The sequence below is a fragment of the Barbatula barbatula genome (assembly GCF_947034865.1).
Source record: "Barbatula barbatula genome assembly, chromosome: 2".
NCBI classification, from domain to species: Eukaryota; Metazoa; Chordata; class Actinopteri; order Cypriniformes; family Nemacheilidae; genus Barbatula; species Barbatula barbatula.
In genome coordinates this window covers 16,728,242-16,941,724 of record NC_136767.1, presented here as the reverse complement: position 1 = coordinate 16,941,724, position 213,483 = coordinate 16,728,242, and the positions used below count along the sequence as shown (strand labels likewise).

The following is a 213,483-nucleotide window of genomic DNA, read 5'->3' as shown; positions in this document are numbered from 1 at the left end:
GCGGGAGTCACCTAGGAGGTGACCCTGGGCGTCATAAGGAAAAGCTATGCTCTCCAATTTCGGCACAGACCACCCCGCTATTATATCTCTAGAAGCCAATTCTACCAATATAGATATTATACCTCAGAGCGACTATGTCAGCGATCACCATCTTATAACCAGTGGTGGAATGAGTACTGCAAATTTGTACTTAAAAGTACTGTTATATTGCTGAAATTGAACTCAATTACAAGTAAAACTACTGGTATTAAAAAAGTAATTGAGTAAAAGTAAAAATTACTATTCTCAAAAACTACTCAGAGTAGGCTACTAGTTACTCATTACTTTTCAGGCGGTGTTATTTAATTAATTATTAATAATTTGGGGATTTATATAGAATATAGCTACTTTTAACCAAACACATCTTACTGAAAAAGCATATAACTGGATACAACTCAGACAAAAGCTCAGTTTTCCAGTAAAAACCATTAATGCAATACTAACACTGTTCAATAATGTGTACTAGGCCCCACAATGCAAAAATTAATAAATAAGAGCCCAAAATACTGCATGCAAAAAATGCTAAACATTTGTAACCTAAATTGGATAAGCATTAATAGTCATATCTGTAAAGGAGCTGGCTGATCATTTCCTCAACCTCAAGCCATCCAAGATGTATGAGACATTATTTCCTAGGTAGAACAATAAAGATTTTATTTTAAGGAAAATGCAAGTTGTTCTCTTAGATGCATAGTATTGGGGGGTTGGGAGGGAACTATCCTTTCACAAAGTTATACGTTTTGAAGTAAAGATGTGGTTTCTGAACATGTTTGATGGTTTAGCAATTTGGCAACATCTGAATTTATTTGCATGGTCATTTAAGGAGTCAGATCTGGCAAATTCTTTGCAAAACTATCTTCAGTGTAGGGCGCAGACTTTTAATAATAAATGATAAAACAAAAACCCACAAGGGTTAATAAATGTAAATGTAAAGACAAGACTAAGACAACACTTGAATTAAATACAAATAACTGGACTAGACTAAACTTACTAAGACAAACAATCACAATGTACTAGCACAAGACAGAAGACACAAGGACATTAAATAAGGGAGCAAATCAAGAGGGAAACAGGTGAAGGGCATGAATCAATAACGAGAGGGCGGGAACAGAGACGAGACCGGAAAGAGTCTATGGAAGGACATGAGGGCCATAAATGCCTCCCCACACAAAACATGAGACTCTGTCATGATCCTGCCACTAAACAAAGAGAAACATGACATGATGCGGCAGAATCATGACAACAATATGAAGGCTCGTCCGATATATGGAGAAATATTGAGTTCCTGTATCACTCTCTTCGCCAAGCATCATCCAAAGGGCTATATCATGAGGTAAAATCTCTCTCCAGATTCTCTACATCAAGTGCTCTGTCGATTTATTTTTGCAAATGCCCTTGCATTTATTTGCAAATCTATTTGTCTGCAGTTTTAAACTCACAAACCCTAAACAGGTTTGTGATTATTGTTTACAGGTGCAAATCTCAACATTCAACTTCTGATATATATTTTATGGGTTTTCACATTGGGGCTGCGAGTGTACATTTTAGCATACAAGTACAAATACTTAATTTACAAGTTTTTCAATTTAAAATGTACAAGCTCTCAAGTTTTGCTACTGATTTGCCTTCATATTAGACCACATCATAGCACTGAAACTGCGCTTGTTAAAATTACAAACTACCTGCTTAAAGCACCAGATAAAGGTAACATCTCACTTCTAGGGTGCTTCTCATTTCTTATTTGTGCGTCCTCGCTTCCTTTCCTCGCTTCCTTTCCACGTGTCTTAACTCCACCTCTTCAGGATGCGAGAGAAGGAAGCAAGGAAAAGACGCAAGGACGGAAGAATCGAAGCAAGTGAAATTATATATCCTCGCTCTTTAGCGTCACTTCAAAGCGTCGTCAACTAATGATGACTGTACACCGCTGGATTTAGCTTGCACATCATGATTCTTGAACATAAGATATAATTATTTATATTTTAACCGTTTCTACCTCCACAAAATACCACATTTGTTCTTATTTTTTTTACCAGTTATTATTAATGAATTATTGTTGTTGTGATTTCACATACATTGTGTCTTGTACATGTAAACAATAATGATAATGATTATAATAATAATAATTAATAAACAGTGGCAAGAACACACATTTACAATAACTTTATGCTCAATAGTCTCATTTATGTGTGTTTGTATGTTCTGCCATGGTTAGCACTTGGAGCAGATGTGAAGTGGGAGGAGAATTTATATGTGCATCACGTTTAGGCAATAAAAAAATATTCTATGTGTTGCTGACGCTGAAAAGCTTATTCATGCATTTGTGACATCAAGACTTGGCTGTAACTGTAATGCAATACTTAGTGGTTGTCCTGCATCATCAATAAACAAACTACACTTATTTCAGAATGCAGCTGCCAGAGTTCTAACCAGGTCCAGAAAATATGATCACTGATGCCCATCCCGAGGTAGGGAGAGATTAAGCCAGGCCCAGATGAACGTCATATGCCCATCCCAAACTAGAGCCTACATATCCTGCTATCCTCCTGCGAGAGCCTGTGGACTGACTGACCATTCCAGCTTCAGTTTCAGGCAATTCCATCACCAACCAAGAGCACAGTGACCATCTAACCATCCCAGCTCCAGCTCAGGCAATTCCATCCTCAACCTAGAGCAAAGACTGACTACTTGTCACATTAATGCTAAATTTACAACACTTCGTATTTAATGCTAAATTTACATCACATGACACCAGTTTGAAGTAATAGCTCACTCTCACCAACTTCTTGCGGCATTACCAGGCTGCGACAATGAAGAGACAGTAGTCAATTTCAGATTTTTTTACAAATAAACTGGCAAAATAAAATGAGCAAACTACTCCAGCTTACACTGTGGCCTCAACAACAGACCCGGAGCATCCATCTCCAACACGGACTCCGACAAGCCCTGGCTAGCTGCTCTCCTCCGGCCTCAAGCCAAGCTAGCGACAGCCACTGTACAAGTGAGTGCTGCGGGGGATCTCACAAAACCAAATCAACCTCACGACCCTGCTGTGCTTATGAAGACCAAAAAGGTACAGGGGACTGGGTCTTCACAACGACTGAGATCAGTTCAATATCAGTGGTTCAAAGATTTAAACTGGCTGACATTGTGTGAAACGAGCGGGAAACTTTACTTGTTTTGTTGTTGGGTGTGTGTGTGTGCGTGTGGCTCTGCACATCAATCTGATATGAGTGATGACTTGTGATGATAATGACTATGATGTTGATTTAGATTCAGGGCAGCAAGATGAGTTGTGGTTGTGGACTGGACTGGATGTACTTTATGTGTTTGCTATAGTTTCATCTGTGTGTTTATGTGTAAATAGGCTTGGCCTGTTGTGTGTGAATGTTAGATTGGGATCAGAGGGGTTAATCTGAGGAAGCATGTGTGCGTGTTCATCATGTGTGTACTGTAGATATGACTGTGTGGTGTCGGAATGCGTTTGCGGGCCATGGCCGGTGCCCATAATGCCCATTGGATAATCCAGCCCTGGTTGTCTGATATCGATCACAAAATAAGACAAAATTAGACCTAAACAGTTTCAACAAATGAAATTTTCCTAAGATAACCACCCTTCATTACCTGATGAGATGTCTCAAACCCACCTATTACTGCACCTTTGACCATGAATTCTGTCTCACATTTATGTAAATTTGGACTGCTAGATGGTGCACTTTCGAAACAACCAGAAAAGGTGAAGCTAAATTACGTTATGTAAGAGAGTGGAATTATGGGACATGTCACAATCCAGAGGCATATATCGGCCAGTATTTTCATCTCCCTCCACTAGCTACCGGTTGAAGCCCGTGTCAGATTCAAGTCACTGATGTTTGTCTACAGGACTATCACTGGAACTGCACCAGCATACTTTCACACCCTCCCACACTCCTACACCCCATCAACAACCGTGTGTTCAGCAAACGAGCGGTGTCTTGTAAATCGCTTTCCCGCTCATTCTCCTTCACAACTCCTTCCAGGTGGAACATTCTTCCTTACTCGGTCCGGTCAACCACATCTCTCACAATCTTCAAAAAACTATTTAAAACTCATCTCTTTTAAGATGAGCAATTCCACTATCACTCCCTCCGAATCAGCCAGGAACCTCTGAGTCATATTTGAGGAACAACTGTCCTTCAATAATAACATTTCAAGGACAACGCTGTAAAATGTAAATGTGCATGAGTCCATCCGCCCGAGGGGGAGGAGGAGGGTCGGAAGAGCCGGGAGGGTCCACTGCCTGCCAGAGTCTGGAGCCTGCATCCGTCTGCCCAAGGGGGACAACCAGGGGACTGGGGGCCCGCTACTGCCTCTTTACCGGAAGAGCCACCACCAGCCGCCAGGGGGTGCATGGTCTAGCGCCCAGGGCCACCGTAAGGCACTGCGAAGGAGAGTACCCCGCCTTCCGGAGCTCCCTCACGGTCGACTGCCGGCCATACAAACATAACAAAACACAACATAAACTCTAGGCCTGGTCCTCTCTCACTGACGGTTCGGTCGCTCGTCCTCTTATGCTCCCGATCTCCTCCATGATACGAGACCGTGTGATAACGAGCGTCAGCTGTACGCTCTTGTTGTGCCTACCTCACTACAGTATGTTTACCAGCCACTGCTTACACAGATCGGCTTTGCTGGATTAAAACCTCAAATTCGGTTGAGTTTGTAAACATCTGTTCACAGTAATCATCAGAATATCTCTTCTCCTGTCTCTGAAAACAATTGGATTTTGAAATCATTTGGGAGACAATCCCAATCCGTTAATTTATATAAAAATGTATCTAAATTTGTTTAAATTGTGATTTGTCCTTTATTTATCGAATAATTATCGAACAATTCTATAATGATATTATCACAGTATCTATTGAAAGGACTATGTAGTTTATCCTTTTATGATACAGTATGTGAAGAACTAACACAATATTGATAATTGTGGTTTTTAATACCACGGTTAATTGGAACACTGTTATATACACACTGTTATAGTTGACACAACTATATGGCATGTATATTTTTGCACACATTTCTATTCATTATTCATATAATAAGCATATTCAATAAGTTAGTTTTAAAAATGTATCCAGAAAGATACCCATACAGTTATTTCTATTTTCTAAAATAAAATGCAGTAAGGTCATTCAAAGGCACACATGTTCCAGCTGAAGTAACACACGCTTAATCACAAGTTGATATGTATGACAGCTTCTTTGTAAAGAACTGCTTTGACCAAGACCTTTTGCTTAAGTTGATAACCGTGTAAGGGATGGTTAGTGTCAATGCTAAGTCAATTTCAGCGTTGCATAGCCTTCATTTGACACTTGGTTAGTAAATTCTGTAAATGTGACATGCCTTCAAGTGATATCTGTATGGAGTAATATAACACTTTATTGCGTCTGATGATTCACACTCTTTCTCCCATTCTCTCAATTACTCCCTCTGATAATTTAAAGCAGACATGCATCACTAACATTGTGATGAAATGAAAAGGAGGGTGCCTTTGAAAAATTAGCAAAGATAGCTTATCAACAGCGCTTTTCACAACAGCGCATTGCAACCAGCCACCTCTAAAATATGGAATCCAGAAACATTTAAGAGAAAAGTCTCATTAATCATGATGATTTTTTTAAAGGATTTTCAGCCTGAGCTTTTCAGCATGTTTTCCAAGTTATCTGATCCCTGGGCAGAATGTCAGTGGTTGATAAATCTGCTTCCAAAGAACACCCAAAGTTCCCAGGTCACTTGTTTTCCTGCAAACATGGTAGGTCATCTAAAAATACTGCAATGAGGTAATGTAATAATATTAAAACTTAATAATGATGTTAATTGCTTGTTGTCTGTTCTTTGTCATTGTAAGTCCATCAGTGCCAGTTTTGTACTTGTCAATTATGTTTAAACCTCTCAAAAGGCCACAAAGCAGAGCTGTCTGGTTCGCAAATGGTCTTGAGTACTTTGCAACAAAAAGGGTAAGAACACAGCGAAAGGGTAGACAACATTTTCTGACAAATTGTATTTGCATGCAACTGATTAATATGCAAGAAGACTCATACTTCTTGACTGCATGTGGCTGATTGGTAAGATTATGGCATTGTGGCAAGCCTATTTTAGGTTGAAAGACCACACTAGCAGTTTTCTATAAGCTGTATGGAGTCTACAGCAGTCTTGAACAAACAACAATATCAGCAAAATCCAGCACTGTGCTATAAGTCACATACAAACAGTCTCCCCAAAACAAACAGGCACACACACACACACACACACACACACACCTACATACACACACATACACAGTTTGTTGTGGGGTGTTTGACATCTGAAGATTGTGTTTGTTTAGGTTTGTCTCCACTAATTTTGTTTTTTATTGTTTGTTGTATCATCCATGGACACATAATACGTTTTGTGTAGATGTCCAAGGGGTTATTTATCTAGCTATTTTATATGCCGTATATTTGTTATCACAATAAGCCTTTAACATATTTGATAGTAGTTTACAATTGATGACTCAACTAAGCCTCATTCTAAAATAGTATGCCATCCAGATATTACATCTCAGGCATTTTCAGTGTTTTATCAAGATTTGTGCAACAAATGTAATTTTGTCTTACACACTTTATCTTTTTCATTATTCTTCTACATAATTGTGTAAAGAAATCTGTGGGGATTTAATTTGAGTTTCATTCTATCACGAATGCAGGTGATAGAGAACTGTACCAGATATAAAATACAATGTCAGCACAACATTTTTCAAGCATTCTCTCTGAGGGACAGTTTAAACAGACACATTAAAGGTTTAATATGTAACTATCAAGGTGTTTCCTAAGTTTTTGGATTAAAAAATCCATTAGTTTTAACTCGATTGCTAACACACAATTCATGATTCACCTTTTCCTCACAATTATAAACACATTTTCTCAGAACAATACACCAACTTGTACAGACCCCACCCAAAAAAACATCCTCAAATTGCAAAGTTTTAACCATGTTCTCATTCAGAAAAAACAAACACATGATATAATGAAATGAAGTGTCAAGATGTTAACTCAACTTGCACATATTTACCCATCAGTACACATTCAGTAGCAAAACGGATGACACACCAATCAGAATATCAGGTTAATATAAATCGGAGCACAAGTGATTGTGCATCCTAGAATCATCTACAGGGTGTTATACTACTTCTGTATCCAGTAACCTGTAGCACGTGTGCACCCTCAATTTTGTGATTGTCAAGTTTATATGTAGCATTTTTTACATGTTCTGTATTTGTGAAGAACGTTCGGCGTCTTGTAATGCCTTCTCAGAAGAGCATTAAATCGCTTTCCCACTCATTCTCCTTCACAACTCTTTTCTGGTGGAACATTCTTCCTAACGTGGTCCGGTCAACCACATCTCTCACAACCTTCAAAAAACGACTTAAAACCATCTCTTCTGTGAATACTTGACAGACAAATAAAAAAACCTCTCTCTTCTCTCAACAGCGAGTGGTCTAGCTTTTCTTGAAACTAGTAACTGTGTGATAGCACCTATCGTACTATTGCTCTTTTATAACATATCGCTTATTGCTCCCTGAACTTGTAAGACGTTTTGGATTAAAGCGTCTGGTAAATGACTAAATGTAAATGTAAATGTTTCTGATCACAATGTCAACGATTGCAGTTTCTTCCACATCAGTGAGGATCTTACCTCTCCCACCATTGGGAGGTAACCGTTGGGTCCTACAGTAAGCAGAAATGCATAAACAATTACACACAAGTAGGTTTGGAAATGATGCTCTTGCAGACAAGTGATACTACAACTTACCGGTTGGTTTGCTGGAAATTGATGCCACTGTTGAGCTTGGAAAATTTGGCTTTTCTTCAAGAAAGACCGTGATTTACATGATCAATAATAGTTGCCCTGATCTCATCTGAAACTACTGCTCTTGATCTTCCTCTTATTCTTCTTCCACCACACATAACATACCACTAATGGCATCCTCTTTCTACCACTTCTCTATGTCTGGCTTGGTCCATGTTTATGTTACAATGCAAATTATTCCTAGTTTCTCCTCTTTTTTATAGATGGTAGTGAAATTACATAAAGAAGAAACAACGTGTGTTGATCTTTAGGTACAATGGTAATCATCTGTGGTTGGTCCAACTGTTTTGATAGCATTTTATTTTTAGAATCAAAATATATTTCAAATATTATTGTAGAGATACAGAAACTTCTTACTCTTTTTTAATTGTTAAACTTTAATTCAAAACAATAACATTATACAAAACTGAATATGTAGATGTGTGCCAATTAGTATGTATACAGAGTTTTGGCAATTGTTGTGTCTAAATAATAAAATAATTCATGAAATTTGAAAGGAGTGGTCAATGAATGCATTTTGTGCCAAAGCAATGATAAATGATCCACAGTATAGCTCACACATACTACTGTTGTGCTCACTGTGTGAAGAGTTCTGGAAAATTCACCAACGTATGGAGATATGTGTCCTAGCCATTGTAAAAACTGTAATACATATATTGAACCATCTGTTTATATTTCACTATTCAATTTTCATATATACACAGTTTTACTTATGGTTAAAGATTTGAATTGCTTACATTTTTATTTATAAACAATAGTAAAAAGTCACATTTACCTTAATCAATTCCAAAAGTTTTGAGAAAATTTGTTTTTATGATCTCATAACAGACATGAAGACAGAAATATCCAGTCATTCTGCTCCAAGTCAACATTGTTGTCATGACACCAAGAGCAACAGCGTAATGTAGCACACAATACACCAGCCTATGAGTAATTTGTAAAAAGTACATTTTGAGTATTTAGTATTTTACATGCGACAGAAAACAAATGATGTTCTGCTGGTCTCAGGAGAACCTCATATCTCAATAATTATTTATCTGTTTTCTCATTTCCTCATAACACTTACCAAGTGTCTCAGAACAATGTTAACAGCAGCTAAGAGTCTGTCAGAAAGGCAGTTGGCAGTATTTACAGGAACTACAGAAGGAAGCAATCAAATGTAGAGGATTTGCCTGGATTGTTGTCATATCGCGGTAGCAGGAAGCTTCACAGTATATACTCATAAATACAGTAAAGGCTAGAATACATTATTCCAGTGAGAGAATGCATACTCACACAAGTACACACACTCACACAAAACATAATCATGTAGTCATAACATAATGGGGAGGCTAAGGGTTAGGTCGCATAGAGCAGAGCAGAGTATTTGCACTATGTAATAAACACTTGTGCTAATATTTGATCATCTAAAGACTATGTGCTTTAAAAATGTGACTCCACCCTATAAAAAGTTAACTGCTCCATGTGAACTGCAGATGTTATGAAGAACTTTATCCATTCACAATGCATTCTTTTATAAGTTAAAAGTCATTTTAGTGTGTTTTAGTATGCTTTTTATATGTGCTTTAGCATTATTGGGTACATCTCACAGGTATCTGACACACACACACACACACACACACACGTTATGTAAGGAAGGAGTAATATGATCAGCAACCTGGAAGATATCAGTTTGACAGAATGGAAAAGTACTAGATGCAGCGGTAACAGAATGTAAGTCCTGCTGAACCGTCAGAGTTTATCAGCTTAAATAATGGAAATGTATTAATTCTCAATTGACGAAAATAACCCAATGGAAAAGTTGACACTCTTGATTCTTAAAACCGTGCAATAGAATCTCACAGGAATTCATGACAATTTTACGATTGGTCAAATTCATAATTCGGTTTGATTTCATGCCTGTGGCATTATAGGTTTAGGGGTGGGGTTGGGTTAGTATTCAGAATTTCTCTAATAATTGCATTTTGTTGTATGATTAATATTGTACGAATTAGCTTACAACTATCTTGTAAAATAGTGAGAGAAAACCTGAAAGTTTTTCAGGCAAATTGATTATCTTTATCATTTGCATTCTGTATTCAACATCCGTTTGGCTAAAAAAGCAAAGGTTGCCAACCCAGCTGAATTAACATATCACTTACCAGCTAATCTAAATCTTTTCAATTTCACTTCATTCTTTTTCTAGATCAGTACAGAACAGTGTTATTTGTGCTTTAATTGCATGCTTCAGTAATGTTGCTCTCTTTCTCTATATATTGTTTTTGGAGGGGGGGCATAGTTAAATAAGCAGAGAGCTGCCACAGGGTGAAGCGTTAACAAGTCCACACATGCAATGCCGTACCGCAAACACACAAAGAACAGCAATGCACAGCTACTTTCATAAGATCGTAATGCCTCATAAGACAAGGCAGTTATGCGGTCAGTCCAGATATTATACAGCATTGTACAGCTGTGAAAGAATTGTCTCCATGAATAAACTGAATACCCTGTCACTGCTCAAGTGATGTAATAATCTTGTGATTTCAACCACATACATTGATTTCAGAGCAACAGCAGCCAATGCAACTGCTTTTTACATTCCTGATACAGATAGGACTCTCATATGTCCCTGTGTCAGTGCTACTGTTTATATAGCATTGGCAATGGGAGAATGAATGACAAAGAGTTAACCAGAGAGCAGAATAATTTGCAAACAAATAAACAACAGTTACTGAAACTAAACTTTCACTTTTAGATGTTGGATCGTGCCAGGTTGAAAAAAATAGAGGCATGCTGCTTGTTCTGGCCCTTTTCCAAATCTCACTGCAACAAACAAGTCTGTATCTATAAAGAAATTCAAGACTCATTTGAAGTTTATAAATGCTGTTTCTAATCCTTAACCTTATTATTTATAGTACAATAAACTATTATGTAATGGAGAACTAAGAAACGCGTAACTATATGTAACTATTTGTGTCGTTTACGCAAACAAAGGGCAATAAATTTATGAACGTCAACAATAAAAGTCAGATTATAACGTGCACCATAGGTTTCTTAGAAGTGCAGCTTCATTGTGAGAACTTTTTGAACCGATGTTTAAAGTCCTCAGATGGCTTTTCCTCAATGAACCTCTGGCTCCCACTAGCTCTGGAAAACCTGCAGGCATCAACATGACAATTTGACAGGCTTTCTTTTAGTGAGTAACTGTGTGTCATTCATCACGCCTTTAACAGCTACATTTAGAGCAATTGAAGACAATTAACTACTAACTATATATATTGGTGTTCTTTAAGTCTGTCCTATAAATCTTTAACAGTTAAGATGGTCAAATGACCACACTTTGTATGTTACACACGCATTACAAAAATACAAACATACACACGTGCACACGCATGGATGCACACACAATCACCGGCGCAAAACACGTACAAACAAACATTTTCTCTTGGGGTTGAATTAGTTTAGCTGTGTTGTTTTTTGTTTGCCCGAGGGAAAATACTTGCAACTGTCAAGACATGTTCTGCAAAAGCTTGTGTTAAAAGCACACATGGAAGTCAGAGATGACAGGCAATTTAAGCCATAATTTATTTTATGACTGTTCTCCGCAAAGCTATGAAAGCCTGGGATCTCAACAAGCTCCAAAAATTAAGCACAATGTAACCGCCTTTTTATTTGGAGAGAGAGGAGAGCTCTGCCAGTCTCTTACTGGTACAAGTCACACGGTCAGGAGTCACTCCCCCAGCCAGGAGCCTACCCCACCTTTTTTGTCTTTATCACGCACACACACGCTGTTTTTAAACCTCAAATATATTTTACACAAGAACGCAAAGGCAGATGCAAAAACTAGCGTAGAGGTCTAGAACTTTCTCCGCCACATTTAAAAAACGGAACAATGCGAGAAATACAGGTTGCATAGCAAGATGTGTCTGCTTTCAAGTACTTGTGTCTGGTATATTTCAGCCTTAGGAGACAACTCATCACCTTGGAATTATAAGGTTCTATCTGTGGTCGTAGTTTTGAGATATTGAGCTTTAAAGTGTTTGCATTTCATATAGCAAAAATGATATTAGGAACAAATCTCTTTTATACATGAAAAAGACAGAGACTCTTAATGTATTCCAAATGTACAATATCAACATTTTCTGAAATTTGTAAAAAGAAATTGGAACAGGTCAAACGCAGATACAACCTTTCTGAAAAATCACTTTCACTTTAAGGTTCGATCTGCGAAACATTCATTGAAGTAATACATTTTCAAGCAACACAACCAATTTACTTACGGGATAACTTTTGTTAAAACATGAAATGAGTGTATAATAATGTGTAAAAAGGGTACATTTACATGGTTTTTATGACACTTTTCTTGTTCAATTTAAGCATAAAAGGCTTTGCCAATTGTTGTATCGATGTTTTATCCGCAGAAGGTGGGACAGACCAAATTACTATTTAGAGAGCTTAGCTTGCTAGTGTTGTATCTATACATATACAAATTAATCTCCTAAACAAAACCTAAAACAAAACAAAAAAAACTGTCGTTTGAGCTGCTCTCGTTGACAAGAGAATAAAGCCTCAAGGTTTCTTTTAAGAAGATATTCACTCGTCATTGTGCTTCTGTTCACATGAAAACGAAAGCTGATCCTGATTGGTCCACTTGTGTGCATTCAAAGTGCTGATTGGCTCTTACAGATAGGACCTAACAGCATCACATTATAATTCGAATTTGTAAATAGATCCTTTTGTTTTCTTAAAAAAGTCCCAAAATGTACACATTTAAAAAATAAACATGGCATAATGTAAATAAGAAAAACAGAATAAGAATATCTGAATAACTCAATTTTGAGTAAAATGTCAGATAGAACCTTATAATTCTAAGGCGACAAACTGTCATAGGGAAAACAAACTGTATAGCAAAAGGTAGTGAGCAACAGACTATTACAGAAGCATATGAGAAACTACTTCCGAGAAAACTTCAGTCTTATGACTGGTTTCAGTTCTATAAGAAGAGCACTCATTCATGAAACAGACTTTCATCAATGCATTACTCATATGCCAACAGTAGAGTAACAGAGAGAGTTCTGAGTGATGTCTGTTTTGTGTTAGCGCTTTTGCACACTGTTCCTTCTGCTTATTTATGTTTATACCACACCTTCCACTGAATTACGTAAATCTCACACTTCTCAATGTAAATGTCTGTATTTTAAATACAGTCTGTACTGAACCTTATTGTCATGGCTTAAAAAGTTACAGGATGTATTGCGGGTAATGGATTGGTAGGAAGTGGTTGCGGGGGTGTTTTGCTTGATGCATGATGTATTTTGCCTATGAAATGATTTTACCCATCTAAAATTTACCATAAATCCATTTCTCATTTGTAGTTTAAAAATCTTTGTGTGGTTTCAACGCCTAAACACCCAGAAGATTTTGATGGACCTTTAGTGAGAGTCTTTCACAGGAAATGCATTTAACCCAAAGAGAGCACTCAATATTTAGTCAGCCTTACGTCACACTATTTCTTAGAAACAATGAGTTATTTTGAAATGCCATATTGCAGGCAAACTCAAAAACTTTTGTTTATGCATCGTCTGAATAACAATGAGGTGTCCCTTACAAAAATATGTTTTTTCATGTAGGCTATTCGTACTTCTTTAAAAATAAGGAAAAGAAAGCATATATTTTAGTCTACTTTTTATGTTCACCTGCGTTGGGTTGCGCTGCGTTGGGTGTAGACACAGAGTATATCTAGTTAGGCGCTGTGTTTGGACAGTTCTGTAAAACTATATTCTTGTTCAAGTTTAACAGATGGTACCCCCCCAAAAAACTGCATAACGTGGCTCCGGGAAATGGAAAGCTTGCCCCAGGGGCCCGTTTCAATAAGCCGGTTCCACCAACACCAAGTTAAGTTGAGTTAGTTGAATAAACTGAGTAGGCTTACCTTGAGTTAAGCACGTGCACCATGACTATGAAAAGCCATGATCAACGGAGCTCCAATATTATGGCAACGGCACCTAAATGGCTACAGAAAGCGCTCGAGAGCTTGGCACCCTTTCCTTATCCCTCTGCATACAGTGACTTTAGTGATGTGCTGAAAATGACTTAAGTTTGAATTAATAAACAGATAAATGTACCAATAAATTAATTAATTAATCAGTAAATGAATGAATGCAAAAAGCAGAAATAACAAAATTATCTTATTTTCTCACTCCCCATCAATGCTCTAGTGATAAGAGTAATATGTCATGATGTATAGGACACTTGTTAGGGTGTTTTGGGTAATAGTGGCTGCACGTCTAAATTGTTTCTGTATTACTTTTATCATTTCATATCTTTTGTGTGAAAATGTAAGTAAAAGAATATGCTCTGATGTATTACACGGCCACGATGGCTGATGTTATTGATGTAAGGGCAAGATATAAAGTATTTTGATATATCTTATTCACTGTAAAGAAAAATAGTACAGTTTTAAGAAAAATTTTAGGGGAAATAACAAAATTCCACTTCGGGTCCTAAATTCCCTCCCAAAAATAAATGTATGTTCACAATATAAAAGCACATAAGATTTTGATGGTCTCTGTGTGATCAAAATGTGTGCCATGTATGACTGTGTTAACATCTTTCTATACCACCAAGGTGAGCAATGCACCTGACACTCTGCAACTTTTCAAGACTTTTAACTCTCTTCTTTGCCCCTCCTCCCCCACCCACTTCATCTTTGACTGCAGAGGAATTCACTGACTGAAAAAAACATCAGCCATCAGCAAACAATTCTTAGCACCTCCGACCTCTGTACACACTGCCCTCATTTCAAACATTGAACTATCGCCCCGCTGACTGACACTGAAGTCACCAGACTTCTCTCCAGCCATCCCATCACCTGTCCCATTAACCCAATCCCCTACCATCTCCTCCAAGCCATATCCGGCCCACTCACAACATCGACAACTGCCTTTGAAAAATACTTATAGTGTATATAGTTGCCTAAATATATCTAAACTATCATTATATTTAATAGCATTTATAGTTTTAGAAACGTATAAATTCAATTGCACAATATTCCTGTTTTTTTATTTTAAACAAAAATGCAGATTTAAATCTTTTGAGCAAAAACCCATCCCAGTTCCAGAACACATTGGAAGTTTTAATGCTGGCATACAAAGAGTACAAGCCGATTATAATGAAAAAAAGTATTACGAATGCATCTGCAAAGAAAAGTGAGTTAAGAATAACCGACAGAGTAAATGCGTAAGTTATGAATATGATACCCTCTACCCGTTTATTTGAATGTCAAGTTGAACATTTTTAATTTTGAGTATGTTGTATAACTAGTAAAGCATTTACTTTTACCGCCATCAGTTTGTTTAGATTACAATAATAATATATTCACTAGTATTAGCCTTTTGTTTTATTAGGTGTAATTCTTCTGGAGCCAGAAGAACTGGCTGATCTCTCTCTTTGTGAGTTATCCAGTATTCTCCCCGTATCCTGTTCTCTGTGGTTTCTCTTCCTGAGTGGGTCCTGCTCTCTTCTCTGTGAGGTGGTCATCACTTCTGCAGGTCGAGCCTCTCCCTGCCGGTCACTATGCTGCCGGTGGTGCCTAACACCTGGATAGTGTGGACTTTGTTAAATGAACTTCTGTACCCCTGCAGTTGAGTCTCTCCCCTTTCCCAGCCATTACAGTTTGTTGTGTCTCGGTGCACTTGGATATTTTTACAGTGTTCTGCATGCAGGCTCTCAATTGGATGTTTTTCACATTTAGTAAAACCTTGATTTGGATTTGTCATCGGATCTGGATCTTTTCTTAATGGCAGTAATTTTTGGTTCATTTGTGTAAATATTAAACACCGTTGGGCTAAAATTGCAACCCTGTCTCACTCCACGCTCCAGGGAAAGATATCTAGTACGTTTTGTGCTGACTTTTATGCCGCACTTCCTTTCAGTGTTGAAGTCTAAGAGTGTTTATTAAACTACACTATAACTTTCCCAGGATACAACTCACAAGGCACAAATGCACCTATTGTTGTTAGTCAAATTTTACTCCGTTTTTAAAGATTGGCACTATCATGCCTTGATTCCAGATGTCATGTTAAATAGTTTTAAAATGGCCATTTGGAATTTACTTTTTTATGTTTTTTCTTTTCATTTAAAATCCTAAAGGTCCGGATGCTTTTTTGCTTTAGGCACATCATAGGAAACAAATGTTATGGTACAGTTTACAAAATTTTTAAATGTTGTTTTTAAATATGTCCTTTAATTGGGATTTTAGCTGAAGAATTATCTGTATTTCCATTCACGTCTTGTTTGATTTACGTAATAACTGCCCAGAGGTGCGTTGCAAAGATGGCCGCCGAGTGGCATGACTTCCCTAAACGGTCTTTGCACAGAAGACACCACTTCAACATGCTTCCTTCCTCTTCAGCTGCCTTACATTACAAAGTTTATTTCTTGTCAAAATATCTCCACAAACCCCTCAAAACAGATCATATCTTTCATATCTTTCACCTTCCAACAAGTAAAATCATAGCAACTATTTATTAAGCATTTTGTTGGTAATTTTTTATTTACAATTGTATGTAATATAACGTATAGTGTACATTAGCTTTTTATTGCCATATATGAAATTGGACAAAATGGTTTACCACAACCAGTAACCTAGGTTTACAGATGGTATTTCCTCTTGCAAAGATCAAGTACATTTGGAGAACTGATAGATGATTTATCGTGTAATTTACCAAAGACAAAGTTAAAATATGTGGACTATCTATAAATATCAGAATGATACAAAAACACAATCTGTTGCTAAAAGGAAGAGATTTATAGTATCACTGTCAAAGGCCATTCCACATGTGACCACTTCTAAAAAGCAACATCTCAGACTACATTTGGATATCTTTGTATGTTCTTTTTCTGGGAGTAAATTAGTTATTTTAATGCTATTAAAAACTAATGACCTACTTTCTAAGCATCCTCACTCAAAAAAAGATTTTTAAAGGTTAATACATAACACATATCTATTGGTTTCTCGTTCAAGCACAATTTCAATATGAAATAGTGACATAAATAGGCAACTCTTTTGACATAACTAGGTCCATTTTTATGACATGAATAATTTTAATTGACTAACTGAAATTATACAACGGATTGAGTTCCCAGCATGCTTTGCTCTTAAACCTGGATTTAGATTTGAAATGGTTAAAGTGCTATTGTATTTAAGGTTTTGTGCAGATAAGGAGACTTGTTAGGGTTAACTGTTCTGTAATATTAAAATTCAGAAGATTTTCTGTTGTCTGTGATTTTTGGGGGTGTTACCTTAGTGGTGAAGACTAAAGGTTTTAATAGGAACTACCACGTTTATGCCATTTTTGCATTTATCCAGCTTTACTCAGTGAGTAAATGCTCTGCAAGTGCAGTAAGTATACCCTCTGGTGCTCTCTGCTAAACCCACATAGTACATGTGGTTAAAATAAATATGTTTATTTTAACAATAGTGTCACACTGAAGCGTTCACATTTAGTTGACTTAACACAAATTAATTACATTAATCTGAAATTAAGTTGATGTACTTAAGGTTTACTTGTCTGTACGATTCCCCAAATTTAAGCTCAAATAAACCAATTCAATTGTGTGGAAGTGGGTGTCATAATAAAATTCTGTTAAATCAAACAATACATTTTTTGGAGTGTCTGAAGTGGTGTTAATGTTTGACCACTGATCAATGAACTTTTAACCTAAAGGCCATATTATCTGTTGATGTTTATAACTGATGCAATGTTTCTCAATCTTAGCAGGAGGCTCTGACACTTCACATTTTAGATGTCTTACAAAACCGACAATTAAGATCATGAAGCACTTTAAGGGAAATAATAAAATGTGCAGTGCTGGGCCAGTAAGAGCAAGAAGTAGAAACACTTGAATAATGCTTAGAATGTCTTTCTTAATTAAAGAAATCTTGAATTACTGAGTTGCAAAATCCCTCATGGTTGTTAATGTGGCAAGATAATTAACTGATAAATGTTGATGACGTATGTAACGAGATTCAATAAGAGAAAGGAAGGAAAGAGACAAGAACCGGCAAACATTTAAACATCTTTAATTAATAAATGTAAACGTATATAGACAGCCGGCAACTCCCTCACGGGCGACTGCCCGGCAACACACACAAACCATAGCTACAAGCCAGGCCTGGTCCTCTCTCACTAACGGTCCGGTCGCTCGTCCTCTTATGCTTACGATCTCCTCCTCGAATTCCGGCTCTCGTCCCGCCCACCTCACTACAACGTACATGACGGGAAGACAAAAGTCAGAGAATGTAGGCAAAGTAGACCAGCTTTTGGGAGACGTGTTTTACACCCTTCTTACATTACCAAAGAAAAGCTTGGACAACATTTATTTTATTCTCAATTCTATGGTATTCTGTTAACAATACTTGACTTTTTTATTAAAGCTATACATCATTAAATGGCTGGGATGAAAAACAGACAATCCATCACCACAAAGTTGGCTTTCACAAATCTCTTTAATATATTTTTAAAGACACTGACTCATTCTTGCATACTCTTGGGAAATCCCTGAAAAACTTCCAGAGCCAAGTTTTTCCACATTCATGTAATTGCTTATTTTAGTTTAAATATATTTTGATAACTGCTTATTGACTTTGGTCACAGAAGCATTAAAAATCGTATATAACCAATTAGTCAGCGGAACTTGAAGCGGAGACAATCAACGAGAGTTGTAGCTGCAGACCGTTAGGTTTCACCAAGATTTGTTGTATCAGTGGACTGAATGGGAATTTACGCCAATTAAGTTATGTGTGATAGAGAGTCATTGAATGGCTTAAACAATAATTACATACAGCATCGATACCTCCTCCATCTTCTTGAGCTTGTGACTGAAACTTGAATCCAATATTTAGACAAAGATTCCTGTAAGAATTACCGCAGTCGAGCCTTTGACACCCCACCCTATTCCACAGATATTATGAGATATATGCAAGCTGCAGTTTATGGTGGCTGACACAGAGCTACAAAGTCGTCAGGTTTCCGCTTCATTGCTGAAGAAGCAGGTTGTCCGTTTAGGGCTACTGTAAAAACAACATGGCAAATTCCGTGTTAGGGGACCCACGGTGTATGAAGGTAGAAATAGCTCATTCTAAGGTAATAAAAACATAAGGCGTTATTATGTAAGGTCTTAATACACATATAGTTATGTATATTACATTTACATTTAGCAGACGCTTTTATCCAAAGCGACTTACAAAGAGTTCAGGGAGCAATAAGCGGTATGTCACACAGGAGCAATAATACAATTGATGCTAATACAAAGTTACAAGTTTCAACAAAAGCTAGACCACTAACTGTTGAGAGAAAGAGAGAGTTTTTTGAAGGTTGTGAGAGATGTGGTTGACCGGACCGCATTGGGAAGAATGTTCCACCAGGAAGGAGTTGTGAAGGAGAATGAGCGGGAAAGTAATTTGCTGCCCTTATGAGGAGGCAATACAAGACGCTGCTCGTTTGCTGAACGCAGGTTCTTGATGGGGTGTAAGAGTGTAAGTGGGTGTGAAAGTATGCCGGTGCAGATCCAGTTATAGTTTTGTAGGCAAACATCAGTGCTGCTGCTTTTTGAACCAGCTGAAGTGGTTTGATAGCCTTTGCAGGAAGACCAGCAAGGAGAGCATTGCAGTAGTCCAACCTTGAGATTACCAGGGCCTGGACAAGGAATTGTGCCGCATGCTCAGTGAGATGGACAGCTGTTCATCAAATATGACTCAGAGGTTCCGTGCTGTTTTGTAAGGAGTGATATGGCCAAGTTGGATGGTGAGATCATGTTGCACCCTGGGGTGTGCCAGAAACAGTAGTTTTGTCTTGACCGGTTTCAGGTGATGCCCTTTCATACAAGCTGAGATGTCTTCTAGGCAGGCTGTTAAAATAAAATATCAATGCAACTGAAAAAAATGTCTAACTCAAACTTAACACAAAATATTTTGATTATATCTATTTCTGTCATTAAATTCTACTGGGTTATACAATCTGAACATTGTAATAGAAACTTTGTATTAATGAAGTTTCTCTTGATTGCCTTCTTTAGATGAAACGCGTGTTGTATTCCGCAGCTGTAAGTCGCTCTCGATCAGTAACTTTGGCTGTGCTATGATCTTGTCACCCTTAAAAAATATTTGATTTTGCACATTTGCATTGTTGAGCAATAGCGGATGGCTTAATTTGTGTGTGATGTGTGCAATTATGCTTACGTAACTAAACTAAACAAACATATCAGGGGTATCTTCTCATCTCCTTTTACTGCTCTCCTCCAGAGTTTAAAATGAAGCATTAAAAATAGATGCTTGCAAAGTTAGTAGTTTAAAAGTAGTAGCTGGAATGTTAATTGTTTTTGGATGGAAAGAATGGTCTTTAAAACTGTTGTTGTAGTCACAACACTAACAGGCGAAGCTAATTTGAACATCAAACTGAAAACATAAGGTTGGTTTCACACTTACTTTGCATCATGATCCAGGCCTGCTGATTGAGTCAAGATATGTCTGGCTGTCTGGAGCACAGGAAGATTTCCCAGTGGGCCGCTGCTCAATGTGGGACAGTATTCTGACAATTTAACACTTGCTACTCTATCAAATGCAAAACAGGACTAACCCCTCCCCCAACCCATACACCTAAGTTACCCCTCCACCTCCCACTACCCAATCACAACACAACACAAAACACCGGCCCACTGTAAGGATATAAAGAAATAATTGAAATAATTTATCATATTTTCATTTGCTCACTTGTTAAAGTCGTGATTTCTGTGCCCCTAGCCACAGTGGTAACAGCGCTCTCCAATGTCAAAAGGTTGGCCAATCAAACAGGGTTTAGAGAATTCTAGCCAATGAAATGACAGAGGCCAGGCAGGACTTAAACAATCAAACTGAAGAAGACAGACGTTTCAGCCAATTAAATTGAAGACTGGAAGACAGAAGTTCGGTAGGCGTGCTCTAACAGAAACCAAGCGCGACTGTGAAGTAGAGAGATATGGGAAGTCAAACATAACAAAGCCAACTGTTTAACAATGAAAATTAAAAACAGTAAGCTTTTAGAGATGCAAACTACCTAACTTTTGTGAACTTATGCGGCTTGTCACATAACATAAGATGTTTAATGTGCATTTGACTTAACATGTCTAAAAACAATGGACAGCATACCGTTTATAGCAGCGGTTCTTAATCCTGGATCTCACGACCCCCCGCTCTGCATATTTTGTTATATTTCATATTTTAAATCATGCATGTTAAACAGAGACAGAGAGAGACGCAAAATATGCAGAGCCGGGGGTCACAATGACCAGGATTAAGAATTGCTGGTTGATACCAATTCAAGCCGTAAAAAAAGACTGTCTAAGTTATATGGTGGACTTAATTAACATGGAAGAATTCGAATAGATTGCAGAACTATTATCACAAGTAATGAATTGACTATTTTTGGTCAAATTTCCATTTAATGTACACTTCTATAATGCTTATTGAAGCTACTAAGATATCAAGCCCAAGGCATGAATGTTTCTCTCCTCTCTTGCCGGTTTATAATTCTAAATGCTCACTTTTCTTTAGCGTTGTATGTTGATATTGGACTTGATGAAGTAAAACAAGAGTTTTAGCAAAGTCTAGTCTCACCTTTATGGCAACACTTAAATAAATTATTTCGTCTTGGAAATTACTCATAAGTAGGAAGTCAAACAATTAAAACTTGAATCTTTGACTCATATGTGTTCCATGTCATGTTCATTAAAGTGTCATTTACAAACAGTTGAAATACTTTAACCTACATTACACTGACATGTTTAGGCAGGCTTTTATGTAATGCTGAGGTTTGGCCTTTTCTGTTTAACATTTGTTGTTTCATTGGCTTTGCAATGTGTCTTTAAAAGCTCCTTAGAAACATTTGCTTCTAAATTGTGGTGTTACAGAATGATTTATGCATCAAGAAGCTGGTGTATTATGCTGACAGCCTGGTGTTGTGTGCAAGGCCATTTTTTAATCTCAGTTTAAACTGTGAACCTTGTAACACCTTCAGGTCATACGCTTCCTTTTACGCATTTAACCATCACAGAAACTAGAAAAAGATATGTTCTCAGAAACGTTAACCACAAAAGAAACCACTCTCTCTGTCCTATAATGAGGGTTGATGTTTGGTGCATTTTGTGCACGTATGGTTTGACTAACATTGCATCTGCTGCAGCTTCAGACATCAGACGTCAGTAAGACAACACACGCCACAAGAACAAAACAAACAAATCCAAACCCAGAGCTGAATGACGTTTGAAAAGAAGCTGTGCAAAACTAAGTGAGTCATTGTGTTTGTCTTTATAAAACATAACAGAACTGCCCAGGTCATATGCCTTGAATTTGTAAACATGTTGGCAGTGCCTTAATAGAGACACACACACAGAGAAAGAGAGAGAGCTGATTTCATGTGGTATTAGTATTTTTGTGCAACATGTGCATACATCTCATCGGCAATGAAAAAAGAGGTTTCCATGACAGATAAAAGGGATAGCAGCTGTTTATTCAGCTCCGACAAATCCTAAACATGCACATTTAAATGTTATACATAAATAACATTACATTACTTAGATTTAGGGCCAGAACTCGGTGAAGCCAGCCTAGCCTTCATTTTTTTTAAGTAAACACGTTGACGTCCCTGAAAAGTGTCCCACTCCATCATATACAGAAATGTTATGTTTTTTAATTACATTTCTCTAAAAATCTGGCATTCACTTTATCACTGCCAAGTACATTTTGTAAGTAGTAAGTTTTATGTTTACTGGAGATTTTTACTTGATCCCTATCAAAAGAGGGCAACGAGTGAACAGTAGGCTACGTAGATAAAGATTTGCAGATATTCATGTTGAAGGATAAATATGTCACTGACAGCGGGGTGTCAAACTGCGTAGTACAGCTCGGGGCGGAGTTTACAGAAAGCTCTCAAGGATAAACTTGTGTGTCAGTTTAGTGAGACTGACGGCAACGGCGCAGCGCACATCTCACAGAAACAGAGGGCTGAACTGAACTTGTAGACTTGTGAAAGTCTCTGGCGAGTACAAATGTATCTTAAACGTTCTGGAGTATTTCGTGGACAGTATGATTTGTGGAATATTTGACATCGCAAAGTGAACGCGCGCATTTGGAGAAGTCATCATGCGCCTGAGGCGCGCGTAAAGATACCTTACTGATAGTTTTATCAGCCTGCATGTAGGTAAAAATTCAGCGAGGATGAACGGCACGAATATTACGAATCACGGCGGGGGAACTCGGGACCCTACCATTCCGATTATAATGTTTATTTTCGGAGTTGTAGGCAACGTGATAGCCATTGTTGTGCTTCAGAAGTCGCGGAAGGAGCAAAAGGAGACCACCTTTTACACCCTGGTGTGTGGACTTGCTGTAACTGACCTATTGGGCACGCTGCTGGCGAGCCCCGTAACCATTGCCACCTATGTGAAGGGTCAGTGGCCCGGTGGGGAAGCTCTGTGCCACTATTCCGGATTTATTTTACTCCTTTTCTCATTGGCAGGACTTAGTATTATTTGTGCCATGTCTATTGAGAGATACCTCGCCATCAACCACGCGTATTTCTACAGTCGTTACGTGGACCAGCGGGTGGCGGGCTTGACACTCATGGGGATCTATGTGTCCAATGCGCTTTTCTGCGCTCTTCCCAGTATGGGATTGGGAAAAGTGGTGAAGCAGGTTCCAGGAACGTGGTGTTTCATTGACTTGCGGAGCAATGCCAGCACGGATGCTACTTTCTCTTACATGTATGCTGGCTTTAGCTCGCTTCTAATTCTGGCCACCGTGATCTGTAACGTGCTGGTGTGCGCGGCTCTGATCTTGATGCACAAGCGCTTCGTGCGCAGGACCTCGCTCGGCACTGGCCAGGCGCGCATCGCGGAGATCAGGCGCAGGCGCAGTTTCACTCGTTTTGCGGGAGCAGAGATCCAGATGGTCATTGTTCTCATAGCCACCTCTATAGTCATACTCATTTGCTCCATTCCATTAGTGGTAAGTGTGTTTTGGTTGCTCTTTGTATATGTTTGGGAAGTGCAGCGTATTTCGTTTCAGAGAAGTTGCACAACGTGTTGTGGGGCGCAGGGTGTAGAGAAAGACCCTAATTTGTTTAAAAAATGACAATTAAACAAAAGTCATTAAAATTATATTTTTTTAGATTTTAAATTAAATTTATTACAAACTGTTCATCTGAGCAAGTAAAACAACACGATAGATATTATTGAAGCTTGTGTCATGGCATGTTTTTTCAACAATGTGGCTCTGATCCAAAACGTGTTGCTTCTGTTTGAGGTCAATTTGACCTTAACCGAAACAAAATGTGGAAATAATATAGTAACACAAACCAAAGTATACTGGCACAGTGCTTATGCTCACATTTACTACTGTAACTATTTTATACTAGAAAAATATAACTATAAAGAGCAGTGTTTTGTTCTAAATGTTTTTTCTTTAAATTCAACACAAATATATGTAAAGGAAATCTAAATTCTGACTTGTCAGCTCAAATAATTGCGGAGTAGCCTAATGTAGTTATTTATAAACACAAAATCAGATTTGTTTGTACTTGGTTACTTGATGTAGAACTTATGACTTTTTCTGTTTTGGCCTAAACATCTTGAAAGGGAATTTTTGGGTGGAGCATCCCTTTAAAAAAGTTAAAAACAGGCCGTATATATTGTAAATAACTACATTAATAATACATTTGTAATGTTTTGATGAGAGATTATTATTACTTTTACCTTCCTCTGTTGAAGTCCACTGTGTACGGTTGGGTTTTTGTGTGGCAGTTTGTAAACGTGTGTGAAATAAATGCATGATAAATAGATATACTGATGACATTGCATATCTTCTTTTCTATTTAGGTGCAAGTGTTTGTAAACCAGTTGTACCATGAACCAGTACAGAAAGCGGTAGAGAAAAACCTCAAGGCTATCAGAATAGCTTCTGTAAACCCCATTCTTGACCCCTGGATCTATATCCTCCTGAGGAAGACGGTCATGCTGAAGCTGCTGGAAAAGATCAAGTGCCTCTTCTGCCGTATCGGCGGGCGAAGTCATGGGCGGAGCCACGCAGACTTCCACTGTAGTAACGGAGGGCGCAACTCTTCGATGGCTTCTCGTGATTTTCCGTCGATGGTAATGCCAGAGCTGCCGGAGATGATCTGCACGTCACAGACGTTTCTGTATTGCATGGAGGAGGGGCAGGGGATGAGCTGCTGTGGTCATTCTGTGCAGATTGGGAGTTGTTCGACTCCCACTGAGCAGACGCTTCTGTGTAAATCTATGGCATCGGATCTCTGTAGTGGACACAGTTCGAGCCGGACAGATGGGAGGAAACAGAGCACAGACTCAAACTTACACACACATTCTAAGACAGATGAAGCCCAGAATTCCAAACACCAACCACTGCAGGTCACCTTTACAGACGAGAACCTGAATTTACAAGAAAGATGCATATGAAAGATTTGAGAATAAGCAAGCCAGGCATTTGAAGAGGGACGTAAACCGGACGAACTTTTATGATATTTATGAAGAGCAACTTACAAGTAATCGATTAAATTGAAAACTGGACATTGCAGAGAAATACACCAAAGCACTAAACTACAGACAAACCATGTAGTACTCTAAAACAAACGTCTACTAAATGCCAAAACAAAAGTGGGTCAAAAAGAAATGTTGGTAAGTTTTTAATGTTAAAGATTATGGAGTTGAGCAACAGGATATGCTGACTACACAGTCTAGGATGACAAATCTACAAGAAGTGTTTTTGTTATCATTGATAGTTTTTGTTAAAAAAATTATAAATTACTGTATGAATCTCTGCAGGAAAGACGATTTTAGCTTTTTAAAAATGAAGAGATGACCCAGCGAGGGGGTATTTTTCTGTTCACAAATTTCATACCACATGTGATTGTGATGGATAACCTTGTGGGTTGCTCTTGTGAGCAAATATGTCCAACGCTGCTTCAAGTTCCCTTTTGCAGACATTCTGGTGAGATCTTGATTGGGTCATAAGTAAAAAAACAATCCAGAGTGCTGTGTTAGCTTTTCTCATCCTTATATTAAGGTGGCAAGAATACACTTATGATTTCAATTGATGCATAAACAACTGTCCACTATTTGAAACGTGCACTTGCGTACTTAACTGTAGCTAGACGTTACTGAACATTCTTCCTATTTTCCATATTCGGTGAATAGCCAACCAATGTCCATGGGTATTGGCAATGCAACACATTTTATTGTAACCCAGAAACACAACATACGATTAAAGAGCACATAACAATACACATCTTATTTTCTACAGACATTTCCGTTTTGATTTATTTGTTGAATGTATACTGAGGAGGTAAAATGATAAAGCTTTTAGGACGTAGAACGTCTTTAATGAGGGCATACGTGTTGCACTTTTAAATCCTTGCAAACTGAGAAATCAATTTCTGTCAAAAATGCTTTTTGTGATGTTGGTCAGTTAGTGGTCAACAAGGTGCATTTGTGGAGTTAATCTGTACATATTTGTGATGTTAAAATGTGAACCTGTCTCATTGAAATGGCTTAATGTATTGCAGTATTTCTTGACAGTCTGTTAACCTCTTTCTTCTCTGTGAGAAGGTCAAACCTGACATAGTTTTATTCATGTCAAAGCTATTATATGGCAAGTATCTCTTTCGTTCGCATGTTGTAGATTTAAACTGTAATTATAAAGCACCACCCTCTGTTGCATGTATGTAAATTACCCAAAATATATGATTCCCTTTTTCTCCAGAAAGAGCAACACATAAATTTAAAATCTTGTGCTTTTCACCCTTGATGTGAATGAACCCTATGAAATGTGCAATGGTCAGTTATTCAATACTACAATAAAGTCTGTCACTGATTTGAAGTGTAACAGATAAATGAAAGCATCCGTTTTCTCATTCATAATTGAAGCTGGTTAAATAATTGAAATAATTAAAAGCACCATAAACATCTTAGTCCCATTGCCTTGCTCCTGTAGAGTAATGCAAAACATTTGGTCATGGTGAGGGTAGGACTGCTCCAGTTAGTAATTATTGACTTTTTAGGAAATCAGAAGGTAAGTGATTCATCTGTTGAGTCGAAAATACAGATGATCAGCAATAATACAGTGACTAGTACTGCTACTTCTACGGTTGGGAAAAATGTCAAATATATAGTCACATTTAGAGTTTCTATGCCATCAGTGCTCATGTTCAATATGTCAAAAGTTGCCAATTTCTATTTTATGCATTATGATTCACAAGCATGTGACATAAACAGGTCATGTGTTTGTGCATTAGCAGTCAGTTAGAACACATTGTTCACATAAAATGAAAAATTCTGCACTATGGGTTAATTTTAACCCAGTTTTGGATCGAAAAATGACAAACCATCCATTGGGTTGAATTAACCAAAATGGTTTAATTTGATCCAACAATGGGTTAAAACAACACAGCGGGTAAATTCATTACCCAACGGTTAGGTTTGTCCCTTTTTGACCCAGTTCCCATAAAACATTTTCCTGAATCTGCAGTGTAAGCAAAAGAGAAATTCAGATTCAACTCTCGACTCTCCAGTTTGTGTAGTAACAACTACTGCAAATATATATAGTGATTTACTAGGGAATCATTATGTGAGGCAAACCAGACCAGAGCATATGATCTTTACACAATGACCAATGTGCAGGGACAGATCCGGAGACATTCATAGACTGTAGACATCCCATAATCCCATTAGATTAAAGATGGAAAATCAGTTAAACTCTTCACTGCATTATTCTCAGCATGAATCATTTATTTGTACATTTGCTATGACGTACATTCTGACACCTGTCCTGTACTACAGATTTAAATAAATGTGATCTGGGAAATGTGAACCGATTTGCAGATTTATTTGTGATGCGTCACCGCCAGCCAGACGTTAGCATACACATTTATTTAAATAAAGAAACGATTAGCGAATGATTAGCGGAAGACAGAAGGATGCTGCAGCTTCCGTCAGGTCCCACAGGTGCCAAATAAAAACCATTATGTACATAAATTCCTTGGTTGGCAGCAAATGGACATAATTGGACAGCATAAACGCAAATATAAATGACAGTGGACGTTTGCATACATAGTTGCAAATGCAAATCATAAAAACACATTTTGGGCTTGTTACCATGTTAACTGAAATAAAGAAATTAAAGATCTTGTGATAGAACACAACACAAATATGGGAAAGCAGCTTATTTAAACAAAGATCTTAGTCAATAAATAAACTAAATAATCAATTACAGAAATTAATTTGAAGTGATTGGTCGGAATATGCCTTTGAGTCTCAACAAATATAACTGAATAGTGATTGAAACAAAAACAAAAATTATACATACAAATTATATGAATAAAACTATAATACCAAACCATTATGAATTATTATTTATTACACTCATTGAATTATCTCACCTTGCTACACATTGGTTTTAAATGACATGAGGGTGAATAAAGGATGAAACCATTTAACCAAAGTGTTTAACCCATGACACCAACAAAAACATTATAGCTTGGTAATTGCACTAACTAATCCACCTGTCAGCAGATAATGTTGTGTGTGTGTGTGTGTGTGTGTGCATTAAACATCAGAGTTTAACACTGCTTTAATGGTGCTCCTAGGTGGGGACTCTCATAAAATGGGACTAGAGTTAGAGTTAATGGCGAAAGAAACTGAAACGGTTTTGCTATTTTGGGAATCTAAACTGCACTTTAAAAACAAATGCATCAGTAAAATGAAGGAATTCATTCTCTGTTGTGAAAACGGTCCAGACAGGAAACATTTCAGCTGTTGAAAGAGCATCTGGTATGGTCTCTATTCACTATACAAACTCACTCACATTATACACATGAAATCCACTCAGAGTCAAAGCAACATCGTAAATATGTAGCACATTAAACCATATACATAGAGAAAATACCAAAAACAACCTCTATTCCTTCTTTAGAGAGCTCTTGCCTTGACTAAATCGTTCACTGAGGATGAAGCTGGTATGCTGTCATCCTCCACAGCCACCTCTTTCACCGCCCCATGTGTGTCCACAATAACTGCTGTTTTCTTTAAGTCCTCATATTTTTTCTGTTTCTCAGCCATGGCTGTGCAGGCGTCAATCACTTCATCGCTCTCAAAATCATAATCGCTCTTCAGTTCGGGTGCTTCCACAACAAGCCTTCGAGCTTCCTCTTGCTGATTTTCTCTTTCACTGAGAACTTTTTTTTGCTGCCGGAGCTTTAGGGCCCAGTCTAAGTCCTCCTCCCATAGGGGGCGCTCAAATGGATGCAGGTGCAATGCCACTTGGAAGGATCGTATTGCCTGGAACAGATGAAAGTAATAGGGAAAGTTCACCCAAAAAGGTACATTGTCTGATCATTTACTCTTAATAAGCCGTTATAAAGCTTTATAAAGTGGTTAAGGGCTCCAGACTGCGACGAGTCAGCGCATTTTCTACAAGTACTAGCGCATGTGCGACCTGCAAATTTGGAATTTCTTCTAGTTATTTAATGGGGAAAGACGAGTGGAAAGCGACCTCACCACCTGTGTGTTTGTCAACTGCGGCGCCAGTGCACAGGTCACTCACGTGTCACTGATATTTCCTGCAGATGCGCACAATCGTCATTGTGAAGTTTACACACACACGCAAAGCAATCGCTTTACGAATCGATGTTTGCTGTTGTGGATTTCTTAAGCTTTGATATACGAGACATTTAAAACTAAACTGCTCTTGTTCAGTTTTATTTGACATTATATCCAAAGCGACTTACAAAGAATTCAGGGAGCAATAAGCGATATGTCACAACTACAAGCGAATGCTCTTGTGAAGTTTTATTTGACGTTATATTTACTTGTGTTGTGAACATCTTTCATTTTGCTTTAATGTGTCACACTGTAAACAATTAAATATATACTTTGACAAGCACACTTGCAAAACTGTTGGTTCAAATGAATTCAGATCTCTCAATCTCTCTCTATTTGATTCTGATTGGTCAATAGCTTTGTTTTATTTACGGCATCACTGTGCAGTACCCTAAGCAACGATTAGAACTTCGTAACATTAGCATTCTGTTGCTGTTCACAGTCGGTCAGGGATTATATTTTGGAGCGGAATGAAGGCTTTTACTAAATGAAAGTTGTACTGATCATTTTTTTGGGCTTTAAAATTGATATTGTGTGAGATCTGTTTTATAAAAGCAATAAAGTACTCGAGGCTAATTCTGTATTGGGAATAAGTGATGGCTAACTTCTTTTCTCCTAACCCCATTCACTATCGTCATCTGCAACAAAAGATGCATGCAATGTAAATAAATGGTGATCGAGACTGCTGGTCTCTATTAATCTGAATTCTGTTCCACAAAAATATCAAGGGTTTGGAAAATAAATTGGGGGGTGAACCATATCTTTAACCATGCACATGCATAGGTAAGACTAGATGCATGTACAGTTTAACTCAGTGCATTTTTGAATACACGGTCACATAAATCGAAAAAGTAAAATATCCTTCATTTGATTTAAAAAGCCAGTCATGACATTCATCTTCTATTCTTCAGGAGAGCTTCTATTCTCCTGATTTCTGAATGCCACTCCCATTTAGCAAAATGTTCAGGCCTTTGAAGATACATCATAGCTAAGGCATATGAATGGCCCTTGTTACCATCAAAATGGGGTGTAATAGATCAGAGTCTGGACCATGATGTATATTACCAAGGTACTATCAGAAGATTACATGGTTTTCTATTCCACCATCAAATTTGACCGGATTTCCGGGAGACGTGCGTTCTTTAATGGTCTGCCTGGAAACAACATGAAGCCGTATGATCGATGATGTAAGCTTTCATGTTTACATCAGTTGCTATAAGAATTTATCACGATTGACTAAACACTTACTTCTTAAAAGTATGCGAAAATCACTGCATAAAATTATAATCGTTTTTGCTGTTAACTTTTGACACATTTGTGAATGTCTGTTACCACGGGGACATTTCCATGCCGCTAAACATAATGCGGACACAAAACGAAATGTGGTTGGTTTCTTTACCTGTCAGTCATAAGGCTTGTTGGGCGGGCCTTGGCCCAAAGTTCCCAGACCTTCAATATAAAGCTACGGGAGACTGTGTGGAAACGGACTTCAACTATCTAATACAGCACTGATCAGCAAACCATAGCATTAACAAGCGATATCCGTACATTACTGTAATACACACAGTATGCATTATTTTAGAAATGCATACAGATGCACTCCTCACATAACCTAGGATGCATGATGGTCAGATTTCTTTAATATTTTTAAAATAAAAATAAATATTTTATATTAAAGGGTTTGTGTGTGCAAGCAGCATTAGAGGTGGTTAACTGTCTCCGCCTTTCTGAAACACCTTGATTTGCTCATTAGCTCATCGTTGTGAAAAGCGCTGTGTGCTCTGATTAGTCATCTACCCAGTGTGTTGTGATTGGCCGAATACCTTAAACATGTGGCGGAAATGTAACACCCTTGCCATATTCGGAACATCTGCCTTCAAAGCATATTGACAGCTGACAATGTCACCGTTGCCGTGTGAGCTCAAGCCCGAATATGATCCAGAAAATGCATTTCCAAACGGATTAACAAACTTTGCCAGCAGAGCTGAAAGATCGGTGAGGTTTAACAATTAGCTAACTATTGCGAACTTCTTGAGCAGCCTTTGAAGCTGTCTCGACGCAACGCAACAATGTCAATTAAAACATATTATAAACGAGGCATATGTTGCATCCAGCAGGGACATAGTTACTGAATATAATGACTTATATAGACTTTTTTCATGTAGCATCACACTGCAGGGGAAAACAGCCAGAGGATACTAAGCTGAATCCAGCTCCTGATGGATTCAGCCTCGTAGGTATAAAACCATTTCTGCATTTGTGATGGTAGGACCGACAAAAAGCTTACTTATGAATAGTCAGTTGCAAATTCTTTAATAATGAAAACGTACTTACATGCTGTGAATGAGAAGCGGCAGACTGTCCTTAGAAAATTGGATTTGCCCCTACTTTTAGAACATTTACATTTATGCATTTGGCAGACGTTTTTATCCAAAGTGACTTGCATTGCATTATACTAGACACTTGTTTCTGAGTATGCGCAATCCCTGGAACTGATCCCATGACCTTGGCGTTGCCGACACTCCAACCACTGAGCTACAGGAAAGCTACTGAAACATCCTTTATTTAACATATCTTTTGCTTTAAGACATTAATGTTTGCAATTTTACGTGTCTAATTTATGCATGAACAGCTTGTAACACACCAAAGATATAGGAAAACACGAAATCCATTATATGACTTTAAGTTCCTGCTGTGAATCAGTCACCCAGGTCATGTTACCCAGGGGATGAGAGGAAAGAGTATGAGTGGGAGGGTGGGATGAGAAAATGAATGACATTTGTTATCTCTTCTTTCCCTGGACAGATAATGAGATAAGGGTTTAGTGATTAATTTTACTCTCATAATCACCCTATTGATTTTACAGGAATTGCTGACTCTTCACAAAAAGGCAAGATGAAATATCAGCCTAAGAGAGAACAAATATAAGACGGATCCAAAATTTTAGTTCTTGTCCAGAAGAAATCGTTTAATGAGAATTTAAAACCATCTAATGACTTTGGGAGAGCTTTTCTCCTCCAGACTCCTAATCAATTCGACAGACAGTAAATTATTTAAACAGTTGTCCTGAAGTCAAGGTACACATTTATTTAACTCCACTTCACCATATCAATGTGGTCTCAAGCATCTGGATTCGAGAATTCTCCATGATCCCGCAAAAACTAAATCCTTCTTAAAAATGAACAAACGTAAACATTAGCCCTAACATTTGACTCAAGTCCTCCTCCACCCTCAGGTTATTTTTCTATTTGCTGAAATGACTTGACATAACATGCTTAGCCCGAAATAGAACAGCATTCAATAAATCTTTAGCCAAGACCTCTGCTTGGTGTGTGCTTGTGCACACATACAAACACACTTACAAGTAGTTACTAGCCAGATGACTGCAGGATGTGCAAGTGTTTTTCATCAAGTCTCTGTCTAACGCACATATTCACACACAGGTCGGGGCAGGTAAGATGTGGCATTGTTCCTCTAAGTAATCTTCCATGCTTCTGGGTGTGGATGTCCTGAAGAACACATTTTGTTACGGTGCCAGTTAATCTGATTGAGGGATAACTGGCGAGAGCAGTCATGTAAACCTCGCACATACTGACAGGAACATAAGAGCCAATAGCGACGACTTTATTAAAACTAAACACGTTTTATGATGAACCGCTACATGGCAGATGAGAGTGAAGGAAAAATCTTAAAATAAATACATTTTTTATAAATAAACATTTGGGGAAAAGGAGAGATAGGGAGAGAAAGATTGGAAAATACAATAGGCGATAACGTCAGTTAAATGCAGATGACTCCTGACTTCAGTTGGCTTTTGGAGAGTCATTTATGCAGGATTCAGATACATTTTCCATCTTGAATTGTGAATTTGTATACAAGTACAATGAAGTCACGAAGACATGTTATTGTTTGTGTGCAATTTGTGCGACTGCATTTGTCTATTTTCATCATTTGGCTTACAGTGATGTACACTTATCACATATTTAAAGTATTTGTTATATTCAAAATCAGTTCATCTGGTCAACCAAAGATAAGTTATAAGATTTATAAACAATAAATGGGGAGCAATGTAATGGTCAATATGGCCGCTCTAACAAAGAAAGCCCCACTTTTCAGTATAAATATGATATCCAATCATTAAACGATTCTCTGGGATGGGGCATTTGTGAGGCGCTTGCCAGCCTTTGCGCATGCGCAGTATTAGCCAAAGCAACTTTGAAAATGCACAATTTAAGTTTAGCAATTAAGCAATTAAGCTTGGTACAGTCCACTTCAGGTTTAATTATTGATAGTAAAAATGCAATTTCATTGTCATTTTAGAAATATCTGATAAGGAGATGAACTTGCTATAACGTAAACAGCCGCCCAGAGGCATTGCAAACATGGCCGCCAAGTGGCACGATTTCCGTAAACAGACTTTGTCAAGTAATTTTTTCAGATGTAAAAAATGTTTAAACACTTACTAGTTCCACTTCGCCAAGACTTAACTGAGCCCGACCCAGAGTTTGCCACGCCTCCCACCAGAGGGGGTGGAGTTTAGTTGACATCTCTGCAGACTGCACAGCCAGGAACACCTCTTGAAGGATGATCAAAACCTAGGGGTTACACATTATAAGGATTACAGATTAAGACTAACATTTTGCAACATTTTATCTAGGGCAGGGGGATATTGCTTCAGTATTCTAATGAATTTTACCTGTCTACAATCGATTCGGAACCGCAAAAGCTTAAATTCAAAGTTTTATGCACAGCTCTTTGGGGAACTATGGCTCTTTGATCAATAGGAGGTACTGCTCAATCTAAAATCAATACGAGAGCCGTTTAAAATGTGCATTTAAAAAAGCAACACTCATCAAAAATGATCATTATGAATACACACACATATATATATATATATATATATATATATATATATATTCTCGTGAGATAAGGGTCTCGTTAAACCCCTACTGAAAAGGCTTGAAGAACAGCGATAAAATATGCCCTTTGGCATTTCCTGGAACTATAGCGGTGTCTGAATTCGTTCACTCATTTACTATATAGCGAATGCTAAATAGTCCACTATATGGGGAAGAATTTAATGAAAATGAATGAACGATTTCGGACACTGACGTAATATAACCTGCGTCTGACAGTACTGTCGCGGACATTCGTAATTACACTTAGATTACACCTTTGTGGCTTTATGGATTGTTTAACAAAATGGTAAAGATCATTTTTACCTTCACGTTTCGTTATTAGTATTTATTAGAGAACCCAATTGTTTGTTTATTTTATTACATTTTTTACGTTTAATAAAATGATTTACAATTTTGTCAATAAAAAGAACCACTGTCTATAACATTAATTGAATCAGTTTATTATCAAAAAGTAGAAAATAAGTATAAATGTAGTAAAAAATATAAACGTGCATTCGTGGCATTAATGGTAACTCTCCACCAGCTGATTCTAATCAAAAGGTTGATTCACGCTATATCATGGGAAATAGTCAACATCGGATGTTCACTCAAAACCAGAATGCATTGTTGGGAACACATGTAGGGAATGAGTTGTTTCCTAGGAAATCGGACAACACTACAAAATGGCGGACACCCGATATAGAGCACTTTATAGTAGAGAGGGACTGTGGCACTTCTTTGGAGTCTCTGCAGAGAGTGCCCTCTGGCTTCGGATGTGTCGGCATTTAACCGTAACTCATTGAGAAACTGAGCATAAGAATGGCACGATTTACACAGTAATCACACAGTGTTTCTTTGTCCGTTACCACTACAAAATGGAAAGTTTAAATACGTCTTTAATCATTCAGCCAGGGTTCCCCTGCTCTTTGACTAATGACTTTTCCATGACCTCTTCAGAGGTTTGTCATAGACTGCTGTGTGAATTTTCCATTTATACGTCAGTTACCAAGTTTAACCAAGTAAATATTAAATACTTATAACAGTGTACTCAATTATCAAGCAAATATGATTTAGTAATTGGTTCTAAACCTTAATACATTGTGATTAAGAAATTCTCACAAGACCCTCAATAAATACATGCACGACATACTGAACCTTTAAGCTACATGGCGACCTCATCATATGTGCTTTCATTATACTGTTACTCAAGCATAATGGCTTAGTGCCAGTCCAATAATAAAAGTAAATACTAGAGTGTCCAAAACAGGCTGTTGCCATGGTAACAATAACTGAGGGCCAAAATGTGTTGCAGCTGCTGGTCTAAACTTGCAGATCGGCAAAATATTTTGTTTCCACATGTTGAGCATCCTGGTCAAACAGGTTAAGTGTAATTGGCGAATGCAGGGAAAAGAGCAAGCTACTAAATCCCCAGTTGGCGGGAGGAGGAATAAGGGATGAGAAAACAATTAGGAGTAAACTGTAGCCTGCGTTTTCTACTTTGATGTCAAACGTTGCCTGTGGATTAATCAGGGGAAGAATGGAGGCAACCAGCATGTCCAACATATTACTTATGAGAGAAATTCCACATGGCCCCTCATTAGGCCCTTCACAAGCAATTTGATTGACAGGCAATCTGACCAATCATAACGCGGATATTATTAGGCCACGTGATTGAGCGCCATTTTTTCCGATAAACAAACCAGTCCCGACAAGCTGGGGTAGTAGAGCTTTGGTGATTAATATAAAAATAGCTTTTTAATGATTTATACCACGTTCACACTAGAACAACAAACAATAACTAAGTTATAACCTTTAAAAATCATTCTAAATGAAGGAGAATAGTAATAAACAAATAAACAAAAAATGGTGTTTTAAGGCTGACATATATTATTGATATATTACTTCATATATATTATTTAATGTATGAGCAAGCTAGCAAGATAGTATCTGTGTCCCTGTGATGTGATGAGCGCACCTTCAGCCTTCAGAGAGCAGCCTTTGCAGTCACATTTCAAAGGAAAGACGTTTTCAGCAATGAAGTCAAGAAACAACAGCTGTACTGTGTTTGTTGTATTTAACACAAATAAAGTTTAAGACACTGATGGACTGTTATTCTGTTCTTTTTTGGGGCGGGGTATTGCGAAAGTGACTCACCTGATATGATCATTTCCTTAGCCTAGTAAAGGTCACTTGTGATGATTTGGTTTACAAGAAGGATAAGGATATTGATATTGATATTGCAATCATCACACAGACGAAAGTGTGTCACTAATGGAAAACCCAGGCGGACACATTGTGTACAACCTATAGTAAACCTCCAAAGGGTCAGGCATGGCAAAGGGTTTACCCAACATCCTAGTTTGCACCCACGTACCAAACAGTCAAGCTGTGCCACACTGTTAGATGTCGGAATCAGAGCATCAGATGAAACTTGAAACTATTATTGTTTTGATTGGAAATAGAGGTGACCCTGAATAGTCAAAGTTTCGATGCTTCGATAGGGGGATCCATAAAAGGGAAGGAAGGAGGCGTGATCCGGCAAACATTCCACAAACTTTAATAAAAATAAACAAACAATAACACGGAAGTAAAAGACCGGCAGCCACCTCTTAGTAGACTTCCGGCCACAAGAACATAGATACCAACTTTTACACATGTCCGGACCGGTCCTCTCTCATCAACAGTCCTGCTGCTCGACCACTTAAGCTCCCGATCTCCTCCGTGAGATATGCAGGACCAGTGTGCTCACAGCTGATTCCAATTTTCAGTCACGCAACCGGCTCCGCCTCACGGCTCTCGCCCCACCTTCCTCACCACAAACACCCATCGCCCCTTACAGGCCGGGAGGCACGACCGAGACGTCGGAAGCGCATGGGGGTATGCAACGTCAAGACCATAGAACAAAGATGGGAGAACCAGGAGCGACAGGTACGAGAGAGGGGAAAGAGGCAAAGAAAAACAAATTGGTCCGGTTCCCCGACACTCTGTCCCTCGGTCCTCAGCCCATTTACATTTATTCATTTGGCAGACGCTTTTATCCAAAGCGACTTACAAGTAGTTTTATACAGTGGCACATTACTGCAGAGCAATCAGGGGTAAGGTGCCTTGCTCAAGGGCCCTTCAGTCATGACCTGCTGGCACTGAGATTAGAACCGGCAACCTTCTGATCACAAGCCCAACGCTCTAACCATTAAGCCACAGCTGACGTCGGGTGGTGCTAGACGTCGGGGGGGGGCCCGATCCTCCTCTGCCTCCTGGCGGTTGGCGATGGCTCTCGGCTTTAGGGTAGCCGGCAGTGAGTCCCCTGTTTTCTGGTCCTCACCCTCATGGTTATTGGACCCAGGATTCCAGCCCACGGCGACGATCCCCCGCTCTCTCCTTAACGGCCGCCATCCCACTTCGGCCCATGAACACGGCAGTGGGCTCTCCGTCCCAGCCGATTCATCTCGATCCAGCACCACCACCTCGGGTTCCGCACGGACCCGCAGATGATTTGCAAGTGAATGTGTACACCGTTTCCAAACATTTGGGCATTTAAATATTAAATTTGACACTTTAATTGCAAGTAGTTTGTTACTTAGACTGAAGTTTTGAAAAAAAATGTTTTAACCAAAATCACTACATATAGCAAGCACAGCGCAGACTTTTGGAACTTGTCATCAGAGCCGGACAGTAACGGAGTACATTTACTCGAGTACAGTACTTAAGTACAATTTTGAGGGATCTGTACTTTACTTGAGTATAATTTTTGGGGAGTACTCATGACTTTACTCAAGTACATTTGAGAGGCAAATATTGTACTCTTTACTCCGCTACATTTCTATCCATAACCGTAAGTACACGTTACTTCTAAAAAGGAAAAAGAAAAATCTCGGAAACCACCAATTTGTTTTTTCCCTCTCAAACGTGATTGGATTGTGCAGGCGCCACTTATTGGGCGAGCCTATCAGCAACAATCACCCAGACCTCAGAGCTCTATCATTTGCTGTACACAGCTGTCAATCATCTCACGTCTGCATGACACGTCCTGTGTACACTTCCTTATTCAGGACATCCGCGATGAAGCTAAAGTAACATTTCTTCACCAAAACAAGAAGCTAATAAATGCACGATTGAAGAATATGTGTTTTGTGTGTATTTTCATGCGATTTGGGGGTATTTTTATACGAATAAAGAATAAAGGTAAGGGAAGAGTAGCCAATAGCGTCATATAAAATGCTAAATATAACATGAAATGAACTTGAAAACATCGCGACCGGTCAGCTGATTTTCTTTAATCATTATTATTTTCTCTTCTTTGCTCTATGCTGCGTGTATAACAGGGTCAGGTTCAGAGGTGTGTCAGAACATTGCTATATCGCCTTCTTTGCTGTTTTAGGTTTATTGATTTCAGGGGCGGCGTTTGTGTATGGCCCTAGCGTTCAGAAAACATTGTTGAAACAAAGTACGTGTGCATAATGAGACTCATTATAGATAATTAAACTACTTTACACTGATCTGTACATGTAGCATAGGCGTCGGAAGCATGTGTATTTGAGAATGTATAAACACCGTTAATTCACATAGCGTCATTGACGTATAGTCGGTAAGACCGAAGATATGTAGTTTTGACGTGACATCATCGTAATGTTGGTTCGAAGCTCTTTTTGGCTAAACTCGTTTGTCTGCATTTTCCACATTTAAGATCATATACAGGCATTTATTTTCAATAAAACAAAGAAACTGTCTACAAAATGCCTAACAGTGGTTTTGGAATCAAGTGTGAGGTTATGGGTAGTGGGGATGGTCTTTATTTTCCCAATTAGTTGGCATCCATTTAATAATTTTAATAAATCGAATAATTTACACTATTGTTATTGTATTTCATTCATAATGTACAACGCTATCTGTGAAAAATTAAAAATATATATTGTACGGAAAGACTTTGTAGTGCAGTCGCAGTTTAGGCTATTATGTATTTTGCGATTTGCCACTAGCTATGCCAGGATTATCTTAAAAATGAAAAGAATCAAGGCTTAACAACCCTGCGACAAGGTAAGACATGTTTTATATTTAATCTTGTTTGCTGAATCTGATCAATGGTTGGTTTATATTTTAGTCTCATAGTCGATTAACGTAGTCGTTGGTGGTGGTTATGACAACATCTGGCTGGGTTATTTTTACTACTTTAAGTTTTGTGGTTACATATATGTGGTATCATTTGGTTTCATTGTGGTTCGTTTTTGTATGGTCTGAGGAAATTTCGCCATACCCTAGGTTTTGATGAAACGCCACCACTGATTGATGAAAAAACAGAGAAACTCACATGTACACACAATTGTTAGCTGAATTGTATTTTCTAATATTACTCATTAATGTAAGCCGAGTATTTGCTTTGATGTTCTTGAGTATGCGGTGTGTTGTTTAAAACTGTTCGGTTCAAATGTGGGTGCAAAAAATCCATTAAAACTCTAGCAGAGGTGAAAAGAATAAAGCATGGTAAAAAGATTAAAATTACTTTATTTTACTTTAAATTCCTTTAACATTCTCCAAGGTATTAACATTAACATTTTTCATAACTCCATGTAGGACGTTTCTGTACATAAGCACTGTGGCAGTAGTAATGCAATATTTAGAAAATGTACTCTTGTACTCTTGATACTCAAGTACTTTTAAAAACATGTACTTCAGTACTTTTACTTAAGTACACATCTGACTGTAGTACTTTTACTTGTACTTGAGTAAAATTTAGCAAGGGGTATCTGTACTTTTACTCAAGTAATGAACCTGTGTACTCTGTCCGCCTCTGCTTGTCATTCTCTGCACTGAAACCAAGAATGCGCGTCAGGAGGACAGAGAAAGAGTGCGCAGGAAAAAAAGGTGAAAGGGACTTTTTGACGGTTTAAATTATGCTTTATCCGTACATGCTTATCCCAAGTAACTTTATTGGTAGTTCATGGCTAATTGTCATTCATAAAAAATAATTGATTATTATAGATTTGTTTTTAAAATAGTTTTGATGCGAGATCTGGTCTAGTATTGTCTGGTGATGTTTAAGGGAAATGTGCATTCATTTTACTATTCGGTGCTTGTATGTTCTCCTGCATTTCAGACATTTTGCCTTAACATTGTGACTCGATTCTGGCTTATTTGTTTTGATATATTCTAAAGGTATATTCTGTTCTATACAAACTCTTAATTAATGTGTGATTGTTTGATTGTTTTTTGGTGCATCAATGTTGCGCTACACTTTGCACTGTACCCTTAACCCCTCATGTTGTCCCCACATGCACGCACACACACAGACGAATGTATTTTTCGACTATCAGTTGAGTATAGGCAAGACCTGACAATTCTGATTCGACTATGTAAATCCTTAGTCGGGGACACCCCTCGAAATTGTATTAAGAAATCCATCAAGTAAGGGGTGTAGAGAGTTCAACCTGATATTTTAAGCGCATCCATGTCATTGAAAACAAATCATCAACAGACAACATAAGAGAGACAACGAGGCCAAAACACTTTACTTGGCACAGAAAACTATAGAGTGATGCCAGGTGAAGACATCGAAACATGAGAGACAGAGAGAGATGGAAAAACAGTGAAAAACAGAGTTACAAAAGAACAGATCAGTTCAAGACACTGGATCTAATAACTACTGCTGAATGAAACCTGTATTAGCTAAATGAGTGAGCAAACAAGTGTGTGTGTAGATGATTCACTGAACAGATGAATCATTGAGTGTCTGTGTATGTACATCTACTGTATATGGGCAAAAATGGATGCATTATTATGCAAAAGCCTACAACGTCAAACTTTTATAAAATAAAAACTATATTTTTAGCAAAGAAATGACGAGTCTGAAAGATGAAAAACACCAAAAGGGACAGTTAAGTTTTAATTTTTGGAAAAGAAAGTGTTATGAGATTAAATCATTGATGTTATTAAAATAAAAATGTTAAGCAATTAAATTTGATGGAGCTCACCCTTTCGACACATAAATTATCAGGTAACGTTTATTCTGATACTATCTGTGAATAAAATGAGGTTGGCAGCAATGAAAACATACACTTATCTCAATCAGAAGGGTAAAAAGGCTTAAAATTAAATAAATACATAAAGTTGATTGCAAAAACTGACCTGACAAGTGGTAAAGCTTTTCTTGACAGAGCTAAAGTTGACATTAGACAATGTACAATCAAAAGGATATGAAATGAAAGATGAGAGAATATAATTTGAAATCATACATTTTGCTGACAGAAACCAATAGATGTTATTGGCTTGTCATAACCATCATTAGGCCACACTGCTATGATTTGTCATCATAATGATATGATATATTTTGTGATTATGACAACAACAGCTTAGGGCAGATGTTTTTCATACACATCAACACCCTCAACTGTTGGGCAGCCACTGCTCCGATACTGTGTGAGGTTTGATATCTTTTCTTTGATTAGAAACCAGATTAAACTCAGCACATGTTTACCCTGTTACAACTATGTGGTTTGTATAAATGTGGGTTTTTCTGTGGGTACACGGTCTCTGGATTGAGTCACTGCTTCAGCTTGCTTGCCTGCAGGGTTTTACAATGTTTTTACTTTACCCACAATCTTAACCTGCTCATTCTTTACTATTTTACTATATTTTAATGGTCACTGCTTTGATTTTTTAACATTGTTGGTCCCTACATTATAATAATTATGTTTTGTGTTAGTTTACAGTTTTGATTATATGATGCCAAAACATATAGACACTGACTTGTCCCACCACAATAAAAGTCCAATGACTAACTTCATATGTTCATACATACTGCAATTTTGTTTTAGCAATCAAACAACAATAGGTTAAATTCCAAGAAAACGTGACTCATGAATCGGTATGACTTAATTGTAATTTCTTTCGTAAAGCCACAGGAAAGCACCTGCTAAATGACATTATTTGATTTAAAAGCTCACGGTCACCTGACTAAGAATATTTTTCATGATCTTAAAAACCTTCTGATCTGAAAGCATATGTCTGAATGTTTGAACAGTAGTTCATGTTTTTCAATATCAATTACTTGGATAGCCTATAACATCCCAGGACAGATGGAAACTTCAATACGGTTTAAATAGCATTCAAGGGTAAGAAAAAGATATGATAAAGCATCAATATACATTTTTGGTAGATTCTAGGTATATTCTTTTTTTATTTCTAGATTTCACAACATCATTCCCACTGCACCATCTGCGTTATTTAAGTGTTTTGATGAGTTTGCTATTATTCTACAATGTGAAGAAATGTACAGTAAATAAAGAAGGAGTAAGTGACCCCAAACATCATCAGAGGGCAGACGGAATAGTAATTTCGTCCAAAGAGAAAGAGACTTACAGTAAGTCCATAATGTTCTCATTGTAAGATACACTGTGTTTGTACAGTACCAGTACACCAGCTTGAGAGCAAATTGAGGAGAGAATATCCAGGGAAAAAACCCTAGATGTCAAAATGTTCTGTTATAAAGACCACAGACAGGGAGTGTGTTTGGGGAGTGGATCTTCGGAAGGAGGAAATGAAAATAACGACTAGAAGAAAAAATATGAGAACTGAAAGCCACTGTCAGAGTAGAAGCTGTGTGTACGTATGTCTCTAAATGATGGTGTACGTGTGTTTATGTGTGTCTCTAAATTGTGGTACATTCCACTATTGCAAACTCAAGATTTAAATTTGTTACGATAAAAGGATAGTTCACCCAAAAAAGAAAGTTCTTTGATCATTTAACTCAGATTGTTCCAAACAGATGTAATCCCCCATTGATTCCCATAGTACGGTATTTATTTTCCCCTTCTATGGCAGTTATAGGGGGATGAGATCTGTTTGGTTACTGACATTCTTCCAAATATCTTCCTTTGTGTTGAGCAGAACAAAGAATTTATACAGGTTTGGAACAACCCGAGGGTGAGTAAATGAGGACAGAATTTTCATTTGTGGGTGAACTATCCCTTTAATGTAACAAATTTAAATCTTGAGTTTGCAATAGTGGAATATACCACTGTTTAGAGACACACGCGTTCACCATCATTTAGAGACATGCGTACACACAGTTGCTACTCCGATTCCTTTGAGATCAACACATTTTATAGTCCATGTGAACTGAACTTATTTTACCTGTGACTTCATCTCATACAGCACAGGGTCGTCTGGTGTGAGCTGAAGTGCCTCATCCCACCTCTTTAAAGCTTCCCAGTTCCTAACACACACACAAAGGGAGGGAGGGAGAGAGAGAAAGAGAACGATTCAGCTCTGGATTTTCAATTGAAAACTCATATAGACATAGCACACGCAGTCTGTTTGAACACACACATTGCAATTACTTCAAGTACACAAGATCTGCAAATACACGTATCTGACCCTTATTCCATAAATCTCACCTTTGCAAGTCACAAGCCACATAGGAAAACCCCAAACATTTGCTACCCAAAGTCTGTTTTCTTAATGGGCGAATGACAAATTATAAACATTTTATTATAATATTATATTATCATCTGATATTTAGAGCAAGTCATTCACTGCTTGGAAATACAAATATTAGTAAAAGATCAAGTTTAGTCAACTATTTAATCGTTATAAATAGACATTTAATGATATAGCGAAAATTAGGACAAGATCCAACACTTCAACCGATGACCAGACAAACCTGTTAAGCTTGCCTCTAACACTGAGCCAAACACACCTTCTTTTAAACAAGCATGAGCACTTTCTAGTTCAAAATGCCAAAAATGACTGGAAAAAAGGGAGACCTTTACTTGCACTAATGTACTTATGCACACACATGGTGAATCTCAACAAAACATTTATTAGTACTTCAGCATATGTCATAGAAAGCCCACTCTTGTTTTCCTGCCCTCCAGGAAAACTGCAGACTGACAAAAGAGCAAGAATATAAATGTTAATAGCTCCTCAAAAGCTCATTAAAACCTTGTTGTGACTACAACCATTACTCAAAAGAGAACAAAGTCTCGGGTCACAGCACTGTCTTCTGCGATTCGAATGAAAAATGATCCGGACTGATTTACAGATAACCTGACCCTTAGATACATATTATCGATGTTTACACGCACAAAAATGGACATTTGCTGGTAGGCAAAAGAAAGCTCTGGGAAAGAATGTCAGCCGAGCAGGTTTTCTGATAAGAAAAGTTACTTGATACTAAAACAACTAAGCTATGGTTTAGTTTTTTGCATCCTTTAAGTCTAATCCGGTGTTGACAGTTAATGATCAAAACAGGAACCATTTGGAAGGAAACGTCTATGTAGTGTTATCACGTTATTTCCCAAAATGTTTAATGTTTCTATCCAAAAACGTAAATCATTTACAGTGTATAAAAGGATTAAAGATCTTTCGCAAGTTAATTGGTAACTCAGAGTTCTGACTGTTTAATATTTAAGCATTCGAAAATGTTGTCGTCTATGGAAAGCTTTGTAACAAGACCAGTGTTTTGGTCAATCGTTAATATGTTTGGGATTGAGATTGAGCGTTTGACATTTCGGATGCAGTTTAGTAGATCAGGCAGTATCCACCTCTTCACTCCAAAATGTACACAATGGGAAGGTTTAATAATGTTAACATCAGCCGTGCAAATATAACACGCAGACATCCATAAATACGGCAAAGCATCCTTAGTCTTCCGACTCTGTTTATTGTGTAAATAAAAGAGTAATAAAACAAGGTTGTCCGCACACATCTATTCAAGTTATTGATGGAATTCATCAATTCACCCTCGGGGGAAATCAAAAGAACTTATCGAGAACAAGGTACGTGACTATGAAACACGTAACGATAAACGGATCAGAGGAAAGGTAAAAAGTACACTGTGTTACAGTACATGAAGATGTGGGAGTAGGTATGTAAAGGTGGGTGTCATTAAATCTCCCTGTCATCATCGAAATTCTTATTTAATCTCTGTGTAATCTTTATGTGGCATGTTAGCCTCTGGAGAGAGAGAGAGAGAGAGAGAGAGAGAGATGATAGAAGGTAACCCTTTTTCCTTATTGAAGAGAAAATGTGAAAGCCTTTCCAAGAACATCTCACCATTTTTCTTTTCTGAACCGCTGTGTGCAAAATACGACAAAAAAGTGCTGTGAAAGTGTAAAAAAGTGGTTGGGTGTGGTTTCGCAAAAAGTGTTTTGAATGACAGCAGACATGAAAGAAGAATTCACGCTCTAAACAACACGTCCACACAGCTTGTCTAAAAAAAGATACACAGTGTCCTTAACAGAACATGATGTACGTCCTCATTCCTGTACACTAAATGAAACCCTTAAATTAGGTTTCTCATTATATACAGGCTATAAATAACACTTTAAACAATCTTTGGCTGATGGGCTTGAGAACAAAGACTATATATGATATTTTTATCAAAATCTTGCATGCTTGGTGTGAAGTTTTACATTTGAATTAATATGCTTTAATTGCTTAAAATATTTATGGACATCACTTTTTAAATGCTGTGAAATGTGATTTGAGAAAATGACATTAAAAGTGAATGCGGTCATGATGTCTGGTTAACAACATTATTCAAAATATTTTATTAATTTATTGTATGGATACAAACAACCGCAACATTTCTCAAAATATCTTCTTTTGTGTTTTACGGAAGAAAGAGTCATATAGAGGTTTTGACATGAGGGTAAATACATTTTAAATTTTCATTTTTGGATGAACTCACCCATCCACACTTTTTCTTCAGATGTCCATGCTATTGATTTAGCAAAAAGTGCAAAGTAAGTACTGTAAAATGAATTGTTTAAGTTATTCTGGTGTTTTATAAGTAAAATAAATAATTTTACTAAACTTGAACCTTCATTCAGTGTGCAAATAAAATTGTTTGATGGTCTGTACCTGAAGTAACCCATGTTTGACTTGTGGAGTAGATGTAAAAAAACTCCCTGGCTAGTGAGAAATCTCATCAAATTTCATTATTATAGTGACAGGAGACATTCTGACTCAACACGAATGTTGTTGTTAATAGAACTGAATTAACATCAATGAGTCAAATATGATATATTATTAAAGAAAGACCCTAAATCCTAAACATACAGCTATTTGTTATCAGTGAGGATGACTGTACGCTTTAACCTATCTAATACGAATTTTCATAATAGAAAATACTGTAACCTCACCAAACTGTATAAAAACACCATTGAATGTCAGTGCTAGAGTAACCAATTGGTTTTAGGGTTAAAGTCAGCAAATCGCTGAGAAATGCAAGTTTTCAAATCTCCCATGCAGCTTAAATAAACTGTTTTATATTGGTTGCAGTCTATCAAGCATGGTCACTGATAAAAAAAGGTTTTAGGAATTAGAAAAATATGTTTCTAGATGTATTACATGTACATTATTGGCCCATCATATGCAGTACATATTATACATATTACATGGCATGCTATAAATAAATATGATAAATAAATACATTTATGCTTATTCAACCTTCTAGGAGCAAACTAAGTTTGAAATGCAGTCACACAGTGCTATGCACTATAGTGCTGACCTGAACCAACTCTCCTCCAGCTCCATGTAATTTTCTCATCACAATCCACTTATTCTCCCAAAAACTTGATTACAAGGGTCGCCAGGAGCAACACGCTTCTTCAATGGCTGCCGCGTTTTTCACTTATTGGTGTAAAGCATGAGCTAGGACCATTGGTAACGAGTTTTATTATTGACCACAGCTATAATAGCTATAATAGCTAAATTTGTATTGAGGGTGTGAAGGTTGAAAGTGATTTTGAGAAAGAAAACCATTCAGAGGGTTTTGTAACGGGAGAGACAATTGTCACCAGCAATGAGGTTGACACTGGGGTGACATATTTCATACATTACATTTCTACAATAAAAATGTACCTTAACCGATCTTTTGGGAACTAAATAAACCTCATATTCTCTAAGAATGATGATGTACTGTATGTCTGCACTGAGGTCTGGACTCTAAAGAGCCCCTGGGCTCCTGTTTTAGCCCTGGCTAGTAACAGAGTGCTACATTTGCGTTCATTTGTTAAATAGGCCACTGAAAAAGAATCCACAAACCACCTTGAATTTTTTTAAACTAGTTATTACTTATATTAAAATAAAAAAATATTACTTATTTATTTTATACTTTTTATGCACTGGGAAGAGGACATCTTAAGTGACTTTAGAATACAGAACATTACATGTGGTTCTCAAAATCTCATTGCACTGAACACTGAAGAGCTACAAATGACCACATTAACTGAAAATCATCAATAACAGGCAGTCCTGGCTTAATCCGCATCAAAAAAAGGGACAAAATGTAAGAGGGTGAGAACCACAGGAGTAAATACATAAACATTAAAGTCAGTGGGTCTGTCATTTACTTGGCTTAACCGGCACTAAATAAATTAAATGTGCTTCCAGTGACCACCTGCTTTCAAAGCCTCTGAGACTTCACATTATTAGCAAACATTATTGTCTGCATGGCCTCTTATTTCCCCTGAAAACAGGTGTAGTGAATATTAAATACAATGCTGGCCTGCCGCTCGCTGTTACACAGTTGGAGCCAAAGTGCTGCTTAATCACGCCAATAAAAAGCATTTCAGACTGGAGCTCTTACGGGAAGTGAAAGACATTGAGGAAAGCAAGAGAGAGAGAGAAAGCAGGGCAGAGTTATTTAGAAATTGTAAAAGTGAATGGTGACAAACATCCTTGTCCTGGACACACATCCTTGTCACGGACTTGTAAAGGCTTTACAGTCTCAGGGTATATTAACTGCGGCTTGTCTATAATCCCTGTCTCTGAAGCATCTTCCAGTAAATTGCTGCCATTCAATATATCGACTGAAAGCAAAGCTGCCTATGACGTAGTGTTTCTTTGAACACTGGGAAAAAACAAGCTGCCTAATTTTAGTTATTGTTCCCGTTAAGCAGAGTGTTTTTTGGTAAAATGATGAGAAAGTTGAGTCGACTTTGGGAAACAACAGAAATACTTTCTTCCTCCATCTGTCTCTTGCTTTTAGCAATTTTTAACACGCTCTCATTTCAAATGAGTCTTATATTTACACAGACACACCTGCTATGCTGGTTGATATACAGAAACCACAGCCAACCTCCAGGAACCGAAAATTCAAATTAAACAGTGACATAAATACGTACGGCCCAGATAATATAGTAATTAAAGCGTAAGCAGGAACGCATTACCTTTGTTTCAGCCTCGCTTCATGGCGGTCTGTTGAACTCTCACAGACCTGCTAAAACACATCTCACACTGAAAGTCCCATTTGAGTGCTAAAATGATCGGCTTCTCCGAACCAGACTGAACTTACATTTAGGCCTCTAGGTGCTGTGTAGAGCTTACGTAATGAAAGTCAAAGTCATTGTTAGGACAACATCAACTAAAGGGGTATATAAACATTTTATATTTACATACACAACCCTTTATTTTACATACATGCAAAAAAGGAGATAATGATATTCTTTCAAGCATTTAGCCTTTCTGGTCTGAATTCCGTTTACTGGTTGACCTTTTTTCTTTTACAGTATGTCCGCTTATATTAATTTTTTTACATAATTTTCTTTCTTCTGTAGAACACAAAAGATATTTTGAAGAATGTTGGTAACCACACAACATTGGCCTCTTTTGACTTTTATTGTATAGACACCACTGAGACATTTCTCAAAATATATTTTCCACTGATGAGTCATAGAGAGACTTTGAACAACATATATTTGTATAGACAAAAGTTTATTTTTTAAACCTTTAAAGTCTACTTTATGTGTACTTGCCCTGCAAGCAGGTGACTACCACAGGAGCAAAATATACATAAACACTCAAGTCAGTGGCTCTGTCATTTACTTGGCTTAACCAACACTAAATAAATTCAACATGCTACCAATGACCGGCTGCTATTCAAAACCTCTTCACATTATTAGCAAACATTGTCTTGCCTTTCACGTTGTCTATCCTTCCTTTAAAAGCGAAAAATAAACTTTTCCATTTCCCCTGCAAAACAGGTGCGGCAAATATTAAATACACTGCTGCGGTTATCTCCTTAAAAGTAGAAGTGACCTGTTGCTCGCCATCATAAAAATTTGATCTAAAGTGAAGCTTAATCATACTATTAAAAAGCCTTTCAGACCAGAGGTCTTCAGGGAATGAAAGAAAAAGATAGAAGACAGGAGAAAGGACAGGGAGTTGTTGAGAGTGCAAAAAGGAACTAACAGGTGGGAAAGTGAATAGTGACACTATCACACTTCCTTGACCTCTCATGGACTTGTTAAGGCTTTGTAGGTTAAGGAGAGTACTAGCTGCTGATTGGTCTCTGACGCATATTCCAGTAAACTGAGGCTAAGCTTAATGAAAGCACTGTGTGCACTTATAACACAACAAAATACTGATTCAGGGTCGGTAAAGAGAATATGAACAATGTAAAGAGGTGGTGTGGGGTTAACTACTCCAAACCTGTCCAAAATGCTAAATCTACACGGAGCATAAATACTGTATGGCCTATTAGTCTATAGCTAACCCACAGCCCCATCTGCTGGATGAAAATAATAATGTTATTATAGATGAACCTTCTATCATCTTGGCTGATTTCTCTCGAAAACTGTTTTTGTCATTAAAAACAGTTAACAGATGAATGACTGTAAGAGAATGGAAGTTTTTACTGGAATGACTCAATCTGGAATTTGAATCAAAATTTTACTGACAAATCTGAAAAACAGTGTCAGTTTTACTGTAAAAGTGGTAAGAATAGAGAAAGCCCTATATGTATGACATCTTATTATACAACTTGACATTTCAAAATAAGCATGTCTGAATAACCCAGCTGGCTTGAACTACAGTCTGCCAAAACCTGGATATCAATATCCCACTAGTGTGTGTGTGCATAATTACTGGTATTTTGGACCAGCACACAAAGCACTCTGTAAATATAGTAAATTATTTCACTTTAATTTTCTCAACAGATGTGAAAATAATCTGAAAGAACATGAACAATTCAAGCCTTTTTTGTGGCCAGACTATAGTCGCGGAAACCAAGTGACAACAGGCCTCTCTCTGAACTGCCAAACAATGTTTTTAGAAAATAATCTACAATTTATGATTCTCTCTCATCTTGTTTCTCGCAACACTAAAATTACCAATAAACAACCCAGATGTTTTCCTCTCTTTCACACTGTGTCACAAATGTTGGAATATATTTCACTTTAGCCAAAATATTCAATTCTATCATTATTTAGGTTGTTCCAAACCTTTATACATTTCTTTGTCCTGCTGAACACATAGGAAGATATCTGGAAGATTGTCAAATCTCTACCCCTATATAGGACTGCATGATTTTGACAAAAATAATAATCCAGATTTTTTTAACACGATTACTCACAAAGAAAATAAAAAATACTTTTAAACTCTGAATTTAACTGAAAAATATATGTAAAGAAATAGCACTGCTGAACCACTGTAAAGAAAAGGGTGCACTGTAGATTTATACTTACAAGAAAAGAGAGGATCCTTGCAAAAAGGAATACGGCACAAAAATCTATTACGATACATTTTCGATGAATTGCACAGCCCTACCCCCATAGTATTCATTTTCCCTACTTTGGCAGTAAATGGTGGGTGAGATCTGACATTATTCCAAATGTCTTCCTGTGTGTTCAGCAAAACAAAGAAAATGTATTCAGGTTTGGAACAATCTAAGGGTGAGTAAAAGGATGACAGAATTTTCATTTGATTTTTGGGTGGCGTATGCCTTTAAAGAATGAACAAGCACACAACCCTTTACCTTCCTTGCTCGGCTAGTAATGTGCCCTCATCTTTCAGTCTCTTGCTTTTAGCAGAGCAATCCTCCAGCAGCACCTCTCGCCGCCGCTTGATAACATGCAGCCAATCAACTCCCTCCTTCTCCACCTTATCATCATCATCATCAGCCTGCTCAAACTGCTGCACCTTCGCCTTGGAAACTCTCTCTCCCACCTTACGTTTCCAGCCGAATGTGGCCATCCTGACAAAACAAAAACACGGTCAGTCGTTTTTCCGGACAAACGTCTATATCCAACAACCACAAAACATAAACGAGAAATTGCACTGGTTAAAAAGGAAAATGTAAACTTTTGAACTGGGTTATTTTCTCAAATTCAGTTTACATTCTGTGTTGTGGACTACATGCTAACATCTGTTTATTAAATGGGTTATTTGGGACATTCTTAAAGTAAAAACGAAATTCCTAATTTTCCAAAACAATTTACATTTTCCAGATTCGTAAACCCATGACCACACATGTGAGTGTTCAGTTTAATGTCACAACATAAACATTCTCGGGGTTTTTTTTGGCATTTATTCTGGCTAACTGCAATATATTATTCAGTTGTGGTATTTGATTTGTCATCAGGTCTGAGCTGTTTTTGGTTCTTCGACTGATAGATTTACTAACGTACAGTCTAACGTTAAGTTACAAGGCTGTTTTGAAATCACATGGGTCCGTTTTGACAACCACTTGTTTACGGTTTTGTGCGAGACGGGAAACACACATTTTACATGTGATTCCGAAAAAGCCGCATCTGATTAAAAACGAAATATTTCCCCACAGCACACATGCAAAATGTTATGTTTATATCGTCACTGCTCGCTACTCACAATGTTTTGTCTCTTGAACAGGACGCCCTCTACCACTACTACTAGTAGTTCTTCTTCTTCTTGCGTTTTACTGGCTGTTGGCAAACCAGCTTATAGGTGCATTACCGCCACCTTCTGAACTGTAGCAAAGAGACACATGCCCTGCCTACCAATTCGACTACTTTTACTAGCCCTAATAGTGTGTACTGTTTTTGTGTCGGAATAGTAGGTACTTTCACACTGGGACATACTAACAGGAAGCGGAAGTGACCGTTGTGTTTTTTTTCATTGATGCTTGAACAATCATACAATGCAAAATACACAAAAACAAAGGACCAGAGGGAAATTGAGAGATTTACATAAGATTAAAAAAAGAAAAAAATCTGCAAACAGACAATGCTTTGACGCTTTTTGATTCTTTGACAATTTTATAGAAATGAGGTATTTTTCAAATTCTTTCATGAAAACTAAAAAGAGAGGTTTATCTTAAAATTTTGATTTAAGAATGTGGAACTTAGCAAGTTACAAAACCAAGTTAATAACATAAAATGCACCTTTCTTGGACTGATCATAGTCAATAAAACCTAGTACCACATCAGTTTCATTAGTGTCATCACAGAACGAGCACTTTTTTAAAGTGATTTGCAGGGTAACATTTATGAATTGTTTTAAAAGAGATTTCTTTCACTTTATTGTTTAAGAAAAAAGAATGTGGAAGCATCCACACTTTTTCCCTGCAGATGTTACCTCTTACATTATTCCAGTAAGAAAGTACAGGTGGTAAAGTAACAATATCCTGCTGGAATAGAGAACGGATTAACCTGTTATTCTTTTTATAAGAAGAAAAACACAATTTACCAACCAGGTAATGCTCTTTCATCCAAGCTGAGATGTCTTCAAGGCAGGCTGAAAATGACGAGCTGCTACAGTGGTATCATCTGGGTGAAATGAGATGTAAATCTGGTTGTCATAACAGTGATGGGAGAAGCCGTTTGCCTAAATGATGGCTTCCAAGTATGTTGTGTAGATGGAAAAAAGCAGCAGTCCAAGCACCGATCCCTGAGGGACCCCGGTGATCATGTGGTGATCAGTGGACAACGTGCCCCTCCATGACACCCTGAAGGATCTGCTGGAGAGATAGGATTTGAACCAGCAAAAAGCAGTTCCTGAGATTCCTAGAACATTATAGAGGTAATTGACCATTTAACTGCCATCATTTACTCAACCTCTTGTCATTTCAAACCTGTATGAATTTCTTTCTTCTGCAGAACAAAAAAGAAGATATTTGGAAAACATTTGATAACCGAACCGCAATGGCCAACAATGTTCAGAATTTTCGGAATGTTTCAGAATTTGTACTTTAATATATATTTAAAATATACAGTAGGCCTAGATATATTACATTCTCTCCATCAATCCTTTTTCTCTTAAGAATTGAATTTATTGCTCAGTTACTTCCTTCAACTCCCCACTAAAGAATATTTTTTAATGTAAATTGTAATACCAATTTTACAATTGCTTCTCTTAATTCCGTCCTTCCTTTTTCATATCCTTTACATTCTGTTATCACATGTTCTACAGATTCTTGTGGACTACACTTTTGACATAGTCCATTTGGGTGTTTATTTATTAAATAAAGTGTTTTACTGAGTCCTGTGTTTCCTATTTTCAGACGCGAGAGAAATACTCCTTCCCTTCGATTTTCCCCACGTCATTTTGAATTCCTATATCTCTTAATATTACATGAATTACTTTCTGCACTATTTGTATCCCAATATTTCTGACATATTTTTTAAGAATAGTCTTTTATAATTGTTTTTTTCTCACCTTCACTTAATAAATCTTTCATTATTTGCAACATGGGGCGGTTTCCCGGACAGGGATTAGTTTAAATCAGGACCTTAGTCAAATTAGGATATTTGAGTAATTTTTTAAAACATACTTTATAAAAAGACCTTACTTAAACAAAACTATCGCACTGATATATTTTAAGACATGTCAGTGTAGTTGTTGTCGATTAAGACATCTTTAACATTTAAGTCAGTCTGAGACTAGGTTTAACCACTGTCCGAGAAACCATACCTTAGTGGATTCTTTGGCTAATTTATCTACTACTTCACTATCCATCACCTCTACATGTGCAGGAACCCAAATGGAGGATACCTTCAATTCTAATCTCTTTATAATTTGAAATATTTTATTTAATACATCAAGCCTACATGATTTCCATGTTTTGATACTTGATAATGCTGACATACTATCTTTTGCAAATGAAACATTGTTTTCCATCTTTTCTTCTTTCCACTTTAAGCCATTATCATTATTGCAACCAGTTCCACTGTATATAAAGGTGATCTGTTGTCCTGTTTTTTCTCTTAATGTCATATTGAGAAATGTATTGTTATGTTGTACTATGTTCTCCTTTTTTTCTATGGTTTTATTACTTTTATATTATGTTTTGGTTTCCTTTCTTATTCCCAGCATTCCTCCCGCCTGGACACTGGTTTACCCAATTATCATTTTGTTCATTGCACACACCTGTTCCCCATTAGCGATCTCTATTTATACCACGGTGTTTCTCTCACTGATTGTGGCGTTGTTGTCTTTACTTACCAACCCTTGTGGGTTCCGGTCTGTGTCTTGGGTTCCGGTCTGTGTCTTGGGTTCCGGTCTGTGTCTTGGGTTCCGGTCTGTGTCTTGGGTTCCGGTCTGTGTCTTGGGTTCCGGTCTGTGTCTTGGGTTCCGGTCTGTGTCTTGGGTTCCGGTCTGTGTCTTGGGTTCCGGTCTGTGTCTTGGGTTCCGGTCTGTGTCTTGGGTTCCGGTCTGTGTCTTGGGTTCCGGTCTGTGTCTTGGGTTCCGGTCTGTGTCTTGGGTTCCGGTCTGTGTCTTGGGTTCCGGTCTGTGTCTTGGGTTCCGGTCTGTGTCTTGGGTTCCGGTCTGTGTCTTGGGTTCCGGTCTGTGTCTTGGGTTCCGGTCTGTGTCTTGGGTTCCGGTCTGTGTCTTGGGTTCCGGTCTGTGTCTTGGGTTCCGGTCTGTGTCTTGGGTTCCGGTCTGTGTCTTGGGTTCCGGTCTGTGTCTTGGGTTCCGGTCTGTGTCTTGGGTTCCGGTCTGTGTCTTGGGTTCCGGTCTGTGTCTTGGGTTCCGGTCTGTGTCTTGGGTTCCGGTCTGTGTCTTGGGTTCCGGTCTTCTTGAAATTGTGAGTCAATTGCATTATAAATAACCTGTGAGTTATGGACACCCTCTAAAAAGGTACAGGACCAATCAGGGTTGCCAACTCCGCAGGAATTGGGCTACTTTTACACTGATTCCACGGGATGTTTTTATTGTTGTTATATTGTATTATAATTATAACAAAAATATTCTAAACCATAATCACACACTACATGACAAAACACCCAAAAATGTTTTATAAAGACAGCACTCTTGCGTTATTTTATTTAAACTTGCGTAAGAACCTTTCTGATCCACTCAATAAACCTGATTAGAATTAGCCCTTTGATTCTCTTGAAGTAAACCGAACCTTGACCTTTGCATTGCACATTGATCACGGACAGACCGTGCCCAGAAAGAGTTTCTGCTGACTGTTGTGAACTGCCTTCAATCAATCATTAGTCAGTGTATGTATGTTGACCGTTTAATGACGAATGCATGTTGCAAATATTCTGTATATTTTTGCATGGCAAAAATTATGAGATCAAGATACACTGCTGCATATGCAGGAAAAAAAATTGTTCTGTTGTGTATGCATAATGCAGCTTATATAACAAAGATATCGTCATGTTATTAAATCACATTAAATCAGACTCCAACAAGTCTAACAGTCAATCACAAATAAAGTGATACAATCAGCACTACTTTTAAGACTGACTATATTCTTTCACTCTTAGTGTCAAATCTATGATAAACTCTACGGACTTTGGCCAGCCTCCATTCAGCAGATGTGCAAAAAACACTCCTCCCTTCAACCCCTACCTTGCAATTGGCCAAACTGATCTCACTCCCACTTTGAACTCAATCAAATATCTATACTACATTCTAACACATTGTCTCAGGCACAAAACTGCAGGAACTCAAGAGAAGGTTACAAGCTCCAACAGTCATCATGTCGGATAGAGGAGCATTTGACACCAATGTGGTGACCCTCACCAGGTTTGTTTTGGAAGAGGGCAGAAAAGCTAAAGGCACAGGGGAACTTACGACCCTCCTCAACTCCATGTGCACAGCGATCAAAGCCATTTCCTGTGCTGTCAGAAAAGCTGGTATTGCTAATCTGTAAGTATTTGGATACGTGTTTTTTTTAAAAATGTGACATCATACAAGGTTATGACGGATATGTCTTATTAGTATATATTTTAGATAATTGTTTTTGAAAATTGCCTACACTGTGTGCTATAATATATATATATTTTTAATCTAGAATTAATCTAATGTGCAGCCACCATAGTCACTTCACATGCTGTATCTTATAAGAAATAATAAATTGCCTTGAACTTTTGTTTGAGACAGTACTTATAGTAGTTGCTCATTGCAAATCCTATGCAAACAAGCTTTGCAGATTGATGCAACAAGACCCTTGTCTGTTGTTGAAATAGGGGGCAAAGTTTTCTCTACAACAGTGTACAATATCTTTGCTAGGCGCTTTCCTAAGAGGTCAGTCAGGTTATGAAAGGAATGGTTATGAAAGCATACTGGCGAGCACCTCAAGTTTAAATTGATTTAGCTCTTTAATTTCAGTCACGATCACATAAAAATTTCTCTTTCATTTCTTCAGATATGGAATTGCAGGAACCACAAATGTAACAGGTGACCAGGTGAAAAAATTGGACATCCTGTCCAATGACCTGGTTATAAACATGATCAAGTCCTCTTTTACATCCTGTGTTTTGGTGTCTGAGGAAGACGAAAAAGCCATCATTGTAGAACCAGATAAAAGGGTAAGCATGTATGTGCCTGTGTTTTTCCACTAGAAGGAACCTTTTGTAAAACAGTTTTTTTCTGGAAGTTAAAGCTTCTTAATGGATGCCTCTATGGCATTGTGAATCTGTTTTAAGAGTGTCTTTGACATCTGATTTTGTCTTGTCACATTTCATTTGTTCATTACATTATGTTCTGTGTAAACCAATACATAACAGTAAATTGTTTTCTCCCAGGGCAAATATGTGGTTTGCTTTGACCCTCTGGATGGTTCCTCAAACATTGACTGCTTAGCTTCAATTGGAACGATATTTGCAATCTACAGAAAGGTACAGTCTTTAGGATTCATTGCAGTACATGCAAATCTCATCTCTTTACATTCATCAAAAGACTAATGTCACGGTTTGTTTCTATGTAATTTCCAGGAAACTGATAATGAGCCGTCAGAGAAGGATGCTCTGCAGAGTGGCAGAAACATAGTGGCAGCAGGGTATGCTCTCTATGGCAGTGCCACCATGCTGGTTCTTTCCACTGGTCAAGGAGTCAACTGCTTTATGCTTGATCCTGTAAGTCATAATAGTCATACATAACCGATAATATTTTTAATATCTAAAAAAATGTAGATATTAAACTTCTCTTCCTCTCACTAGGCTATCGGTGAGTTTATACTTGTGGACAGAGATGTGAAGATTAAAAAGAAGGGAAAGATCTACAGTCTGAATGAAGGCTATGCACAGTATTTTTATCCTGATGTCACGGAATATCTCCAAAAGAAGAAATTTCCAGAGGTAAGAGACTCAGATAAACATATATCACTGAAGTACAGACTTAGGCTTCTACAGTATTGTGTGCTTGGGCCTATAGGATTAAACATGTTTGCTTTAATGCTTGCATGAATAAAATAACAGATATGAAAGTATAAAACCTCAACAATAAAACACTTGTAGTTATCTCTGCGATTTAGAAGGAAGTTGTTTGTCTGTGCTATGATGAAAATGAAACATTTCATAGTCTCTCTGATCATTTACATTCTCTCTCTGACCTGCAGGATGGCAGTTCCCCCTATGGAGGGCGCTATGTGGGCTCTATGGTTGCTGATGTGCACAGGACACTGGTCTATGGTGGGATTTTCCTGTACCCTGCTAATGTCAAGAGCCCTAAGGGCAAGGTGAGAAATGCATTATTATGAATATTTAGGCTAAACAAATTGTTATGAATAGTGTCAGATAAGAATAAATGCTGAATTAGGTAAAGTCATTAGTGGTTCATTGTACATACTGTGGCATTTACAGTTTATTTTTACGCTGCCATCTCACTGGTTTCCTCTTTTTTGTTGGCTGGGCTTTAGCTAAGGCTGTTGTATGAGTGCAACCCCATGGCCTTCATCACTGAGCAGGCTGGAGGTATGGCGACAACAGGAGCCATGAATGTTCTGGACATCAAACCTGACACAATTCACCAGAGGGTTCCTGTGGTCCTGGGCTCTCCGGATGATGTGCAGGAATATATCTCAATCTTCAAGAAACATTCCAAATAAGATGCAACCAGCAGGTTGACCATCTTTTGCCATCTACAACTGCCAGTATCACTGTGAAAACTTAAGTAAAACCCAAGGACATGAAGCTTTATTTGTCTATATATTGGGTACAAGTTTTAAGTTTGTTTTCTAGTTTTATTTTCATAAATGTTTGTGCTGCTTATTTTGTAAATTTCTGTTCCCAGTTTTGTGATGTTTAGATATATAAAATAGTACAAATATTTCAATGTTATAAATTTTTCGTGACAAATAAAAATAATAAACAACAAAATTACTTAATGATTCACATTGTTTTATTCACATTGTTACATATATTTTTCTGTGTATTGCATAACGATCAGAAATCACTGTGTTTAAAGACACAAGTGGGTGTTGTGCATTCAGTAATGCAAAGGTCACGAGTTTTATCCCCCAAGGAAAACAAACATACTATCAAAAAATAGATTGAAATGCACTATAAATCCTATTGTATAAAAGTGTCTGCTAATTGAGCATGTGTTACTAGTCTAAGAAAAATAACCATTTTGGTACAAAAGCGAAAACATTCCCCGGCCTAGATCTTTATTTGGTAGGAATACATTTGTTGCCATCTAGTGGTGCCAGGAGCCTGAATGAAGTTGGGTCAAACCCTTTAATGGAAAGACTCCACACTCGGCAGCCATATTTGCTATGCTTCCGGGCGGCAATTTCAGTGATATAAGACCAAGTGTTATCTACTTAAAGCGCGAAAGACCGTTTAAATATTTTAAAAGCTCTCGCTAATACCACAATGAAACACCATATACCCAACCACCAATTTAACCTTTCATCAACATCACCGTAATCGTAGTTCTTATTAAGATTAAATCCGGCTAAAACACTTTTCCAAGTTGCTCTAGCTACTGCGCATGTACAAAAGTTGCTCCGAAGACTTTTTCGCAATGAGCATTGCGCGTTCCTCTGTTCATATTAACGCAGTGAGCCGTCTTTGTTAACATCGACAGTCTTTGGTTGACCACCTCTGATGACGTCAGACGCAAAAAAGCGTCGCAGTGTTTTCCGTTTGGTTGCAGGTGTCTCCGGACATCAGGTTACGGCTTACTTAGGTAACATTAAGTTCACATTCGTTCACAAAGTGTTAGTTCTGGCGTGCAGTCTAGCGTTTAGAGATAATCTTATTCATTTCGTGTGTATGGATCATTTTAATAAGCATGCTAGTCATATTTTCCTTTGGTTAGATTCGCAGGTCGATTTGCACATGTATCAGAGAAGAACTGTAGTTGGTAACGTTAGTAAAAGTGTCCTGGTTCGGAATTATGACACTAAAATAGTTTAATGCTAAAATTGTAATATAACTCTGTATGACAAGCCGGGCATTCATAAATCAACTTTTGTTGTCCGAGATCAAAAATGTACTAAACAGTATTACAGTTTGATTCATAGTTCATGGTTGCCGAACCAACACGTGTTAACACGTGTTTTGCGCGATCTTATGCTGGTTAACTACATTTAAAGTCATGTTGTTTGCGGGCGTCATTGTGCATGTTTCGCCCAATCCTAACAGCAAAGTCACCCGTGCCGTCTCAAGTCTCGCGTAACATACTATATCCACCAGGATGACTTGTGTGCTGTGATATACATGTTAATGTATTTATTTTGTATTGTCTTTTGTAGGATGACTTTAGGAGCAGTTGCCTCTGTGATCTTCGCGCTAGGAGCAGCTGCTGTGTTTTCTTCTCTTCATAAGATTGAAGAGGGTCACGTGGGTGTTTACTACAGGTCAGTTTCTTAAGATTGCACTACAATCTGCTTCCAGAAGCAGGATCAAGCTGATGTTGCTTGGTGGCTCTCTCTCCTCTCAGGGGCGGAGCTCTGCTTACTGGCACCAGTGGTCCTGGGTTTCATCTGATGCTGCCTTTCATCACGTCATTCAAGTCTGTACAGGTGAGAGACTTACCGAGAGCATGTTTTAGTCTATCTAAATTCGTTTTGTGGCATTTTATAAATTTCACTCTCTTCCTGAAGACCACTCTGCAAACAGACGAAGTCAAGAATGTTCCCTGTGGCACAAGGTAAGGTGTATTGTTCATGCATGAGACTTCTGTCCCCATACCCTGATACTAACCACAGTCCAGAGTTATTAATTAAACAAATGCCATTTGTAAATTAACAAAGAATCATTACAGTTAAATGTATTGAATCCTGTGTTTATAGACAGCAAAATGTCATAACATATGTACTCTTCATTTGTGTTTTGTGTATTTTCATGCTCATGCATTTCTGAAAACATCTTTTTTTGGCTCGCAGTGGAGGTGTAATGATATACTTTGATCGCATTGAGGTGGTGAACTTCCTTGTTCCCTCTGCAGGTACTTTTTTTTGGTGTTATTAGCAAAATGCACATTAGAGAGTTATAAATAATACAGTCATTAGGGGGGACACTGGAACATTGTCCACAGAACCCTCCAAGGCCCTTTTTGGCAGGGCTTACATTTACATTTAGTCATTTAGCATACGCTTTTATCCAATGCTTATAGTGGCTCTGTGAATTTAAAGGACAGCACTGACTGTAAATGTGTTTTTTCATATCTCTCTTGTCATCATCTCTGCTGCAGTGTCTGACATCGTGAGAAATTTCACGGCTGACTACGACAAAGCCCTGATTTTCAACAAAGTTCACCATGAGCTGAATCAGTTCTGTAGTGTGCACTCACTTCAAGAGGTCTACATAGGTCTATTTGGTAAGAACTGCTTTGATGGAGGAATGCAGGAATAGTTTTTATGCTGGGTGATCGTATACATCTTGTTAAGTTTTTGCATTGAGACCTTTACTGAAACTCTTTGTTGACATTTGCTTTACATCCCAAAATGATTTTGAGAGTTTTGCTTTGCAGGACAATTCTAGCGTTATGGAGTGATTTTTACTCTGACAACCATCTGTTTATATCTTTCTAAACCCTTGTGGATAGTCTAGACATCAGAAAAATATCAGTCTATACACGTTTTCTAAAATATATATAAATATGCATACATTATAGATGTGCCAAGAAAGGATGTTTTTGATCCATACTTTGCGGGATTACTAAGAATTAAAATACACAAACAAGTAGCAATAATACCCAACAAATGGAAAAGAAATGTCTCTTCAGTCTTCATACAGCATAAAATATAAAGTTATCATATTTTAATTTTAATATGCCCATTTATTGGAAATATGGGCTGTTATGAACGTGACCGTTCTGAAAGTGGTAACTATGGGAAAAATCATGCATAAAGTGCTTAATAAACTTTGAGACATGAGATTGATATTTAAACCACCAAACTTTAACATTTGTATGTACATTTGTAACATCAGTATGGTGAAATCCTTTGGTAACAAGGGGAGCATTTGCTTGAAATTGTCTTCAAGTGGCTTTAAATGTCTATTGTAAAATAAAACACACAATTCTATTTTATACTAGTGGTGCTTTGGGTTTACGCACTTGACATTTGCTCCTCAGCTGCTTTTAATTTGTTGTTGCACATTTGTGATGAGAAAATGAGGTATAAACTAAAGTGTGTGTGTACAGATGTCACAGATTAACCAAATCACCTTAATCATTTTCTTCTAGATCAAATAGATGAGAATTTAAAGCTCACTCTGCAGGAAGATCTCACCAGCATGGCACCTGGACTCATTATTCAGGTGCTGTTTCTCCGGCATTTCAGTCTTTTTCCCACTTCCAATAAACAATTCTTGTAAATAACATTAACTCTTTTACTCACGAGGCAGGGGTAAGGTAAACAATTCAGTAGGAATAACAATAATGTTATGAAATGACTTAAGACTTATACAGAATTGCATATCTTGTTGGACCTTTGACCTTTTAGTATTTGCTTAGGGCTTCCCATGCTTTATTTAGCTTTGGCTCGGAAATATTTAGTTTCCTCTATCAAATCCCTTGGTGTAAGCCCAGAGTTTTAACAGAATGAGGCAAAGAACCCTAGCATGTTTTTATTAGAAAATGAACAATGGCGGTGTGTAATTTCTACATTTACTGTAAGTGTTTCTATGAATCATTACTGTTGCCCAAGTCGACATTGAGCTTAATACATCAATGAGATCACTCATTACCTGCGCACATCAAAGTTGTTGCGTAACAAGGTCTTGGTGGGAAAATTGCTCTGGCTTACATAACTTTAAACATCTTCTTTTTTTCTTTTTTTTCCCTGGTTTCTCATAAGCAGGCGGTCCGCGTTACCAAACCAAACATTCCAGAAAGCATTCGCAGGAACTATGAACTAATGTGAGTTTGCAAATGAGCTACGGGCCTGTAAATGATACGATTGAGTTTCAACACTGTCTAAACACTGCAGTTCGGTATTTTTTTCAGTGCTTCTCAACTGATTCATTAAAAGAGATCTTTTCTGTTTGTGTCTCAGGGAGAGCGAGAGGACGAAGTTACTCATTGCGGCTCAGACACAGAAGGTGGTAGAAAAGGAGGCGGAGACTGAGAGGAAAAAGGCTGTCATAGGTGAACAAGCATATTTTTAGTATTCAGGTCCATCACTTTAAGACTGCGGATTGGATTTTGATGAGGTCACTGCTCACATTAAAATGAATTGTTGGTGCTCTGTCCTTTTCTTACATGTGCAGAGGCAGAGAAGGTGGCTCAGGTGTCTGAAATAAAGTTTGGACAGAAAGTTATGGAGAAAGAAACTGAGAAAAAGATTTCAGAAATTGAAGGTGGGTTTTTAGGAGTTTGCATAGGACTGAAAGAAACCATAGCGCGGCGCGTGTTGATTTCCCCCATTCTGAATAAAAAAACGAGAAACATAAGGTAAAAGTTTCCCTTTGCCCCTTGGTAGTGGCATTAGATCGTTTTAGATGGGGACTTTGTGAGAAAATTAACAATGTCTCTTGGGCAAAACGATATTTTTGTGGGCGAAAGCGGTTAATGTTTTGAACATATTTTTGTCCCAATAGATCAAATTAGAGTATGTATATGTGAGAAGACTTCTCACAAAATGGCAACATGCAGCGCATTACACCAAGGACGAATTTCATTTCAGAACCTTTAGAGTACTGCAGAGATGACATATTTTTGTTGGCCAGCCCGGAAGTTAGTTTTGCACTGGTTCCCACGACCGAAAGCCTATGCAGTTTTCCCATAGACTTTACCCTGTGCTCTCTTATGTTTTAGTTTGTGCAATTTATGCGATTTACGGGATTTAGTGTTTTGTGCCTGCATTGAGTCTCGAAAAAAATCTTGAACACATCCTTCATGTTCCTAGCTCCTGGTTTCTGTTATTCTGTCTCACATTTGTTTTTGTCTTTCTAAATCTTAACCAAACATTTTGCTGCTTATTTGCTAGTAAGCGTCCCATTAAAAAAAACTATTCAATGGTCCAACTATAATCTCACAAGAATACCACTGGGATTGAATGTTTGGGATCATTCGCTCAAACCAGAAGGCTAATAACAGGATTTACGGGAAAACCTACGCAATCGTAGCCCAGTGTGAGCGCAGCCTGAGAGCAAGAAACGCCTTCAGTCTGACTGCGTAATAAAAACAAGGCGCAAAGCTGATTTTTGGACAAAAACTAGAAGTTGAACTATTGAGTCAGTAATAGTTTCACTCAAAGGAACATGTGTTCTCAATTACTTCAACATCTGCTGAATAAACATAGAAACTCTTATATAATAGGTTTTGATGTCATTATTTATTTTAACAAATTATACAGCATATATTGTGTGTTTAAAGTGTGTATTATTTGGTGTGAACAGGACAAAGCGCAGAATTTGTTAAATATAGTTATAGGACGACTACAAGGACAGTGCATAAATATACCGAATGAATGACCGAATGAATGATTGTTGCAACTTAAATTTTATTGGCCTGTGTAACAGAGTTCAATAAAGGAAGGAAGAAACCGGAAGCCGGCGAACGTAACATAAGATTTTAATTACATAAATAAACAATAAAAAAACTTAAAATGCCAGCATCTCCCTCACGGTCGACCGCTGGCCATACAAACACACTTAACCACAACATAAAGTCCAGGCCTGGTCCTCTCTCGTCCTAGTATACTCCTGTCACCCGTCCTTTTATGCTCCCGAAGCTCCTCCATGAGAGATACGAGACCGGTGCAACACCCAGCTCGTTTCCCTCGCGGCTCTCATCCCACCTTTCTCGTTACAGCCTGGTATACTGTATATTTAATTGTCTTGTACTTGGTTGTCTGCTGTTCTGGCAGTGATTTTGATTTTGGCTTGGTGGTTGCGCAAAATTGGAAATCTTGGCTTTGTTTTGAATGCTGGTTGTAAAAATTCAGACTTACCTTGGTGTTCTTTAAACAGGAATGTGGTTTTGATTTATGTACACAAGAGAAAATTAGGAGGAAACAATGTTGAATAAGATTATGGTTTGTCATTGTGGAAGTTTGGGTGAACTGTCTGGGTATGATGAGTGTGAAATAGGAGGGTTACAATGAAATTACAAATGCAATGACAATCGTTCATCACCCGCCATTGAACTAGAGTTTCTGGGAAAGCCCCACGAAGGAGAAATATTGAAATCCTGCTCTAAGTAAGAGCAATGTTGCTGTTTTTGTGGCATTCGTTTTACGCTCTCATTTGTCTCCTCCTCTCTATTTGTCTCCCTGACGTCACAGACAGCGCTTTCCTCGCCAGTCAGAAGGCAAAGGCAGACGCAGAGTTCTACACTGCACAGAGAACTGCTGAGGCGAATAAGGTAAAGCATCACAGAATTCCTTAAATTACACACATTTTTACTATATTTTTAACTCTTACTTTTATTCCTGTCTGTCTTGTCGCAGCTGAAGCTGACCCCTGAATATCTCCAGCTGATGAAATATGAGGCGATTGCATCTAACAGTAAGATTTACTTTGGAAGTGAGATCCCTAACATGTTTATGGAATCGGGACCAGGAAGCTCCTCCTCAGGTGCCGCCAAAGCCATAGATGCTCTGTCAGAGGGGATTCTGGACTTAGAATAAGATAACGTTGTAGCACAGAGAATAAACAAACTAGTAATAAAGAGCACAGAGTAATAGGCAGTTGGTATGCAGCATTGGTGCATCTGAACACTGTGAGCTCACTTCAGTAAAATTAACATGGCACTGCATCAGATGCTGAATAACAGGTGTTAAGTAGACCCTGGTATCTGTGCTTAACACATAGTAAGGGAGCATTTTGCAGTACTTCTGTACACAATGAAAGGAATTTTGTGGTTTAGTTAGGATTCAAGCTTAGAACCAAATGGATTATAAGTGTGATTTGTTTAGAGCAAAATATTTCATCATGTTTAAGGGACGTTCGCATTATGATAATAACAACAACTGTAACCTTAACTATATTGGTTACTATACCTGTGTCACAGTCACAAACACTACGGTATAAGCGATGAGAGGAGTCACTTTGAGAATAAATTTAGCATAGTTTACATTAGGATGAGCAAAACAACATCCAGGAAACCGATAACAGAGCCAGATGCCATTTGGCACAGTTTTATTGTTCATCAGTTGGGAAAATTGTTCTGAAGGCGATCCCATCTTCATCGTTATAGTTATGGTTTGGATGCTACTATTCTTTTACATTTATTAACTTCAACAATTTATCTTCAAAGTTATAGTTATTGTCAATCGTGTGAACATCCCTTAGTTATACAGTCAACATTTTGGAAACACTTTACTCAAAAAATGTAAGATGATAGTAAACTCATGAAGATTTTATGGAGTGGGACAGTTGTAACTTTGTTTCCGATTCAGAATGATGTTGGGACTACAAATGTTTAGCATCTTCACAGTTGCCACCCTTCGACTTGAATTTGCAGAATCGTTCTCTTTGCATTTTATCATTCAGCTTCTTGAGCTTTCAACCTGGGAAGCTTTGTAAAGAGTTTTGATTGAAGGAGTTCCTAATCTATTCAGTGCTCTTTTTTTTTGCCTTTTTTTCTTCATTTGGTTTACAAGTCATCCATTAAAATAATCTTAATACAATTTTTGTTTTCTAACGAAGAAATGTATATGTTGGCACGATTATATTTTTGTCTATACAATTAAATTTTGTCTTGAGATTATTATTATTATTTTTAAATCATTGGAAACATTTTAGTCGAGCGTTTCCAAACATTTGACTGCACTGTATATTACATTTTATAATAAATGGATTCATAGATGTGCTCGGGACATTTATTACGATTTTGGGGAGCTGTTTCAGATTTTGGGGAGCTGAACTTTCAAGCCTAGTGTCTTAAATGATCTTATACCTCAGGGACTTGCCTATGTTTAATGGGTCTAAATGTAATTTGGTCTGTAAAAGCTCTTTAATGCTAAACAACCTATAAGATAAGAATTATTGTTTCTGTCATCCGTGTTTTTTCCCCAATGTCAAAAATCTCAACATGTGATGTTTATACAATGACATTTAATATAGTAGTGTCACGTGAGAACAATGTAGCACGCTACAGCTTTTATTGCCTTTGGTACTGTGATCTCAGTTCTAATGTTCATCAATGATTTTTTGTGTCTGTCTTCTCACTGCTGTTGACCTTTAGAGTTCAGAATATCTGAGGGATGTTTCTCACTAGTGGAATCTTCATTCTCTTTGTTTTCTACATATCACTGCTGTCCTTTTGAAACCATGTATCTCTATATTTGTGATTTTTGTTGAATTTTGCCTTGAAGTATAATTATTAGTTACCCCTTTATGTTTGTAACTAGGTTTTGCAAATATGTATACTTAATCTATGATATGAAGTATTAAAAATAATTGTCTGCTTTGACAACACCGTGTTGAATCATTTAAAATAAGAAAAATTGTAAGGACAGCTACAAAATATTGGTTGTCTGCTTGAAATAGTGTTCTGTAATTAGGATTTTCTCTGAAGCTATTTTATTCAATATGAACAAAATTGTCATGGCCATTTGATTTTTCATTTATTGATTTTTTTTATGTTTTAAGTGAATGTATTTTTTCATTCTTATATTTTACCTCCCAATAACAGTCCTGGGCATTAAAAGCTTGTGGCAACATTTGTAGTAATGAATGGCAGTCTTTAGATTCTAGATCTTTCAAATCAGTCAGGTATGTACATGTCTACAGTCATAAAAGGTGACTTGAAAGCTGTAGAGCTGTAATGAAAAATCTTGTATAAATGTTAAAATGAACAGCAAACCTCATAAAATGACAGTTGCATTGTAACTGGTCTAGCATTTAGTCATGATTCTGTTTTTTGTGGGCATGTTTTGTGTAGACGGAGTCGTGTGGGATGCTTTGTTCATATAAACTGATTTGACACCCCAGATTGTGTATTACTTTGTTCGTTTGGAGCTCAGAGAATGACAACAGTTTCGTTTGTTTGCGTGTGTCCGCATAACTTGCAAAAATATTTATAATATAATATTAATAATAATAGAAAGTGTCTCAGGAACCAGAAGTGTACTGAATAAATATAGTACCCTAAAGACCAAAGTCATTGGTTATCCACTTGTGTCTTAGTTAAATGTACTGTCTGTTTTAAATGTAAAATACAAATTTTACCAATTGATACAAATATGTATTATTTGAAAGCTCAAGATTTAATATTTGAACAATGTTTTTTAAATGGCAAAATCAGTTTTGTAAGGCTACATCAAGACATGCACATTAATAATATTTCAAATGATCATTTTTATTATATTGTGTAAATATTTAAGCATCTCCAACTCTCTTGCTGAATGATTACATTTTTTCAAGTATTTAAGATTAAATCTAAGCATTAAGAACTGCATCTATTTGATGCCTAAAAGTGTGGTAATATAGGTATTTTTAACAAAGGGGGACATTTTTTTTAATAAAGGCAAAAAATGAACAGTCCAAGACTCCGTCAAAGTGTTCCTCCCGAATTTTCTGTGAACATTTATTGCATTCACTAGTGGTGATTTACTGGGCTGACACCATTTTTATGAAATCCTTACCCATCTGGTTAACATCTGGATCGACACCACAAGCGATTGTGAGTATAACGACACCAGCAGCTGCTTTGTTTCGTAGGGTACCTTTTGAAAACTTTGCTGTTTCTCCAGACACCCAGAGAGCAGACTTAGAACCACAACAACAACAGTAAATTAAAAGATTCCATGTGGTGCAATATAAACATGACTTTGTTAAACAAAAAGTAATATGATTATTAGATCAGATTTTGCATGTGGAAACTTTTTATTTTTAAAGGCATGAAATAATGCATGTTGAAAATGTTATTGTTTACTATATTATCTCATGCTAATGAACATAGAAAAGAGTGTAACTCTTTATCGCATTCTTATCCTCTTATTTGACTTAATGAGATATTAATTATGAACATTATTGTGGCCTGTTGTAAGATTGAAAATACTACTTATTGATTGTTCCACTATAAGACAGCACAAACAGTTTCTACAAAGCTGTTTAAGAAACAGCACCAGTGTAGTACACAGAAAATGAAAAATAATTAATATTTATAAAAAAATATGGAACACTAACCCTCTTCTCTCAACAGGTTATACCTATAATAGGTAGTCGTATTTAAGCGAACACCCTTGTTACTGAAATGACAACTTATTGACACCAGGCCCAGCGAACGCTATGACAGGTTGAACGCCGCCTCCACAGAAGAATATCAATGACTTCTTCTCTAGCCTCGACCACTGGTTCGCGAATGACAGTGCTGAAGTAACACATGTGACTAGGAACCAGATTGAGCGAGCAAGCAATAAACATTTTACATGTTAATTTGTATGCAAACAATGACTCTTTTACTATAACACAAAATTATATAAAATATCTATCTAATAAGTACACCAGACTGATGCATTTACCTTAAAGATGTGCATCATTTTTTAATGAGAAGATTCATATATCAATTAGATAGTGTTGTATATGTAAATGAATTGTGCGATGTTTGAATAAGAGAACCCTTCTCTATAATATTGCCTTAAATGTATATGTATTTGTACAAATAGGACATATTTCTGTGTCTTGTGCACACTGTGCTCCCTTAGAAAATGAGTGCATGACGCCCCTGTGCGTGGGCGTGGTTTTCCGGAACATTGCACAATAAAAGAAATAGGATCCAAACTTAACTCGAAAAAAACTTTCTGAAAGCAAGTTGGAGTGCCGGGTGAGTGTATCGAGCACAGAAATACTACGTCATACATCCCACTAGTTTTTTAACAAGTCGACCTTGTTAAACAGCCATCACGTGAGAAGAAGAATGCATGTTACCCTTTAAGATAAAGTATACCCTCAGTGGGTGATTGAAAAATGTGCCTGTGTCTGAAACAATGTTTATGTATTGATTTAAAAGAAGTACAAACGTCTTAACTCTTCGAACTATTCTCTTCCTTTTAAGTCTTCTCTAAGATTATTTATTTGATTGTACTCTATAACCTTTCTATATTATTAATTTGGTAATCTGACATGATATTCCCAACTTCACTTTGAAACGTGATGTAAATATTTGTAATGGAGCATATACTGTATGGTCAGTGATGGAATACAGTGCAGTATTTAATGTCCAATACTCACTTTGCAATACAGTTTACCACACGCAATTTTCTGTGGATGCCAATGATGAAAAGAGAGGTCCTCGCCAGCTGAACTCAACCCTTCCTCTCAGCAGAAGATCTTAGCTAAAGGATGATAAAGATGATAACGCAAAAATATATGCACGTTTGTGAGAATGGGGGCCTCTGCGTGTCTCATGACAGTAAAATCATTAGGGGCTTCTAGATTGTGTTTCCGAAAATAAAGTCATGGTGTACTTGTCCCTTACTGGTTTTATAGTAGTGTTCTGACAGGGGAAATAAACATACAGTACAATGCATAAACATGTACTGAAAAAATATGTTGTGGTATAGTTAATTTGATGCAAAATTTACAACAAGGTAGTTGAAAGTAGTGTGGACTTGGAACTGTTGAGTAAACACTTTTATTTTAGACTTAAGTGAGTAGGTATATAAAATGGTATATTTACTTACTCAAGCAGAAAAACATGTACAATGAATGTAGAATCGTATTCATCTTCAAGACGCATGCGCAACTTTTGTTTAGTTATGCTGGTTACAAATATGAGAACATAAACACCGAAACAGTGGATAAACGGCTTCAAATTCCTACGTTTATGCATTTTTTCTCCATGTTATTTTAGTGTTTTGTTTTAAGCATGCGCAAAGGCCCGATGTTTTCTGAGGGAGGAGCGCGCCATCCAGAGCAACTTCACAAAAGTAGCACATTTCTGTAACACAAAAGGTTCTCTGGAAAACTATTTTGAGAATTTGAAAAGAAAGAAATTGTTCTTCTGGGAACCCTTGAAATATTCTTTGGGGAACCAAAAATATATTTACAAGAAACAAGCACCTCTATTTTTAAAAGTGATGTGATTTTTGCATTAATGAATTTAGTCAGATGTAACATTGACGTTCTACATTCCCTGTTACTGGGATGTGGGAAAAATAAAATAAAAAATCTTTCAAAACTTTGAAATCCTTCGTTTTAAAATTAAACGAGAGTTTGAAATGAAAGATAAAAGATGGAAGAGACTGTACTCTTGTTCATCTTTCTGTCCCAAAGTTAAGGGAGGTATTGGGGAGGAGAGTAGCCTACAGGAGCGTTTGGTTACTAATCCATGACACAATTCCGTAGATAGTACAGCGGTGCGCTTTCCATCAAAAGAGAGGAGAGGAAAGTTCACACACTTCCCAACATCTGGAAAACATGCTGCATGTATACAGCATTGATGTTTTGTGTGAAACCATCGTAAATTCACAAGGATGATTATTCTCGTGTTTCTGATTTTCGGCAACGATGCCTTACTTCAGTGGATTTGGGACTTTGTGTATGACAAGCGTCACGTCCTCATGTCAGTCCACTGGAACGTGTGCGCGGCTTTCTTCGCTCATATCATCTTCTCTGCACCCTTCATGATCCTGGACCTCCTAAGCCCACACGTGCAATGGATTCAGAAGTACAAGATCAGCCTTCAAGTCGTTGCTCTCCATCAGTGGTTTCAATGTGCTGCGCGAATTTTATGGAAATACGCAGTTGGGGTTTTACCGCTGACTTATCTGTTTCTGTGTGTGCGAAATACCAATTTCCCAGAAAAGGCACCATCATTTTTCCTTGCCTTGAAAGAATGTGTTTTCTGCTTACTCGTGTTTGATACGTTATTCTTCGTGTTTCATTTCATCATTCACAAGTAAGTAAAACCTGTCAATGATGTTTTTGCTAAAAACGACCTGAACCCTATATTTTAAGACCACGTGTTCCACTCTTCTACATATTTTTTATATTATTAAACAAATCTGTAGTGTATATGGTCAACCCAGTCTCACGGCAGTTCGTGACACACAATTTGGAATATATTAATTCGTGTTCATGGACAGGAATATATGCCCATCTTTTCGTGTCAGCGAGCACGACTTTCTTTTCGTGCCACTCAGTACGACTTTCAATACACAGACTGCGTGTGTATTTACATTTATGCATTTATAACCTTATATCAAAAGATAGATAACTTACACCTTATTCACCCCAAACGCTAAAATCAAAGGCTAATTTAGCTAAAGGTTCTACGAGGTGGAAAAAAGGATAATTGGCTCCCCTAAGCCCGCCCCTAAACCTGTCACAAGGAAAACGTAAAAATTTAAGAAAAACATACAAATGAGATCATAAGAAATAGGAATACCTTGTAAAATAGGTTTGAATTCCCATCCGATTGCATTGATATATATTTATACGTATGAAAGATACCGCATATTAAAATACGTTACATTGAAAATCGTACTGTGTCACACGAAATAAGTTGTGCTGACACGAAAAATGGGGGAAATTCGTGTCAGAAAACACAAAAAATATATTACAGTTCTTGTCAAATACGACGCGTCGCCAACGCACCTAGAAAAATGTGTTTGCGCCTGTTGAGTGTCTTTATGCTGGGTTCACACCAAATGGACACAAAGGGGCTGTGACAGAACCACCGACAGAAACGCCGCTTTTTTTTAAAACGTCAGCAGCTGGCGTTCTTTTCCATAGGAAGCATTTTTTTAAGATAACATTTTATTTTTCCATTGGAAACATGTGCCATATGCCAGCTCAAATGCCTTGGATGACACAGGCCCTTATAGAAAAATTTAGAACATACAAGACATGCCAGTTTGCCCAATATTGTATAATATGTATCTTTTTTCCTTCAGAATTCCTTGGCTATACCACAGGGTCCATCGTATTCATCACCTCAGCAGGGACACATTTGCACTGGCAGCTCAAGACTCAAGTTTATCTGAACTGCTGTCTCTTCAATCCATTGCCTTTATTAGTACCATGCTGGTGGGCTGCCATCCTTTAAACGAAATCCTCTTCCATGTGTTTAACACTTGGATGGCTGTCCAGGACCACTGCGCATATGACTTTCCCTGGGCGCTGCATCGGCTGCTGCCATGCTTTGCTGGGGTGCCGCATCACTTGGCCCACCATCAGCAGTTTAAAGGCAACTTTGCCCCCTACTTTAGACACTGGGACTGCATCTTTGGGACTTCATTACAGATTCCAAGACATACATGAAGGAATTAAAGAATGAATAATGGGCCACTTGTTATGCTGATGGTCGATTTCATCTGAATTCTTTGTAAAGTATGAAGTGACATACAGTAAATTAGTTTAAGCATATGTTGTTATTAAGACCAGAAACACAATCTGAATGTATTTTTTGGCAGATACTCCCAGATAAAGAATAATATTGTTAAACTTCTATTAAAGATGGGGTAACACACAGAGTTTCTGCCAATCTCATATTAATCTTGAGTACCTATACATTATTGTATATGTATCTTCAAAGAGTCTTAAGTTTGATCACATGTATAAAAGGGAGATACAGCTGTACAATCATTTCCGGAAAAGGCTGCTAGAGGCGGGCATGGGGGACGAAACTACAGCACAAGCACGCAATACATCATCGCATTATCCCTTCGTGTTGTTTACATTATACACATCCACGACGGTTGCCAACAAAACACAGACAAATTACTTAGTTTGACCAACCGCGTGCAGTTCATGTCTTGCATCTTTTAGCACAGAGACATCTATCAGTTTCAAAAGATCTCCAAATCCAGCGTGATATCCACCGTTTATATAACATCCATCATTGACATGCCGTGAACAAACAAACGTATCTCAACTTCTCTCACTATCGCAAGAGTACGACCTGCAGCTGTAGGCCCACAGTGTAGCCAATCTTGATGGTAAACCGGTCTGTCTATCGCTCGCTCGCTCAACTGACTCATTAGTACAGTCTTCTACTTCATTTCTACTTTCCAATACTCCCCAAAAATGGTTTGTCTACTGTAGGCTAACTGAGTTACCAGTTACCCGTTTTACTGCACCTTTACATTGCTTCAGAAATTTCCCCCACTTTGAAAGTCACTTCGGATAAAATCATCTACTAAAGGACTGAATGTAAATGTAAATATGTAAAAACTATATGAAATTATCTGAACTTTACGCCTGAAGTAATGTTATACTTCACATGCTTGTTTTTGTCTTTTGCATCTTCATCTAAAAACGATTTACTGCTTTTCCATAAATAACACTGTCCTTAAAGTTATAAATGAAACGATTTTGGAAGCACTTTAAGCATACTTTATGTAGTTTTCCCATCACATGAATGTGTTTCTTACAGTCAGTGCATTAATACTCTGTCAAAGAAATGTCATATATTAGTGTCATATTCAAAGTTTGACAAATGCTTATAAAACAAATTGATGAGCGGATTAGTTTGACTTTCAGTTTCAGTTTGACTAACTGTCAAGTTAATGTTTTGCAGGCCATGATGAAAAAGTTGAAAAGAGCCATGAGTCATTCAGTATGTTCAGAAGTGATGTCAGCTAACAATCATGTACATTCAGTTTCAATGAGAAACTGTCAGTATCTTGCTACAGCTACTCTTTGAAGGCCACATCACATCTGTTTGCCTCTCTGGGTGCTCTGTGTTATTCTGCTCCACTGTGGCAAAAAGACGTCTCCATAATCTCATTTTCAAATTAACTGTACAGCCTTCATGGGAACATCTATAACCTTTTCATTTTCAGCATTGTTCCCCGCAGAGCACTTTGGTGAATCGTGAAAGATTTACTCATGCAGGCAGCTGTAACCTACTGGTACATTTACAAAGTTGTGATGGAAACAAGTCAACTGCATAGTCTGTCTCTGTCTTTTATATCTATTCCGTCTGAGAATTAGCAAAATTACTGGGGAATTTTATTTACTTGAGAACATGATCGAGGCTTCTTTAGTGGGTAATCATAATGAATAAATACCTGTTTATTATACAATCCTAACTGTATTTTTCTTTTAATGTAGTTTTAGTGTTGTATAAAATCAGCCCACAGCATACAGAAACTTCTAAAAAGAATGTAAGAATAAGGCATTGGAAGACCTGGGATTTAAAGACGTGTTTGTACATGAATATGTTTGTTGAATGGTAAAATGTGACCCTGGACCACAAAACCATAAAGCGATATTTCAGAGGCAAAATAAAGAAGTTTTACCCTAGACTGGTTCGGTCACAAATATGAAGGGACTGAACTAGAAAAGAAAGTTTGTGAATAAAGAACTAAAAACACATAGGATCTTTATTAGACACAAGACATCTAAATTCGCTCTCTTATTGTTGAGTATTTAAAGACTGTCTCTGTGACCACGCACAGTTAAACATTTCTCCATTCTAGTCTCTCTGTTGCACTCTATTGAAAAAGCATTTATTATATATAAAATTTCACTACTAATTTAAATCTCATTTAATCAATCTCTTCAATGCTACAAGTCTTGGGATCTTTGCAGTCTATAATTACAAAAGCATCTGTTACTTGCCTGCTCTTCCTGACCTACTTCTTGACTCTGCTCCTTGACTCATCTCAATTGACCCTTGACTCATCAAAAACAGGAGTCAAGTATTTATCCCACAAGGATTTTATATTAGAGGACCTTTTATAGAGCACTTAACACAAAGAAACTATTCATTTTTGCGATGGTATTAGTTAACATGAAAGGTGTGAAGTGAAAGTGACCTATTTGTCAGATATTGGTGACCCATAACCGAAATGTAACCTCTGTATTTAACCCGAGTAGTGAACACATGCACAGCAAGTCAAGGAGCTCTTTATTTTAAGTCCCACTGAGTTGGCAGGCTGTGTCTCCCTTGGAGTACTGACAGACAAATCCCTAAGAGAAAGGATCCTTTTTATGAAATTTTATTTTTCAGACAGCTCAGTCTAAATCACAAGCTGCAGAATTTTTATCTCCATTTTTGTTAGAATCAGTCATTCTTTTTAATGAAAAAATTAAACATCTCGTAAATGATACAACGATACAATTATTTAATATGCTTTAATGGCTTAAATAATCTTATTTCTGCACGTCTATATGTCACATTTACAATCGTTGCAAATGTAGACCTACACTGTTGTCACATATATGATCCCTGCCATCAGAGGTCGCCACGCACCAAACTGACTGTTTCATTCTGGACTCCATTTCCCAAGATCCCCTCTGAATACACCTTCACCCAATCGCTATAAGCCACACTTACTCAACTACACACTCCTTAGTATTTTCTGTTCCCCAGCATTACATAGGGGTTTCCTTGGTCTATGTATACCTGGGTTTTGACATGTACCTGGATCTTATTTTTTGAGTGTTTGTCTCATCCTTTTGCCTGTTTTATGGATTATGATATGCCTTTTAATAATGCTGCTTTTGGATCCAACACTGCCTTCTCAAACCCTGTTGTTACAACTGTGCTAGTTAAGTAAACATGTTTGGAAATGTATTTCTAAGGTGTTATTTGTAGGTAAAAAGCTTGTGAAGATGAACTTGATTATTTAAATTATATTAGTTTTGTCATTTAATATCCCTGTAATCATAAATTATATCAAACACTAAACTCAGCACAAAACAAAAATGAGTTTCTTTCCCCAAGCAGAAACTTACAACTTCAACTTTGCTTTATCCTGTACATTATATGTACATACTCCTAAAAAAGATCCTTCACAGTGCCATAAAATATTTTTTTTAGCTGAGTGGTAAAGCTTTGACTGTTTCACAAAAAGTTCTTTAGACAATAAAAAATAAATAAATGGTTATTTGGAAAGAAAAAACAGTTATTCTGAGTTATCGCTTTTAGAAACCTTTTGTAGCAAGAATACTTGAAAATATGCAATACTGATTTTCTTCAAATGAACTGTGCATTGTCACATTGTATTTGTCTGCAGTGCAGTATTCTGAACATTTCTGTGCATGTGTCATCCTTGCCTTGTTTGGGAAACCTGAACGTGAACCTGAAAAGAATAACTTGACTTCTAGTAGGGGAAAGTCAGGTACGATGAACCAGTTTTCACTCAAGGTGCTCGAAGTATTGAAGGACAGAGGAAAAACTAATAACTGAACCATCTGATGCTATACTGGACAAATGTAAAATAAACTGATGTTTCTCAAAAAATTTTAAAAGTCTCAGTTATTTTCAACCCAGTGTTGGGTCAGAAAGGGACAAACCCAATTGTAACAAACTTGGGTCAAATGCTAAGAGTTAAGATTGGAGTAGAAAGATTTCTGATCATTTGGAAGAATTTGCTGAAAAATGTGTACATGTCAAAATCTTTGACTTTTGATCTATAGATGTTGAGGTCTTGGCAAGCCAGAGACATTGTTAAAATGTTTTCTGAAGCTCTAGGACATACATGAAAAATTACCAGTGGTTCATTTCTCAGGAGAATATTCTCAGGAGGAGACAAGAAAAAAGTCTCCATTTGCTTTCCATTTAATCATGTTGCTGTCCAGGGGAAACAAACTAATCTCATTTGTGTTTTTTAATTTTATTTTTCTTTCCTATGGGCTGATATTATCCCCCATCACGGCTGAATGTTGTGTAATGAACTAGAGGGAACGATTTGCTTGTTACCAGTCCAGTTTCTCTTTAAAGTACTGTCAGCAACCAAGGGTTTCTACAAAACTGTCTGCAATTGAACCCGAAGCCCAGCTGGGGGCTCTGCACACTCTCTTTTGCATCCGCTGAGTATATTGATTCCTACAGGCCACCTGCACCCTCTCCTTCTGTTTTCAACCGCAACTATGGAAGTATTGAATATTCTGAGATTGCTTGTAGATATTCTCATTAAAATATTGCTGGCATAGACACATAACTTTCTATCAACTGCCATCTGATTAAAGTGACCATTGATCAAATGATGTCATCTTTTACTCGCCCTTTTGTTATTTCAAACCTTCATGACTTTCTTTCTATTGCAGAACACAAAAGAAGATATTTTGAAGAATTTTGGTAACGGAACAGCACTGGCCCCCATGCGCTTTTCTAGTATGGGCACAAAACTCAAAAGTGAATAGTGTCCAGTTAACAACATTCTTCAAGATATCTTGTTTTGTTTTCCGCAGAAGAAATAAAAAGGCTTGAAATGACAAGACAGTGAGTCATTTTTGCCAGAAATTTTTAGTGAACTGTCCCTTTAACATCACCGATTTATGTTTCTAAATGTGTACATGATGGGAGAAATCATTATAATGCTATATTATACGGTATATTATTTAGCCATCCTGGTTCCCTTATCTTGTAAAATATAAAGATGTGCAAATAAAGAAATCACATGACACATGGGTTGTGGATGTGAGGTCAAATACAGACAGTCCCTCAATAATCACAAATGAACAGTAGATGGCAATCACATCTTTTGCAAGAGTTACCCTTTTAGTAAATCCTCTCCATATAAAAGATCTGACATTTTATTTTAAGAAATCTGAAAAAATCATGTTATCCACTAAATGTAAATGCATTAGCTTATTTAATTAGCTACACGCCATTTTCCTGAATGTGTTGAAACTAAATGAACACAATAAAAATACAAATTAATGTTTCACTAACACAAACTTATTTATTTTAAATACCAGAATAGACAATTGCACCATTGCATTTCCTAAATCTAGAATACTGTTCAGGATTAACTCTCTTGAAAAAGAACAAACTATGCATTTATTTATACACTCGGATCAGTAAAAAAAGTTTTTATTAAAATACAAGAGTAGTATGTCACACTAAACACTGATGAAAAACGTTTACAGAAATAAAACTCTGATACACAATATATTACATTCAACACATTGTCTTAAACACAATGATAATCACTTAACAATTAACATAACAAAATAAAACAACAAAACAGACTTCTAGAAGAGGGTGGTGACACGCATTCAAAAAGGCAAAAAAAAGAACCTAGCACCCATTTACAGTACAAGACGTCCCAAATTAATGCTGTAATTTTAGACTTTTAAATTACTTTTACAAATGATAAAGCAACATTTATCTAAGATGCAAAAGAGAGGAACAATTGCTTTAAATGCCTTTTTGGATGCGGTCCATTCTGAAGAGGTCATTGCAATACTCTATTCCCAGCAATCCGAATGCCAACTCTGAATCTACTAGAAGAATAAGACTGACTGACTGCAGTGTTTTGAAATTCAATATAACATTAATAGAGGACAATGAGAAACGGGAGGAAATGTATTTCAATGATTTCCTTCGGCACAAAGAGATGTTAACATCTGAATGATTATTTGTTGCATTCTTTTATCTAATTTATATTAACAGTTTCAAGCTCAAAGCCATTGAAGTGAATAACGGGATTGTTTCACAGAATGACTTGTGGAAAGTGTCCTGCATGTGTCTTTTCTTAATAGTGTTTCTGGAAGGCCTTTAGAGCGAGCTGGTGTGAACTCTTACTGAAATAAACCAAACACCTACTAATGATGGTTGATGCCGTTGCCACTCTGAGGGCCCTGCATGTGTTCCAGTGACAGTTTCTCTGCAGATTACGTAATACAGTAACTGTTTCATTCTTTGTGCTGTCTGTGTTATCCCACCCGCATCTCTCCACAAAATCACTCCAGAGTCCAGACACATCTGCGTGTATTTACAGACACACCTGTTAGCTAAAAGTGTGCTGGCGTCAGCCCATGCGGTAACACTTGATGTCTTAACTCCTACTAGCATCTACAATACATCTCCAAGTCCTCAGGCCAATTACTGCTTCTTCAAAGATTTGTAATGTATGTCTTTAATGACAAGTTTGCACATGCTGTTATTTGACTGGTTGTTGTGAGATGAAATTATGTTTTGGAGAGTATTGAAAACAATGTCTTCTGCGCTACTTGTGTTAGTGGTTATGTACCTCGTATCATGAACTGGTGGCTTTGTACAGTATATCAATTGCGTAAATACTGTGAAACTTAAAGCATGTCAAAATACTGAATCTTGGAGACCTCAGAATAATATTTTGTGAATATAATACTTTAGAAAACGTGTAAATTATTTTAGCAATGTGACACTGGAGCTGTGCACCGTCCTATTGCCAAAATAATTTACACGTTTTGTGCCGTGGCACAATAATCTTAAAATAGACTGGAATATGTCATTGACATTTTGTGCATACTGTACACACTTGTCATAAAATGAACATAAGTGAAAGTATCCCAAGAGTTTCCCCGCAGCAATGACAGGAAGCTTACAACATATTAAACACATTACATTTCAATTTAGAACTAGTTCAAACACTTCTCCAACTTGATATTTGAAGATTTGCAGCTTAGGACAAAGAAATTAAAAAGAAGAAATTAACGTGGAATGTAAGGGCAGAATGAAGTCAAGCTTCAAAGCAAACCTCGATATTTAATGTTGTGACTTGACACATTTTATTGCTAGCTAATCCAGTCAACCACATCTAAAACATAAAGCCTTGAGGCAGCAGATGTGATGGCTACGGCTATTCTGTGCCAAACTTCCCATCCCCATCATCGTTTTCTGTAGACACCTGTCATTACATTCAAATTTATTCCATTTAATGTACAATAAATGAGTAGTTTATTTTTGTTTAGTTGATCTTTAGTATAGTAAAGAAATGTCAAGGCATAATAATGTGGCATAGACATCTGGGTTGGCTTTGACAGCACTACCCACCAGTCTTGGACAAGTCAAAGTAAACACTAAATCATGAACTGACTTGACACTGACAAGGGGTCACTGAGATACAAAAAGTAGAGTTAACCATAAATCCAGTGACGAGCAAAAACAAGTCTTTTGAGCCAATAGAAGCTTTTTAAGCATGTGGGAGGTAGTAAACATGATAAACCCACCAAACAATGCAAAATATGATCCATTGATGTGTAATGACATACGCTTTTTTGAACTTCAGGAAGATACAATCCATTTGTGGCCCTTTAACTGATATTTATCTCATATAATTTATATAAACATTAAAGACTTCCAATTAGAAATGAGACTTACATGAAGTTATTGAATTATCAATCAAATATGAATGAAATAAGAAACTTTCTATAGTGCCTTAAACGAGGCTGAACAAGAATAATTTCAGCTTGTCTACAGAAAATAAAAGGTTTGCCTTTTTCCGCATAGTTTCACACAGAAAGCCGTCTCAGACACATCACTGACAGCACCTACAAGAGTGCCAACACATACAGTCACAAAGGTTGTACATTTTTAAACTTACCAGATGAATTCCACATATTGTTGATAACAAGTTTGTAGTGATTATGTATGTTGCATCCGTCAGCGTCTCATTACCACAGTGTAACATAAGTCGTGACTTTCCGTTCTTTTAAAAATCTCCTTTTCCACGCTCCCTGCCTCTCTCCTGCTCCATGTCCCGGAGCATCAGCAAAGAGGGGATAGTGGAATCTGAGCCTGGACATAGAGGGCTATTTGTGGGTATGATGCCTGAGGGCCTGAATGCCCAGAACTCCGGGGTATTGGAGAGGAGTTGAAGGTCCAGTTCAGTGCACTCTACTGGAGCATGCAGCCCCCAGCCTGTCCGCTGTTCAGCAGCGCAGCAGGGCTCCGCTGTAGACTGTCCTACTACCAGGGTAAGAAGAACATTTTGGCTGGAGAGGGCAGAGTTTGAAGAAGAAAGATAATGTGATTCCGTCGCTTGTGAGATGATTCCTGCCACAAGTTCTGCGTTCTCCAAAGGCAGACAAGAATCTGAGGATGACACAAACTATTGTAATTGCATGGATGTGTGTTTAATATGACATAAATCAAATGATCCTTTATTTTAAAAGATAGACACAGTTTAGTAGACCACTCCAGATTTCCCTTAAATTAGCTTTTCTAAAGGTATTGCGGCCATTCCAGTCAGGTGTTTGTTGAATTCCAACAAAAAAAAAAAACTCAGGAATGACAGAAATCAGGTCAAATAATTTCAGTCAAAAATCTATTTATTAACTGATCCTAAACAGTAGTAGTATTGTTTAAAAGGGAATACAAATTTGTTTTCTTTAGGGTATTCAAGATCAGAAAATGTTTTTGTTATTTTTTTGTTGTTTGTAAATTTTCAGCGAAATATGAGAAAAACTAAACAATGTTTTTACTTAGAATCTGGGAGAATTCAAAATGAAACTTTTCATTTTACTTGAACACATAAATAGTAAATTCAGAAAAACTGTAAATAATGTTAGAATGGTCTCTTCATATTCTTTCTAAAATTCTATTATTATACTCGTTCTCAAGTTGTTCCAAACCTGTATCCATTTCATTGTTGTGGATAACACAAAAGAAGATATTTTTTAAATGTGGGAAAGAAACCTTCTGTGGTAGTAAATGGTGCCCCAGAACTGTTTGGTTGTAAACAGTATAATAGCAACAGCAAAATACATTTTTTAGTTCAGGAATACTAACACTGGTCAGCATTTACTGGACCCCTACAAGAGACACAATCTTGTTTGCGTTTGCTGAGAGGTTTAACTAAAATAGATGCTTGGATTTATTTTCTGAAAGTGATGTTTGGTTATGGGTGTTTAATGAGAGGTTGCAGACAAACGTTTGCACATCACATTGGCTGTAATCAAATTCACAGCCTGTCGTATACGCTCTCACCTGATCTGTTCACATCTGACTCCTTCATCACTGTGTGTACTGCAGTCATGGCAATGGAGACTGCTTCACTGTCATGTTGACGGGTACCAACTGGTGATATACAGCCTGTGAAGAGTTGACCGAAAGGTATACAATTATAAATAAGCTTTATATGTATTTGTGTATGTATTAAAGTGATTGTTCGCCCAGAAAAAAGGGGTTTTCCTCATTTATTCACCCTCATGTCATTTCAAAACTTTCTTTTCTGCAGAACACAAAAGAAGATATTTTGAAGAATGTTCTTAACTGGTGCCCATTACTTGCATTGGTTTTGTGTCCATAAAATAGAAGTGAATGTGTGCCGACGTTGTTCGGTTACCAACGTTCTACAAAATATCTACTTTTGTGTTCTGGGGAAAAAAGAAAGTCATGCAGGTTTGAAATGACAAGAGGGTCAATAAACAGAATTTTAATATTTGGGTGAACTATCACTTAAAGTCCTCAATTAACTCTATTCTTTTTACATATATTTAAGCATGCGTGTTCATACGTTTACATGTTTTCCTAAGTGAAGCACGGGTGTGGTACGTGACACACACAATGGCAAACATTAACGTTGTTAGGATTGCTGTTGTTGCACAAGAAGTCACTATGGAGGCAGCTTTTTGGACAGGAGCTTCCGAGGTCTGGACTTTTGCCACACCAACCACTTCCCCTCCTGAAAAACAGCAGAATCTATTAGAACCCACACATACCAGCAGAACCAACTTAAAGGAAGAAAACCTCCTATTATGTTCAAGTAGCTCACTTGATGGAGCACTGTGCTTGCTGTGCAGAGGTCACAGGTTCTATTTCCAGGGAACACACAAACTGATAAAACATATACAGTAGTGGCCAAAAGGGATGTCCTGGGGGGGATGTATTTGTACAATACTTGTTTTTAATGCTCCCTCAGGTTCGATTAAACCAAACATATGAGGTGTATGGTACAAAATACTTTTCAACTTTTAAGGCGTTTATTGGACAAAATTATTTGGCAAAAAAACTAACTACAGAGTATCAGGGAATGGAAGTTTTTAATGAAATATACAAAAAAGGCACAGAAAAACCAAAGGCTCGCTGGAAATAAAGCAAACACTGACTACAATTTTTACTGTTATTAATTTTGTTGATCCTCTTGCGCAGCAGTATTTTGTAGCCATTCTCCTGGGCTATATCTTTATAAACTTTGCACATGTGCTGTGAGTAATTTTTTGCCATGCCCCCTTTAATTCTTCTCAAAGCTGAGATTCAGTTTATTCCTCAAGTAAAACTATGCTAAATGAATACAAAGTTTTCAATACATCTTTATTAATGTATTTGAATAAAAAGCGATGACGTCGATTGACCGTCAAAGTTAGAAATCACTTAAAATCACTGTGAGTTGCTTAATGGGATAGTTCACATCAAAATTCTGTCATCATTTACTCACCCACAGGTTGTTCGAAACCTGTATAAATGTATTGGATCTGCTGAACGCATAAGGCTTTTGAAAGAGGGGGAGTGTCTAAGTAAGTTGCGTAGAAATGTAGTCCACCTTTAAGACACAATCAATCTGAATCCTACACACATCAACAACTGAGAAGCCCGAAATCATAACTCACTGATTCTTAAAAAACAACTGCAGCTGCCTTATTCTTTCCCCTTTCACTCTCCCTCTTTCTGAACGTATACCTCTTCCTGTTGCTGGCAGTGTGTCTGATCAGCAGAATGCTAAAAGACCTCTGTCAATGCATGACGGAGTGGGTTCAGTGAGGATCAGACCCTCGGTCCATGCTGAGAACTTTCCGAGGGCATTGACTGATCCAAGCTGGATAAGTATCTCCCTTCTTACCTCGCCGTAATCACATTGACAGAATAAAGAGAGGAGAGATAAAACACTGAGAGAAAAAAAGGAGTATTAATGCTGAAGCAGAGTTAAGAGCACAAGAGAGGTGACGAGAATGGGAGCGTGCGGGAGTGAAGAGAGTACAATCAGGGTTGAGAGGAGGAGAACACCAGGGAAAAACAAGAGAGAAGTTTGATGAAAACATATGGACCACGTGTGCGTGTTGAAGGCGAGAGCACGAAATCAAGAGGTCAATGCGTGTGTACGCCGTTCAAATCCCAAGTATTTGTTGTGATACTTACTGCTACATTGTACATTTCTGAAGGGGGCAGGGCCACACGGAAGGCATTCCAAATCTTCTAATCCGTCCAATCGCATTTTGCTGTAAAACCTTCAAACGACAACATAGGGAACACAGGATTTGATATGCCAAACACGAATTTATATGTGTATATATATATATCTAGGTGTGTGTATCAGGGAGGTGCACGCTATGTTTTGTGCGTGGGTTGGTTGCAATTAATGTGTGATGTAAGCTCTGCACAGCAGGTTCTTTTAAGGTTGTTTTGTTGCATCTGTGTGAATGAGTCTCACCCAGGTAGGCAGTTTCCACACACTGCATTGTCTGTATGTGTGCAGTGTTTTATTTGGTATCTGTTGAGCCGACGGCAATTCTGGCACAAGGCGCAGGGATGGGAACCCCAGTCCTCCTTGAACCAGCGAGCATCACATACACCGCACACTGTGGGCACACCTACACCGATACCGCAGTCCTAAAAGCCCACAAACACATAATCGGTAACATGATAAGTTAATCGGTTGGGTCAGACACCTTCTCAGCAAACAACTTTTCAAACCTGGTGTAGGTCATTTAAGGTCATGCACATGCCTCTGGTGGCAGAGATGTGATATGACAGCATGTTTACAAATCCCACTTATTGGGTCTTTCTTTTGTCAATCATGTTAGATTTTAGACACCCACAGGTGTCTGATGCGCACAAGTTAAACTTGATGCCATTTTTTTCAATGCATTCCACAAAGTGATTTTTTTAAGAATACTGTAAAAACTGCATTTACTGGGTGTTAACATCTGGCAACGTACATGACTTTGGTGCAATGAAACACTTTTAAATACACATAATGAAAGCAACGTCAATTTAAAGATTTTAAACGGACCTATTGGAAACCTTTTCATCTTTAATCTCAAAAAGAGGAAACAGAGGAAAACTGCTCATTTTCATTTTTATGAACCTTGTGTTGTGTTGGTAATGTAAATCAGTTCAAAATGTTTTACTCCAAACAATGCTGAACACTAAAGTCCCATGAGTTTTACACGCAAAATGTTTGATTATCTAAGCTTAGTTCTATAACTGGGGTTCTCAAACTTGGAGATTTTGCTAAATATAGATATTTTTCATAGATGTTATGCTATTAAATAGCAGAAAAATAAGACCACCAACCAAAATAATGAATGTTCCGGCGTTGTATAACTGAATTTGTTTTTAGGTGAATAAAAATGTTAAGTTTAAGTCTGTATTTGGGGGGCGGCAAAGTAATGCACTCTAAACAAAGGGGGCCGTACAATGCAAAAGTTTAAGAACAACTGTTTTATGAAAAGTGACCTGGAAACTTTACTTAGGAATGATTAAACATCATATCCATAATTGACAGCGGTTTGGAAATATTTAACAGTATCTAACAACCTGGCAGGTTTTGTCTATAGATTATCTACGAAAGATAAAAACAGTACACTATGTATATTACAGTGTAGCTGTTGCTTTCCTCACACAGACACCAAGCTTCACAATTAATTCACAATAATCATAAACCTCACCTCTTTCAGTTCTTGACCAGGTGGACACTGCAGGCACTTGTGGCACTGTCCGCTGTAATAGTACTCATCTGCTGAGCAATCCATTATCCATATCTGAAAAAAAGAAAGAAAGAAAAGATAATAGTCAATTTAAACCCAAAGCAAAATGTTACATTTGCAGAGTTTGATGAGAATATTTCAGAAATCAAGTATTTTATAATATTATCATGTTTTTATTGCGTTTCTTGTGTTAGTTGGCTTTATTTTTGTTGTTGTTATGGCTTAAATCAAAACAAACCAATTGCAGTTTTATTGATATGAATTGGACTGTAGCTACCATAAAAACATGTTCTCTCATTTTGGAACCGAACTCCTCGTTTAGACCAGATGTATTCATCTTTTGTATTAATTACACTTTTAAAGGCAAACCTACCTTTTAAATCTAATTGTTACATGTTGCTATTTAACAAGCGGATGCAAAAAATAACATGCTTGAATGACGGATGAATGTTTATGGTTTAAGATTTGGTTTCATGATTGATTCTCTATGTAATATTTCGAAGCATAACCGGTTGAAAATGACACGTTTGTCTGAAATGAATAACCGGTTTGTCGCTGCCTCTCAAACGCATTAATGACAAGGAAAGAAAAAAAGTCTTAACAGTTCTCTGTACGTTCGTTTCAATTATAAAGATAAACGTTCACTCCGATTCATTCTGAAACTTACAGAACACAGAGAAACAGATCAAACGGGCGAGCAGAAGAGGGAACGTTTCGGCGCATGGAGAACATTTAGGTTCAATCTGATACAAAAATATCCCCGTTAAACATTCTATTGGGAATAATCCAGGCGAGAAATATTCTCATCACATTGTGCGAAGTAGGACGCGTTGTTAAGATTCCACACCCGCGCACGTGGAACGTAATAGCCTCTTACATCATGAATCGTCTCTTATTTGTAAAGTCACGTATCAGGGACAGAAGCATCATCAACACTTACGTTACAACAGAGCCAGCTCTCAGCAATCAGTTCATTCCCTGTCCCATTAAAGTAAGCGTCTCCCGTGCCCTTGGGTAAATTCTGTCCTACTCAGCTTGTGGTTACATTTGTTAACGGTTCTCACGCCGGTGTGTTTGTCCGGTGTGGCGGGTGCAGTACGCTGAGGGACACGGACATGCCCTGACATGTTGCGCGCTGCTGTGATGAAGCTGACGTGATGTGTGACCTCTGGTGCCTGATTACAGGCAGACACGATTTTTGTGACGGATTGTTTCTTTGCACTTGAATCGAAATCATTTTTCTCAATTGTCACGCTACCAAGACGTAGATATCTGCTCTTGTTTTTAAATGATCTGTACTGGGGGCGACACAGTAAACAGAATTAGGTATTTTTAACCATTGTAACCACAGGTCTAAAGGATACCACACAAAAAAGCACATGATCTAATCATTTTCTCACCTTTAAGTTGTTACATGAATTGTATGAATTGCTTTGTTCTGATAAACAAAGGCATTCGAGAACAATAGCAACTGACATTTTTGTTTATTCAGGATTTAAAGAAATTCATGGCAGAATTTACATCTTTGGATGGAGTATCCATAATTGCATAACAGCTCCTTTCATTTTAGAAACCACATAATATTAATTTGCAGCTCTTCACATTATATTACATTGCACTTCATTATACATGAAATTAGACTGCATTGCATTATATTGTGAGGCCACATTACCTCAGGTTAAAAGCTGCAGTAACAGGCCTGTTCTGTAAAGGGCTGATAAAGTGGCACAGCAATGAATGTGTATTATACCTTATTTAACCTGATAAAGAAGCGGGACAAGGTATCATTTTTACTACAATCATCACATACAAATGCACAATTGGGAAATTGTTAAGCTGAAGTGAAATGTTTTTTGTAGATGTTTGTGTGTGTATGTGAATGACGAGAGGATAACAGTATTTCCTCAGAGCGATTTTCTAGGTGAATGTTCCATAGAGACTAACACAGTATATGTGTGTATCTGTGTGTAAGTGTGTGTGGGAGGGCGGGCATTGTAGCCTTGCATAGCAGTCATAGTGGTTTTGGCAAAGGAAGCAAAACAGATAGTGAAAGTGGGAGAGAGTGCATGACGGAGTAGTTTTATATTTTGATAGGGTTATTGTGTCTGAATTGGAAGAGGTCAGGAACGATGGTCTGCATCATATATCCTTTAACTGATCTTAAGCAACTCAAATTTCAGAATGACAAGATGTTATATTTATGGAACAGATTCAGCATTTAGAGTTTAGCCATAGTTGTAAAGAACAGAGCTGTTTATTGGCTGGGACAAGAATGAAACACTGTCCCGGGGCCTTTGTATTAGGGGGTGATGTTCTGAGGCCCATAAAGAACATCCGTTCTTTATGGGTCTCATTGGGCATGTTCCGGCCCTTCTGGATTATTAGTCCTCATGATGAGTATGGAGAATGGAGGATTAGAGTACGGGTTGGGTGATCATCTCATCCCAAAATTTTATCTTTGCCCCCTTTTCTTCCACTTCACACGCATTCTTATCAGAAGTGTAGATTTGCTCTGACCTCTAAAATTGTGCATGTGAGTTTGTTTTGACGTCTAACCTCATATTTAAGTCCAAGACAGATGTTATTCTATGAAGGTAGCCCAGACAGAGATGTCTCGATGACAAACTGCAGACCACAGCATAACAAAAAAGTAATGCAAAGCAAGCCGTTTGTAAAACTGCATGCCTAAATGAAGGCATGTGTGTCTGTCTGAATTTATGCATGTGCGTGCGTGTGAGTTGGTGGGAGTTACAAGTATGAAGGCCGCAGAGCTGGCCAGACTGAGGAAAAGTTCAGATAAGAAAACATCAACCACCTGGAGAGAGAGAGATACCTACACATCCTGTGGTAGTCTCAACGGTAACTAAATTCTTGTAATAACTCTGAATGCCATCTATTGGTAATGTCACAGGTGCATATTAGAGTACAAATGGTTTGAGTTTGGAAGGCAATTCATCACTGATGACAGTAGTTGATATGGCCACAGGGACATCTCTGTGCACCTGGTGTTGACAGAGGAAGACCTATGAAAAGTGGCACAAGAGCCCCTAAAAACATCAGCGTAAAGTAAAAAACTGGAGTCTGCCTCGAGGGTATTGCCCTACACCAGCACATAAATATAATGAGCAAAACCAATTCAAACAGAAGAGGACCTTAAAGAAAACACATTAAACAAGTTACTGTAGCTCAAATCGTAGAGACAGTGCTCAGGTCATGGATTTGAATGCATATACTGATAAATCTACTGCAAGTCACTTTGGATAAAAGTACCTGCCAATTGCACAAATACAATAAAATATCTTTCAAAATTCTGCCACAAAGTTACTTAAATGTGTAAAATTGTGTGGGGTGCTTAGGAGGTCACTTAGTTAAATGATAATCATTATTGAGACAAGTACTAAAAGACATTTTCAGTAAATGTTCAATGTGACACTGACTGGATATTGTACCTTCAGCCCAAAAATGTGGAAGGGTTTGACCACCACTAAGCTTCCTTAAAGTGATACTCCACCCTCGCCTGCAAATTGTTCCAAACCTGTATAAAGTTTGTTGTTATGCTGAATAGAGAGAAAGATATTTGGAATAATGTTTGTAACCAAACAGTTCTGGGGCACTATTGACTACCATGGTAGGGGGAAACTGCTATGGTAGTCAATGGTGACCCTAAACTGTTTGATAATCCTCATTCTTCAAAATATTTTCTTTTGTGTTCAACAGAACAAAGAAATTAAAACAGGTTTGGAAAACCTGAGGTTAAGTAAATGAGGACAGAATTTTGGTAAACAATCACATTAAGTGCTGCCTTCGGATTTAGCATCTCTAATTTGTTACATCATCACGCAAAATGTAGCAAGTTCATTGGTAGCAAGGAATTGTTTATGGAACTCATATGCTTAGTTGATGCAGGATACCCATCTTTCACAGCTGTATGTACGAGTGGAAGGTGATAGGAGTCTTGTGGGGCTCAGATTGGACAGCATAGCTGTAGGGTTTAAGGATTCGCTACTAAGTGCTAAGTGAAAGGTATGGGGAAATTATTGGTCCGGCTGGTGCTCTTGAATTTTAACTTTAAGGCGCTGCAGTGTACTGTGTTCTGCTGGTGCATCTTCTGAAGTGCTGATATAATCCCAAGAAGATGGCTGGCTGGCTTGCTTGACACTTCAAGTCGGCATTCTCTTACTTCATCTCCTTCAACGTGGCTGTAAGACCTGTCAGCTGTTGTATCTGATGATGCAACTCTGCATTTTCCTCTTTTAGTTTGTCAGATGTGCATTACCACTTGTCCATCAGGATCCACTTGCAGTGATCTCAGTTATGATTGACAGAAGAGGTGGGTGGGCATGGTAAAACCTGCAGTGCTCACGGAGTCACCTCTTTGCTGTTGACTGCATTCTGTGAGATCCCGGTCCCCAGAGGTTCTAGTCTGCTAAGTGAGCTGTGGATTATCTTGTGTCTGTGCCTGTACAACAGGGGATTCATTTTCTAGGTTAGACATGCTCTCTATAGCAATTCACTGATTCTGACCTGAACGAGTTGTGTTGGATGTTTACTTCACTGGTGGTTCATAGTTGCGGAATGGCTATAGTACAGTTTAGTCTCTTACACCTAGATTACGGTTTCACAAGTGTGTATTTATTGGACTGTGCATGACTGTGTGGTTTAAAATAAAAACAAATACAGAATAAAAAAAATATAGGAAAAATGTATAAACATTTTAGATTGCACAACACGTTATTTCACGCAATAGTTACTGACACAATTACAAATATTAAATCAAGATTAATCTAAATTTTAATTGAATTTTTTGTTTAATTTATGTTTTACTGTAAATAAATAAATCTAAATGGCATATTAACTCTTGGGTGGCGTTCATGTCTGTGTGTTTAGTTAAAAATGATGTGATCAATGTTTTTTCAGCTTCAGACATGTTTTGTTCACCAATCAAAATTTGTTTTACTATGATAGTACAGAACATGTAAATCACAAATATTAAGCATATGCTTTATATGTTGCTTGTTTTTGGGATAAAGTAAATGTATTTTTTTGTGATTTTAATTTTAGCGTTTTAATAAATTTGTATGCTTTTTTAATCAACTTACATTTTTAAATAAATTGTTATTGGCTGTAACAACAACAATAAACATCATACAAGGGACAAATGACATATAACATGACAAATAACCAACTATAACCCAGGTTAACTGTAACATATCCCTGTGTTACAGAATGATTTAGATAAATATATGTGAATATATTTTTTGGGAAAATAACATAAAGTGGGACACACACAGTAGGGGATAAGAATAATTTGAGAATAATTGTGGGTCATTAGTACACAATTTGAGCATTTTACAATTTACGGTAACATCCTGTAACATCTCATAAATGTCAAAAACACTTTTATGTTCAACAAAAGCGTGTCCACTATAAAACCTTGTATGCTGTCATATAAAAGCTTGAGCAGCCAAATAAACCCCAATATGGTCATATAAAACCTTACTGTCAACCTCAGAGTTCATATACTCGTGTTCCTTTCTCGGAAACAGGTCATGTTCACATTTGAACCTCAGATATGTTGGAGATTTGAGGGGGGGGTTGAAATAGAGAGCTTCTCTATGACCACTGCACATCCTCAGACTGACCCTGCTGAGTTGCTTTGGATGAAAACCATTAGTACTGTATATGAACCTCAAATCTTTTGAAATAACACATCATTGCATTGTTTTAGCTGTAGTATTTTAGTATTTTCATTTATTTTACTTAGTTTGGGGTCAATGAAATTTATTGTGGTTATTTATTGTTTAAGTTTGAAACTTAGTTATGTTGGAATCTTTTTTAAAGTATAATACATTTTTAAGTTTTAATTAAATTGTTTATTTGAACATTAATTTAAATTACTTTTTTTTGTGGTTTTTAATAACAACAATCAAGCAGATTTTATTTTATTTATTTATTTTTGACAAGTGATCATGCCAACTCTACTTTTGTTAGTTTCAAGAGGTGCAGCAGCGCGATCAAGCTATATTTTGAGAAGGTGAAGTATTATAATATTGTTAATATTTCACAGACTGAAATATTAACCCTTTATACATGAATTGCAGAGGAGTTTTCTTATTTGTTTTTATAGCTATTAGGAAACAGAAAACCAAATTTGAATATTTTTAGTGTCTAGTATGATTCACTATTCAATTCAACTCTATTTATATATAGCGCTTTTTACCATTTTCATTGTTACAAAGCACTGTACATGAAACATATTGACTATAAGCAAAACATTAAAATTATACAATTTAATAAAAAAAGTGAACAAACAGAATACAGACACGCACACAGGTTTATACGTACCCACATGCATAAAACACATTTCCACACGCACTGTCATGATTCTTCCGCATCATGTCATGTTTCTCTTGGTTTAGTGGCAGGATCATGACAGAGTCTCATGTCTTGTGTCGAGAAAGGCAGTTATGGCCCTTATGGCCTTCCATACACTCTCTCCGATCTCGTCTCTGTTCCCATCATTTCGTTTCCTCGTTATTTATTCATGCCCCACACCTGTTCCCCTCTTGATTTGGTCCCTTATTTAATGGCCTTGTGTCTTCTGTCTTGTGCTGGTTCATTGTGGTTGTGTGGTGATTCCATGTCTCGTGTCAGTATAGTTTAGTGTATTTGTAGTTATTTTTATGAGTTTATTTTAAGTCTTTGTATAGTGTAGTTAGTCCTGTCTTGTTATTTCCCTGTTTTGCTATGTTACCCCCTCGTGGGTTTAAATATGTTAACCCCTTATCCGCGGTCTGCACTTGGGTCCTCTGTCCGTGTCTCACCACCCGCGATCATGACACTCAAAGAGCACAATATACACTTTGATGCAGCAAGTACATCACTTGTTATGGGATGTGTTCCTGGTTCCGGTTGATCTAACTAATACAGCCTAAACCCTCAGAGGATTTGTATTATACGCTTTCCTGAAGCTCAGTGGTTAGAGCATGGCACTAGCAATGCCAAGGTTGTGGGTTCGATCCCAAGGGAATGCTCATACTTCGAAACAAATGTATTGTACAATGCAATGTAAGTCTACATTGGGTACTTTCACACACTCCTACACCCCATCAAGAACCCTGCGTTCAGCAAGTGAACGGCACCTTGTAATGCCTTCTCATAAGGGCAGTAAATCGCTTTCCCACTCATTCTCCGTCACAACTCCTTCCTGGTGGAACATTCTTCCTAACTTGGTCCGGTCAACCACATCTCTCACAACCTTCAAAAAACGACTTAAAACCATCTCTTCTGTGAATACTTAACAGGCAAATGTACACTAACCCCCTCTCTCTCAACAGGTAGTGGTTTAGCTTTTGTTGAAACTAGTAACTTTGTATTAGCACCTATCGTACTATTGCTCTTTTATGACATATCGCTTATTGCTCCCTGAACTCTTTGTAAGTCACTTTGGATAAAAGCGTCAGACAAATGCGTAAATGTAAATATATTATGGAAGTGTAGTGTTTGCAAGGTTGAAAAGATGCGTCTTCAATCTAGATTTGTAGAGTGTGTCTGCCTCCAGGACAGTACAAGGAAGACAAGGGAAAGATCACGGGGTACAATATGTAAGGTTTGGAGAATAACGAAGTCAGGAAATTCACAATAAAAAATGTTTTGCGTGTTTCATTTGTAAAATGCACAAAATCAATGTTAATCCTTTGAGACCATAATTCCCCATTATTCCCCAAATTGTACATATTGTTCCCCTTTACCTACATATATGTACTGTAGAGGTACATTATTGTTATAAGTAGTTACGCTGTAAATCCTGTTTAATTATACGATAAATTGCGGGCCGTAATCTAAAGCCTTACCGAGAAGTTCAACCATGTAGGGCTTTTTTTTAGGTAAGCATCAGTAAGATTTTAAAGGTAATGCGTTGCTCAAAAGGAAACCAGTGCAATGTTGAGAGAACATGACTAATATGCTCATACTTTTTAATTGGCTTTCAAATGACAGATTACTATAGAATAAAACGCCAAGATTCTTATCTCAAGGTTTTTATGGAACATCCATCAATAGTTCAACAGTATTCTTGGTTGTTACATATGCTGGTTCTCGGCCCAATAATCTCCTAGAGATAGCATGCATGGTTTGAAGAGCAGAGGCCCTAAAGCTGAGCCCTGTGGTACACCATGCTGGACTTGTGATTTGCGTGACACCGCATTGTTTATTGCTAAAAAATTTAAACGGTCAATGGTGTCGAATGCAGTCGAATGGTGCTGTTGTCAGTTGTGTCGAATGCAGCACTAAGGTCTAGCAGCACCAATAACAAGATACAGCCACGGTCAGATGCCAAAAGCAGATTTGTAACTCTAATCAAAGCAATCTCTATACTGCGATGTGCTCTAAATCTGGACTGGAATTCCTCATTGATGTCATTCCTTTGGAGGAAGGAACATAATTGAGTTGAAACTACTTTTTCAAGTACTTTAGAAATGAAAGGTAGATTCGATATTGGTCAGTAGTTAACAAGATCTTTAGGGCCGAGTTGGGTTTTTTAAGGGGATTATAACAGCCACCTTATATGCTTTAGGCACTTGTCCTAGTGTCAGAGATGAGTTCATTTTGCTAAGAAGAGGATCTATCATTTCTGGGAGACTCTCTTTAAGTAGATTTGTTGGTATAGGGTCTAGCATGCATGTTGTTGATTTAGATGATCTACATTTTTTTAGACAGTTAACTGTGATCTACGGTAGAAAATATTTGCATTCACGTCAAAGGCGATGTATTAGTTATTTGATCAGCTAGAGTAACCTCTGGGTGCATAGTTATAATTTTGTATCTAATATCATCAATTTTATTAGTGAAGTGCTGATATCCACTATGCTGATATCCAAAATCAGAAGTCGCTGACGATTTATTTTTGTTAATTTAGCCACTGTGTTAAATAAAAACCTAGTGTTGTGCTGGTTTTCTTCTATTGGTGAAGAAAAGTAGGCAGACCTAGACGTTTTTAGGGCTTTCCTTTATTTTCAAATAGTATCCTTCCATGCTGTAAGAAATACCTATATTTTGATTTTCTTTAAGCTGGACTCCATTTTTTGGGCTGCTTTCTTTAGAGCCTGTATACCACAGTGTTGGCCTGCTATCTTTAATCTTGTTTAATCGCAGAGAAGCAACTGTGTCTAGTGTTTCTGAAGAGGTGGAGTTGAGACAATTCAGGTAGATTATCGGGAAACAAATCTTTGATAGTTGAAGTATTTGTTCTATCATATTTGTAACAAGGAGTTTGATTGGCAGCCATAGGCAAGTAAAGCAAACACAATATTAGATAATGATCCGAGATGTCTTCACTTTACTAAAGAATCATAACGTCATCCACATTTACAGTATACCCTAAGACAGTATTAAATCTAAAGTATGATTACGAGGTGAGTTGGTCTTGACACATGTTGTCTAACGGCTATGGAGTTAAGAGTGTCTTTGAAAGCCATTCTTTAAACATCTGTATCTGTATCTGTAGGGCTGCTCGATTATTACAAAAATCATAATCACAATTATTTTGGCCAATATTGAGATCCCAATTATTTAACATGACTACTCATTAACCTTTAAAACAACATAGAAAATTTAAAAAACATGGCTTTTAAACTCTGAATTTAACTGAAAAATACATGTAAAGAAATAACAATGCTGAACCACTGAGAAAAGGGTACACTGTGGATTTATTGTCATGATCCTGCCTCTCCTTGTCTTGGTTTTCGAGTCTTGTGGCAGGATCATGTCAGTCCCATGTGTTTTGTGTGGAGAAGGAGCATTGTTTTGATTTTAAAAGCCATGCTCTCTCTCCGGTGTCACGTCCTTTGGTCCCGCCCCCTTGTTTCCCCGGTTAGCGGTCCATTAGTGTTAGTCTTGTCTCCAGCCCTGGTCCATCTTTCCCTTAGTGTTTCAGTCCCCTCACCTGCCTCGTGCAATCCTCCTATTAGCTTTCCCTTTGTGTTTCATCCATGTCACCTGCGGCCACTCTCCCTGTGTCATCAGTCCTTGTTAGTGTTTCCTTTTATCAAGCCCCAGTTTCCCTCTGTTCCCTTGTCGGTTCATTGTTTATATGTTCATGCCATAGTCCGTCCTGCATCGTTTGGATTACCAGTGTTCCTGTTTGGTTTTTGCTTTGGAATAAAGTCTTGTTGTTCGACACATGTCTGCATGCGCTTGGGTTCTGTCCACATTCATGCTAAATTGAATGTGGCATAATATTTGTTTACCTCGATTATTTTGTTTTTGTAATTGATGAAGGCCAAAATTAACGATTACGATTAATTTTCGATTAAACACACAGCCCTGCTGTATCGTTATCAACATGGATGTTAAAGTCACCAACGACAAGTACTCTGTCTGCGGCCAGTACTAGTTCTGATAAGAACTCACCAGATTCTCTAATTAAAGTCTGTCTGGTGCCCTGGAGGCCCATATCTAATAGCCAGAATAAACTTTTAAAATGTTTTATCCTTAGTATTAGGTGTTGTTACATGAAGTACCATGACTTCAAAAGAATTGTATTTAAAAGGAGACTTCTGGGAAATGCTAAAAGTGTTATTGTAAAGTGCAGAGACACCTCCCCCTATAATAATAATCTTAGGAGACAGACTCATTTAAAGTAATATAATAATCTGGTTTAAACCATGTTTCTGTCAAACAGAGCATGACTATTTTATTATCGGTTATCATATCATTGACAAAAAGTGCTTTATTAGAGAGATCTAATATTAAGAATGTTCATGTTTAATTGGTTTAACGTTTATTAAATTACTTTTGAGAGGTTTCTGCATTATTTAATGTTTGCTAGACAGACACATTCTCTATTTTTCAATGTTTTGGACATGGGATTAGCGTATTTTGTGTATTCTGCGACATGAGACAGCAAGCGGACAGTTGGTTATGCCATTCTATCTGCTCGCGACCTGGGCTCCAGTGAGTCAAGTTTTAGCATTAAGAAAATGTGCCATATTTTTAGACAGGAGGGCAGCCCCAGCCCACGAGGGATGGAGACCGGTCAGGTCAGGTCTGCACCAAAAGCTCTTCCAGTTGTTTATAAAAAGTATATTGTTCTACAGACACCACCTAGACAACCAGCCATTTAGTGATGATAATCTGCTATAAATGTCATCACCACGATAAGCAGGGTGGGGGCCAGAGAATATTACAGTGTCTGACATCGTGCGTGTGAACGCACACACCTCTTTAACATTATATTTTGTAATCTCTGATTGACTAGTGCAGGGGTTCTCAACTTTTGACTCCAATTAATGCCTTGTCATGATTCACATGGACAGAACCCAGATGCAGACAGCTCTTAACCAAAAAGTGTTTATTAAAACAACTTGAAAACTGAAAATCCCTTGAGGGGAACAAAACAGAACCAAAAACATAACAAGGTCAAATACAAAACTGGACTTTAACTAAATGAACTCACGGGACAGACAAGACATAGCAGTGTGATAATAACGGTGTGAGCAGGAGACATCAAACATAAGGGCATTAAATAGGGAAGCAACTAAGGAGAGGTAAAGAGGGAGAAAGGGCGTAAACTATTGACAGGAAAATGAATAAGGAAACAAGGGGGAGAGGCTAAGCCGAAAGAGAAGTGAGCACAGGTTATAAAGACACAAACAATGGCCATGTGTTTCCAACACAGACACAAGACATAGGACTGTCATGATCCCGTCAGCCAAGAACAACAGAAACAGCTACTAGGAGGACAGAATCATGACAGGCCCCCCACTGTATTCAACAATATTTAAAGCCCCCCACCCCTCGGTGCTCAGAAAGACTCATCCTGTAAAGTATTTCAGAGCTTGATATTAACTGAGTGTTTATTTAAAATACAAATTTATATCTTGTTTTCTTGTTGTTTTTAAATGAATTTTTAATGTTTTACTTTAAATTATTTTCCTAGTCATCCTGAGGCCCTCTTAGAAGTCAGCTGGGGCTCCCTTGTGGGTCCCCCTGTTGAGAACCACTGCACTAGTTTAAACTGTAGTGAATTCGGTGCAAAGATGCCATTAAAACCCATGAACACACCTGTATTAAAGGCTCCTGTTATGCGGAACCTTTATCTTGAAAACTAGACACGTTAGTGTTCCGGTAGAAAGCAGCATGGCTAGTTGAGCTGTCGCTGTCTGCCGTGCCTGTGTGATCTGTATAAGATGTCAGCTGAAAGGACGTTAATTCCTGTTTGTTTATGATGATTGGTGCAGATGTAACATCAAGATGTTAGTGACTGACTGCACTAAGCATTTGTGATTTCTTTTTGTGTTAATAGTGATCTAAAAAACTTGACATGTGCTGTATCATATGGACATGCCTAGAAATGTCCTTTAGTGATCATTTGTGATATTCAGATGATTAATATCAATTATTTTTTATTATTCTATATTAAAGCCACAACAGCATCTGTTCTGTTATTATTATGGATCACGATTACTCTTTGGCGAGTAAAGAAAATGTACTCGGTTACTTACGTAACCTCGGTTCCCTGAGATACGGTAACGAGTACTGCGTAGCAGGACGCTATGGGGGAAAACTCCTTTTTCTCAGATGACTGAAGCAATTCAATAGCGCAGTGAAAACTGCACGCTCATTGGTTGGAAAAAAGTAAAACTTTAAACCAATGGTAGCGGAGCTGCCGGACCAATGGCGATGGTACCCGCCAGAAAGGGCGGGGCTTACGGCTATATAAGCCGACGCATCGCCGTAGGGTCCTCAGGTTACTTCGACTGAAGCGACGATAATGCAGCTTGTAGCACGGCAAGGAACGCAGTACTCGTTCCCGTATCTAAGGGAACCAAGGTTATGTTAGTAACCGAGTACGTTCCCTATCGATACTTCACTTGTACCGCGTAGCAGGACGCTATGGGGAACCAGTATAATCACGCCGTGCTACAGATGGAACGAAAACACAGTTAGTCTCGGAGCCTTGGCTCGGAGACGGGGTAGAACAGGGAATCCCTGGGAAGGCGGAGAAGGTCAAGCTAGTAGGTGGCCTGTAGAAGACTGTAGAATCTTGTAAAAGTGGACGACAAAGACCAGCAGGCCTCCGCACAGATATCCTCTATAGAGACACCGCTAGACCAGGCCCAGGAAGAGGCAATGCCTCTAGTAGAATGGGCTCTAACTCTCGTGGGACATTGAAGGCCCAAGGAAGAGTACGCCAGCTATATAGCCTCGACTATCCATTTTGACAGTCTATGTTTCAAGACCGAAGACCCTCTTGTGCGGTCACCGAAGCACACAAAGAGCTGTTCCGACCGTCTGAATGGGGCGGAGCGCTCAATGTAGACTTTAAATGCTCTGACTGGGCAAAGCAGGTTAGGCTCTGGGTCCCGCTCGGAGGAGGGGAGAGCAGAAAGCGTGATAACCTGTGCTCTGAACGGAGTAGAGAGCACCTTAGGTAGATAGCCATGCCTTGGTTTGAGGACGACCTTGGCGTCGCTAGGCCCAAATTCAAGACAGGATGGGCTCGCAGAGAGAGCCTCTAGGTCGCCCACACGCTTCACCGATGCTAAAGCGAGAAGCAGAGCGGTCTTGAGCGTTAAGGAACGGAGGTCCACAGATAGCAGAGGCTCAAAGGGAGGGCTCTTTAGAGCCCTCAGGACCGTGGGCAGATCCCAAGAGGGAACTGTAAGAGGGCGAGGGGTGTAGCCGCCTGGAGCCCTTCAAGAAATGAACAATGAGGTCGTTTTTGCCCACTCCTTTTCCCTCGATGTGGGTATGTGAGGCTGAAATGGCTGCCACATAGATTTGAGCGTGGAATGGGCACGGCCGTTATCCAACAAAACTTGCAAGAATGATAGTATCAGCGATATGTCACAGGACACCGGGTCAGCGCCGCGTGGTGTACATCAGGAGGCGAAGACAGACCACTTGAGGGCATAGAGACGTCTAGTGGACGGGGCTCTAGCCTGGGATATGGTGTTCAGAATGCCCTCGGGGAGGTCCGTAGGCTCCCGTCGAGAGGCCAAAGGTGTAGAGCCCACAGCTCTGGCTGGGGGTGCCATATCGTGTTCCCTGCCTGAGAGAGGAGGTCCCGCCTCAGGGGAATGGGCAACGGGGCTGCTACTAGCAGCTGAGAGAGATCTGCGACCCAAGGCTGGTTCTTCCACAAAGGGGCTACCAATAGCACTCGGTGCGCTTGATCCCTGATCCTCCTGATCATCTGCTGTAAGAGAGCGATCGGGGGAAAAGCATAGAGGAGCCGGTTGGGCCAAGTGTGGGCCAAGGCGTCCCTGCCCTTCGAAAAGTACGTGGAACAGTGAGCGCAGATTGGATTGGGCCCATTCAAAGAGGCGTAATACCAGGGAAAACAGGCGTCTTGAGGAGAGGCCTCCCTGGGGATTTATGTAAGATACCACCGTCATGCTGTCTGATCGGACTAAGACGTGGCGATCCTTTAGCACCGGCAGGAAGTAGCGAAGAGCCAACCATACTGCCTGCATTTCCAGGTAGTTGATGTGGAGGCTTATTTCCTGGTTCGACCAGTGGCTGAAGGCAGGTTCGCTGTCGCACAGAGCCCCCCAACCCGTGTTGGAGGCATCTGTCATGACCACTTTCCGGCTGCACGTGGAGCCCAGGGGCATACCATGCACTAGCCAAAAGGGATCTTTCCACGAGGCTAGGGCGGTTACGCAGGCTTGGTTCACCAAAACACATAGACGTCCAAGACGCCAAGCATGTGGAGGAACTCTCGGCTTCAGCCAGTACTGGAGGGGGCGCATCCGGAGGATGCCCAGACTCAGCACCTGAGATGCAGAGGCCATAAGGCCCAGCATTTTCTGAAAAACCCTGAGGGGGCGTGAAAGCAAGTCGTCGAATAGCCAGAGCTCGTTCTGGCGATATTCTGGCAGTCATGCGATTTGAGTCGAAGACTGACCCCAGGAACGATATACGTTGGCTGGGGGACAGTGCACTCTTGGCAAGGTTGATCCTGAGGCCCAGGCTTTTCAAATGGCTGAGGAGGATGGATCTGTGGGACCGTAGCTCGTCCTCCGACTGGGCTATAACAAGCCAGTCGTCGAGGTAGTTCAGAATGCAGATTCCCTTCTGTCTGAGAGGGGAAAGAGCCCATCCATGCACTTTGTGAAAGTGCAGGGAGCTAGAGAGAGTCCGAATGGAAGGACCATTTAATAATATGCAACCCCCTCGTAGGCGAATCCCAAGAATCGTCTGTGACGGGGGGCTATCTGGATGTGGAAGTATGCGTCTTCCAGATCCAGAGATTGAAGAACCAGTCCTCTGAGCTTTTTTGCGAGAGGATCTGCTTCATCGTGATCATTCTGAAGCGCCGTTTCATAAGGGCGCGATTCAGATGTCTGAGATTGAGGATAGGGCGGAGGCCGCCGTCCTTCTTTGGTACGAGGAAGTATCGGCTGTAGAAGCCTGACTCGATTTGGTCTGGAGAAACCATTTCTATGGCTCCTTTGTCCAGTAAGTTCCTCAACTCTGTGCGCAGAACGTGTGAATTTGGGCTCTGTATTCGGGTGGGGACGACTCCGCGGAAGCGCGGGGGTCGACAAGCAAACTGGAGTGAATATCCTCGAGATATTATACCCAGAACCCAATCTGACACACCAGGGATGGCTCGCCAGGCCTTGGCCCGCGTGACAAGGGGTTGGGTGCAATGGGGAGATACGCCGCCTCTTGGGGGCTTGACACCCAAGGACAATGGAAGAGGAAGATTGCTCTTTTTTTGACAATGTTTGTGTTTTATTAAACATTTTGCGGTATGTTGTGTGGGCATTAGAACAGGCCCCGCACTTACAACCTTGCACATTATCAACACTTTGCCGGCACCCGGAACTGAACAGGGTGACTGGGCAGACATGAGAGCGGTCTTTGAAGGAGGGCCAGCCGGAGCGGGCCCTGTAGCCTTCCTCTTCCTTGCATCGGTCTCAGGAGGGAGCCTGAGGCGCAGGGTCCAGCGTGATCTTAGGCCGGGGACCCTGTCGTGGGGGATGCGGGTAGCGCCGTCCCGATCGGGAGTGTTGACGACCGTCAGCTCCGGGAGCCTTCTGAGCAGCAGGGGTTCTCACCGGCTGTTGCGTCGGAGCTGGCTTGGGGTGAGTCGCCACGGGTCTGGATCCGGGTCTTATCGGCAGAAAGTGCTTCATGGCCTGCGAAGACGTGAAGCGTTCCGCGAATCCCTCGACCGCCGGTCCGAAGAGGCCGGTAGTGGAAATTGGAGCATCCAGGAAGGGGACCTTGTCTGCCTCCTTGATCTCTGTGAGCGTCAGCCACAGATGAATCTCAAGCACTACCAGGCTGGCCATGGATCTTCCTATCGCCTGGGCCGTGGCCTTGGTGGCGCGTAGGGCAAGAGGCGGGGGGATCGAGTGGCGGAGTCACTTTCTGAAAAGAGAGACTCATACTCTCGCAGTGAGAGCATTCCGTCTCTTTGAGTGCGTCCTCAGCGTGGGAGAGACCAAAGCATGAGACGCACTCGTCGTGCCCGTCAGCGGCGTGCAGGAAGACCCCACACGAATGACAGGGACGACGCAGCATTTGAAACAACGCCGGGAGAAATTGCTCTTTTAGCGTCGCCGGATAGCAGCAGAGAAAAGACCGTAGCTGAGTAGCGAAACCGCTCGCTAGCGAAGCCGCCAACAGAATCCGCCGGAAGCGAAGCCACTGAACGAAGCCGCTGAAGCGAAGTCGCTGAGCAGGAGGTCAAATCCGCTGCAGGTGCTCTCTCGACGGCGAAGTCAGTCAGTCTCGGGAAGCGAAGAAGAGTCGTCGCTGAAGGAGAAGAGATCTGAGGACCCTACGGCGATGCGTCGGCTTATATAGCCGTAAGCCCCGCCCTTTCTGGCGGGTACCATCCCCATTGGTCCGGCAGCTCCGCTACCATTGGTTTAAAGTTTTACTTTTTTCCAACCAATGAGCGTGCAGTTTTCACTGCGCTATTGAATTGCTTCAGTCATCGGAGAAAAAGGAGTTTTCCCCATAGCGTCCTGCTACGCAGTACGAGTGAAGTATCGATAAGGAACCCCAAAAAGCGTAAACATAGTTGACTTTTTAAACAATGGCTTTTTTAAACATGTCAAACCGTGTAGCATTACGCTACAAAATCCATTGACAAAGTATCATTCGCGGGCTAACTTAGCATTACATTCCACGTTTCTTGCAAGCTAATTATTATGGTGACATAAAATAAAATTCATTCATTACCTCGTCCGCGAACAGGATAGGCAATCTCCATACGCCTCTGGATGGTGAAACGACGTGTCCCATAATTCCTCTCTCCTACATACCGTCATTTGGCTTCGCCTTTTTTGTGGTTTCGAAAGTGCACCATCTTGCGGTCCACATTTACATATTGTGGCTTTAAGATGCAGATTAGTGTTATGGATTTCTAACGACATCTAAATGATGCGATGTCGTGTTATTATAATACTGAGTCTGATTAACGTTTTGTTTGTGTAAATGCTGCGCTACTGCGCCATCCTTCATTCCATATATGGGCATAGCCTGTTATTAATGTCAAATGATTATGTACGTTTGTTTCATCCATCTACCTCTGACACATAGTATTAACTTATCACCTGTCTCCTCCTCATTTAGGCCAGAAGGCTTTACTCATCCATTACTGTATCAAAAGCTAACAGTCCAAAGTTTCTCCAACAATAGCCCAAAAATGGCTTTTAAACAATTCTCCACAGTAGTGACTTTTATGCGTGATAGGGTCAAAACTACCCCTATACTTAAAGCACCTGTGGGCCCCTTAGCATGCCCACTACATTTCACCCTATTAGTTATGGCGCTTCACCCACCGTTCTCATATATTTTTCTGTGGAAAACCATGTCTGTCAAAATATCCAAATCAGCCCATGTAATTAAATCTGAAAACAAGGCTCAGGCTGTAAAACATCACCTATCAATTGACTGGGCGACTGCCAGTGTTCTACATGTGCGCTTCTGTCCTTTAAATGGTCTTATGTAACCCAAACTGCAGTCTGACTGGATGTTTTATTAACTGAAAACTTTGACTTGTCAAAGCGAGGCACATGTGGTCAACACATCGTACATTTTATTAGGATGAGATCAATGGTAAGAAAAAAACAACGATGAAATGAAAGCTGTATTATAAAAGTTAACAAAGCTTGTGAAGTGAGTGTGGAATATCTGATGATTTTTTTTACTCAAAACGGTAAACTAAGTGAAGAAGTGCAAAAAGATGTTAACGCACACACAGATATGAAAAAAGTCTACACGTGCAGGTGTATTTGTGGCATGTGAGGAAATAGTTGACCTCTTACTAAGAGACTGCGTTGTGCTCAAACAAGCAACAACAAATGGCAAGAGATGAAAGTGTGGGCGGGGCTTGTAACTTGCATATAAACAGTCACTTACCTCACCAGCTCTGACAGCTCCCCCAAACACATGAATCAAAGCCAGAGACACTGTAGTGATCTTACTCCGGCACACTGGATAAATGTAAAGAATGCCTGCAGACTTGAAATGGAATGATGAGTGATATGTGATATGATCATGTCAAATTAAGACCTTACCTAAATAACGATATTATAATTGAAAGACGAGTACAAGGCCGTGGTTTTTCTAGGCCTTGTAAACACACACTAGCAGATCCCACACAGAGATGTGCATTATGAAACACCCATCCTCTTGGATAGTGAAGACCACATTGCACTGACAGATGTTATTTCTCGGTTGTTGGCATAGCGTTGACACCATGGAGGATGATCAACTTTATGCAGCTTGTTAAAGCTTAGGCTCCTTCTCCATTTGTTTCTCTGTCAGCTCCTACTCTCTCTCTTCTGTTTGGGGTAAAATTACAGGATTGGATTGGTATGTCTAAATGTTTCTATGGAGATGCTTGTAAATAAAAACTTAAAATAACAGGAAGAGAGAGAGGGGGTTAGAGAGACCCAAAGTTGATTGTGTATCATGCATCTTTCGTTTTTCACTCCATAAACTGTTAGAAGTCTTGTCATTTGGATGCACTTTTCCTATTTGTTGTCTCTTTTTCTCTGTCTCTCATTCACTCTCTGTTTCAAACAGATCTGTGAAGTTTTCTAAATGTGGCTAGGTATATGTAAGTTTGTGTATGATATCTGGATGTTTTCATTTGTGAGAGTAGTACAAACAGCTGCTCACAATCATCTCAAAGTTGTGCTTTTTCAACCACAAGCCATTAAATTGTCTTGGCAACCACGCCTTAATTTAACATTTTCATTTACATGGTGCCCATGTGTCCTATTAAATGCTCACATGCGGCATGAATTGTTTACTTCACCTCTTCGCCCTTATGCTGCTATAGGACGGCCATGAGAAAGATCAATCAGAAAGTCATAAAAACTTATTTAAACCATGAGCCAATTTCACCCAAACCCATGCTTTTAGAGCAGAAACTCGATTTGCAGACTGAAAATGTAGAATAGTTTGTAAAAGTCTTGGAAATGTGATTGATCACACAGACTTATGTATGCTAAGTGTTTCTATGTAGAGAAACGTATGCCCTTTTACTCGGGTGCATATGAGTGTCTGAGAGAGACTGACTGTCTCATTTATCAGAATATTTACAGGTTGCTCTGCTGGTCTCCAGGGATGACAACCTTAATCTGCTTTATATATAGATGCTTCAATGTACACGTTCGGTTACATGGTGTGACTCTTTACTGTTTGCAATGCAATTTGGAATGTAGCACACAGCACAACAAAAATAAAATGTTATCTTTCGGTAAAACATGTTATCGACTTTATATCAACACTGCATACACAGAAATATATTTTTTGCTGTAATGCATATTAAAAATGTTGTCAGTATAGCTCAAATAAAGTTTTATAATGATATTCCTAAATATTTCAGGACTCTTAAAATATCAACATTAAGCCTTAATATTGGTATAATCTATCACCTTCAAACCTGGTCACAGATCCAGGCTGTACATTTATTGTCCATTGCAATACAAACACATAGTGTCCTAATGTCAACTAATCATGTTAACTAACTTAAAGGGATAGTTAGTCAATAGTGGAAGTCAATAGTGGCCCAGAACTTTTTGGATGCAAAAGTCCTTCTAAATATCCCTTTTTGTGTTCAGCAGAACAACAAAATTTCGATCTTTTTGGTGGTAACTAGGTGGTTAGTAAGTGGTGACAGAATTTTCATTTTTAACAGAAGGAAAATGTAAGAAAAACAAGGGGTAAATAAGCTGTACTTTGTCATAGTGCTCTGAATATATGTGGAATTTGAGTTACTAAGCAACAGGTGCTACACACGCACGCATGCCCAGTCACACACATGCGCACTTTGAATGTGACAGAGTAAAGGAAAAGAGAGAAACAGGCAGAGTGAGTGAAGGATGTGGCAAAGGCTAGTTCATAATAATAAACAGAAATGAAATAATGAGATATGGAAAGCGAAACCAGTTCAGCCTTCCCTGGTAAACAACGTGACTGAGCGTTCTCTCATCGTCTCAACAATCTCTGGCCAAAACCAGACCAAACAGCCCTCTTAACTTCCATCCCTCACTCATGGCTCCTCCCACAAATGCTCACCAATTCATTCTGAATAAGCCACTCATTCTGAAAAACCTCAGACACTTTGAGACAGCATTCCTCGTCTAAATCAGACACTGTTCACGACAATTCAGCGCTGCCAATGTAATACCCTTTTCTTTTAATGCTCACATGGCACGATCGCTGGTTATATGAAGTGTTTCGTTTAAACTTTCTCTTGCAAAGTCATTTTTATTTGTGGTTTTACTTTTCTGACTTCGCCCAAGGCGTAGGAGGTTCTAATAGTTGTGCTACAGTGTTGCATACTGCAGCTTAAATTATAATATACTTTCATTAAAGTCACAGTGAACCAGAAGTTTCGATCATTTTTGCGTCTGTATTAAGACTCATTTCTGAGTGAAATGGAAATTCTAATGAGCTAAATAATGGGCTTGGGAATTTGATTGGTTGTATAAAAACAGCCGTTGCATTTTTAAATGGAGCTGGCAGCAGACTGTTTGTTCCCAGTTGCAATTGCTGCCGGATAGCTGCTAGCTAGTACTGTTTAGCAAACGTCAGTTGCAGAAGACACCACCCAACACCAGCATTGACGCAGGGACCGCCCCCGAAGGGACCTGTTCCATCTCATGCTCAGCAGACACCACATCTGAGGCCGCTGCAGCCTCTACTTCCTTCGCTTCCCCAGGAGCCTTAATCTTTACTCTGCACTACCGCAGTAGTGCCTGCTCAACTATAAGCCTCCTCTTCCTTCCTCGCCCAGGCGGGGCCAGCAACTCGACAACTCAAGCCAGGGTCTTTTGGGGATACGAGCACACACCGAGCACGGGGCCCTCTCCCCGTTCATGGGGCAGGAGCTCTGAGTCCAGGGAGAATCACCGAGCTCGGAGCCCTCGTCCCGGGACAGCATGCCAAATACACATACTGTCCGTCCCACCATATTATCTGCGAGGCGAGCTCGTGAAAGGGAAGGAGTTAACAGATGCTCCGCCCGAGCCGTCTAACATATGTCATTTAAGATGGATAGTCATTACAGGAAGGAAGTGAATTTTCAGATTTTAACTAGATATTATGAGGGCACACAAATTTAAAAAAGAGAGTGACCCACATTGCTAAACTATTTACAAGGAATCCTGCAATATTCCATGACGAAATAGGCATTGTAATTTTTTATTTCACTGGGACTTTAAGTACAGTAAAACACTTTTAAATGATATTGAGTTCAGTTTACACAGTCTAAAAACCCAACAGGAAGTAAATCATTCTAGATGTAACATATTTGTATTGCTTAAATCTTTTAGGTTGCAGTGTGATTTTTAAGGACATTTGTGAGAACCCAGCTAAAGTAATTTTTTTGTGATTTACTGTTTTCTACATAAAGTCATCATAATATTGTGTGACAATATAATCTTGATATTTGTAATACTGATTTACTGAGTAAGGCCATGTCAAATATTAAAATTAATGGTTGAAAGCAAACTTTAAGGCTTGTTATCTCATTAGATTTTGAGACTCGTTAGATTAGATTACTTTAACTTGGATTTGACAGACTGGGTCACATTTCATTACTTAATACTCGCACTATAAGCGGCCAGTAATAAAAGGGTATATTACAAAAATGTGTTTGAAATGTGTGCTTGGCACTGTAGATGTCATATTAGGTACTTAAGGTCAATAATATTAAATTAATTTTATTTGTATAGCATGTTTTTTACTGAGCAGTGAAAATAGATCACACTAAAATTATTGTATGGACACATATGTTATTCCAAAACTGTAGGACTTTTTTTCCTTTTCAGAATACAGAATAAGGTGTTTAAAAAATATTGACTTCCACTGTATGGACACAAAACCACTGAGACATTTCTCAAAATATCTTATTTCGTGTTCCACATGTCAATAATTTATGCACACTTAAGTCACTTGCACTATTGCTTAGTCTAAATTATTATCTGTTCATAGCCACCTGTAAATTAATGTTCATAGTATATAGCCATCTGTATATATTATTCATAGATCATACCTACTGTAAAGTATTTTCATAATATGCCCACTGTATAATATTTTCCTAATATTGTATTCTGTATTTATTCACTGTATATCCTGCACTTGCTAATTCCACTTCTTGTTAGACCTAAACTACATTTCATTACACTGTACTTATGTGTAATGACAATAAAGTTGAATCTAATCTAAAAAAACATGAGAAAGAATCGTAAGGTTTTTAATGACATTAATTTTTTATTTTTGTGTAAATTGTTGCTTTAATGTCCCATGAAGCAAGTCAAGGGCAACACGACAAGGAAAAACTCCACAAGATGTTTTGATGAACAGGGAGAAAAACCTTGAGAGGCTCCAGGCTCAGCGGGGCAGCCCATCCTCTGATACTAAAATAAATTTACAGATCGCAAATACTGTTCAGATAACATAATATGTTACTATTACGTTAGTAGTAAATGACAACAATGATGGCCTTTGAGTCATGCATCATAAATTATTGTCTAAATGTTTTCTGATCTTCTGTTGCTCATGGCAAAGTTAGAGCAGTGTGTGTGTGTGCTTGTAGAACTCCAGCAACAGTCCAAACAGAAATAGGATGATTCTGTGGCTTTATTTATGCAGTGTTTATTTTCAGCACATTCAGACTCTCTCATATACTTTAATTGTCCTGTCAGCATAATCCTCGAATTTTAAAATGTCCAACTCTCCATGCAAAGTAAAAAGGGGACTTTCCAATAAGGAATTATTTTAAACCCTGTATACATAAATGGCCTATATATTTTTCATTACATGCATTAAATCGGCCTCAGTATTTAAAGTTTTTTATTTTAAATCATTTTAAATTGTCAGTCAAATTAACAGACGACAACATTTATTTCTGCAAGGTTAAATATTGATTTCTTCAAAAATTCGCAAATATTTCATTTAGCTGTTTGTCTTATATAGTTAACAGTCACGATTTGGATTTATTAATGTTTAGTAGGTTAATAAATGACAGGTCAGAAGAACAGAGGCTCAGCCTGTGGACTTTCATACACCACGGACGCTCGTGGATTTGATCTTATATTCCATCCGTTTTAACTTTAATTTCTTGTAGAGTGAAAATATGAAATCGAGTCGTTTTCCTCTGATCCTATGCAGTGTAGTCTTATTTACCCGTATTGTTGGCCCCGTTCCTGAGGCTGTATTATTTAGTCCTGACAGTTAAAGCTCTCAAGGACTTTCCCGAGCGAACCCTCCGTAAAATTACTGCTTAGCCCAGCAAAACACCGTGACACAGCAAGCTCTTCGCGCATTACCTGCGACTGAACCCATGAGAGTACCTGACACGAGAGGAAAGGGCTGTTATTGTACTTAAAAAGGAAAGGTTGTTATGATGCGCACGGGGAACTGTAGCAACCGCCACCTCGGCTCGGACTGATCATTGGAAACAGACAGCGAAATATCTTATCGTGCATATTCTCAAGGGAGAAGGAAAACAACTCGAGCGGCTGAGAGAAATTCCCACCCCCGGTCGAGCTTACTTTCATTCGCTCTTTTATGGATATTGCGCGTACATGAATGACTTTAGCACGAGGTGGGAGTGAATAAAGCTTTTAAACAGACTGTCAGAATAGCAGTCTCTGAATAACAGACGCCCCGAAAAGCTCTTTTGCTGTGACAAAAACTTTTCTTTTGACGTCGCGTCTCTGTTTATTCCCACGCGGCGGCGATTGTATAGACATTTGATTATTTTTGCTTACACAGCCTTGCGCCGCGCAGCTCCTCGTATCAGTCCGACTGGAACTTTTAAACGGGAACACTTGCGAGCAGACAGAGAGGGTTTTGTCGATGAACTTGTTGCGGTGAGTCCTCTTTAAATCCTGACAGCCTGTTTGTACTGGAGTGTCTGGACTGTTTGTATTTAGATCATGGAGGTTACGCTCGGGTTAGGGGAGATTTGCGAGTCCCCGGACGCAGTTTTTCACGGACCTTTCCAAAGCGTTTTTCATAACGTTCGCGTCGTGCGAGCGAGCAACGGCGCAGTCGCGCAGAGTTTGGAAATGTCGAGCTCGAAGAAGTGCGGCTGCTTGCACGATACGATGCTGAGGGATATGCGTTTAAGCAAGCTGTCTCCCGGCCCGGGCTCATGCTGCCCCGAGAAAGAGTGCGAGAGTGCGACTTCTCTGACGGAGGCTGAGACGAGCCGTGTTCATTTTCTCAACAGGAGTTCAACAGGAAGCAAAAGCGACTCGTTTGTTTTATCTGGCGGCTCGGCACGTAAAGACGCCACCGAAAGCGGCGGCAGTGGCTCGGGTTCGCGTCGGGGCGCTGACACCGGACCGAAAAGCGGCGTCGCTGCTGAAGTTCGCGAGTTGGGCTCCAGCCGTGACGCAAGTGTGGCGAGCAGTCGCGCGTGCAGCACCAGCAGCACCATCTCTGAGACAGCGCGAGAGCTGTGCAAAGCCGTGTCCGTCTCTTTGGGCTTAGCCATGGACACCAGCGAACTGGGCGAGGTGGGACCGCACAACGCTCCGCTACCGCCCCTGACCACTGAAAGTAGTGGTGAGGAAATCTATTTGTACGGAATGCCTTTGCTAGACTGTTCAGTGAGCGAACGGGAGGCAGGAGTTAAAGGCAGAGGATACGCACTGGCGCCGGGACGAGACAGAGGTGCAGAGCTGAAGGGGAGCGATAAAGTGATCGGGATGTTCAAAAGTGGCCACCTGGAGCAGCTACCAGGTGAGGGGACGACCTTGCCGTGTAGAAACTCATCTCTTACGCACTTATCCGCGGACGTGCAGGAGGTACACGAGTTCGGCAGCCTGTCCGGGGACATTGCCAACTTGAGTTCAGAAGGTACATCGACGACGACAGGACCGGATATGGACGCATCTCGAGCGGCTTCGTGCCAGTTTGAACAACTGTTGCCCGCGAACATGTCCTATTTCATCCACCCGGAATCACTGCACACAGAACTCAATAACGGGCCAAGTCGGAGCTTTGCAAAGCCCCCGTCCATGTCCGCTGAGTTTGCGGGGCCCGCGGAGGACAGATACCCCGATTACGTGAATATGTACAACGTCAAAATAAAATCCGAGACGATGCCACGTGAACTGAACGAGACCTGGGCGTACCAGCATAGGTACGCCGAGGACGGCAACGGGCAATATGGGCCTCCCAAGCAGAGGGACCCATACGCTACTGGCCACGAAGCACCTTTTATCTGTAACCCCTACGAGTACGGGCGAAGCGGGGCTCTGGTTCCGCGGGAGCGACCTCCGCCCGAACAGTGGTACCCGGGCGGGATGCTGACCCGTCCCCCTTACACTAACGTGCCCTGCGTAAAAAACGAAATGGGCGAATGGCTGGATGTAACATCCTTCGCAGACGGCAGGTAAGAGAGGGTTACTGGATTTGCACACATTTTTTTCTTCACACAATTAGGTTTATAGCTATTTGTTTATTCCAGATTGGATGAAATTTAATTGGATTACTTTATGCTGGTCTCCCTTAAGCACGACACGCGCGCGCCTTTTTAACGCAACTGTACGGAGGAGACCGTGAAAGAGTTTGGCAATCAAGTAATTAAATCAAGATTTAAAAATGTTTTATAATGTTTTATAATAAATCATATCATATAGCAGGTTCATTTGATTTCATGAAACGATGCACATGGTGATCATGTGAAGTTGCATTATTCTTTTAAAAAATAAGATACGTGTGAGTTTGCTATATGTGAATCAAGTCATGCTGCCGAGCAAGTTTTACTGGCTAGGTATTACATTTGTTATTCCTCTAGGAAGCGTTAATTTGTTTGAAAGCTCCCGTCTTTATGTCTGCAGCCAAGTCAACTAGTACACAGAGACAGCTGTACACATTAACACACAGACTCAGTCTTAACACACAGACCAGTCCCCTCACCCAGAGGATTGCTGGGTTCCAGGGACACTGCCATCAAGGTTGTGTCCAAAAGCAAGAAACCCTGCCCAAATCCTCAAATTTCTTATCGTTGGGGTTGCCTGTGTTCGGTTAGCCTTTACGAGCCATTCACACTTATTCTCACACACTGTCCATGCAAAGAGCAAATTTTGATTCACGTGTACGGACATGCAGTTACGGCTGTAATACGGTGTATGTTTATCGGCTGCCAATTCTTAAACCGTTCTGCTCAAAGTTCATGTGGTTTTCTATGTATCTGTTTTGTACTTTGTCAACATTTTTAGTTTTTAAAAGCAGTCTATAAATAAACATGATACAACTTGTAGCTGACAGCGGGATGGCTATCTAAAAAATTAAGTCTGATTTATTGATAAAACAAGAGCCGCACCACCTGGGACAAAGCCGGACATGGATAGGAAAAATATCCTGCAGCAGAAGCTAAAAAGAAAAAGTTTTACCTCCAACTTAGATTACACGGCAAATGTGAGTCGGTTGCATGCCTGTGCACTTTGTGTAAAGAACTTTAGCGAGTGTTTCTTGCTTCAATAAGAGGCACAGTTAAGCGCCCATTTTGTCTAAGGCTGTTTTTAGTGTATGTGAGTGTGCTCTTTTCCTAAAAGGAATTTGAGACTAGTTGTGTGCTTAACCTTTGTATCTTTTGGGTTTGAGTTGGAAGCAAAACCACATGATCGTCACAAAAAACCCTGTTTTATAGACCTGATATCACACATAATAAATACTCTGAACATGAATAAATTGGACTGCGAATACTACAACAAAGTTTAAGAGGTGGACCGTTTGTGTTTGGAGAAAGAATCGTTCAAACATGTAGGTGATTTTAGTCTAGAATTGAACTGCTTTAAAAAGCAGACAGTTTGATGATAGGTCAGGGCAAAAATAGACAAACTCATTCTGGCTGGATGACTATTGATGACAGATAGCTGGAGAAGTGATACGAATTTGTATGTGTTTGTGTGTTTATGAGTGACAAAGAGAGTGCGAGAGAAAGAGAGGCGAGGGTAACGACAGAGTTTTTGTGTATGCGTGCTTGTTATGTAATAATCTGAAGTATACCTTGGTCAAATTCAGTTCTGGTCAGACTGCATTCCAAACTAGGCATAGGTTCTTTACAGAGTATTCTTGGTAGAACCATCACATTAGCAGTACCATCAGATTGGAACTCTGTGAACCCTCTTCGTCAAAATGTTCTTACGTTCAAGATAACTATTTTAATTGCTGTTACACCTCGTTTGAAAGTTTCTTTATTTGCTGAAATACAGTATGTATCAAATTCAGTAGAAGAGTTATTTTTACTATTTATACGGTACAATCCGTACATATAGTGAATGTGCAGTATGTTCTACATATGGCATGTTTGTTTTGACCAATGAAATACTATCAACAGCTGGTAAAATGATTTAGGCGAATACAACATTTCGATGTGGAGAATGTGCTTCAAGATGGTGGTACCAGCAACTCATTTGTCAGCAGTGATAAAGGGGGGACAGGGCCCTTTAAAATAAAATTTGATGGAAAAGAAACCAGTTAAGTTTTTTATAAAATTGCATATTTTATCCCATAAATATTTGACAAATTACAAAGTTATGAAAAGGTTAATCAGAAGCTGTTTATACAGGGCTAATCTAAACAGTGATAAAATATTCTGACGATGGGGTATTATTGCAGCATCTGAGTAGATATTTTTTAATTAATCCTTTTTCCTGAATACCATAAATAATAATCGTTGGGGGCATTTTTCACCTCTCAGGCCCTTGGAATTAAACAAGTTGTGATTTTATTTTGCGATGTATCTGTAAATGATCTATGCCATGAATCACTTGCTGGAAGTAGGTGTGTAGGGTCTAATATTGTTGGGACCCCCACGTTAAATTTCAGCTTCTTTGCTGAGTTACATAGTGAATGGTCAAAGTTTTGAAGTTGATGTATTTTATTGTGGAACAGAGCTGAATTATTGAATGCAACATTTGTCCATGTAACATATTACAGTTATTTTAACCTTTTCCAAAGTTCTGAAATCTCATTCACACTTGCAGATTTAAAATGTATGTGTCGTTTCATCATACCAGGTTTGATATTATTGACAAAAAAACATCATTTGCATTCTTAAAATATGTTTCCTGAACGCAGCCGATTTTTGGGTGAACTATACGCTTAGTAACCCATCATTTAAAAATAAAATAATCTGTTGATTTCTGCTTTAAACTATTGCCCAAGATTCATTAAATATATTATTTATTAACATATAATTATTATGAACTTATTTACTACTTCAATAAAAACTTAAAATTAGTTGTAAATCTTCTTTCTCAGTTCTGTCCTTCATACAAAGTGCAAATTGAAGACTATACAATTCAAAAATACTATAATTAATAAAATTAGGCTTAACATATAAAACCTTTTATACCGTAATAAAGCAAGGTAAGGGACTACTCTTTAGTTTTTTCTAATCCATTTATTACCAATCCCGGTTATAATTAACTGAGAAGTTACTTAGGGATTACATGAAAGATTTCAATCAGGTGGTTATTTCAAATCAAAATTTAATGTCCAACAGCAAATATTGCAACTGCAACATTTAATCACTTGCTGTGACAAGCTGTTTTGCAAAATGGAAATGCTTTTGATTTATACCATTTACAGAAATATTAAAATGTAAGTAATGTTCTGGTGAAAAACACCTCTCAACCTCACTGAACAGCACCGGCACTTTTCAAGATCCTGACACAGCAACATTCCCACATGAAACTAGACGCACAAGACCTTATTTCAAGTGTTTAATATAAAGTTGCTTTCATGCCAAGGTCGACTTGGGTGGACAGCTGTCGATTCCTTTAAATTGTATTGACTAGTTGTAGCAACTATTGTTTACGTTGTTGTTGATATTGTTATGATCCTTCAGTGTGTTATGCAGAGTAAGGTCCTACCCAACAGCCAAGAACATTGTAACATCTGGAGGATGACAGTTTCATCTTACTATTATGTGTAGCTAAGTACGACCTTGAATAATAATATCTTCTTCTCGTGTTTAATAATACACTGTATCATATTTCCTTCATAATACTTCACAGTAACTGAAAGAGCCAAGTTTCTGAGTACCGAATTGACGTTAATGTGTTAATGTCAGGCCATTATATAATGTGCTCACGGTCGTCGCGTCACAAATATGTCTGAATGAACGGTTTCCACAGCTTAGTTTCAGTAAATGCTTTCGTCGGACTGGGGAGGGAGCTCTAAAATAAATAAAACGTTGTATTTTACAAACACCCAAAAAAGTCTGTTTTTCTGTGATTCGACTCCTTTTAAAGTCAACATATAATCGAACGAATCCTATACTTTCTTAAAGTTCATGTTCCTTGGGTTTGTAATCTGTCATCAAACTGTTCTAAACCCTCCAATCACTGGCCAAATAAAGACAGATTTTCATACAAAACATGTAATAAAGACGATTTGTGAAGAATGTGAATAATTGATATAATTTGTTATAGGCTGTTTTAACAATGTGCGATTACAACTTCACACAAAAACAAATACGGTGGGGCTCAACATTTCAAGTAGAAAAATCTTGGGTTCACAAACTAATGCAAAACTTAGATTTAAAATTAATGTCTTTGATTGTGTACAATAAATTTGACATGATGTCAAATAAATCTATAATATTTGGGATGTCAGCATTAACTTTGTTAACATCTCTCTACAGAAGGTCAATTTGGGACATTCCGAAATCAAGCTGAGATTCAATTGTTGTTTATAAAAACATTAGTAATGAAAAATAGGTTTGAATGAGAAAGAAGTCATGGACTTTTGAGCACTCTATATTGAAAAAGGTGCCGAGGCAAAAGTTGTGAACATTCTACATTGTTAGTTAATGTTATTCGTTTGTTTTTTCCATCTAGGTCAATAATATCTGAATATCTTGGCATCAACCCCATTCTGTGGTTACTAATGGGGGAGATGATCCATATAGAATGCAGTAATCTGCTATGATCCTGGTGGATCAGGTATAAACCATGCATATAACTGTATCTATTACCCTTCTACTGTTTTGCATTGGGGTAATACTGATAATCAGGATAAGTGTCTTACATGCTACCGTATGATTGTACACAACCATTTGAATTGTTCACCATTTTTGACTCCACTACCCATATGATTGAGACCTTGGTTATCAGCTATTGAATGAGATTATTGTTTCAGTATCGCTTGTCTAATGAGGCTAAGATGTAAGCTCTGGAGGCAGCTGTGGTTACATGAAAAAATTCCCAAAAAGCTTCCAAGTATAGATCCAATTACACAGCAAAGCTTCTTTTGTTTTTCGAAAATAAATATTGTTTGCTTTATCCTTGTTTATAAACGGGGCGTATTTCACAAATTTTGGATTGAACATGTCTACAGTAAAGTACATAGTCATATTCATTCCAAAGATTGATATTTGAATATCTGCGGGTGTAAATTTGATGATTTCAGTTTGAAAATAAATCAGGCTCATACATTTTCTCACCCATGAGATTTGCAGTAAAAACAGGCTCAGATATATGACTGTCTAGAAAGTAAGACCAGTCATGCAGTTTTGGTAAATAAAGTGGTTCTTAGTGTGACTCACAAATAGTTTGTCTTTTTATACTGTAGTAGTTAGATCCCTAAATAGTTTCCTATTGAGAGTGGATGAACCTTGTTTAAATCTGTTGTAAAATGCCAACGAACGCACACTTGTGACCGCACAATATATCTTAACAGCAAGTCAACTGTTGACAGCAAACAAGAGCAGTTTGTTACGGCTCACAATGGGTGGTGTAGTTTATCTCCCATTCTCTCGTGCCAAATCCCCATTGGCTTCTCATTATCGTCATGGTTATACAGGAACAATGCCACTGTGAATTTGTCATCACTGGCTCGACCAGTGACAGGTGTTTCATGCACCTTTACAGAGCTCTAGTCTTATTGCATATTGTTATATTTTTATTTGGAACATTTTATGCAAAAGTCTTAAGACGTTTGAGAGGACTTACAAAAGAAGTGAGCTAGAGAGCTCCCAAACCTAAATTTCTACATTCAAATTTTTGTTTTTCAAAATGTAAATGATGTACCTTTTGGATGTGTTATGTTTTGTGTCCTCGGGTTTTATTCGGATTGGTTTAAATGGCTTTTTAAGGATTCAAATCAATTCAATCAGAACATCCAAATGTCACAGGTAGACAAACTCATAAACTGACATTTATAAGATGAAGTCTGATGTCTTCCATTAATGGTCATACAGGAGTACAAAATGATCAAATGTAACTCTGACAGGCTTTCACTCAGGGTTAATGTGCTTTTAAGAAACGTCTGCAAAAGCAGAGAGTATTTAGAAATGTTAACTTGTTTTAGTCTAAAGTGCAGTTTAGTGCTGACATATTTTTACTTGAATTTGGCTTTACAAAATAGGTACAGGTTAGTTTTCAAGGTAACATTGAAAGGCAAAAATAACTTTAGTATAATGATGTTACTTTTCTATAGTCAGTCTATGTACACAAAATACAATCTGTAAATTGTAAATAACATTTAACGGTAGTAACAGCATAGTACTGTATATTAATTTTTAGTAGAATCTTTAATGGACTTTGTGATATTTATTTTGAGCTTTTCAAAATAACGAATGATACGAATGTTTGGCTTTGTTAATGCATAAACAGATTGACACTCACACTAACAGCATTTAGTCTAGAAGCAGTATCACTTCACTCATATTCCTTGTACTGCTTATCTGAACTATATATAATGTAATGTGGTATGTGATGCTACCAGAGACAGGCGGCTATCAGAGGCTTTAAGTGTGATAAGACGTAATGCTGTGTGTGTGTGTGATTTTACACATAACTGCCTGAATGTTATTTTGATCTCATTGTTTTCCTGCTGTGTGTGTTGTGTGCTGTTCACCGTAAACAGACACTTGAGTATTGAGTTCTCCTAACAACTGTTTAAATAGGTGTACCCTGTAATACTATGTTGTTTTTCCAATATGAGTTTGATCATTTGCTTAAACAAGCTATAATTTACACATAGTTAATATGACATGTATTCTGCAGTCTTGCCATCATTTTATTTTCTTCACCTTGTCAAGTTAAGAACCAACAAACGCAAACAACAAAATAATCCTATAACAATAACTTCATAATTCAGTTATGCTGCCTTGCATGATGGGAGATCACAAACCGTAACAAATCAGCAACACTGCTTGAAACCTTTCAGACAATTCAACATTTAGAAGAAAATATTGATTATCTAACATTCAAAGTAATTTCATATCTGAACTTTTTACAGAGATTAATAAAGAGAGAGACAGGGAAAATGAGAGAGATTAAAGGGACAACAATTATGTCATCATTTACTCACCCACGATTTATTCCAAATCTGGATACATTTCTTTGTTCTGATAAAAGATATTTGGAAGAATGCTTGTAACCAAACAGTTCTTGGCCACCATTGACTAAAATAGGAGGGAAAATGACAATGTAGTCAAAAGTGTCTAGAACTGTTTCCGACATTCTTCCAAATATCTTATTTTGTGTTCATCAGAACAAAGAAATGTATACAAATTTGGAACAACTCGAGGGTGAATCATTTTCAGGTGAACTATTCATTTAAGGTTCTTTACATTTGAATCTATGATGTTAACTGTGTTGTTAGGATGTTTTCCTGTGAGACAGGTCAGGAGGTGAAGTGAACTTGCTCAGCAGTCTTTTTGCAGAGAGAAGCCTTACACACAGGAATGCACGCACATACCCAAAAGGGAAGGGCACATGCTCACTGCAGTACACTGGAGTTACGAGAATAATTTTAGGATCTAACCTTTCCGCTTTGCAAACCTGTCAACACAGGTGCTTATTTGCATATTTCAAGAACGGCTAAAAATGATTCACATTTCGGTGAATGTGAATCTTCATGGCGCTCGTACCTTGTGAGGAATCGGAGAAACCAGGTACCTCACCCATCTTTTATTTGAAGTGCAACTCAGCCACAGGCTGTTTGACTTGTGAGTGTCAGTAATCATACGACATGTCTTCAGTCACACCGGTTCCATTTGTGCTGTAAAAAATTTAATTGTTTCCTTGTTCAGAGTTTTACGATTTCATTTCCTAAGTGACACTGAAGAACAGCTGCACAGTTTCCCTTTGTTTCAAGTTCCCAAACTTTATACTGTTAAAATATTTTGTCAGGCAAGTTCAAGAATGAGCTTCACGTGCTTAATTAAATGGGTTTATTCAAGTCAAAAGTATTATTTAGATAACTGAATCAACCCGAATAAATTAGGTTACACTAACAGAAATTCATTTTATGGGTTAGAGCAGAAGCTCCCTAAAGGTACAGTTCAAACTAAATTGAAAATTCTGAGGCTGTTTAACATTTGTGTTCCATGAAAGACTTTTATTAAAGTTTATGTGGGCAGATGATTACATCATTTTCACTTTTGGGTGAACTTTAGCTTTAAGGTACCATCTACTCCACTATTTGCTAACATGTCTCTCCACCTGGCCAAAGTTGGTGTTTTCTCTCCGTTAGTCTGATGTAACTTAATTCTCTTTAGTGTAAATATCTCTTAGTAACATTACACAATTCTATTGATGTTTTGTCCGGTGCCCCCCGTCTGGAGTAGCACAGGCCTCCCAATGGTGTTTCATCAGAGGTCTTCGCTAGAAGGATTTAATCAGGGCCGCTCTGAGGGTGTCCTGTCTTTCAGTCCCCCCTCCCCGATGACCTATTTGTTTACCCATGAGTGCTTCCTCTTGGGTCATTATTGCTTTGTTTTTTAAGACACACATGATATGCAGCACACACTCACAAATACTGGATAGGTTTTGAAATAAGGCGCTCCTTTAATAAATTGGATCCGAGTGTGCATGTTTGTGTGGGTGTGCGTGTAAGCTCTTGAAGTTGTAAACTTGTTTTCCACAAAGTGTTGGGGAAGTAGGTGACGAACTTGAGTTGATAGCTTAACCTGAGACCCCTAAATCACCTGTACACTTAATCACCTCATGAAACATCTGACAACACGCACGAACACACTGTCACCTCACGTATAAACCTGTTACACCTCTCACATCACCGTCTCCTTTACACATGGACACAAAGTAGTCTAACGATGTCTGAACACCACTAAGTTTTATACAGAATAACTCGTTTTAAAAGGTAATGTGACATACTGTACATAACAATGTTTTTAAAACTTAATAAAAGTACAGAATAAAAGTAATTATACAGTATATATCTGTGTACTGTGCATATTCATTTTGTGTTCATATACACATACATGCATATATTTAAGAAAATGTATAGACTTAAAAATCATAAACACTTATATAAATGTAATTATTGGCATATGTAAATAAATGCATTTGTTTCATTTCCTTATTATTTATATGTTTTTTGCATGTGTTTATAAATCCAAAATTAATATGCACAGTACACAGACATACACAAACTTTCATTCTGGATGCGATAATAATCATGATTAACCGTTTGACAGCCTTAGTTATATTAAATGACTTAAAATTTAAACTACCAGTCAAAAGTTTGGGATCTCTTACTAAATATTTTTTCCACATTTAGGAATAATACCATAACACAATTGCAACTGTGGGAATTATGTTGTGACTTAAAGCATTCCATTTTTTTAGCATCTTCAAAGTAGTCACCCTTTGCAAAAATAATCAAAATCGTTTTCTTGCCAGTTTATCATTCAGCGTCATGTTTGCCATGTGATCCTAAACTTTCGACCGTCAGTTTACAGTCGTGGCCAAAAGTATTGGCAGTGACATAAACGTGTTTTGCAAAGTTTGCTGCTTCTGTATTTGTAGATTATTTTTCCATGTGTTTTTATGGTATACTGGTCAAAAATTATAAGCATATCTTAAGTTTTAAAGGTGTTTATTGGCAAAAACATAATACTCTATATGCAGAGTCACAATATTTACAGTTGAGTGTTGAGTTGAGTTCTTTTGCAATTATTTAAAATGCATCCGATTACTCCGTATAATAATCTATAAACAACGTGAATGAACACAACAACCGCTTAAGAAAAAACTTTGCAAAACACAACATTTACGTCACTGCCAATACTTTTGGCAATGAGTGTATGTATCTAAAATGGGTCAGTCCAGTGAAGTCATGTCTTTCTTTTTCAAGTTTCAAAAATTCTGTAAGAACTACCAAAATTCATTTAGCATTGAATGCAAAAGTTATCAAAAATCAGCTATAGTTTCTATACAATGAAAATCGATGGATTTAAAAATGAGTTCCAGTTTTATGTAGATCATTAAAAAAATATACAGGGAAAACCTCTCAAAATCCCCCTAAACAGTGAATTTAAATCAGTTTGATGTCAGAGCTTTCATTTAGCTATTCACCACAGTAATTCCTGTTTCCTTAAAGTTAATTCAGAATGTAAGGGTGTGTGATTTCACAATCCCATCTGTCAGTGCCATAATACATAAAACCATTCTGGCGATGAGTGACTGAGAGAGAGAGCAAGAGGGAGAGAGAGGGCATGCAAGTGGTCGAGTGTTTGTGTGTGTTTGGTTATAAGTGCTTGTCCTTGTGTGTACCCTTGACATGTCATGTCACTGAGTATAGTTATGTCTGTACGCTGTGTCCAATCAACTTCTTGGCTTTGGTGTCATCCTCTTCACACACACGCAAACTTCTAACCCCTTTAGCAAAACTTCATTTACTTTATCAGTAAGAATCCAACACACACAGAGGCAATAAACATGCAGGGCAAAGGTTACGATAAAAACAGGATCACTTTCTCATTTAGTGCTGGAAAAATGTCATTCAAGTGCTGTCAAACTATCAAGTTATGTCTAATAAACATTAATGAGAAAGACTTAGGAACGTGTTAGTGGAAATAGAAAGTGAGAGCAAACCAACACCGCCCGAGATCCTGATGAGAGCTTGTGTAGTGTGACTGCTCTGGCTTATAACCCCAGCAAGGCTGTATTTTTAGCCAGAGTGACCTTCTTAAACATGAAATTGCATGAGGTCAAAGCAATAGCAGTCATACTGCTGATAGTGAGAGAAACCCAGACCCTGTGATTGATACAGCTTGTTTGGTAAGTGCCATCGCTGGCAGGTCAGTAGTGTGCGCGGAACAACCAAAACACATCCAGAGAATGCCAGAACTTACCATGCGGCTTCAAAGAGACTCAGCATCATACAGGCCTTGTTGGAAAGTGGACGGAATTCCACAGAAAAAAGTTTACAGAAAGGATCGGTCAACACATTATATACAGCCGTGGAAAAATAAAGAGACCATTCCACATTTTCATTTAATCAACATTTCTACGTGTATTGTGGCCATTTCAGTCCAGTGTCTGTAGAATTTCAACTACATCTAACCTAATAGTATTGTGAAAGCATGACAGCATGATAAGACACATGGAAACTGTGATAAAAATCAAGGTTATCACATACAAAATATATCTGACCCCAAATGCATTTAGAGATAATACTGTTGTATTGCTTAAAAGTGAATATGAACATGTTTTAAAAAATACAGAGCATCTTTTCTGTTATTTTGACACGTTTCTCCAGTTTTCATTTTCTGCAAACAAATGCCAATTGAAACAATATTTTTGTTTGAAATTTGGTAGAAATATTGTTAGTAGTAAACCAAAAATAAAAATTTGACCTAAACACACACCTATAAATAGTAAATTCATAAAAACTGAAAATGATCTTGTACGCAGCTGCACGTTTGCGTGTTTTTTAAATAAATAGCCACGGAAAAATTAAGGTCTATTCCAGTTTTATCTTTAAATTCCTGCATGTATTGTGGCAAATCCAGTCCCGTCTCTGTAGAATTTTAACAGAAACAAACCTCAGGTGTGACATAAAGCCATAGAGAGACTGAGAGAATGCAAAGACGCATGAGTTATGAAAAAATTAGACTTCCATTAAATATTTATTTTTGAACTGATCCTAAAATACAGGTAAAAACGTTAGTATGTTTCAGTAATTTTGCAGTATTCAAGATCTGCAAACATTGCATCTTTTTTGTTATTTTGACCAGTTTGTCCACTTTCAATTTTCTGCTGCTGTGTTTTGAAAGTGCAGTGATTTATGGTTGCTTTGTAATGACGGGACCAGCAGGTTGATTTTATGCCCCGCTATTGTCTTGCACTTTTTATTAAAAAGTTATTTTAAACAAGATTTCTTTAAACTAGGCTGTATTTTTGTTCTTGCGTATGAAATATTTTCTTCGCTCTTATGCATTTGCTCTATTGCTCTAGTCTCTACTGTGACTTGCCGTTGCAGTAATAGTATTGGCTCATGTATGATAAATGCTTGTAATGTGCCTCATTTGTAAGTTGCTCTGGATAAAAGCATCTGAGAAATAATTAAATGTAAATGAAACATTTGTAGTCGAACTGGCAACAGTTGCTGTTTGGGCCAAATTATGGGTATTCATAGATTGAAAACAAATTACCCATTTAAGCGATGTCAGAAAAAAAACATCAATATCGAAATATCGAGAACAATGTCAAAAGGCTAAAACTGATAGTAGATCATGTTTTAGCACCAAGGCAAAACTGGGAGGTAATAAATCATCTTAATATAGTGAGTGATGCAATGTTGAGAAGACAATCATTTTCCCATAATGCATTTCACATAGCCCATATGACGATGTGTCTGTCCTCACACTAACAGATTGTTAAATGCTCACTGCAAACATCAGCACCCAACCGTGTGAGTTTCTTGTCATCTTATGGTGGGATTCTTGGGGGAAATTAAGACAAACCTAGGTGACAATGTGATTTAATTGTTTAAAAATAAGTGAGACAGTAGAGACCCAGGTCACAATATACTCCTGACATGAACAATGCTGCATCTCAGCGCTGTCATTTTTGTACTTTTTCTTTACGCCCGTTATTATAATTTGACCACCTGTGCTGGACAGGCAAGAAAATATCAGAAATCTTCCTGTCTTCTAATTCCAGTAATTCAGTTCACTTTTACTTTATTATTATGTGTGTGGTGCCTGAATTGGGTACCATCATCAGAACAGAATAATGATTCTGAATGACTCTTTTTAACCACAAATCTTTCCATCATTCCTAAAGGGATAAAGCAGTTATTACCCTTCATTAGAGACCTTGGCACTTGCATTAGGATAATGTCACCTCTACTTACCTCTATCATTTGGCCACCGACACACACACACACACACGTTCTCACTTATGCATTCTCTCAGAGAATGTCACCTGTTATCACCAAGGGCCGAACCCTCAAATGACATTTCCAATTTAGGTGCCGCAGTGGCAATTGATGTTAAACTTCACCGGAATTCAGCCGCAATTCGCAGTATCTTCATTCCATTTAGTCATCTAAACGTACAGACGTTGACCCATTACTTGCATCGCTCGAGAGCTTTTTTTGCTTTTATGTGCTCTCCGTTCAAATCACGGATAATGGACCTGGCGTGTTTTTTTCATAACTGACATTAAAGCAAGTTCCGTATTTGCACTGTGTTGATGTATTGCTTTGCAGATAGAACATGTATTTGAGTGTTTTGTCATGCCATTAGTTTATGCTGTGTTTTTATTTTTAGGTATGATGGAGGAAGGAGCGATATTTTCCCGATGGAGTTTTTCCTTCCTCCACAAAGGACCTGCCTCATCTGCTCTGATGAAGCATCTGGATGTCACTACGGGGCTCTCACTTGCGGAAGCTGCAAAGTTTTCTTTAAAAGAGCTGCCGAGGGTAACATACGCACACCAGTCATAACAAAAGTCACTTAAATACACTGTGGACGGCATTATATGGGCTAAATATACTTGCCATATGTGAGTACTGTATATTCACTTTAATTAGAGCTTTTAATTACAGCTATAAACTGTCATTAAAGCCATATTAAAACACATTATTGCCTTTTCATGAATTAATATACTTCTGACCATGTGTCCAGTTCAGCTTTTATTGTTTTTATTGGTGTCACTTAAAATAGCAGCAACAGACTGATTTCACTCCGCTGCCATGTTGAAAACAAGGCAGAGATGGGAAGAAAACCGGAAGGACAGATAGATGCAGATAGTTATTAGGCACGTCTCAGAAAGATGCAATTGTTTAAACGCAGCTGCACAGTTAAAATGTGAGAGAGGGAATTAGAAAGTTGTTTGAAATCCAAAGTCCCAACTATTCACAAATTAGGGACACATTCTTTCCCCATTAAACAAACCCATGAAAACGTTTCAATAGAAATCTAACACCTACAGCCCTCAAATTTGAAGACTTGGCTGTGAGATATGTTGAGGTTTGCCATGAAAACGGGTAATCAGTGGCACTTAACCGAAAGTACACTTTAGTCATAGATTTATTTGAACGTCTCTTACACGTTTGCACGTAGATACGATAAATATACACATATTTTTCGTTTTTGAGTTATCATTAATACTTAGTTTGCATAAGCACGTAAGCATTTTCTTTAAATTGCATTATTAAATTAAGAGAGACATGTTGTGCTAAACGGATGCCCTTTAAGCTCTAAACACCCACAGAGATTCTGGAAAAAACTAATTTATCAAAGTTAAGAGAAGTTTAAAGGTCTTGCCCCACAGCCAACAGTGAACTTCGGTTTAATCAAATACAGGAATATCACACTATTGTACTTACCGTTCCAACAGTTGTTACTGGAGACAGAGAGATAGAGAGGGAAAATATAATAAAAGGGAAAGTTGGAAAAGTCTTGGCCTCCGTACAGTCCAGTCTGAATAAGTGTGGGTAGATGTGTAACATTAAAGAGTGGTTTCTGAATATGGTTAAAAGTGAAATGTGTAATTTAAGTGTCACTAGTGGCACAGAATGGAGTCGCAACAACAATGATGACTTCATTTGAAACAGGTTTCCTGAACATTTCCGCCCTTAACTTTAAGTGGTTGGATAGATAGCTCCGCCCCAACACTATATTATTGACAGAGCCGATGTTACAGTGTCTGCCTTATAGGCAGATGATTAAGCAGAAATTATAGCAGCATACAGTAGAGTCACAGAGTTTATGCTTACATAAAATCTTGTATCAACTACTAAAGCTATAGTTCACCCAAAAACGAAAATTCTTTCATCATTTATTCACCCCCATGTCCTTTCAAACCTGTATGACGTTTTTCATCTGCAAAAGACAAAAGAAGATATGTCAAAGAATGAATAAAACAATGGCAGTCACAATTCACTCCTATTGTATGGAGACAAAATACATTTTCATTTAGCAGACGCTTTTATCCAAAGCGACTTACAGAGTTGAAACCAATGTTAAGTCAATAGGTACCGGTTTCGGTCATTCTTTGAAATGCCTTATGTTATGTTCTGCAGAAGAAAGTCACACAGGTTTGAAATGACAAGAAGATGAGTAAATATAAATAATGACAGAATTTTCATTTTTAGGTGAACTGTCACTTTAACTAGGACCGAATGCTTAACTAGTGTAAAGTTATTTGCATTATGAATTGTAAAGATTTAAATTAGATTTAATCTACATCTTTACACATGTTAGATTACATCTATAAAATGTTTAAAGAAATTGGAAATGTATTTTACGGTAGATACCATATTGTTTTATATTATATGCTGTACACAAAAAGGTGCCCTCAAAATGTTCTTTGATGCCATAGAGGAACATTTTGGTTCCATAAAGAACCTTCAACACCGGAAGATTATAAAAAATAAGAAAGAGATTGTTCTTTAAAGAACATTTAACTGAATGTAATATTGTGTTTGGGTAGTTGATAAATAAACCTTATACATTATTTATCCTTTGTTTTCAAAACACTAGGAAACATGTAGGGTATATTTTGTCAACTACCTGTTTACATTTCCTGTGAGTTTTGATGCTGTTTAAGTACAAAATGTTGAGTGAAATAATAACAGAAAAATGTTGTTTAGTCACCTACAATAAAAGTATTAAAAGTAAGCACTTTACGATAAGTAATATTTCTTAACATTAGGAAATGTGTTAGCTGACAATGGGTAATTTGGTTTTTCAGAATAAAAAATGTTTTAGTAAATGCCGCAATAACATTTACTAGTATTAATAAATGTATTGATCATTCATTGTTAGTCTATGTCAGCTAATGCATTTACTAATGTGAACAAATGCAACCTTATTGTTAAGTGTAACCATCTGATTGATACGACTGAAATGATGTAATGGTCTGACAGTGGATGTCTGTTACATCTCATTTTGATTTTGTGTCAGACCTGACTGCAGTTCTATCTCAGCAGTGCTTTTGTATCCCTGCTTACAACGCACACACACTCTTTTCAAATTTCACTCTGCACTTTTCATTTGGCTGTCCCAGAGTGCTCAGAGTGAGGGCTGTGACCTATCAGAGTGGCTTGTCACGTTAACAGCTCCCTCTAATTGGAGCATTCTGAGTGTGTGTGTGCGTGTGTTCCCTATTTTTTTCAGATCTACGTTTTTATCTCGGTGTAAATGTGATGTGTCCAGCTCTGTTCTTCCTGAAGCTTTGCTCTGGCTGCCAGCAGACTCAAACTAAGTAAAAGCCTCTGTCTGTTTCTCCTCTTAGGGAAGCAAAAGTATCTCTGCGCTAGCAGGAACGACTGCACCATAGATAAACTGAGGAGGAAGAACTGCCCGTCCTGTCGTCTGAGGAAGTGCTTTGAGGCGGGGATGACACTAGGAGGTAAATTCCTGTGATAAAGTGTCATATGTTCAACTCTGCCCATAGGCATTTTGTTTCATTGGGTTATGTTGGCACAGGGTGCCAGTCGGTTGCTCCACGTGATGTAGTGGTGTCATTCCGCCAAAATTGAAAATCCTACCATTATTTCAGTCTTGTTCCAAACTCATTTTGTTCTGTACATCAAAAATTTGATTGTTTGAATAATCTTTACAGGGAATTTGTGCACGGCAGCTCAGAGCTTTAACAATGAACAAAAAATCATATAGATGGTTTCAAAGCAACAACATAAACAAGCGTTACTGCACATTTGTGGCCCAAACTTGAAGTGATAGTTCACCCAAATTCTGTCATCGTTCACTCAGCCTCATGTCATTTCATACTTGTATAAATAACTTTGTTCTGATGAACACAGAGAAAGGTATTTGGAAGAATGTTAGCAATTTTAGTTTATTCAATACAATTATTATACAATAAAATATTAATATAAACTGATTAAAGTAGTAATAGTAATAGTAACATTATTAGCCACTGGCCAGACCAATAAACAAACACAGACCGGAAGTTGACATTAGGCCAGGCATGTGTGTCCAAAGAAACTGTCTATAAGTAGTCTGTATGTGCTACATTATTAAGGATAACGGTACTTTGTCAATCTGCATGGTTCCACAAAGAACTTTTAACATCTACAGAACTTTGCACTAAAAAGTTTTGTGCGAGGAAAACATTGAAATTCAAGTCATTATTCACCGGTAATCTTCCCCTCCAGTGAGCTGTTAACTTGAGACCTGCTGTGAACGGATCATTGAGTCACCGAGGTGAACTGAAGAACCATATCCGTCCGAATCGTAAAGAAGTCTTTCCGTCTGATTTTGGAACCAGATCAGCCTGACCATTTGAAAGAACAAGCCCAAAAATATTTTTTATAATATTACGTGACTTTAGAAATGAAACATAGTATAGAGTATAGTGAATATTTTGTATGGACAACTTATAAGGTGTTTTATTTTTCAGAAAAAAAAACATAGACATATTAACTATCAGCTATTGTTTGTAAAAGCCCAGCATAAAGTCTTCATTTTTTTCTGACAGAAGAAAGTCAAAGGGGTTTGGAACATCTTGAGGGTGACTGAATAATGACATAATTTTAATTTAAAGTAAGCTGTCCTTTTAAGGCTCCGTGAGGCAACCAGACGTTTGCTAGTTCAATATCCCTTCAGAAGTACGCCATTTTAGGCTAGGTTCCTCCATTGAGGCTGTTTCTGTAATGCGTTTAAAAAGCCACCAGCCCTGGTCATGTGGTGATACGTTAAGATCCAATTTGATTCTGGTGTGTTATGAAATAACGAAGCCTATTTGCACAAATTACTATTAAGATTTTCCACAAATCAAAAATTGTATCTCTGATCATTTATGTTTTAGACCTGAAGCTGCTGATAAGGATCAATGCAACGAAGGCAATAAACAAGTATTCAGTGTGGCAACTGTTGAGTAGAGAAAGCTTACATGCTTTGTCATGGTAATACTGCAATTTATAGCAATTTAGTAGAAGACTACTATGATAAGGAGAGGTAATGCACGTGGGGAGTGTCTTGAAATGATCTGAACTTTTTCACCGGAGTCATGCAGTCAGTTTTGCATCTGTCCTTGATCTTTCTCTCTAGGGCACACAAATGCTGATGAATTATTAATGAATCATTAAGGGTTTTTCTCTCTGGTCTGCATTAAGAGGTCTCCCTCCCTTTAGGTCCTCATCTCGCCCTGCCTCTCTTCAAAGGGTTTTCATAAATTAAATAAATTTTCATGCGATCTGCTGTTAGGTAATGGATAATGGATAAAGATTTTCAAGTAATCGAAACAGTTTATTGCACGCTGCTTTTATCAGTTCATTTACAGCAGACATCCTTCAGGAATTGGAATTTCATTTTCAAGAAGACGTACTGTAGATCATTCCGGAGAGGAAGCCATTTAATTTCTCTCTTATTTCATCAGGATTGTTTTTTTTCAGAGAGTGTTTTACAACTTTTGAGATTGTTTGAGATTATATACAGTAGGTCAGTGGGTCATGGCTTCCAATCAGCCGTTTTCTCTTTCATTTATTCTTTCAATCGTCGCGTGTCATTCTTTGAATGTGCTAAATTAACTCAGAATCTTTCTCTGTGCGAATTAAACCTGAAATTATTAGATCATTCGAGATGTAATTAAAGAGAATTCTTTCTCAAAAATCTTCTGACGCTGATCAGGGCTTTGGATCATTTATCAAACCCAACTGTGTGAAGTCACCATGCTCATCAGTTACATTAATAGTTCCTAATGGTCTAAATTCACTAAAGTTCTGATTGAACTAGAGCCCACATCTATATCAAATGATTCGACAGGTTCTTAACCCCACAGCTGCTTGAGGGAGGTGTTAGGAGCTTACCACTATTACCAAAGGCTTATTTTATTATATTTGACTCTGAGGTCTTCATATCATGTCCCTTTACAATACCCAATCATCTTACAGCTTTTTCCATGTTAGATGGAAATAGAACCATGCGAAGATTACATTTAAGGTCCTGATTTTATTAAAAAAAATTGTCCAAATGTAAAATTCTGATTTGTTGAAGGTACTTAACTTAATTTTCCCAAACTTATTGTGTTAAATGTTTTGGTACTCCGGAAGGATTCTTGATTCTAGAGAAATCTATTTTATGAACTGGAAAGTTCATATATTTACGGCTGAAATATAATATAAAACATTATATACAGCAGCGCTGACCCGATTTAGATAATATAGAACGTGAAGGCACCACATTTGCTTACTGAGTCCGAAAGTTCTTGTCACATAAGCTAAGGCAGAGCCAAAAATATTTGTACCAAGCAGTTTGATATTGAAGACCTGTTGTTAGCTAAAAAAAACTTTATTGGCTTCACGGTTGGCTTAAAGTGAGTGTGTATTTGTTGAGGGCCCAGTAAAGTCATTCAAAAACAGAACTTCTGATGTTAGTCGGGTTGTTTATCTTTAGGTTTTTTTTTATAAAATAGCTCATTGTTGCTATTGCAGTACCTGGCTACCATCTTTACATCCCAAAATCAGTCACCTTTTGGGTCCAAGACCGTTTTTTAGGTGGCAAAGTTGCGACATAATTGTTTGTGGGTACAAATGTCACAGTGTTACATTTGTGTACTTTAGATATCATACATTTATATATTTTACTAGTAAATGTTATTGTTCTTCACAGTTAAATAAGAACTATAGCAAATCACTTTGACATCCATTCGTTGGCTCACAGCCTGTCTAAAGTCACTGCAGCCTGTCAAAGGCAGGCCCTACATTTGAAAGCATGTGTGTCATCGCTATAAACTTAATCCTGAATTCTACCTCAGTGCCACTACAGTGGATGTTTTAGAGCGATCAGTGACCCTTCTGCATATTTATCCATACATGCGCAGGAATTTGTGTCCAGGTCACAAAATATTTTAGGGAAGTAGGGATGTCCTGTGCCGATCGCAAAGATCGGGGGCCAATCAAGGCATTTTAAACCCGATCGGGATGGGCTACATTTATTTTTCATAAATTTGCAATGATTTCAAACAAACTTCTTTCACATTGTCATTATGGGGTATTGTTTGTAAAATTTTGAGGAAAATAATTAATTGAATCCATATTGGAATAAGGCTGTAACATGACAAAATGTGAATACTTTCCGGATGCACTTTACACTCACCTAAAGGATTATTAGGAACACCTCTTCAATTTCTCATTAATGCAATTATCTTGTCAACTAATCACATGGCAGTTGCTTCAAAGCATTTAGGGGTGTGGTCCTGGTCAAGACAATCTCCTGAATTGCAAACTGAATGTCAGAGGGAAAGAAAGGTGATTTAAACAATTTTGAGCGTGGCATGGTTGTTGGTGTATTTCACAATCTGCTCAGTTACTGGGATTTTCACGCACAACCATTTCTAGGGTTTACAAAGAATGGTGTGAAAAGGGAAAAACATCCGGTAATGCGGCAGTCCTGTGGGCGAAAATGCCTTGTTGATGCTAGAGGTCAGAGGCGATTCAAGCTGATAGAAGAGCAACTTTGACTGAAATATCCACTCTTTACAACCGAGGATTCAGCAAAGCATTTGTGAAGCCACAACACGCACAACCTAAGGCGTATGGGCTACAAAAGCAGAAGACCCCACCGGGTACCACTCATCTCCACTACAAATAGGAAAAAGTTGAAATTGGACAGTTGAAGACTGGAAAAATGTTGCCTGGTCTGATGAGTCTCGATTTCTGTTGAGACATTCAAATGGTTGAGTCAGAATTTGCCGTAAACAGAATGAGAACATGGATCCATCATGCCTTGTTACCACTGTGCAGGCTGGTGGTGTAATGGTGTGGGAGATGTTTTCTTGGCACACTTTAGACTCCTTAGTGCCAATTGGGCATTGTTTAAATGCCACGGCCTACCTGAGCATTGTTTCTGACCATGTCCAAATTGGTTTCTTGAACATGTGGCCTAGTGGTTAGAGCATTGGGCTTGTAAACAGAAGGTTGCCGGTTCAAATCTCAGTGCCAGGTCATGACTGAAGTGCCCTTGAGCAAGGCACCTTACCCCTGATTGCTCTGCAGTAATGTGCCACTGTAAAAAAATAAAAACTGCTTGTAAGTCGCTTTGGATAAAAGAGTCTGCCAAATGAATTGATGCAAATGTAAATCTATCAATATGGGCCAACATTTCTAAAGAATGCTTTCAGCACCTTGTTGAATCAATGCCACGTAGAATTAAGGCAGTTCTGAATGCGAAAGGGGGTCAAGCACAGTATTAGCATGGTGTTCCTAATAATCCTTTAGGTGAGTGTATATGTGAATACTACAGAGTGAACTTGCAGTATTGTGTTGAGTGTTTAAGTTTTGAGGCAGTGTTGAATGAAGCTCTGTTATTCTCATTGTGGACAAACTCCAGTCCAGCTGCAATAAAAGTATTTTAACTACCGGTATACTTCATTGATATAGAAGGCCATTTTAATGTTTAATCTAATCCTGCTATTTGAATTAGTTGAAAAGACGACTTATGTCATTACGTTTGCTTCAAAATGTTAGGATATCATTTATAGTATGCTGAACTGTTAAGTAGTAATATTTTAATAACCTAAATATACCTGGAATGTGCACCTAGCACTAGGAAAATACAAGTATCGGATCGGGACACTCCGTGATTCCTTAATAAAGATACAGAATTAGCTTATGGTGGACAGATCACAGAGTAATAAAGATAATCAATGAGGTCATGAAATTTTCACTTCTAAGGGAATATTTTCATGCTGTATGAAACAAAAAAGTAGAGAGCAGCACCTTGACCTTGATAAATAACAAAAATTGGTTTTATTTAACTGGAACATCCACTGTTTTTTTGTTGTCGACCCACTAAAACGCTTGATCATACTACGTATAATCAAGTTGAAATAGAGGTTAGAAGCAGAGCTTCTATGAAAGACTCGTATCGTGAAGTAATGCATGCCTTTCACATAATCAACCTGCAAGGTCTCGAGGAGGCACACACGCTTCTTGACTAGTGACAATGACCCGCAATTATAATAGTGAAACGTTCTCCGACGGCCGATATAGCACGGAAATATGGCGCAATGAAGTTGTTTTCTCTGATTGTGGTAGAGGTTGCATGGCGGGGGATCTAAATTAGGAGGAGAGATCCAGTTTCAATTGGACACTGCCTCTCTGAAGTTATCACAGAGCACACGCTGGAGGGTAGACAGGGGGAAGCAGGTATTATTCTATAATCAGCCAAATCAGTTACGGCTTCCATCAGCATCCAAATTACAGGCGCAAGAGTGTTTGGCAGGAAATGTAAGAGATGCAAGGTATTTCCAAAGGAACTGAAAGAAAAAAAGTGACAGTGACTAGGTTTGCGGGGGGATGGGGGGTTGTCTCTTTTTGAGTACAGAAAAGAAGAGCACCTAGAGGAAAAAAGAGTGAGGAAAGCGTCATCAGCACATTACAGAATTATGGCACTTTTGCCCCTCCAGACGCTCTCTGGCAGCTGGAGGCCATATTAACAACATCTCAACACCTCTCTCAGCACTGTCCCACTGACACGCGCATACACATATACACACACACACGTGCGACCACGCAGACACTCGCTACCGCACGGCTCCCCGCTTCACTGGAAGACAGTCAGGGGTCCGGGTGAAAATTGAATACATGATGAGAGTTATTGGACATATGAGAGAAAAGAGGGAAAAAGAGGGTAAGACTCAGAGGGAGAGAGAAGCAGATGGCGGGGAGAACAGAGAGACGCAGTATTGCAGAGCTCAGGGTTGTGGATTCGGGCTCGATGGTGACTTGCGACGCTTTGTTTAATATCTGGCACATGAAAACGTGAACAAACAACGCACACTCCCTTGAACACGTGGCATACCTTGTTGTAGGACGGCCAAAGACATGCCAGGCTATCTCCCCGAGGGACTCTGGGCCACCTACAGACTCGAGCGCTCCAGCTTTTCAATGATCACATTCATGGACTAATATCTCCAAAAGATGTCAAATTTTTATTGAAGTGGTTGAGGCCCGCATGAAGTTGTATGCCATGCATGGAACAAGATGTTCCAGATAGGCACACCCTTCCTAAACATGTTTACTTTGAACGACACTTTAGGAGCACAAGTCTGGCAACAATTGTGTTGCTGGTGTCCAGTGTCTTTTCAAAGTGACAGTGACACTGTTTACTATGTTTAGAGAGAGACCGGGGACCTCATGTCATCCAATCCTTTACATTTATGCATTTGGCAGATGCTATAGTAATGTAAAGTGCATACATTTCAAAGCATACATTTTAACAGTATGTGCGCTCCCTGGTTATCAAACCCATGACCTTGGGGTTGATAGAGCAACACATCGTCTTGGATTAAGTGATCTAGCAATAAAAAAAGAAAGAAAAAAGAAATAAACCCTACATGATCCCCACAATTAAAACGTCTGGATACTGTGTTGTCTAAACCTCCACATCTTGATGTAAAGTTTTGTTAACAGTCTTTTACCAGTATTGAATATATAGGTCTTCACCTGGTTTTTGTGATTGATCAAAAACTTGCTGTCACAACCACACGGGGCAAGGCCTGTCACTTTATCTCCTTTTCCTGAAGTGTCTGGGATTAGTGTGAGCCTCTAGGTTCTGATTGAGTAGCCTTTGTCACTTGAGAGTTGAATCGATTGAAAATTAACATTGGAAGTGGCACTTCACATAGCTTTCTTACCGAGAAGTGAACCAGGCAGCTTTTGTAGACGGCAGAGTTTAAAGACAGGTTACCAACATTGCTATTTATCAATTTGAAACCGGTTGACACAGGCTATCCGGTAATACCTTTATAGCATTAAGGGCTGATATTTAACTGAATTGCCGCATCCAAAAATTCTCACACTTAAAAGCTACTGAATGATACTCATTTATTTCTTGGCATTTGGCATCACGTCCAATGAAAATCAACTTTTCAGCCATTAAAAGTATTTTCAGGCTTTATTAACACATAATATACAGTTTTATAGCTGGTTTGATTTTAAAGGAATATTTCACATTAAAAATGAATATTCTAACATCATTTACTCACCCTGTTGTGTGAAGATATTTTGAAAAATGTTGGTTACCAAAAACCACTGGTCCCCAATGATTTCTATTGTATGAACACAAAACTCATGAAGTCAATAGGGACCAATGATTTTCTGACATTTTTCCAAAATATCTTCTTTTGTGGGCTGAAGTAGAAAGTAAGTCACACACGTTTGAAATGTCAAGGGGGCGTGACAAAATTGACAGATACAATTAGCAGTTTTATTTAACTAACATGAATTTACAATGAGCCAAATCATTTTTCAGCATTTATTCATCTTTGTTAACATGGTCTATAAAAAAATGCATAAGTAAATGCTGAAATTACATAAACTAAGATTAATAAATGCTGTAGAAGTATTGTACTTGTTATTGTATCTAAATTTAAATAGATTAAAATTAATTTAAATGTAGTAATGTCATTTTATCGTTATATAGTCAGACTGTTTGTGCATTGATATGAACTGTATGTGCTCTCAGTCTTACTCATAGTCAGGCAAATCTATAGAGCAATATGACAAACATCCAAGATATATGCCTGCCGCAATAACAGTTAGTCATGCGATAACAGCACTTAGACAAATGCTCCTTTTTAAGTGATTTGCATTATTAATCTGCAGAAAATGAATTAATCTAAAGAATGTCAGCTGCTGATTAATATGCGTAACATTGTGTCTATATGGAGTTTTGGATTTTGAAGCCTAGTGGTCTTTGCTAGTTGCCAGTGTGTGCGTTTATCTTTGCATTGACCACAGATCAATTCATATTGGTTTTCTGTTTTTCAACATATGTTGATATTGACTGTAATTGTACAGTATTTGGGTGTAGGCATGTGAATCAGTCATACAGTTGCAGACGTCTACATATTACTGTTAAATATGCCCTTCATTCAAGAGCTGAAACAGCCACCTGGGAATAAAAAAAATCAAATATTGGAATCATGTCAGATATAGTGAACTATGGACTTTTTCAATTTGGCAGCTCTTCTCAACGGGTTTAAATGCAGCTCAGATGATCATAATCTGTTTAAACAGGAGAGGAATGTTCTTAAATCTGACGTAACTAGTTGAGCATTACAATGGAAATATTGAATGTTCAATCTTTCTTTCAGAGGTGATAAAACCACCACTGTAGATCTCACCGATTCGAAAAAAGAAAATAATCTAATATTGAGGTTGTCAAATAAAGTGAACTATGGGCCTGCTTCTTGAAAGCGCTGCCGATTCCAGTCACCGCCCAATGAAAAGATCCTCGCACACACAGCATCTTATTTTAACATAACAAAATTTAGAAATTCACTGTTCACTAAAAAAAGCTAAAAGTACTGTCAAGAAGAAAGTGAGATGTCTTACCTTTAAAAGTGGAAAAGCAGAGTAAAAACTCTTTGAAAGTGAGAAACTCAGCAAGCTTAGAGTCTTAATCAAGAGAGACAGATAGAAGAAATTCTTGCTTCTGAAAAGAAACCTCCTGCGCCTGTGGTGCAGGTGGAAATGGACCATACCCGTGAAGTGTGTTTTAACAAATTGAGCCAAAACCATTTGTATTTAAGTGCGTGACTACAAAGTCATTTGAATTGCATTAATGCCACTTCATGTCAAAGAAAAGCGAGACGAACGATGTCAATGAGGACAGGTAAGTCATTTCCAAAACACAATTAAGAAAAAATATTTCCGTCCTATTTAAACATGCTTTGTGATTTGAATCCTTTTCAAATCAAACTTGTCTTTTCTTGCACAACCTCTATAAACATTATGGAGCAATTTGCCTACCTTTTTTAGCTGGGGGCTTCTGAAAAATCTAATCCCAAGATATGAAATAAAATATCTTTTGTGTTTTTCCTCTTTTTCGACCTTCATCTAACAATTTTGCTCATCGATGCACATAAAGTACATTATAGATTTGGACCCTTTTGCCAACTTTCTGGGTACCTTCAAGTACTGCTGACATCCCATCTGAATAAAAAATCCATAATAAGAGTCGGATCTCACCTTAATTAATTCTTAACTCTTAATTGTAATACATAATTACAACAGATAGCGTTCTTGTTCCTTTTAATGCACACATCCAGTAGTTTCACATTCCCATTTGTCGTGATACTACAGAGATTTCAATCCCAGCCGAATCGGTATGCAGGCATCTTCTGTTAATAATTGTAACTCAAACATCGTGTGGAATACGAATCTCGTCCAAATTGTACTTTTGCAAGCAATTTAAGCGTTGTTTCTGTTGGTTAGTATTTTCCACCAGCTCTTCACCATCTTTCAAATATCCGTGCCATTTGAGGGCTTTTGTCAGACTGTAATGAAGGGATTTTTTCTGAATTGGTAATGTCGATGTTTGGAATGTGGACCAGACTCGAGTGATATATTCGTTTAATGAGAGGCTTATGTTTTTCATGTAGCCATCTGAGGCCGACGCAATGTTTGGCTTAACCTTTGGTTATCTTTTATAGATTCTTTAGGATTGAAATAGATTCAATTAAAGAGATCGAAATGTAAACTTTTTATAAAGCGTTTTCGAATGGAGGGAACATTTCAAATAAAGACGTCTCGTGGTGCGATTATCAATAGAGAGAAACCCTGTTTGTCTCTTGGTGGAGATTACATTTCTAGCATGCGGTAATATATGAAACAAGTGCAGTAATACATTTGTCCTACCAGGGAACGTTGTAAACGCATAATGTTTATGTAAAGGATCAGAACGATGACTTTAAATAAATGAGAGCAGAATGTCAGGCCCTGCTGGTGTTTACAGTTTGAAACAAGAGCACATGTGCCTTACATCATTTTCACACATGGGTGTACTGAGGACACGTCTCGACCAAAGTTAAGACAGTACTGAATAATCGGCATCAATATTTCTAGTCATCGCAGCTGCGACTGAAAGCATTGAATGTGATTTATCTATTGTCTGTTAAGTTTCCTCAGTAAAATTCAAGTAGTTTATTTCTATGTGTAAATAAAACGAACAGCTATTATGGAGACTGTCCAGTACATAATTGAGAGTTAAAGCCTTGTTTGTGCTTGATGTGTTCACTATGGCACGAGTCACTACAGGGTTTTACATTGATATTATGCATTAAGTAGATGCTTTTATCTAATGTATACTGTGCATTTAATGTCCTAAACATTTGATTCATTCATGCGTTTTATGTTGATCATGGCCGTAGCAGACAGTACATCAGTAAGCATTTAGTTGTCAGTGAGTCAGTTGTCCAAACTGCCTCAGGAATTAAAAGCTGCAACCTGTAACTGTTTGACACATAAAATTGAAGGTTACTTTACACATCCTTGACTTCAAAGTCCTTGACTTGTGAATACCATTGCATTAGGATAAGTTTGGATCACTGATTTTGTATATACGTGCTCAAGAACTGATTTTTAATAGACCATGAAATAATGAAGAAAAACTGTGTAAATCCTTAACGTGATATGTTATCTTTTACCCAGCCTCTTGCCATTTCAAACCTGTATGACTTTCTTTCTTCCACCGAACAGAAAACAAGATATTTTGAAGAATGTTGGTAACCAAGCAATGGGTGCGAAGGCACCTATTCACTTGAATTGGTTTTGTGCCCATACAATTGAAGTCCGTGTGCTCCTTAGGGGGAAAGTTCACCCTAAAATACAAATTCTGTCATTTACTCACCCACAAGTTGTCCCAAATCTTAATAAATGTCTTTGTTCTGATTAACACAGAGAAATATTTTTGGACGAATCCTTGTAACCAAACAGTTCTCGGCCACCATTGACTACCATAGTAGGAAATATGACAATGGTAGTTAAAAGTGCCCCAAAACTGTTTGCTTTCCTACATTCTTCAAAATATATTCTTTTGTGTTCAACAGAACAAAAAATTTTATGAAGCAATCTGAAATCATCAGAACAAAGAAATGTTTACAGTTTTGGAAAAACCTTTAAATAAAGACAGAATTTTCATTTGTGGGTGAAGTGTTCCTTCAAATCATACAACTTTAGTCACTACAAAATCTTTGCAGTTCAGTAACCTGGGTTTAATACATTTCGTGTTATTTATTCAACGTACAAAACGGTAGTGGATAAATACATAAATACTCTTTGTAAAAATTAAAAACGGATTGGCTGTGGAGACATTTGTTTAGTTACACAGCGGAGAGAACCTTGGCAAGGTTGTGATGTTTAGACAAGTAAATGAGCAAAATGTTGCTCGAACTCCAAATCCAAATCTTATCAATTACGTCTTTATTGTCTTACCATGACATCAAGAGTGGAAGTCAGTCAAAACAGCTTGTCAGTTGTCAGCTCATATAAACAACATATCTTTCAATAATTGCCAGTTGTAATTCATTTTACTGCAAGTACTGGTAGAAGTCGACCAAGATCTCAGTTACTCTCCCAGGTGAATCCTAGCAAGTATTGAGTCAGCAGCCTTAGAGTTAGTAGCCCACATCTTTAACCATTAAGCATCGGCCCCAAGTGTATTAATGTATCCTATTGTATATGCTGTAATTGCTTAATGCTCTATTATTTAAGACATTCTTTTTGCATTTCTGAGGGTGGAGTGTGTATCCTGCCGTTGTGAGTGTTTCCTCCTCTTTGAAGAGTATTTCCTCGGATTGCTTACAAGCTTTCTCAAAATGCTTCATATGGCGAGTACTTCAGATGTTGCAGTGTTTACATGTAAATACACTTAGTCATAGAAGCTAGGTACTGTGTGGCTTGTCTATACTTATGATGATATACTTCAACAGAGACTCAATTTAAGTAAACTAGTTTCCATCAAAGTCTATTTGGAAGCTTCAACACTATGTTAAACATTCAGGCTTAGTAGATTCTTTGTAATGGACAGGTCCAGAAAAAAACAAGAGCGTGCCTGTGTGTATATATGTATGTAGGTGTGTGTGTGTGTGTGTGTGTGTGTGAACTATGATCAGGAAAATAATAATCGGAGAACATTTCTCTAAAGTCAGCCTGACATACGCTGTTAGAGGAAATAATGAATTTTGGAATGACACACTCGCAGACGCGCACGCACAGTTTGCTTCACTCACAGCGAATTAATGCCAACACAACCAGTTTGTCTGCGTGTGTGGGTCTTCTTTATTTTGTTGTGTGTTTAATGGAGTTTTGGATATTAGATATTGGATGGAAGTGTACTTTCATTATAATTATTATGGTTTGTGCATGCGTGTGTGCGTGTGTGTGTGTGTGTGTGATGAGCTCAAGGCTGGGAGATTGGTGTATGTGTGCTGGCATTAATTTTCTGTGGGTGGAGCAGGCAAGTACTAGCAGGTCATTCTAACCTGACCTATTTACAGTGTGTTACGCAAAGATCAGACAACCAATAACAGACACAAATACACGCAATCACACACTCTCTCTCTCACACACACACACACACACACATACACACATATGCCGCTTTGTAAGTGAGTGTAATTCTGATGCCAAGTCAAAAGTTCTGTAATATTTACTCAATCTTTCCCTCTCCTATTTCACTCATCTCTTCATTAAAAGTGAATTATAAATATCAGGCAACTGTAAACAGTATGATTGCACATGACGGCGGGATGAGGTTTAATTTACCTGTTTGCATAGGAAGAAATAATTGGCGGATTTATGAAAAGAAAAGGTGCAAAGAGATGAGGATCAATTGCTGTTCAATCAACTCTTTCTTTTTTGAGAGAGATACAGGTGTGTCGAGCGGAGAGCATAGATTTGAATTATTAATAAAGTAATAAATGCAACTATTCTTTTTAAAACATAAATATTTGTTTAATACCACTCATCTGTGGTAAAATCACTCACCTCACACACAAATTTGGAGGCTTATCACTTTAAATGATTTTGAATGCGGTCACGTGTATTCCAGGCGTTAACACGCAAACCGGCACTCAAACACCAGGAGGCAGTTAAATAATTATGCTTTGCATGTAACACTCACAATAGATCAGGTTGACCTTAAATGAAAGCGAATCGTCGGTCCACCCTTAAACAAACCGGGTTTGCTCCGACATGCTGCACACATCTGTGTATTTCAGCAGAAACGCATGCCTTAGTCGATTGTCGGATAATTGGCCAGTTATGCCTTCAGAAGCCACTTAAAGGTCTTCATGAAAATATTTTTGAAAGTGAGCTATTATTGCGCTGAGTAGGCGGGTCTCAGACATGATGGAGCAGAAGACGTTACACCTATATTTATCTGAAGGTTTATTGGCTCGGGTTGGTGGGATTTCTACATACAAGACATTTGTCATGGCAGTCTAATTATTATATATTCATAAAATTGACAGTCAATTTAATATCATTACTGGGTGTAAATATGTAACTTTTCATCTGGAGTTTTCCTTATGGTGAATCTGACTCATCAAATGTTCTTTGATCTTCTAGTAAAGAGGAGCTGTAAAATCTGTGATGTGGGCAAATGGTTGCATTGGTAAAGCTGTGGATGAAGTTAAAACATTACGTTTCATGCTAGGGTTTTTAAAAGTGAGGTTTAGTATTGTCTGGGGATGTTTTTATGCTAATACAGTACATTTACCAACTGTATGCTGTTGTTTAGAAGTAAATCAACAGGCCTAAAACAAAACAAAAAATATATAATTTTTTATTATGTTGTATCATGTGTAAGAAACAATAAAAAGTAAACCACATATATTGTGACAGCTATTTTCAAATGAATAATGAAATGTGTATCAACATTCATTTAAATGTTAAGGGGATAGTTCACACAAAAGTGAAAATTGAAAAGCATTAAAATAATTGTCATTTTCAAACATGTATGACTTTCTTTCTTCTGCAGAACGCAAAAGAAGAAATGTTGAAGAATGTTGGTAACCGATCCACGACGGTCCCTATTCGCTTGTGCAAGTGAATGGGTACCGCTGTTGTTCGGTAACCAAATTTCTTAAAATAATCTTCTGTGTTCTGCGGAAGAAAGAAAATCATACATGTTTGAAATGACTAGGGGTTGAGTAAATGATGACATTTTTATTCACGTTAAATAGTCAATACAATCAATTGCAATGATAATGATAAAATGTTTCCATATATTTCAAGAATATGCTTTAATAACTGTAAAAACTATGTTGCTGTGATCGCTTATTATTCGTTTTATTATTCAACCATTTTTTTGTTTATAAAATTGTGGTTATAGGTTGTATTTCATTGGGTCACATATTTTTGCTTGTTCTTGGCTCCTTTGGCACAATATACTGTAGTTTGACCTTGACTTGAGAATTGTCAAATATCACCACTTACTATTTCTAAAACCCTCCATGACCTACTGTTGTAGCCCACATTAACAATGTGTGTGCGTGACAGTGAAAAGAGAGAGCATCCATGTGTGCCTGAGCAGCTTTGTGCTAAAGGAAGGGGTCATTTGTTTGGGGTTTGTTTTGACAGATGTGTAGCAGGTTGACCAGAGCTCATAGAGAACACTAACCACAGTAAGCTGAGATCTGTGAGTGATGGGAAACAAGTTAATAATGTTTAAGAATACATGTGTCCAACTTGAATCAGATTCAGGTCTTGATAGCAGCGTTCTGAGGTCAGCCTCTGGCTGTTGTTTTGTCAACAAACAAGGGACAAACAAGTGACAAGACATTTTGTTGTTTGCTTTGTTTCTATTTCGGTCACATTGCGGCGGGAAACCCACAGAAACATCTCATTGGTTGAGAAGTAACGCTACACAAAGCTGGATTAGGTTCCAGTGTTATTGTCTGATTATGACATAGGCACCAATTTATGTTTCTGCTCATGGGTGCCCATCCTCCATAGGTCAACTCATGCCAAACACAAAGAGAGCCGTGAACCGTTGTCAATTGTCTATGAAATCATAATAACACAAAAATGATCTGAACAAACCAGTTTACCTGTGCTTGAGCTAATGGAGGACTTCTCTCTCGGGTCAATGCGAGGTTTTTTGAAGTAAACATGAGTGCTGGCCAAAAAGCTGATTTTCTAACACATACATTCTGGGAAAGCAGTCTGGACCACCACAAACTCACAAGCTGAGATTGGCTGGACAACACAGATGTCAATCAAACTCATCAAGCATTATCCAAAAACACATTTTAGTTTTTTAATGTAGTTATTTGAGATCCAATAATACTTTTTAAGCTTATGAAATCAATGAAACAACAATAAATTAATAAAAAAGTTCTATAATAACTCACTTTCTGCCAATCCAATGAATCCTACTGATGTGCTTGCTTCGATCTGCACCTATGGTTTATGATATGGCATAAAATGGGTTTCATAGAACAGACAGGTTGTACATGACGATGAGCAATAATAATAGCCGATTTTTATCATTTCAAAGTGAACGCAGTTAAGATTGGACCTTCTGAGTGTTTTTTGTCCATGTTTAAAAGCATTAATGAGTAAATTTCACTGGATGTGACATACAGTAAGTGAATGTTATATTCTCATATAAATCAGCAGTGTCTCATGATTATTCATGAGATCTTGTGCTTTATCTTACAGTTTGACGGGCGCTTATTCCGTTTGTTCAAATGCATTGGTCAGAATAAGTATTTGGGAAGTTGACAAAATAATAAAGTTGACAGGTCCTGCAGTGTGACGTCAAGTATTCAAAATCGCTCTCTAATAAAACCATTTTTTTATTTCAAATGAAGAAAAAAGAAAAATGTTAACAGTAACACTTTACAATAAGGTGCTATTTACTAACAATTAGTTATTGCATTAGCTAAAAGGAACTAACAATGAACAATACCAAAACAGTCAGTTCATGTTACGTTCAGCATTTACTAATACATTATGAAAATCAAACGTTGTCACTGTTAACATTAGTTATTGTACCATAATCTAAAATGAATAACTGTATTGACATGAACTTACGTTAACAAGGAATAATAATAGCACCTTATTGTAAAGTGTTACCAAAAAGTTGAATATTTGTACTTCTTATGTTGCCGTTCTTAAAATGTTTTTTTGCAGGACCGTTTAAAATGGTCCTGGCAAAAGGCATGAAAGAGCGAATGCAAAACTTTTGAAATTTCAATGAAATTGAAATGGTGGTCAGCCACAGCACTTTAAACATGCACTATTTCGTATGAATTTATATAAAATTGAATCTTCATGCCTTTCCAACAATGCTGGCAGAGCTTTGCAAATGTTGGACAGATGGACCAGAGGATTTACTGATCAGTTTGAAATAAGACGTTGTGCTTACACTGTTCATTTCTGCATCGCTCATGCCATCCATCCCCACTGAGAGTGAGTTGTCACATCAGCCCGATTGTGAATCAACATCACGGAGACCCCAAACGTTAATGAGCATTCAGATATAATGTTGAATACAAATGGTAATAACTTTGCATTTATTTGCGCGTTCTTTTGACCTTTGACCTTTCATTTGCAAATGACCTACAGTATGTATATTTGCGGATTGCATTGTGAGCTTACAAAGCAGCGTAGGAAACTTGTGCTGTTTGCCGCCCGTGATGGTGCATTGCTGAGTACAGTGGTGAGAAATTTAGGTGCCGTTAACCTCATAAAAGTGAAATAAAATTGTTTCGACCACACAACAGAGAGCTATTCTGTTTTCGCCCATCCCCCCTGCAGCTGTCCACTTTGACTTTTTGGGCATTTTTTTAATTGTGGTGAGAACTGGCCTGTTTAAAATGGCGCTTTCATATTCATGTTCAACTTGGAAAGGTAAATACAATTTCTTTGGGGTTTTGTAAACAAATGTCGCAGGGCTCCAAACTGAAATGTGCACTAGGGAGCCACCGGCTCCTAAAATTAAACATGTGAGAGCCAAATGATTTATTTAGTTGCCAGATTACAGAATTGCTTGCTGTTTTGTCCAGAAGCAGTGCTGTCCGTACTCACGGTCAGTTGTTTGGATTAATTTAAGGATTTGTTACAGTGGTTCCACGGGGAAATGCATCAACTGTAATTTCATGCTATAAAATAAGCTAGCGTGATGTGCTTCTTTTGAAACGAAACTCAGCCGTTGCATTGTCTAAACATGTCCCAAACTTACAAGAGTTCTTATTTGCGGTCAATTGAAGGTCACAATTGGGCTTAACTATGCAGGGCATTAACATGAAATAACTCACGTGTTAAGCGCTCTTTGAACTTACCGTAGATCTGCATCGCTTGCGACGCTGCATGAATATGCAACATCACGTCATTATTCAGTGTAACAAATGTGAGTTTAAATTAAAGTGTTGAGAAATTGTGAAAAACTGTTCAGTTTGTGCACTTTAGTAGTTCACCCAAGAACTCGCCAGGTTTTTTGTGAAGTCTTTGTTCCCAGCGACTTAAGTTTCATTCAGCATAACTGGATTGCTAGGTTGATTTTGTAAGATCCTTGCAGCACTATGCAGAAAAGAGAATCTCTGCAGTCTTGGTCGCAAGAAAGAGCGTGAGAGGTACACACCCGAGGAACACCGATCAAGCTTTTACATTTTGCTTAACTGCGTCAGACAGGATACATTAGACATTAGTTGTCTGAATTTGTCAGGTGATTGTCTCTAGGCAGCGTGCTCGTAAATCACATATCGTATGTGTAGCTTCTTGTTTTGCCAGAGTCAAATAGACAGTAGAAGAATTCTAGTCAAAACACGTTCTGATTGCTTAAAAGTGCGTGAGATACGTGCTGAGTTGGTTAAAAAAGTTATACAAAAAATATTTTTAGGAAAGTCTGCTAATAACTCAATATGTTCTGTATGCTTTTGCACTTTTTAGAAATAGTAATTTATGTCATAGTTAAAATATTTTAATTTTCGTTTTATAATAAATGTAAAATCTTTTTGTATCATCATCAACTGAGCATTTTAGCATACGTATCATTGCCTTGGGCTTTGTGCTTGCTTTCCAATTCATTTCACACTTTGTTACAGGGATCTGAAAATAGTTAGCAAAAATATCCAAATTTATAAAAAATATGATCTGAGACCTTTTTAAAGCAATCCAGGCTCAGTCCCCTTCTGGAGGCGGTACTGTGAGTATGATTCACTTTAAGGGTGTTGTTTGTTCCAGGATATGGATAAAGTCACATCTACAGTATGCATGTCAATTGTGCGTCAAAGCGCTCATGTTCAAGTTTCGAGTCAAGTCTCAAATGTGCACACAATCAAGCCAGACAAGTTAAGTCGGAGACTCACCTCAAGCGCGTCAAGTTGAGTGTTCAAGTTCAGGTCAGGTTTATCTTAGTACCCAGCCAAGGTTATATTTATGAACTTTCATGAACTTTGCATGCTTGTCTGGAAAGATTTACAGGATTGCTTTAGCTTACTGTATACAGTATATGTTCATATCAGATATTGTTACTCCTTTCTTACAAAATGTCTTGTAGGTTCAAGTCAATAGTCAAAAGGCTCCAGTTTAAAAACAGAATGAATTCTAAATGGTAATAAATAGAATTGGCTTACCTTTAGTGACTCTGAGGCAGATAAATTCAGAATTGCCTTATACACATGGCGACGAAAATGTACAGTACATGTACAGTTTTGGTGGATGTTGATACAGAGGGTTGGATTATTTCTTTCCTGCTGCTGATGAGATGACATTTGTACCTTTACAGAAACCCATTTGAGTGGAATATTAACATGTACCTTCGTAGTTCTAGTTGTTAAATCTACACAGTCATTCATTTTGCTGTATACAGACTTTAAGGGGCTGTGTCCACCAAAGCGTTTCTGCTGGCGCTGAGTTTGAGAAAAACGTAGAGCGCAAAGAAAACGGTTGGTGTTTTCTTTGCGCTGTACGTTTTTCTCACACTCAGCGCCGGCGATCGAGCTTGAGCCTTCTTGACCAATTAGTTCCTTGGATGTTGTTTTGGAAACGACAGGTCTCTGTCATTGGTTAGCTGTGAAAAAGATGATTGACATAGGGCGTTTTTTTTTCAGAAAAGTTAAAGTTTTTTCAACCTCAAAAGAGGCACTGAGTGGCAGAAAAAGACGCTGGAGCTCGTCCGAAAACCATTTTTGGAGCTTCAATGCTTCGGTGTCAGAGGGAGGGGCAGAACATATTCATCCAATCGACTTCACGCGTGGCGGTTGTGTTGCTGCGGACCCAAGGGACTGCAGTGTCGCCTTCTGGTGCAATATGGAAATGCGGCACGTTCAGAATTAATAAACTTTTAATAAACTACGGAACAGCGTGAGCCGGAAGCGGCGAACCTCACATTAGAATAGTTCCGTTTTGTTTTTAATGGCAAATTATATTTCGTTTAATTTCTGTATTAAGTTAATTTAAAAAATATATATTTGGAGTATTTTCTTGTGGTTCAGGTTCTAGCATAGTTTCATTGCCAACTGTGATGGAGTGCGTATTTAAATGCATAACATTAAATAGAGTGTTTAAACTGTTGCAGTCAATAAAATAGTTTAGTTTAGTTTATCGATGGTAAATTAGATTTATTTTGTTGGCTTTCTTTATTACGTTAGTTTAGAAAAAAGGTTTTGACTATTTCTTGTTTGTGGCTCAGGCACAGAACGCAGTTTGATTGCCATTGGATTTAAACGCATGACTGCATGAGACTGTTTAAATTCCTCATTCAGCTTCAGCTGGCACTGTAAGAAAAACTTTTTTTATACATGTAACCTGTGTCCTTACCGGATCTCAAACTGCTCTTAATATTAGGTTTGTCGGACATCATGATGCGATGCGCAATCGTAGCTTTCCTGTGGTAAAAGCATGGCGCTAGCAACAGCGCTGTGATGGGTTTGATCCCAGGGGATTGCACATATTCAGAAACAAATGTATGATACTATGTAATGTAAGTCGCTTTGGATAAAATTGTCTGCCAAATGCAGAAATGTAAATGTAACATTTAGTAAGCAGATCTCCTCAACGCGCACATAAAGTTGAATACATAATAAATCACAACCTAGCATTTGTATAGGCTTACTACTTACAGAACTGTTGTGATAGGCCAGTTTCAAATTGAATATTTGGCACACTGCCTTTGTCTTGTCCTCACTGAATTGAAAGTGTTCCCACATACCTGAGGTCTTCGGCATTTTTGTCTTCTCTTCCAGATGAACTAAATCATGATGTTCACTCATGGGTGATTCATATTCAAGCGCGAATGAGAACCACTGGGCGGCTGATGCCAGGTGTTAGAAGAAAAGTCTCAAAATTGAATATCGAATACCAACCCACTTAACGAATATTCGAATAATCAAATATTATACTCCAGCACTATCTGGCGCTGGCGTTTAAAAACGCTCAGGACTTTCTTTGAAAACACGGTTTACTCCATAGGATAATAATGTAAAACAGACGCTAGCAGCTTCAAAAATAAGTAAAGTGTAAAGACGGCATTACACAACTTGCATCTGTAACAGTTCTGAAATGTAACAAATGTGAGTGAGGATGCGTATTTTAATGTGGGAATACTCGCAGTGTGAGTTTTCTGAAGAGGCAGATCACTGCACAAATGCCTTCACGCTCAGATGACTGCCAGTGCTGCGTGGAGTAGAGAGAGGGAGGGAGGGAGAGAGAACATAATAAATGACAGAGTAATAAATGCTTATTGTTCAAATCAGTGTGGGTTAATTAAAAAAGTTATAATTCATATTTAATTTAATTATTGATTTTATAATAGAAATAATCTTATTTTATATGGCCAACAGAAATAAACACCATCATTATTTCTACATCTTGTGATGTAAGCGTAAATGTAATGAACGCTGTTGCTGGTTCTGGGGCTTTCATTGTCTTCTCTCAAGTCATTGAGCGACCCATGTCATTGATCCTTAATTCATTTTTTTTCTTTTGGTCAAGCTAGTCACAAGTCTTTCCATTTGCAAATCCCTCCATATCCCTCCATATCCCTCAACAGAATCACTGATGGGCATTTTTTATAAATTGGTACAAATCTTTACAATGATGTTATTCTGCGTAATCTCTTTGTGTTCTGCACACAACACATCATTGGCCACCCGCCTTAAACCTTATAAAACGTCTTTACTAATGCTGTTTCTAGCTTACGGCCATATGAACTCATGACTGGGAATTTATAGAGCATGTCACGCGAATGGTTTCAGTAAACGTTTGTTGTGTTTGGCTACTTGTATTTCATTTGTGTGTACTTTTAGAGTGGGAACTAGAGGGAGTAACATACAGGAGATTAGTGACGGTATCGTTCACATTGCTGGACATGGGACGGTGTAGATGTCTGCCTGGACAGGAGCCAATGAGGGAAGAGGTTTAGCAATGTTGATAGGAAATCCTGTCACAGTAGTTTAACTCATGAAACGATAAACACAAGAAAGTACTCTTTTGGTTGATGTACTCATGTAACAAAGCCGGTTTTATTGTGTCTTAGTCTTTTATCAGCTATATTTATTTTTATGACATCTGTTTAGTTCCAGTAATAAAATCACTTTGTAGCTTTAGTGTGTAATAATCTGGATTTGGCTATTACAGCTATAAGCTTTACACAGGCTCTCTTAAAATTCATTCGGTCCAATCAGAAGGCTTCTTTTTAAGATCCCTGTTCTTGGTAACATAAAATGCTGCTGTGATTTTAGTGGCTCTGAAGTACCACTTACTCATGTTTCTTCAGTGAACCACTAAAATAAATCTTGCAATAAATGATGATGTAGTATAAAGACCAGATGTTTTAAAAGGGTATATATGAAGAGTTTGGTTTCAAAATGAGAAAACTCAGTTTGTTTTGATTTAAGCCATAATAACAAAAAATACAGCTAACACAATAAAACACAATAAAAACATGATAACATAACAAAAACATGATTTTTTTAAAGATTAAGTTATCTCATTTTGGACACATTTTGAACTCTTTGAAAATGATGATTTCTTTCAAAACTTTTATTTTATTAACCAAGTAAATTACATTTAGGACAAACAAGCTCTGTAGTGGTATGGCTTTCCATGTTTCAAAGCACAATCATTAAGAACAAACAGTTCTCAATCCACAACTGAGTATGACAAAGTTTCAGTTTGTTTAGAACCTTTTAACAAATAATTATTTAGTCTTTAAATAAAAAACAATTATTTAGTTTAGAGTCACAAAAAATCTTGAAAACCTAATGCAGAAGAACAAAGTTAGGCCACAAATCACTCAAAAAAACAAGTCTTTGTCTTTGGTTATCTACGACAGATTAAGGCTGCAAATCTTTGGCGATAAAACTCACCACTGACCGGGTAATTCGCTACGCCTTTTCAGAATTCGGTGGAAGCTTTGCTACTTGATCGAGCGTCAATTTGACTGAAATTTGTAGTTTTATTGGTGGCGATTCCTGCGATAAGCAATTTGGCTGTCCATACCGAACGCTAAAAAGGGGCAGAACGCGACAATCAATCACGAAACACAGCCGATCAGAACAGTTTGTTATCCACGCACCCTTTCACGCTGCAGCTGAAGAGTGCACATGCAGAGAGATGCGTCTGATTCTCATGACTTCAGTGATGCCAACGGACGCTATGGTAGAATTTCAGAATCTAAACGTATGTAATCAATTGTATATAGCCTGTCATTTTAATATTCATGAGGTGCAGAATTTCTATCGAATGAGATCATTGTGTGGGCGAGGTGTCAGAACAAAACCTCAGATTAACATGGAAAAGATCACCATTTAAAACTTTGGAATCCGATATTTTATAATAATGTTGAGAAAACTGCCTTTGAAGTTGTAATATCCGAATTATTTTTGGCATAAGAAAAAAATATATACTTTTGACCAGGGGCGTAATTGCACAGGTGGGACATATCCCCCTCACTTTTCAAAATTCCTGACATGTCCCCCTCACGTTCAAAATAGTTTGTAATGATTTTTTTAACCACATGCAGTCATCGTCACAGAGAAGTAGGCTATAGGACCGAGCTGGACACAGTCTTCCACAGATCACTGAGAGATTGTTTTCAATCAGGTGGTTTTGATGTGAATTTAATAGAAATTAGTTTTCACGTGGTTAGCAGTTAGTGTTTATGACAAGGCTTGACAGAGACATGGCTTTCCCTGGTCAATGTTTAGGTAAGTAAAACCAGTGGTGTAGTATACATGATACTCAAGGATTTCCGTATACCGGGAGATATTAAACAAAAGGAGATCATGAAAGGCAAGCATACAGTATTTGATTGTAAGTAAGCCTGCCCATGAAGCTACTGCTTCAGGTGACGCTGCAGCAAGTATCACAGAAAACGAGGCTTGTGCTACGCCAGCCTGGATCTCCCTCCGTCACGATCGCCTTTCTGTTCGCCGGTGTATATTCTTTCTGATGAAATCTCACCCGAGTTTTAAAACCAATGGGTATTATTTGATAAAATAAGTATATTTGTTCATTAACATAACTGAAAGCTGATTGTTGGCATATTAATTAAATTGTGTCTAACATAAAACATAAACAAAAAAAAATTCCCCATTTCGTGTCCACCCACTTCTCAAACCAAAGAACCATACAATGTATTTTGGGCTTTTACTAAAAATGTTCCCGTGCTACTTAAGACTGGTTTTTGTGATCCAGGGTCACATCTTATCTTGCATCAAATTACCAAAAAATAGTTAACGCTAATGCGAGGGTGTTTCTTATACAGCGTCTATTGAAGTCACGCTAAATTTGACATCATTCTCTCCTTTGAGTGCCGTTATCAGACTCATTGAGGTTTCCTTTTGCTATTCGAGCAAATGAGAATGCCAAAAATAAACTGCATTTGTGGTAGTCTCCCATTTACCGCTATAGAAGTTTACCCAACTTTGACGACTTCCGCTGCTGAGAAACCCGGAAACGTGAAAAAGGTCCATTAAACCATCAAAATGAAGAATATGGTACAAGATGTATGGTACACTTAACATTAGACAACATTTTTTGGTTTATTTAAATATACCAACACCAATGCAACATGAATACAAAGTTTAATACATCATTAATGATACATTAGATGAAGACATAATTTTTACAAAGTTTTGTAATTTTGTGTAGGACTGTAAGTCTTTTAACAGGGAGCCTTTTCTTTTTTGACAAATGTTTTAATTAATTGATGTTTTCAGATAGTTTGTTTTGTCTGATACATTTACAGTATGTCTCTCTCTGTGAAGTTTTCGGTTTGTTAACTGGAATCAAACTGCCGCAGGGTATCTCGTCACCACAAATTCATAAAACCATCATCACACCAGTTATACAGACACATTATACAATTATATAATTAAACAGTGTTTGATGTGGAGATCTCTCATTCAGTCCTTAAGAGTTTTTATACAAGAATGTTCATAGTATTTCAGCAGGTGCTCAAGTGGAAAGATTAGTCTTCTGTTCTTCTCTAAGCTTGTAAACTTTATTTGTGTGTGGGTGGGTGTTATAAATTATATTAAAGCTATAATGTACAAGAGGCATTGTTAAAGCCCCTTTAAAGTCCCACTGAAATTTAAATTTACAATGCCTACTTATTCATGAAATATTGAAGCATTAATTATAAATACTTAAAATTCATGTACCCTAATAATCTTTAGATAAAATCTGAAAATACCATCCTGTAATTACTATCCATCCAACCATGTGTTACGGCTTGGGCGGAGGATCTGTCAACTCCTCCCCTTTAACTGTCATTCTGCTGCCAGTTCCATTTCAAAATGCAACGTTGTTTTTATACATCAAATCACAGAGAAAGACGACAGCCGCAGCCACTAAATGCGTCAAAATACAGAAGTGAAATCAATCACAACTTCCGGTTCACAGGAACTGTAATATAATACAACATGACAGTGTTATATAAACAATTCAATGTATTAATTGTACCATTTATAACAAATCTGCAAAGTAATTTAGCCAGCCTTTAGATGCTTGTAACAAATTACAGTATTATTATAGAATTCAGATTCTGACGATAGGTGGCCACAGGTGCATCCATAGGCTATTTCACAACAGCTTCTAATATGATTCGATTTGAGGGCAGGAATTATCCATTTTCTAAATTTGGATTTTCTTGTCAGAAGGGAGGTAATTTGTTAGATCATTGACCCACTGTCCCATTACTCTGACCAAGATAGATCGCGTGTTTGTTTGTGCGGGATGACAAGAGCCACAGTGTGTATTGGTTAAGCTCTCCGAGTCACAGAATGATCAGAGTATTGCTGATTTTTAACAGGACGTCGTGTCCTAGAGACAGGCCAAGCAACGGAGCACAGATAATCTCTCTCCCCAAGGCCCCCGAAATCTACTGCTTTAGTATTAATCTGACTCAATCCTCTTTTCTTTCGCCCTAAAGAGAGGGAGGTTAAGAGATCAGGTGTGTAGAAAGCAGAATAGAGAGTGAGGGAGAGAGAGAGAGAGAGAGAGAGAGCACACGAGAAGAAAAATGGGGACAAAAAAAAAGGTAGAGGCGAGCAATCAATCTGTGGAAGAAAAAAACACCAGCTTTTAATAAAAACTACACATGACTGAAAGCTCAGATGATTCGGAAGGATTTGGAGAAGATAATGTAGCAACCTGTTAGAGGAAATATTGGAAATCTTTTATCTTTTCACACGCTGAACGGTCCTAATCCTTAGTAAAACAAGCTGAGTTTAGACACACACACGCTCGCTCACACTGAATTAGACTTGCTGTATTCTCCATGTGGCTGTACAGTAAAAATAAAAAGAATTTGCCTTATTTTGCCAGTTTCTTCTACTTCAGTAAATTCTACAAAATTCAGAATAACTCTTGTTATCGTGATTGCATCTTTTCTATATAAGCATTTACAATCACAGACTTGATTGCCTGCAAGTCTTGTCAGTGAATCATAACTTATAACCGTCAACATACCAAAGAGCTTTTTAGAGGAATCATCTTTAGGTTTTAATAGTTTAATGGTTTTATTACTCATGATTTAATCCCTTAATAAAAACAGCATCATACTATCTGCCAGATGATTCCCAAAAATTCACATAGTTTGTTAACTACGTTATCTATTGTTGGGACAAATCTCTTTTTAAAATTCTAATCTTTTGCCTTATTTTACCATCTAAAATGCAGTAATCTAAAATATTTTGGCACCTCTTAAAAACAATTATGCTTAGCTTGTTTAAATTAAATGAATGAATTCTTGAATTATACAATAATTTATTTATCAGCATTGACCTAAAACATAAATTTTTAGATATATCTAATGAATAATTAGGAAAATAACTGAAAGGTGAATCGTTAAACAGAATTGCAAACATATTATCTCCCTTTTTTTGTAATAGTTAAAGAAGGGTAACTTGGACAATATGCTAGATTGCATCTTTATAATCAACTAATTTTATCTTGTTAAACAACTTCTGTATTTGTGCTATTCATTCCAGAGTTTCAAATTGGCCCATTTTCATTTATTTATAAGAGGTCAGAGTGTGTATCTTGGGCATCATTTCTATAAAGGATAAAAAAATGACAGTGCATTTTAGTGAACACAATAGAAATGTTGGAGCAGTTAAACACTTTACATGTTACACAATAAATAACTGAAACTGGGAATGAATGGAAAAGGTTTGTGGCAAGACGAAACAATTCTAGACTTTATCCCAGAAAAGTCTATGTCCTCATCAAATGTAAAAGCCTACAGGATATCACTTTTTCTTACAGAAAAACAACACGATAACAAACTAAAATATATCCATCAAATTTAAATAATAAAAGATGTATGAAGTACAGATGACACATTTGTTCTGTGTATTTTTTTCTTTCACTGTTATAAATGTGTTTTTAAAATCACATTGGCAAATTTAAATTGTAATTTTAAAAAATGTTTATCAAAGAAGCTGTTTTAGGAAGGGCTTGTCTACATTTTTTTTCATGACAGGTGCAGCTGCGGTTCAGTATTTTAAAGTACTTTTGTGTGTAATGACAGTAAAACTGGCTACTGATTTTTGGGGAGCAGTTTATAGCACCGCAGGGGACGGTGGGTATCATCAGGGCTGTAATTATCAGACGCCGATGCACCATGTCACACTTTTAGCACCATTTTGTGCTTGTGTGAGACGCAAGGAAGCGGTGTCAGACGACATACATCTTCCCTGTTTCCCTCCCCTGACACATGAACGTTTTTATTCGAGTTTAAAAAAAGGTGAAATAGTTTTGGTTTGTCAGCCGCTGTGTAAAGAGGTGTCTGAGACAGATCGCAGATCCGCTCTGACGCTGGACTTTAGCCTGTCCGTTGCTGCTTTGCTGCCTTACTGTTTGACATTATGTCTTATCCCTTTTCAGAATTGTATAAACTTCACTTAAGAGGGCCTGAGAGTTTTCAGACAGAAAGTGACTTGAGTTTGGAGACAGTTTAACTCGAGCCTTTGGTGTTTGTGTGTAGGTGTAGATATGTTCAGAGAAAAGGTACAGCTCCTTCTCTAAGTTACTGCGTTATATTATGGGTATATGTTTAAATGTATGGAATAGTTTTAGGTGGAGATGTTGTTTCAAACTTGAGCTGTTTAGTAGGTGCCACAAATTAAAACCCAATCACAAGTAATATTAGTGTATGTATTTTATTATAGAAACATACAGCATACAAAACACAGATCTCATATGGATTTGATTTGGGATGAAATAAATGATCCGTTAAAAAGGTTTTTCGCCATCATTTATTCATCGACAGGAGCCGTGCTAGGGAAGAAATACAGTATAGATGCATCGCTTGTGTTTCTCGTAATTTGTCAGCGTAACACTACCTTTTTTTCATTCAATTCTTGCCCACTCCTGACAGGACGTATCAAATTTAAGGTCCACTTAAAGTTCAGTCTCAGCTTTTTAACAGATGGCCCCACATTTATCATCCTCGTGTGTGTCACATACAGAGCAAAGTAATGCCGTCTCCTTAGGATGCTTGACTCTTGACTGAGCTGAGAGCGGATTGTAAATCCATTGATGTCAGTGGATTCTTGAAGACATCCTGCAGCATCTTTCAATCAGCTCCTGGGATGAATCTTGCCTGGGTAGATTGCCAGTGATGTAAAATCCTTTCCATTGGTAGATGAATTGTAGATGATCTATGTGGCAGTCGAGTGATTGACTACAAAACGCTTGGAAATAGATTTGAAACCATTTCCTAGACTCACAACGGCTAAGAGCAAAACAGGCCACATGTTGTTTGTGGAAGGTTGCAGCTTCCAAGTTTATGAACGTTGCACTTTTTCGGGTGGACACATTTGATGCAACGATAAAGAGGTGTAGGTTGAAAAACCTTACACCTTACACAACACAAATCTCATTTGATCAGCATAAAATAGGGGAAATTTGTTTTTTTTCTTTGTGTTAAATAAAGGGGACGTTAAGGTACGTATTCATTTTAGGCTTGGAGTGGTTTGGTAAATTTATTTTACTTGCCATATGATTTTTTTATTGTATTTTACTTAACAACACACAACATTTATGCAGTTTGCTAGATAAAAACTGTGAGACGACTTTTAGCACATAAGAATAGAAAATAAAGATCCCAGTCTCACCCGCTCTGCACTACCTGTGACTAAATGATTAAAAATCCTTCGAGGTGCTTGTTTTTGGCTTATATATTTTTTTCTTGACTTGTCTTTTCTATTCATCTTACTGTCATTTAACTGATACTTTACAGCAGGCTGTTATCATTTTACTGCCCATAAGCTCTTGTCGACTATCCAGAGCCCATAAAGCATAATGATCAGTTTCGATCCATACAATTTGTTTGTTTTTAGAATGTCCTGGTTTGTTTGCATTCGTTTAAATATTTAGTTGTAAAACGAAAGCCTTGACCTGCCTGACAACACAAACAGAAGACATCACGTGAGTGCGGTTGTAAATGCATCGCACAGTACAGCTGTTTTGTGGTCAGTGAGTTACTGAACGGAGCAGATGGCGATGGATAACTACACGCTCAAGCCCTGTTCTTCGGTTTTTGTGAAAGCGGTTGAAAAGTTTCACTTTTCAGACTCAAATGGCGCCATGGATCAATTTACAACTAAATGTGTCGCATCAGTTTCTCACTTTCTTACATTGTCACGCTAGCATGCTTCTTTTTGTTACCTTCTCTTCTGTGTGATCGTGTTTGTTGTTATCGACCCTATTGTCAGTGATAAACATCTGCGATAAACCGGTTTGGCAAAAACATTGAGCTTGTATGGTTCTGAACTGGTGATTCCATGATGCCAAAGAAAACTTGCAGGCGTTTTCTAGTTGCAGATAGCTGTGAAAAACACACTAATGATAAAGGCGCATAATATATGTAAGTTAATTGTGCATAGTGAGTGACAATATTTGCCCTTGTGTGATCTTTTACTATAAACAACTACTTTAAGAAACCTCTTGATGTCCAATGTCAAAGCTGTTAAGAACCACTGCTGCAGTGTAATCCCAATCCGTTCTCATTAATCTGCGTATGAATAACGTGTTAAACATAAATTCAAAAAAAGCAAAAATAGGCATATTGTATGCACGCAATATTGAACTAAAGCGTACGTATCACACAATATTGCACAGCGAGTGTTATTTATACGCAATTGATGAGAATGGGTTCGTAATCCAGCATCAACAGTACAATAAATAAGCAAATCCTTCGAATAATAATTATTTTTCAAAATATATAATTTTGGACACTTGCTCATATATTATATGTGTACAGAAAAGTGACCAGTCTGGACCAGTGTTATTTACATCAAATATTCGAAAATATAATATGATAAACTAAATAATAAAGTGCTTATGTCTTTCAATATATGAAAAGCAGAAATTACTTATGTATTATTTAGTATATTGTAATATATTAACAATGTAATATTCAACATATTATCAAATATACAGCAGCAGGAAAAAATTAGAATTGACTGAATTTACTATTTATAGGTCTGTTTCAATAAAAAAAAAAATATTCTGTGAACAACTAACAATACTTCTCCCATCTTTCTATTGGCTTTTCTTTACAGAAAATGAAACTAGCTCCCTATTTTTTCAGTCCTCAAATACTACAAATAAAAACAAGTTCATATTCACGTTTAAGCAATACAACAGTAATACTTGTAGTTTTTTATGTTATAACCTTGATTTTGTATCACAGTTTTTGTCTCTTGTCATGCTGACAGTCTTTCACATTGCTGTTGGATGACTTAATGTCACTCCTGAGGTTTCATTTTATTGTAATTCAACAGTCACTTAACTGGAATTACCACAATACATCATCTAGAAGTGCTTATTAATTTAAGAATCAGAATGGTCTGGTATTTTTTTTTTGTATATTAAATGATTTAATATATTGAAAGTTAATATAAAGGAAAATATATTTCTTTCCATAAGATCTAGCAACATATATATTTATCACCTTTAAGATACTTAAATTCTTTGTTTAAACTTTGGCTAATTCATTTGTTGAATTTGGTAGTTTTGTTTTTCCTCACTGTGAGAACTCTGTTTAGTCAGTCACTTAAGTTAACTTTTTGCTTAAATCATTTTCAAGATTTCACACTGAAAAAACGGCATCCAGTTACTGTACTTGTTTTGTTACCAAAAGTCCTAAAACTCTTTTCTGCCAGTGGAAGCTGTATGCACATATCTGTCAATATAGCTAAAGTTCACATCAGTCAAAACTTTTCACAGGTTGTGAAAACTCCAAAACGTTTTCTCTTAAATAACGGTAAACTGTTCACTCATCTACGCATTGAAGGCTGGCTTCTCACTCACCTCTAAAAGTTTTAACACATTCATCTCGCTCCTCAGGTTCCAGCTCCCAGAAAAGTTGTCAATAAGCCATTTATTCAGACTTTTTTTTAAATAGACTCGATTATATTGTGGAATATAAAGGTACAGTGTGTAACTTTTGGGATGATCTATTGATAGAAATGCAACATAATACACATAGCTATGCCTTCAGAGGTGTATAATGAGCTTACATAATGAAGTGTTATGTTTTTATTACCTTAGAATGAGCTATTTCTATCTACATACACCGCCGGTCCCCTTGCATGTAATTCGCCATGTTCTGTCAGCCGTTGTATTGTTTGAAAGGGTGGGAGTTGTGGAGTGAGCGGTTGCTTGCAATTGCAACTAGTTTTCACTGACTGAACCTTTAAGTATGTTTGTTTAAACTGGCATATGCTTGTTGAGAGTTCAGTCTGTCTGCGGCCCATTTGTAGCTGAAGCAACTCCTCACGAAAGCTGCGGAGACCGATGTCTCAACCCCACTCCGCTGAAGAGCTCTCTGGGCGCCACCAAGATGGCAATCTACGTGCAAGAGGCAGCCTTTTACAGGAGCATCTTTTGTTTTATTCGCCATGAATGTTATACTTTATACTTGCATTTGCTGCGTCGGCGGCTTTGTGAAGTTCTTTAGGGTTTTCGAAGAGAGAAACGTGAGGTGGTGTCATTGGCACCCGGCCACGTGTTTACCGCAAACCCATAGGCTTTGGTAAACCGCCTCACCCCTAATGTCACTCTCTCTCTCTTTACCATGCTTCATTTTGGACCTCAAGCAGGGAGGCTCGAGTCTCTCGTCAGCAGAATCCCAGCCTTTTACAGAGGATCTCGGAGGGCTGAGTCATTTTCGTACGGGCTAGCCAGCAGCTTTTAAGTCATTTAAATCAGTGACCTCACAAACGGTTACAGCATTTTTTGTCTTAATGAACACCGCCTCCGAGTTGTAAATCATCTCAACTGATATTCTCTCATTCTGCAGCCTGATGCTGCCCATTGAATAATGAGCACCTCTGATTTATAACGGTGATTCACAGCGGAGACTATGAATGTTAAAGCCCGTAATGACACCGACCCTCAGCAAACTACTGTACCGACCGACTCTTTCAAATGCGTAAGCACACACATATATTTGGATCTTCTTATTAGCCACGTCCGAGGAATATAGATGGTTCGCATGGTGAGCGAGAGAGAGAGAAAAGAAGAAATAGCGGATATTTCTGCTGAAAGAATGCACTTCCTCAAGTATTTGGTGAACGGCGCATATTTGGCATTCTTGAATGACTGTTGTCATGCTCCGTGTTACTGAAATACATCAACACAAATACGCTAATCCAATCAGGTCCTTTCTTGAAGTGGCAGCCGGGGGAAAAGCACATTGTCTCAGGTGTGTTAGGCGGGCAGTAATCTTTCTTTGTGCTGACTGGCAGGAGATAATGTGGTGGAGACACTCCTCGTCGCACTGCAGGTCTTTATTCTCCCTTGTATAACAGAGATGTTCAGGTGCAGAAATAGGATCCCGCCAACTTTGCGGTTCAGAGATCGATGATGAAATGTGTTGATCTGATAGAATAATGGTTGTGCAAGTATTGATATTATCGCTTATTTTCTGTTCTCCAGCCCGTAAGCTGAGGAAGATCGGACAGATGAAGGGTCCAGAGGAGGCCGGACCCCTCCACTGCCATGGGGAGATGCTTCGGTCCCTGTCGCCCAAGCCTAATCTGACGTTCCATTCGCAGCTGATCTTCCTCAACATTCTGGAGGCCATCGAGCCCGAGGTGGTAAACGCCGGCCACGATCACGCTCAGCCTGACTCGGCAGCCGCTCTCCTCACCAGCCTGAACGAGCTCGGTGAGAGGCAACTAGTGAAGGTGGTGAAATGGGCCAAAGGACTTCCAGGTAATTTGAAGGGATCAGATTTCCTCACCCTCATGTCATTCCAAACCTGTTTGAGTTTCTTTCTTCTGCAGAGTACAAAAGGAGATATTTTGAAGAACGTTTGAAGCATTGACCCCAATTGACTTTTTACATTTACATTTAGTCATTTAGCAGACGCTTTTATCCAAAGCGACTTACAGATGAGGAAACATTGGAAGCAATTATAACAACATAATATGACTTCCGTTATATTGACACACATTTCTCAAAATATCTTCTTTTGTGTTCCACTTAAGAAAGTGTCATACCGTCGCTGTTCTTCTGAAACGTTCGATGATCAAATTAGCTGTTTTTCAGGAAATGGAAAAACACTGCACTGTTTGAATAATTACATACAGTGTTATGAAAGTTGACAAGCACTTTTAAATACTTTTTTATTGGTTAGATATTTGCTAAACCCAGTGACAAACGTAAAGGGTGACTAATAATAATGATTTATGGAAAATAAAAGAAATATTGACATTCCCAGAACGTCCGATTCTGTCTCTCCTCAGGCTGTTGTTATGTAATTCTGTTGTTCTGAAGGAATACTCAGTGCCTGTTGATTCAAGCCGAGACATCGCTGGACAACAATTTGTATATCAAATTTGAACTACGCCATGTATTTACAATTCAGAGGCTTTAGTGGATTTTGTTGTATTCTGCATCACTCTATTGGCTTTGATGAAAGGCTGATTTAAATGGCGAGACTTCTGTCATATGCAAAACGCACCATCAGACGCTGAGGGGAGAGTCACAAGGAGCAGTGAGAGAGAGACAGAAAGGGGTGTGGCTTGAAACAAACAAAAATGTTTTAAGCTGATAGTTAGACAGCGTAGGATTGGTGGACAGAATCAGGTTGATGTGATTGGTTGCAGTTCTCCAATGTGTCATTATTGAGTGCATTAATAAAACTGTAAGCCCTGGCATTTTAATCTGCTCTCTGAAACGTGATGAATCTGTTCTGTAAGGAAAGTGACATCAAGTTTGAGCGGCGTGTTTTCCCTTTGTTACCCAATACAACCAGTACAGCCAGCCTGTTGTCTTCCGTCCTAGAAAACGTACAGACATTTTTTTTGTTCAAATAAACATATGTCTGTTCTGTGACAACGGGCTGAATCTGATTCATGGCCCTGAGCTGGGAAAGCTGAAATAGAGTCGTAAATGAAGTCAGTCTGCAATAATAGCGCCCAGGCAGCTGACAAACTGTGAGATATAGGGAGCAAAAGCAAAACACAAATATTTCTCCATCTCCCTGTCTCTCAGGTTTCCGTAACCTGCACGTGGATGATCAGATGACAGTGATACAGCATACCTGGATGGGAGTGATGGTCTTCGCTCTGGGTTGGAGGTCCTATAAGAACGCCAACGCGCGGATGCTGTACTTCGCGCCAGACCTGGTCTTCAACGAGTCAGTGTCATTCTTTCAGATATTTCGTGTCCCCGTCTTTCTTATTTGCCTGTTTTCTTTTCAGCAGCCCGCTCTGCATTGTTGCCTGCACGTCTGTCATTCTATTTTCTTCCTCTGTCCATTTGTTCGCTTTGTAAATGTACTAATTCATCTTTCCTCACACTCATTTTTCTTTTCATAACTCTTCAGCAGTCCTCTCTTTACCTGATTCCCCTCTCCTGCTCTCTCTCTCTCTCTCTCTCTCTCTGTCAGGCAGGTACATATCTTGTACTTCATGCACACAATAACAGTCTAGTCCTGGATGCTTCCCAGATTCATTTATAATTTACTGCTGACTTATTATGGTGTGGAGGATCTTTGTCACAAACACAATCCCAGGAGAGATTGGATTTTTCAGGGGGCTCACATGCTCTCAATGGCCTTTTTTCACCAATATCTGAAATAGATTTCCTTCCTAAATGCATCTTGTCCATACCCCATACCAATGCTGCTGGCAGAAATTGTGTTTCAGACATGAAAAATATATTTAATTTAGCAGCAGATATGAAGTCATTGGATGATGGGCCGCATTAGTCTGTAATCTGTAATGTTAATGAGCGATCTTAAAGTTGTTGCAAGCTGTCAGAAAATGTTAAACGTTTCTTTGTTTGCCTTTCTCTCCCTTTCTTTGTCTCTGTTACTCTCCGTCTGTGAATCTGCCCCCTATCTGTCAGTCGTAGGATGCATGTCTCCAGTATGTACGAGCACTGTGTTCAGATGAAGCACCTCTCTCAGGAGTTTGTGCTGCTGCAGGTCACACAGGAAGAGTTCCTCTGTATGAAGGCCCTCCTTCTTTTCAGCATCAGTGAGTCTTTCATAATATCTTTGTGTGTGGGGGGGGTTCAGCTTTCATCTGTGTTGATGGGGCCAAATGTCACCACAATAATTGAAAAACTTGAAATCATGTTATTGGGACCAGATAAAGGTCTTGAGAAAGAAAATTCCTTAATCAACATAGAAAATGTTAATGTCTAAAAAAGTCAAAAGGTTTTCTGCACGGATAAGGTTTAAAATTTGGGTAGAATTGCAGCAACGAGTAGAATAACATCAAAGAAAAAAATCATTAGCTCGATATGAAAAGAAACCAATGGAAGTCACCACTAAGATACAAAAAAATATTGATTTTGGCCTGTTTCACCCAATAAAATATGTACGGTTTCTTTTTTTCATACATTTCATTGTAAAAAGTGAATATTAAATAATACATTTTGTGACACGTTTTTACTAAAACATAATTACAAAATTACCTAATAAAATGCAATCTTAAAGAAGTCCTTACTGAAAGATAGGTTAAGGTAAATTCCATTTTTATGCACACTTTTTGTAACGTCTTACATTAAAAAAAAGATTATAAAAATCAAGGTTTTGAGCCTCATTAAAAAGGTTTCCAACATTTTGGTAACAGAGTTGCAAAAATTGCAAAACAATGAAACGTCTTACATAAATGTTTGAGGTTAACCTGTTGAGGTTAATAAACACTTTGTGTATCTTAAACACCTGCTTTCACTGCCCGTTTGTTAAAAAAAAAATGAGTTTCCGTTCCTATTTGTGGAATATATTTGTGGAAAGGGATATTTACCAATAAAAAACACAGTGAAATAAATAAGGCACAACAAGCAAACACACAAAATCAATACATTTCAATGAATACATCATGTACTTTTCCAACAAGTTCAAGTGAACGTTTTTATCTGTATTTCTATTTGCGCAGTTCCAGTAGAGGGGCTGAAGAGTCAGAAGTATTTTGATGAGTTACGTCTGACATACATAAATGAGCTGGATCGTTTAATCAACTATGGCAGGAAGACCAACTGTGCCATGCGCTTCCAGCAGCTGACGCGACTAATGGACTCCCTTCAGCCTGTTAGTAACACACACACCTGCTGGACCATGAGAACAAATTCTGTTTAAATATTAAGGGTGGAAGTCAGCAGTGATACAATATTATTGACACTGAGTCTTGATCATATTACAATTCTGTATGTTTAGCGTATAGTCAACAAACTGTTGTGCATTCTTTACTTTATTCTTCATGAGACTTTGGTCATATGCACACTCATAATGATTCCTTGTCTCATTCGGATGAGTTTGGTTGAATAGAAAAACTTGCTTTGCTCTCCTTGTAGCTAAAAATAATAATAATAAATGTCAATAAACTTCTTTACATTATCAGATATACAGTATAATATAAAATTAACATTTATAAAATATATATTAATCGTTGTATAATTAATAAATATAATATATTATAAATTGTTATATTTAAAATAATTGCAACAAATTCAACTTATCACATGCAGACACTTATTGTGTGTTAGATGTCGCTTTGCTAACTGTGGCTGTAACTGTATATTATCCTGAAATATAATATAAATGGCAATATATTTTTTTAATCCTCTTGTTTTTTCTCTTTTCTCCTTTTCCCGTTTTTCTCTTTTTCTCTCTCACCCAGATCGTTCAGAAGTTGCACCAGTTCACCTTCGACCTCTTTGTCCAGGCTCGGTCCCTACCCACGAAGGTCAGCTTTCCCGAAATGATTGCTGAAATAATCTCGGTCCAGGTGCCAAAGATCCTTGCTGGCCTGGCTAAACCAATCCTGTTTCACAAGTGACACGACTACATGAACCATCGATCCATACCGACCCCGTCCAGGCAATATGAGCCACTCAGTTCGGCCTGATCCAGTTCGATCCAGCCTAAACCAGTCTGTGATTCTTTTTATCTGGACTCGATTCGAGCAACGTGACTGAACGATACTGATTTTCGCTTTTCCATTTTTTAGCATTTCTCACTCCCACCCCTCCCCTCTCCCCTTTTCTATCTCAGTTTCTCTCTCACCCTCCTTTTTGAAAAATGGCCCTGAAAAGTAGCGGGACCATTACATCATTACAGTTGTCTATCTTCTCCTCAGAGATCATTTGAGCTCATTTTCTCAAACTGACAGCATGGTGTGAAGCAGGTTTTGTTCTTTCTTTCGACCAGCAGTTATCCTTCAAGAGTTACAGCGTGTTGCCTAGTGGACAGGTTGGAAAAAAATATCACACTGCAGATTCATCTGAGCCCTTCATCAAAAAAAAGGACATTACGCAGATCCCTATCAGGTATGGGAGCCTGTGACCTGCCTCGACTCTATGCATCATGTCTGCCGGGGATAAAAAATGTTGCATTTATTGTCTGTGACTCGAGAGATCAGGAGCAGACAAAACAGCATGTGTACAGAAATACATCCCGACGTCACAAAAACTGAGACGCATGATTTTTTGTGCCTGTGACTTTTGCTCTTGTTAGTTAGATCAACACGCTACTACGTACATTACTGTACTATTACAAACAGTATAGTATTCAGTACAGAAGGACAATAAACCATCTCCCTGTTTTTATTACATTATTGATTGTAAAACAAAGTGCTTTTATTTCCCATGAAATGTAGAAGCTCTTTTTTAAGGCACTGGTGATTTGAGACATCCTAAAGGTTTGTTATTTTTTTTGTTTTGTTTGTTTCAAAGTCTGTTAAAATGTGTCGAATCAGTTGTAACACAAGAATTTGCCTTCTTCAGACTTTTGTTAAGCCAGGTTCTGGTCTTTGTTTTTTGACTGCCCTTTTTTAAAAACTTGAATATTTAACTGCAAGTTTTTGGGTGTAATATTGTCATTTTAAAGATCTGTGTATATATAACAGAAATACAGCAAAGCTTGGGTCAGCATATATATATATATATATATATATATATATATATATATATATATATATATATATATATATATATATACATATACATATACATATATAATGTGTGTGTATATATATATATATATATATATAGATAGGCTGTGTATATGCATGCTGTCTTCATATCCATTACAACAAAACAACAAACAAATAATTGCATGCTAAAGCCCTAGATATTATAACAAACCAAACTGCATTTCCAGTAAGCTAAATGGATATTGTTAGGAAACGGGGCTGTTTCCCATAAGGCTCTTATGAAGTTACTCTCTCTCTCTCTGTCCTTAATGGAAGATTTGGCAAGGTAGTGTTCTTGTATATATATGTAAAAGTTAAGCGTGGTTCTTTTCAACCTTTCTATGTGCTAATGTATGGATGTAGTCAATAGTTTTACAGTACAGTTTCCTCTCTTTCCTTTCTAGTAAGTGCCACTGAGGGATTTGTACTTCTCTGCTCTAGCAATAAGTAATCCCATGCTTAACACACTCTCTTTTACAAGCTGTTTTAGGATGCCAAAACACGCTGAAATGGCGCCCAGCTTTAAGCCGATATATGAAAACATTCTGAAAAAAGACGTCTGTGCTAACACAGGATAGTACTGTTATGTTATCCGAGAAATAATCGCTGTTACCAAACGCAATCACCATCAACCGTCGCGAGACGGCGCGTGGTGCTAAAACTCAGGCGTTAGACAAACGCCAAAAAAACGAGACGTGTGTATTTTTACCGTGTAGCTAACTTACGTCCTTTCGCTTCGATTAAAGCATTCTCTCTATTTATCTGTCAGAGCGGAACATCTTCACTCGCTTTCCTCACACTCGGCTACCCGCGCGTGTTTTTCTAGACACGTGTCATCTTCTTTGTACGCGCGCGCGCTCGGTTTCTAAATGATTGAATAATGCCCGCAGTGTTATGTATGCAGATTACTCTTTAAAGAGCCCGGAAGTCTCGGCGTCGCGTTGTCTTTGTCAGGCCCGGCGTGACCCGGGGTGTACTTTCGGCGGAGCAGGGAGTTTTCCGCCGACTTTAAAACGACGAGATGTGGTTGAGCTGCCGCTAGCTCTCGGAGCGTGTTGACGGTTTAAATGTGCCAGGCAGAGAATAGGCTGTCAGAAACGGCTCCTCTGCTCTGACAGCACCAAGCACCGCGCAATTACACGCAGGTGTTTACCCATTTAGACGGCCCGAAAGCACTCATTAGAATTTACAGAACTCCAAACTGCACTTTTACCCTGCCAAAAAAGAGCTCATGACTTCCACCGCAAATATGTAGCGCTTTAGGATACAGCCAAACGCGTTTGATCATCCAGACATTCATTAGACGTCGGTTCGGGGGGTTGGGTTTTAATTAACGACGACAACGTGCAGGAGAATACACGCATGCGAACGTTATATAGTTCACGTATCCGGCTTCGAGAGGGATATGTGCTCTCGCTGTCTTGCACTCGTCTGTTTACAGTGGAAAGTTACTCAGATGTAACACCTCGTTTGGCTCACGTCGCGCTCATGAACTGACTTGTGCTTGGATGGTCCGTAAGCTGATTTACATTGTGACTTTCTTAACACATCTCTTATGAGCTATGATGCAGAACTTTTGTGTGTGTTGGTTTTCAATTAAAGTCTTAAATGGTTTCAGATCTCCGCTTTAAGAGTTACTGTTACTGTGTGCAATGTGGTCGACAATAACAAAAGCCTATGTGTGTGTGTGTGTGTGTGTTTATACGCTTTCCTTTCTTGTAAATCCTCTCTTGCATCGCCTTCCTTACAGATAAACCCACGACTTCACAGAGTTCTGATGGAAAGGGACAAAAGAAAGCAATAATTTACAGTGTCCTTTGACAAAATGTTTTCTATCGAATTTGGCCCGTGTTGGATGTTAATCACAAAAGGTTTGCTCTCATATAAAACAGAAGAGTCTTAATAACAGTCTGCATGTCACCACGATGTTTCCTGCAGTTATAAATGGGCCTCGTGGTAGTGCACTAGGGAAATATTTTACCAAATGATTTCTCCCTCGTATATGTTTTTTCCTGGCAACGAGGAGAGTAATTTGGCTTTTATGCGGATCTTTTTGCAAGGTGTATCTACAGAGATCTTCTTGACACAAGTTCAACGAGTTGCATTCAAATGTCGCACTGAAACGCGCTGGTTTACAGTCGGACGCAAAACGTGCTTACGAGAAGCCCGTTTCGTGTAAACCTGAGAGCTGTAGCTATTTCCTAGCTTTGTAAAACATACACGACTCCAATGTATGTAACTGCTTTGTTTTTTTTAACTTTTTTGCTGCCTGATACAAGCAATTACTTAATCATTAGCGAATGCCTTTTTACAGCTTTTATACTTTCGCCTTTCCATGTGGAGATGGACGAGCTGGATCAATTTTGGCTTTATATAGAGGAAATTCTGGCTTCTTAAACCATGTTTGTTACTTAAATCTTTGTAACTTTATAGTCCTTTTTTACAGCAGTCGTGTGTACAGTACGTGCGAGTGGGTGGGTGTGTGCATGCACGCGTATTTAGTACTGCTATGTAGTGTTGTATTGACAGTTATTAACTGTCGTTTTATTTTGAGCAGTTTGCAAACTGATTTCTACTCGTATGTATAATCGCTTTTCAGATGCTTTCGTGTCTCTGACTCTTGTTGTTTAGAGCTTGTTGTAAATCGGGTTTGTTTGTGTTTTTCCGCTTTCAATTAAATAAAAAACATTTCAAAATCAAACCGTTCTCTGCTGCGTTTGTGACCGTCTCGCGCGATGCTTGATCTGCGAGGACATAAACAATATGGCGGTAACATTAGGCTACATGAATATGAGAAGTGCTTCTGTGGAGAGTAAGTCGTTCCTTGAAAGCATATGAATCTGTGGGGTGTTGAGTTTGTACTGCAAAGCTGTTTTCATTTAATGGATTCCAGTTACTGCCAATCGTTTATATTGATGATTAACTCACGGCTATTTCATTCAATAGGTCTGTTAAATGCGGTGGTGTCACGGCTCACCTTAACAAGAAAACACAACACAAGTTTTTTTTTAAAGGTTGCATGTTTTGCAGTAGGACAAACACAAATACAAAACAGGGTTTACTGACTGTTACGAACGTTAGGTACAAAGACACAATCAAATATTTACAATAACATTCATCGACGGAATAAACATAAAACGTGGAAATAAAGTGTAACATTATTACGAAGGAAAGCATCGCAACCTACTTCGAATGTAAAACTGAGCTCCCGCCAACCTGCCAAAATTCCAACTTTATTAACATATAGACATTCATTCATTTTCATTTTCACCTTCACATACATTTAAGGTTCACATTGACCCAAGTAAACATGCGGAATGAAATGTCAAACACGTTTCGGTCAAAGATAGACTTTAATTCTATAAGGTCAATTTCGGCTTAATAAAGAGTTAAGAGTTCTCTTATCACCAAGGTTGACCGATGATGAAAAAAGTGAAGAGATGGGGTGGCAAAGCCTATTGAAAAGAATAAGCAGTCGAGTAATGAAAGTTCCTCTCTCTGGTTTGCTGGAGGAACGCCACAGGCGTGTCCCAACAGATGAAAGGAGAAACGCTTTGCAATTACCGTAACTACTTTTCTTGTCAAAAACATTTTGAATCCGAACCCGGGTCATTCATCTCCTTCCAGTTACTAATTACTGCGATAATAACAGATAATTAATAGATCCGTGTTCAGCTTCTGCGTAATTAAACACTGATTAGTGTTGATTCAGAATATAATATTATATAATACATTCAGGGCGGATCCACCTTCAGTCTTTCTTAAAGTGAATTCTGTAGTGCCAACATACATGTGTGCAGGAACGAGAATGTAAACTTGTAAAAATGGAGGTACGGCATGTAACAACAAGGGAGCAAAAGGGAGGAAGTATGGCCATTGTTCGCAGGGAGGTCAAACTGTTTAAAACGTCTGTTTTTGTTCTCTGAACCGAGATCAGGATCAAAGACAGTTTAACAAAGTAAGCGAGTGCAGAATGTGGCGAAGAGGAAAAAAATGGTACCCTTTCAAATTCATTCACAAAAACAAAACTTGAGGGGCGGTACATTTATTCTTTATCAGTAACATTAATAATTTATCTCCCAATACCAGGTCTAGACACACACACACACACACACACACACACACACAGAGAGAGGGTCTCTTGACCGCAGCTGTGCGCTAATTGGTCCACAAATCGATTGACTGGAAGTTATTTCTTATTTAGTGTTCTGCAAACAAAACCAAGTGACAGAAATTAGCATTTCCGCACACACATGCATCTCATTATATGTGACATTGCTGTAGATACTGATACTTAAAACTACAAACAACACTACCGTGCAAATAATAATAATAATAATAATAATGTTAATAATAATAATTAACAGGGCTTGCTGTACCTCATCTCTGGAGGCTGCAGGTGAGGCATTACCAGAAGAAATTGGACTGGAGCTATGGGACACAAAACAATAAGTTGTCATTATTGCTGTGTTCTAAAAAAAACAAGCAAGCTGCCTAGTGAGGCGGCATTTAAAGACATCACATGCGTCGGGCTCTGTTCCAAAGGTAGTCATCTTAATTATGCTGTCTCCTAAGACGCGTCACGTTTGCCAAATTCTAATGCAGAGTCTTGTGTATTTTTAACATGGAAGGCCATGGCGTAATGCACTGTGACAAGCTCATTGATACAATTTGGAACAGGGCAATTATGCTCTTAAGTTTTAAGCGTCTTGGATTAGATTTAAACATGGACACCTGCGTTGCCTGCTCGAAGCACAGACTCGTGAGATGAACGGGGCGTGGTGCTCCAATACCGACTTTTATTTTGGTTCACTTTGATGCTTTGCATTGGTCCTTATCTCGGTATCCTCTGAGAGTTTCGTCAGGGATGTTTTCTAGCATTGTGCAAGGCCTTGAACTTGAGCTACACAAGGCTTGGAGAGGAGCCACGTGCAGTGAAGGGAATCATCCTCGATTCAAATTAGCTGGCAAATTGCCATCTCAACAATTTTAGGATTTGGTAAAAGATCTGACCACGTTGATTTTGAGATGGAACACACTCACATAATTTAAAAATAAGTTACATTTATACAGTTTTTATGGAGGTTTACCTTTATTTCTGAACTTTATTTAACTTTATTTTATTTAAACCTGCTATCTAGTTCATTTAAGTTAGTGTCTTATTTTGAGAATCTTAAAATGCTTTATTGTTTTGTTGTGAAGTTTGGCACACACAAAGAGTACAGCCTGAACTGTTACCATGGTAAATGTGGAGTCTCTAACCAAACTCCATAGCGCCACCCACAGTTCAAACTTCCACATACGTTATATGCCTATAACCTTTTAACCATATATCCTAGAAACGAAATAATTTCCTTCGAAACCCTTGGCTCATGCCGATTCAAATGCACTATATGACGTCATTTTCTGTCATGAACATTTTCCAGCCATTTAGAACTCCACCTAGACGGTTTGCACGAAATGTGGTATGCAGTATCTAGAGACACCGCAGAGAAAAAGTTAATAGAATGTTTTTGATCCGTTGAGGCCAATCCGTTTTCATAAAACGCGTCTACGAATGTGATGACGAGCACGCCAAAGTGGATTTGATGCTTTACCTTTGCCAAACTTTTGTGTATCGACACAAAACTTTAAGGTCCTCGCAGTTATGACCGGAGGTCACAGCACCACCCACTGGTCCAGAGATTTAACCAAATTAGAAGAAAGTTTTATAATCCACCATACTTCCTGTCCGCCAAATTGAATTATATAGAAAACATACTCTTGAGAGCTCCTTCTAAATTTGTCAGATTCGCCCGAAATTGGGTACGTAGCATCTGGAGACAGTTCTGACATAAAGTTATTAAAATATTTTGGATCGATCGAATGGTTCTTGTATACAGCGTAAACGAATTCTAAGGTGAGTATCTTCGTGACACTTTTTTTCTATTGACACGAAACTTGGTATGTATCATCACTGGCACATCTTGTCTGCCTCACAAAGATTTGGTCAAAAGTTATAAGCAATTATATATGTTCCAGATGCATTTCCAGATACATTTTAAACTTGGTTTTCAAGATCTGATCATCCGATATGTCCAAAACACTTCCCTTTGGGCCGTGGTTGGGCTTGACCCCGTAATTGCTGCTATATTTCCTTTTAGTTTAGTTTTCATTTAATAACAGAAGATAATTTCATATAGATATAGGGAGCAGAGGAGATGAGGTATTTTTGTATGCAAAACCCGGAAGTGAGTTAGCGTTTTAGGACTTGAATGGGTTTTTGGTAAATCGCCCGAAATAAAATCTGTGGTAAACAAAATCTCTAAATATTTGTGTCTATTTATAGCAAGTCTGTTTATAGCATTGTGTTAGCTTTTTACTTCTGCCGATTTCGGCTTCAAACGTTACAAATGTGTTGTGTAAATTAATTTGTGAAGATTATCTTGATAGACAAAACGTGTAAACATCATAAACCTTTGTTTATCGCAGAGCTTATTTTTTGCAATCTTCCAAAAGTCTATGGGAAAAATGCATAGGTTTTTATGTCGAGCGAACCAGCGCGGCACTCATCTCTGAGCCTCTTCACTAGGAAAGATTACAGGTGAGAGTTAAGGACGGTCATATGATCTGGATGCCTCAACATGTCATCATGTAAATGTATATGAATAAGAGAAAGAATAAACATAACAAAAATTATTATTATCCTTCTATTCAAAAGATACCAGCCATTCAAAAAGAGATTCCCTCATAGATTTTATTGTGATTAATTTAAGCCCCAACTGTTATTTTACTACGACTTTTGGCAAAAAAAAAATGTATCTTAATGAAAGTGAAAATAAATTTAACAAAATATATCCAAATGCTGTCATTCCTATCCGGATGGGATTAGATTTCTCGGCAGACCCCTGAAGTGGCCAAAACACAGTAGGTAATTTGCTCCATAAATTTGACCAAGGTTAGGCGGAAAAAAGAAAAACCACAGACACGTTTAAATCCGACAGGATTAAAATCAAAAAGTGAATAAATATTCCAAACCTCCACAGTAAAACTCAGTCCCAGTGAAGCAGTTTAAAGCTCAAATAATAAACATGGTTTGCTCAATAATAAAAGTGAGTTCTTTAGGAAAAATTTTAGTTTTATGTTTCTGCCTTTAAACTCTGCAAGTTCCTGTGTCTTCAACTGTGTGTTCTCAAATTTATATTTTCGCTTATCTAAAAAAAATCTAAAATATTTTCAACATTATGCCACAAAATGTGTTGAAGCCAGAACATTTCATTAACACTTTCATTTTTATGAAAAATGTAAGCAAAGTCTTAAGCAAATGGGTTCAAACAAGGCCGGCGTGCCTCTAGGTGCGAATGTGTGTACATGTACGTTTCTCCAGACACAAATCCGTTTACCTGCTCTAAAGTGCCTGTTTATTTTAAAGGTCTACACGAAACCACCGTGCGGGATTAAATAACTGGTCGGATGCGAGTCCAGTCCATTTTTTATTTGGTCTGTAACACAAGGACTTTCAGCATGGGGTCCCGTATTAAACGCGACTTTATTTAAAAGCACCACATGAAAAGCGCATCGGGTTTTACTAGAGCCGTTCTAATTGAGGTCAGGCAGCTGCTGGAAACAATGAAAGGTTCACGCACACACGCTCCTGAGCCACAGCGCGTTCACACTCACGCACTCACACACTCACACTCACGTACCTTCCCACCTGCCTGGAAGCGTTCTCAAAAAATTTGGTTTTGGAGGCGACACTATGTGGAAAAGAGAAAAAAAAGAAGACATCAAACCATCGATACCAATAATGCATTATCCTAATTCTGAAGACTGAGTGAGGTATTTTGTTTATATCATTTGTGCATCACATTTCGCTGTTTACATGCTTTGAAGCAGAATACATCCTTGATCAGATTACAGTGATCAGAAAATGCTGCAGACTCAAGTCTGAATCTTGAATCCCAAATTTGGAAATGTTGCTTATTTAAGCTCTGAGTCATTCTTTGCACTTATTTAATCTCGTGTCCATGTACTGACATCTTGGAATCTTTGAGTGTGTATATGCGCGACACACGTTTTGCATTTGGCAGACACATAAACTTGTTTCTGTTGGCTTTCGGTTAGTCGGAAAATACAGCAAATACAGTATAAACAGTTCACCCCAACATGCATAAACACACACGCACCTCTAATCATCATTATATTTTAATGAAGAAATTATTCGTATAAATGTGTTTATTATAAATAACCACCCCTACAAATTGGTTATAAGAGTTATGATATTAATAATGATTTTCGGAATGGCCGTGAGAGGGTGTGTGTGAGGGCGCGCGAGTGTATGTTTGTTTCCGAGATCAATTTGATTGAAGTCATTTGGAGATAAGACACATAAGACCATATGACACCGCAGCCAACATACCCAAATGTTTTCTCAGACCCAGAGTTGGTCTAAGATTACCGTTCCCTGCTCCTGCTCATAGAATGGTAATTATAAGGAGCTGACAAGAAGAAACTTATCCTAGATTCTAGATTAGCAGTCTTTCACAGATAAATTCTGCTCTGTATCGTGTATTTACAGTTCATTTCCCAAGTATCGAGATCCTGATGTGTCTCGGTTTACAGTACTTGCGAACCCAATGCTGTAATATGCCTCTGTGATATCTGTATTTTTTGTGATACTCAATATTGTTTTAAGTGTGACGTATTGTTGGAAATCAAATTCTAATGCATTCCTTTGTTTAAAAAGAAGTATCAAAAAACAGATTGTTGTTTGCCTGAGCGATCCTTTCGTCGCAGATGGTTAAAGTTAACACAAATGGTAAACAATTGCGTTAATGAGGCAAATGCAGCTTAATTGACCTCTACCTGTGAATCATTAAAATAACTGTAGCATTTTCAGGATAAAAACCCCACAGCTAGGGGATCATTAGTCTTGTTGCAAATCTTAAGGACTGCTGTGAAAATGACGATTTAAGAGCATTCCTGATTCTGAGCTAAAGTTAAACAAATGCATACATCTCGGAAAAAGATATAAAACTGTATCCAGGGTTGATGGGACTATCGAGCCACCCTGACACTGTCTAGAAAAGGTCGTCCCTCAAAACTCTGCAAAGGAGAAGCTGGCGACCCTTCAGAGCTCGGTCGTTCACAAACACGGGCCGGCCAACAATTTCATGAGTTATGCATTATCATTGGCTTGTATGAAAAGATGGCAGCAGGAGTCATTGCTCAGAAAACCACCATGTGACAGAAAGCCTGGAGTCGGAGCCAATACGCAAGCGATCCAGTAGCATGTAGGAAAAATCTTGGGCTTTTAAACCTAAAGTGTTATGCCCACACGTCATAAACACCATCCCTATGTTGAAGCATCATGTCGGACGACTCTTTATCACCAGGAGGTACTGTGCTATCTTCATAGGGTGGAAGGAATAATAGAAAGTGAAAAATACAGAAAAGTACAGGGTATCTGATGCAAAGCCTGGGAGAAAATTAATCCTTCAGCAGGTCGATGATCCCCGACATCGCAGAGGAACAAAAAAGTAAAATGTCTCGCAATCACCCAGTTAAACTTCTCATTTCATCAGAGAATCTCTGGCACTCCTTGAAAATTACAGTAGACAGGTGTCTCGCAAATAACCGGAACAATTCAGAGCAAATCTGCCTAGATAAATGTGCCAAAATCACACTTGAATACAGTGTGAAGCTGGTAGGCATCATTGGCGCACTCTATAAAACCGTAAGGATGGATTGTGTGCTATGCGCTCTCAACATATTTCTTGATTTATCAGTGTTTATCTGAATACAAGAACACAGTTCACATCACGATAATGAAATTGGACTTTCAGGGCTGAAATGAAATACCACAGAAAACAACATTTCAAAACACGAGTGCTGACAAAAAAGCATCTGAATAAATCAAGACTAGCATCAAAGTGAGCTGCGGTTTATAGTAACGGATGTTTACTCACTACGAGGCCGCTGTCTCTTCATTCTGAGGTTTCACGGGGAATCGAGAGGGCGGGTCTGGCGGACGAGTGGGTGGCCGGCAGATGGAACTTTTCTCTGAGAAAGACCGTCCCTTTTGCCCCTGAGCCTCTCCTGTTACACACACACGCATGCACACCTGTTACCAGCATTGTACTGACTCACTCACACATCATAACTATTGTGTGTGTGTGGCCCACTTGCTTATTATCCATACTTTAAATGCCAGCATTATTACATAATACAAAGCAGTCATTTAAAGGAGTAGTTCACTTTCAAAATGAAAGTTCTGTCATCATTTACACACCCTCTTGTCATTTCAAACCTGTACCTGCAGAACACATGAGAAGATATTTTTCAAAATGTTGGTAACAGAACAGCATTCACTTCTATTGTATGGACACAAAGCCAATGAAGTGAATGGGGGCCAGTTAACAACATTCTTCCAAATATCTTCTTTTGTGTTCTGCAGAAGAAAGACGTACAGGTTTGAAATGACAAGAGGGTGAATTTTCATTTTGAAAGTGAACCACTCCGTTAATTCCACATTTTGACCTCCATTCATGTCACACCGAGTGATGGAAAGTTTGATCATGCCTGTTGTTTGGTTACCGGTTGTCCCTTTTAGCTGCGGCCTCCTCCCCTGGAAAGACTGAGCACGGTTAACCATCGCGCCCGATTCCCCGTTGGTCGTCTCCGAGCCGTCCTGCCTCTGACTCTCTTGTATCCTGACCTCTAGTTTGGAAACGTCGCAATCCAAGGGCCGTAGAGCAGGTTTAGGCTTCCGAGATGTTGGAGAGAGTGGGACTGATGGAGGAGAGACGGAAGGAGGTACCAGTTTGGTTCTCTGATGAGGAATTGGGTTGATGAGGCTGGTATCTCTGTCGGGTTCCCCACCGTTGTGGGTGGCACCGTTTTGTTCTCGTCCTGTGAAGCACAGAGTCGGTGAATTGGAGTTAAAACACTACTTTAACTTTAACGTCTAGTGGGTCAGGAACACAATTGCTCTCAAACGTTTCCCCTGTGGGAAGATTTTATCGGGGGTGTCGTTAAGATTTTACATTTCCTGTTCCTGTAGTTTTGGCTTAAGGAGGAAGTCTGTGATAAATAAATAAAGTGTACAGCTCATCGGGCTCTCGGTTCTCTTTTATTTCCACAAGACGAGAAATACGAGCCAATAAAGGTTTAAGAAAAATCCAAACTAGTCAAAATCAAATTACAAATTATCCAAAGTGAGTCATTTGCTAGTAATAGCTTCAACACGGTCAGAAAGCATAATGGGAGCTGTAAACTAAAATTAAAAGTGTCTGTGGTAGCAAAGAACTGCTCAAGCCAAACACGGTGTGTTTGTTATACGTGCTTCACACACATGTTCACTTCAGCAGAATGGATCTCTTCTTGTTGAATGCATTATGCTTTTAGCTCATTTTCCTTATCTGTTTATGAAGATGACATTTTGTGATTCCTTTAATGAGCATGGTAAAAGCTAACTGTGGCTTTAACCTTTGGCTTTATTGAGTGATTAAATAAGAGCAGAATTATGGTTTACTACTGCCTTCATTGATGCTTCTGTCTAACAATGGAGGTTCTTGCAGGAAAAGGTCACTAAAAACGTGTTTCAGTCTTTTTTGTTCGGGAAACATTAGTGAGTCTGAGAATGGATTAGCATAATTATGAATACTGAAACAGACTTTATGTAAATGAGTGAAATTTATGAATGAAATTTCCCCTGAGTTGTACGTTTATTTGTTTACACTATGGGTTGAGTCTGGTTTAGTGTGTGAATTGATAAAACTGGTCTCATATCAAATATTGGTCTATGGCCATGTGAGAATCAAGGACATAAGTGTAGAACACAGCTGTGTGTGTGTGTGTGTGTGTGTGAATCTACACACAAACAGCATCAGTCAAAACAACCAGCTGTGTGTGAGCTAGCCAAACTGGACATGAACACATTTGCATGAAAAAGCCTTCATTTTGACACACACGTGCATGCGTGACTGTTTGTATTCTCAACAAAAATACAAAAATATTCATATACATGCACCAACGTACTTACAGTCTAAGATCCATTTAAACTCAACAGGTGGCTTTCTGATCTCTCTCTCTCTCTCTCTCTCTCTCTCTCTCACACACACACAAATCCCTCCACCGTCCAATCCAACAAACAGGAAAAGAGAAGATATGATCTTTTCAGATTCATGCTTTCAAAAAAACACAACATAAGGACATTTTTATTCTACTTAAGAGAACAAGCAAAGTGAGGATCCAGCATGCATGCTTTAATGAGCTTAACTTAATTAATACTCAAACAAGAGAGACATATTAATGGATTGATGAGCACATTCGTTTTTGATCAAGAGGAGGAAAAAATAGCTCAGATGTTAATAATGAAAAAGGCTTATTAAAGGAAAGAAGTCCAAAAGGCGATTGAAAACAGACTGAGAGAGAGACTCGTAAACACATGCAAGCAAACACATCGGGTAGCAGACATGGGACACACACAATGGCGGCATACCAACACTCATACACACGCATGCAGACATACAAGTACGCGCACACATTTAGTGCTGAAGGGCAGGTAGTCGTTTAGTTTTCATGCTCTAGTGAGTGTACTATTAGCTTGACTGTTGTTAAACACTACATAACACTACTTACAATGAGGGGAGGACAACATGTCAGAGAACAAACATTTATCAGGGCAGACAAACACACACACACACACACGGACGCGGACGCATACACACGCCCTGATCCTGCAGATTTAATCATACAATACACAATGTGCATGAAAGGGCTTCTAAACTGGCTGGAATGTGTGCGAGTGTGTGACAGGGAAGTCTGAGAGGTTTGAGCATATTTTCCTCATTTAAAGAAAAAGCACTTAAGGAGAAACATATCCAGTCCGAGGTCCCTTCCAAAACATATGAAACCTGATCAGCTGTTATGTGTGTGTGTGTGTTGCTGAATACTCTGATGTTTGGGTGTGTGTACTGTATTTTAGTCTTAAGCACAAAAAAGGCTTTTCACAAAAACAGGTAAAAGCCAAAAAGTACTGAAGGCCGAAAAAAGAAAATACTGATTAATATAAAATGGCACCATATAAAAATCTAGAAAGTACATAATACAGTATGTTTGATCTGGGCTCCATATAGATCTTAAAAAAAAGTCTGAAGCACATAAATGACAAATAATTCACTTTCACAAGAATCTACTGATGATCATTAATGAAGCAGTAAAAAGGTATGAATGATGATGACGATGATGGCTACGATGACGAAGACTATTTACTCTCAAAAATAGGAGGCTGAAGAGCAGGGTAAAGATGAGGCGGACGTTTCGAGATTGTGATTGGCTGCCGTCTTCGTGGCGTCACCCTCGGAGGCGGAACAGGAGGCGGCATGGTTTCTTCTGGAGGACCTCTGAAGATCTGACAGCATCAAACACAAGGCATGAAACACAAAGCAAAGCACATCAAAAATATGTGCACTTAACAGTCATCTATTCAGTCTATTTCAAACATAAAAGTGCTCTCATTTTGCTTTTCACAAATGCAGATGAACTGTTCCCTGATCATCAAAACACGGGCATCTCTGACCTTGCTGTAGTCCTCGATGAGGATCTCCATGACGATGTTCTGGAACTTTATATCCAACATGGCCGCCACTGTCTCCTCCTCCGCTCTCATGAGAGTTGGGCCAAATATTACGGCCATGTTTGACACCGTCATCCGATTTTCACCACTGTAGCTGCATACGCTAAAGAATTACACACAAAAAGCATACAGACTAAATTTCTCCTCTGGTACCCAAGGTTGCTGTTTTGATCCAAGTGTAGCGGTAAGGGTCTGTTTCACACGTCACACGGTGTCAAATGGCACCTCAGTCGTTACCTGCCGGCCCTGAGGATCAGACTGGCAACTTTCTGGTCACGAGTCCGACTCTCTAACCATTAAGCCACGACTGCCCTATATGCGTATATTGTATATGCTGGAGGGGAACACGATCGCATTGTGCTGTCAATCACTCTTCAGTGAATCTTTATCTTTATTAAATCGAGCAACAGATAAGATACAGCAGCTTTTTATCTGTATAACTCACAGTAAAGCGCCAAAACATTGGGATTGAAACAAATTAGTTTGTGAATTTGCAATCGTTGTGTCGGTGGTACACCGCCTTGCGCTTGCAACCGCTGCCGGTCTGTCACGATTTAGACGCTCCGCCTCTGTCCAGCATAAGCACCAAAAACACTCTGCTTGCGCATCCAGTAGGAAACAGACATAAGCTCATGACATTATGACCTCAGGGGATGCTGTCCAAGTAATGATTGTACCACAAGTCACTTTTTTACAATTATCTGCTAAATGGCCTCTCATGTACTACTGTCTACCAGTGTTATGTGCTGATCTATACTTATAGATATTTCAATTTAGGATGTCTATCCAAGTTTGTGACTTTGTGCTCGTGTACTGTATATATGGGTATGCCGGACTCTCACACACGACACATGGAGCTATACACTATACAGCAAAGCAGGTTTTTATTCTCAGCGCCGGCAGAGTTTTTTCACACGCAACCTGTTGTCATTAACCAAAACACAGCTCAAATATATAATTATAGAGGTACACTCAAACGAACTGGGTACCGGTTCGAAAACCGCATTCGGAGCGCTCGCGCTCTTGTGCACGCATGCATGCCTCTGTGTGTTTTACCTGACCAGGTGTTTGATTAGCAGTTCCAGCATCTCTCTGTTCCGCTCTGGAAGTTTGTAAACAAGAGCGTGGACCGCCCCTAACCGATAGTCCTGATTCTCTGACTCTGAAAAAGTCAAACACACACATACACGCACTTTAGATTCCCGAAACACATCATTAACATATTTGCTGTCAGATTTTTAGCGTCGCCCATTATGGAATACCAGTTCACCTGTCTCTCATTACACTGTACTACGTGGAAAGGATTGAATACAGCAGACAGTACATGTCGGTGCACCGCTCCATCTACTCGAAAACTAATAGAGCTGTTAGAGCTAATAGAGCCATTTGCTCGTGTTAGCAAACTAGTGGTTTCTAGAAGTGCAAATTTGTTTGTTTTTCTCCGGCTGACATAGTACGGCAGTCTGCCGAACGTCTTTAGACTTGTCCAAAGATAACTTGTAAAATCCTAAAAGGATCAGTAGAGACACATTGATTGTGAAATCTGGGATAAACACAGTTTTATCTGAGCACACAGCCTCTGGCTTACCATAACAGCGGTTACTTTATAGAAGTTCAGTCAAGTGGAAATCGAGCGTGTACTTGGGAACTCCATTGAGCAGTGTTAGGAGGAGCTGCGGGCCAGTGTAGCTTCTTCAGGTTCGAAGGGGTCAAATGAAGCCACTCAACATCTTTTCGAAATAAAAAAGAAACCACGACCAGCTGTGACCGCACGAGATCAAAGGCATGATAAGATTCGGGCCCGTGCGGTTAAAGCGCATTAAAGCGAGCCGTTAATCCTTCGGCAGGTGTAGGCCATTCCTCTGTGCTGGGTTAGTTTAGTTACGTGTAATCTGAGCGTAGCTACGCAGACAAGCTATAATAATCAAAGCTGCTTTAATGGCTTCTAATCTTATTAGGTATCGGCAGGATTAGAACACAGCACGATTCGAGGAAAACGCTCAAAGCTGGACGCGCACTCACTCACACACACAATAATGACATCATTACAGAATGCTTACAGAAATACTACGAATCAGATCGACTTCCAATTGTCTGAGAGTTAATATAAATCTCAGAAGGCATCTATATGAACATTTTCCTTGTTTGACAAGTTAAACAACCTAATGTTACATTAATGAACTGTAATGTGTCCATTTTTTTTTCTCTTTCTGTTGGACAGAAGTTCACCAATATCAAAACAGTCAAAAGGTTCACGACTGAAATGTTTATAGTGATCATAGTAAAACCTTTTGATCTAAAGTTATACGCTTGAATGTAGTTTTGTGTAATTGTGCCAACAAATGATAAAAACAAAAGTGAAAATTAAAAAAATGAAGCAAAACAGCCAGGAAAAAACAGCGGTAACTCTCTCAATACTGGTTAAAGCGCTTTCCATGGTGGAACCTAAAAAATCTGGCTGATAAAATCTCATGACATTTTTACAACTTCTGGGCAAAGGTTTGTTACTTTGGAAATACTAAAACATTTGATTTGTAAGAATGTTTTTTGTAAGAAAATAGTTCCCATAGTTTCATTTGTGACATGTGATAGTGATACCACTTTACAGTAACGTATTTATTAACATTAGTATATGCATTAATTTAAACTAACAATACGAATATGTTTCCTTGTTAATGTATGTTAGTTAATGTCAATACAATTTAAGTATAAAACTGTACTGACCATAAACTAAGATAAATAAATGCTGCAGAAGTATTGTTCATAGATAGTTCTCATCAGCTAATACATTCAATAATTGTGTTAAGTTTACTATTAGTTTTAAATGTGAGGAAAAATATTAAAGAATGAGTGACTCTAAACCTTTGACTGATACTATATAATAATATTTCACCAGCAAGCCTACCACTGTGGTTCTGCTTCATCTTATTACAACACACCGAAATCATTTTATTCTCTAATATTTTCCACATCCATTTATCAAACTCAAGTCGTATTATTTTGTATTTCATTAATGTAAATCAAAGGCAACAATTAAAACCAATAAAATCTCATTAAGAGATGCAAATTGGTCTCTGTTATAATCCGAAAACACAAAAAAAGAAACATATATTAACTATATAAACAGATCAATATTAACAAATCAGTATTACGACCACACTATTCACCATTAACTCATCATTACAGCATTTTGTTTCAGCTGTGTTTTTTATGTTTCACTTCTGCTCGAGATGGCGCATGAAAGTGAGTGCTAAAACATTGCCTGACACTCATAAAGAGGCTTCTGAAAGCCAAAAAGCATAGGTTTAGAACCCTTTTTGATTCCCACAACATCGTGCTACTTGTTTGCAATGTAGACAATGCACCTCCCAATACACGGTGACACAACTCAAACAGAATCCTCCTGTTATAATCATCAAAGCACATATATGGTGTAGATTAGTGATTTGTAGTGTACAGTTAAGTGTTATAAATAAAGGTCCGCGCAACAGCGTAAACATGTAATAAGTGACAGCTTCAATAATTTGAATTGTGAGTGTTATATAGTTGTTCTTTTCCAGGGAATATTAATACGTCTCTAAAATCTTGAAAGTCTTTAAAATGTTTGTGTAACATTTTTATTGGGTTCTATTTTGTTCTAATGTTTATGAAGCATTAAAAAACCTTAAACAGGAGGTGCCTCTTAACGTATTGCAATATGGTCTACATTTCTAACCATTTCAGAGATATTCTCTTTATTGCACATTTGTGAAACTGTCTAATATCTCTTTCCACCATCTTTTCTATACGCAGAAGCACAGAAAATAACTTAAACAGCTGGTACTTATGATTGGAACATTTTACACCCAACTATGGTAAAAATAAATCACGTACAGTATGAAAAGAGTAAACATTTGCATATGCGGCCGCGTTTTTTCCTCTTTTACAGCTGCACTTCAGCTTGCTGAACTAAAGTGACCCATAACAGATGGAAAACACATACAGTAAACACAAAAAAGTGTGTGTAAAGATGGGTATGTGGGTGCGCGTGTACTGCTGTGGATGAGACTGTGTGTCTGCTGTCATACTTGCTGCTAAAATCAGTTCCCCATGCAGTCCGTAGGTCATGAGCGGTTCACTGAGACTTCTGCAAAAAATAAATATAACAGTTATTTCAGATCATCTAATCGGATTGGACGAGCAGCTTTTGAAGAGATGTATCTAGTACTAGCACTTATAATAGGAGTGCTGATATATTTCATAATAACGCTGCAATATTTGCTGCACTATTCACAGAGTATGCATTGTGTGTTTTCTTGTTTATAAATTCAATTTCTCATTCACAATCAATTGTCAATGTTGCTCAGTTCACCCGAAAATGAAAATTGACATCATTTACTCACCCTCTTGTCATTTCACACCTGTATGAGTTTCTATTTTCAAAACACAAAACATATATTTTGAAGAATGTTGTCAATGGGTGCCGACTAACACATTTTTTAAAAATGTCTTCTTTTGTGCTTGGCAAAGTAAGAAAGTCATACAGGTTTGAAATGGTTCATACAGGTGTGAATTTTCAGTTTTGGGTGAACTATCACTTTAAGTGTACAAATCTCATTTACGTATACGTGGGTGCTTAACTTACCGCAAAGAGAATTTCAAGGCACTAGTGATGGTCTTAATGTCCATGTCATTCGCATTGAAATCTACATCACCTGGACACTTCGGGTCTGCCGAAGGAGCCAAAAGCAGGACAGATGAAGACAAAGAGAGAAAGAGAGAGATGAATGACCTTCCTCAGCTGGTTGTTGTTGTTCAATATGGGGGCTGTGTGTCAGGGAGTGTGTAACAGCTCAAGGTCGCTCTCATGGACGCATGTCTCTGCTTAGGTTTCCTGGCTGTCCCATTGCTATGGTACATCAAAAAACGAACAAAGCTCCCACCAGATATTTGACATGCCACAATGAGTTAGGACGAGAAATTATGAGTGATTAAATTTAATGTCTACATTAAATATGAAAAGCTACTTGACAGCGGATAAAAGTCGCTTGTGTTTTTGCTTGTAATTGTGTGTATAAATCGTGTTTAATAGCTTTCAACAGTTCTGAGGTTTTGACTTTTCACTTTTCTGCATCCAACGATGATTGTATAAAACTTAATGAGCAAATCTGTCCGTAAGAGGGATTGACAAGTGTGCGAGTACCATGCTGGCATGTTTTACACAGACGCACACACACAAGGCAGATGTTCATCTGGTCATTTTCTCACCAAAGAAGGCATTCAGAAGTTTCTGTACTTGGATGTTGCTGCCCACAGTCCTGTAGACCCCTTCCTGAGTCAGCCCTACCAGAAAGAAAGAGAAAAGAGCAAACGAAAAGAGAGCGAAAAAGAAACAGAAAGAATGATTTATGGACTGAGAAAATGGGAGAACCTGGCATGAGGGAGAAGAAACGGGGGAGTGTCCTGCAGTGGAAAAGTACAGCTCTACCGAAAAACGACAGAGCAGCGGTGGACCTGGCCAACGCTCAGTTCGCGCTCGGCCGTCATTAGCTGTACAATAACCCCCGACCCACGGCTTGCCAGAGATTACTGATCGTTAACGTACACCACGTTGTTCCTGACGACAGGGCCGCTCTTAAACTTCTGGGGGGAAATCTGAGTAACGGCAAATTCAGAGACCGGCGAACACATACATCAGCACTTCAATCACGACCGTTAGTGTTTTCCCCCTCAGTCAGCGTTACGGTTTATGCACGCTTATTAGTGAGAATAGATTAGCTCTTCACTTGAATCATTTCACTGTTTAACTGTAGGGGAATCTAGTGTGCTAACTGCTTTGGAGAACAAAACAGAGCTTTTGTCCCACAATCTTCACAGAAGAAATAAGCTCTGCCATCAATTGATATCGGTGCTTTCCTTTTAATTTGTCGATGAAAATCGGTATGTTTGGTGTGTTTTACTGTGTGCGTTATAGGTTTTATGGCCACATCAGCAGCGCTTCAGCAGAACAAACACATTCTGGAAATGAATGTTTTCTATTTACAGTTGGCTCTCAGCCAGGACACACACGTGAGCGCACGATGCACTGCTGCCCTCTGCCGGTCGCGTTCGAGGAACAAAACAGCAAATGGTGACGTTCTGCTCGTCTTTCACACTAGTTTATTAAAGCGTGCAGGTTCAGCATATGGTGGCCATGGAGTGCGTAAACAGCGCGCAGCTCATATTAAAAGTCCCGCGGGGGGCTCTAAAGCTGCGCAGGTAACCCTGAGTAACTTTATTACGTGGTTGATACGTTTCCAGAAACTACAAGGGTAAGTCATGTTCCTGATATTCTGAAGTGTCAAAGAAATGAAAATCACCTTTTGTTTCCACAAAGTTAATGCATTTTCGGACGAACTTGAAGCCCAGGTCATTCAGCTCCACTGGGGATAAAAGAAACAAGGAAGAATATTACATATAATGAAGACTGTTCATCACCCCTGTATGCATTTCTCAATAGGTTACTGGACACTATTTATGGTGTAATTACACCTTGTTTTGCAGACGCTTGCACGTATTTCACTTTCTGAATCTATGAAGCAGTTTTTTTACAAAGCAATTCTATTTTTAGATAGTCTCTCCCGTTTTGCCATCCTTGCTGTATTGCATATATATCTGTTTGTCCAAAAATGGTATCACAGTATTTCTATGGTGCTTTACACGTGTGGAACCGTTATATTTACATGTAATAGGATAGGGTATGATCTTGTATATGATTAAAGTAATTATCAAGCATCACTATATCCCTCTACAGTACATTTCCTAAATCTTGGCTGAAATCTCATATAGCCCCTTTTGATAATAATGAACAAGCCAGAGATGGACAGAGCTTAACGTCATAAATAATAACAAATAAGGGTAATTTTTGATCATTATTAAATATATATATATATATATATATATTCCTAGCTTTTTAGACATCAAAGTAAAGTTGTACTTACTCTCAGCCTGCTTTTGAATCGGAGAATGATAAATCTGAAACAAACAGAAACATTTTGGTAAATAAAAACCATCAGAACTGAAAGGTCTTAAAAGAGGTGTGACAATGTTAAACTCACTGGTTCTTTTCCATCCATGGCCTCCATCCATTGCTTCCTGTTGGTCTCAGAAATAGCCTGGAGTAGGACAGGGGTGCACCTAAAAACAAAAAAGAAATATGATAAGCTTAAAATTTGTGTACAAATACCTGGAGTTGGGCGCACAGTCCTGAAAATAAGCAAATATCCTTGGCCACACTTACATACACAATACTTTATAATTGAAGTTCATATTATGGTTTGGTCTTTATTCTGTATGATGCATTTCTATTGTGTACATGTGCATATTTGAATAAACTAAGACATGCACATTTTCCAGCGAGTCTGTTCTGGACATGACTGGACACACATTTATTACAAATGTACCAATAACAATATACTTTAGTCTAAATTGAAAATAATAGAAAAGGTTTGGCTGTAAACAGTTATGGACAGAAGACTAATGCTGATATTCACCTTTCGTTGGTCTCAATTTCAATACAGAAGCGTTTATCAATAGAATCAGTTTTGCGGCGTACACAGGACTTCAGTGTCAGCTGACTTGTGGTCTGAGAAAGAAAAAGACAGAGATGAAACGTAATAGAAAAGGACAAATACTCTGTTTGTTTTTCATTCACTCTTATTAATAATAATATATTCCACCTGTTTGGTTCCTGTTTTTTGCTCCATTGGCACCATAACTAATCTCTTGTTGTCCTTGAAGTATTTACAATAATACTTCACCCAGGTTACACCCAAAGCCCCTGCAAAGAGAGAGAGCGAGAGCGAGAGAGAGAACAAGAGTCGTCTGTATTTCATTCAGTAAGTATAACATATGCTTTGATACAGGGTTTAAGGGATACTTCACCCAAAAATATTAATTCTGTCATCATTTACTCACCTTCAAGTTGTTCCAAATCTCCTTTTTCTGATGAATACAGAGAAAGATATTTGGAAGAATGCTTATAGAGACAGATTTTGCCCCCTAATGACTTCCATAGTAAGAAAAAAATACAATGGTTGTCAAAGGTGCCCCAGAACTGTTTGCTGTAAGGGGGCAAGATCTGTATAGGTATAAGCATTCTTCCAAATATCTTTCTCTGTGTTCATTAGAAGTAACCACAACTCTCGATTTGTCCTGTTTTAAATGTTTCCATCTACATACTTTTATAAACAATCACTGCTCTTTCTTTCAGAAGAAATTTGTAATGTTTCAACACATTTTATGACCAGTAAACTCAGATACTGAAGGGACATGGAGGGGGATGTGCTCCTGTTAATGAGTCAACAGGGATGACGTCTAGGATGAACAAGTTGAAATGTTGTCTGTGGTATTTGACAGGCAGTGGATTGCAGAAGTGAAAGAGGACTCACATTTCTCTTGCACATAGAGGTATCCTTCCATAGTCGACTGCTGGCCGTGCCTAATACAGATCTGAGACGACTGTTTCATCCTCTTCATAAGCTCTTCCATCTCCTCTCTGGTGCTCTCAAAGTGGTTACGGGTCTACAGCAACAAGAGCAATCCATCACAAAAATAAGAAAAACAACACTTGGGACGTACCCTTGTGGGAAGTGCTAAACATAATACATGGAAGTTTTACGGGCGACCAAAGTTTGATCGTTTCCTTGTTGGTTTCTGGTTTATTGTGTTAACCCGGCAATAAATAAGCCATTTGTTTTTAAAAAAGATAAACCAACAGAGCATGTGTCTGTTCATGACCAAATCAGTTTTGACAAGTGAAGTTCTCACATTCTGCAGACTGAGCTGAAGCTCCTGTTTATAAGGAAGGAAGTCATGTGTCATCTCCACGGTCAGATTGTTCAGCGTGAGGATGCTCTGCAGAAACGCCAATACCTGTAAATCACACATGGACACACCCCTATAAGGACAACGATCCACCCATGCATCTCTACATGCCTTCTACACACACAATAAAACCATTTGTAACTACAAAACACATAAAGGTATATAAAACAGAACCGTGTCTATAGGCTAAAAGAAAAGGAAATGAACACGCACGGGCTCCACCACGTCAAACTTCTTCCTGTCTTGAACCTGTTGGATCTGGTAGACATATTCAACAGATGACTCGTAAAACGCCTGACGCTCCTTGTCCAACTGTTCATCCGCCTACAACAAACATGCATACATAAAGATGCATACAAAAGAATGCTTAATAATGGGATTTGTTTTGAATTTACACCACCAGTCAAAAGTTTGGACACACCCATTTATTATGTTCAAAACGTTTCTGCGCATTACTGAAGGCATTAGAGAACATAACCAAGTGTGACTAAAGCCACTGTTAGTGAAACAGGTTTCAAAATGTGATCTTGATAATCGCTTTGGCTCTTTCTTTACCTCGTGTAGCTGCGTCTCTTTTTTCTTGGAGGACAGATTTACATGTTTGTCCAGCTGAGAGTAATACCGCTCGCTCTCCTTCTCAAACTTCTTTCGTCTGTCCTGCAACACACACATACAAAACTCATTGATTTGAAAGAAGCGTTCCAACAGCAGGAAAGTGTGAGATGAACTTAAAAAACCTTTTGGTTGGAAACCGTTTCTTAATAAAAACAGAGGCTATAAAGCTTTTAGACTTGTAACTGGTTCCTTACAACCAACAATCTCTGGCCACAATGAAAAACAGCTGAAATGAAAAGCTCAGTAATGTTCACTAAAGCGTGTTGGCGTGGAAGGAGTCCAAAAAATATTTTGAATTTTGAAACTTTCCATGTATTATTTCCAACAAATGATCTCCCTTTCCTTCTTTAACCACGATAGCCCTGTAATTCTTCCTCAATCTCTGTTAAATTAATTGTTTTTCCATGGATCCTCCGGTAGTTGACACTGTTCCAGTGTGGCTCAAAAATAAATATCAACTCACATTCGACCAATAGTTCCAAACACAGCACTGCAGCCCAATCATTTCAATGTGTCCCAAACACATTTGCTTTACAGTTGGTGAAATAACTGCATGTTTTAACATTTGAAGGAATTGGCGGACATGTTTTATATTCATAGATCTATATTCTTATTACTCCCCAGACAAAATTGTATTTCAATGTCTCTGGAGTAGTGTATTTCATCCTTATTTACCTGTGTGCTATTACACTTGTACCTTATTTAGAGTTTGAACTGAGATTTACATTTCACGTTCTCTCAGATTTGCTCCAAATGGTAATTAAAGGTCCAGTGTGTACTCTTTTGGAGGATCTATTGCGTGGGTCCCCCTGCATGGAATTCACCACGTTGTTTCTAGCCCTAAACGTACAAACTGCTCTACAGAGTGAGTTTTCTAAATATATTATCTCCTTCGGCAAAAATGTGACAACATCTTAGTGCTGTGTCAGCCAACGTAGGGTTTTGAAAGGGAGTAAACACTTATCATATTGATTCAGGCACCACAGTCTGCTTGTTACTGCATGTAAACAGGAATTTCTACTTGTGATAAGGTCAATGGCTGTAAACCCAACTGAGAACTGAAGTATCTAAGCAATAAAATGTTGCTGTGGGTAGGCCTCTGTACAGTATGTAGTCATGTGACACTTTGGAGATACTAAAACTTCACCTTCCTATGTCTTACTGTGTTTGTGTGTATAAGACTTACTTTTGTGACTCCAATCTGTTCTTTTCTAAACTTTTCCAGAGGTTTGATAAGTAAGTCACAGGCATTCTGAACCTGTAAGTGAAACAGAAAAGTAAAACAAAACATGAGAGGCGATGGTTAAGTGAATGTTGTGTTCCCAAATATCTTTTACTGGCTCTGCAATAGAAAATCCAGCTACAATCCAGTCACAATGAAGCGGACGGTTTGGGTTAGCATCCTGCTAATAGAAGTGAACAGAAAAGGAGCCAGAGGAGACATTTGAACCTGCAACACATAATTAACTGTGTAAATAGTTTCGAGAGAAACTGGTTAACATGCTTGGATTATGAAATTCAAGTCGGCTCAAATGATTCATTTGACTAGTTCAAAGCTGATTCCAATGCAAAAGATTTCTAAATGTAGTTATTTATATAGATTTAACTAATAGGATCTATTGCTGAAATAATATACAGCAAAAAATCGTGCCAAAGTCAATTCAAATTCTCAGAGCCCTACATGAAAGATTACATAAGATGGCAACATGAAAAACATTCTTGAGCATGTTTTGTGCACCTCTTAAGGAATGAAGAAGGCATACTTTCTAAATCCAGAGTTTCCAGTTGTACAGGATGATATCGTACATTAGATGTTACTGATAAGAAAGCACCTCAAGGAAATATGAGTAAACAGTCATTTTAATACAAAATATACACAAGCACCGCACACTTGGTTTGGGAGCTCATAAACCCAATAACTGGGTTTTACAACACAAACATCTCAATAAAACATGTTTAATTGGCCCTCAGTCCCAGGAAACTTGCGGATTGTTAATGATCGACATAAATGAGAAGTATACATTTTGTTTGTATATGAGCTTGGATTATGATTGACTACTGTTTGAAATGGCACTGAAAGAAATGCATTCCACCAACCAGCATCATTCTGCCCTCTTCCACGTCTTGCAGCAAACCAGCGAACTCACGAAAGGACTCGGCTGTCAAGGCAAACAACATGTATGAGTCAAATGCAATACATGAACGAATATGCAAAACGTGCTGCAATGGCTACAGACACCAATGCATGTATGCCTGCACACAAATGTAAACAAACATACAACAATCGTGTTTTAAACACAGCAATTATCCAATCAGGTTAAGACCCGATGAGATTCAGACCAATCAGAACCAGACTCACCGATGTTCATCTCGTCATCAGTCAGAGTGTCACCGATGAAATCGAACTGGAACGACTGAAGAGTCTGAGAAAACTTCTGCACAGCAAGCGAGTATTCTGGAGACAACACCGAAAACAAAGAAACCACATGAATGTTTATTAAGAACATCAACAAGAGATAAAGCATCTTCAACTGAACCCTATAAATATCTCTATATACACACTCACACTGTTTTACTGAAGAAAGCAACCATGGCCGAGAAATTCAAACACAAGCAACCTTTCACCACATTGTTTGGTTGTTTGCCATTAAGCATAAGCAACCATTAATAACTGAACCTCAAAATAAGAAAAGCAGTTTGACTACTAAGTCAAATCAGATGTTATGAAGCTCGGTGAGGATTGAGTTACGTGTCAGGATCTACACAGCTTCTATGCCAGAACACACACACAGCTGATCTGTTCAGGACATGTAACACACAGTTTTCAGCACTGTACAACTGTGACTGCCTCAATGTTCTCTCAACCTAGACATTATGTCCGTGTGCCTTGTTCGAGACACATTGGTAATAAACCTGTGGTGAGATACCACAGGTTTATTATCAACGTGTCTGCAAACAAGGCATCAGTTACTCAACAGTTCTTTGGTTACGGTTTCTGAATTGTGAGTAAAATGTTGACCCTGCCTGTGAACATCCATGAAATTATTTATGATTTACTGTTTTCTACATAATGTAAAGCACATTGTGGAAATCTAACATTGATGACTTTAATATTGGCAAAGATTGTGTACATTTATTTAATATCACACACAAAATGTCCGTATACTAGCAGACATATAACTCTGCAGTAGGTGTCCTTTCTATCTTTGTCTTTCCTTTCTATGTCCTGTCTTCACAGCCCTCTAGGTGATCACTTAGGCCCTGTCCACACGAACACGTGTATTTAAAAAATCTCGGTTTTTTTTCTATGCAATTTGCATGTTCGTACACACCCAAACGCAGTACTCGGTCACGCAAACCAAATGTTTTTTAAACTCCTGCCAGGGTGAAGATTTTTAGAAACTCGTTTTCAGTGTTGTCGTGTAGAGATTTGGCGTATGAGTTAATGCACCATAAACTAACATGAATAACTGTATTAACATGAGCTAACATTAACAAGGATTAATAAATGCTGAAAAACTTAATTGTTCATTGTTAGCTAATGAATTTACTAATGTTTGTACAGTTTTACCCATTTTTTCTTTTTCGATTTCATTCTTATGCTTAATGTTAGGTTTTTTTATTGTTGAGTTACTACATGAAATATTCCTTGTTAAAAAATTGAAACAAACAAAACTTAACATTTTACATATGTAACATTTTCTTAAATTTAACAAAAAACGGATTATTCTACTTCAGCCACCCCGACTGATCAATATCCATGTGATGAAGGTGATTTATCTTCTCTCTGACTGAGCTGTGTAATGTAGGCCTGTCTGCTCTCTGAAGTACGTGGTGCTAACAGAAGACATGGCTTAAATGATTCTATCCCCTCTGATGCAAGGGGCACAAAGAGTGGGTTTGTCTAAAGCATGAGGAGCTGGCATGACAGACTACACTCTCTAAACCAGATCACAAAACCTACCCTGTTCAACCCACTCACAAACACACACATACACGATTTATTTTCCTCTCCGACTATAGGAAGTAACTGATATAACAGGTGTTAAATACAAATGCAAGGTTGCATTTGTGACGCTGTGTTTGAGTATGAGTCACCACCTCACGCATGTTATAAACAACTAAATCAACCTGAGCCAGAAAACCACATCCTGGTAGAGAACCAGACTCGGCTGAAGAACCAGTCAGTGCAGTAAAATAGTTTTTAGATCATTGTCTTCAATAAAGCTTGAGAAACCGTTAAATGGGTTGTGATTATAGTGGATCTCTTCCACAATTTATTTATTACATTCTAAAAAGTGCCAGGTTATATATATTCCACTCAGCTTTGAATCAAAAAGGGACAAAACCAATTGTTAGGTTGTTATTTCACCTATGCTGAATTGTTTTAACCCATCCCTGGGTAAAATATAAACATTTTCTGTGTTAATTGGCTGGGTTTGTCTAACCCAATGCCCATAAGGTCACTGGCGCGGACGCAAATGAGCAATTCCATGAAAATGTCAACCTTACCATGTTTTTACCAAGGTTTTTACTCTAATAGCACAAAAGTCAACACAAATGGTTGAAATACCCATGCCAGGTCTCACTTCAAGTTTTAAAAGCATTTGTTTTATTTTTAGTGTATGATTTTCCATAGTCTGGTAAGTGCCGTAGGAGTCACATCCATAATGGTACGTATTTTGCATGAATGGAAACGTGAAAATTTTAATAAAGTAAATATTTTATGTTTTGTGAAAGGGCATCCCTTATACCTAAAGGATAATTAGTGCAATTATCTAATCAACCAATCACATGGCAGTTGCTTCAAAGCATTTAGGGGTGTGGTCCTGGTCAAGACAATCTCCTGAACTCCAAACTGAATGTCAGAATGGGAAAGAAAGGTGATTTAAGCAATTTTGAGCGTAGCATGGTTGTTGGTGCCAGACGGGCCGGTCTGAGTATTTCACAATCTGCTCAGTTACTGGGATTTTCACGCACAACCATTTCTAGGGTTTACAAAGAATGCTGTGAAAAGGGAAAAACATCCAGTATGCGGCAGTCCTGTGGGCGAAAATGCCTTGTTGATGCTAGAGGTCAGAGGAGAATGGATCGACTGATTCAAGATGATAGAAGAGCAACTTTGACTGAATATCCAGTCGTTACAACCGAGGTATGCAGCAAAGCATTTGTGAAGCCACAACACGCACAACCTTGAGGCGGATGGGCTACAACAGCAGAAGACCCCACCTGGTACCACTCATCTCCACTACAAATAGGAAAAAGAGGCTACAATTTGCACGAGCTCACCAAAATTGGACAGTTGAAGACTGGAAAAATGTTGCCTGGTCTGATGAGTCTCGATTTTTGTTGAGACATTCAGATGGTAGAGTCAGAATTTGGCGTAAACAGAATGAGAACATGGATCCATCATGCCTTGTTACCACTGTGCAGGCTGGTGGTGGTGGTGTAATGGTGTGGAAGATGTTTTCTTGGCACACTTTAGGCCCCTTAGTGCCAATTGGGCATCGTTTAAATGCCACGGCCTACCTGAGCATTGTTTCTGACCATGTCCATCCCTTTATGACCACCATGTACCCATCCGCTGATGGCTACTTCCAGCAGGATAATGCACCATGTCACAAAGCAGGAATCATTTCAAATTGGTTTCATGAATATGACAATGAGTTCACTGTACTAAAATGGCCCCCACAGTCACCAGATCTCAACCCAATAGAGCATCTTTGGGATTTGGTGGAACGGGAGCTTCGTGCCCTGGATGTGCATCCCACAAATCTCCTTCAACTGCAAGATGCTATCCTATCAATATGGGCCAACATTTCTAAAGAATGCTTTCAGCACCTTGTTGAATCAATGCCACGTAGAATTAAGGCAGTTCTGGAGGCGAAAGGGGGTCAAACACAGTATTAGTATGGTGTTCCTAATAATCCTTTAGGTGAGTGTATGTTGGTTATTGTTGCTTCTGGTTTGTGCATTTTAATTTAAAGAAATCCTACAAAGTTTTTTGTCCCTCTGAAACCATGTCCTTTTTTGTCACATCCAGAACGCATGATTATTTCCCTATTTTAAACCCTTAAAAAATCCATCAACAATGGTTTAGTCAAATATAAACAGATGGTTCAGTATATTGGTAACAAATACATTCTCTGAGAGTTTACATGTGACATTTCACGTTTTTATCCAAAGTGACCTACATTACATTATACTATTTGTTTCCGAGTATATGCAATCCCCTGGGAATTAGCCACCTCGAAAAATAGTTATGTTTTTGCCTTGAGATTATGTCGTTATTACCATATTAATAGCATTTATTCATAAAACAATAAACTCAAATTAAAGATTCAGCAAAATGTTTCTTTAAAAAAACTGAACAAAAACTTTGATCACTCCGAGAATCTGTGTTATTGAAATTCTGTTTAGTAACAACAGGACTAATACATCTTCAAAAAGGTTCCTCATCGCTGAAAAATAAGGAAATTCTCAACTTCCTGTGTAAGGTTTCATATCCACACCATACCCACATTATTCCTCACGAAGCTGCATAACCACCGGAAGCCGGCATATCAAACCCATTGAGTCAGGTCATATGACTTTAGATCAAATTCAGCATCTTCTAGTTTTCCTGTTTTCAAGTACTGCAAAATGCACACAGCATAAAGTTAGATCAGAGGTGACTTTGCCAGACTTCACCGTGTGGATTACCGGACTGAAGTGTGGCACTAATGGATGTATCTCATTGCCGAGTGCAGTCATCAAATTACAGCCAGTCTCAACACATGCTCTACATCGTTCAGCAAGAAAATCTGCCCTGATGGCTCTGCATTCTCCTTTTGGAGTGTCTGCACCCCGGGGTATAGCGCGTGGCCTGTGGTCTGTGAAATTAGAAGCTGTTTTCCTCCCTCAGGCAAACTAAAGACTATCTGCCTACCCGTGTTTTTAGAAAAATAGCGTTGTTACAATCTTCTCTGAAAATAGGGAAGGAAGCCCGAGGAGGCTTACGCTGTGAGATAAAGCTGAATCAGCAAATTATCACTGACCGAGGAAGACCAGCCGTCACATCTAAAAACTTAAGCTACCCACTCGAATGTAAATATAGAAACTTGAAGGCCAGGCAGTGGAAGCTCTTCAAACAGTCAGGAAGTCACAGCGAGGACAAAGAGAATTATCCTATTTTAATGGCTATCATTTCTATAATTACTATAATATAATTCCATTGAGCTCGCCTTCCCCGCATCTCATTCAAAGCCATTTAAAGAACATTGTTTGCGATGACAGATCCTCTGCCGTGGCTGCACTGGGGAGCAATGATGCTAGAGCAGAACTGTCTTCTTGATAACTATCTATTTCTATTGTTTTACTTTATAGCGCCACAGAGAAAAGACCGATCTGTCCGTGCTCTCAGTGACTCATGATTTACTACCCCCTCTTCCTCTGTCTCCATCTTAAATAGGTTTTATGGTCGTAATAGGGTCTTCACTTTTATAAGATCAATAGAACAGTGACAGGCAGACCGCAGAACCTGCATCTCAGTAAACCACAGCGTCCGTGGTGCTTGGCCGGCTCTCTTCCACTTTTATCATTTAGCTGATGCAAAACTATTTTTAAACTTTGCACTTCAATTCCACTCTAATCTGGAAAATAAAAGATGTGCGTTATGAATAAATCAATGAAGTTTGAGAATCACACCCATGACTGTTTCCTAACAGCTCTTGCCAGCAGAGGGGGTTCGTCCAACAGCTACGCACCATCTGTGGATCTCTCCCTCCCCTTTTGAATACGTCTTCTTTAAAACCATACATTTCGAGAGAAAGCTTATACATAAATGCTTTCGAAATAGAGCGTATTTCCTTGATCAAAATATTGCGATCAATGTATTCTCTCTGTATCCATCCATGCATAGGCGGGGATCTCCATCCAGATCCCCCAGCAGTGAAGAGAAGACCTCCTCTGGGCTATAAAATATCATTTTTACCTTTAATCGTGTTGATCACGTTGTTGCCGTCCTTGATAACATCCTTGAGGAACTTGCTGCTTCTTTCCAGCTCGTTTTCGTAGCATTTCAATCTTTCTCTGAAGTCGGGACTATCGGAGTAACAGTCGCTGAACTCCAGCGGAGGATGCCCCATTCTGACCCCACAGATCAATGAAGATGACCGGCCTTTTGTTATCAGGGAGGTACACAAATCGCGGCCGAGCTGTCGTATAATCACTTATAAAAATCAAGTTAATCCGTTTCGATAAAGTTCCCCATATTTAACATATTGGACGATGTGCACAAAACGAATCCAACGCCCCAGTGGCGACTGTTCCGCGTGCACACGGTGTTACTTTAGCAAAATAAGAGAAGTGACAAACCAAAGCATTAAAACTACAGATAAAGACAGAAAAGAGTATTTAGGTTTCTATACTTTTCCTTGTTGTGGAAGCGGAGGGATTGGCAAACGTGGGCAGGGCCACATTTTGAGTACTCCTACATTGTTGGGCGGCAAATATCGCTAGCTCAGTGGGGCACGAGAGCGTCTTCCACCAGGGGGCGCATATGGGCTCGCAAAGACAAACCCTCCATTGAGATGCATTAGAATCTAAGGCTGTCCTCGTCATACTTGCAAATATTTTAAGATTTAAAACAACAATCGTTGACATGTAAAAATTGTAAGCAAAAATCAACCTTACGTACGAATTCAGATGTGCCCCATCAAACTCAACAAAATGATAAATGAAACTACCTATCCAGCAAGCGCAATGATTGTGATAGGGCAACCTCAGCAACGTTGAGAAAAGTAACAGGTACCATGTGGCAAAAGCGCACCAGTAGACGGAACCTTCAATGACAGTGGTGCATTTAGTCATAATTGAAAATCGCAATTATTGTGCCAACAAAAAAACGTCCTTTATTGCTAAATAATTGTACAATTATTGTTTATTGTCAAATTATTATTATTATTCATTATGGCTTAAATACACTACAAGACTTTTGTCCAGATTTTCAGTCCGGACTTGTTGCAGAAAGTCTGTGCCAGTCTGCAGATTTGATCAGTTAGTGTGTTTCTATGTGAAACTTTCAAAAAGCACGTGTATGATGTCTAGTTTAATAAAATCCCCTTTTAGTGTATTCAAGCCCTAAGCCTCGCCTATCTTGTAAACTCATTTCATGGCACTTGCCATTCTACACCGTTTCTGTTTCTAAACTTCACACTGATGTCTTAAAGTGACACTGTTCAACATTTTCTTAGTTTACAATCACTGCCAGCTTCATCTGTTTTAACATCCGTTTTAAGACGTGTCACTCAAAATACAAATATTAAAGCTCAGTTAACATCATAGTACCACGGTTTAGCCACATGTATCAAATGACAATCTATGAATCAAATTATTTTTCACTCGTTACAAATGCAAGAGCCGATGTTCTCCTTTATTTGTATTTTGTTCCGATATTATAATAAATTATTATTATTAAATTCTTTTTTCATTTGTTTGTTCGTTAAGGACAAAAAATAACAAATTGCAGAGGAAAAAACAAAGATACCAATCAATGCGATAAGGATTACACAAAAGTGCCAAAAGACAACAACAGCAAAAAGGTTGAAACCATTATTAATTTATTTAGTTGCTTGTTGGCGTTTTTGACGTCGAACTTCCGATGACGTATCTATATCCGTGTAAAGATGGCGGAAGTAGAGGAGTCCAACAAGCCTTTGGTAAGATACAAAACACGTTATCAACTAATTTAAACATCATTAAAACATGCTGTCAGTTTTCTCACAGTGTTTTGGTTTTTGTGTATATAAGTGCGAATCTTGTGTTGTTTATTTGGAAGCCTAAAAACGTAAAATCTGTCCCTAAACTCTCCTGGTGCGACTGTACGTGTAAATACAGATGGTCGTTTCTCAGCTCGGCAGAACATTTTGTCACTTGAACGAGTTTTTTCACAATTGTCCTGTGTTCACATGAAAAAGTTTTGTATTGTTGTGGAAAACATGATGACGTGTCTGACAGCGCAGAGCTACGAAAGCATGTAAACACTTGCAGCCTGCATCTGAAACTGCGCAGACGCTCAATCTCTGCCTGTCTCTCTCTCTTTCATAAAATGAATATGCCAAACACCAGGCATTGGTAGCCTGTAGTCTGGAACACGTGCCATCTGTTGTGTAGGTCTCCTATTGATTGTTATGAAGGTAAAATGTCATACTTGTCCTGATTTACCATAACTGATTAAAATGGCCATTCTTCTTGTCACAGTTTGCAGGTTTATCTGACATTTCAATATCGGAAGACATTCCAGTGGAGGGGGACATATCTGTGCCGATAGGCTCGCAAAATGCTGACAATGACCTCTCGACGCTGGATGAGCCTGTCAAAGACACCATTGTAAGTGAAGATGTAGTGAGTTGTGCCAGACAGGTTAATCGGCCAACTTGCCAATATTTGCTCTTATTAAGTTAAGTGACATTGGCCAGTGACTATAGCTTTTAAGTAAATTAAGTCATTGCCTTCTTCACAGTGTGACCAGCATGATAAAAGAAGCTCAGGGTATTATGTCAAGTTAAGTATTATGGATCATTTCTTACTCTGCTTTTTCTTTGTTTGTGGGTCTCAGATGAGGGATTTGAGAGCTGTTGGCCAGAAGTTTGTCCATGTGATGTACCCCAAGAAAAGTTCTGCACTCCTCAGAGACTGTAAGTTTATCCATAGTTTATAAAGAATAGAAACTATTTTATGTATGTAAAACATATAAGATGTGACTTATTTATAATCTTATATTAGTTATAAATGCTAATGAGCCAATGTCATGTTTAAACGAAATCTAATGAGGGATGTATATTTGTGTTTTCTGGTTTTAGGGGATTTGTGGGGACCTCTCTTACTCTGTGTCACCCTGGCCTTGTAAGTAGTCATTTTTAATTAAAATGTGATTTCATGTGTTAAGCAGTGAGGTTTAAATAGAAGTAAAAGCGTTTAAAATAAAATTTTAAAGGGTGAAGTGTACACTTTTAAAGCGTAAAAGTGTAAATTATCATGATTATTGCTAAAAAAAGAGGCGGGGGCATCTTGATGACCAAGAGTCATGACCATCCCAGCTATAATGGTAATAGGTTACTATGCCTCTGGCAGTTAACACTACTGAGACATTGTGTTTTTCCCAGAATGCTCCAGGGTGGGTCGGCAGACAGTGAGGAAGATGGCAGGCCGCAGTTTGCAGAAGTCTTTGTCATCATTTGGGTTGGTTCTGTAACCATCACCCTTAATTCAAAACTCCTGGGAGGAACCATGTAAGTAAACCGTCTGATTTGTGCAGCCCTTTAATTTAAACAGTACTTTAGGTTAATTACATTTTCTTGTGAAAAACAGTTTGCATACAGTCATCCCTCAAACATTCTGCATAAAAACATAATTTATAATAATAATTGTTATATTTACATAATGCTTTTCTGGGTACTCAAATCGCTTTACATGAAAGGGCGGTATCTCCTCAACCACCACCAATGTGCAGCATCCACCTGGATGATGCAACGGTAGCCATATTGCGACAGACTATCAACCAAACACCAGCTTATTGGTGGAGAGGAGACAGAGTACGAAGCCAATTAGAACATATGGGGATGATTAGGAGGCTATGATGATGTATAGAGGCGAATTTGGCCAGGATGCTGGGGTTACACCCCTACTCTTTTTCAAAAGGACATCCTGGGAATTTTAATGATCACAGAGAGTCAGGACCTCGGTTTGACATCTCATCCGAAGGACAGTGCTTTTTTACAGTACAGTGTCCATGTCACTATACTGCAGCATTAGGACCCACACAGACCACTGGGTTAGCACCCCTTTCAGCTGGCCTCACAAACACCTCTTCCAGCAGCAACCTAGTGTTCCCAGGAGGTCTACAGGACTACTGGGTGATATGGCTGCTGGCTATTTGGTTATTGCATCTCATTGGAAACTTTTTAAAGCATGCTTTGTCTTTTTTACAATTGAGGTATGACTGTATATCATTTGTTGTTGGACAAAAGTTGGGAGTGGAACAATTATTTCTTCAATTAATGTTAGCCACAGCATTTATTTTACTAATGCATCAAAAACCTCTTCTTTATAAACCCAAGGGAATGCACAACTAGAAATCTTTTATTATTTTTCTAGAACTACAAACTGAAAAGGTTTATGACTACAGATCAATGAATGTTGCCTTGCATTATTAAAACCATTCAATTCCCTCTATTCTGTCTCATTTACTTTTGGTCTTTTTAGATCCTTCTTCCAGAGTCTGTGTGTGTTGGGGTACTGTATTCTGCCTCTCACTGTGGCCATGATTGTTTGCCGCATTGTTCTGTTGGGGAGCTCAGGCGGCATTAGTTTCGCTGTCCGCCTCATAGTTGTCACCGCCTCCTTTGGCTGGTCAACCTTTGGTAAGGAGCAATTAATTCAATTCTGTATTTTCAGCTGTTTAACAAAAGGCCTGAAATATGAATTTTTATTGATTGACTCTCAATCTTTTCAGGTAATTTATGTGGTCACCACTAGGTGGCAATGTAGGCTTGTAATTTGTTATCAGTTATCAGTAAGCATTCTTGCAGGTTTCACAGCAATTGTCATTGTTTTTTTTCTCAGGCACACAGTCTTCAGGGGTTTTAGTGATATTTGACCACTAGAGCTTTGTATGTGTGCACAGATTATATATTTAATTTGATAAAATAACCTATGGGGACATTCATTGTTGCTTTTTTTATATTTTATTGTATTTAATAGAAGTTGATTTTAAGTCAGTATGTACATATCTAACTAAGTGTGTGTTTGTGTCCGTGTTTCATCCACAGCCTCCACAGCATTTCTTGCAGACAGTCAACCGGTCAATAGGAAAGCTCTGGTTGTGTATCCGGTATTCCTTTTTTACTTTGTGATCGGCTGGATGATTTTGACATTTTCACCCTCTCATTAGCATACACATACTCTATGCCAGTAGCACAACAGACTTCCCTTTCTTTAAGACAACCAGTAAACTCGACCACCTAGGAGCTGGCCAACGATTGTTCTAAACTAAAAGAGGCGGAAAACGTTGACTTTGATGGAGATTCACAAAGCGACAAACAGAGGAGAGATTTGGTATTCATTGATGTGATTGTAACTCCGGCCATCTCTCATTCAGAAGGATAATAGGAAAGAAGAGATGTGAAGAACTCAATTCAGCACTACAAATTTAACAGCAGCCTGCATCAGTCCCACCACTACAGATGCTAACTCATTGTGTTTTTGTATGTATGTGTAAATATTTGAGTCCGGATGTGTTTCATTAAATTGAAGTATGTGATCACACCTCTAGCCATGCTTAGTACCGTGTTGGGTATGAGCCGTGTCACTGTTTGTGTGAATGAATTAATGCGTTTTCGGGATTGTATGAGCGTGCATGTCATTGCTTGTGTGTCTGGTTCTGTTGAGAGCTGTAAAATCTTGTTGAAGAATTATCCAGCTCTTGTTAGACTGCGCATTCAGTGAAGTGTTTACTAGCAGGTGATTCCCCTCAAAGCACCGTACACATCAGCAGACCCCAAGATGGTATAAGTTTCTTTTCTTTGGTCTTTTCCCTTTTGTTCTGATCTTTGGGGTTCATTACATTTATTTCGGTGTTCTAACCGCTGGTGGATGTTAAAACATTCCTGAAGGAAATAAAAAGCAGCTTTCTAAGTTCCACAGAAGGGTCTGTCTGTTTTTCTATTTTTACATGAAGAATACATTAAAAATGTAATATGTGGTTAAACCAGTTTTGAGGGGCAGAAGTTGCTGTCTGTATGAATGAAGGGATCTGTCATTTGAAACATTTTGGAGAAGATTCATCTTACATGCAGTCTTCTCTGTGTCTCGCACACTTAAGGACACAGACTTTCACTCTCTTTTGCTCTCCATGTGATTTTTAATCTAATTAGAAAGACTTTCCATCTTGTGTGTCTAAAAAAAGACTTTAATTTTCACTTTGGTAATGTATCGCAGCACCTGAACCACAAGGTGTAACTGATGAGTATATGTGTGATGACGACTAAATAATAGGTTTGCGAGTGTGAGAGAATCTCAAATGTTTTTATCTTACCTTCGTGTGGAGTTAGCAGTGTTTCGGTTGCTCAGCTTGTGCTGTTGACATACTTGACTCAAAAATCATGTTTTTTTACTCCGTATTACAATGAATATCAATCAAACTGCAGTTGGTTTGTTTGAAGCTGTTTTGGTTTGTAAATTGCTGACACTGAGCTTCAGATAGGTAACAGCAATTTCCCCCCTGTACCTTACTGCTCCAGGTCTACATCTCCTTCGGTCTGAAAATGAGCGATGCCTGGTTGTTTCATCACAGCGAAGCACCAAATCGCTTGCAAAAACCTTTACTCTTTGGGATCCCTGTGGTTGAATAAACTACCAGCCTCCACCCGAAATGCAGCATCTTTGACAACTTTCAAAAAACTATTCAAAACTTACCTGTTCCGCATTTATCTGGCTAACCAATAACTGTCTATGTTTTGTTATTTCATGTTGTTCATTCTCTCTCTTGCTTACTCCACCTTTAATCCTCCTAGTAGCATTGCCTGTAAACTAACGGTACTGTTAAGCGTGTTGGCAAAGTGTTATATGCTCTCCAACTTGTAAATCGCTTTGAATAAAAGCACCTGCCAAATGAGTAAATGTGAGATATTGCGCAGAGTGTTGGTAACCAAGCAACACTGCCCACTATTGACTTGCATTCTGTGGTCACAAACCACACAGACATTTCTCAAAATATCTTTGTTTGTGTTCCACAGAAAAAACAAAGTCATATAGAGGTTTTGAATAACATGAGGGTCCTTTTCCATACTACAACAGTACCAAAGGATAAAGAATCCTATAAGGAGCTTTCTAAAACGTTGAAAATCGATTCAGTTTTTGTCAAAAATACCCCAAAAACCACTGTTTGGTTTGGATAAAACCATCTTGCAAAACAGTTATATCAACCATATGATGTCACAGTTGTTCCAAAACAAAAAGCACTGTTCCTCAGTTCCAAAGACATATTTTTTTGCTGCTGTTGCTCTTTTGGATGATATTGCTTTTTTAGTTGGCATTCTCTTGTGCTTGAACCATTCACCTTCTTAATAGTAATGAACAGCAGCACATATTCTTAGAAACTCTGGAACAAAAGATAACTGGACTTTATTGAACAATTTATGCTGCAGGTGTAACACAGCAGCAGTCTCTCCTATGACCAGGTTGACTTTCTGTATATTCTTACTGTCATGTTTCAGGAATGTAATTATCAAAGCCTCAGCTATAGTCATAAAATGTGATGCATGTCCATCAAAACTCTCAGTTTGATTCAGATTTGATTATAGGCTGCTGCAGAGTTACCTAGGGTCATGGCACATTAAAGCACACCGTCTCACCCAGGGGCATGATGGAATCATCATCATTAATCAAACATTCTCACTTTATGTAGGTGGAAAAGTAATATTTACCTGAGGGCCAATTCCCTTGTGTGTGAGTATGTGTGTGTGTGTGTGGAGAGAGTAATTTTTCTGTTACATTAATAACACCAACGAGCGGGTTCAGGTTGGGGTAGAGGAGAGAGGTCACTTAATAAGACACCTCAGAGCAGCTGCTCCAGATCTCAGATGTGATCATTACAGTGTTTAGACTCCAGACCTCACCTCACTTTTTGTCTGTCTTTATTTCTGAAATATCAACAGTTTAGAGCAGGTCATCAGTGCGAAAGACTCTCTTAGATTGCAAGCCAGTCTTCTGTATCCTCTCATGACTGATTTGTGATGGTAGTCAATCAAAATCCCTGTCTTTCATCCAACACATAATAAAAAAATAATTTGTGTACAAATAAACTCTGCCTTATTACATTTAATAATGTAAAAAATATTTATTGACATTGCTACTATCAACAATGTGAAGTATGTTTCAGAACACATGACATTTTGAAGGTTATTTTGTGAGCAGGAGGGTGGAATTACACTCACCTAAAGGATTATTAGGAACACCATACTAATACTGTGTTTGACCCCCTTTCGCCTTCAGATCTGCCTTAATTCTACGTGGCATTGATTCAACAAGGTGCTAAAAGCATTCTTTAGAAATGTTGGCCCATATTGATAGGATAGCATCTTGCAGTTGATGTAGATTTGTGGGATGCACATCCAGGGCACGAAGCTCCCCCACACCATTACACCACCACCACCAGCCTGCACAGTGGTAACAAGGCATGATGGATTCATGTTCTCATTCTGCTTACTCCAAATTCTGACTCTACCATCTGAATTTCTCAACAGAAATCGAGACTCATCAGACCAGGCAACATTTTTCCAGTCTTCAACTGTCCAATTTTGGTGAGCTTGTGCAAATTGTAGCCTCTTTTTCCTATTTGTAGTGGAGATGAGTGGTACCTGGTGGGATCTTCTGCCGTTGTAGTCCATCCGCCTCAAGGTTGTGCGTGTTGTGGCTTCACAAATGCTTTGCTGCATACCTCGGTTGTAAAGAGTGGATATTTCAGTCAAAGTTGCTCTTCTATCAGCTTGAATCTCCTCTGACCTCTAGCATCAACAAGGCATTTTCGACCCCTTTTCACACCATTCTTTGTAAACCCTAGAAATGGTTGTGCGTGAAAATCCCAGTAACTGAGCAGATTGTGAAATACTCAGACCGGCCCGTCTGGCACCAACAACCATGCCACGCTCAAAATTGCTTAAATCACCTTTCTTTCCCATTCTGACATTCAGTTTGGAGTTCAGGAGATTGTCTTGACCAGGACCACACCCCTAAATGCATTGAAACAATTGTTCAAATGTGATTGGTTGATAAGATAATTGTATTATTGAGAAATTGAACAGGTGTTCCTAATAATCCTTTAGATGAGTGTAGTCTTTTTGTGCATTTTTTGGAGGACACTGACAGAAATACAATATAATAAACATAACTATGTGTTCTGAGGTGTATAAAGACTTTCCATAATGAAGCGTTGTGTTTTCATTATCTTAGAATGAGCTATTTCTATCTACATACACTGCATGTCCCCTTGCATTGAATTCATCAAGTTGTTTCTATAGTAGCCCTTGGACAAACTGCTCTACAGATTGCGTTCCGTAAATGCGTTATCTCCTTCGACAAAGAAGTGAAAACATCTTTGTCCTGTGACAGCCTAAGGACTGGAATTAAACATGTCCATTTTCAGGCATTCTTTAAAAAAGATTTTACTTTCAAATCAGTTTAAAATGTTCTACATTGTTGGTTTGCTATATCCGTGTCCCTTTTAAGTTAAAATAGCATAGATAATATTCATAACATGGCCTGGAAAATATGGATCCTAAAATTAGTATTTTCGTGTAATAAGAGAGATATTTATGAAACTTTTATTGGAAATGAATCAATTGAGTTTTCAGGCACATTCCAAAATCAATATTATAAATAACATTGCCTGTAAGTTCTTCTGTAATTTGAAGGTCTGCTACATAATACAAGCCACTCGAAGCAAGTGGTACAAATGCAAGGTAACGAAATTGACCCACTGTTAAAAAAATACATTGTTTTGGAAATGTAAGAATATTAAAACATTAAGAAAGGCAGATTAGACAAAGCATTGGAATTTCTTGCTTTGAAATCTTTCATCTTAAAAGATAACATCTGAGAGCTTCAGAGAAGAACAGTACAGTGTCTGTCTCGTAGATAAGGGCAATTGTGACCAGCCTGTGTAAAGAACATTTGATGTCTTCATTCGTGTTTTTGATGTAGATATCAATGCCTGGAATGCTTTTCTACTCTGGTCACGGTTAGTCACTAAGCTTAAATGACATTCTGGAGAGATGAGTGAGCAGAAATCTGTTTTAAACATCGAATGCCTCTATTAGAGATCTGAAGCACATATAACAAATAGGTCCTGCAAAAGCACCTCTTCAAGATACCCTTGTAACAACATCTGGTTGCGATCAGAAAAGAAAGTTGTCTGAAGAGAGGACATGAAATTACAGGGTTAAACTCTGCAGTGCAAATTGAGATGGTTTGTGGCTTCAAGTCATCTAACTTTTCCATTTTCCTATAGTGGTTATTGGGACTGAATGGATGTGGTGGTTTGTTGTGTGAGGGAATAGTATTTCATACCTGATACTGTACGTTGTTTATGTTCATAATGTTTGATAAGCATTCTATGTAATTCTATTGGTTGGTTCTTTTAAATGTTTTTTAAAAGAGAGCTTTTTATTCTACAAGGTATTTTTTTACGTGTGCCATAATTTGTTAGAGTGAACTCTCTTCTCTACAACCTCACGGGAATGTTTAAAAAATGGGTTTAATATTGAAAAAGACTGTATTATTATCCTTTTATTAAAATGCTCATGCTGAGGCCTTGAATTCTCTTACATAATTTAAAAACTAATTCAGGAAATAATATCTCTGTTTTGTTGTATACAGTCTAAACCCCTGTTTGCCAAAAAAAACAGAGATGATGTTGATGATGATGAAGTTATGATAATGGTGATGTGACAATGATCTGATCATTGTTATTTTTGATTGGATATGGTCAGGATGACAATCACATCATCATATGAAAGTAGTGTAAGAAGTATTTGAATGAAGAGGTGGCTGTTGTCAGCATATAGAGATTTTGTAAATTGGTGGTTTGTTTTTCTCCATGGAGCTTTGGTCAGAACATGAACAGCTGAATGAGGCATGAGGACATTAATCATCCTCATTACTGCCAATAGTTCTGAAAATAATAGTCTAATCTACTGTGCACGCTGATGGAAGATTTATGGGCTGGTGCACAGTGGTTTAAGCTTGGGACTGCTAATAGGAAGCTTTCATTCCTTACAAGCAGTAAGCCACGAGCCAACACCATTATGCTTTTGAGGAAGACACTTAACCCCATGCTGCTTCGGGAAGGTTATACGTGTAATACGTGAAGCATTTGACAATAATTCCTCGATCTTTGGCTGTGTGGTGATACATTTAGGTAAAAGTATCGTAAACTCTTTTAAATGGAACTCCAAACTTTCTCAGTTGAACGATAACACAGCTCTTGTCACGTGGCCATATCTTTACAATCATTGAGCTGTAGGAAAAGTCCGCTGACGAAGAAGGTGCTTCTGAGACTCAGGGACAGATTCCTCAGCACAAATATGTGTATGTGTAGGCCAGTGTGTAAATTCTACAAAACAATGAGTGCATTTGTGTACGGCTCTGTGTGATGCTCAACACGCAGGAGTGGGAAGGTTAAAACAGAGTTAGCTTTTGTCTTCTGTCCATGATACATAACCGGAGTGGGTGCGAGTTCTCTGGAGAACTTCTGATGAGTGTGTGAGAGAAACAGATGTCCGGGCATCTTTCTGGGGATGCATGGTTTTGTTACAGAGGTCTGATATGACAGTAACAATAAAAAGCAGGTTTGAATTCCCTCTCAGGGCTTTATAATGACACTTTTTCAGAGTTTTTTGTGGGAGATTGGAGTTCACAGTGTTCACCTCTCAGCCAACTTTCTTTCCTCAGTCTTGAAGCATAAAATATATAGGTCATTCTTTCAGCAAATGATGGAGCTGTTTCGATTTGAATCCTTGTTTGGACACCAACTGTAGCCGCACTTCTTTATTACACAAGATACTGGTTGTGTATGTGGTTTGTACATTTTGAAGAATTTTTATTTAATTTTATAAACGAATGACAATGCAACAGGCACTAAATTATTGTTTTATTTATTATTTAATAGATTCAATTAAATCAAATTAATGTAGTACCTCTACAGCGTCAAAACCTTTAAAGCATAAACTTTTTAGATTAATATTATTTCATTTAAATATTTAAATAAATTATTCTAAATATTTTAAAATGTAGTTTAAACGTTTTAATGTGGACTCTTAGCTATTTTATGTTATAAACATTTATATAAATGAATAATGTATAATGAGTGTTTTTTTAAATGCTTTGAAATTATGAATACTCTTATGCCATTGCCTAAAGGAAACCCCAACATGTTATATTCCATCTCTCCAATCTCATTGCACAGTTGACTTTCCTCATCTCGAACAGTCCACATCGTAATTTTGACCCCAGAACGAATAGCGTTAGTGCTCTGTTTTCCGTGTCGCCTTTCTGGTCCGTTAGCAGACACTGCTGGGCTTCAACGCCTGCTGTGTGTTAGCCTTTAGCGCTATCTGCAATGGTATGCAGAGAATCTCTGTCCTCTTGGCCAGCTGAAATATGGCCTTTGTGGCCCCTCCCTTTCTGCTTCTCACAGCCACTGACACTCTGGACCGTTACGCTCACAGACGTTTCTCAGCAAGACTTACACGACGACCTTCATGACTTTCCAACCTCGACCTTTTGAACCTGACCCTCAGCTTGGGTACCTGCGAACATGGCTTTCTTCAACTGTCTAACAGCACTCTTCAGCCAGGCTAAGGTAAGACAGAGAACGAGACAGTTACACAACATAAAACGCATAGTTGTAAAGCATTATCTGCATAAGACATCAGGCTTATGTTCATTTGAGAGATGACACGTCCTAAACGGGTTGATTACAGCGTCTGAACAATAATAAAATGAATATACTTTACTTTAGTAATCCTTATCATGAGTTACAGTATATCAAAGCAACATGTAATGCAAGTAGATACCGTGGTACCACCACAGTACACGTCTGTCGGTCTATAGAAGTAATGTTTTTTAAATAGTTTTTTAAATTGGATAGTTGTCAAAGGCATACTATTTGTATGTTTGTTTGGGTGGTGAAGTGGGTGAAGGAAACGAGCATTTGAGTACTAACTGGACCCACTGAATGGTTACTCATAGTGGGTGAGCGTCAGCCAAAACTTTGTTACCACAGTAACAGGTTTTTAAAAAGCACCCTTTCACTATAGTTCTGCATGGCTCAGCCAATAGGCTACGCTGCGGCTCCCATGACATCACAACGTTCCTAGTGAGAGATCCTGATATATTTAGTCTTTTTCCGTTGCAGACTTAGAATACAGTGGAATGTCTGTTCAACTGAAATTACTGGAGAACGGGTGGAATCATATTTTGATTCAGCGTCAGACACACACCACATGTGCAGACTTTCAAGCATGAATTTAAATTCTATCTGTTTCACTCTGATTTAGTTTAGTTTAACAGAAAATTCTAATAGACATCCTTGGTCAAGTGGTCACAGTTTACTCGCTCACATCTCATTTCAGCTCTTCTCTGCGAAATATATATTGAGATTTTATTCAGAAATAAATTCAGTTTGTGATCTCTTGACAGAAAATGTCTCATGATCTTAAAAGTCTTTTAATCTGAAGGTGTGTTTCAATGTTTGAAATTACTTGGACAAAAATATAATTGTGCCAACATATTAATTTCGTTCTAGAAAACTGTTTTTATACTTTTAAAAAATGGATTACTTGGACAAAATAATATATAAAAAGCAGCCAATAAGAGTACTGCATAGATGAAAATTCTATAATAAAAAAATTGTGTCTATTAACAAATTTTCTATTTTAAAAAAGAGAAATAAACATGCGTTATGGATGTGACAAAAAAAGGACGCGTTTTTTTGGGAGACGAACTTTGTAGAACTTACCTGACTATAAAAATCATGCACTAGAAATAAAACAAATGCTTTGTGAAAGATCTCACATGGGTATTTGAACCACCACATGTTAATATCTGTGCTGTTACCATAGTAAAAACTTTTTACGGAGTTGCCCAACTGTATTATTCCATTTTTTTAGTTTATTCTAAAATGTGGAAAAAATATAAATAAAGAATGAGTGAGTGATCACAAACGATAGAGATATGATAACAATGTGTTACAAACATGCTGAAATTCAAGCCATCATGCATTGAGAACACACTCCTACACTAGAGATGTCAAGTGATAATTTTTCCTCAAATTCTTATTCATGTGTCTGATTCAGAAATAGCTTTAGACTTTATGACGTGTCACACCAGATTGGACGTTATGACAAAAGTGAGACTTGAGAACACCAGCAGAGGAGAGAAGTATAAGCAAACACTTTCTTACATTTTGGTTTGTTTCTCACACATAGCTATGAACGCAATACATTTACATTATCCTTTACGGTGATTTTACTTTTTAAAGCACTAAACTTTCATTCCATAAAACACATATGTTCAGAAAACACACACATCCACCAAGAAAGAAATCGTTTGAGATTGGAATGAGTAAATGATGACAAAAGTTTCATGTCTGCCAGTTCAAAAATATTCAACAGATGCTCTTTAGTCAGGAAAAACCTTGAAACCTTTGTCTGTTAAATGCAAAACATGCAAGTAAGAAAGCTTTTGACATTATAGTCCTTCTGTTAAATGAGATTCTTGTTATTGGGATTGTAGCGTAACTCTGAATCACACAGTGACTAAAGAAAATGTATTGCATAAATATATTGTCGTCATATTCCATCAAATATGACTGAAGCCTTTTCTGATGTTTCAGAAGCTGACAAACTGCTGTCGTGTGCGAAGCCCAGGTAAGGATGTGGGATTCTATTACAGCATAATGGCTTATGAATCACATTTCTAGGACCGGAGCACCATAGAAATTGACTGTGGTAAAGTGGATACAAATTTAAAAAAAAAGTCATAAAGGAGTGGTTCCATAAATTCCGATTTTGTTCTTCCAGAGTTACCTTCAGTTTGGATGAAATTGCTTAAATAGATTTTTTGGAGTGTATTATTTTCTGTATAGTGTGCAGCAATGCTCTATGCAGCAATAGAGTGCAGCAATGCAACCTAATTGAACCAAAGTAAATTAGAATGAACTAGGAGTAGATCTGTCTACTCAGATCTCTGGTTTGATCCGTTCTCTGACTCCTTGACCCTGCATGTGGTCTTGGAGAAAGTGATGGTTGTCTCCAGTTTGAGATCACGTGACACGAATAGTGGATCATACTATTTATAACACAACTCAGACGGCATGAAATCTGATTTGTAATTATTCATCGGAGACTTTGAGGTTTCGTATGTGTGCCATGTTTAGAGGCCAGACTCTGGAAGTGCTCACAAAACACTATTGTACACAAAAAGTTATTACCAAACTTTACGTGAAAAATTACCTACAGTTCACAAGAACACCAAGATATAATTGTTCTAGTTTAAAAGAAAGATCATATTTATAAATATGCTTCTTTGGGGATGTTTATTTTTAGGCTCAGTGTTGTATTACTGCTGATACCTCATGGAGTTGGTTTATTGGATACTAATTCTGAATTTGTTTGAATGTGTGTAGTTTATTATATATATAAAACAAATAATGCTCCCCATAAACTATTTAAATAAAGAAACTCAGGAAACATGCTAACTGGCTCTTGTAAATCACACTCTTTAACACGGTTTTTGTTAAGCTAAGATGATTATAATTGTCAGTGTCTGTCCGGTTAATGGTCATTCAGATGGCTTGATTGCCGCATCATTTCACAGCTCTTTGTCATGTGACCAACCTTAAGAAATGTGCTTCCCAATCATCACAAATCTTTATTTGCTCACATAGTCTGGTAAAGCATTCACCACAAGTGTGAGATATTTACTCTGTATATTTACACCTTAATGTAGATCAAAGTCAGAGAGGCATCAGTCCACGGTTACATCAGGAGATTGGTTAGTTCGGTGATTGGATTCACACTTAATGATAAGAGATGCAAAGTAGGGTCACACATTCAATAGAACAGACAACAAGGTTGCCCTGCCAGCTGCTGCAATTTACATGTCATTCCTAACTGTAAATTAATGAAAAAAGAAATAACTTTATTTAAAAACATGGATGTCTGTCTCTGTTT

The 213,483-nt window shown here is 38.2% G+C and overlaps 9 protein-coding genes across 11 annotated transcripts; 6 read left to right on the top strand and 3 right to left on the bottom strand.

The window, feature by feature from the left end:
• Positions 1-22,896: 22,896 nt before the first annotated feature.
• On the top strand, positions 22,897-26,854 carry ptger4b (prostaglandin E receptor 4 (subtype EP4) b). The gene is made up of 2 exons (XM_079449308.1): positions 22,897-23,947; positions 24,817-26,854. The coding sequence occupies exons 1-2, from the start codon at positions 23,159-23,161 to the stop codon at positions 25,411-25,413; spliced, it is 1,386 nt and encodes a 461-aa protein (XP_079305434.1). The 5' UTR covers positions 22,897-23,158; the 3' UTR covers positions 25,414-26,854.
• On the bottom strand, positions 26,808-53,025 carry ttc33 (tetratricopeptide repeat domain 33). Of its 2 annotated transcripts, none has more exons than XM_079449322.1 (5): positions 52,116-52,356; positions 51,265-51,483; positions 43,635-43,716; positions 34,074-34,205; positions 26,808-29,289 (listed from the first exon to the last, which is right to left on the bottom strand). In XM_079449322.1, the coding sequence occupies exons 2-5, from the start codon at positions 51,480-51,482 to the stop codon at positions 28,921-28,923; spliced, it is 801 nt and encodes a 266-aa protein (XP_079305448.1). In that variant the 5' UTR covers position 51,483; positions 52,116-52,356; the 3' UTR covers positions 26,808-28,920. The 2 variants fall into 2 exon arrangements, with proteins under 2 accessions (XP_079305448.1, XP_079305449.1); XM_079449323.1 differs by lacking the exon at positions 52,116-52,356 and adding an exon at positions 52,957-53,025 and having other exon boundaries at positions 27,707-29,289.
• Positions 53,026-54,684: 1,659 nt separating this feature from the next.
• On the top strand, positions 54,685-58,819 carry fbp1b (fructose-1,6-bisphosphatase 1b). Its single transcript, XM_079473363.1, has 8 exons — positions 54,685-55,290; positions 55,982-56,366; positions 56,866-57,028; positions 57,245-57,337; positions 57,434-57,574; positions 57,659-57,796; positions 58,057-58,176; positions 58,357-58,819. The coding sequence occupies exons 2-8, from the start codon at positions 56,197-56,199 to the stop codon at positions 58,543-58,545; spliced, it is 1,014 nt and encodes a 337-aa protein (XP_079329489.1). The 5' UTR covers positions 54,685-55,290; positions 55,982-56,196; the 3' UTR covers positions 58,546-58,819.
• A 705-nt stretch (positions 58,820-59,524) lies between these two features.
• On the top strand, positions 59,525-67,831 carry erlin2 (ER lipid raft associated 2). The gene is made up of 12 exons (XM_079478425.1): positions 59,525-59,630; positions 60,199-60,303; positions 60,387-60,468; positions 60,550-60,596; positions 60,832-60,893; positions 61,140-61,265; positions 62,136-62,209; positions 62,752-62,810; positions 62,947-63,038; positions 63,161-63,250; positions 65,179-65,258; positions 65,344-67,831. The coding sequence occupies exons 2-12, from the start codon at positions 60,200-60,202 to the stop codon at positions 65,521-65,523; spliced, it is 996 nt and encodes a 331-aa protein (XP_079334551.1). The 5' UTR covers positions 59,525-59,630; position 60,199; the 3' UTR covers positions 65,524-67,831.
• A 3,365-nt stretch (positions 67,832-71,196) lies between these two features.
• On the top strand, positions 71,197-74,312 carry ch25hl3 (cholesterol 25-hydroxylase like 3). The gene is made up of 2 exons (XM_079482192.1): positions 71,197-71,741; positions 72,739-74,312. Exons 1-2 carry the CDS (start codon positions 71,317-71,319, stop codon positions 73,103-73,105), a joined length of 792 nt encoding a protein of 263 aa, XP_079338318.1. The 5' UTR covers positions 71,197-71,316; the 3' UTR covers positions 73,106-74,312.
• Positions 74,313-78,584: 4,272 nt separating this feature from the next.
• On the bottom strand, positions 78,585-87,368 carry eda2r (ectodysplasin A2 receptor). Its single transcript, XM_079451366.1, has 7 exons — positions 87,153-87,368; positions 86,174-86,266; positions 84,934-85,112; positions 84,642-84,730; positions 83,023-83,190; positions 82,494-82,598; positions 78,585-81,599 (listed from the first exon to the last, which is right to left on the bottom strand). Exons 2-7 carry the CDS (start codon positions 86,255-86,257, stop codon positions 81,217-81,219), a joined length of 1,008 nt encoding a protein of 335 aa, XP_079307492.1. The 5' UTR covers positions 86,258-86,266; positions 87,153-87,368; the 3' UTR covers positions 78,585-81,216.
• A 22,370-nt stretch (positions 87,369-109,738) lies between these two features.
• Positions 109,739-166,274, top strand: ar (androgen receptor). The gene is made up of 8 exons (XM_079449678.1): positions 109,739-112,103; positions 125,253-125,404; positions 128,224-128,340; positions 161,144-161,422; positions 162,707-162,851; positions 163,565-163,695; positions 164,602-164,753; positions 165,343-166,274. Exons 1-8 carry the CDS (start codon positions 110,638-110,640, stop codon positions 165,499-165,501), a joined length of 2,601 nt encoding a protein of 866 aa, XP_079305804.1. The 5' UTR covers positions 109,739-110,637; the 3' UTR covers positions 165,502-166,274.
• A 3,371-nt stretch (positions 166,275-169,645) lies between these two features.
• ophn1 (oligophrenin 1) lies at positions 169,646-198,209 on the bottom strand. Of its 2 annotated transcripts, none has more exons than XM_079451244.1 (24): positions 197,685-198,209; positions 192,072-192,167; positions 191,810-191,871; positions 190,899-190,970; positions 189,653-189,754; positions 189,311-189,421; positions 189,041-189,145; positions 188,662-188,794; positions 187,951-188,051; positions 187,765-187,856; positions 187,330-187,408; positions 187,213-187,246; positions 186,592-186,654; positions 185,501-185,575; positions 184,878-184,962; positions 184,321-184,379; positions 181,310-181,415; positions 180,197-180,356; positions 179,890-180,028; positions 177,196-177,525; positions 176,583-176,712; positions 174,321-174,371; positions 171,015-171,066; positions 169,646-170,843 (listed from the first exon to the last, which is right to left on the bottom strand). In XM_079451244.1, exons 1-24 carry the CDS (start codon positions 197,836-197,838, stop codon positions 170,832-170,834), a joined length of 2,403 nt encoding a protein of 800 aa, XP_079307370.1. In that variant the 5' UTR covers positions 197,839-198,209; the 3' UTR covers positions 169,646-170,831. The 2 variants fall into 2 exon arrangements, with proteins under 2 accessions (XP_079307370.1, XP_079307371.1); XM_079451245.1 differs by having other exon boundaries at positions 177,211-177,525; positions 197,685-198,178.
• A 1,122-nt stretch (positions 198,210-199,331) lies between these two features.
• Positions 199,332-203,015, top strand: yipf6 (Yip1 domain family, member 6). The gene is made up of 7 exons (XM_079487478.1): positions 199,332-199,410; positions 199,952-200,080; positions 200,310-200,388; positions 200,554-200,596; positions 200,857-200,982; positions 201,956-202,113; positions 202,522-203,015. The coding sequence occupies exons 1-7, from the start codon at positions 199,378-199,380 to the stop codon at positions 202,641-202,643; spliced, it is 690 nt and encodes a 229-aa protein (XP_079343604.1). The 5' UTR covers positions 199,332-199,377; the 3' UTR covers positions 202,644-203,015.
• The last annotated feature ends 10,468 nt before the right edge of the window (positions 203,016-213,483 follow it).

Bases quoted from the DNA above. Each gene is read 5' to 3' on its own strand.
- eda2r (XM_079451366.1), bottom strand. From the start codon at position 86,257: ATGGATTGCTCAGCAGATGAGTACTATTACAGCGGACAGTGCCACAAG. The intron at 83,191-84,641 runs GTAAGTATCACA...GCTGTTTTTCAG, and splicing joins CAGAAATGTACAATGTAGCA to GAGGGGAAGTGGTTGGTGTG. The intron at 82,599-83,022 runs GTATGAACACGC...AACTCTTCACAG, and splicing joins ACTTAGGAAAACATGTAAAC to GCTGTATATCACCAGTTGGT.
- ophn1 (XM_079451244.1), bottom strand. From the start codon at position 197,838: ATGGGGCATCCTCCGCTGGAGTTCAGCGACTGTTACTCCGATAGTCCC. The intron at 188,795-189,040 runs GTGAGAACTTCA...TTGTTGCTGTAG, and splicing joins TTCAGCTCAGTCTGCAGAAT to ACCCGTAACCACTTTGAGAG. The intron at 180,357-181,309 runs GTAAAACACACA...GTAATTCTTTAG, and splicing joins CTAATCAAACACCTGGTCAG to CGTATGCAGCTACAGTGGTG.
- ptger4b (XM_079449308.1), top strand. From the start codon at position 23,159: ATGAACGGCACGAATATTACGAATCACGGCGGGGGAACTCGGGACCCT. The intron at 23,948-24,816 runs GTAAGTGTGTTT...TTTTCTATTTAG, and splicing joins TTTGCTCCATTCCATTAGTG to GTGCAAGTGTTTGTAAACCA.
- fbp1b (XM_079473363.1), top strand. From the start codon at position 56,197: ATGTCGGATAGAGGAGCATTTGACACCAATGTGGTGACCCTCACCAGG. The intron at 57,797-58,056 runs GTAAGAGACTCA...TCTGACCTGCAG, and splicing joins AAAAGAAGAAATTTCCAGAG to GATGGCAGTTCCCCCTATGG. The intron at 58,177-58,356 runs GTGAGAAATGCA...GCTGGGCTTTAG, and splicing joins TCAAGAGCCCTAAGGGCAAG to CTAAGGCTGTTGTATGAGTG.
- yipf6 (XM_079487478.1), top strand. From the start codon at position 199,378: ATGGCGGAAGTAGAGGAGTCCAACAAGCCTTTG. The intron at 199,411-199,951 runs GTAAGATACAAA...TTCTTGTCACAG, and splicing joins AGGAGTCCAACAAGCCTTTG to TTTGCAGGTTTATCTGACAT. The intron at 202,114-202,521 runs GTAAGGAGCAAT...TTTCATCCACAG, and splicing joins CTTTGGCTGGTCAACCTTTG to CCTCCACAGCATTTCTTGCA.
- ch25hl3 (XM_079482192.1), top strand. From the start codon at position 71,317: ATGATTATTCTCGTGTTTCTGATTTTCGGCAACGATGCCTTACTTCAG. The intron at 71,742-72,738 runs GTAAGTAAAACC...TTTTTCCTTCAG, and splicing joins TTTCATTTCATCATTCACAA to AATTCCTTGGCTATACCACA.
- erlin2 (XM_079478425.1), top strand. From the start codon at position 60,200: ATGACTTTAGGAGCAGTTGCCTCTGTGATCTTCGCGCTAGGAGCAGCT. The intron at 61,266-62,135 runs GTAAGAACTGCT...ATTTTCTTCTAG, and splicing joins GGTCTACATAGGTCTATTTG to ATCAAATAGATGAGAATTTA. The intron at 62,811-62,946 runs GTGAGTTTGCAA...TTTGTGTCTCAG, and splicing joins CGCAGGAACTATGAACTAAT to GGAGAGCGAGAGGACGAAGT.
- ar (XM_079449678.1), top strand. From the start codon at position 110,638: ATGGAGGTTACGCTCGGGTTAGGGGAGATTTGCGAGTCCCCGGACGCA. The intron at 161,423-162,706 runs GTAATTTGAAGG...CCTGTCTCTCAG, and splicing joins ATGGGCCAAAGGACTTCCAG to GTTTCCGTAACCTGCACGTG. The intron at 164,754-165,342 runs GTTAGTAACACA...TCTCTCACCCAG, and splicing joins TAATGGACTCCCTTCAGCCT to ATCGTTCAGAAGTTGCACCA.
- ttc33 (XM_079449323.1), bottom strand. From the start codon at position 51,482: ATGGCCACATTCGGCTGGAAACGTAAGGTGGGAGAGAGAGTTTCCAAG. The intron at 43,717-51,264 runs GTAAAGGGTTGT...TGTGTGTGTTAG, and splicing joins TTACTAGCCGAGCAAGGAAG to GAACTGGGAAGCTTTAAAGA. The intron at 29,290-34,073 runs GTAAGTGTTTAA...CATCTGTTCCAG, and splicing joins GTCTTGGCGAAGTGGAACTA to GCAATACGATCCTTCCAAGT.